The 245885-nt window shown below is 40.8% G+C and overlaps 5 protein-coding genes across 10 annotated transcripts; 4 read left to right on the top strand and 1 right to left on the bottom strand.

Annotated features, from left to right (window-relative positions):
• The first annotated feature begins 6396 nt into the window (after positions 1–6396).
• RTN1 (reticulon 1) lies at positions 6397–149256 on the top strand. Of its 4 annotated transcripts, none has more exons than XM_070750341.1 (9): positions 6397–6723; positions 90403–91092; positions 94374–95177; positions 141545–141752; positions 143132–143270; positions 144421–144490; positions 145240–145286; positions 145663–145721; positions 147827–149256. In XM_070750341.1, exons 1-9 carry the CDS (start codon positions 6546–6548, stop codon positions 147867–147869), a joined length of 2238 nt encoding a protein of 745 aa, XP_070606442.1. In that variant the 5' UTR covers positions 6397–6545; the 3' UTR covers positions 147870–149256. The 4 variants fall into 4 exon arrangements, with proteins under 4 accessions (XP_070606442.1, XP_070606457.1, XP_070606450.1 ...); XM_070750349.1 differs by lacking the exon at positions 6397–6723 and adding an exon at positions 74478–74509; XM_070750356.1 differs by lacking the exon at positions 90403–91092 and having other exon boundaries at positions 6503–6723.
• Positions 149257–154351: 5095 nt separating this feature from the next.
• On the top strand, positions 154352–216232 carry CCDC175 (coiled-coil domain containing 175). Its single transcript, XM_070750296.1, has 20 exons — positions 154352–154440; positions 158646–158731; positions 162796–162907; positions 169052–169187; positions 170367–170595; positions 171013–171135; positions 176269–176378; positions 183277–183358; positions 184076–184212; positions 188498–188608; positions 190812–190883; positions 192274–192409; positions 195573–195704; positions 199445–199583; positions 202806–202885; positions 209496–209648; positions 211257–211359; positions 212895–212938; positions 214216–214380; positions 216108–216232. Exons 1-20 carry the CDS (start codon positions 154362–154364, stop codon positions 216132–216134), a joined length of 2256 nt encoding a protein of 751 aa, XP_070606397.1. The 5' UTR covers positions 154352–154361; the 3' UTR covers positions 216135–216232.
• Positions 216137–224337, bottom strand: JKAMP (JNK1/MAPK8 associated membrane protein). Of its 3 annotated transcripts, none has more exons than XM_070750318.1 (7): positions 224204–224337; positions 222070–222152; positions 221729–221883; positions 220285–220491; positions 218895–219076; positions 218080–218156; positions 216137–216760 (listed from the first exon to the last, which is right to left on the bottom strand). In XM_070750318.1, exons 1-7 carry the CDS (start codon positions 224205–224207, stop codon positions 216542–216544), a joined length of 927 nt encoding a protein of 308 aa, XP_070606419.1. In that variant the 5' UTR covers positions 224208–224337; the 3' UTR covers positions 216137–216541. The 3 variants fall into 3 exon arrangements, with proteins under 3 accessions (XP_070606419.1, XP_070606409.1, XP_070606427.1); XM_070750308.1 differs by having other exon boundaries at positions 222070–222158; positions 224204–224290; XM_070750326.1 differs by lacking the exon at positions 224204–224337 and adding an exon at positions 223064–223094 and having other exon boundaries at positions 222070–222158.
• Positions 224338–227096: 2759 nt separating this feature from the next.
• On the top strand, positions 227097–234808 carry L3HYPDH (trans-L-3-hydroxyproline dehydratase). The gene is made up of 5 exons (XM_070733165.1): positions 227097–227717; positions 231050–231219; positions 232030–232152; positions 232682–232819; positions 234012–234808. Exons 1-5 carry the CDS (start codon positions 227195–227197, stop codon positions 234135–234137), a joined length of 1080 nt encoding a protein of 359 aa, XP_070589266.1. The 5' UTR covers positions 227097–227194; the 3' UTR covers positions 234138–234808.
• A 2034-nt stretch (positions 234809–236842) lies between these two features.
• On the top strand, positions 236843–239562 carry GPR135 (G protein-coupled receptor 135). The gene has a single exon (XM_070733150.1). The coding sequence runs from the start codon at positions 237374–237376 to the stop codon at positions 238688–238690; it is 1317 nt and encodes a 438-aa protein (XP_070589251.1). The 5' UTR covers positions 236843–237373; the 3' UTR covers positions 238691–239562.
• The last annotated feature ends 6323 nt before the right edge of the window (positions 239563–245885 follow it).

Genomic DNA, 245885 nt, shown 5'->3' with positions numbered 1-245885 from the left:
AGGACAGTAGGACAGGGACGGTAAGCACAGTGGTACATACGCCCCTTACAGACCTTTTAGAAATGAAGAGAGATCGACTGTAAATAATCTAAGATTAAAGTTTTTGGGGTTTGGGGAAGAAACCAAAGAGTCAGGTGCTGCATTCTAGGCACAGATCAATCTATACTCTGAAAAATATGGTATTTGTTTTAAATACAGTCCAGCATGTGGGTGATCTGCATTGTGCCATTTATCTTCAGGTTGATGGCAGCAGCGGAGGAGGGCTCTCATCAATTTTTTCAATAACCGTATGTTTCCTTGATGAATGTTTCTATTTCTTGAAGTAACAAAGCAAGCTATGAATGAGGTATGAACAGACCAATAAGAACTGGTTCAAAGCTTCCAACACAGAGACTTGACCTTTAGTGACTTGGAAACCAATTACAATGAAAAAAAAGCACATTTCCAGAATATTTAAATAACCATTAATGAAATCACATTTTGGAATGTTACATGTTCCATACTAGAGCTACTGCGTGTGTACACTACGTCAGAGATGTGTCAAATGATTTTAACCAATGAAATAGTTCATTCCAAACCCAACATTTTGGAACTTTATATATAGGATTTTTTTTTTAAATTATATTTGTCAAACAATTATAGGATGGTAATTTTTACAACTAAACATTGGATAGGTAAAGATAAAAAGTAATGACAGAAGACAATAGAACATTGTAATTCTCTCTACATGGGGCTACCCTTGAAAAGTGTTCGGAAACTTCAGATCGTGCAGAATGCAGCTGCGAGACCAATCATGGGCTTCCCCAAATATGCCCATGTTACACCAACACTCCGCAGTCTGCATTGGTTGCCGATCAGTTTCCGGTCACAATTCAAAGTGTTGGTTGTGACCTATAAAGCCCTTCATGGCACCGGACCAGATTATCTCAGGGACCGCCTTCTGCTGCACAAATCCCAGCGACCGGTTAGGTCCCACAGAGTGGGCCTTCTCTGGGTCCCGTCAACTAAACTATGTCGTTTGGCGGGACCCAGGGGAAGAGCCTTATCTGTGGTGGCCCCAGCCCTATGGAACCATCTCCCCCCAGGGATTAGAATTGCCTCCACCCTCTTCGCATTTCGTAAGCTTCTTAAAACCCACCTTTGCCGTCAGGCATGGGGGAACTGAAATATTCTTTCCCCCTAGGCCTTTACAATTTATGCATGGTATGTTAGTATGTATGTTTAGTTTTATAATAAGGGTTTTTTAGTTGTTTTAGTATTGGATTGTTACATGCTGTTTTTTATCACTGTTGTTAGCCGCCCCGAGTCTACGGAGAGGGGCGGCATACAAATCCAATAAATAAATAAATAAATAAACATTAGGACAGGGACGATCGGCACAATGGTGCGCTTATGCACGCCCCTTACAGACCTCTTAGAAAGGGGGAGAGGCCAATTGTAGATAATCTAAGGTTAAAGATTTTGGGTTTGGGAGTAGAAACCACAGAGTCAGGTAGAGCACTCCATTGTCCACCTTTTAAAGCTGCATCTCTTTTGGCTGAGTGGCTAGCGAGGCGCCTTTCAAGCTTGGAGTCTGTTTGGACAAGGCTCTCCAGGTTACAAGGACCTGCCGATGTTTAAGGCTAACAAGGTGTTGTGATCTTCCTTTTGATGGCCCCTGAAGCCTACCCAAGTTTGCTTCAAGTCACACAAGCCATTTGTTCTTGAATTGGCTTCAGAGAATATTCTTCCATGGTTTCTGCAGCTTCTGAAAAATCCCTGAAAGCACATCATGTTGTTTTGCAAATTTTAGAGGTTTTCCCTCATCCATTGCTGTTTAATTTAGTTTGTTTTTATTCCATGCTTTCTGCAAGATTTCTCAGATTAGTGAAGCCTAGAGTACCTCTGGCCCTGTTTTTTTTTTTAAAGAAGTCCTAAAACCTCACTAATTTTTCATTTCCTATTCAAAAGGGAATACTCAAGATGAGGTATTAGTAAGATGTAATTGCTAGGTTAAAATCAGCAAAACAGCAACAATGTAAAAAGTCTAAACAGACAATTAATAAATGAACAAAGCACACCAGCTTCTGGCAAGACAGTTTCCAACAGGGGGCTGTCCTTTTTGAGGCAGCTCATCCTGCATGGAATAGAACAAGGCTTTGTAACAATAATTACTGCTTAGCAGGCAGCCCAAAGCCACTGTGGTGGCCAAGCCTGCTAAAAATACCAGCAGCTTGGTCTTTCTGCTGTAATTGGGTTCAGTAGAACAGCAACACCTGTCTACTGCTGGTGGTAGTATTAGCCAAGATCCTGAACTTTGCAATTTTAGAAGAGAATATAGGCATCTTTAGATTGAAGTGTTGATGCTCTCTGAGTTTGGTTGTTTGCTTGCAGACATTTCATTGCTTGACAAAGGTTATATTATTTAGTTCTGTAATGAAACATCGGCAAACAAACTCGGAGCTCGGAGAGCAAAAAAGACTTCCCATTCCCCCTCCCAATTGTATAGAAAGAATTCAGTGCTTCTTTGTTCATTTAAAAAAATGTATATACTTGATTGATTGATTAATTGATTGATTGATTGATTGACTGACTAACTTATTTGACTTCTATGCTGCCCAGTCCCATGGGACTCAGGGCAGCTTACAACAATATAAAAACACAATATAATACAACAATAGAAGTCAATATTAATACTAAACACATTAAAATAATAAAAACAATAACATCCTATTATAAATCCACAACAATCCAATAAACCAAACATACATACCTATCCAATCAATGCAATTAGTCCGTGACAGATGGTATTATTCACGGCCCTCAGGCCTGCCAGCAAAGCCAGCTCTCACTGCCTTTTGGAAGACCAGTAGGGGGAGAGCAGTATAGATATCAGTGCGAAGTTGGTTCCATAGAGCCGGGAGAAGGCCCTCCCCCATGGCCCCACCAACCTGCATTCCTTAGTCAATTGGACCTGGAGAAGGCCAACCCTGTGAGAACTTATTGGTATCTGGGAGGTATGCGGCTGGGACGGTCCCAAAGATAGTCTGGTTCTAAGCCATGTATGGCTTTATAGGTAATAACAACACCTTGAATTGTTACCGGAGACTAATTGGTAGCCAGTGCAGCTAGCGGAGCGTTGGTGTTATATGGGTGTACCGAGGTAGACCCATAACGGCTCGTGCGGCTGCATTCTAGACTATCTGCAGTCTCCAAACATTCTTCAAGCTTTTTTTCGTGGTCGCTTGATGGAAATCTGGGACAAAGAATACAATTATCTCCAAGGATGAAGATAAAATTTGGCTTGAAAAAATTTCACGGGCCTTGTCATGAAAACACTTATATACTATGTCATCTTTTAGCAGCCATACAGTAGGTGGAGCAAAAAAAGCAGTAGTCAGAATGACCTAACAGAATTCTAGCAGTGGGATGATATAATGGCTCAGTAGCAGAACGTTCCTTTGTTCTCTAGCATCTTTCACAGGGACCACGAAGGGACTGTCTGGAACCTTATGGAGCTGCTCTTTAGCAGAACAAATTCTCTTTGGCTAGATAGATCTCCAAGGCACCATTCTGTATCTTACCTGTGAGGAATGGTTTGCAAATCCATAAGTTTTTGTTTCTTAAAAAATGCATAATTTCCTATCTGGTTTGAAATTATTGTTTTGAGAGCCAACCCAATCAGCAGGCAACTTACTTGTAAGTAAACATATTTAACCTTTGCATATTATATTTTATTTAAAATGGGGGCTTTTTAAAGTCTGGCGGGACCCAGGGGAAGAGCCTTCTCTGTGGGGGCCCCGACCCTCTGGAACCAGCTCCCCCCTGAGATTAGGATTGCCCCCACCCTCCCTGCCTTTCGTAAACTCCTTAAGACCCACCTTTGCCGTCAGGCATGGGGGAACTAAAACACCTCCCCCTTGCCCATGTTGTTTTGTTGATTGATTGACTGTGTGCCTGTTTTTTATATATACTGTTTTTTATGAGATTATTAATTTAAATTGGAACTGGATGGGTGGGCATTGGATTTGGTATTGTGTACTGTACTGTTTTTTATTATTGTTGTGAGCCGCCCCGAGTTTGCGGAGAGGGGCGGCATATAAATCCAATAAACCATAAAGCTAAAGGAAACCTGAAAATTTGGAATGGCTGGGTGTTTGAGTTCAACTGCTCAGTTAAATATGAAGGGGTGGAACTATGTGAAGGACCTGGTAGCCAGTGTACAGTGTACTTCGTTTGTCTAGTGAACACTACGTGAGGTAGATTATAAAATGTAATTCGTAGCTTGACCATTATCTTTTCTATCCTGCTTTGCAACTTCCTGTCTTAAAAACTAGTCCCAGCACAACAGAATATGTTAAAGCCCTTTTTTAAAAAAAAACCCTAGGGAAATAGAAATAATGGTAGAAATAGAGTACCCTACTATATGATGTATATAAATAGAACTGTGTAAATATATGTATAGAAATAGCAATGAAAAAGGAAAATAATTGTAAAATTCAAACTGTAATGATGTGAAAGTGTTGTAAAGAAGGAAATTGTATAAATTTCTGTATGTTTTAAAAAATATTTAATTAAAAATTAGTTAAAAAATAAAAAAAACACCTGGTTTTAAATATCCAAAAATCAGTTTAGCTGTATGGGTGGATAAATATGCACGCATGAACTAGTATTAAAAGAAACAAGCTTGAAGTATCTCTGTCAATATAGTGCAGTGGTTCTTAACCTTTGTAATGTTGCGACCCCTTAATACAGTTCCTCATGTTGCGGTGACCCCCAACCATAAGTCTAGCACCAATTCTCCCAACAGAGCTTTAAGCTGATTGACAGGAAGGTCAGAGGACCACACCCACTATAAATGCCTGATTGGTCGGATTGTAAAAATATGTTCCAAGGCGCCAGAATAGAAGCTTTAGTTCCTAACACCATGGGAAATTTGTCTTTTCCCATGGTCTTAGGCAACCCCTGTGAAATGGTCATTTGACCCTCAAAGGGGTTCTAATTCCCAGGTTGAGAACCACTGGTTTAGAGGATTGGATTTGGGTGTGATACTGGTTTGCCTTCTTTTCCAGGATCAATTCCAATGAGGGCGACTGATGCAGAATGCAGGATCAGGCAGTTATTTATGCTTCCAATGCATATTGTGGCAATGCATGAAGGAACCTTTCACAAAGCCAGATTCTCCATCCGGGGATTTGTTTTCTTATAATAATAATAATAATAATAATAATAATAATAATAATAATAATAATAATATCTTAGGATGGATATATGTTTATCCCAGGCATGTTTAAATTCATTTTCTGTGGATTTACCAATGACGTCTGCTGGAAATTTGTTCCAAGCATCTACTACTCTTTCAGTGAAAAAATATTTTCTCACCTTGCTTCTGATCTTTCTCTCAACTAACCTCAGATTGTACCCCCTTGTTCTTGTGTTCACTTTCCTATGAAAAACACTTCCCTCCTGAACTTTATTTAACCCTTTAACATATTTAAATATTTCGATCATGTCCCCCCTTTACCTTCTGTCCTCCAGACTATACAGATTGAGTTCATTAAGTCTTTCCTGATAAGTTTGATGCTTAAGACCTTCCACTGTTTTTGTAGCCTGTTTTTGGACCAGTTCAATTTTATCACTATCTTTTTGTAGGTGAGGTCTCCAGAACTGAACACAGTATTCCAAATGTGGTCTCACCAGTGGGATCACAATCTCCCTCTTCCTGCTTGTTATACCTCTAGCTATGCAGCCAAGCATTCTACTTGCTTTCCCTGCTGCCTGACTGCACTGTTCACCCATTTTGAGACTGTCAGAAATCACAATCCCTAAATCCTTCTCTTCTGAAGTTTTTGCTAACATAGAACTGCCAGTACTCAGACTGAGGATTCCTTTTGCCCAAATGCATTATTTTACATTTGGAAACATTAAATTGCAGTTTCCATTGCTTTGACCACTTATCTAGTAAAGCTATATCATTTGCCATATTATAGATGCCTCCAGGAATATCAACCTTTAAAGTCATCTGCAAATAGGCAAACCAATTTAGCAGGATCACAATCTCCCTCTTCCTGCTTGTTATACTTCTAGCTATGCAGCCAAGTATTCTACTCGCTTTCCCTACCGATTTGTTTTCCTTTTTTCCCCTTTTCAGCACCCCCAAAAAAGAACCCTGCCTAGTAGGCCTCCTGCCACTGAGAGGAAACGGTTAAAGGGGGTTCAGAGTTTAAAGGGACAAGCCGCTCTTTTCCCTGCTTTGTGATATGCCAGCCAGCGGGTGACGCAAGGGCTGGAGACTCCAACTCAACGCCCAAGGTGCACCTGCGTAAAATGCGCTAGCGGCGGAGGCACAGCCGTAAAAAGAGTACTCCCCCCCCAAGCAGCCGCCTCTTCCTCAGGCAGCCGCCCAGCCTGCCCAGAGCGGCTCCTGCGGTAGCTGCCAGCAGTCACACGCGAACGCGCGTCCCGGCGGCCGCTCTCGCCCCCCTCTTCCTTTTTTTCCCCCTCCCCGCCGCGCATCCTCCGCTTTTGACTGCTGAACTAATCCGCCCTGCCACCCAGCAGCTAGAATGTCGTCGTCGCCGCCGCCGAGCTCCGAGGAGCATCGAGCCGGGGACGGGGCGGAAGATGACGGTACGGCCGGAGCGTCTCCAACGCGCCGGGAAGGCGAAGGCGCGCAGGCACCGGCAGCGGCATTCCGAGCCGCCGGGCAACCTCCGCCCGTCGCCATGGCAACTGCATCCACAGGTAAAAAAAAAAAAGGCGAGGGCCCGAAAGATGCTAAACAAAGGGCTGCGCGTATCCTGCGCCTCTTTCCAATGCTGAGGGCGGCGCAGAGTAAGGAGCCTCGGAAAGAGACGTAGGGGAATTTTTTTCCCTCCCCTTCCGAAGTTCCATAGCGCTCCTTGGAATTCATAACCATGCATTGTGGCCTTTAATAGGGATTTTTCAGTGCTTTATCAGGTGTAATGTTTTAGCTGGAAACACTAAAGGGGCGTTCATAAGTGCCCTAGTGTGCCTACCGTCCCCTGTCCAATTGTCTCTCTTATATATTTTATATTCTTTTCTTCCATTCATATATCTTTTCCTATTTTCTTCATTGACGTATTTTATTTTCATATCTTCTCTTGTATCCTTTCCTTGATATATATTACTACATGTATTCATTTTGTATTGGACAAAATAAATAAATAAATAAAACTAACATTCCCTCAGTTGTCCGCTGTTCTGTGAAAGGATAGAAGTCAATGTGTAATTTACGTTTTGTTTAAATCCAGTTTAAATGTGGGGAGCTTTATTTGAGAGGATTGGCTTGTACTGAGTGGGGTACTTTTTGTTCCCCTGGGATTTGGCTACTTTCCCTTTGCTCAAATGATTTTTTACTTGTGTTTCTTTTCTCTTTGATGTGGTTGACTGTGTGTACTAGATTTCTATTCTGGACCTTGCTGATGGCCTTCCTCTAAGTCTGAAATTTAAAATTTAAAGATTTGTTGTACATTTTTCACAGTTACAGAGTTGTCTTTAACCAAAATATTTTTTTTGCGCCTTAAACACTTGTTCTGTTTTAAATTTTCATCTACCAAGAAATGGTTTTATATGTCCCTTATGCAATCTTGCAGTGCTGAACTTGTGTGAAGCAAGTTGAGGAGTGGGAGTGGCTGGGAGAAATGATGGGACCCAGTCAGGCAATGAAATGTCCATTCACTATCTTAGGAACTATATTGATGGGCTGAGTTTTTCTCCCCCTGACCTCATTCTGCAAAGAGTGCTTAACCGTGATGGAAATACACAACTAGCTATGCTGTGCTGAGCATCCACACATTGGGGAAGAAGCCTACAACATGGTTTTATAAAAAACGTTTTTCTCTTTTCATCCATTCTTTGTGCTTATTCTGAATATAATAGTGTAATAAAACCTATGCATGGATTTGGAGAGATGTTGGATGAGATGAATGGCCATGTAAGAGGCCAAATTAATTTGCTTTGAGTACAGATTTCTTCTTTTAAAAAAACATGTTTGTGAGCCTCTAATTAGAAATGAGATTCCGCAATGAAGAGGAAGGGGAGGTGACAAGTACATTAAAGAGAAAAGAGATGGAGAGGCTAATTGCTAGAGGGTTGGGGATAGAAAGGTCAGAGAAAAAAAAGCTTCAAATATCTAATGAATATTCCCTTGAATCAGGAAACCTGACACTATCAAAGCCTACAAACTCATAGAAATCAGTTTTGTAATTCAGCCTCAATCGCTACAATATTTTTTTAAATTTTGTTAATGCATTAAATGTTACAAGGTCTTGCAGTGCTTTAAAGACTAATAAATGTGGTTTTTGGCACAAGGCTCTTTGCTATTTGTGCAGCAACAGATTAACACAATTACCTTTCATCCCAAAATGATTGCTTTCATCCCTCTGATTAAAACTTTCTAAATGGATTCTAAGGAAAGCACTTAAAAGAGACTTATCTTTCAGTTCTTTTGGACATTGCTATTTCAAAGCAATTTGTTTAGAAAATTCTTTATTATACATGAACTAAATTTGAAAACTGGAGATACAGGAGTAATCATCTCGTTGCTTCTATTTCATTCAATATCTTTTTTAAAAAAGTCAAGTTTGTTGGTTGTATTTCTCTCTTACTTGGCTGTAAGATTCTATATTTACAGAATCAGAAGATTGGGATGTTATTTATTGCTGTGATTTCTAGGCCTATGGCATTTAAAGCATGCATTCCAATTTCTCCAAGTACCATCAAAATGTATCAATAATGCTTGTACAGTATTTTGAAGAATAAACACATTTGTTCCATACCCAAATGTAGTATTAATGCATAGTAATAAAATTATAATTTCTATTACCAGTCCAGAACCTATTGGAGTTGCACAAAAAATAAATTTAATACATACTTTTTTTGTCTGGAGAAATGTTCATATTTGTAAACTAACTTTTTTTACACTGCTTTTTGAAAGCATTTCATATGTGAGCTATCTCATGATATGAACCATTTATTAATGTTCGGTATTATAAAATGATAGAGAGGTAGTTTCTACCATTTTATAAAATCATGTCCTTACATACTTGCGTATATACATAAAGTGACTAGTAGTAAGACAATGTTGGATGGTCAGCCACATTGAGACTGGCCTTGTTGTTTATTTGTTTTTTATTTTATTTATTCGATTTTTTATGCCGCCCTTCTCCTTAGACTCAGGGCGGCTTGTTGTTGTTGTTGTTAGGCATACAACCATGTAACATTACAGCTGCCAGATGTTTAGTTGGTGTTGGGCCTTGATTGCATTTGCATTAGTTCAAATAGCCTTCTTCCAAGAACCTAGGATGTTGTGATGTATTGAGGATCCAAACAGTGTGGCCTTTGTAACTGACAAATGGAAATATTGTTTCCATTTGGGCAATATGGGCAATTTACAATTAGATTCACAGTCATAGACAGGTGAAAAGTTAATAATTCAAGCCCTGGGTTTTAAAGTCCCATGAGATTTTACCCTACCCATCCAAACATTTATGAAATCTAATTCTGTTTACCTTTTCAAGATTAATAAAGAATAGTGAGGTGTGGCCTATGCATAATATTCACAGTATTTTCATGAGAGTTCCCCCCCTTCAGCTGTACTTTTTTTTGTAACTGAGAAAGTGAATTTTTTTTGTCACAGACCGTACCCAGAAAGAAGAAAAATATCTTTATTTTTATTATTTTTTTTCAATATTTTTATTAATTTTCTTAAAATAACATACGGACTTACAAACATTTAACGTAGACTGTGGGGATGTACCATCCCCGCTTTTCTTAAAAGTATAAATGCAGATACAAAAAAAGGAATACATGATTAAATGCGTAATTCAATGCTACTAATACAAAAATATCTAATAAGGAAAAAGTGATATTATAGAAAAAAGAAAAGTAGTTGTAACTAGTATGAAGTCAAACAATCTTGTCGATTTTATGTATATAAACTAAATCTAATATTAATCTCAATAAAAAGAAGAGAAAAATTTATACCAAAGTATCTATGCATACCTTTATTTTTAAAATGACTTTCTCGAGGGGAGTGCATTTGGAAAGGACATTTAAAAGTAGTAAATCACAAAAATAAGTTGTACAGTTATAAAAATATATTTGCTCAAGTCAGTAAGCAGGGAGTTTGTTGTCAGTTTATTGTAAGGCCACTGCTTGTTTTTATAGTACTAGCTTAACAGGTCCATAGTCTCATACTATATTATTAGTGTTTTATGTCTTGGAAATTCTTAAGTGTCATAGTATTAATGAATAGATGTGAAACACTAGAAAATATTTTAATATTTTCCAGACGTTCTACAACTGAAAGCTTGGAGGTGTATGTCTGATATTATATCTCTGGAATTACGTAAGCCCATAATTATGTGAGTTCTTTAGAAATGTTGCAGGAAGATTTGCTTGGAATGGATTAAATATGTATTCCAGTTATAACAGCATGTATTCACTCCGATTAATATTGTTTCAACTGTGCAATTATTTCAAGAGCAGATCTCATTGCTCAAAAATAGGCAAACCCTTTTATTTAGTGTTGCAGGAATTTCCCTCCAAATTTTAAAAATACTAATTTTAAAGAATTTAAAATGACCAAAAATGCAATTTCACCCAAAAACTTGCATGACCCTGCTCATTCATGAGTTTTTAATCATGTTTAATTTTTAAAATTAGATTTGAAAAAAACAAAACACTGAAGTCCTAATCCCTATGTTCTGAGAATTTTGGCTGTGAAACAGGAAGTATCTGACATTTATAGAGGATTTCCCTTTATATCCAAAATCTAAAGCTATATACTAAATAACTTTGGAATGGAAAACTACCTGAACAGCTTTATCCTATGCATGTTCATATGAAAAAAAAGTCATGCTCAGTACAAAAGAAAAGACTGTGATAAATTTGGGCAGTGTTGGGCTTCAGGGTTAGTGATTATGGTCTGGACCAGACCTGGGCAAGATGCGGCCCGGGGGCCGGATGCGGCTCACCCGCTGTCTGGGACCAGCCCGTAGAGGTTGGTCCAACCTGTGCGTGCGCGCACGTAGGCAAAACCCAAAAGTCGCGCGGTGGAGTCGGACGGCCGCACCACCTGCGTGCAGAAGCAAAAAGTGAAAAGGGGGCAGTCGCATCGTGCCTGTTGCTCAGCTGACGGCGCTGCCTACACCGGAGCCCTTGCCTTGCCCTCTCCACCTTTCCCGTAAGTTGACTTAACCTTCTTTGGGAATTTGCGGCGGAGCCTCTCCCACCCTCAGTGGGGGAAAATCAGGATGGGGAGCAGGGAGAGAATTGGAAGACTGAGAATGGAGGGAAGGAAGGAGGAAGGGAAGGAAGGAAGGAAGGAAGGAAGGAAGGAAGGAGAGCAGGGAAGGAGGGAGGGAAGGGAGGAGAAATGGAGGGAGGGAGGGAGGGAGGAAGGAAGGAGAAATGGAGGGAGGAAGGAAGAAGAAATGGTATTACTATGGAAATACAAAATTATTCAATTTGAATCTCTCCCCTTTTATGGAAAGCAAACAAGTTCCTTGATAGATAAAAATAAAAGTAAAAAGAAACTAGACAACTTTAGGGTTTGTTTTTTTTAAAGAAATAATCAGGTGGCATTATATGAATTGAATGAATTATTAACTTAAAATTGGATAAAGGAACTTTCCAGGATCATAATGTTTCATAATTTGGAATTACAGTATAGGAAGTGATAATGAGTATGACCAAATGATTTCAGCTTTTTTCATTTAGCATCTGTCACCAGCATATGTATGCTATATACCAGGGGTGGGCAATTAATTTATAATTATAATATAATTATAATATATAATATAATATAATATATAACTTTTCTGGATAAGAACCGGGTGTTCAAGATATAATATATAATATATTTTTATAAATGTAATATATAATATAATATATAATTATAATTTATAATTATAATATAATTAACTCAGTTCTCCCAATAATACAGTATTGGGTAGAACTGAGTTAATTATATTAGTCTTGCTCTCTAAAACCATCTCAATTTCTCATGCGGCCGTATGGCAAAATTAATTGCCCACCCCTGGTCTGGACAATATATTTCCCAACATTTCTGAAGCGCCTATGCCTGACATTTTCAGAGGCAAGATGTCTGCTATATAGACCACTGGCAACTGAGCAGGAATTGATTGGGCTCCTGTCTTTGTGGCCCGGTGTCCTGATTTCTAAGATACAGTAGTTTCCAATTGGCGTGGGTTGGTACTTGATTGGTTCTTTGTTTGTGCCCAATCCTAAAAGCTTGTTCTGATTGTGTTGATTCCTGATTGGTCCATGCTAATTTCTGATTGGTCATTCTTGGAATTCTGATTCCTAATTAGTTTGTTGGGTGGAGTTCTGGTTGATTAGTCTTAATTATTCTATTCTATTCTATTCTATTCTATTCTATGGGCTCTGGTTGTGTTCTTGTTCATTTTAGGGAGGAATTCCCATTGCTTCTGCTTTGGAGCAAGACTTTATTAACCTTCAGACTTTCTTCTTTCTTATTGAAGCTGAAATGCAGGTACAGTGATACCTCGGCTTACAAACTTAATTGGTTCCAGGAGGAGGTTCGTAAGGCAAAATGTTTGTAAGACGAAACAATGTTTCCCATAGGAAACAATGTAAAACGGATTAATGCGTGCAAGGGGGGGAAATCGCAAAACCGGCACTCCTCTGGGCGCCGCCGCCCGGCTGTCACCTTTTGAAACAGCCGGGTGCTTCTCGGTATTCTCCCGAACGCCAAACCCAGAAGTTCGGCAAAAGTTCGGGGCTCGAACCCAAACACTGAACCTGAGCTTTTGCCAAACTTCCGGGTTTGGCGTTCGCGGCGGCGGGTTCGTAAGGCGAAAAAATTCGCAAGAAGAGGCACAAAAATCTCGAACCCCAGGTTCGTATCTCGAAAAATTTTTAAGACGAGGAGTTCATATCACGAGGAGTTCATATGTAATACAGTAGTTTGAGTTCTTGACAACACTTGGGTGTGTTGTTTTCTAAAATGGACCTCTATCCAGATCTTGCCACACTATTTAAGAAAGGAGGCTCTCTGAAAGTAAAAAATGCCCTCACAGAGCCTCTAAGTGAGCCAAAAATCAGCTGGCCGGCACACACATGCTCGATGGAGCTGAGCAAGGGAAACAGCTTGAGTGCCAGCAGATATGGCTCTGCGTGCCACCTGAGGCACCCATGCCATAGGTTCACCATCACTGGCCTATTTGCTTGTATTTCCCATGCTATATATATGGGAGTATGTTCCCATGCTATGTGTGTTAATATACCCCATAATATAATTGCCCATCAGGAGTACTTGTAGAGCAGGTGTCACCACACAAATGTAATTAACGTGTGACTTGATTTATGGGACTGTGTACTGTTTTTAAATTTTATTCAAAATTCTAAGAAATTCTTCCATATGCTGTAACTGTTACAGAATTAATTAAAAACCCAGTTGCCTAATAAAACATAAAAATGTGGCAGAAAGTAACACATCCCTGCTCCTAAAAGATATCTGATCCCCCTTTTTTTGAAAATGGAAATTTCAAGCATAGATTCATCTTCTCTCCCCTTTTTCCTCCTCCCACCACAGTGAGCATTTGTTTATTTGAAATGAGAGACAAAACTAATAAAAAGCAGTGTCAGGCTGGTCATGAAGTTTCCAGAGATTCTCTGCCAGCAACACAAAGATGTTGGATAATTTTCTCTGTGTCATGCCACCTATTATACCATCTGCACTTCAACATTCTTATTTACTTATTTTATTCAGGGATGATAATGTAATTTTTAAAGAAACACAATACTTGCGTACACGTGCTTCATTTTTGGGAAACTAATTTTTTAAAGTACATTTATGTGAGCTTTTAGCTTGCATAAATTCTACTGGTGAGTTCTTACATGATAATGAATCAAAATACGCTTTGCTTTGAGTGTCTTAATTTATTCTATGAACTCAGCCTTTGTGCGTTGAAAATGTAAATATAATTCCTTTTGACCAAGAGCCTGGGTAGATAGTGTAGCACCAATTAAGCTGTAGGCATTTGTTTGTCAGCCTAATGTCTAAACAAGATGTTTGTGGGAGCTTGGATAGGCATTCTGCAATTAGTAGGAACCAGCATGAGTGTGTTGCAGACAAAATATAGCCGCCTAACATTCCCTCTTTCACATTATTAGCTTAGTAGATCAGGAAAATGCAATAAACACAATGCACCTGGATCTCAGAAAAGCCTTCAATAGAGAGACTCATGATATTTATAGAATAATTAAATATACAGTATGTTGCATGAGGTCATTTTAAATGGCCTCCCAGTTAGCTGATGGATCCCATCCACAGCTCTAAATGGCTCCACTTCAACTTGGATAGAAGTACAGTGTTCCCTCGCTTTTCGCGGGGGATGCGTTCCGAGACCGCCCACGAAAGTCGAATTTCTGCAAAGTAGAGATGCGGAAGTAAATACACGATTTTTGGCTATGAACAGTATCACAAGCCTTCCCTTAACTCTTTAAACCCTAAACTGCAATTTCTCATTCCCTTAGCAACCATTTAGATTATTACTCACCATGTTTATTTATTAAAGTTTATTTAAAAATATTTATTAAAGGCGGACGAAAGTTTGGCGATGATGTATGATGTCATCGGGTGGGAAAAAACGTGGTATAGGGAAAAAAACAGCAAAGTATTTTTTAATTAATATTTTTGAAAAACCGTGGTATAGCCGTTTCGGGAAGTTCGAACCCGCGAAAATCGAGGGACCACTGTCTTAAGTAGAATACCACAGGATCTGTCATAGGTCTTGGGTGGCTCAACATTTTTATCAGCTACTTGAATGTGGGAGATGAAGAGACACTTGCAAAGTTTGCAAATGATACTAAGGTAGGAGGCATGACTAATACAGTACTGTAGATTTTTTAAAAAAGATTTAGACAAGTCAGCAGTGACTAAAAGGAACAGGATGGAATTTAATAGAAAGAAATGTAAAGTTCTTCATTAGGATAGGGAAATATAAAGCACATTTATAGGATAGGGAAAGGTTGGATTGGCAGGCATACCTGTGAAAGAGAGCTGGATACCTTATTTCAATATTGGAGCCTTAGTTAACAATGTGATACACTTGTTAAAAAGAAACACTGCTCCCATGAAGTATTTATTTTGCTCCACTGTCATCTTCCAGGCCTGAGGATTGTGTCCAGTTCTCTGGGTACTAAAGTAAGAAATAAAAAAGGCAGTGACAAATTTGAATGAGTTCAGAGGAGGCCTGTCAAGATGGTATAAGACCAAATCCAATGAAGAACAGTTGCAACTGAGACGCAAGAGTCAGACATGATACAATGGATAATATCATCATGATCATGACCACCACCACCATCAACCTGATAGCAGCCTTCAAATATCTGAAAGGTTCTCACATAGCACTTTTATCTATTATTTCTCAAAAGGAGGAACTCACTGCACAAATTGTCAGGAAGTGGAATCAGGTACTATACAAAGTTAACTCTTCAACTTCTTCTACTGTTTTGTATTTATTCTTATATTTGTACCTCTGTTGTAAGCCGCCCTGAGTTCTTTGGGATTGGGCGGCATAGAAGTCGAAATAAACAAACAAACAAACAAACAAACAAACAAACAAATAAATAAATAAATAAATAAATAAGCAAGCCTATATTTTGTTCCACTGAAGGTCTTCAAGTTGGATGATCTTTGGGATTGGGCGGCATAGAAGTCGAAATAAACAAACAAACAAACAAACAAATAAGCAAGCATATATTTTGTTCCACTGAAGGTCTTCAAGCAGAGGTTGGATGATCATCTGTTCAAAATAGTGTAGTGATCTTGCACACAATTAGAGGATTACATTAGATGACGTCTAAAATACTTAATACTCCTCTGAATGTAGGATTCTGTTTTTGCTCCTACGGTTACTATGTTTTTTAAGTAATATATATTGTAGTCAATCATTCATGATGTGCAGACTCTGAAGATCAGTTTACAGAGAAGAAACCCAATGTTTGTTCACAAATGCATATGGCCCAACAGAAGTCCCGATGACCCCTAGATAGCAGCAAATATAAACTTTAGTTCTTTGGTTCTTTAGTGGTGGTGGTTTTAATTATTGTTTGTGTGATCTGATAGCTCTAATAAACACGCAATAAGGTAAAAAGCGTGAAATAAAAGTTACAAGCTTAATGAACAGCAAGCAATAAAGTATTTTAGAGCTCAGCATAATCCTCTGAGCATCCTAGAATCAACATGTCTTCTCTTGAAACCAGAAATAAAGAGGGCAGACTTATTTCCCTGGGGCGGGGGATTCAAAAGCTTTGGTGAAGAACTGGAACAGTCAAGACTACACTACGTTAGAATTCTCTTGAGTGTAAAGGCTCATCAATTTAAATTGCTTTAAAACAGGTTCAATAGAGTAACTTCCCCCAAAGACTCTGAATAATTAGAGTTATTTCTATAGTGGCCACATAGATCTCATCTTCATCCATTTAGTGTTTTGTGTCTGTGCTATTCCCAATGGCCATAAAATGGCACCCATCACCTGAGATCATTACTGACCTTCAATCTGTGTATGTGATGTGCATTAGCACCGACTTTATCTCCTAAAGGCATTTCCAAATTCTCTTCAGAAATGAGAATAGAAACAGTAGCTTCTCAGATTCAGGCACAAGCAAGGCCTGGCACAAAATATTTTGCTGTCTGAGCGAGAACAGCAAATGCCTTTCCTGTCTTCTATCTAGCAGAGATGCCAAGTAGCAAAGTGCTTCAGATTACTTTTTTGGCAGTAAAAAGATCATTTCTAATGAATTAAACAAATAATCCTTGCTTTTGTTTTATAACTCCTTAGGTGGTGAGGTTTGGGGGAAGCCAAACTACCACCCCCTTCATTCTTCTCAATGAAATAGCCAAGGCTAATGATGTTAAGAAATACTGTAATGCTTGCCTGATTAATACTGAGTACCAGAGTATAATTTTAATTTCCCCCCCATCTTTTATACATCCTGATCTATCATGTAATTACTACAACACTGAGTTGTTGAAGTAAAAATACTGATGTAGGGTTTAAATCATACCATCTTTTGCCAGGCTTCCTGTTGAAAAGTGTTTCATTTACCACTAACAACAGAAACATTATTGTTCACCGAAACTCCAAACAATCCTTTATTTCAGATTCAATAGCAAACTGCAACATTGCGAGGATATCCATCTCTATCTGCAATTCAATACTATTAGACCAAGACACAATGTACTATTTTTGTTTGGTGGTTCTCATGCATTTATGTGTGTTCTTCTTTGTAGTAGTTGAATTTAACTGTAACAAATACGATCTGTATGGTTTATGGAGAAAATGATTATAAATACTCTTAGAAGGATTCGTCCAACTATGTTTAAAAGAAAAAATAATGTATAACAATCGGGAGAAAAAGAAAATATTGACAAACGCAAGGGTAATTTGTTGGGGGTGGGTGGATAGGTTTGGGATGGGGAAGATGGGGGAGTTTGAGATACATGTGTGAGATTGTATTTTCCAGGGAAGACATGATACATTTACTAGAATAAGTGTCTCAACTTTTAAATGTTTGTATCCTGTCACTCCTTACAATACTATATGTAGCTAGGATCTCTAGTTGTACTTATTGCTTCAACAAGTTTTATTATCCTCATTTAGATTGGAAGGAAGGAAGGAAGGAAGGAAGAAAGGAAGGAAGGAAGGAAGGAAAGGGTTTTGTTATATAAAATGAGAGAAACTTTCATTTTATATAATGTGGCTCAGAAAATAATTCCCTAATTTATTAAATTATAAGGAAGAGGAGGTACAACCCAGTACATAGACCAGACTAAAGAAATCAATTCCACAAGATGGCTAAAGTTACTTTGCTTGACATTGGTTATAACAACAAAACCTTGCAATGGAAATTTGCATACTTTATCTTTGTCTGGTTCATCTTCATTACCTTGTACACGTTATGATATAAGGACTAAACAAAGGACAAACAAGACATGCTTGATCTAGATTACAATTTCTAAATTCCTTTACTATACCTGTCCAAACTCAAGATTTTGGCATAATTGAAGCTCCACTCATTTTTATGTGTGAATGGGCAAAGCTGCTGAAGCTGCCATCTTGAATTTTTTAATAGATTCCTTACAAACTCCACTGCCTACGCCATTGGCGATGTTGGCTAGGCTGATGGAGGTGAAACTCCAAAACAGCTGAAGAGCAGCAGATTATTGGCTTGAAGGCATGGATTTGACATTTACTACTGAGCTTCCCAATTAACTTATACATATATATACAGTACTAGAATATACTGTAAGGTACTAGAATTTCCAAGATTTTAATACTGGTTTAGTTGCTAATTCCCAAGGCTGGCAGCCAAAAGGTTACTCATCACTTTTTTGTTCTACTTATGGGAAAACACCATGATGAAATGATCCAAAAATGGTATTTTATATGACTTTCATATAATTTAACAATTAGCTTATTCAGATAAGTAAAGAATAATTCCTAGCATTTAATTATATAGGACCGTGATGGCGAACCTGTGGCACACGTGCCATAGGTGGCACATGGAGCCATATCACAGGGCATGCGAGACTTTGCCATGTTTCAGCTCCAGAGCACATGTGTATGCTGGCCAACTGATTTTCAGCTTTGGGAAAGGCCGTTTTGTCCTCCAGATGCTTTAGGGAAGATTCCCTGAAACCCTGGAGGCAAAAAATAAAAATAAAAATCCCCCAATGGACAAACCAGAGGTTTGCCATTGTGCTGTTTTTTGCACTTGGGAGGGGTCCCTGAAGCCCCTGAGTGCAAAAAACATCACAATGGGCAAAGCGGAAGTGTGTTTTCCAAACTTCCGGTCTTCCCATTGTGCTGTTTTTTGTACTCCGGACAAGGGCGGCATAGAAATCAAATTAGAATAAATAAAATAAATAAAAGACAAGACAAGATAAGATAGTAAGGTAAGATAAAATGATAAGACAGGATATGATATGATAATTTTATTGTCATTTTTTTTACTGAGCACACTGGGCCATATTAAAAATGAAATTCTGTTGCCTGCTCTCAAGAGAAAGTATATCTATCCAAACATATACATAACACATACATAACACATGCTATTTAAATACATACTGTATATACAATACATACAGTGAAGGGCTACCAAAATTTTTACTACCACTCTATGGCTTATGCAAGACGCCCTGCATTTTCTTTCAACATCTCTCCGGGACCGCCTTCTGCCGCACGAATCCCAGCGACCAGTTAGGTCCAACAGAGTTGGCCTTCTCCGGGTCCCGTCGACTAAACAATGTCGTCTGGCGGGACCCAGGGGAAGAGCCTTCTCTGTGGCGGCCCCGACTCTCTGGAACCAACTCCCCCCAGATATCAGAGTTGCCCCCACCCTCCTTGCCTTTCGCAAGCTCCTTAAAACCCACCTCTGTCGTCAGGCATGGGGGAATTGAAATTTTCCCTTCACCCTGTTGTGGTTAGCTCTGGCCCAGCTCCTGCCCCAAGGACTGTGGATGTGGGGGAGACATCCAGATGCTGCAGGCCTGTTTTGCCCCTGGTGGAATCTGATGATGAAGGCTCCTCTGACCAAGAAGACATGAGTGACAGGGAGGAGGAGAGTGTGGCAGACAGCTCAGAAGGAGATCAATTATCTAGCTCCTCCTTGGATTCAGAACAAGAGTTAATGATACAGCCATGCATGCGGAGAGCGATGCATAGGCAACAACAACTGAGAGATTATTATCAACGAAAATGAGGCCACCTGTGGTTGGGTGGGGCTGTGGTAATTAGTGAGGCTGCTATAAATAGCAGCCTGTGGGTTTGGCCATTGTGGAGGATTATCTGATTGTTGTATTTCGTGACTGCTTTACTGACTTTGACTTTTTGTGTGCTGATTTTTCCCTGCTTTGAAACTAAACTAGAGCAAAGTGTGTTTCACTTTGTGAAAGAAGAAAGACTGTGAATTGCCTCACAGCTGCAAGCTAAGTGTCACAGGACTGATAAGGGACTTGTACAAATTACCAGTTTGTTTGGAGACAAGTGCTCTTTGCTATACCAAAAGAGGGCTTAGTTTAAGTGACTTTTCATTATAAATAACATTGTTTTGAATTTTCAAACGTGTGTGTGTCTGAAATTTGTACTTGTGAATTTTTGGGAGAAGTCTACCTGAGAGCCCGACAGAACACCCCCTAGGCTTATAGAATTTATACATGGTATGTTTGTATGTATGATTGGTTCTTTAAATTGGGGATTTTTAGATTATTTTTAATATTAGATTTGTTTACATTGTCTTTTTTATTGTTGTTAGCCGCCCCAAGTCTGTGGAGAGGGGCAGCATACATATTTAATAAATAAATAAATAATCATTTCAGCGCAAATTGGGTGCTCTGAGGTGGAGCTCCATTTTCGCTACCCCACTGTGTTCTCCCCCGTGCCGGCAGCAGCCCATCCCTGAATACATACATACATACATATGTGTTGGTGCATGCGCATGTGCAAATACACACATACACATCATTGTCCATTTTGAATATGTAGTGGAAAGAGGAAACTTGAGAGTTCACAAGGTTGATGCTGTATGGAACAAAACTGTGACTGAATCCAGATGTTCTGCTTCGGATACCATTAAGCCTCCTCTCAAAACAAGAGGTGAATAGGATGTTTAGTGCCTCAAACAATCATATGGACCCTGCTCAAGCATCACTTATAGGCTAGTATATGTGATCTTCATCTTTCAGAAAACAAGTTCAAACTAAAGCATTTTGCAAAATATCCTCTAGAGTGTTATTTGATTGAGTGAGCTCATCAGCCTTCTCCACTTTGAAGAGTTTTAATGGAGACTTATCTCTGTGCTTTTTTTTACTAAGCTTGTAAAACTAAATGGATTATGAAAATTTAAGATACTAGAGAAATATTAGAGTACTTCCTGTTTCGATCATAGTTACATAAATGCCCATAAAGTAGTTATTTTCCATTTCTATTCCATTAAATAACTGGTTGTGATATGATCAGATATGCTTACGAGCAGCATGGTCCCACTAGTGCTAATGGACAGATGTATGCAACAGTACTATATTATCACCGCACTTAGCACACTCTCCTATCAACAGCAAGAGAAATGGGAAGGAAACAATTGGTTACAGCCAATTATGGTTTTAAATCATTTTGTTAATAGTCTCTTATTGGGAAAATAAGAATCTCTTATTGGGAACATTGAAAGCTATGAAATACAAAACCAGTCTATTTAACCATTCCACCACTATTTCCTGTGAGAGTTTGCATCTATCCAGCAAAAGCCGGTAACTATTTTTGGGTGATAGAAAATAAGTTTTTTCTTTGTAGGATGTCAGCTTTCTTCTTACTACATGGGTAAATGTCTTTAGGCATAAAACAGTAATGTGGAAGATAGGTATTTAGGAGAGTGATGATACCAGGAGAAAACTCTGTCTAGATGTTATGGCACGTAATGCCCAAAAGTGGCATCCTGAGCGAAAAAGGTGAGACAATTTGTCAAGGTTCCAGATAACAGTATGTTGGATTTCTATGTGATTTATGGTTTTAAGTGATCTTCATCCAGCAGAGTCTCTTCATAGCAGAACTATGCTACAATGTATATTGAGTACATGATACAATGACTCCAATATAAAACTTATGCTTTTATTTCTTCTTTTCTCATTGAACTGGTTTCATATTTACCCAAATAAACAACCTGACAGTATAACTATATTTCTCTATACATCTGCTCTCTTTGATGCAGATTCACCAACAGCCAGCATACGAATCCCAAAGAATTCCATCTTCCAACTTCCATAAACTGATTTACATACCAATATGCAAATTAGCTCTCTCTTATCATTCCATTCCATTTTTCCATGCTATATGCTAACATATCTGAACTAAATCAGAAATTAAGTCAAAACATTCTTTGAAATTCCAATTTAATTCCGTAGCCACACTGGCAACCATACAGAGAATCCTGGATCTGAGGTTCCACCCAGTTGAAAGTTCACATCCTTTGCTGTCCACCACCCACCACGTGCCCATTAGCCATTAAGATTGTGTCACCGTGGAATATCATCTTCACTTCTGCCCCGGTGGATTACAATCTGAAGAATGCTTTGTAGTTGCCTCTTGAAATTCCCCCTCCTTTCTTAGATAATATGGCAAGCCGTTAATTTATCAAAAACTTCTGCAGTGGCTTGACACAATTTATGTCCAGAATATGAGGGATTTGTAGATATTTTCTCAGCCCTTTTTCTGGCTTGTGCAGTAGACAGGTCCTCAACGGAAGGCAGGATGGTTGCGGTGGTCTGCTCGTTTGTTTGTTTCAGTTGGGAGATTCTATTGTAATTTTTTTATTTTTAAAAAAGTTTTTATTTCTTTATAGTACAGTTAAAAACAAGGCATACATACAATAATACAACATAATACAAACAAATGAAAAATATAAGAAAAAGAAAAATGTACATGATGGACTGTACAGCTTACGTATATACATTAATCAGTCCTTTTTCCCCTGTTAATTTTTCCCAATATCCAAGTTTGAATTAGTTTTGAACCTCCCCACCATATTTGCTATCATCTAATTTTGTTCTCCTTTTTTCCATCCAGTTATATATTTATATTTTTATTAATATTGCTTCTTCATTGCTTATTTGACCCCTATGACAATCATTAAGTGTTGTACCACATGATTCTTGACAAATGTATATTTTATTTTATGTACGTTGAGAGCATATGCACCAAGACAAATTCCTTGTGTGTCCAATCACACTTGGCCAATAAAATTCTATTCTACGCTATTCTGTTCTGTTCTGTTCTGTGAGTTTCTGAACTAGGCCAGTATTTAAGCTTTGTGTGGACCAGCTCCCAGGGAAGGTGATTCCCATTGCTGGCTGGGGAATTCTTAGAGGTGATGTCTACGCATCTTAAAGTTGCTAAGGTAGAGAAACACTGCTCTAGTGATAGAAAATTGTCTAAGTTCAAGTGATTTTTTTAAAAAAAATAAATCCTGGATCTCTTAAACAATCCTGTCAAATTCAGAAGGGTTTTGCAGAATATAATTTCAAAACCCTGCACTGAGACATAAACCATGATTTGCAAACTACAACGGACAGGGTCACAATGTAGTCAGCATAACAATATATAAAACATTCAATCTCTTAATGGATTTGTTCTTTCTGTAGATTGCAGTCATAAATGGGTAATTACAAACAAGTACAAAAAAGAGAAAATATGCATACATTGTATGGTAAGGTGGAATAAAAAAATCTATTCATCAAGTGAATCTTTTAAGACATTGGTTTAAAAAAACCTGGCATAAGTAAGCAATTGCTTAATGCTGATCAGCCTTGCAGTGACAAATATTACTTGTTTTAGAATAGTAGAATAGTTTGGAGAAAGACATGTTCTATAGATTACAGTGTTAATAAAATTATACTTCAATATTTGGTGACGAGATATATTTATCAAGAATTTGTCTGTTAAAAACCTTTCATTCAGGGGTACTGCAGAATCTGAGCATATCTTTTAAACCACTTCCGCCTTGTAACATTGATTTACTCTTTACTAAATATAATCTCTTGCCTTGCTTATTTGCTCAAAATAGAAATGTTCTGAACGTTTCCCCTTGAGGAAACCAGAGAGAGAGGATAAAGTCCATTTTAATCATAAATAAAACAAATATAATGCTGAGGATTGTAAAGATAAAGATTACTTAATCTATCGGATTTAAAGGAGGTATTTAACACATATTTTGTTCATTGACAGTAAGTACTTCAATTTTTACTATTCAAGTACACATTTATATTAAACAAATAGACGGAATATACCAGGGGTGAGTTCTAACTTACCTCGTTGCCAGTTCACTTCCTTCCACGCTGCGTGGGTTCGGGGGAGTGCGCATATGCAGTGCTGAAAACTCAGCTTCTGAGCATGTGCAGAAGCAAAAAACAAGATGGCGGTGCCTATTGCACCACTGAGAGAGACGATTTGTGGGCATAGCTAGCTGACCATTGCTTCTGGTTTGGTGAGTGGGGATGAATTCCCGCTTTTGGAGAGTTCTAAAGAACTCTCCGAACTGGGAGGAACCCATCTCTGGAATATACCTAGTGTAATAATAATCAAGGCATTAGCCCAACAGAAAAATAAACTGGCAGAAACTGTGCTTTCTTCATGGCGAAAATTTTTTTCAGCATCACTAATGAGGCCAGTGACTGGGACAGTTCTTGCTGCTTTAATATGAGAGATTATTAGATTCCCATCACTTGGTTTTATTCCCAACAATTGTCACCTGGCAGAAGAAAAACAACCAGCAATCTTTTTTTTAAAAGGATGGAGGGGCAAGAACCTGGGAGGGCTTAGAATGGCTGGTTTTGCTGCCTGTCAAATTGCTATTTTGGAATACGGGTGTACCATGTCCCTCCCCCCAGATAAATAGGTTTGCAGATTACAGGACGAGTCTGAGATGAAATGGGATAATAGAGAATGAGTAAACTCTGCCTTGAACTAGTGCTGGAAGAGAAGCAAAAATAATAAAACCAGTAAAACCACAACTGCACAAATCCCTTGACAGCAAAAGCAGAAAGCAGAATGCCTGTAATACAATTGTTGATGACGATTCCAGCAACTCGCAGAGCGCAGCTCTCGTTCCAATTTACACTCTGCGGTAGATGATTATTTCTCAAAAAAGTGCTAGTTTTGTATTGCAAAGGCTGCCTAATATTCTTTCAAAGGAACACTAAACCAGTATATGTATATATGTGATGTTCCTTCAATACACCAGGGTGATTCGACACAAAAATATGTAACCCTTCCCTGGTGCAGAGCTGAAGGGATTGGATACTGTAGCCTAGAGGATAATTCTCTGCCTTACAAGGCAAAGGTTGCAGGTTCAAGTCCCAGTGGGTATGGCTAGCTGATGAGGCCAAAATAAGGCTGAAATAGATCTATCCTAGTCTCCCTTAATTTTCAAATTCAGAAAAATATATGTATATAAATATTGATTGCTTCAGAAGATGCTGGTTGGGGAGGTCTTTCTGCAGAAGGAAGATGGCTGGTCTTTCCTCTAGCTAGCCCAATGCAGAGTGACCACAGAAAAGTAGTGACCAGTGATCAGAAAGGGGAGTGACAAGCACCAGTGTTGGGCTGCCCTGAGTACGCCTGGGATTGCCAATCCATTAGCGGAAACGGCAGTGCATGAAACCCTGCACATTCCCGCTGCGCCCCTATGTGCTCCCCCGTAAGAATTTGTTTACATGCATGCACGGAAGCAAAGAAATCACCAAAATCTTATGTGTGCGAACATCCTCACGAAGGATTTTGGCAATTTTCACCAATTCCTTTGCTTCCGCGCATGTATAGAAGCAAATTCTCATGGGGGGGTGCGTACCGCCACCCGCACCCACGCCAGCCTCCAGGACCGATCCGGTAGGGAAAGGTTGTGTGGCCCTTCACTGGTAGGCACACACAACAAGAAAGCAAGGATTACATAGTCTTCTTGTTCAGTGCTTTTTAAGATCAGGATTAAGGATAAAGTACACAATTTTGGAAATTGCACTAGCATTTAACTAGAGAATTCATCAGTTTAGATCTTCTTTGAATGATCTGAATGTTTTCCTGCAGGACTTTTCCCAGCTAAAGCTGAGCTGCTGTTTTCTATTGATCTTCCTCATCATCATCTCATGGTTGTTTATGTCCAGCATTTCTTCTGTGGATCTCCCCACAACTTCATGTTTCCATAACAGCCTACAGTGGCCTACAGGACTGTCCAGATCCCAAACTCTCATTGCTTCATCAAGCACATCAATGTACTTGATAACTTCACAACAAAATTGTGATGGGAGAAGAGGAAAAAAGCTACTTTCAGATGAAAATTTGGGAGGTTTTATTTAAACTAGCAGATACGAGATAAAAGCAATGAGGATATAGCAAAAAAGGTTACTCAGCATATTTGTACCACTGGGCAGAGAGGAGGCATCAGGGTCAGCTTTCAGAAGTCCAGTCAGGTATCAGTCATCAAGAGTATCTCAAGCTGAAACACAGTCATGGGGTTGGTTAGTATCATATGAGCTTTCTCTTTGCCTTGTTAAAATATTCATGACTGAGAGAGCCAGTGGTAACAAAGTCAGCCAATGAATAGGCGTAGCAACTCAGTCAGCCAATGGGAGCTAAGCAGTTCTGAGTCTGTGCAGAGAATCAAAACTGGAACTTAAGCTAAAGGCTGGGTGCGGCTCCAGTCTCCATTCGGTATTCCTCTACTCTGAACTCTGCTTGTGTTTCTAATCTGCTAAATTGTATTGTAAATATATATTGTTATATTTATATAGAAGTTATTGAATTCATCTGAATCAGTCATCTGTGTGAGCTTCTGGTTTTGATTTTGCAACAAACTTTAATCATGTATGTATGTATGTATGTATATATATATGTATGTATGTATATTCGTAGATTTTAATGGGTATATGTATATAGATTGTTCTGAGTTTGGGTTTTACCCCGTGTAATATTTTGAGTGTCTTTGCGGTGTTTCGGCGAAATCACATTCGCCATCATCAGACTGAAGTTATTAGCTTCATGCTGCTTTGAATATGAACCGAAATGTTTACTTCTTCCTGGGAAGGGGCATAACACAAAATAATTGAGAAACACTGCTTTAGGGTGACACTTAAAGTGTGTGTGGGTGTGTGTAGGTACATATCTATGATGTTTATTTTGGTGAACATGCAGTTCTGTGCAAGACAGTTTTAATTAACTTTATTATCTTTACAAGCTCATATTTGCTGTGTGTATTAAGTCTGGGTAACTTGTTTTGGGGTTTAGGGAAGTTTGAAAAAATATTTTCTCCTATTTGCTATTTTTACTTGATTGACATAGTTTCAGTTTGACTGTCAATTATCCAGTGGAGATGCTGATTTTCAGCCCATTGTGGATTCTTTTAATGCTTATGGGAAGATGTAGACAATACAGTAGTACCCCTAGATACGAGTATAATTGGTTCCAGAAGGGAGCTTGTATGTTGAGCAACTCGTATCGGGAACAAATGGCTTTAGACTTTGTTTTTCCCCTCCGAGATAACCAAAAGCAAGGATTCCTGCGCCACCTAGTGGACGCTCGGCTCGTATCCTGAATTTGAGCTCGGGTCTGGAACAGAAATTTCTCTCCCCTCGTGGCTCGTATCTTGAAATACTCGCATGTGGAGCAGCTCGTATCTAGAGGTACTACTGTATAAGGAATAAAGTATATTTTGATATAAAGCTTCCCACATGACCAAACATTAAATTTATTGTACCCAAGGTGATTTAATTTCCCCCCCTCTATGATGACCATTCACAAATTTAATGCAATTCTAATTTCACTGAGATAAACATGCATATGTAAATTGATCCAGAGGGAAAATATGTTTTATTTCCTTGTACTGTATTCTTTTTTTTCTGGAGAGGAATATATCTAAGATCTTAAATTAAGATATTAAATGCAAGACATTTAGAACCAGCTATTGAAAAACATACCATCCAACTTCCCAGATACTTTTTGCAGAAAGAGTAATTGCTCTTTCATGCCTTTCCAAGAGAGCAAAGTCACCAATTTTAGTACAGTGATACCTTGTCTTACAAACTTAATTGGTTCTGGGACGAGGTTCTTAAGGTGAAAAGTTTGTAAGATGAAACAATGTTTCCCATAGGAATCAATTTAAAAACGATTAATGCGTGCAAGCCCAAAATTCACCCCTTTTGCCAGCCGTTTTTGCGCTGCTGGGATTCCCCTGAGGATCCCCTCCATAGGAAACCCCACCTCCAGACTTCTGTGTTTTGCAATGCTGCAGGGGAATCTACGGAAAGGGGCAGCATACAAATCCAATAAATAATAATAATAATAATAATAATAATAATAATAATAATAATAATAATAATTATTATTATTATTATTATTATTATCGCAAAAACGAGTGCTTCGCTGGCAACGGAAGTCTGGAGCTGGGGTTTCCCAGCAAAGGGAGAATCAGGGGAATCCCAGCAGCGCAAAAATGAGTGCTTCGCTGGCAATGGAAGTCTGGAGGCGGGGCATCCCAGCGGCAGAGGTGAGTTTGTAAGGTGAAAATAGTTTGTGAGAAGAGGCAAAAAAATCTTAAACCCCGGGTTTGTATCTCGAAAAGTTTGTATGATGAGGCGTTTGTAAGATGAGGTATCACTGTATTAACCAAGTTCTTGATTGTCAATATTTGCTAACAAGCATTAGCTACAGTATAAAATCTATTTAAATTGAAAACCAAGTGACCATAGCAGTGATAATAACCCTATTGATTTTTTTTCTCAACCACAGTTAATTTATTCAGAACCCTTAAATCTGAAAAGAAAACCCCAGTAATATTTCCAAACAATGAAAAAACTAGAAACAAAGAGACTAATCCCACACTCCAAAATTTATTATTTCCCTTTGATCTAGCCAAGAAGAGTTTACGATGAATGATTAATCAAAATTTCTGAATTAAGAAGGCTCCATGTGTTAGTGCCTGGTTTTCTAGTCATCAGCAAATCTAGTTTGTAAGACACAGCTTGGTGTCTACAGTTATTGTATCAAAATTTGTCCTCTAAAGCTAGAGGCATCCAAAGTCAAATTATATTTTTAAGCCTTATAAAACTCTGGATTTCTCTAGTGATTATGCCAGGAGAATTTCTTAAAGTAGAACGTGTTTTCTATAATTATAGTGCAACCCATATAATTATCTTTTTCCCTCTGATGTTATTGTGGCAAAGTTATATAACTTAAAAGAGGAGGTATTTTCTGAGACACATATATAAGTAGCATCAAGTTTTAAAATATTCTATCAGTGTTGTGTTTAAACTGGTGTAATAAATAATGGCACTTAGAGAGATCTGACTCATTTTGTGGATGTGTTGTTTTTAGTGAGCCTAAAGTATGTAGCTCCAGTCAATGAAGCTCTCTATAATTAAAATGAATATAAGCAGAATTTCCTGGTCAAGGAATGGATATAAGTAAGTGTTACGCAACATATTTGCTAGCCACAGCTTCTATCTGTTCCTCAGACAGAAAATGTGAGTCCAAGAGTCCAAATTGCTACCGAATTTGTATGGCCTGGTGTAGCCCTACCCAAAGCAAGAGATGAAAAGTCACCAGAACCAGGGCCCCTGCTAAAACTAAGGGCAGTCACTTTTATAATGTTGAGCTGTTCCTTGTTGCTTTTGATCCAAACCTCTATAACCAGTGATGAGCTGCTGCCCCCACCAGCGGGGTGACGAGACGCAGTGGAGATAGTAAGTCTATGCACTATTTATTGAATACTTAATAGTTCTTTTAATTGTCGTTCCTTCTCTAGTACCTTAGTATGCTCCTTAATTACTTTTAAAAGGGGAAATAATTAAATAGTATGTTTTTACTTCAATCATTTTAATCATTATCTAGAACTGAGCTTTTATAGCAATTAAAGAAAATTGAGCTACTTGCTTGCCTGATCTGTTATATTGAACCTTGTGGGTTGAGTACAAAACCTTAAAATGTTGAGTACAAAACCTTAAAATTGTAATGGTGGAAGGTCTTAAGCATAAAACGTATCAGGAAAGACTTAATGAACTCAATCTGTATAGTCTGGAGGACAGAAGGAAAACGGGGGGCATGATGGAAACATTTAAATATGTCAAAGGTTTAAATAAGGTCCAGGAGGGAAGTGTTTTTAATAGGAAAGTGAACACAAGAACAAGGGGACACAATCTGAAGTTAGTTGGGGAAAAGATCAAAAGCAACATGAGAAAATATTATTTTACTGAAAGAGTAGTAGATCCTTGGAACAAACTTCCAGCAGACGTGGTAGATAAATCCACAGTAACTGAATTTAAACATGCCTGGGATAAACATATATCCATCCTAAGATAAAATACAGAAAATAGTATAAGGGCAGACCAGATGGACCATGAGGTCTTTTTCTGCCGTCAGACTTCTATGTTTCTATGTTACTGTGCTCCTCAACAAATAATACTGTCTATCATTTGTCCTTTTTGTGGCTATTCAAATAATGTGACTTAATCAACTGAAAAAAAGTCCAAGCATCTATTTGAAAACTTATCTTGGTCGGTAAGCCACTCCCACCTTTAAGCCACCCCCGGTCACATGAATATCAAGGCACTCTCACCTCATCACATGGCCGGCAAGCCACTCCTACCTGGTCAAGCCACACCCACACAATAAGCCACACCCACAGTGTGGTAGTAAATTTTTTTGCAGCCCTTCGCTGTCTATAACCTCCAAACACCAAAACAGGGCCTCCAACTTCAATTAGTTGGCCAGGGTGAAGTTGTAAAATTAAGCACCATAAGTATAATTATGGCACCTCTCCCTGTGCTGCCAGATGATGTCTCTTGGTGGCTTCATATAGACGTTAAGGAACAGATAAAGTACCAAACCTTGCTGTACCTCATTGAATTGAAGGTAGAGCCTGGGCCCGAAGAAAAGAAAAGAACCAGCTAATCATAGTGCTACCCACTTCCAACATCCAGACCCAATTCAGATACCATATTTAAGTGTTGAAATATGGTATCTGAAGATATTTGGACTTCAACTCCCAGAATTCGCTGGCTGGGGAATTCTGGGAGTTGAAGTCCAAATATCTTCAAGTTGCCAAGGTTGAGAAACGCTGCCATAGTTGGATTCTAATAGCTATATTGGGATGTTGTAATAGCTTTATTGGGTTATTCTACTGGAATATCCCAATCAAACCAACCGGAAAAGGCGGGGAGAAGCCTCCGTGGGGCCTCTCTAGGAATCTCCTGGGAGGAAACAGGGCCTCCACCCTCCCTGTGGTTTCCCCAATCGCACGCATTGCTTGCTTTTACAGTGATTCCCATGGGAAAAATTGCTGCTTCTTACAAACTTTTCTACTTAAGAACCTGGTCATGGAACGAATTAAGTTTGTAAGTACAGGTACCACTGTACCAGCATCACTATCATTTTTCAAAAGAAAACATGCTATTTCTTGGGAACATTGAAGAAATGCAAAATATTAGAATACTAGAGAAATCGGTAATACTAGAGAAAGAAAAGAAAGCAACAGACTTTGAATGAGTTTCAGTAACGAGAGAGAAATTCAAATGCAATCGCTTTGTTACATCCCCACCCCAAAGTTTCCAGGATAACATTTTTCCGTAGGTGGAGGTGCAGTGAAGCGATCCATTTACCTGTCAAAGAGGATCATGTTGGCAGAACAATGGACTCAAGAATAATTGGAGGAATGACATCTTGCCAGTCAGTTATCTTTAGAGCGTATGAAATATTTATGCCCCTCTTCCTGTAAATGACGGAGCTTAGTATTATTACAGTACTTTTCTTTTGTCAAAGAGAATAAATACAATCCACTCTCCAATGCTTCCACTCTGGTTCTTTTATATACTTTTGTATTATTTCCTAAATAAAAACAGCTGCTGCATCACTGCAGATTACATTAATTTTTAATACAGTAGAATTAGGAAAAATTGCTGGGGAAGGGATAAAAATATATATCTGCACAGCCGTGATTGCAGTCTGTGCCCTCAAACTGAGTGAGTTCATAGAATAATCTCAGCTTTTACTTTTAAAGGAGTTTAATTGCTTGGGGACTTGTAAGAGAACAAAAGAGTTCTGAAAAACAGCTGGCTAGATGCATGCATGTCCAAGGCCTTTACAGTTTTATGCATGGTATGTCTGTATGTCTTTTTGGTTTTTATTATAATGGGTTTTTAATTGTTTTTAGTATTGGATTATTATTATATGCTGTCTTATTATTGCTGTTAGCCGCCCCGAGTCTCCGGAGAGGGGTGGCATACAAATCCAATAAATAGATAGATAGATAGATAGATAGATAGATAGATAGATAGATAATAAAATTTATTTATTTATTTATTTATTATTTAGATTTGTATGCCGCCCCTCTCCGCAGACTCGGAATGACTGTGATTTAGTTTAATTTAATTTATTTAACTTCTAAACAGCCCAATTCCTAGTTGATGCTGTCTGGTGTACAGTCATAGGCAATATAAAACAAGAAAATATATAACATTAAATTACAAAAGAAATACAAACCAGTAATAAACCCAAATAAACATTCATTCAATAACATTCATCTGATGTTGGTGTTGTTGTCCTAAGTCAGTGATGGCGAACCTTTTTTCCCTCCGGTGCCGAAACAGCTTGAGCGTGCGCTATTGTGCATGTGTGATTGCCCACACCTATAATTCAATGCCCAGGGAGGGCAAAAACAGCTTCTCCTGCCCCTTGAAGTTCTCTGAAGGCCGGAAAAGGCCTCTTTCCCAAGTTCTGGTGGGCCCAGTAGGCTCATGTTTTGCCCACCCAAGGCTCCAAAGGCTTCCCTGGAGCCAGTGGAGGGGAAAAATGCCCTCTCCCATCCACCCCAGAGGCTCTCTGGAAGCCAAAAATGCTTTCCCAGAGCCTCTGTGTGAGCTAAAAATCAGCTGGCCGGCAAACATGCACATTGGAGCTGAGCTAAGGCAACAGCTCGCGTGCCAGCAGATATGGCTCCGCGTGCCACCTGTGGCATCCGTGCCATAGGTTCAACATCACTATTCTAAATTATTCCCACATTCCAGCAGTCCTAATCTGTTTTATTGTAAGCTGCCTAAATTACCATATTTTTCGGAGTATAATTCACAGCTTCTTCCCCCATAAAAGAGGCTGAAAATTCAGGTGTATCTTATATTCTGATTGTAGCTTTTTCCAAAGCTTTTTTTCCCAGCCCCAACTAGGTGCTAATGATTTTCCCAGTTCTTACCTTGCAAGTTCTTTTATTGTTACACTTTGCAAATAATGTTTTCCAAGCTTGCAGGGTTTTTTCTTTGCTCTAACTTGCTCCAAATGTTTCTTTCCAGCCCTAACCAGGTGCTAACGATGTTCCCAGCTCTTATCCATTTGCAAGCTCTTTCATTGTTATTCTCTGTCAAGAATTTTCCCTATTTTCCTCCCCCAAAACTAAGGTGCACCTTACATCCGGTGCGTCTTATACTCCGAAAAATACGGTAGATGGGCAACTATAGAAATCAAATGAAGAAATAAATAAAATCCCCCAAGCATTTAAGAAAGTTAGGTGGATCTGTTTCTAAGGTAGATGATCAAGATTTGCTCATTACCTTTATGGAAATCACATCAAAGCAAATGATGACAGCTTTCCTAGACTGATTATTCCTAATCCAGAAATAGTACAGAAACTGGTTCTTTTAGTTTGAGGAACAAAGTAACTTTTGGAATAATGGATGCTAATGCATGATCTCATATGAAACAAGAGCTAAAATACCTGCAACCCTTAAACAACATTTAAAAATAATTCCCAAATCTTACCCAAGATCATGGTGTCCATGTGATTTTACAGGATCTAATGCCAATCATAATATAGGTAGTTCTTAGAAACATAGAAACATAAAAGACTGACGGCAGAAAAAGACCTCATGGTCCATCTAGTCTGCCCTTATACTATTTCCTGTATTTTATCTTACAATGGATATATGTTTATCCCAGGCATGTTTAAATTCAGTTACTGTGGATTTACCAACCACGTCTGCTGGAAGTTTGTTCCAAGGATCTACTACTCTTTCAGTAAAATAATATTTTCTCATGTTGCTTTTGATCCTTCCCCCAACTAACTTCAGATTGTGTCCCCTTGTTCTTGTGTTCACTTTCCTATTAAAAACACTTCCCTCCTGAACCTTATTCAACCCTTTAACATATTAAAATGTTTCGATCATGCCCCCCCTTTTCCTTCTGTCCTCCAGACTATACAGATTGAGTTCATTAAGTCTTTCCTGATACGTTTTATGCTTAAGACCTTCCACCATTCTTGTTGTAACCCGTCTTTGGACCCGTTCAATTTTGTCAATATATTTTTGTAGGTGAGGTCTCCAGAACTGAACACAGTACAGTATTCCCAATGTGGTCTCACCAGCGCTCTATATAAGGGGATCACAATCTCCCTCTTCCTGCTTGTTATACCTCTAGCTATGCAGCCAAGCATCCTACTTGCTTTTTCCTACTGCCCGACCACACTGCTCACCCATTTTGAGACTGTCAGAAATCACTACCCCTAAATCCTTCTCTTCTGAAATTTTTGCTAAGACAGAACTGCCAATACAATACTCAGATTGAGGATTCCTTTTCTTGATTTATAGCAGTTCATTTATTGTCCATTTGAAGCTACAATGGCATTGAAAATGATTTATAACCATTTTTCACACTTATGACCATAGTGGCATATCTATCGCCACATGATCAAAATTCAGATGCTCGGAAACTGACTCGTATTTATGACCGTTGCAGTATCGCGGGGTCATGTGATCACCTTTTGTGACCATCTGACAAGCTAAGTCAATGGGGAAGCCAGATTCACTTAACAACCATGTCACTAATTGAACAATTGCAATGATTCATGTAGCAACTGTGGCAAAAACTGGGGCAAAATTCACAAATGTCTCACTTAGCAACAGAAAATTTGGACTCAATTGGTCACAGGTCGAGGACTAGTGATTGAATTTGATATCAATCAACGATTCAGCCGTTTTTTAAAAAATGCAAACAACTTTTAATTTGCTATTGGAGTTTTGTGAGTATCATTTAAAGGTATTTTAAAGCCACGGTTCCACTAAAGCAGAGGTCTCCAAACGTGGCAACTTTAAGCCTGGAGGACTTCAACTCCCAGAATTCCAAAGCTGTCTGGGGAATTCTGGGAGTTGAAGTCCTTCATGCTTAAAGTTACCAAGGTTGGAGACCCCCTGCACTAAAGTGTTCCAATGAACAATGGCCTAAAAAGCATTATTTTCTTAATCTAGTGCTTTTCAAACCGAGAATTTTGATCCCCTTTTTAAAATGTAAAGGTTCTACTGTCATTTCCAGCTCCTTCTCTAATCTAAGGGGGGGGGGAGAGGGCAAGAGGGCATTGTCAAAAAAAAAAGTACAATACAATTTCTGGAATTCTGTGATGACTTCAAGGAAAGTCATTTTTCATACCTGTTTTTTTTAAATCATCAATTCATTCCTGTAGACCAGAGGTCCCCAACCGCCGGTCCGCGGACCGGCACCGGGCCGTTGGGGGTTTTCAGCCGGTCCGCGGCGCCAGGGCCCCCTCGGCCTTTCCGCACCACCAGTGGCGCTCCGCCAGCCAGCCAAGCCCCGCGCCCGCCGGAACCGGCTCCTCGCTCTCCCCCCGCCGCCCGCCGTGTTTGCAGGAGGTGGGGAGGGTCGGGCGGCCCGCCAAGGCCAGGAGGGACGCCGCTGCCCCCCCCTTCCCTCTCTCTGCCCGCCGCTGCACCTCCTTGATGCCGAGAGGAAATGCCGGCAAAGGCTTTTCTCAGCGGAGGTCTTCAATGTCGGGGGCGCACGGGCGGTTGCACGCGCTCCCTATCTCCCTGCTAGCCCACTCGGAGTATTCAAAATAAGAAAAACCTTTGCCGGCGAAGGCTTTTCTTATTTTGAATATTCCGAGTGGGCTAGCAGGGAGATAGGGAGCGCGTGCAACCGCCTGTGCGCCCCCGACATTGAATATCACCTTCGCCGGCCCCACCTCTCCTGCAAACCCCCTTGCTGAGAGCCCGGGGCGAAAGTGCTCTCGCAAAGGTGAGGCGGGCAGGGCGTGCGCGCGTCACCGCTGAGAAGAACGGAGAACGAGAGTGAGTGATAGCAACAGACAGCAAGATAGAGAGAAAGTGAGAAAGAGAGAATGAGAGAAAGGGGGGGAGAAAGAGATAGCAAGAGAGAGAACAAGAGAGAGAAAGAGCGTGAGAAAGAAAACAAGAAAGAGTGAGAGAGAGAGAAAGCAAAAGAGACAGAAAGAAAACAAGAGAGAGAAAGTGAGAAGAAGAGAGAGAAAGAGGGGGAGAGAGAGAGAAAGAGAGGGAGAGGGAGAAAGAGAGAGGGAGAGGGGGGAGAGATAGCAAGAGAGGGAGAGAGAGAAAGAGAGAGGGAAAGGGGGGAGAGATAGCAAGAGAGGGAGAGAGAAAGAGAGAGGGAAAGGGGAGAGAGGGGGGAGAGAAAGAGAGAGGGAGAGAGAGAGGAGATAAAGGAAGAGGAGAGAGAGAAAGGAAGAGAAAGAAAGAAAGAGGGATAGAAAGAGAGAGAGAGTGAGAGATGCTCAGTGAGCCTTTCTTTGAAGTTGCCTTTCTTTCTTTCTCTTTCTTGCTTTCTTTCTTGCTCTTTTTCTTTCTCTCTTTTACCTTCCCTTCCTCTATTTCTTCTTTTCTTTCTCCTTCCTACCTTCTTCCCTTACTCTCCCCTTTCATAAGTTTCCTTCCTTCCTTCCTCTGTTCCTGTCCCTTCCCCCCTTCTTTCTTTCTTTCCTTCCTTCCTTTCCTCACTCCATTTCTTGCTTTCCTTTTCCTTCCTCCCTTCTTTCCTCCCTCATTCCCTTCTTTCACTCCTTCCTCTCTTACTCTCCCCTTTCACACCTTTTCTTGCTTCCTTTGCACCCTTCTTCTGTTCCTGTCCCTTCCCTCTTTCCTTCCTTCCCACCCTCCGTCCATTCATTCACCCATTCCTCTCTTGATCGCCCCTTTTACGGCGCCGCTGACAGCTAGCTCCCCCCCCCCACCGGGCCATGGAAAACTGGTCTAGCTTAAAGCCGGTCCCTGGTGCAAAAAAGGTTGGGGACCTCTGCTGTAGACACATCAAGCCAATTGTATGTATGACCTGTTCCTCACCTGTAACAGGAAGATAACTTGGGAGCCAGAAAGCAATGCTGTTTTGTAATCTCCCTTTATTATTATTATTATTATTATTATTATTATTATTATTATTATTATTATTATTATTATTATTTATTGGATTTGTATGCCGCCCCTCTCCGAAGACTTGGGGCGGTTCACAACAATAATAAACAACAGTGTAACATTAAAACAAATCTAATAATAAAAAGATATATAAAAACGCCAAGATTAAAATCATACAACACATAAAATATAAAAGCCTGGGGGAGATGTCTCAGTTCCCCCATGCCTGGCGATATAGGTGGGTCTTGAGTAAGTTGCGAAAGACAAGGAGGGTGGGGACCGTTCTAATCTCCGGGGGGAGTTGATTCCAGAGGGCTGGGGCCGCCACAGAGAAGGCTCTTCCCCTGGGGCCTGCCAAATGACATTGTTTGGTTGACGGGACCCGGAGAAGGCCAACTCTGTGGGACCTTATCAGTCGCTGGGATTCGTGCGGTAGAAGGCGGTTCCGGAGGTATTCTGGTCCAATGCCATGTAGGGCTTTAAAGGTCATTACCAACACTTTGAATTGTGACCGGAAACTGATCGGCAGCCACTGCAGGCCACGGAGTGTTATAGAAACGTGGGTGAATCTGGGAAGCCCCACAATAGCTGTCGCGGCTGCATTCTGCAGCTATCCCATCCCCATCCCTTTTCTAAGAGAGCATCCGTAGCATTTTCTCTTCCCTAGAGAGTCTGTCTGTCTGTCTGTCGATCCATCCATTCAATTTTTATGCCACCCAACTCCCTAGGGCAGCTCACAACCAAAAATATAAAACATTCAAATAATATTAAAACCGCTAAAACCAACAGTTAAACCCAAGCATAACATTTATGGCCAGATCTCAATGTTTACCACTGTTAGATCAATGGCTCCAGGCATGCAGAAAAGGCCAGGTCTTCACCACTTTCTGGAAGGCCAGTAGGGTGGGGGTAGTCTGGATCTCAGGAGGTGACTGGTTCCAGAGAGTTGGAGCAGCCACAGAGAAGGCCCTCCCCAGCAGCCCCGCCAGCCAACACTGTTTAGCTGACGGGACCCAGAGAAGACCCAACTCTTTTGTCCCTTACCACTTCCCTTTTTTCCTCCCCCTTTTAATGGGGAGAGCCATTCTAAGCAAAGGAAGATACTTTTAATAATTGATCTGTCTTTTCTACTGCTGCAGCAGCTATCCATACAGCTGGTGATGAGCGCCTGTGGGAGAAAGAAGCATGCGATTGGGAAAAAGTGTTTCTAGGTCAGAGAACATTGCATACTCTATACCTCCAGCTCTGCAGGACAAAGATGAGCTTTTCACTAGATGGTACCTCTGTACTGTTCTATAAATAGTTCCCAGAGGTTGGAAATCCATGTATTTTTTTTTCAGAATATAAAACTGAGTCACTTAAAAGCCACCTACTGTAGAATGCTTAAAATATTCCTGAAACGGCTGCAAGTCTAAGATCATCGTGGAAGAAAAAGGTAGGAGTTTCTCCCTTTGAACTGCTGGATAGAAAATAATGCAGTCTGTAAAAATATTTTTTTCTGAAACGTGGCAGAGAATCAAATGAGGAAAAGGGAAAACACAATTCATATGCATTAACCCTTGACTTAGTCCGAGGAATAAATAACTTAACATAATCATTAGTTTTCTGTGCAGATTTCTAGAGTAAAATGCTTCAGTCACCATTATAAAGTTCACAATAAGAAGATAAACATCGAATCATAGGGCTGGAAGTGAGCTCAGAGGCTTTCTTGTCCCATCCACTGTTCAAAGCAGGAGACCTTATACCAGTGATGGCTAACCTTTTTGTCGTTGTGTGCCGAAAGCGTGCGCACCTGTCCGCACCCATAATCAGTATGGGTTGTTATTGTTGTTATAATACTAATAATACTAATACTACTACTACTACTACTACTACTAATAATAATAATAATAATAATTAGAACAAATGTTGTCAAAGCCAGAATTGAAAAATCAACAGAGGATCCAAAGTGCAGACTCTGTAAAGAAACAGATGAAACAATCGATCACATACTCAGCTGCTGCAAAAAGATTGCACAGACTGTCTACAAGCGTAGACACGATGCTGTGGCACAGATGATCCACTGGAACTTGTGCCGGAACTACCATTTACCAGTGGCAAAGAACTGGTGGGATCGTAAGCCCGGAAAAGTGGTTGAAAATGAGCAAGCAAAACTACTGGGGGACTTCCAACTTCAGACTGACCGAATTCTGAAGCACAACACACCAGACATCCTGATTGCGGAGAAAAAGAAATTATGGATCATCGACATCGCAATCCCAGGGGACAGCAGAATTGAGGAGAAGCAGCTAGAGAAATTAGTGAAATATGAAGATCTAAATATCGAGATGCAATGACTCTGGCATAAGCCAGTGAAAGTGGTCCCAGTGGTACTTGGCACCCTGGCCGCAGTGCCAAAGGATCTCAGCGGACATTTGAAAACCATCGGAATTGACAAGATCTCCATCTGTCAATTGCAAAAGGCGGCTTTACTGGGATCGGCAAACATAATTCGCCACTACATCATGCAGTCCTAGGTGCTTGAGAAGCACCTGACTGGTGATGAAATACGAAATCCAGCATAGTGATCTCGTTTGCTCTGTTGTATTGATATAATAATAATAATAATAATAATAATAATAATAATAATAATAATAATCGGCAAACATAATTCGCCGCTACATCACGCAGTCCTAGGTGCTTGGGAAGCGCCCGACTGGTGATGAAATACGAAATCCAGCATAGTGATCTCGTTTTCTGTGTTGTACTGACATAAATAATAATAATAATAATAATAATAATAATAATAATAATAATAATAATAATTTATTAGATTTGTATGTTGCCCTTCTCCGAAAACTCGGGGAGGCTCACAGAATAAATATAGAAAAAAAGCGTGCAGGACAAATCTAATAAATTTAAAAAAACTATAGCTAAAAACCCTATGTATTACTCAATCAGACAATGCAATCATACCATGTATCACATTTATTGGTCAGGCGGACCAGATCTAATTGCCCCAGGCCTAGTGACATAGGTGGGTCTTAATATTCTTGTGGAAGGCGAGGAGGGTGGGGGCAGTGCGAATCTCTGGGTTGAGCTGATTCCAGAGGGCCAGAGCCCCCACAGAGAAGGCTCTTCCCCTGGGCCTCACCAAGCGACATTGCCTAGTTCAGTGTTTCCCAAACTTGGCAACTTGAAGATATCTGGACTTCAACTCCCAGCATTCGCTGGCTGGGGAATTCTGGGAGTTGAAGTCCAAATATCTTCAAGTTGCCAAGATTGGGAAACACTGGTCTACTTGACATGACCTGGAGAAGGCCAACTCTGTGGGACCTGACCGGCCGCTGGGATTTATGCGGCAGAGGAAGCAAAGCTGCATGCGCAGCGCACATCCGCCTCTGCCCTTAATGCCGGGGTGATGTTAATTGGAATGCTGACATATAGTTTATTAAGTAAAATGGCTGGATACATTCAAGCAATAAATTTTATTATGGTTTAGCAGAATATGGGAATCCAATTAGTGGGCTTCTGGCAGGGATGAAATGCTACCGTTTTCCCCCAGTTCGCTCATAACGGTAGCAGCGGCTGGTGATTCAGAGAACCGGTAGTGACGGCAGCCATGAGGCTCTGCCCGTCCGCCCAGATGCCGCCATTTTCATTTTTTAACCCTCTGCACACGTAAAGCCTTCTGCCCATGTGCAGAGGGTGAAAAAACATGCATGAAAATTGCACATCTTCTAAACAGTTAGGAAAGGTAAGTAGATTTCACCGCTGGCTTCTGGTTGATAGAATATTTTGATTGGGGGTTCATCTAAACTTTTAGATTTCATGGTAAAGTAATTTTCAGTTTTATTAACATCTGTGTGTATGTTACAAATGTAAAAAGAATAAATGATGTGAGAATATTGAAAAATGGTAAATCTGAAGTAGACGGAAGTTGCTTATGAAGTTATTATTGCATTTGTTAGATAATAGACCCCTAGCTATTATGGTTTTATGTATGGTCTGTTAGGTTGTGTGATTGTTTTTCTTATTATAATACCTGTTTCCCCGATAGTAAGACACCCCCGATTGTAAGATGTATCGGGGGTTTCAGGGGGGTCGGCTAATATAAGCCGTACCCCGAAAGTAAGACATATGTCTTACTTTCGGGGAAACACAGGGGTATTGCCGCCTCCCTCTCATCTAACTGCGCGCCGCCTCCTGCCCATGTCCACACCGTCCCCCTCTCCATACGTCGCCGCATCTGCCACCTCCCTCTGATCTTAATGAGCGCCGCCTCCTGCCCACTTCCGTGCCGCCCCCCTCCATACGTCACCGCGTCTGCCGCCTCCATCTGATCCAAATGAGCACCGCCTCCTGCCCACTTCCACGCCACCCCCCTCCATACGTCACCGCGTCTGCCGCCTCCGTCTGATCCAAATGAGCGCCGGCTCCTGCCCACTTCCGCGCCGCCCACCTCCATACGTCACCGCGTCTGCCGCCTCCATCTGATCCAAATGAGCGCCGCCTCCTGCCCACTTCCGCGCCCCCCCTCCATACGTCACCGTGTCTAAATGTTAATTTTATGGTTAAAACAAAAAATTCAACAATTTTTTTCCAATATAAGACATACTCCGAAAGTAAGACATAGTGGGGCTTTTGGGGATAAAAAGAAAGTAAGACACTGTCTTACTTTCGGGGAAACACGGTAAGGGTTTTAAATTGTTTTTTAACATTAGATTTGTACATGGTGTATTGTTGTTGTGAGTCACTCCAAGTCCTCGGAGAGGGACGGCATACAAATCTAATAAATAATAATAATAATAATAATAATAATTATTATTATTATTATTATTATTATTATAGAATCCTATCTTCATAACTTAATGGAACATTAAAGTTACATTAACAAGAAGTTGATTTAAAAAAACAAAACAACCCCCTTCCCAAAGATTCAAATCTTCAGGATTCTAAGAAAAAGACAGAATTAGGTAGGAGGGCTGCTAAATCCATGCTCACACATTCTCACACACAGAAATGCATAACATAAACAGAAAACTCTGACTTAATCATCATGGAGCCACTCAACACAACATCTGTCTTCCCTCAAACCTATTTGTCTCCATTAGAGCTGGTGAGGGACACACTTGGTATTTTAATATGCATCATTTCCACTTAGAAGCCTGAGTCCAAAAAGGTTGCAGTGTGTTAATCAATGAAAGTAAATGCTGAAATTTTAGCTTAGGGATTTGAAGTGCATTGGTGAATTATAAAAAAAAAAAGAATCACAAAAATCTGAACATCGGTGTTTTCTAGAAACATAGAAACATAGAAGATTGACGGCAGAAAAAGACCTCATGGTCCATCTAGTCTGCCCTACTATTTCCTGTATTTTATTTTAGGATGACAAGAAGCAATGGATGGAAACAAAACAATGAGAGAAGTAATTTAGAACTAAGGAGAAATTTCCTGACAGTTAGAACAATTAATCAGTGGAGCAGCCTGCCTCCAGAAGTTGTGAATGCTCCAACACTGGAGGTTTTAAAGAAGATGTTGGATAACAATTTGTCTGAAGTGGTGTAGGGTTTCCTGCCTAAACTGGGGGTTGGACTAGAAGACCTCCAAGGTCCTTTCCAACTCTGTTGTTATTATTATCTACATCTGGACTAGGCTATGATGCTTCACTGTGTCATATGATACCTGTGGGTTATATGCATATTTATTTATTTGTTTATTTGTTTGTTTATCTATCTATCTATCTATCATGTTTATGTAGTGTATATTGAAGATGGTGACCCTTTGAGAGCTGTATGCAATGAAATTTCCTTTTAATGTATGCTGGTTAGTGTCCATTCAAAGTCACAATAAAATTATTCTAAGTCCTAAATAATCACAAATGAATACAGTAAACCAACCAGTCAGCTACATTAACTGTTTACACATCAATATGGAGATTATCAGTAATTCAAATCAGGGTTGTCTCCAAGATGAAAAACCTTTTGCTTCTCATCCAAGAAGCTGAAGAACCAAAGAAACATCTGGGTTGAGAAGCGGAACATTTTCAAAGAAAAAAAACCCTAAGGAACTCCAGTTGTCTTTTGGAGAAAAAAAATTGGGCTGTGTTTCATGCTCAGTTTTTTCATTAATGCAATCAAAGCTACATGGAGGACTTAGCAATAGCAATTACATTTAAACTTATATATTGCTTCCTTATGCTTTCACAGCCCTCCCTAAGCAGTTTACAGAAACAGCATATCGCCCCCAACAATCTGGGTCCTCATTTTATCCACTTTGGAAGGATGGAAGTCTGAGTCAACCTTTAGCTGGTGGTGAGATCTGACTGGCTGAACTACAGCTAGCAGTTAGCTGAAGTAGCCTGCAGTGCTGCACTCTAACCACTGTGTCACCCCGGCTCCTAGGGGGAGGGGCACAACATAATCCTTACTCAATTGCTCTTTCTAGCAACTGGGAGCATAACAGGCTCAGATGGCAAAAGTGTTGTGATGGGAGATAACTGATCTTATATAGGCATAAAAGGTAAGAAGATATACACCTAATTAATATTTGGAAGGGATAATTCATTGTAGGCTGGATTGAGAAGATGGTAAAAGCAATGGCAAAACCTTTTCTATCTTGGTATTTATGGTCATGTTCACAACCCTTATGCACCCTTACCTGAAGCCAGGGGTGGGCAGCAGGCAGGATGGGGTGGAACACAGTTCGACTGGTGGAAATGAAGATGCGTGCGCAGCTTCAGCTGATTGGTGGCTGTCACTTCCTGGATTATTGGTCTGGGCTCAGCTCTTCTTTTCTTCCCTGCTGCTGCTGCTGCATCTAGGCTCCTTGCTTTTTTCCTCTTTCCTCCTTCCTGGCCTCGGACGAGCTTCCCTCTCTCCTGCCTGGCTCCCCTCCAGCGTCACGCGGCCACTTCCTGCCTGATGTGCAAGCAGAAGGCGTGGGTGGAAACAGCGCTGGCAGCATTTATGCTTCTGGCAGCACCTGTTTGCCCAACTACCCTGCCTGAGGCAGGGGGGGGTAGCAACCCAGGAAGGAGAGCATGGGAAACGCGAAGCAAATTGTCACCCCAGCAAGCGACACTGGTAAGGTTGTAACTTGAGGACTTAACAGTTCAATTGAACGATGATGCTCATTCAGGCCACTCCCACCTGGTCACATGGCCAGCAAGTCACTCCTACCCAGTCACATGACCATTAAGCCACATCCACAAAATAAGCCACACCCACAGTGTGGCAGTAAAAATTTTGGCTGCCCATTAGTGCCATTGATATAATGCAGTGTTTCCCAACCTTGGCCACTTGAAGATATCTGGACTTCAACTCCCAGAATTCCCCAGCCAGCATTTGCTGGCTGGGGAATTCTGGGAGTTGAAGTCCAAATATCTTCAAGTGGCCAAGGTTGGGAAACATTGATATAATGTACTGTATGTGAGAGGGCAGGTTATATGAAACTGCCATCATTATTCTTTGATCTCCACAGCCATCTCTAATGGCTCTGAATTGTGTCTGAGGAGTTACATTGCGAGGTTTGGTTTTTAAAGGTAACACTTGTCAAGAATTCCAGGAAGAGAAGCAGCTGAAAGCTTGAGAGGTTTCTGCCCACTTTTCCCTCTTTTTTTCTTGTGAGTTGGCCAGGCAAGTGCTGAGCGAGCAGCAGGCGCTCATTGCAGCAAGCCCATTTTTGATAGCACAGCAATAGCCCCCAGTACTTGCAAAGGAGCTCATTAAAACAGTATGAAGTTGAGTCAGCAAGCATTACTAGCTGATGGTTAACCAAGACGATTTGCAAAATAAACACTGAGTATTAAGCTTAGAAATCAGATCTAATACTTAGGCATGGTGAAATTTGTTAAATATCCAGCAGGATATCCATTTAGCTAGAAAACTTCCACAAACTCCTGTTGCTGTTGGAAAAGGTAGGTGTTGGGATTATTTATATATTTATCTGCCAACATTTAGAAACATAGAAACATAGAAGACTGACGGCAGAAAAAGACCCCATGGTCCATCTAGTCTGCCCTTTTACTATTTCCTGTATTTTATCTTACAATGGATATATGTTTATCCCAGGCATGTTTAAATTCGGTTACTGTGGATTTACCTACCACGTCTGCTGGAAGTTTGTTCCAAGGATCTACTACTCTTTCAGTAAAATAATATTTTCTCATGTTGCCTTTGATCTTTCCCCCAACTAACTTCAGATTGTGTCCCCTTGTTCTTGTGTTCATTTTCCTGTTAAAAACACTTCCCTCCTGTACCCTATTTAACCCTTTAACATATTTAAATGTTTCGATCATGTCCCCCCCTTTTCCTTCTGTCCTCCAGACTATACAGATTGAGTTCATTAAGACTTTCCTGATACGTTTTATACTTAAGACCTTCCACCATTCTTGTAGCCCGTCTTTGGACCCGTTCAATTTTGTCAATAATTTGTTGCTGGAATTACCATATTTTTCAGAGTATAAGGCGCACCGAAGTATAAAACGCACCATAGGGGTTTTTTTGGGGGGGGGGGGATAAGGAAAATATAATCTGCCTACCAGGTATTCATCTGGCTAGCGTCTTTAGTCTGGTCAGGTTCAGCACATTAGATTGCTGCTTTTGAGCACACATGCTTGTTCCTGGTTGGAGATAAAGAAGTTTCTAAAAACGTCACTTTTCTGTCTCTTCAGAGAGAGAAACAATGAGAAAAGCAGGTGTTAGACCAAGAGAATAAAAGAAAAATTCTTCATTAACAACAAAATATAGAAAATATAGACCAGCATGCATACAGGGACCTGAAGCGGTAACGGGAAGATACCAGTGTGTTCTGTCGGGCTCTCTGGTAGAATCCTCCCAAAAATTCACAGGTACAAATTTCAGACACACACACGTTTGAAAATTAAAAAAAATGTTCTTTATAATGAAAATTCACTTAAACTAAGCCCTCTTTTGGTAGAGCACAGAGCACTCGTCTCCAAACAAACTGGTAATTTGTACAAGTCCCTTATCAGTTCTGTGATACTTAGCTTGCAGCTGTGAGGCAATTCACAGTCCTTCTTCTTTCACAAAGTGAAACACACTTTGCTCTGGGTTAGTTTCAAAACGGGGAAAAATCAGCACACAAAAGGTCAAAGTCAGTAAAGCAGTCATGAAACATAACGATCAGATAATCCTCCACAATGGCCAAACCCACAGGCTGCTATTTATAGCAGCCTCACTAATTACCACAGCCCCACCCAACCACAGGTGGCCTCATTTTCTTTGATAATAATCTCTCAGTTGTTGTTGCCTATGCATCGCTCTCCGCATGAGTGGCTGTATCATTAACTCTTGTTCTGAATCCAAGGAGGAGCTAGATAATTGATCTCCTTCGGAGATGTCTGCCACACTCTCCTCCTCCCTGTCACTCATGTCTTCTTGGTCAGAGGAGCCTTCATCAGCAGATTCCACCAGGGGCAAAACAGGCCTGCGGCATGTGGATGTCTCCCCCACATCCACAGTCCTTGGGGCAGGAGCAGGGCCAGAGCTAACCACAACATCTGCCAACATTTGTTGCTGGAATTACCATATTTTTCAGAGTATAAGACGCACCGGAGTATAAAATGCACCATAGGGGTTTTTTTGGGGGGGGGGGAATAAAAACGTCACTTTTCTGTCTCTTCAGAGAGAGAAACAATGAGAAAAGCAGGTGTTAGACCAGGAGAATAAAAGAAAAATTCTTCATTAACAACAAAATATAGAAAATATAGACCGGCATGCATACAGGGTCCTGAAGAGGTAACGGGAAGATACCCATGTTCCTCTGGAGGTGAATTACTCAAATACAGGGATCATCTTATATAGGTTTCTTGATGTCTTGTTTACGCCCCTTCCTTCTGTCCATATTTGGAGTTGTTTTTCACACAAGATATTACTTCATTCTAATTTCACCATCCTTTCTTGGGGGATTTCCATATTCCCAGTCTTCGGAGAGGGGCGGCATACAAATCTAATGAATAATAATAATAATAATAATAATAATAATAATAATAATAATAATCCATCCGGTCTTTTTTTGACATTTCATCCTTAATTGATATTTATCTTCTTGTTTGTAAAAGTCCATTGCCCCAGTTTTTTGTAAGAAAAATGTTTTTCTGAAATATTTCTTGCATTGCATCACTTTCCCCTTACTCGTTACCAGGACAGGCCTGTTATTGAAAACAAGAATTTCTCTCGCCATATTATGCTACAGAATTCTCCTAATTAATGTATAGGCCCCTCATTTTTTTTACAGGAGGCAAAGGGAGGATCACTTCGCTAGCAAAGCATAGAAGATCGCTTCACTGGTTATCCCCTTTTTAAGGCTGAAAAAAGGCTTCTAAAGTACAGAAGCCCAGCTGATTTTCAGAGGGAGCAGCAGTGAAAAAAGCAGGCAAAGGGGAGAGCACAGAAGATCGCTTCACTCGTTAGCACCTCATTCCATTCTGGACCACGATGTCTTACCTGTGCAAAAGTGGGCAAGGAGGAGGGGTGCTCTGACTCCTCCCCTCATCGTCCGAGCAGCAGCCGATTCATCCTGTGCATGTGCAGGAAGGCGAAGGGAGTGCGCGCCCGCTCCCCCTACTGGAGCATTCCAGTAGGGCCGCAAATGGCTGCCCTTTACTGACTCTAAGGTATATTTCAACTTCATTTTTCCTAATGTAGTTATCACTCGAGAAGCAAAAGATGGAAATGAGTGAGTAACATCCATGGAAATAAGTTTTTTTTTAGAACAGATGGTGTTATGTGTAGGAGGCTCTGGTCTGTTACTCCCTCGCTCCCCTTTCACAGTCAACCAACAATAACAAACATTGACTAGAATTATGCCAAGCATCATAGAAACCGTTGAAATCTAAGCAGTGATTTGCTTTGTGTGCTGCCTGTAAGAAAGGCCCTTGTGTTTGGAAATCCGCTGCCCGCTTTGAGCAGCTAGTTGACACAAGGAAAATATTTCTTTAGAACCCCAGGATCCATTGTGCAAAGATGAATTGCAGCTCCCAAGCTGCAACAAGCTTGTTTTAATGAGGAGGCTGGCATGCTGCAGTGCAGAAAGTTGCTGAGTCGATATTCACTATGCAGCTTTCTCCTCTGGAGGGACCAGACTGTGGATGCTATTTGGAGGCATCTATGTGGGATGTTGTCATTGCCATTACACTGGGAGGACTGAAAAACATGCAGGAACATCATCCAAGGCTAGAACTATAATGATGAAACAGCTAAAGCCAACCTCTTTAACACATTCTTCTGCTCAGTCTTTGTAAACAGCAATGGTTCACGCCCAGTATTTCCTAGTACCACAATCAACAAATTGATTTTGCAGAAGATAATGTTGGAAAGGCATTACGCAACCTAAAACCATCTCTATCTATTGGACCTGGTGGACTATGTGCATACTTCTTAAAAAAGCTCTCCACAAGCTTGGCTGAACCTCTAAGAATAATTTTTAAAAAATCCTTCAGCACTAGCTTCTTACCCAACCTATGGTCACTAGCCACAGTCATCCCTATCTTCAAAAAAGGAGATCCAAGTAACGTTGAAAATTACAGACCAATCTCTTTGGGTTGCATCACCTGCAAAGTCATGTAATCAATCATCAATCAATTACACTCCACTTAGAAACTAATAGCCTACTCTCCAACAAACAATTTGGTTTTAAGAAAAAATATTCTGTAATCTGCAACTGTTATACTGCAAAAACAAATGGACCACTCAACTTGATCAGGGTAAAACAATAGATGCAATTTACATATACTTTTGTAAAGCCTTTGATTCAAACTACTTCTGAAACTAAAATCCTATGGCATCTCTGGACCACTACATAACTGGATAACCACGTTCCTGTCTAACAGACAATAAATGGTCTAATAGGAAGCGCCATATCAAATCCTGCTCCTGTCAACAGTGGTGTCCCTCAAGGCAATGTCTTAGGACCAACTCGCTTCATACTCTACTTAAACTTCAGGAGCTTTCAAAATACAGTGAACCCTCGATCATCGCGAGGGTTCCGTTCCAGGACCCCAAGCGATGATCAATTTTTCGCGAAGTAGCGGTGCGGAAGTAAAAACACCATCTGCACATGCGCAGATGGTGTTTTTACTTCCACCGCCCTTCGCCCGCCCACCCCGTTGCTCGCGCCTGGGGTTTCCCTGCGCGCGCGCCGCCCGCCCACGCCATTGCTGGGGCCGCTTCCCAGCTGGGAAGCGAAGCTGGGGTCCCCGCGCGCGCGGCCGCCCACGCTACAAGCGGCATTTCACCTTCCCTCCCAGGCAAAAAGATGCCGGCATTCTGGGCTGATGGGGTCGGACTTCCCAGGCGGAAGGCGTGCCCCTCTCCCCGCATCTTTTTGCCTGGGAGGGAAAGTGAAATGCCGCTCGTAGCAGCTGCTAGAGCCGCCGGCATTTCACTTTCCCTCCCAGGCAAAAAGATGCCGGGGAGAGGGGCACGCCTTCCGCCTGGGAAGTCCGGCCCCATCATCCCAGAATGCCGGCATCTTTTTGCCTGGGAGGGAAAGTGAAATGCCGGCGGCTCTAGCAGCTGCTACGAGCGGCATTTCACTTTCCCTCCCAGGCAAAAAGATGCCGGGGAGAGGGGCACGCCTTCCGCCTGGGAAGTCCGGCCCCATCAGCCCATAATGCCGGCATCTTTTTGCCTGGGAGGGAAAGTGAAATGCTGCTTGTAGCAGCTGCTAGAGCCGCCGGCATTTCACTTTCACTTCCACCCCCTAGCCAAACGGTTTTTTTCGTGTTTAGCGCTCGAACGCCGTGCTAAACAGGAAAAAAGCCGTTTGGCTAGGGGGTGGATTCTTGCTTCTTAACCGGGAACAGTTGCCCCCTCTCCCAAAGCGATGTTCCAAAGCGGTCTCCGGGAAGCGACCGAGGGAAAGGCAGTTGTCTGCTTTTCCTTCAGCTGGAAAGAGGAGGCAAATGCCCTGCCTTCCCCCAGCCGGTTAATCGAGCGCTTCAAGTTAACCGGCTGGGGGAGTAGCCCCCGCCCGGCTCCCTTCAGCCCCCCGGGGTCAAGCGGGCGGGGGGCGGCCGGGACCTCGCCTGTCTCCGCCGCCCGCATCGCCCCTCCGATGGGCCGGCCTCCCCCGCCCGCCTCTGCTGCAGCCACCGCCGCCTCCCCGACTGGCACAAAAGGGCCCCGCCCGCCCCGCCCCAAAGTTTACCTTGCGGCAGGATCCAAAGTGCTGGGGTGGGGGGTGTCACTTCGCCGCTCGTGTCCTGGCTAAACCGGGCGGCAGGAGACAGGCTTTGAGTTTTTAGCTGCAGGGAGAGAAGTAGGACTTTCCTAACTCCCTCCCCCCGCAGCCAAAACTCAAAGCCTGTCTCTTTTTTTTCTTGCGGCGAGCCCAAGCCGTTCCCCTCTCGACCGCAGCCGAGCTTCCCTCGGCCCCCTTTGGCCCCGTCGCCTCCTCCCCGCCTGCCTTTCCTCGCCAAGCGCACGAAAAAAAAGAGAGAAGGCTTCTACTAGAAGCCGGGGACGGCGGGCAGGGGCATGAAGGATCTCTTGCGGGGGAAAAGCCGCTAGCCAGCTTTCGGAGCTCCTCCGCCATCACCCGCTTCTGGTAGAAGCCTTCTCTCTTTTTTTTCGTGCGCTTGGCGAGGAAAGGCAGGCGGGGAGGAGGCGACGGGGCCAAAGGGGGCCGAGGGAAGCTCGGCTGCGGTCGAGAGAGAAACGGCTTGGGCTCGCCGCAAGAAAAAAAAGAGACAGGCTTTTAGTTTTGGCTGCGGGGGGAGGGAATCCCGCCGCAAGGTAAGCTTCGGGGCGGGGCGGGCGGGGCCCTTTTGTGCCAGTCGGGGAGGCGGTGGCGGCTGCAGCAGAGGCGGGCGGGGGAGGCCGGCCCGCCGGAGGGGCGATGCGGGCGGCGGAGACAGGCGAGGTCCCGGCCGCCCCCCGCCCACTTGGCCCCAGACCGGTGCAGCAGGAAAGGGACGGAGAAGGCTCACTGGCAGCCCTTGCCCATCGCCGCGCCTTCGCTTCCCCCCCCTCCCCCGCTGGATCCGGCAGCGTGCTGAGGGGAATTGCCGCGGACTGGAGGCAGTGAGGCAGACCGGCTCCGAGGCGAGCGGCCGGAGCTGCGCCCTCCTTCGCCCGCCAGGTGAGGCGAAGGCGAGGGGCGCGCGGCTGCAGCGAGGAGCCGAAGATCCGGGCGGGGAAGACCCAGGGAAGGTTCCTTCGTCCGCCTAGCAGCTGATCTGCTCGGCAGCGCAGCACCAGCGAGGAGCCGAAGATCTTCGGCTCCTCGCTGCTGCTGCACTGCCGAGCAGATCAGCTGCTAGGCGGCCGCTCGAGAGCAAGAGGGGGAGAGATAGAGAAAGAGAGAGAAGGAAAGAAAGAGATGAGAGAGGGAGGAAGAGAGTGTGAGAGAGGAAGAAGCAACATAGAGAAAGAGGGGGAAGACCCAGGGAAGCCTCTGCCCGGCGGGGAAACTCCACCATCTACGCATGCGTGGAAGGGCACGCATGCGCAGATGGTGGAGTTTACTTCCGGGTTGAAAACTAGCGAAATAGCCCTTTCGCGATCCTTGAGGACGCGAAACTCGAGGGTTCACTGTATACTTTAAGAGGAGTAAATCCAGACTGGCCGCATTATCAAGCAAAGTATCCCAGCGACCAGTCAGGTCCCACAGAGTGGGCCTTCTCCAGGTCCGGTCAGCCAGGCCATGTCATCTGGCAGGGCCTAGAGGAAGAGCCTTCTCTGTGGTGGCTCCGTCCCTTTAGAACCAACTCCCTCCAGAGATCTGTACCGCCTCCACTCTCCTGGCTGTCCAGCAGGCTTTGAAAACTTACCTTTGCTGGCAGGCCTGGGGCCGCAGAACTTTAACATCTAGCCCGGCCTTTAGTATGACTGTGGTGTGAGTGAGTAGGGTTGCATTATTTTAAATGAGGGGTTTTTAGATTGTTTTAAATATTGAACTTTTGAAGTGGTTTTTGTATTGTTATTTGTATTTTTATATGTTATGAGCTGCCCTGTTCAAAGAAATGCGAAGCAAATTATCACCCCAGCAAGCGGCACTGGTAAGGTTGTAAATCGAGGACTTAACAGTTCACTTGAACAGGTGGGAATTCAAGCAAACTTGAATAGTTCGCTTGAACTCCCACATGGTCATATGGCCGGCAAGCCACTCCTACCCAGTAACATGACCATTAAGCCACACCCACAAAATAAGTCACACCTACAGTGTGGCAGTAAAATTTTTGGCTGCCCATTACTGGGTGTAGCCATGGTGGGCTTTGCCTAGTTGGCCTTCTGTACCATGGTGGGAGGGGGCGTTTTTGCCCTCCTTGGGCTCCAGAAGCTTTCCTCAAGCCTCCAGTAGGGCAAAAATGGTGTCCCAAGGCTCCAGAGGCCCCCTGGAGACCAGAAATGGGCTTCTTTTCAGCCTTCCCAAACTTCCGGTCTGCCTCTTTTTCACCCCTCTGAGTTTCCACGCATGCCGTACCCTTACCTGCATCCAAAAGGACTGCATGGGGATTGCTGGGAGGGGCAGGGTAGGTGGGGCAGATTTGGGGGTTCTCCAACCTGGACAGAATCTTAGCTAGAGATTCTCCCAAACCACTGCAAAGCCCCAGCATCCAACTCCTGCATCTGTGCTGTACTAATGATTTAATTGACTTATTCTCTGTGCATTTCCATTGCAGTTGAACATCAAGTTGAGTCGAACATCAAATTCAACATTAGTTGAACATCAGGTTCATTGAGTAATGAACTCAATCTGTATAGTCTGGAGGACAGAAGGAAAAGGGGGAACATGATCGAAACATTTAAATATGTTAAAGGGTTAAATAAGGTTCAGGAGGGAAGCGTTTTTAATAGGAAAGTGAAAAGAACAAAGGGGACACAATCTGAAGTTAGTTGGGGGAAAGATCAAAAGCAACGTGAGAAAATATTATTTTACTGAAAGAGTAGTAGATCCTTGGAACAAACTTCCAGCAGACGTGGTTGGTAAATCCACAGTAACTGAATTTAAACATGCCTGGGATAAACATATATCCATTGTAAGATAAAATACAGGAAATAGTATAAGGGCAGACTAGATGGACCATGAGGTCTTTTTCTGCCATCAGTCTTCTGTGTTTCTATGTTTCTAAGTTGGGTAAGTTGATGAAGTTGGCTAACAAAAGACTAAACCCTCAAGTTGACTAATGAATAATGTTCCACTTTATCTGTTATGGGAAGGATTCACTAAAAATCCTACTAATAGTTAAAAATCTAGTTTTATAAATGCAGGTGGAAGAAGCAAAATAAGATCCCCAGGAAATATAAAAATTAGAACAGCATTTTCTTAAATTTTTGTTTCTAAACATTTCTAAGCTTTTAAAATAAAGTGATGGGGTTGATTTTACACCACCTGGGGTCACTTCAATTTATCTTCTTCATCATTTAGAAAAGTCACTATAAGGACATGAGTGCCATAAAACATTGTGGGAAATTTAAAGAAAGGCTAAATTTAAGGCAGACCGTAGCAATTTACAGTATCCACATTTGTCTCTGCATGATAGATAATGATCCTAGCTTTGCAGTTAGCCCAACACCTGCTCCAAACAGATTGTTTACTAATTAGAGAATTTATTAATAGGACAATGTTTTTATAAAGTACATTTCATTTGTATTATGAGAAAATAAGAAAGCAAGTTTAGAGTTAGTATTGTTGGCATTCTTTGTACAGTAGTGTAGATAGATGTGGTGGTTTTAAAAGGAACCTCCCATATCTTCTTGTTTTATTAATAAGAAAATGGATTTGAAGTCTTTCTGTAAATGGTAGGCGTAACTTTTCCTGCTTGAGTACTCAGTTGTTGACTTATCCTTGGCAACAAGCTTGTAAAAGCACTTGATGCGTGGCCATGTTTACTTCTCTGTGCTTTGAAAGTCAAAGAATATGTTGCTTAATCAATAAATGAGAAAATGAAAAAAGTGAGAGATCAAAAGTTATTTTGAAATGGAACATTAGTTTTGAACTCATGCCTATTTGCAATTAAGGACAATTTGGTTGAAGTTTGGACTGATGCAATGAAGTGGCTTGTTGGGCAATTCCTATTGTGGTTGAGGGCTAATCCTACTTTAGTTCACATCTTGCTGCAGTGTAGAATAGAATAGAATAGAATAGAATAGAATTTTTTACTGGCCAAGTGGTATTGAACACACAAGGAATTTGTCTTGGTGCATATGCTCTTAGTGTACATAAACATGTAAATATAAATTAAAACTTATAATCTGTGTTCGGAAACTTCAGATCGTGCAGAATGTAGCTGCGAGAGCAATCACGGGCTTTCCCAAATATGCCCATGTTACACCAACACTCCGCAGTCTGCATTGGTTGCCGATCAGTTTCTGGTCACAATTCAAAATGTTGGTTATCACCTATAAAGCCCTTCATGGCACCGGACCAGATTATCTCAGGGACCGCCTTCTGCTGCACGAATCCCAGCGACCAGTTAGGTCCCACAGAGTGGGTCTTCTCCGGGTCCCGTCAACTAAACAATGCCGCTTGGCGGGATCCAGGGGAAGAGCCTTCTCTGTGGCGGCCCCGGCCCTCTGGAACCAACTCCCCCCAGAAATTAGAATTGCCCCCACCCTCCTTGCCTTTCGTAAGCTCCTTAAAACCCACCTCTGCTGCCAGGCATGGGGGAATTGAGATACTCTTTCCCCCTAGGCCTTTACAATTTTATGGGTTTTTAATCGTGTTTAGTATTGGATTATTATTGTACGCTGTTTTATTATTGCTGTTAGCTGCCCCGAGTCTCCGGAGAGGGGCGGCATACAAATCCAATAAATAAATAAAATAAATAAATAAATAAACATTAGTTGCTTATGAATAGCGCTATCTCTATCTCTTAAATGTTGACATCTGCTGAGGACTGTTAAGAAAGATGGGGGCTGCTTTCCATATGCATGTTTCTCCATTTCTCCCTTTAGGGAGATACAATATTCTGCTTTTTTTATATTTCCCAAAATATTTCATTCTTCTAGGAGACGGATGGGTGTTAACTTTCTACAGAACCATCTTTACAAAATGCATTTTTTTGTTCCAGCAGCTTTGTTTTTCTTTGGAAAGTTAGTATCCTAAGAGTTTTTAGTCCATGTGCTCTTGACAATTACATTTTATTTTTTTTAAGTATAGGTGGTCCTTGTTTAATAATATTTTTTATTGTTTTAATAATAATTTTTATTATAATAATTAATAATTAGGACTGGAAACTTGGCAGCTATGCAATGCCTAAATGGAGAACCACACGACCATAGCTATACTTATAATTTTATTTCACCTCTCCTTTTTCTGCAATCCCACACCCTTTGGGATGCTTTTCCCGGTGCTGGGATAATTAGCAAGAAGGGAATGTATTTAGATTCAATAGAGAGGAAGGGATCACAAAAGAGTAAGCAGGCACCTGATGGGGAATATATATTGAGAAGATCTGCTATTTCCAATTGTTTGCTTAGCACACTCATGACTCTAAGACCCAAGTCACTAAGGAGGTAATTGAAAGCTGACTGTGTTAAATGATTAAAGTCTTATCTGTTACAAGCCCTTATCTAATTGTTTCTGTAAGTCTAAATCAGGCTTCATTTCGCGTTGTGGTAGATGCTGTAGATCAAATTAGATGCAGTAGTTTCAAATTACATCCAATATCTTTTTAAAATTATATTCTTAGATTTACTGGAAAAAAATAACAATATTTCAGAAACAGAAAAACATCCTGCAATCTCCATCACTTTTTGGCTTTGTGATATTGACTTAATCTGACACAAGAGACACCATTTTAGTTCTTTAAAAAAAAGGTTTAAATCATAAGTTACTGAGTTCTTATTCTTTTATTCCAAAAGGTATTGGCTTGAAATGGTATAGGGTTTCCTGCCTGAGCAGGGAGTTGGTCTAGAACAGTGTTTGCCAACCTTGACAACTTGAAGATATCTGGACTTCAACTCCCAGAAGTCCCCAGCCAGCATTTGCTGGCTGGGGAATTCTGGGAGTTGAAGTCCAAATATCTTCAAGTTGCCAAGGTTGGGAAACACTGGTCTAGAAGACCTCCAAGGTCCCCTCCAACTCTGTTTGCTATGTACTGTCTGCATACATGGTTTCATCCAGGTCCAGCGTTTGAGCAGGAGACTGCTCAAACCAATGATGGGCCGCACTTACCTTTTCCTCCTAAATCGGTCCTGGAGGCTGGCACTGACACACATGGGTGCACCAACGGGCGTGTGCACCCCCTTGCAAGATTTTGCTTCCGCGCATGTGCAGAAGCAAAGAAATCTGTGAAAAATTGCCGAAATCTTGCACAGGGACACTTACACGCATGAGATTTCAGCAATTTGGAATTAGCCGGGGTGGCGCAGCAGGTAGAGTGCTTTACTGCAGGCCACTGAAGCTGACTGTAGATCTGTAGGTCAACAGTTCAAATCTCATCACCTGCTCAAGGTTGACTCAGCCTTCCATCCTTCCAAGGTGGGTAAAATGAGGCCCCGGATTGTGGGGGCAATATGCTGGCTCTGTTAAAAAGTGCTATTGCTAATATGTTGTAAGCCGCCCTGAGTCTAAGGAGAAGGGCGGCATAAAAATCGAATAAATAAATAAATAAATTTTCGCCAATTTCTTTGTTTCTGCACATGAATGGAAGCAAAATCTCACACGGGGATGCATGGGGTGCATGTGTGCGTGGCAGGGATGCGCAGATACGCACACCACCGTTTCCGCTACTGGAACAGCGATCCCAGGATGCATGATCAAGACTCTATTGTACTAAACTACTAACTCAAAGCCATTGAAACAGACCTTTAGGTTATCTAATGCGGCATTATTATTTAATACAAAGAAGGAACATTTCATATTTCATTATGAAACTCTTTTCCTCTCTCGCTGGGGTTTTTTGGGGGGATGGGTGAGTAGAAGGCACACGCAGAGAATCTAAATTCATGTTAGAGAGGCAGGAAATTATATTTGTCTCCCCACAGAGAACTGAGCTTTGATTTCTAGGTTACCGATTGTGGTTTTGAACAAGACAGATTTCTCCTTCCGTTGAAAGTTGTAGAGAAGATGAGGCAGTTCCTGGCATGTCTTCAGTGTACTGTATATCGTCATCTCCTTGCCATCTGGTGAGAGAACAGGCAAAGATAATCTATTGCAGTGGTTTTCAACCATGGCAACTTTAAGATGTGTGGACTTCAAATTCCAGAGTTCTCCGGCCGCTATGAGGGCTTGGGAATTCAAGGAATTCAAGTCCACACATTTATTTTTGTTTGTTTGTTTGTTTGTTTGTTTGTTTATTGATTGATTGATTAATTGATTGATTGATTGATTGATTGATTGATTGATTGTTAGAGTTGAAAGGGACCATGAAGGCCATCGAGTTCAACCCCCTGCCCAAGCAGGAACCCTATAACACACCAGTCAAGTGGCAGTTCAATCTTCTCTTAAAAATGTCCAGAGTGTTGGAGCTCACAACGTCCGCTGGTAGGTTGTTCCATTGGTTGATCGCTCTGACCATCAGGAAGTTCCTACTTATCTCCATGTTGAATCTCTCCTTGGTCAGCTTCCAGCCGTTGTTCCTCGTCTGGCCCTCTGGTGCGCTGAAAAATAAAGTGATCCCCTCCTCTCTGTGACATCCCCTCGTATACTTGTAGGCTGCTATCATGTCCGCTCTGGCCCTCTTTTTCTCTAGGCTATCCATGCCCAGTTCACCCAGTCTCTCTTCGTAAGTCTTGGTTTCCAATCCCTTAATCATCTTAAAGTTGTCACAGTTAAAAAACACTGATCTGTTACGTGAGATTCCTGGCCTTCTAGCCTGACAGAGGAAAGAGAGTCCTCTGGAAAAACAATCTCAGAGAGACTAATAACAAAAGGAAAGGATATCTAACAAAATCTAATTTAACTAGCTCAGTTCACTGTATTTCTTGCCTATCTTCCTATCCTTGCAAATCATTGTTGCAAACCCCGCATACATCCATAAGCAGATTAAATCCATATTTTAACTATTATGCCACCCACATCTGCAGATGTTATGATTTCCTTTACATCATTTTTGGGGGGAGATTGACATTTCATAGCACTCTTCAACACATCACTGTCATTCCTGGGTCCCTTTCTAAAATACAGTACTGTACTAATTTAAGCATCCTCTCACTTCAGTTTTACTTGAAATCCTTTCATTATTATTTTAATCCCATCAATATATTTGGGGCTTTCTTGTTTTCTCTCTTCATATCCAAAACGTGATAGCACTTCTACCTTCTTTTTAAAGTTAATTTGCTTGTTTTTAATCTTAATCATTCCTTGTACTTACTCATTATTTATTTACAACAACATACAACTCTACATACTGTATATTATACAGTATTTTTGGATAATTTCTTATAGGCGTTTTTTCTTATTCCTAAAGTCTTTCAATTTATCATTCCTCCAAGCATCTTTTTTCATACTTCTGATAATTACAACATTTCCATTTCTACATCACTTTGCAGCATAATTCTTTCTCATTTGTCCCAAGCAACTATCACATCCTCTTTGCTTTTATTTATTTATTTATTTATTTATTTATTTATTTATTATTTTATTTATTTATTATTTTATTTATTTATTATTTTATTTATTTATTATTTTATTTATTTATTTCATCCAATACACAACACACATTGAAGAGAATAAACATGTAGTAATATATATCAAGGAAAGGATAGAAGAAAACATATAAGAATAAAATACATCAATGAAGAATAGAGGAAAAGATATATGAATGGAAGAAAAGATATAGGAGATATAGGAGAGATAATTGGACAGGGGAGAGAGGCATGGTGTGCACTTATGCACGCCCCTTACTGACCTCTTAGGAATCTGGAGAGGTCAATCATGGATAGTCTAAAGGGAAAAATGTTGGGGATTAGGGGATGATACTACGGAGTCTGGTAATGAGTTCCATGCTTCGACAACATGGTTGCTAAAGTCATATTCCAAAAGAAGCACATGTCTAGAAGTATATGCCTAGAAGTCAGCCGTCTTTCGCGCCCTCCGCACCATTTGGATGTGCACATGCCCATCGGCACAAGATTTCACTTCTGTGCATGTGCAGCAAGCGAAATCTTGTGTGAAGATGCTCACTTGAGTGAGATTTTGACCATTTTCACCAATATTTTTGCTTCTGCACATGCGCAGAAGCAAAAACCCGCCAAAAATTGGCAAAATCTCGCATGCGAGAGTGTCTTCATGAGAGATTTCACTTGCTGGGATGAGCAGAAGCAAAATCTCACCCAGGGGCATAGATGCATGCGTCGGGGGGCGCAGCTGCGCATGCATCCCAAAGATCACTACTGGAAAATAGCACCTTACCATTCTGGTAGAAGGCCATCACTCCTAGAAGTACATAAAAGTACATAACTCCTGTCCTTGTAACAAGATTTGCCAAAATTCATTATAGGTAGTCCTCAACTTACGACCAGATGCAGGACCAAAATTTCCATTGCTAAGCAATGGAAGTGAGGCATGCCTAATTTTACAACCTTTTTTTTTTTTTTGCCATGGCTGCTAAGCTAATCACTGCAATAGTTCAGTAAATCATGCAGTCATTAAGGGGACCTAGCGTCCCCCATTGACTTTGCTTGTTGGAAAACAGTTGGGAAGGTCTGGTACATGCCAAGCATCTGAATTTTAATTGCATGCACATGGGAATGCTGGCAACAGTTATAAGTGTGAGGACTGGTCACAAGTCTTTTTTTTCAGTGCATTGTATCTTTAAATCAGTGGTTCTCAACCTGGGGGTCGGGACCCCTTTGGAGGTCAAACAACCATTTCACAGGAGTCGCTTAAGACCAGGGGAAAAGACAAATTTCTCATGATGCTAGGAACTAAAGCTTCTATTCTGGCGCCTTGGAACGTATTTTTACAATCCGACCAATCAGGCATTTACAGTGGGGCTGTACCTTCCTGCCAATCAGCTTAAAGCTCTATTGGGAGAATAGGCACTAGACTTATGGTTGGCGGTCTCCACCACATGAAGAACTGTATTAAGGGGTCGGAGTATTAGAAAGGTTGAGAGCCACTGCTTTAAATGGTAACTAAATCAATGGTTGTAAGTGGACAATTAGCAGTTAGTTAGAATAAGTTAGAAACATAGAAGATTGACCGCAGAAAAAGACCTCATGGTTCATCCAGACTGCCCTTATACTATTTCCTGTATTTTGTCTTAGGGTGGATATATGTTTATCCCAGGCATGTTTAAATTCAGTTACTGTGGATTTACCAACCACGTCTGCTGGAAGTTTGTTCCAAGCATCTACTACTCTTTCAATAAAATAATATTTTCTCACGTTGCTGCTGATCTTTCCCCCAACTAACCTCACATTGTGCCCCTTTGTTCTTTTCACTTTTCTATTAAAAACACTTCCCTCCTGAACCTTATTTAACCCTTTAACATATTTAAATGTTTTGATCATGTCCCCCCTTTCCCTTCTGTCCTCCAGACTATACAGATTGAGTTCATTAAGTCTTTCCTGATACATTTGATGCTTAAGACTTTCCTTAAGACCTTAAGTTAGTTAAGATTTTAAGACCTTCCTTAAGATTTTAGGTTAGTTAGTTAAGTTAGTTAGTTAGCATAAGTGCACCGGTGTACCTTCTGTCCCCTGTCCTAATGTTTCTCTCTTACTAGTATCATGAATATAAACGTACTACCAATATGGACTTGACAAAATAAATAAATAAAATAAATAAACGATAAACAATTAGGCTCCCACTAAACTTACATATTTCTCAACTGAAAGAAATCTTAGTATGCTTTTTTTTTCTTAAATAGAAAATGAAGATAGTGTAGTTAACACCAATTGGCTAATTTTCCCGAGGGGTGTTATGTGGCTTGTTAGTACTACTGCTGTACCCAATTCATTAAAAAAAAAAAACAGTTGTGAATTGTGAGTTTCTTTTGGAATTATATTTGTAGCCAGATGGTGGGTTGCATTTAAGTGAGGTTGGACACAAGTGATCTTTTAGAATTGTCCAACCAAATTTGAGTGGGTGAGTTCTGTGAATATTTCCAAGGCAAGAAGAAACAGTATTTTCTGAACGACGGGCTGTCTTGGAAGTGACAGCAGTTTCACAAATGAAAAAGCCCAATAAAGGGAGGTTCTCCATGTTGTCTCCTTCCTTGTATTTAATTAAAGCTTGAAAGCTATAAACAACTGAAGAAATAGAATTGCCTAGGAATAAAAAACAGGACATTTATATATCTACTTTGGCCATTTTATAAGCAAGCACAAAAATGCACCATCCGTGAAAAATTCACTAAAACTTTCTTCTCTGAATATTTTTCTAAAGTAAATTGTCATTCATCCAAAATGAACGAGGAGTCCCCGTAGGATTAAAAAATGCAAGAGAATTTTATCTGCTGGCCTACATTTTAACCATACAGTTGATTAGATAATTCTGATGCAGGGTGGTGCTGACAGGATAGAAATAGGAAGCCGAAGAGACCATGGGGAATTTAGTACTTAGGCCACAAAAGGTTGGCAACTGGTTCAAGTTTTAATTGTCTTCTCACAATTTCTTGTGGCCCATTTGGTGTTGTGTTGCACTCGTTTTTGTGCCCGATGCTCTTCCACAGAGTTTGTTTTGCACTCAGAAAAATTATTCCTTCTTTTTCTAATGTAAATTTTAGCATTCTCTGTACTAGCCGCCAGTAGTCATTCAACTTCAGATCGTGCAGAATGCAGCTGCGAGAGCTATCATGGGCTTTCCTAAATATGCCCATGTTACACCAACACTCCGCAGTCTGCATTGATTGCCGATCAGTTTCCGGTCACAATTCAAAGTGTTGGTTATGACCTATAAAGCCCTTCATGGCACCGGACCAGAATATCTCCGGGACCGCCTTCTGCCGCACGAATCCCAGCAACCAATTAGGTCTCACAGAGTTGGCCTCCTCCGGGTCCCATCAACTAAACAATGATGTTTGGCGGGGCCCAGGGGAAGAGCCTTCTCTGTGGCAGCCCCGACCCTTTGGAACCAACTCCCCCCAGATATCAGAGTTGCCCCCACCCTCCTTGCCTTTCGTAAGCTCCTTAAAACCCACCTTTGTCGTCAGGCATTGGGGAATTGAGACTTTCCCTTCTCCCTAGGCTTATAAAATTTATGCATGGTATGTCAGTACAGTGGAACCCCGACATAAGAGCTGCTCGACTTAAGAGCTACTCGAGATAAGAGCTGGGAGAGGAGAGACATTTTTTTATTTTATTTTATTTATTACTTGGATTTGTATGCCGCCCCTCTCCGCGATACGAGCCGAGAAGAGCCGGGCTGGCTTACTTTCCTTCCTTCCCGCGCTGATGCAGAGCCACTCGAACAAAGTGTCGCGCCCCTCTGATGCTTTCGGCGGCTTCCGAAGCGACGCTGGGCTCTTTTGCCGCCAAAAGCGTCAGGGGGGCGTAACGCTTTGTTCGAGTGGCTCTGCATCAGCGCGGGAAGGAAGGAAAGTAAGCCAGCCCGGCTCTTCTCGGCTCGTATCCCGGCACTTGGTGAGTGGAGAGGTGGTCGCCTCCCCTGCCGCCCCACTCTGGGGGTCCTTGGCTTCTGCTGGGGGTGGGGGGATCCGAACGCTGTTTTGAATTTCACATTCCGAGTGGCCCAAACGCCAAAGGCGAACTTCCGCACCTCAGGAGTTAGCTCGCAAACGGCGCGGCTGTTTTAAAACATCGCTGCCGGCCTGGGGGGGGAGAGGGAAAGGGGGGAGAGGGGGGAGAGAAAGAGAGAGGGAGAGAGAGAAAGAGAGAGGGAAAGGGGGGGAGAGGGGGGAGAGAAAGAGAGAGGGATAGAAAGAGAGAGAGAGAGTGAGAGATGCTCAGTGAGCCTTTCTTTGAAGTTGCCTTTCTTTCTTTCTTTCTTTCTTTCTCTCTCTCTTTCTTTTTCTCTCTTGCTCTCTTGCTCTTTCATTCTTTTTTCTTTCTCTTTCTTTCTTTCTTTCTCTTTCTTTCTTTCTTTCTTTCTTTCTCTTTCTTTCTTTCTCTTGCTTTCTCTCCTTCCTTCCCTCCTTCCATTTCTTTCATTCTCCCTCTCTATTTTTATTTCTCTTTCATTTTCTTTCTTTCTCTCTTGCTTGCTTTCTTTCTTGCTCTTTTTCTTTCTCTCTTTTACCTTCCCTTCCTCTATTTCTTGCTTTCCTTTTCCTTCCTCCCTTCTTTCCTCCCTCTACAGGATTGGGTGGCAGTGAAGTTGAATAAATAACTACAGTTTAATGAATAAAAATAAAAGTTTGCCATGTTGATTGTTTTGGGTAAAAAGAGGAAGGGAAGGAAAGCTCTCAGCTTATCATCTTATTAATAAGTAAAGTTACATTTATTCTTGCAATGTCTTTTTGCATAATTTAGACTAACTTTGTGAGTTTTTTGAGGGCTGGAACCAATTAAAATTATTTACATTAATTCCTATGGGGAAAAGTCGTTCGAGATAAGAGCTGCTCGACTTAAGAGCGCAGGTCCGGAACGAATTAAACTGTATCTCGAGGTACCACTGTATGTATGATTGGTTTTCTTAAATTGGGGTTTTTAAAATTAACTTAATTATTAGATTTGTTTACATGGTATTATTATTGTTGTTAGCCGCCCCGAGTCTACGGAGACGGGCGGCATACAAATCTGATTAATTAATAAATAAATAAATAAATAAATAAATAAACTTTAGACAGACACGATATGCTAACCCTATTTCTTCTCCTAGAAACATAGAAACACAAGATTGATGGCAGAAGAAGACCTCATGGTCCATTTAGTCTGCCCTTATACTATTTCCTATACAGTATTTTATCTTAGGATGGATATACAGTCATACCTCGTCTTACGAACCTAATTGGTTCCAGGGGGATGTTCGTAAGACGAAAGGTTCGTAAGACGAAACATTGTTTCCCATAGGAAACAATGTAAAGTCAATTAATCCGTGCAACCAAAAAAAACCCCCCGCAAAAAAATGCTGTCGCCTGACTGTCACCTTTTAAAACAGCCTGGGGGCTTCCCAGCAGCCTCCGAACGCCAAACCCGGAAGTTCGGGTTTGGCGTTTGTAACACGAAAAAAGTTCGTAAGAAGAGGCAAATTTTTTCTGAACCGTTCGGAGGCTGCTGGGAAGCCGCACGGCTGTTTTAAAAGGTGACAGCCGGGCTGGGGGGCTTCCCAGCAGCCTCCGAACGCCGAACGCGGAGGTTCGGGTTTGGCGTTCGGCTTCGGGAGGTTGCTGGGAAGCCCCCCAGCCCAGCTGTCACCTTTTAAAACAGCCGCGCGGCTTTCCAGCAGCCTCCCGAAGCCGAACGCCAAACCGGAACTTCCGCATTCGGCGTTCGGAGGCTGCTGGAAAGCTGCGTGACTGTTTTAAAAGGTGACAGCCGGGCTGGGGGGGCTTCCCAGCAACCTCCCGAAGCCGAACGCCAAACCCGAACTTCCGCGTTCGGCGTTCGGAGGCTGCTGGGAAGCCCCCCAGCCCGGCTGTCACCTTTTAAAACAGCCGCGTGGCTTCCCAGGTTCAGAAAAAATTTGCCTCTTCTTACGAACTTTTTTCGTGTTACGAACGCCAAACCCAAACTTCTGGGTTTGGCGTTCGGAGGCTGCTGGGAAGCCCCGCAGCCCGGCTGTCACCTTTTAAAACAGCCAGGGGGCTTCCCAGCAGCCTCCCGAACGCCGAACCCGGAAGTTCAAGTTTGGCGTTCGTAAGATGAAAAAAGTTCGTAAGAAGAGGCAATTTTTTTCTGAACCCCGGGTTCGTAAGATGAGGGGTTCGTATCTTGAGGTACCACTGTATATTTATCCCAGGCCTGTTTAGATTCAGCTACTGTGGATTTAGCAGTATTCTTCTCCAGCATCAGTAGAATAATGATTCCCCTGTTCTCTGGCTGCATGTAACTGGTTTCTTCCTTTCTAAAAGTCTTATAAATTCCCTCACAAGGTTCAGAACAGCTTCTTATAATCTGATGCCCTTAGCTGTATGTAGCTAACTTCACAGTTACCTGGCTTACAACAGCAAATTGAGGAAGGATGACCCAGAGCTTCTCAAATGTTGATGTTTTCTGGGTTCTGTTTTGTTATTAATTTTTGCAATGTGTTATCTTTGCCATGTAGCCCCACTGAGGCTTCTGACGATATGAGTGTTAACTATTGCAATGCACTCTACATGGGTCTGTCTTTGAAAAGCATCTGAAAGCTCCAGTTGATTCAAAATGCAGCAGCCCGTATGGTTTTATCCTGCAGGAGCTGCATTGTTTGCCAATTGGCTTCCGGGAGCAATTCAAGGTACTGGTTGTCATCTTTAAAGCCCTCATGGCTTGTGTTGTGGTTGGCTCTGGCCCAGCTCCTGCCCCAAGAAATGTGGAGGTGGATGCAGGGGAAACTTCAACATGTCATAGGCCTGTTTTATTGCCGACAGAGTCAGGCAGTGCAGTTTCCTTGGACGAAGAAGAAGGTGGGAGTGACTTGGAAGAGGGGGGCTTGGCACACAGCCCAGTAAGTCAATCTCCATTATCTTCGGTTGATTCGGATGAGGAAGTCTTGGACCCACGCAGGCTCAGAGTTATGCGTAGAAGAGACCAATTGAGGACATATTACAGGAGATAAGAGAGGCCACCTGTGTTTGGGTGGGGCTCCAGTAATTAGAGCTGCTGATACAAATAGCAGTGTGTGGGCTTGGCCCTTGTGGAAGATTATCTGATCGCAGTTCTTCAGGATTGTGCCTTGCTGTTTCCGGACTTTGTTTGTTGATTTTTCACGCCTTTAAAACCAAAGCAGAGCAAAGTGTGTGTGTTTCACTTAGTGGAAGAAGGAGGGCTGTGACGTTTCTTCACAGCTGCTAGCTAAGTACTTAAGGACTGATTAAGGGCATTGTACAGCCTCCAAGGTTGTTTGGGGACGAGTGCTCTTTGCAATACAAAAAGGGTGCTTTGTTTTTTTTTTAATTTTGTGATAAAGAACATTGTTTTGAATTTTCAAACGTGTGTGTGTCTGAAATTTGTACCCTTGAATTTTCGGGAGGCTCATACCAGAGAGCCCGGCAGAACAGCTTGTAACCATGTTATTTGAGGAACCATCTCTAGTCGGTCACATCCACTGAAACCTTTAGAACAGGGAGGCAAGGAATGTTGCACGTCCTGTACCATAAGGACAGTGAAGGGCTACCAAAATTTTTACTACCACACTGTGGGCGTGGCTTATACATTTTCTTTCAACATCTTTCAGTGCAAATTGGGTGTTCTGGAGTCGAGCTCCATTTTCGCTATCCCACTGCATTCCCCCCCATCTGGGCACTAGCCCACCCCAGCATAAGGAGATACATCTGTGGGACCCATAAGAAAGGCCTTCTCCATAGTGGCTCCCTCCCTCTGGAACATCATCCTTCTGGAAATTAGACGGGACTCCACTTCGACACTCTTTTGGAAGACTCTGAAGACATGGTCCTGCAAGTGGGCCTGGGGAACCCAGAGCAGGATGGAGCCCATTAAATGGATGGTATGAGTGTGTGTTATTGCCGGGGGGGGGGGTATTATTGCACAGAGGCTCTGGGAGGGCAGTTTTGACTTCTGGATGGGCCTCTTGGGAGATATGGGAGGGCAGAAAGCTCAAACTACCCAAGGAGCTGCTGATTCAGTTCTACAGAGGAATCATTGAGTCTGTCATCTGCACCTCTATAACTGTCTGGTTTGGTGCTGCAACCCAACAGGACCAACACAGACTTCAGAGGACAATCAGAATTGCAGAAAAAACAATTGCTGCCAATCTGCCTTTCATTGAGGACCTGTATACCGCACGAGTCAAAAAGAGGGCGGGTAAAATATTTACTGACCCCTCACATCCTGGACACAAATTGTTTCAACTCCTACTCTCAAAATGTCGCTACAGAGCACGTCACACCAAGACAACTAGACACAAGAACAGTTTTTCCCCAAACGCCATCACTCTACTAAACAAATAATTCCCTCAACACTGTCAGACTTTCTACTAAATCTGCACTTCTATTCTACTAGTTTTTCTCATCATTCCTATCACCCATTTCCTCCCTTGTTGACTGTATGACTGTAACTTGTTGCTTATATCCTAAGATTTTTATTAATATTGCTTCTTCATTGCTTATTTGACCCCTATGACAATCATTAAGTGTTGTACCACATGATTCTTGACAAATGTATATTTTATTTTATGTACGCTGAGAGCATATGCACCAAGACAAACTCCTTGTGTGTCCAATCACACTTGGCCAATAAAATTCTATTCTATTCTATTCTATTCTATTCTATTCTATTCTTGCCCTTCCCAGGCTCTAGTGAAGCATCTGGAGCCTGGGGACGGTGAAAAACCGGCCTACTGGGCCCACCAGAAGTTGGGAAACAGGCTGTTCCTGGCCTCCAGAGGGCCTCCAGTGGGGCAAGGGAGGCAATTTTCACCCTCCCCAGGCATTGAATTTTAGGTGTGGGCACTCACAGAGGTACAATTGTGTGTGTGCATACGCTTTAGGCACTCGAGGGAAAAAAAGGTTCACCATCACTGGCTTAGGGCCTGGCTATTTACAGGACCGTCTCCTGCCACATACTTCCCAGAGACCTATTAGATCACATAGAATTGGCTTCCTCCAGGTCCTGTCGACTAAACAATGTAGGTTGGCGGGACCGCAGGGGAGGGCCTTTTAACACCAGATGTGCCTGAATTATGTTTGTTGGTATGGATGTTTGTTAGATTGTTTTTGGGGAAGGGTTATAACTTGGGTTTGTTACGGTTTTGGGGTTTTAATTATTGTTGTTGTTCGACTTCATTTTTTATCATTGTACTATTTTATTGTTTTTTATTGTTGTAAGCCGCTCTGAGTCAGCATAAAAGGGTGTTCTGTCGAGCTCTCTGGTAGAATCCTCCCAAAAAATGCACAGATACAATTTCAGACACACACACGTTTGACAATTCAAAACAATGTTCTTTATACCGAAAATGCAAATAAACAGAGCACTCTTTTTGTATAGCAAAGAGCACTTGTCTCCAAACAAATTTGTAATCTGTACAAGTCCCTTATCAGTTCTGTGATACTTAGCTTGCAGCTGTGAGGCAATTCACAGTCCTTTTTCTTTCACAAAGTGAAACACACTTTGCTCTGGGTTAGTTTCAAAGAGGGGGAAAATCAGCACACAAAGATCAAAGTCAGCAAAGCAGTCACGAAACACAACGATCAGATAATCCTCCACAATGGCCAAACCCACAGACTGCTATTTATAGCAGCCTCACTAATTACCACAGCCCCACCCAACCACAGGTGGCCTCATTTTCTTTGATAATAATCTCTCCGTTGTTGTTGCCTATGCATCGCTCTCCGCATGTGTGGCTGTATCATTAACTCTTGTTCTGAATCCAAGGAGGAGCTAGATAATTGATCTCCTTCTGAGCTGTCTGCCCCACTCTCCTCCTCCCTGTCACTCATGTCTTCTTGGTCAGAGGAGCCTTCATCAGCAGATTCCACCAGGGGCAAAACAGGCCTGCAGCATGTGGATGTCTCCCCCACATCCACAGTCCTTGGGGCAGGAGCTGGGCCAGAGCTAACCACAACAAAAGGGTGGCATAAAAGTCATATAAATTAAATTAATTATTTCCTGTAAGCCAAATGGAGTCACCATGAGCGAGTAGGCAGCAATACATAAGTTATTTAAAAAATCTGACTTTCCAGATGTTGTCTGGCCACAGTTCCCATTATCCCTAGCCATTAAACCTATCCCCTGCTCCTGATAAAGTGCATGATTTTGGAGTGTAGCCAGAATTCAAGCATCTTCTTCTAGTGGAGCTTCAAGTTCCTGCTCACTTACCCTTAATTTAAATGCTGACCCAGTCAAGCAGAAACCACTTATGAATACATATTTTATGCAGAGCTTTTTGAAGAACATTTAAAGGGCATTTTTGTCCCTGGGAAATGTAGAAGTTTCAATAAACGTTCTATGAAATAATAACCTAGCCAGTGTGTTGGTAGAAAGCTACCAACAAGCAGGCATTAAGCAGCACTCGGGTTTTGATTTATGGCAGTGTTTCTCAATCTCAGCATCTTTAAATTGCAAGGACTTCAATTCCCAGGATTCCTCGGTCAGCGTATTAGGTGGGGAATGCAGGGAGGTTAAAGTCCATACATCTCAAAGATAGTGAGGTTGAGAGACACTGGTTTATATTGTCGCATGTTGACTTTCATCTTCACAAGAACCATTTTTGTAGGCAAGAAAAATAGGCCAGATTCTCATATTAACTTCTATTCTGGCAGACTCTCTGGTAGGAGCCTCCCAAAAATTCAAAGGTGCAAATTTCAGACACACACACGTTTGAAAATTCAAAACAATGTTCTTTATCACAGAATTCAAAATAAACTAAGCACTCTTTTTGTATTGCAAAGAGCACTCGTCCCAAAACAACCTGGTACTTTGTACATGTCCCTTATCAGCTTGTAAGTACTTAGCTAGCAGCTGTGAAGAAACGTCACAGCCCTTCTTCTTCCACGAAGTGAAACACGCTTTGCTCTGCTTTGGTTTCAAAGTGGTGAAAAGTCAACAAAGGCCGGAGTCAGCAAGACATTCATGAAACACAACGATCAGCTAATTCTCCACAATGGCCAAACCCACACGCTGCTATTTATAGCAGCAGCACTAATTAGAGCAGCCCCACCCAACCACAGGTGGCCTCATTTTCTCTTGTAATAATCCTTTAGTTGTTGCTTCCTATGCATCACTCTATGCATGCGTGGATGTGTCATTAATTCTTGTTCAGAATCCAGAGATGATAGAGAAGATTGACCTCCTCCTGGGCTGTCTGCCAAACTCTCCTCCTCCCGGTCACTCAGGCCTCCTTGGTCAGAGGAGACTTCGTCAGCAGATTCCACTGGGAGCAAAACAGGCCTGCAGCATGTGGATGTCTCCCCCACATCCACCTGCACATTCCTTGGGGCAGGAGCTGGGCCAGAGCTAACCACAACAACTTCAAAGCTATAACTCAGTGATGACGAACCTTTTTTGGTTCACGTGCGAAAAGGGGTGTGTCAGCAGGGGTGGGCTGCTGCCCGGAGGGAGGGGAACAGAGTGGGGTAGCAAAAATGGAGCTCCACCCCTGAGTACCCAATTTGCACTGAAAGATGTTGAAAAAAATGCAGGGCGTCCTGCATAAGCCACGCCACAGTGTGGTAGTAAAAAATTTGGTAGCCCTTCACTGTGTGTCGGGGAGTGCTAGCATGCATGCATGTGCCCATATCCCTTCCCTCCCCCCTCCATGCAGGCTCAAGCCTGCCGCGCTGCCCCTGCACATGCCCACAGTCCTTTTTGAAGTCTGGTGGGTGAAAAAAATGCCCAAACAGGCAAATTGGAAGTTCGAGAAAATGCTCTTCCTGTTTGCCATTGTGCTGTTTTTTGCACTCCGGAGGGTTCAGGGAAGCTTCCTGAATCTCCAGAGTGCAAAAAACAGCACAACAGCAAACCGGAAGTTCAGAAAACACACTTCCGGTTTGCCCATTGTGCTGTTTTTTGTACTCCGGGACGTTAGGAAGCTTCCCTGAACCCTACGGAGTACAAAAAACAACACAATGGCAAACCAGAAATACATTTTTCCAAACTTCTAGTTTGTCTGTTGAGGGATTTTTTTTGCCTTTGGAGTTTCAGGGAAGCTTCCCTGAAGCATCTGGAGGACGAAACGGTCTTCCTCAAGGCCGAATATCAGCTGGCCAGTGCTCACATGCGCGCTGGAGCTGAAACATAGCAAAGTCTCGCATACTGTGTTCAGTTCTGGAGACCTCACCTACAAAAAGATATTGACAAAATTGAACGGGTGCAAAGATGGGCTACAAGAATGGTGGAAGGTCTTAAGCATAAAATCAGGAAAGACTTAATGAACTCAATCTGTATAGTCTGGAGGACAGAAGGAAAAGGGGGGACATGATCGAAACATTTAAATATGTCAAAGGGTTAAATAAGGTTCAGGAGGGAAGTGTTTTTAATAGGAAAGTGAACGCAAGAACAAGGGGACACAATCTGAAGTTAGTTGGAGGAAAGATCAAAAGCAACATGAGAAAATATTATTTTACTGAAAGAGTAGTAGATGCATGGAACAAACTTCCAGCAGATGTGGTTGGTAAATCCACAGTAACTGAATTTAAACATGCCTGGGATAAACATGTATCCATTGTAAGGTAAAATACATGAAATAGTATAAGGGCAGACTAGATGGACCATGAGGTCTTTTTCTGCCATCAGTCTTCTATGTTTCTATGTTTCTATGTTTCTATGCCCTCCGATATGGCTCCAGGTGCCACTGGTGCCATAGGTTCGCCATCACGGCTATAGCTCCATCTAACTCTTTTGCTTCTGATTCATAACTAAAGATCAATCAATAGTACTTATAGGCTGACAACTGATGATCCTCAAGGGATTATATCACACTGAAATCAATGAGACAGAGACACATTTAAATTTCTTGGAAAATGTTTGCTTCCTTCACTTGGCACTTCACTTTATTGATTGATTGATTGAATTTATATTGCCGCCTATTCGTCCATAGCAACTCAAGGCAGTTTATAGTGTATAAAACCACATTCAAAACAATAAAACTAATAAAAAGAATCAAACAAATTAATATAGTATAATATAATAAGATCACCTCCCCCCTGCTCCTGTGACAGTTGATGACACGAGCCATTTAATGGGCTCCATCCCTCTCTGGGTTCCCCAGGCCCGCTGGCAGAACCAGGTCTTCAGTGCCTTCTGGAAGAGTATTAGAGTTGGTGCTATTCTAATCTTTGGAGGAATGATATTTCAGAGAGAGGGAGCCACCACAGAGAAGGCCCTTCTTCTGAGTCCCACCTGGTGTATCTCCCTTAGGGATGAGACCGGCAGCATTCCCTGCCTCCCCACTCTGATGGGTCAGGTAGATGTCACCAGCAAGAGATTGTCCTTCAGATAATCTGGTCCCAAGCCATGAAGGCCTTTAAAGGTAACAACCAGCACCTTGAATTGCAGCTGGAAGCAAATCGGCAGCCAATGCAGCTCCCGCAGGAAAGGTACTACATGTGCACACCGGGGTCTGCAGAAAACCATGCGGACCGCTGCATTTTGCACCAACTGAGCTGGCATGTCAGGTATAGAACTTCTGAGATATGGCCAGTGAACATAAACAATTTGGTTTACTGGGCCACAGTTACCTGACTGATTCTTCTTTCTATTGCCACTCAGGGTCACATCCTGCTGTGAATGTTTTATTTAGTAACCATTGATTTCACTCTCACCAGATTTAGATTTAGACCTTGCTCAATGCTTCTGATAATAACATTTCTGATCCCAGCTAGTTTGTGTGACAATCCTGAATGTTGATTCTAGCTTTCAGGGAAGAGCTGCATACAAATGAGTAAGATATTTGGTTTTTAGAAAACCATGGAAATTGATTTTGTCTGCACCTTAACAACATAAGAACATAATTAGGTCCCACAGAGTGGGCCTTCTCCGGGTCCCGTCGACAAAACAATGTTGTTTGGCGGGCCCCAGGGGAAGAGCCTCCTCTGTGGCGGCCCCAGCCCTCTGGAATCAACTCCCCCCGGAGATTAGAATGGCCCCCACCCTCCTTGTCTTTCGCAAATTACTCAAGACCCACCTATATTGCCAGGCATGGGGGAACTGAGACACCTCCCCCAGGCTTTTATATTTTATGTTTGGTATGCATGTGTTGTATGGTTTTAATTGTTGGGGTTTTATATATACTTTTTAAATATTAGATTTGTATTACTATTATATTGTTTTTGTTATTGTTGTGAGCTGCCCCGAGTCTTCGGAGAGGGGCGGCATACAAATCTAATAAATTATTATTATTATTATTATTATTATTATTATTATTATTATTATTATTATTATTAGAGCCATGCTGAATCAGGCCAAAGCCCTTCGAGTCCAGCATTCTGTGTCACATAGTGGCCCACCAATTGTCCATGGGGATCTTGAGCAGAAAGAGAAGGCAAAATACTCCCTTTCCCTTGACCCCCAACAAATGGTACCCAAGGGAATCTTGCCTGTCTCAACCAACATAGAGGCGGCATTTGGACATCCTTTTCAATAACCACTGATACACTTGGCATCCATGAATCTGTCTAATCCTGCCTTGAAGCTATCAAGGCTGACAGCTGTCACAACCTCTTCTGGAAGTGAATTCCATAAACCAATCACCCTGTGGGTGAAGAAATATTTCCCTTTATTTTTCCTTACTTTCTTACCTATGAGCTATAGGGAGTGCCCTCCCCCATCCTAGTATTGTGTGATAGAGAAAAGAATTTTTCTCTATCCACCTTTTCTATCTCATGCATAATTTTATACACTTTGATCAAGTCACCCCTTGAAAACAGTCTTTCAAGGCTGAAGAGACCAAGGCGTTGCAACCTGGTTTCATAAGGGAGGTGCTCCATTTCCTTGATCATTCTTGTTGCCCCTTTTTGCACCTTTTCCAGTTCCACTATATCCTTCTTGAGGTGCGGTGACCAGAATTGTACACAGTACTCCAAATGTGGTCTCACCATCGATTTCTACAGAGGTAATACAACACTTACCGACTTATTGTCGATTCCCTTCCTAATCATGCCAAGCATGGAATTTGCTTTTTTTTTACTGCTGCTGTGCACTGGGTTGACATCTTAATTGACCTTAAATTTCAATTAGCTTTATTCTAGTTTACCTGGCATAGCTTTCCCAAAGCAATGATATAATTGAACCTTGAATTTGATGAAGACGTTGAATGTTTCCCCTTAGAATTTTCTTGTCCTAACAAAACTATAATATCCAGGATGACCTAGAAGGTTAGAGCGATGGTTGTTTTATATTTCATGGATTCATCTTTTATTTATTTTCATCAAGAGGAAAGCTGTAAAACATTTTCTTATGCAGGCAGGCAACCATAGGTTAATCAACTCTAACCAAATCGCTGGATTTGATGGATTTTTCTGGCAATGCTGGCAAAACAAAAATACTTTCAGCATTGCTTGCAAATAAAAGAGAAATAGTGAACATTTTTTCAGACTCTTTTCTGTGAAAGAACGTCAAGTGAGATGGAATGTCCTTGCGACATGCAAAGAGCACTCTGCTGCTGAGATGACAAATAGCTTACAATTATTCCATTTTTCAGATTTGCCAAGTCACTCCCAGTTCTTGAGCTTCTCCCCATGTCAGTTCGACAGATATTTTGGGCCATGTTTATCTGGGAATCCTGCTTCATTATCATTGGGATAATTTCTTTTTTCAAAGTCTGCATAAAGCTCATGGGAAATGTGACTGTAATTTAAAAACACCAACAAGCCATAATGCTTTTCAGTGGTTGTGTTATGCAACAGCTGTGACTTTCTTGTTGTTGGCTGTGAAAGAGCTTTATTTGCAAAACCTTTCAAACGCTGTGCTTGTTTGTAGATTATATTTCCAGCCTTTAGAATTGGAAATAAGACTTAAAGAGCTGAGAGTAGCATTTGCTGAAGGATGCAGATGCAGAAAGATGCTCTAGGAAGCATATTGGGTGCTGTTCTATCTCCTGCAGTCTTTCTTTTCCAAACAACCTTGTTCTTTTGATGCAGTCAAGCTTTTTTCCTCTCCCACCTCAAGCTTTTAAGGTTTTTAGCCCAGGCCATTCTGACCTCTTCACTGAGCATAGTAAATCCATCTTGTCGTGTTTATCTGGGCCATCTGGAAAGTTTACTTGGGAGATTGAGATGAATCATTTTAGCTGCTGGAGAATTCGTAACTGCAGTTTTGAACAGCAGATACACAGAAGAGCTTCCTGGGAAAGGATGGCATTACTGTAAGTAGAGCAGAGTATTAGGGGTCAAAATGAATCTCAAAACTTATGCAATGTAGTGATGTTTATTTAAACTTTGTTAAATTGTGTAGCTCTTTTTTTAAAAAACGAAATTATATGAAAAGCAAAAAATGTGGAAGCTTTGTAAGATCAGCAAATGAAGCAACAGTGATTGATGATTATTTCGCAATAAATGTTTGCGACTTGATAGACACTGCTCAAAAAAATAAAGGGAACACTTTAAACAACAGAATATAACTCCAAGTAAATCAAACTTCTGTCAAATCAAACTGTCCACTTAGGAAGCAACACTGATTGACAATTTCACACGCTGTTGTGCAAATGGAATAGTTGTGTAAATGAAATATTCAATGAGAATATTTCATTCATTCAGATCTAGGATGTGCTATTTGAGTGTTCCCTTTATTTTTTTGAGCAGTATATGAGCAGTTTATTTTTTTTGAGCAGGGGGGGAAGGGGGTGGGAGGATTATTCAGCTGTTGTTGACAGAGCAGAAACAGGCAGGCAGAAAGTGTCTGAAAATTAATTGAGAAACTCCCTTGCCTCTTGATTTACCTTTCGGTCTGGTTTTGTTTTTCTATGTCTTGTTCTTTCCCTTCTCATGTGGATAATTCTCTCCTCTTCTCCTGTCTTTTATTTATTTTTATTTTATTTATTTATTTTGTCCAAAACACAATGAGGGTTTTAGTGGGTATATATCTATACAGTATACACATAGTAAAATACATGATAAAGTTTATAGAGGAGATACTCATAGTAAAATATATCTAAGAAATAATAGAAAAGAAGGTATAGTAATAGAACATATCAATGAAAGAATAGAAGAGATATAGGAATAGAAGAAAGGTATAGGAGATATAGGAGAGCAATAGGACAGGGGACGGAAGGCACTCTAGCGCACTTGTACTCGACCCTTACTGACCTCTTAGGAATCTGGATAGGTCAACCGTAGATAATCTAAGGGTAAAGTGTTGGGGGTTTGGGGTTGACACTATGGAGTCCGGAAATGAGTTCCACGCTTCGACAACTCTGTTACTGAAGTCATATTTTTTATAGTCAAGTTTGGAGCGGTTAATATTAAGTTTAAATCTGTTGTGTGCTCTTGTGTTGTTGTGGTTGAAGCTGAAGTAGTCGCCGACAGGCAGGACGTTGTAGCATATGATCTTGTGGGCAATACTTAGATCTTGTTTAAGGCGTCTTCTTCCTTGTTGTTTCTGCTGGAAGATTGAAGAGAAAAATATTTGCTTTTTGATATTTCTTTGTGTAAGAATGGTTTTTACGTATGAGCCTAATTTTGTAAATAGGCCTTATTTGGTAGGAAATTTAAACAATAATTACTAATCAGCCTTTTTTTCATCCTAGTCTATTTTTAGGACATGGATTACAAATAGAATAGATTGTATGTGTGTGTGTGTGTGAATAGAATTCTTTTATTGGCCAAGTGTGATTGGACACACAAGGAATTTGCCTTTGGTTCATATGCTCTCAGTGTACATAAAAGAAAAGAAAAATATATATTTGTCAAAAATCATGAGGTACAACACTTAATGATTGTCATAGGGGTCAAATAAGCAATGAGGAAGCAATCAATATTAATAAAATCTTAAGGATACATTACACAATATTATACAATAGTATAATATAAAGGGGTATAAATGGTACAAATGCATACATGGGGTTGCCAGCACATATGGACTTTTTGATCCATACCAACTCATACAGACATGCCTATATCTATACACATATATGCTCATAGAAAATATATTTATTGAAATAAGGAATTGGTTTCAGCTGGTATAAGCAATCTGTTGATATGTAGAAAAGCTGATCATTTTACAAGAGGGCTGTATAGATTAAGTAACATCAAATCAGTGTCAACACTTGGTAATCATAAGAGATTTTGTCCATGGTGATCTATACCTAACCTGGTCTATCCATGTTTTTTAAAAATGCACCCATGGCTACTATAATTGAGTCAATTGACCTTGTTGATGGTCATCTTTTTCCTTCTCTTTCCTTCAAATTTCCTCAGCATCAGAGCTTTCTGCGGAAAACTAACTCTTCACAAAATGTGGGAAAAATAGGATAATTTTCATTTTTTTTATAAAGATACGGTAGTTTATATTTTTATACTTATTGCTTTTATATTATTGTTTTATTTGACTTTTGTATGCCTCCCACAATAACTTTTTGTGAGATGAGAAGCCATTAATTTGATAAATAAATGAAATAATTTGTCCCTGGTCAGTTGTGCCTCAAGTCCAAGTTGATTTGTCAGGACTGAAAGTGCTTGAGTGCTTCTTTCTTTAACTTTGGTTTGCATTTGACTTAATTAATTTAATGGTCAAAATTATTTCATACCTGCATAGACTCCCAGCAAATCTTTACCTTCTACGGGACAAGGAACTGCCATGTTAAAATGTATCATTTTGCTTCTCAGTGGCAGTATTGGCTTTGTTAAACAGCCTCTGGCTAAAAACTAGGCTAGCTCCTACTTCTGGTGCCTTCTGAAAATAGCTGAAAAAAAAGCTTTCCCAGAGGACATCTGGGACTTTATGACCGTGGTTTCTTTTATAAGTTTTTAAGAGTACAGTGATACCTTGTCTTACAAACTTAATTGGTTCCGGGACGAGGTTCTTAAGGTGAAAAGTTTGTAAGACAAAACAATGTTTCCCATAGGAATCAATGGAAAAGCGATTAATGTGTGCAAGCCCAAAATTCAAACCTTTTGCCAGCCGAAGTGCCTGTTTTTGCACTGCTGGGATTCCCCTGAGGCTCCCCTCCATGAGAAACCCCACCTCTAGACTTCTGTGTTTTTGCGATGCTGCAGGGGAATCCCAGCATCACAAAAACGAGTGCTTCGCTGGCAACGGAAGTCCGAAGGTGGGATTTCCCATGGAGGGGAGTCTCAGGGGAATCCCAGCAGCGCAAAAATGAATGCTTCGCTGGCAACGGAAGTCCGGAAGTGGGGCATCCCAGCGGCGGCGGTGGGTTTGTAAGGTGAAAATAGTTTGTAAGAAGAGGCAAAAAAATCTTAAACCCTGGGTTTGTATCTCGAAAAGTTTGTATGACGAGGCGTTTGTAAGATGAGGTATCATTGATCTCCCGCTCTTTGCGAGGGTTCCGTTCCAGGACCCCCCGCAACGAGTGGGTTTTCGCGAAGTAGCGCTGCGGAAGTAAAAACACCATCTGCGCATGTGCAGATGGTGTTTTTACTTCCGCAGCGCTAGCGAGGAGCCGAAGATTGGGGGCGGCGCGGGTGTTTTAAAACGTCCTCGCCGACATGGGGGGCTCGCTAGCACCACCCTAACCCCCAACCCGGGTTTGGGGGTGTGCTAGCGAGCCCCTCATGTCGGCGGGGATGTTTTAAAACACCCGCGCGACTTTCCAATGAGTCCCGAAGACAACGCGTTTGTCTTCGGGACTCATTGGAAAGTCGCGCGGGTGTTTTAAAACGTCCCCGCCGGCATGGGGGGCTTCCTAGCAGCCCCCCAAACCCGGGTTGGGGGTCCGGGGGGTGCTGGTAAGCCCCCCATGCCGGTGGCGACGTCGCGCCGCCCCCAATCTTCGGCTCCTCGCTAGCGGGCAGGCAGGCGGCTCCTCGCTAGCGGGCAGGCAGGCGAGAGCTAGCGCCAGCGAACAGCTTGTCCGCGCTCGCTCTGGCCGCGAGAATGAACGGTGTGGGCGGGCGAAGGGCGGGCGGCAGCGAGGAGTTTGCGTGGGCGGTGGGGAAACTCCTTGCTGATGCCCGCTGCTCGCCCTCTCGCCAGCAAGAGGGGGAAGACCCAGGGAAGCCGCCCAGCAGCTGATCTGCCGGGCACCATCTACGCATGCGTGCCCATAGAAAAAAGGGCACGCATGGGCAGATGGTGTTTTGACTTCCGGGTTGAAAAATCGCGAATTACCCTGTTCGCAATGGTCGGGGACGCAATAACCGGGGGATCACTGTATTATCACTTTAAGGCTCATATATAACCTTGACCGGAAATCTAGAATTATTTGTAGATTTTTATTCTGGATGGGAGGGGGGACATAAAAGGAGGCATGCTGTCAACGCTTCCTTCACTTTTGATTACGACTGTGGCATTTGCTGACTAACATCTCAGCGAGCTGCATTGGGTACAGATTAGTCTCCTAACACAATTCAAAGTGTTGCTTATCACCTGTAAAGCCCTACATGACATGGGAACAGATTATTTACGGGAGTGTCTTCTGCCTCATACATCCCAGCAGCTGGTCAGGTCCCACAGGGTTGGCCTTCTCTAGGTCCCGTCTGCCAGACAATGTATCTGGCGTTGCCTAGGGGAAGAGCCTTCTCTGCGGTGGCTCCAGCCCTATGGAACAAACTCCCCTCAGAGATCCATACTGCCTCAACTCTCCCTGCCTTTCATAAAGTTTTAAAGACCCATCTCTGTCGGCAGGCCTCGGGCCATTGAAATGTAATACCATTCCCTGCCCAATGAATAAATGTCTGATGCCTGATGATTGAATCTGTTTTGAATCTGGTTTTTAACTATGGGGATTTCTAGTTGTAATTTTACATAGATTTCTATCATGTTTATGATAGAGTACAAGTGCACTAGAGTGCCTTCTGTCCCCTGTCCTATTGCTCTCCTATATCTCCTATACCTTTCTTCTATTCCTATATCTCTTCTTCTATTCTTTCATTGATATGTTCTATTACTATATCTTCTTTTTTATTCTTTCATAGATATATTTTACTATGAGTATCTCCTCTATAACCTTCATCATGTATTTTACTATGTGTGTGTGTGTGTGTGTATGTATATATATATATATATATATATATATATATATATATATATGTATATATGTGTGTGTGTCTATATATATATATATATATATATATATATATATATATACACAGTATATGTATATATATATATATATATATATATATGTCACATGTTTTTTTGCTGAATTTGAAAATTAAGGGAGACTAGGATAGATCTATTTCGGCCTTATTTTGGCCTCATCAGCTAGCCATACCCACTGGGACTTGAACCTGCAACCTTTGCCTTGTAAGGCAGAGAATTATCCTCTAGGCTACAGTATCCAATCCCTTCAGCTCTGCACCAGGGAAGGGTTACATATTTTTGTGTCGAATCAACCTGGTGTATTGAAGGAACATCACAGCTCCTTATTTATATATATATATATAAATATATATATATATATTTGTTTTCGTAAATTTTCACGGGTATATGTATGTAGATTGTTCTGAGTTCGGGTTTTGCCCTGTGTAATATTTTGCATGTCTATGCGACGTTTCGGTGAAATCACATTCACCATCATCAGGCTGAAGTTCCAAGCTTCGTGTTGTTGTAAAATGGAATGTTTGCAACTGTCATTTCTTCCTAGTATATAGTGTGGGGGTGTTCGCCTGAGAACAAGGACAGAAACACCAGCCTGAAGATGACGAGTGGGACCTCGTCGAAACGTCGCCAGAAATTTCCAAATCCTACACGGGAAGAAACCCGAATATACCAAGACCATCATACCTGTACCCGTGAAAATCTACGAAAATATCTATATCTATATCTATATCTATATCTATATCTATATACCCACTAAAACTCTCATTGTGTATTGGACTAACTAACTAACTAACTAACTAACTAACTAACTAACTAACTAACTAAATAAATAAATAAATAAATAAATAAATAAATAAATAAATATTTGTTGTCAGCCACCCTGAATCTCAGGAGAAGGGTGGCATAGAAATCAAATCGAATTAATAATAATATAATCTATTTGGCATCTTCGTCTATAAAGGGGGATTATGAGGATCGCAGTATATGAAAAATGAAAATCAAGAATGGGCAATGTTTTTGCAGCCAAAGCTTCATTTGTCTTTTTCCTCAGGCTCCAACTTATGGGCAGTATACACTAATGAAACACGAACATCAATGAGAAAACTGGATGAATTTTTTTGCCTTCTTTTTGTGTTTGCATTTTAGAGACCTGTGGGATTTCAATTCAATTTCAATGTATTAGATTTGTATGCCGCCCCTCTCCAAAAACTCAATTTCCTCATCAATAAAGTAGATGTCATTATAATCATTACTGTCTCTTCTTCCAAGCTGCAGTGAAGGCTGATAAGTAATGGAAAGAGGAGCTAAAGGGCTTGAACATGATATTTTTAGCATCAGACAGTTAAAATATGCACCGACAAATAAAACCTGCAGATTTTAAAATTCTGTTCTATGCCGATGCATTTGTTGCTATGCCTCCTCAAGCTGTGTGGCTACTCTTTTATATCTCTGAATATTTATTTATTATTTATTTATTTATTCATTTTCTATGCCGCCCTTCTCCTGAAATTCATGGCAGCTGACAGCAAAATTTAATGCAAACATGTTAGAAATCTAAGTTAAGATACAATCCCAATACTTACAATTAATCAATCGCATTCATCCCATCACACACCACATACTCATTCTTTGGCTGGGGCTAGATATTAGAAACTCAGTGTCCTCAGGCCTTTCGGCAGAGGTGAGTTTTCAGAACCTTATGGGAAGGCCGGGAGGGTGGGGGCAGTGTAAATCTCTGGAGGGAGTTTGTTCCATAGGTCCAGGGCCACCACAGAGAAGGCTCTTCCCCTAAGCTCCGCCAGATGACATTGTCTGGCTGACGGGACCTGGAGAAGACCGACTCTGTGGGATCTGACCGGTCATGGGATACATGAGGCAGAAGATGGCCCATATAGTGCCTTTGCTTTATTATAAGCTGTTTTGAGACATTTTTCTCCATTGAAAACCAAGATGTTACACACTGAGAATATGTACGGTAATATAAAACAAACAAAACTATCACTTCCCAAAATGATTTGAAGACCAAGTTGGATGTTGTAACCCTCTGAGATTTCAGAACAGGAGGAATGCTTCATATGTCTTTTTTTTCATGCAGCACGGAGCGTTGATTTGTGCAATTTTAGCTGTGAAAAAAAAAAGTGGATGAAAGTGATACTTTTCCTGTTGTGGTTGGCTCTGGCCCAGCTCCTGCCCCAGGGAATGTGGAGGTGGATGCAGGGGAAACTTCAACATGTCATAGGCCTATGTTATTGCCGACAGAGTCAGTTCAGAGTTTAGTTTCCTCGGACGAAGAAGAAGGTGGGAGTGACTTGGAAGAGGGGGGCTTGGCACACAGCCCAGGCAGTCAATCTCCATTATCTTCCATTGATTTGGATGAAGACCTCTTGGATCCATGCAAGCGCAGAATTATGCGAAGAAGAGACCAAGTAAGGATATATTACAGGAGATAAGAGAGGCCACCTGTGTTTGGGTGGGGCTCCAGTAATTAGGGCTGCTGCTATAAATAGCAGCATGTGGGTTTGGCTGTTGTGGAAGAGTATCTGATCGCAGTTCTTCAGGATTCCTGTGTTGCTGTTTTCTGGACTTTGTTGATTTTTCACACCTTTGAAACCAAAGCAGAGCAACGTGTGTGTGTGTGTGTGTGTGTATGTGTGTCTCACTTCGTTGGAAGAAGAAGGGGTGTGAAGTTTCTTCATAGTTGCTAGCTAAGTACTTAATGACTGCTTAAGGGAAATTGTACAGACTACCCGGTTGTTTTGGGATGAGTGCTCTTTGCAATACAAAAAGAGTGCTTAGTTTATTTTGCATTTTGTGATAAAGAACATTGTTTTGAATTGTCAAACGTGTGTGTGTGTCTGAAATTTGTACCCTTGAATTTTCAGGAGGCTCCTCCCAGAGAGCCCGGCAGAACATTTTCCATTTCCTTATTATCCCCTTTTCAGGGATGGGATACTGAGAGAATCCTGCTGCTCAGTATTATTATTATTGTTATTATTATTATTTATTAGATTTGTATGCCGCCCCTCTCCGTTTATGAAGTAAAGAGGTCATGGGAGTCTATTTCTATGCTTTTGCAGCATCTTTTTCTTTTTCTTCTATAAGGAGGCACTTAAGATTATCCTGAGCTGTAGGGCACACAGTATGTGTGCTAATGGTGACAGGACTGCCTTAATATTGATTTTTAATTTGGGATATCATTTGTATTTATACTTTATTCGTAGAGCTTTATTAGTTATTGTTGTGTCCAGAGGACAGTTAGGCCTTGTACCCGCCCCATATTCCTGGGGCGGGAAAATACGATAACGTGATTGGTTGGCTGAGCCTGGCAGCCTGGGGTATACATAGCTGCTAGGCACGGCCATGTTTTGTTGCTGTCTTGTTTCCTTCTGTAAACCGTTACCTTCTGTTCTAATAAATAGAACCGTTACTTACTCCAAGTTTGCAGTCCTTCATTCTTGCAAGGATCCAACAGTTATCTTGTCGTATTTCAGTCTGTTTTGAATTCTGGGGAGCATCAGCAGATTCTTGATCTACCGTTTTCTATATGAAATCTGATTGTATTGTACCCTAAATCACCATATTTTGCCTCAGCCATGAAAGGCAGATGGGTGAATTTGGGCCTGTCACATTCTCTCAGCCTAGCTGATTTCAGAGCGATGTTGCTGTAGGGAAAATAGGAGGAGGAAGGTGAAAGGGATACGTTCCCTGCCTTGAGATTTTGTATAAATAATAAAGGCTGGATACAAATAAATACAGAATAAAAATAAAAATAAACCTTTGGAAATGGTCTGTGAGGGCAGCAATTTTTTGCCATTTATACCACATGCACTCCATTCTTTTTCTTCAAAATCTTCAGTTAGAAACATAGAAACATAGGAGATTGACGGCAGAAAAAGACCTCATGGTCCATCTAGTCTGCCCTTATACTATTTTTTGTATTTTATCTTAGGATGGATATATGTTTATCCCAGGCATGTTTAAATTCAGTTACTGTGGATTTACCAACCACGTCTGCTGGAAGTTTGTTCCAAGGATCTACTACTCTTTCAGTAAAATAATATTTTCTCATGTTCATACCTATTCTATTTACATATATCATTAGATATTTAAAATGTCATTTTGGCTCCTTAATTGTCACTGGCTACAATATTTCACTTAGCATTCAGTTAGGTTGCAGAGAAAGCATGCATGATACTGCTTTTCCTTCAAGCCAAGAACCAATACTTAGAGCACCATCTACTGGAATATAATAACATGATCATTTCATATATTTCCCCTCCTTTAATTTGGAAGTAGAGTGGAGTTGTTTTAATTGCTCAAGCATTCTGAGATGTGCTCTCGCAGCAGCTGTAACTAGTAGGAATACTTTTGGTTATGAACTCTTTGAGGATGGAATTAATTTTGGGTCATACTCAAAACAGACAAGGCGCTATTAAAAGAGGAGGTATTAGTTCAGCGTTGAAATGAGGGATCTTTGGTGCTCTTCTAGCTCGGTAGTTTTCTTGCAGATGTTCAATTACCCAAAATAAGGTAACATCATCAGTGCATAGGATAGGATCAGTGCATAGGATGTGCATCAGTACATAGCAGGATGAGGTACTCCTGTCCTGATGTGTTAGGATACCAGGTTGTTGCTGCTGCTGCTGCTATTACAGCTGATATCCCCCCCATTTAAAATTATTTATTTATTTATTTATTTATTTATTTGATTGATATGCTGCCCCTCTCTGCTTACAACATATAAAAAACAATGAAAACATCTTAAATCCAATTTAACTTTAAAATTAACTAACCTAAAACTGAAGTTTTTTAATAATAATAATAATAATAATAATTATTATTATTATTATTATTATTATTATATCATCATCATCATCATCATCATCATAACTAAGTCTTCAGAGAGGGGTGGCATACAAATCTAAATAATAATAATAATAATAATAATAATAATAATAATAATAATAATAATAGTAGTAGTAGTAGTAGTAGTAGTAGTAGTAGTAGTAGTATTTAGATTTGTATGCCACCCCTCTCCGAAGACTTAGTTATTACAAATCAATCACTCCTATTCACCCAGCAAACATACTATATATTTCATTCATCAGCCAGAGGGCAAGTAATTAACCTGACAGCACAAATAAGTCTTCAGACTCTTGTGAAAGTTGAGGAGGGAGGGGGAAGTGAGAATCTCTGGGGGGAGCTGATTCCAGAGGGCTGGAGCCCCCACAGAGAAGGCTCTTCCCCTAGGCCCCACAAGTGACATTGTCTAGTTGACGGGACCGGGAGAAAACCGACTCTGTGAGACCTGACCGTTCGCTGGGACTCATGCTATGAAATGCTATTGATACTGAGTCATAAATGCACAGCACTTTACAGATTTATAAGGAGAAAGGGAGAGATACCTGATTTCAGTTTCAGGAAGTTGAGATATAATATTAAAGGAATTATAATAGCTTTACTGGATCAGACTCAAAGCCTGTCTGGAACGGTTTCCAGATCACCCAAAATATAACACGTTCAAGTAGCATGGAGCTCTCAAGGAGGTATCAGGAAAGCTAGAGTTGAAAATAACCGGTTGTTGGTGGAAGAATTTCAAAACTGTAGAAATCACTTCATTGGGGATGTTCAGGTTGAGGGGGAAAGAAAGAATAATAAGAATACCAGCTGTTCAGTGAAGTTAGCAAAACAAATATAATAAAAGATAAATCTATTCAGCTTCTATTTTGGTGCAGTGTTGCTGGAGAAGGCTGTCCATGCATTTGTTGTAATTATTTAACTTTCAACATAGCATTTCACAAAATGCCTCGTAGCTGCCTTTCAAACTAGCTAAATGTGGACAAGAGCATGATGGTTACGTTTATCCCTTTTCTAGATTGGCAGGCCTTTCAGAAACTCATTCATGGCCAGTAGCTTCATGGCTTGACTACTGCAATGAATATGAGACTTGAAGACCTCCTGTGTTATGGCCACTAGTGTTAGAGCGCAACAAGTTTCGTTAAGTAACTTCTTCAAAAAAGAGTTCCACTATGAAGGAAAATTGGATCTCTCCTGTTATGGGAATAAGATGAGCCCCTTAGTGATCAAATTCAATTCAATTCAATTCAATTTATTAGATTTGTATGCTGCCCCTCTCCGAAGACTCAGGGCGGCAAATAATATAATGACTGTTGCAAATATTTTATATTTATTCTTATCCCTTATTTTTCTCTGAGCTATTATTTTTTGTTCTCTTAAGAGACATTGCCCCCTGGAATTTTGTTATAGCAGGAGGCTTGTAAATTTGAATAAATTAGTTGAAATAAATGCTAGAAATTTATTTAATTTTCTTCTTTTCTGTTCTTTCCCCCATAATACTTAGGCAAAGTTCTGTGAGGCAGACGTTATTGATCTGATTGCAAAGTTCTGATTGGCTGATAATTACTTTTAGGCATTAGATTTGCAAACTTGCCCATGAATCTATGATCCCTACATCCTGATGATCAAAATGGTCATACCCTAGATCAGTTTCAGATGTGTTTTAAAATAAAATCAGAGATGTTGAAAAGCAGAGAAGCTTTTTGCCTGATGTGGTGAAGGAGATGAGGTGTCTCCCAGGGGCCACTGCCAGCAGGGACAGGAGGCGGATTACAAACATTGTCAAGGCTGTGAGTAAAGGTAATAACGTTGATGTGGTGGTGCATCTTGGCACAAATGATTTGTCCCAGAGAAATGTTAATGTAGTAAAAAGAGATTTTCAATGTCTAAGTGTGGAGCTGGGTAAAATAACTGATTCAGTGACTTTCTCAGAGGTGTTACTGGTTTGTGGCCAAGAGGATAAAACAACGTGTATCAGAGAGTTTAATATATGGTTAAGGCAGTGGTGTAAAGCTGAAGGTTTTGGCTATGTAAGTCATGATGTCAGTAGGTGGTCTAATAGGGAGTTGTTTAAGAGGGATGGTTTGCATCCATCATACAGAGGTACCCAGGTGCTCGGTGAGGAATTCAGAACTTTCTTGGACAGGCATTTAAACTAGGTAAAGGGGACAGAGATGTAACTGATGTGGGTGATTTCTGTCCCCGACCAATGAGGATAAATCAGTTTTTGGAAGCTTATGAAAAGGGAGCTGCAAATAAAATAGATGTAGTTGTGGATGATAAGGGGCAAACTAATAATGAAAATAATGTTCTTCGGGTAATGTGCACGAATGCTCGAAGCTTGAGCAACAAGCTCTGTGAGTTAATGGCCATAATATCTAGAGATAATTTGGATCTGGTTGCCATAACTGAGACATGGTTTAAGGATTCTAATGAATGGGAAATATCCATACCAGGATATACACTGTATAGGAAGGATAGAATAGAGAGAAGGGGAGGTGGAGTAGCCATTTATGTTAAAGAAAGTCTAAAAACAACACTAATTCAAAATACATGTCAAGATCTGGAGACTCTCTGGATTTGCATGCAAAATAAAGAAGGTTCTGTCATTAGAATTGGGGTGATCTATAGGCCTCCAGGGCAATCTGAGGAATATGACAACAAGATGGTGGATGAAATTACCCAAATGGCACTAAAGGGAGATATTGTGGTTATGGGTGATTTCAACATGCCTGATGTTGACTGGAATATCCCCAGTGCCCTTACATGCAAAAGTAAGAATATAGTAGAGGCCTTTACAGGAGCAGCTCTGGCACAGCTGGTTAAGACACCAACTAGAGGGGAGAATATTCTAGATTTAGTTTTTACGAATGGGAATTGGGTTTCAGAGGTCAAGGTGGGAGAGAATTTAGGTTGCAGTGACCATCTATGTTTGTGGTTTGATGTAAAAACTCATTGTGAGCAATCTTATAATGCAACCAAAGTATTGGATTTCAGAAAAACAAATTTTAATGCAATGGGGGAATATTTAGATAATGAATTAAAGGGGAGGGATAAAATGGCAGGAGCGAGCACCCAGTGGACTGTATTAAAAAAGGCCATCTTAAAAGCCACTGGACTGTATGTAAGACAAATAACTAAAGGTAAAAGGAAGAAGAAACCGCTATGGTTTAGCAATGATGTAAGGGCTATAGTCAATGAAAAAAAGGCTGCCTATAGGAGGTATAAAGAGTCTGGAAGTATAGCTGATAGGGAGGTGTATAAAATGAGACAGAAGGAGGCAAAACAGATAATATATGCTGCTAAAGCCTCAAAAGAGGAAGAAATTGCCAAATCTGTAAAGAAGGGGGATAAAACCTTCTTCAGATATATTAGTGATAAGAAGAAGAAAAACTGCGGCATCACGAAGCTTAGTACCGGGAATAATACATGCATTAATGGGAATAAGGAGATCGCTGACCATTTCAATAGCTACTTCTGTTCAGTTTTCTCAAAAGACACCTTACAAAATAATACTATGGAGGGATATAGCATTGCTTCCAGCTGTACGGATTCAGCTCCAGTGATCTTAGAAGCCGATGTCTTAGAAGAACTTGAACAATTAAAGATAAATAAGGCAATGGGTCCAGATGGCATCCACCCCAGAGTTCTTAAAGAACTCAGATCTGTCATTACTACCCCCCTGACTGATTTGTTTAACCAATCCTTGTTAACAGGAGAAGTTCCTGAGGATTGGAGAATGGCCAGTGTTGTGCCTATTCACAAGAAGGGCAGTAGAGAAGAAGCTGGTAACTACAGGCCAGTTAGCTTGACATCAGTTGTAGTTAAAATGATGGAGACTCTACTCAAAAAGAGGATAAATCAGCACCTAAAAAACAATAACTTATTGGACCCAAATCAGCATGGCTTTACTGAAGGCAAATCATGTCAGACTAATCTCATTGATTTCTTTGACTATGTCACAAAGGTGTTGGATGAAGGTGGTGCCGTGGATATTGCCTACCTGGACTTCAGCAAAGCCTTTGATACGGTTCCACATAAAGAGCTGATAGATAAATTAGTGAAGATTGGACTTAATCCCTGGATAATTCAATGGATTTGCAGCTGGCTGAAGCGTAGACATCAGAGAGTTATTGTTAACGGCGAGTATTCTGAGCAGAGTCAGGTTGCAAGCGGTGTGCCACAAGGGTCTGTTCTGGGTCCTATTCTTTTTAATATGTTTGTGAGTGACATAGGGGAAGGTTTGGTAGGGAAGGTTTGCCTATTTGCCGATGACTCTAAAGTGTGCAATAGGGTTGATATTCCTGGAGGCGTCTGTAATATGGTAAATGATTTAGCTTTACTAGATAAATGGTCAAAGCAATGGAAACTGCAGTTTAATGTTTCCAAATGTAAAATAATGCACTTGGGGAAAAGGAATCCTCAATCTGAGTATTGTATTGGCAGTTCTGTGTTAGCAAATACTACAGAAGAAAAGGATTTAGGGGTAGTGATTTCTGACAGTCTCAAAATGGGTGAACAGTGCAGTCAGGTGGTAGGGAAAGCAAGTAGGATGATTGGCTGCATAGCTAGAGGTATAACAAGCAGGAAGAGGGAGATTATGATCCCGCTATATAGAATGCTGGTGAGACCACATTTGGAATACTGTGTTCAGTTCTGGAGACCTCACCTACAAAAAGATATTGACAAAATTGAACGGGTCCAAAGACGGGCTACAAGAATGGTGGAAGGTCTTAAGCATAAAACGTATCAGGAAAGACTTAATGAACTCAATCTGTATAGTCTGGAGGACAGAAGGAAAAGGGGGGACATGATCAAAACATTTAAATATATTAAAGGGTTAAATAAGGTCCAGGAGGACAGTGTTTTTAAAAGGAAAGTGAACACAAGAACAAGGGGACACAATCTGAAGTTAGTTGGGGGAAAGATCAAAAGCAACATGAGAAAATATTATTTTACTGAAAGAGTAGTAGATCCTTGGAACAAACTTCCAGCAGACGTGGTAGATAAATCCACAGTAACTGAATTTAAACATGCCTGGGATAAACATATATCCATCCTAAGATAAAATACAGAAAATAGTATAAGGGCAGACTAGATGGACCAGGAGGTCTTTTTCTGCCGTCAGACTTCTATGTTTCTAAGTGCCTTAGATAAACTGGCTGAAGATTTTATTTATTTATCTATCTATCTATCTATCTATCTATCTATCTATCTATCTATCTATCTATTGGATTTGTATGCTGCCCCTCTCCGCGGACTCGGGGCAGCTAACAACAGTGATAAAAACAGAATGTAAAAATCCAATACTAAAACGGTTAAAAACCCTTGTTATAAAACCAATCATACATACAAACATACCATGCATAAATTGTAGAAGCCTAGGGGTAAGAGAATATCTTAGTTCCCCCATGCCTCATGGCAGAGGTGGGTTTTGAGGAGCTTACGAAAGGCAAGGAGGGTGGGGGCTATTCTAATCTCTGGGGGGAGTTGGTTCTAGAGGGTCGGGGCCGCCACAGAGAAGGCTCTTCCCCTGGGCCCCGCCAAACGACATTGTTTAGTTGACGGGACCCAGAGAAGGCCCACTCTGTGGGACCTAACTGGTCCCTGGGATTCGTGCGGCAGAAGGCCGTCCCTGAAATAATCTGGCCCAGTGCCATGAAGGGCTTTATAGGTCATAACCAACACTTTGAATTGTGACCGGAAACTGATCGGCAACCAATGCAGACTGTGGAGTGTTGGTGTGACGTGGGCATATTTAGGGAAGCCCGTGATTGCTCTCGCAGCTGCATTCTACATGATCTGAAGTTTCCGAACACTTTTCAAAGGTAGCCCCATGTAGAGAGCATTACAGTAGTCGAGCCTCGAGGTGATGAGGGCATGAGTGACTGTGAGCAGTGACTCCCGGTCCAGATAGGGCCGCAACTGGTGCACCAGACAAACCTCGGCAAACGCCCCCCTCGCCACAGCTGAAAGATGTTTCTCTAATGTGAGCTGTGGATCGAGGAGGACGCCCATTCGTACTCATTCACTAATATTGCTTTGTAACTACACCAAATTTTCAAACAAAATGCCTGCAGACTGTTTCTCCCACCTACCGCCATGTGATGATAATCATTTTTTTTCATATAATAGAATTTTCCTTTGGATTAAATTTTATTTCTTTTTTTTTTTTTTTAGGAGGAATGACTTCCTCTCACTTCTACGATTATGGTAGTTCCATGACATCGGACAGAAGCAATGGCTCCCTTTACACCTCCCTGTTTTCTGATGAACTCTATACAGCACCTCAAGATTCCTCTTATTTCACTGGAAATCTATCCAGGGAGGACAGTCACGTTACCCCTTCAGAGAGCATTGAGGGAATTCATGCCCAAGGTGGGCTGTTTAGCTCTGATTCGGGAATAGAGATGACCCCAGCAGAATCCACTGATGTCAACAAGATTTTAGCTGACCCAGCAGAACAGATGAAATCAGAATCCTACAAGTACATGGACATCAGTAGATCAGAAGAGATTAAATACCAAGAGAGCTGTGATTCAGCTAAGGAAGACGTGAGTCCTTTCAGCTTGATTAATAAAGGAGTGGAGGACAAGATTGGAGCAAAAGTGATATCATTTGATGAAAAACACGAGTCTAAAGAGGCCTCATCTTTTCTACTGGACCACCAGTATAGCCCCTCAGAAACATCCCAAGTCAAGATTACACTGACAGAAATAGAGACTACGGAGGTGCCTGTATCAAAGGAGAAAACTTCTGAAAAACAAGAAGCTGGTCTCAAACCAAGTCATGAAATAGTTCCTACAGTGACAGTATCTGAGCCAGAAGATGACAGCCCAGGCTCTATTACGCCACCTTCTTCAGGAACAGGTAAACATGATTACATAACAAAGTACAATAAAAAATAATTTTGGGAATAAAGAAGATTTGCACATAACATACACCAGCAGCCCCCAAACTACGGCCCGCAGGCCACATGCGGCCCTCTGAGGCCATGTATCTGGCCCGCGGGTCTTTTCCAAGGCCGCACTGGAAAAGCAGTGAGAACATCCCCCTCAATCTCATCTCACCCGAGGTAAAGTAAGGCTTGCCGAAAGCCGAGCTGGGCACAACACCCAAACATACACGCACACACCCGCCTCCTCTTTGAGTTGCTAGCTCCTGTTTTCTGAATGGGAGTCCGGGGTCGGAGGGTGGAGGCTTGTCGGGTGAGTCCTCCACGGGGAGAGAAGAGGGAGGGTGAAAGAGGGAAAAGAGAGAGAGAGAAGTGGAGAGAAAGAAAGAAAAGGGAAAGAGAAGGGAAAAAGAGCAAGGGAAAGAGAAGTGGAGAGGAAGGAAGGATGGAGGGAAGGGAGGGAGGGAGGGAAGGAAGGGGGAGAAAGAGAGGGAGAGAGAAAGGGAGGGAGGGAAGTGAATCTGTTAGTGTGTGAATCTGTTAGTTTGTGGGGTTTTTTTAAATCTTTAAAATTTTAAATTGTTGATTACTTATGATTTGTCTTTTACATGTTGTGAGCCGCCCCGAGTCTTCGGAGAGGGGCGGCATACAAATCCAAGTAATAAAAAAAAAGAATAAAATAAAAAAAAAGAAGAGAGATAGCAAGAGGGAGTGAAAAAGTAACAGAGAGCAAGAGGCAGAAAGAAAGCAAGAGAGAAAGAGAGAAAGCAAGAGAGAGAGAGAGAGAGAAAGCAAGAGAGAGAGAGAGAGAAAGAGAGAGAGTGAGAGAGAAAGAAATAAGGTATGTGCAGTTTGCACAGGAATCTGTTCACAGTTTTTTTTATAGTCCGGCCCCCTGTGTAAAAAGTTTGGGGACCTCTGACATACACTTTTAAAAACTCCCTTTTTTTTTACAACCCTTAATTCGAGATAGAGTTAGGGGGACTAGATGGAACTGAGTGTTTACTGGCTGGATACCCTTCCTGATGCTTGGGTGGGGCAATGCTTAGAGTGCAGCACCACAGGCTATTTCAGCTAGCTGTAGTTCAACAGTTCAAATCTCACCACCGGCTCAAGGTTGATTCAGCCATCCATCCTTCCGAGGTGGGTAAAATGTGGACCCAGATTGTTGGAGGCAATATATGCTTAGAGAGGGCTGTAAAAGTACTAGTGTATTAAACAGTATATAAGTCTAAATGCTATTACTATTGCCACGTGGAGTTCTCAGCAGATAGCACCTCTGCAATTAAATTTTCCAATGAGTACTTTACAGGTTGGTGGAATTGGAACTCCTAAATTCTTAGTGATGGCCAGGATGATTAGAGAATTCTGGGTATTGAAGATATATATCTGGAGGTCACCCAGATAATTCATAAATTATATATTACTCTCTACGATAAAGAGAAACCTCAATCCACAACAACACTCAACGTTTTGTTCCTCCTGCAGATGCCCTGGGTGTGTAGGGAAAAGGATGGCTGGAAACCCACAACTATTTCCTTTCATTAAAGTACCCAATGGTATATTCTGTGAGGGCTACTACAATTGGTAGTTTTATTGCCATTATACAATAAAGATAGGTGGTACTGGCAGTGCTTTTAGTATCTAAATTATTTCCTCTGAATTTAAGGACATTGTTACGTAGAAAAGCTCTATGCCAACTTTAAAACTTGTTGACTTTAATTCCCAAAATTCCCCAGCCGGCCACCTTTAACTCTGGCTTTTTCTCCACTGGTTTGAAAAGATGCTGCAGCTCCAGAAATCATTAAAAGGGGAAGTAAAATTAAACCAAAATCTGTCTCAAGGGAAGATCCCAAGCACATCTAATAATATTGTGGAATTGTTTTCTCTCTATTTAGATCAGTAGATCTCAACCTTTCCAATGCCGTGACCCCTTAATACAGTTCCTCATGTTGTGGTGACCCCCAACCATAAGTCTAGTGCCAATTCTCCCAACAGAGCTTTAAGCTGATTGGTAGGAAGGTCAGAGGGACACCCCCACTGTAAACACCTGGTTAGTCCTATTGTAAAAATATGTTCCAACGTGCCAGAATAGAAGCTTTAGTTCCTAACACCATGAAAAATTTGCCTTTTCCCATGGTGTTAGGTGACCCCTGTGAAATGGTTGCTCGACCCCCCAAAGGGGTCCCGACTTCCAGGTTCAGAACCACTGATTTAGAATAGAATGGAATAGAATAGAATTTTTATTGGCCAAGTGTGATTGGACACACAAGGAATTTGTCTTGGTGCATATGCTCTCAGGGTACATAAAATAAAATATACATTTGTCAAGAATCATGTGGTACAACACTTAATGATTGAGATCCATGGACAATTATTTTCCTGCAAAAGTTAGTCATCCTTATTTAGCAAGCAAGAGAGGGGAAGTATTTGGCAACTGTCCACAAAGTTGACACATTTATTTTATGGAATGTAAAATATTAACTTATACGGACTATGACACTAAGCAGCAAAGCCTACAGTATACTAAAAAAGAGAGAGAGAGATGTCTTATGATTAGTTATGTGTCACATATACAAATTACAGTCCCATTTTACACCAGCTTTCCCATCTTAAAAGCTTTTATGAGTCATGCCACCTGTACTCTGTTTTCAGCAATATGTTTTCACACATTAAAATTATATTTTGTACAAACCGTATATTTTTTGAAACTTGCTTATTATTTGCAAATTGTTAGGAATAAAATCATGAGGACCCATATTTTGGGGGCAATATATGCTGACTCTGAAAACTGCTTAGAGGAGGCTGTAAAGCACTGTGAAGTGCTATATAAATCTAAGTGTGAAGTACTATGCGTCCTTATGAGGAGAAACATCAGCACTAGACGTGAAAAAACAATCCAATCTAGAAATAATACAGAAAGCCCATTGTGCTTGCTCTAGAGCAGTGTTTCTCAACCTTGGCGGTTTGAAGATGGGTGGACTTCAACTCCCAGAATTCCCCAACCAGCGTTGCTGGCTGGGGAATTCTGGGAGTTGAAGTCCACCCATCTTCAAACCGCCAAGGTTGAGAAACACTACTCCAGAGCTTGTGGGTTGGGAGATACCGTACATGCATAAGTAAATTATGTGATTGCTTCCTGAAGAGATAAAATTAGATTTTTGCTAACCAGAATTTTTATCCTTCTCTTTCCCTTCTCTCTTTTATTGTGTTCTTCCTTCTTTCCTAACTTGGAACAATCTCCTTGAAATTCCAGAACCATCAGGCTCTGAGTCTCAAGGTAAGGGCAGCCTTTCTGAAGAAGAACTTATTAATGCCATTAAAGAAGCAAAGGGCTTCCCATTTAAGCATCCTGAAGGCCACGGACCACAAACTGTTGCGCCGGCAAAACAAGATAAGAAAAACAAGTTGACAGAATTTCCAGCAGGAAGTGGTCCCTTGGATAATGAAGCAAGCAGTGCTGAATCTGGCGATTCTGAAATAGAGTTGGTATCAGAAGACCCGCTAGCTGCTGAAGAGGTTCTCCATTCCAACTACATGACCTTCAGTCACACTGGAGGCCCTCCACCTTCCCCAGCCTCTCCTTCAATACAGTACAGCATCCTGAGGGAAGAACGTGAAGCTGAACTGGACAGTGAGCTCATAATTGAATCATGTGATGCTTCATCAGCCTCTGAGGAGAGCCCTAAACGGGAGCATGACTCTCCCTTAATGAAGCCCATTATTATGGACATCATCGAAGAAGAAAATCACACTAGGAATGAAGGCACCAGGGCTTCGGATTACAATTTGAGCGGCTCCAAGGAAAGCAGAATGAATAGGGAAAATCTAGCAGACTCAGCCTCCTACTTGAAATGTTCCTTCGCCGCATCTAAAGTCCATGCTGATCCCGTGTCTTCGTCTACCATCAGTAGTGAAGAAATAAAGGACAAAGTAGCTCAGAAGAAATCAGTTGAAGTGGCAACGACCGCTACTGGAAAGAAATCACCATCCAAGGATTCATTGACAGGAAGTCCCTGGTCTCCACCACCACCACTGATATTTCTAAATAAGCAGAAAGGTAATTCTGTCCATTTTTATTGCCAAAAATATGGGCACTTTGGCTATCTATGGGAATAGATGATGAAAGAATGGCTGATCTGGAAGAATCTGGAACAGCAAGGGTCTGCCTCTTTATTGATAGGATTTCAAACCAAATCATTTAATTGGGGGCCAGGAATACAGTGGCACCTCTACCTAAGAAAGCCTCTACTTTTCTAGATAAAAACTGGGTGCTCAAGATTTTTTTGCCTCTTTTCAAGAACCATTTTTCACTTACAAACCCGAGCCTCCGAAACTGTAACCAGAAAAGGCAGGGAAAAGGCTCTCTAGGAAACTCCTGGGAGGAAACAGGCCGGAAAAGGTGGGGAGGAACCTCTGTGGGGCCTCTCTAGGAATCTCCTGGGAGGAAACAGGCCAGAAAAGACGGGGAGAAGCCTGTATGGGGCCTCTCTAGGAATCTCCTGGGAAGAAACAGGGACAGAAAACTCAGGGAGAAGCCTCCGTGGGGCCTCTCTAGGAATCTCCTGGGACGAAACAGGGCCTTCACCCTCCCTGTGGTTTCCCCAGTCACACACATTATTTGCTTTTACATTGATTCCTGTGGGAAAAATTGCTTCTTACAAACTTTTCTACTTAAGAATCTGGTAATGGAACGAATTAAGTTCGTAAGTAGAGGTACCACTGTATTGTTAAGAATTGATTAAGACATGGTGAATATTGGAAATGGCTATTTGCGGTGCAGTTATTGCAGAAGTTTAATTTATTGTGGCTTTGGTAGCATGAAACATCACAATAACAGTTTGGTTTTATACAAGTGAAAATATCTTCAGTTATCATATTTGCAAGAAACTCAGAAATTAATGTTATTGGGGAACTTATTGTGCAACAGAATGATTATCTCCACTAATTAAAAATTCAATTTACATCTTATTTTGCCCCTCTCCCCATTAGTTAGTTCAAGGAGTCTTATTACTGTATTTGTTTAAAAGTTAGGTATTTAAATAAATCTAATAATTATTTTTAAATATACAGTGATACCTCGTCTTACGAACCCCTCGTCATACGAACTTCTCGAGATACAAACCCAGGGTTTTTTGCCTCTTCTTCCGAACTATTTTCTCCTTACGAACCCTCTGGCGCCGCTGGGATGCCCCGCCTCTGGACTTCCATTGCCAGCCAAAGCGCCCGTTTTTGCACTGGTGGGATTCCCATGAGGCTCCCTTCCATGGGAAACCCCACCTCCGGACTTCCGTGTTTTTCCGATGCTGCAGGGAAATCCCAGCTAGGGGAATCCCAGCATCGCAAAAACGGGTACTTCGGCTGGCAAAAGGGGTGAATTTGGGGCTTGTACACATTAATTGCTTTTCCATTGATTCCTATGGGAAACATTGTTTTGTCTTACGAACTTTTCACCTTACGAACCTCGTCCTGGAACCAATTAAGTTTGTAAGACAAGGTATCACTGTATTGGGTAGAATTAAAAAAATAATACAATGTAAGGAAATGATACCATAGAAGAAAGAACAACCTTATTACAGAGAGAAAGTGATAATCTTTAATCAGCATCCCTAATAGGCCAGTAAAAATAATCTTTAAGCATGTAAGAGTTTGTATAAAAGAAATAGATTAAATTATATCTCATTTAGATCTGGGCCATAGAACAGACCCATCTAAGAATACAACAATAAGATATAGGTAACACACATTAATAATAATAATAATAATAATAATAATAATAATAATAATAATAATAATTAATTAGATTTGTATGCTGCCCCTCTCCGTAGACTCGGGGCGGCTCACAACAGTGATAAAAACAATATATTGTAACAAATCTAATAATGAAAATCTAAAATAACAGTTTTATATTACAAAGTCTAAAAAAAACCCAACAACCAATAGATAAAATACATACACACAGTCATATCATGCACAAAATTACATAGGCAAGGGGGGGATGTATCAGTTCCCCCAAGCCTGACGACAGAGGTGGGTTTTAAGGAGTTTACAAAAGGCAAGGAGGGTGGGGGAAGTCCTAATCTCTGTGGGGAGTTGATTCCCGAGGGTCGGAGCCGCCACAGAGAAGGCTCTTCCCCTGGGTCCCGCCAGATGGTGTAGATAAGGGGTCCCTTTATTTTTTGTATAACAGATTTTAGAGCAACTTTATAATAAACCACAAAATCGGTCATGTAATCAGAAAATTGAGTGTAATGCGGTTTCAGGATTATTTATTTATTATTTATTAATTAGATTTGTATGCTGCCCTTCTCTGAGGACTCGGGGCGGCTCGCAGTATATAATATAACAATAGAGTACAATGGCAAATCTAATTAAATTTAAAATTACAATCTAAACATCCAATATTTAAAAACAATCATGCCTGTTCAATTATACAACATATATCTCACTTTGTTGGCTAGGGGGCTGAGACCTAATTGCCCCAAGCCACTGTATTTGAAGGGGCTCTCTCATCATGTTGCTGTTCAGAGTATATCAGGAGCACTCAGGGAGATCTACAGGAAGGGGTCAAAAAGTCAAGATAGCAACCATAACTGTGTGCTCAAAACCCTACTCTTTCTTATGTGCATCTATACAGTTGTGGTCACCATATTGATTTTGGACTCTCTTCTTGGGGGCAGCCCTGCCTCATTGCAAGAATGCTACTGTGATTTTACAGCCATCATATGATGCTACCTTATGTTTATATGGGCTTTTTTTTTCCTGGGGAAGCAAGCATCTGCCATTTTTATGTATATTCTAAGAATGCCATATGGAGCCCACACGAGGCAGTACAATTGTTGAAAATAAAGATGGTTTTTCAGGTTGATGCTTTCTTGAGAAGCACACTGACTTCTTATTTTTTTAATGAAATGGTTGGTGTTCCTTTGGTGTTAGGTAAAGTAGTACCTCTAGATACGAGTTTAATTCGTTCCAGAACCGAGCTCGTATGTTGATCAACTCGTATCTCGAAGGAATGCCTTTAGCCTTTGTTTTTCCCTGCCGAGATAACCAGAAGCAAGGATTCTTGCGCCACCTAGTGGAAGCTCAGCTCGTATCCCAAATTTGAGCTCGGGTGTCGAACAGAAATTTCGCTCCCGTCGTGGCTCGTAACTTGGAATACTCGCATGTGGAGCAGCTCGTATCTAGAGGTACTACTGTATTTTGAAATTATGAATTAAACAGCAGGCAAAGCCAAAGGAATGGGAGGTGATGGTTAATAGAAAATATTTGCAAATACTTGTATTTCAAATGAAGCTTTTGTTGTACAGTTATCCTGCTACAAAATGCAGGATTTTACTAACAGAACTAGGTATCTGGTATTTTGAAATGTCTTGTATTTTCTTTGTCTTTTTTGTTTTTTCTTCTTTTATGCAAAAATGAATATATTCACAGTACCAATTAATTGATAATTTTAGAAGCATCCTTAATGTAGTTTTTCCTCAGGCTTTGAAATTATGGTTCCCACATGGAAACATAGAAGATTGACGGCAGAAAAAGACCTCATAGTCCATCTAGTCTGCCCTTATACTACCTGTATTTTATCTTAGGATGGATATATGCTTATTCCAGGCATGTTTAAATTAAATACTGTGGATTTACCAATCAGGTCTGCTGGAAGTTTGTTCCAAGCATCTACTACATATTTATTATTTTGTAACACACACACACACACACACACTCACATCAGGAGTGGGTTCTAACTTACCTCACCGACAATTCACTTTCTCCTGCACCATATGGATGTATCTTGTGGGCACAAGTGCAAAATGTGTGCACGCACACGTGCAGTGGCAATTTTTTTAAAAAAAATTTAAAGGTGAAAACAAGATGGTGACTCATGCCACAGTGATGGAAACTGGAAAAAATACTAAAAAAAAATCAAAAAAATATGACGGCCCCCATGGACCGGCACCAACCAAACCAGTTCCATGACATCATCATGACGTCACCAGCAGTTTGTTACCAGTTTGGGTGAACTGGTCCGAACTGGGAAGAACCCACCCACCCCCTCTCTCACATACACACACAAACACACAAATGTAAAAATATGATCACCTTAGGTTAGATTGTGTTCTCTCCAGGGCCTACGCAGCTTGAAAACAAAGGTGGAATCCACGCGCTGTTATTTCAAATCAATATTTTTATATAAATAAAATTCAGAGTGTGATACCATTGTCTTTCGAGACTGAAGGATACTACTACTACTACTATTGCTACTACTACTAATAATAATTTATTAGATTTGTATGCCGCCCCTCTCCGAAGACTCGGGGCGGCTCACAACAATAATAAAAACAATATTATAGTAGAACAAATCTAATATTAAAAAACATATAAAACCCTATCATTATTTTAAAAACCAAACAACACATTCATACCGAACATAAAACAAAATATAAAAAAGCCTTGGGGAAAGGTGTCTCAATTCCCCCATGCCTGGCAGTATAAATGAGTCTTGAGTAGCTTACGAAAGACAGGGAGGGTGGGGGCCATTCTGATCTCCGGGGGGAGTTGATTCCAGAGGGCCAGGGCCGCCACAGAGAAGGCTCTTCCCCTGGGGCCCACCAAATGACATTGTTTAGTCGACGGGACCCGGAGAAGGCCAACTCTGTGGGACCTTATCAGTCGCTGGGATTCATGCGGTAGCAGGCGGTTCCGGAGGTACTCTGGTCCAATCCCATGTAGGGCTTGAAAGGTCATAACCAACACTTTGAATTGTGACCAAAAACTGATCAGCAGCCAATGCAAGCCATGGAGTATTGTAGAAATGTGGGCGAATCTTGGAAGCCCCACGATGGCTCTAGCGGCTGCATATTTTTATATAGAAAGTCTCATTTATACAAGCCAAATTCATGCTTGTGAGCTCAGTTTGGCAGCTTCTCAGTGAGGGTAATTAAAAGATAACCCTTCCGAGGCTAGGCTGCTGCCAAAGATCAACGCTTATTGCAAATTCCTTCATGAGATAAGAAGTCTCCAGCTTACAGACTTACTTTTACAGCTTCCCAGCATCTCCACAAACAGGGCACTTTTACTCCAGGGATTTTAGCAGGGAAATAACAGTTGGCTAGCATAGCCTAGCTGAAACTTTAAACATCATCTGACTCCACTGCACAACACTGAAACTCCACCCTAAATTACCCATACTCCACCCTTATATACTATAGGGAATGGTCAACAATTCCTTTGAGTTAACAAACTGCAGACTACTTCTTTTTCCCATACAAGTATTCTTGTCTTTTTCTTAGTCTTCTAAAATGGGCATCTAGCAAAGGCTCCTGATCTTCCTCCTCCTCCTCCTCTAACTCAGACTCTACTGTCATTGGCATCTCTGCCACCTCTGATGGTCCTTCAGGTTCACCCAGGACTCCAGGTCTATTTCTCCCTAGCTCTCACTCTCTGCATCAGATGGCAACACCCATGGCCCAGGGTACCAAGATGGGCCTGGCTCATCCTCCTTAGAATCTATCATTACCAGAGATGGATGAGGAGCACTCACAACAGATTACAGCACTGCTGGCTAATTCAACTAACTGCTAGCTATAGTTCAGCAGTTCAAATCTCACCACCGGCTCAAGGTTGACACAGCCTTCCATCCTTCCAAGGTGGGTAAAATGAGGACCCAGATTGCTGAGAGCAAGAGGCTGATTCTGTAAACTGCTTAGAGAGGGCTGTAAAGCACTGTAAAGCGGTATACAGTGTTCCCTCGATTTTCGTGGGTTCGAACTTTGCAAAAAGTCTATACCACGGTTTTTCAAAAATATTAATTAAAAAATACTTTGCGGTTTCCCCCCCTATACCACGGTTTTTCCTGCCTGATGACGTCATATGTCATCACCAAACTTTCGTCCACCTTTAATAAATATTTTTTTAATAAACTTTAATAAAGAAACATGGTGAGTAATAAACTAAATGGTTGCTAAGGGAATGGGAAATTGCAATTTAGGGGCTTAAAGTGTTAAGGGAAGGCTTGTGATACTGTTCATAGCCAAAAATAGTGTATTTACTTCCGCATCTCTACTTTGCGGAAATTCAACTTTCGCGGGCGGTCTTGGAACGCATCCCCGGCGAAAATCGAGGGAACACTGTATACTGTAAGTCTAAGTGCTAAAATGCTAAATGCTAAAAACGACACTGGTTTGTAATCACAATGTTTTTCGAGGGGAATTTCTACTTCTGAACTGTTCATTTGGGTCCTCAAAACATTGTTCTCTTTTACCTTCCACTATTAAAGATTTTCAGGAAGCGAGAGGTAAAATACGTACAAATGAAAATCAATTTGAATTTAGTAAAAGCAACAGTATTGGAGTGTTTGAATTTTTCCTCTGGTTTAAAAGTGTACATGGAATAGTTGCTCAAATCCAAATGTATAATCTGGAATTTGGAGGGATGAGGAATGGGGTTTGCTTGTTACACTATTAAAATTAGATATGTAATCCCTCTGTACATATTTTGGTATAAGCTTGAATAATGAAACACGGAGAGCTAAGTGTCTTATCCCTTGGGGAGGGTATCCGTTTTACTCTTTGCAAAGCCCAGATCTACTTTCCTCCTGTTAAAATATGCCTATGTTTATGTGTATAAACTCAGCAGAAGATGCTACAAAAAGAAGATACTAGGAGTATACTAATATACTAGAAACACCTTTGCCACCCCAGAGTTGTCAGGTTGCTATGGAGAAAAAATGCTGCAGCATCATAGTAGGATTTATTTCAGAGGTTGCCCAAGAGATAATTTTATTTTGAGTGGCTTTTTGGTTGTTGTTGTTGCAGTGATGTGGGAATAATACCAGAATCCCTTTCCTGTTAAATTAAAAAAAAAAAGGATGGGTTATTTTTGAGAGGGGGAAGAGCATGTATTGCTAGAATATTTGGGAAGTGCCAGAGGCTGATTTGTTCAGCTACATTTTTCTAAGCATGACAGCAAAACTCCAATGGAGTCTGAAGCCAGGATCTGTGAGCTTAATTTTGTACTGCCATCTGCTGTGAGTGTTCCCTCATTTTGCCCCACCTCCTTCCATCTGGCTTATTTCTTTATCGTCTCCTAATAAACTCAGCAAAGAGGAACACCCAGTTTATTTTTTTTTAAAGGTATTCAGAATCTCTTTCTTCAGAAGGAATCCTTTTCTCGTTCCTTTTTGTACGAGGGCAGTATCAGACCATACAGGCTGGAAAATTCTGGGAATTGAACACCACTCATCAAGCTGCCAAGGTTGCAAAACACTACTAGAATATAAGGGTGGCCATAAGAACCTACTTAATTTCCTCTGTTTTAGAAATCTATCAGAGGACAGTTTTGTAGGCTGTCCAGTCTAATTCCAGTTCATAAAGTTGGTAGATCAGGCCCACCAATGTACCATGAACATTTAGCTTCTTAAAACAGCAAAGTGAGCAGAGAGCTACATACGATTGGTATATAAGCCATTTTGTTTTGAGAGTGAAACTGTGAAATTTTCTGCTGCTAGAGCAAGGCAGCTGTCTCAACCTCACACTTTGAAAAATTCCCAGATGCTCAAAACAACCGTTCTGTATTTGAGACGATATCTTTTCACACAAAACAGAACATTTTGTAGGTCAGCACTCTTAATTAATTCAAAACAAAATATTTTCCAGATCCCTAGCTAGTATGCTTTATAATTGCACCCTTTCGCTCCATAGTTAGATATGGTGGTTATTAACTCTAAAATTACATTTTATCTGTACAATTGTAAGCGAAGGACTGGCAGAATGAGGGGGCAGAGCAAAAGAGAGATTGGCCTAGAATCCTTTTGTAGACACAAACAAATTTAGTCCAACACCCCTCCCTTGATTGTCATTAATCCTATCCAACTAGAACTGTTTCTGACTATTAGTTGAGAAAATTCCTGTGCATAGTTTTTCAGCAATAAATAAATTAAATTGAATCTTCACATGTGGACTTGATCTTTTGCATCTGACAACAATAGATTAGTATACAGTATATGCTATATTACTCTTTTATTTTGGCATTCCATTTCATGACAATGAGTAAATGGTCATCTTACACAGAATTTGAGAAACACATTAGTTTCACACATGCAAGGGAGACTGCTAGGTTTTATTGTCACTCCTAAGATGTATTTAAGAATGATCATCCTTCCTTTTACTAATGACTTTATTTCTAAATACAGGACTCTGATGGATTCACAGTCTAATGGCATTTCTGTTTTCCACATTGCACTTCAACAGCACTGCAGTTTTATTCATTGTTGAAGTGACAGTGTTATTGTTTCCTGTTACACATCTTTCCATCACTAATAAATTCTATTTTGATGGAAGAATACAAGAGAGTATAGGAACATTTCTTCTGCTTGAGGTTGAAAATAGCAACTTTAATTGGATTCCAGTCTCTCCATGAAGCCACTACATAATTGCAATAGTTCAAATGAAAACTTATTGGACTCTCACAAGTAATAGGGTTTATACATGAAATTCCCCACTTATATGTCAGAGAGATGTTTACTCAAATGGTGGAGTATACGTATGTACACTACGTACTGTAGCTCAAGGTTGAACTCTTGGATTCTTGGTGCTCTCTGATTTCGGTTGTTACCTTACAAATATTTCATTATCCAACTAGTTAACACTAATACAGACAACATATATACATATATAGTTTCAATGTGTTATTCTTTATAGCATATAGAATTAGAAAGGAATGCTATCCAAGATCTGATTAAGTACAGACCGCAAGAAGGAGTTACTTCATTCTGTGACATTACCAATGCAAATGTTGAGCTCCTTCGTAAAATTTGTGTATAAGGGGATTGCATAATTTAAAAAAACAAGTTTCTTCTCACAACAGCTTACAGTAATATTATTATTATTTATTAGATTTGTATGCCGCCTGTTGGCTTGTCTCGGTTAGCAAGGCTATGAAACCTTCGACAACACCAAGCAGAGAATTTTACAGAGCATGGATGTGTGATAAAGCCAAGACACAGACTTAGTTAAATAAGTATTATTTACATATAAACAAAATATAAACAATCCAGAATAAGCACGAAGCAAATACAGAATAATATGCACTGAGTAGTTACAAGAGTAGCACAAAGCAAAACACAATATAGATAAAAGCACAAAGCTTATACAATATAGATAAAGCACGAAGCTAAAATACAATAAGAGCACAAAGCTTATACAAGCACGGAGCTTGGACACAACTCCCCCGTCTCAGGCAAAAGTAAAGTAAAGGAAATGACCAAGCAAAATAATGAGCTTTTATAGCTTCAATGAGGAAGTGACGAAACAGCCTTGAAGATTAACTCTTAAAGTACAAGTTAACCCTTTAAGTGCACATTAACTCTTTAAGTAACAATACAGCTTTTACAGTATGCAGTTTACAATGACAATCCCTAACACACATGTACCCTGTACTAACACCGCCCCTCTCCGGAGACTCGGAGTGGCTCACAACAATAAAACAGTACAAATCCAATAGTAAAAGCAGTTTAAAATCCCTTAATATAAAAAAACAACCATACATCTCATACAAACCATACATAAAACTGAAGCGGCCCAGGGGAATCAATTTCCCCATGCCTGACGACAGAGGTGGGTTTTAAGGAGTTTACAAAAGGCAAGGAGGGTGGGGGCAATCCTAATCTCCGGGCGGAGTTGATTCCAGAGGGTCGGGGCCGCCACAGAGAAGGCTCTTCTCCTGGGTCCCACCAGATGACATTGTTTCATCGACGGGACCCGGAGAAGGCCGACTCTGTGGGACCTAACCGGTTGCTGGGATTTGTGTGGCAGAAGGCGGTCCCGAAGGTATTTTGGTCCGATGCCATGAAGGGCTTTATAGGTCATAACATACATTATCTCTGGAGCAAATGTGCCCAAACCCATTTAAAATATGAAAATTGCATGAGAATGAAGTAGCTTCTGAGTTGGCCAGGATGGAAAAGCAGTTTTATGTATACTTTACTTGCTTTGCAATTTTGGTACATCTGATTGTTTAGTATATACTTGACTCACTACCACACATTGTCTTGTTGCTGTGCAGATAAACTGATATTTATTGTTGTTTATGCTTTCTTCAGCAGTGTTCTGTTTTTATAGCAAATGGAGGGGCACACTTCCACTTGGTAGTTTTGCACTTTGTGAAAATAGCTCTGGGCCTCGGTGTTCCTGAAATATTAGTAGTGATGGAGAATTGAGTGGGTGGATTCCAATTTAGTTGAGAGGTAATTAAAGAAGCTGTAAATTAGGATTTGTTTTATTTGCTCTGTTCTGTGTTAAGGTTCTGTAACTTAATTTCTTAATGGATCATCTTCAGACTGCATCTGAAAGTCTGGGAAATAAAAAACAATAACAACTGTGTGAGTGTGGTTTATGTGAATTAATTTACAGGGAATTTATTTATAGCAGTTTCTTAGGCAGGAATTAAATTGGGGTTTTTATTTCAAGAAGGTTCTGAATTAGAAAACAAGATTTATAATTATGCATCTGCTTATTCTGTAAGAAACAACACTTGGATACCAAATTATTATACAATGTTTCTGAATGGATGAGACACAGATTTAAGGCATCTACAAATGCAAGATGAGGGCAGGAATTTATGACCTATTTCATGGCTAGGAATTTACGATAGAAAGACGCAGATTATAAAATATAGATGGAGCCCTCATTTTGCTAATGCTTCGACTATTATGCTCTGCTTATATATATTGTATAGCTATCTAAAATATTTCCTATGTATCCTTGAATTGAAGGTCAGATGAGTTTCCTAGCAACCAAAAGATACAGATAACAGATTAACAGAGTTGGGAGGGACTTTGTAGTCAACCTTTTATTTTATTTTATTTTATTTTGTTTATTTGTTTAGTCAAGTACATACTGGAGGTATGTAAAGATATAATAATACAGTGTTCTCTCGATTTTCGCGGGTTCGAACTTCGCAAATAGCCTATACCACGGTTTTTCAAAAAATATTAATTAAAAAATACTTCGTGGTTTTTTTCCTATACCACGGTTTTTCCCACCCGATGATGTCATACGTCATCACCAAACTAATAATTTTGCGAATAAAAAAATAAAAAAATATTGTTAATAAATAATTATGTTTATAAATATCAGGATCACTAAGTGTCTTATTCAATGGTGAGTACCAGTAATAATGGTGAGTAAGTGGTTGTTAAGGGAATGGGAAATGGTAATTTAAGGGTTTAAAGTGTTATGGGATGGCTTGTGATACTGTCCATAGACAAAAATGGTGTATTTACTTCCGCATCTCTACTTCGCGGAAATTCGACTTTCGCGGGCGGTCTCGGAACGCATCCCCGGCGGAAATCGAGGGAACACTGTATTCATATACATGATACTAGTTTTTTTTTAAAGTGTAACCCTGCATTCTAGTAGGAGACCCTACACCACTGATGGCGAACCTTTTTCTCCCTCGGGTGCCAAAAGAGCGTGCACACATGCTATTGTGCATGCACAAGTGCTGACACCCATAATTCAATGCCTGTGGAGGGCGAAAACAGCTCCCCCCACCCCCAGAGTCCCTCTGAAGGCCAGAAACGGCCTGTTTCCCAACTTCTGGTAGGCCCAGTAGGTTTGTGTTTCACCCTGGAGCCAGGGAAGGTAAAAACGCCCTCCCCCCTCCCCCAGAGGATCTCTGGAAGCCAAAAACGCCCTCCCAGAGCCTCTGTGTGAGCCAAAAACCAGCTGGCCAGTACACACATACACCTTGGAGCTGAGCTAGGGCAATGGCTCATGTGCCAGCAGATATGGCTCCAGGTGCCACCTGTGGCACCCGTGCCAAAGGTTCACCATCACTGGGCTACACCGTTTCTGACAAATGGCAGTTCAGTCTCTTCTAAAAAACCTCCAGTGATGAAGCTTTCACAACATCCGGAGGCAAGTTGTTCTATTGGTTGATTGTCCTCACTGTCAGAAAGTTTCTCTTTGCCATAACCAGAGGCTTGTACTGAGAACTGTTCCAATATAGAACACTTGTTTCCTTGAGCAGAAAAATGCAATTTAGGCAACAAAAGATACCAGAGATACATTAGAAAGCCCGGAACTATTTCTGATGTATTTAGAATGAGATTGAATGGATTGGCAGATAAAAGACTGGCTGTCTCCAAGTGCTCTTTATCTAAAGGCAGTGATTTCCATTTTTAAATTAAACTTTTGTAAATTTCAATAGCCAAATAATCAATTGGGTGAAGCCTGTGCAGAGGTTGGGGATAAATCAACAGTTTGCCACACTATCTATAGAAGGCCTGGTGTTTATGGGAACTTGGGAGGGGTGATTTTCATGAGGGAACAGAGGCAGACATAAAGCATTCTTTCCAATGGTTCAAGGACAGCCTATGCCCACCCACCTGGGTGGAAGCAGAGGAATAATAATTTAATAATAGTAATAATTTATTAGATTTGTATGCCGCCCCTCTCCAAAGACTCGGGGCGGCTCACAACAATAATAAAAAACAATATTATAGTGAAACAAATCTAATATTAAAAAAGAAGCATATAAAACCCTATCATATTTAAAAACCAAACAACACATACATACCAAACATAAAATATAAAGGTGTCTCAACTCCTGGTGGTATAGGTGGGTCTTGAGTAGTTTTCGAAAGACAAGGAGGGTGGGGGCCATTCTAATCTCCAGGGGGAGTTGATTCCAGAAGGCCGGGGCCACCACAGAGAAGGCTCTTCCCCTGGGGCCCGCCAAACAACATTGTTTAGTCGACGGGACCCGGAGAAGGCCAATTCTGTGGGACCTTATCGGTCGCTGGGATTCGTGCGGTAGCAGGCGGTTCCAGGGGTATTCTGGTCCAATGCCATGTAGGGCTTTAAAGGTCATAACCAACACTTTGAATTGTGACCGGAAACTGTGAAGGATTTGCCACGCTGGTACAATCTGAGTGGCCAATGTGACAAGTTTGTGGGTGGGGGACAAGGAATGTGAACTTTCAAGTGGGAAACTCAGATTCAGGTTTATTTATTTATTTATTGGATTTGTATGCCGCCCCTCTCCGCAGACTCGGGGCTACTAACAACAGCAATAAAACAGCATATAATAATAATCCAATACTAAAAACAGTTAAAAACCCTTATTATAAAACAAAACATGCGTACAGACATACCATGCATAAAATTGTAAAGGCCTAGGGGGAAAGAGTATCTCAATTCCCCCATGCCTGGCGGAAGAGGTGGGTTTTAAGCAGCTTACGAAAGGCAAGGAGGGTGGGGGCAATTCCAATCTCTGGGGGGAGTTGGTTCTTCCCCTGGATCCCGCCAAGGCTCTTCCCCTGGATCCCGCCAAGCGACATTGTTTAGTTGACGGGACCCGGAGAAGACCCACTCTGTGGGACCTAACTGGTCGCTGGGATTCGTGCAGCAGAAGGCCGTCCCTGAGATAATCTGGTCTGGTGCCAGGATGGCTCTGGAATTAAATTGGAACTTTGAGTAGTACTATGACGCGGACTCTGATTGAGTTCCAATGTTATTTGGAACCTTGACAAACTGTTTGTTTTAGTCTTTGGAGCAACAGGCAGTAGATGTGGCAGGTCTTTGAGATATTGAAGATAGCTGTGTCTTCACTTCTGCAGGCTAAATGTCCATCTTTTCCAGTCAACTCTCAAGCACATTCTCAGGTCTGATAATTCCTTGACTGCCATTTTCTGAATGTTTCAATATGCATCTGCCAGGGTTTCAAGAAAGAGACCCAATACAATCAAAACTCTGAGGCCAAGGCACTCCTCAAAGCAGCGGTGAAATCTACTTACCTTCTCTACCGGTTCGGAAGCATGTGTTTTGCACGCTTGTGTGCCACCGTCACATGCACTTTTTTACCCTCTGTAGATGCGCAGAAGGTTTTGCACATTTGCAGAGGGTGAAAAAATGAAAATGGTGGCATCTGGGCAGGTGGGCGGAACCTCACATTGCTGCTGCTACCGGTTCTCCGAACTACCAGTAGCCACTGCTACTGGTACACCTGAACCGGGCTGAACTGGTAGCATTTCACTCCTGTCTCAAAGTCCAAATTTAATAGAATAGAATAGAGTAGAATAGAATTTTATTGGCCAAGTGTGATTGGACACACAAGGAATTTGTCTTGGTGCAGATGCTCTCAGCGTACATAAAATAAAATATACATTTGTCAAGAATCATGTGGTACAACACTTAACGATTGTCATGGGGGTCAAATAAGCAATGAAGAAGCAATATTAATAAAAATCTTAGGATATAAGCAACAAGTTACAGTCATACAGTCAACATGGGAGGAAATGGGTGATAGGAATGATGAGAAAAACTAGTAGAATAGAAATGCAGATTTAGTAGAAAGTCTGACAGTGTTGAGGGAATTATTTGTTTAGTGATGGCGTTCGGGAAAAAAACTGTTCTTATGTCTAGTTGTCTTGGTGTGCAGTGCTCTGTAGCAACATTTTGAGGGTAGGAGTTGAAACAGTTTGTGTCCCGGATGTGAAGGGTCAGTAAATATTTTCCCCGCTCTCTTTTTGACTCATGCAGTATACAGGTCCTCAATGGAAGGCAGGTTGGCAGCAATTGCTTTTTCTGCAGTTCTGATTATCCTCTGAAGTCTGTCTCGGTCCTGTTGGGTTGCAGCATTTCACATTGGCACTTCTGGTGACTCTGAAGGTCCTGAGGTTTTCCCCATCCAAATTAAAAATCAAAGTTCTTCCCTACAGTTCACATGTCCATGACATGGTCGAACTATGTCACAGTCCCAACTCCCGTTGGTTTCAGTCCACCTGATGAAAATGTCCTTGGTTCCCAGAAGAAATATTTTTTTTCATTTTGGCTACAGTCCCTAGCTATCTCTACATCCCCTCCCGTTTCCACCGTTCTAACCAGTCTTGCTGAGGCAACCCTGAAGACACTCCAAAATGGCTTCAGGGTTGACAATAGCTTTAAAATATAGGACCTCCAATTGCAGACTGACCAATGAAGAATCTAGCATTCTGGATATGATTTGGATGCTGTGCTTCTATTGTTTTTGTCTTTAAGCATTATTTTTGGTGCCAAAGGCAGTAAGGTCTGTCCAAAGGCAAAATAGAAATCTGGAGATAGATTATTGTAGTCCTCACTCTGAAATTCTTTCAAAAACCTGCTCCTAATTGGATTGTTTTGAGGAGTGACCAGAAATAATTCATAAAGACAACATCAGTGTGCTTGAAAAATAATCAATACTAATGCAGTACTTCTGGTAGCCAATAATTTTAGTAGCTCAGTCACCCACTTTCATAATGAATAGGATGTCTGGATGAATAGGTTTAATACTTTAACCCTTTTTTATTGTATGTTAACTCATTTCAAGTCATTTGAAAGGCTCTTTTATACATTTTTTGGACATGTAGAGAAGGGTTCTAACTGTTTCAGACAGAATTTATGCCTATACATCTGTGAATGTGTAATCTCACTATGTAGGCCAAGACTCGTTCTTTGTTGAATCTTAATTTGTGAAAGTTGCCAATGTTTCTATAATTTAATGTTTATTTAATTAAAGATTAATAAAATCGCAATGGATAGAATAAATAATAGTGATTGCACATTAAGGCCATTGGAGCTGTGAGTTCCGCCACCTGTTTGTTGGATCCATGTCCCTCCTGGCTGGTTTCGGACAGCAGGGAAATGACACGGTGCTGGGTCCAGGAGATTGTCAATGCTTCTCTGGAGAGGAGGGCCTTCCTGGCTCCCTACAAGGAGGCACTTGTGCGCCCCCTCCTCAAGAAGCCTTCCCTGGACCCAGCCATTCTCAACAACTACCGTCCAGTCTCCAACCTTCCATTTATGGGGAAGGTTGTCGAGAAGGTGGTGGTGTTCCAGCTCCAGTGCTCCTTGGAAGAAGCCAATTATCTAGGCCCTCAACAGTCGGGTTTCAGGATGGATGGATGGATGATCTCTGGCGAGCCCGGGACAGGGGTTTATCGTCTATCCTGGTGCTTCTTGACTTCTCAGCGGCATTCGATACCATCGACCATGGTATTCTTCTGTGCCGACTGGAGGGGTTGGGACTGGGAGGCACTGTCCTTCAATGGTTCTCTTCCTACTTCTCCGGTCGGTCGCAGTCGGTGGGGGGTCAGAGGTCGACCTGTAGATCTCTCCCTTGTGGGATGCCTCAGGGGTCGGTCCTCTCCCCCCTGTTATTTAATATCTACATGAAACCGCTGGGCAAGATCATCCAGGGGCATGGGGTAAGGTATCATCAGTACATCAGTACATCTCCACCCCATGTCCAGTCAACGAAGCAGTGGAAGTGATGTGCCAGTGCCTGGAGGCTGTTAGGGTCTGGATGGGTGTCAACAGACTCAAACTCGACCCTGATAAGATGGAGTGGCTGTGGGTTTTGCCTCCAAAGGACAATTCCATTTGTCTGTCCATTACCCTGCGGGGGAAACTACCCTCAGAGAGGGTCAGCAACTTGGGTGTCCTCCTCGATCCACAGCTAACATTAGAGAACCATCTTTCGGCTGTGGCAAGGGGGGCGTTTGCCCAGGTTCCCCTAGTGCACCAGTTGCGGCCCTACCTGCTCACTGCTCACAGTCGCTCATGCCCTCATCACCTCGAGGTTTAATTACTGTAATGCTCTCTACATGGGGCTACCTTTGAAAAGTGTTAGGAAACTTCAGATCATGCAAGAATGCAGCTGCGAGAGCAATCATAGGTTTTCCCAGATATGCCCATGTCTGCATTGGTTGCCGATCAGTTTCCGGTCACAATTCAAATGTTGGTTATGACCTATAAAGCCCTTCATGTCATCAGACCAGAATATCTCCGGGACCGCCTTCTGCCGCATGAATCCCAGCGACCGATTAGGTCCCACAAAGTTGGCCTTCTCCAGGTCCCGTCGACGAAACAATGTCGTCTGGCAGAACCCATGGGAAGAGCCTCCTCTGTGGTGACCCCGACCCTCTCGAATCAACTCCCCCTGGAGATCAGGACTGCCCCCACCCTCCTTGCCTTTTGCAAACTCCTTAAAACTCACCTCTGCCATCAGGCATGGTGAAATTGATTCCCCGGGGCCGTTCCGTTTTATGCATGGTTTTTCTGGGACGTATGACTGTTTTATATTAAGGGTTTTAAATTGTTTTTAACTATTGGATTTGTACTGTGTGAACTGTGTTCTGTTGTTGTGAGCCGCTCCAAGTCTCCGGAGAGGGGCGGCATACAAATCTAATAAATAATAATAAGGCACAATCAAACAAACCTCATAATAGTTTAGAGTGATGTATCAATACAATCTCAGCATATACATTAGAAATTGAAATATGTGTGCTGGATCTTCAAATTCTACCTCGAAGTATTCACAGAATATATAAAAGTTTATAAATTTATTTCCAAAAAATTGAAGACAGGGAAGTTATATTGGGTAGTCTCAGGTTGATTCTAGTTTCCAACATTTAATAAGCATCAATTTTCTGATATTGAAGCTGAAAAATATATCAGGACTTTTTCATGCTGTTATTGTTCACTCTGTAAATTCTTAGAAAAACTTGAAAGTGATCTATCCTTTATCTTAAACTTGAAATATTAAAAAATAAAAAATTGCCTGAAAAGATAAAAGGCAAATTCCTGTACTCCAAATTTAATTTTGCAGCATTTATATGGCATTTGAGCTTAAAATAAATCTAGTGCTATTGGAACTTCAGATGGTGCAAAATTCAACCGTGCAAGCAGTAATGGGGCTCTTTAGGTACGCCCATGTTTCTCCAGCAATCCACGAGCTGCATTGGTTGCTGAGTAGTTTCCAAACGAAGTCAAAGTGTTGGTTATTACCTATAAAGTCCTACGTGGTATCGGACCAGATTGCTTACTGGCAGTAATAGGCAGCCAAAATTTTTACTGCCACACTGTGGGTGTGGCTTATTTTGTGGGTGTGGCTTAATGGTCATGTGTCTGGGTAGGAGTGGCTTACCAGCCATGTGACCAGGTGGGAGTGGCTTGAATGATCATCATCGTTCAAGTGAACTGTTAAGTCCTTGACTTACAACTTTACCAGTGTCGCTTGCTGGGCTGACAATTTGCTTCGTGTTGCCCGTGCTCTCCTTCCAGATCGCTCCCCTGCCACAGGCCGGGTAGCTAGGCGAACAGGTGCAGCCAGAAGCATAAATGCTGCCAGCGCCTCTTCCACCCACGCCTTCTGCTTGCACCTCAGGCGGGAGGTGACCACGTGAGGCTGGAGGGGATCTGGGCAGGAGAGAGGGAAGCTCATCCAAAGCCAGGAAGGAGGAAAGAGGAAAAAAGCAAGGAGCGCAGAAGCAGCAGCAGGGAAAAAAAGGAGAGCCGAGCCGAGACCAGTAATCCAGGAAGTGACAACTGCCGATCAGCTGGAGCTGCACACGCATCTTCATTTCCGCCGGTGGAACTGTGTTCCAGCCTGTCCTGCCTGCTGCCCACCCCTGCTTACAGGACCATCTTCTGCCTCATGTGTCCCAGTGTATGGTCAGGTCCCACCGAGTTGGCCTTCTCCAGGTCCAGTCAGCTAGACAATGTCACCTGGTGGGCCCTAGGGGAAGAGCCTTCTCTGTGATGGCCCTCGCCCTTTAGAACCAGCTCCCTCCAGAGATTCGTACTGCTCCAACCCCCCCCCCACCTTCTGCAAGAGCCTAACGACCCATCTTTGCTGACAGGCTTGGAGCCGCTAAGACCAACTTCTAGCCCTGGCCAATGAATGAATTCATGTCTGAAAACGAGTGACTGGTTTTTTAAGAAATTGGGGTTTTAGAATGTTTTTTAAATTTAGATTTCTACATGTTATGTATTGTTATGTTGTGAACTGGCCTGAATCCGAGGAATAGGGCAGCAGATCAATCAATCAATCAATCAAACAAACAAACAAACAAACAAACAAATAGGAATACATCCTGAATAAGATAGAGATAAATCAGCTATGTACCCTTATCCAAAATATCACATGTGGATGCCATGTTAGCAGCAAGAATCAACAACAACTCCAGCAGGTTTCACCATTTCAAACCTGTGCCTCAAAGGTGGGTTGCTCTTGGTTCGGACTGGTTCTATAGAATCATTTGCGGGAATTTCTTCCTGCTCACTAAACCAGAAGTGATCGCTGGTTGACCATGCCCCCAAACCAGCTCTAATGTTGCTGCCATAGGTGCTGCCATCTTGTTTTTGGCTTCTGCGCATGTGCGGAAGCTGCTTCAGCGCATGCACAAGAGATTAGTTTTCAGCCGTGCGAAAGCACCACACCCACGCAGTGTGGGAGGAAGCGAACCGGCTCCGAGGTAAGTTAGAATCCTCCCCTGCTGTGCCTTTTAGCAAATCTCCCTGTTCTCAGAGATATTTAAAGACATTTTAGATAATTTCTTAATACTGAGTTTTATTAAGCTGCTTTTTGTTACAATAGGCATCTTGAACATATTTCCCTCTTTATAAAGGGAAATATATTAAATAGCTTCTTATAATTCTGTATACATATCAAACTTTGGAGTTAATTAATACTGCGTTTATTATTTATTTATTTTATTTATTTATTATTTATTTATTTATTAGATTTGTATGCCGCCCCTCTCCGAAGACTCGGGGTGACTAACAACAATAAAGAAGACAATGTAAACAAATCTAATATTAAAAATAGTCTAAAAAACCCCAATTTAAGAAACCAATCATACAAACAAGCATACCACGTATAAATTCTATAAGCCTAGGGGGAATGGAAAAATTTCAATTCCCCCATGCCTGACGACAGGGGTGGGTTTTAAGGAGCTTGCGAAAGGCAAGGAGAGTGGGGGCAACTCTGATATCTGGGGGGAGCTGGTTCCAGAGGGTCGGGGCCACCACAGAGAAGGCTCTTCTCCTGGGTCCCGCCAAATGACATTGTTTAGTCGATGGGACCCGGAGAAGGCCAACTCTGTGGGACCTAACCGGTTGCTGGGATTCGTTTTTTAAAAAGATGGAACAAGTTTTAATCGCATTTTTTTTTCTAATTCAAAGATAGTAGGGAGTACTTTAACACAGAGCTGAGAAAGACCCAAAATCATTTTTATATAGCAGAAGATGCAAAGATGTGTCTCTTGGTATTAGGGCAACAGGTCTTCTTTTCTCATTAGTTTTGTTCCCTACAAATACAAGTGACTGTTGAATTGGTTTCACTTTTCATTTTCTTTTTACTTATTGGCTCCCTACTGCATTGCAGTGGAGAGGTTCTTGCCAGTTATTCTCATTTGTCATGGTGGTGGAGGCAATTTGTTCTCGTTCCAAGAAAGCAGCCCCCCATTTTATGTCCAGAAAGAACATTACGATGCATAGCCACGTTATAGGCATTATGGCCTGAGAAAAATTTATGGTCATTGATGGCCAAAATTATAAAGTTAAGAGAGAACAATTGCTGCAGCCAATGGAAAGCCAAAAGAAAATTTAAAAAAAAGCAGGCCCAAAGTACTTTTAGCATAGTTTGCAGCTATAAATAGGATAGCAAATGTGTGGAGGGGAATTTTATTTTGGCCACAAAATAAATACAGTATAGGTAGTCCTCAGTTAATGATGGTAATTGGAACTGAAAGGCCCCTGATTGGATATGATCAGATTTTGGAATTTTTTATAGAATTCTTTATTGGCCAAGTGTGACTGGGCATACAAGGAATTTGTCTTTGGTGCATAGGCTCTCAGTGCACATAAAAAGAAAAGATATATTTGTCAAGAATGATAAGGTACAACACTTAATTATTATCATAGGGTGCAAATGAGCAATCAGGAAAAATCAATATTAATATAAATTGTAAGGATACAAGCAACATGTTACAGTCATACAATCATAAGTGGGAGGAGATGGGTGATGGGAACAATGAGAGGATTAATAGTAGTACAGACTTAGTGAATAGTTTAGAGTGGTGAGGCAATTATTTGTTTAGCAGAGTGATGGCGTTTGGGAAAAAACTGTTCTTGTGTCTAGTTGTTCTGGTGTGCAGTGCTCTATAGCATCGTTCTGATGGTAGGATTTATTTGTTTGTTTGTTTGTTTGCTTGCTTGCTTGCTCGTTCATTTGTTCATTAATTCGTTCATTCATTCATTCATTCATTCATTCATTCATTCATTCATTCATTCATTCATTCATTCATTCATTCATTCATTCGGCTTCTATGCCGCCCAATCCTGAAAGACTCAGGGCAGCTTACAAACAATATAAAAAAGTACACTTAACAATAAAAAGAAGTCAATGCAAATTGAAACAATAACCCCAGTTAAAACCCACAATTCAGCAATCCAATCAAAACTTACATATCCTTCAATACAATTTGGCCATGGAAGATGTACAATTTATGGCCCCCAGGCCTACTGGCAAAGCCAGGTCTTCATAGCCTTTTGGAAGGCCAGCAGGGTGGGAGCAGTACAGACATCGGGGGGAAGTTGGATCCATAGAGCCGGGGCGGCCACAGAGAATATACGGCAGGAGATGGTCCCATAAATAGTCTAGCCCTAAGCCATGTAGGGCTTTATAGATAATAACCAACACCTTGAATTGTGACCAGAGATCAATCGGTAGCCAATGCAGCTCATGGAGCATAGGTGTTATAAGAGTGTAACAAGGTGCACCCATGACAGCTTGCACGGCAGCATTCTGGACTATTTGTAGTCTTCAAACACTCTTCAAGGGTAGCCCCATGTAGAGTGTGTTGCAATAACCAAGACAGCAGGTGATGAAGGACTGAATGATTTGCGTAAAGCCTCCTGATCCAGAAAGGGACGCAACTGATATACCAGGTGAACCTGGGCAAAGGTCCCCATGGCCACAGCCGAGAGATGTGATCAAGGCTTAACTGTGGATCCAGGAGGACACCCAAGTTGCAGGCATTATCTGAGGGGATCAAAGTCCCCCCCCCCCCAGAACGATGGATGGACAGTGAAAATGGTCCTTAGGAGGAAATGCCCACAACAACTCGGTCTTGTCTAGGTTGAGCTTGAGCCTGTTGCCTCCCATCTAGACCCTTACAGCTTCAAGGCACGGGCACATTATTATTTATTTATTATTTATTTATTATTTGGATTTGTATGCCGCCTCTCTCCGAAGACTCGGGGCGGCTCACAACAAGTGGAACAAATCATAAATAATCCGACTAAATTTAAAATATTTGAAGATTTAAAAAAAAAAACCCCATATACTAACAGACACGCACACGAGCATACCATGTATAAATTAAACATGCCCAGGTGGAGATGTTTCAGTTCCCCCATGCCTGACGGCAAAGGTTGGTTTTAAGGAGTTTACGGAAGGCAGGAAGAGTAGGGGCAGTTCTAATCTCCGGGGGGAGCTGGTTCCAGAGGGCCGGTGCCGCCACAGAGAAGGCTCTTCCCCTGGGGCCCGCCAACCGACATTGTTTAGTTGATGGGACCCGGAGAAGGCCCACTCTGTGGGACCTAATCGGTCGCTGGGATTCGTGCTGCAGGAGGCGGTCTCGGAGATATTCTGGTCCAATGCCATGAAGGTCTTTAAAGGTCATAACCAACACTTTGAATTGTGACCGGAAACTGATCAGCAGCCAATGCAGACTGCGGAGTGATGGTGAAATATGGGCATACCTAGGTAAGCCCATGACTGCTCTCGCAGCTGCATTCTGCACGATCTGAAGTTTCCGAACACTTTTCAGAGGTAGCCCCATGTAGAGAGCATTACAGTAGTCGAACCTCGAGGTGATGAGGGCATGAGTGACTGTGAGCAATGAGTCCTGGTCCAGATAGGGCCGCAACTGGTGCACCAGGCGAACCTGGGCAAACGCCCCCCTCGCCACAGCTGAGAGATGGTTTTCTAATGTGAGCTGTGGATCGAGGAGGACGCCCAAGTTGCGGACCCTCTCTGAGGGGGTCAATAGTTCCCCCCCCCCCAGGGTAATGGACGGACAGGTGGGGTTGTCCTTGGGAGGCAAAACCCACAGCCACTCCGTCTTATCCGGGTTGAGTTTGAGTCTGTTGACACCCATCCAGGCCCCAACAGCCTCCAGGCACCGGCACATCACTTCCACCGCTTCGTTGACTGGACATGGGGTGGAGATGTAGAGCTGGGTATCATCAGCATATTGATGATACCTCACCCCATTACTTCCACCGCTTCACTGAATTGGCATGGGGTGGAGATATATAACTGGGTATCATCAGCATACTGATGATGTCTCCCCCCATGCCGGCGGAGCAATGAAACAATGTCCAGGATGCGAGGGGTCAGTGAATATTTTCACAGCCCTCTTTTTGACCCATGCAGCATATAGATCCTCAGTGGAAGACAGGTTGGTAGAAATTGTTTTTTCTGCAGTTCTAATTATCCTCTAAAGCCTGTATATGTCTTGTTGGATTGTAGAACCAAACCAGATAGTTATAGAGGTGCAGATGACCCTATTTAAGACTGTGCTTTCCTTTGCTCAGACAATCACTAAAGATTGTCTTCAAAATATGCTTCATTTCCTCTAGTGGTTCATCACTATTTCATTTAGAGTGGTACCTTTAACTTTTTTTTTTTAAATAAATTTTATTGATTTTATAAGTTTACAAAAAACAAACGTATAACAGTGCACAGTGCATGTGCCCATCACCAAACAACACACACACCCCATTACCCCCACCACCCCTATAGAAGGATTCAAAGACTTTTGAATTATTTGTCTATCTATTAATCCTTGGCTCTATCTTGAACGCTTTTTTTTTTACTAAAAGAGTGATTGTAGTTTATTTTTCGTATTTACATCACAGATTCTACTTAACATATAATCTTTTACCTTGTTCCATCGCACCATCAGCTTCTCTAGTTTATTCTCATCAAAATTATTTAATCTTATTTCCATAATTTCAAAGTGTATGTAATCCACCATGTACCAATACCAATTCTGTAGTGTCCATTTTGTAGAGTCTTTCCATCCTAATACTATCACCGCTTGAGCACTTTCCAATGCTACAGTTTTAATTTCTTTAGATTCTCCTAGTTCCCTATATTTAATTAAGATTGCTGTTTCTTTTGTAATTATCCAATTAATATTTAACATTTTATTAATTTCATTCTGGACTACCTTCCAGAATTTCTGTATTTCTATACATTCCCAGATCATGTGCATAAAGATTCCTTTTTTCTGGCATCCATGCCAGCATTTACCTTTCTCTTTCCCCTGGTAGTGTGCAAGTTGTGCAGGTGTATAATACCACTTATGTAAGATTTTTCTTCTCATCTCTTTAACTCTCGTGTTTTTAATCTTATATATGTTTACTATTATTTCTTCCATTTCTCTTTCGTCTATTTTTAAGTCATCCTGCCAACATCTTGTTAGACTTTTAACTACCTCTTCTTGCCTCTGCAATAGCATTCTATATATGTTACTGGCCTGTCCTTTACTTTCATTTATCTTTACCCTTATTATTTTTTCCAAGTTATTTTCTTCTCGTAAGAAGGCTTCTTTATTCTCCCTTTTATTTAAACATGTACATATTGCATTAATCTGCAACCATTGCTGTTTACCGATCAGCCATTCCAATCTAGTTCTACTAACTCTTCCATCTTTCTCATATAGCTGTTCCATTCTCATTACCCCTTTACTATTTAATATTTTAATGATTCTAATTAAATTAACCTCATCCCCTATATTCAGTGCATGCAACGTTGATAGCTTGGATAACTTTATTCCACTTGTCCTCTGCCATTTAAGCCATATTTCTAAACATGCTTTAAAAGAATCACTTAGGGTACTGATTTCAATTCTATTCCAATTTTTAAATAATAATTCTTTATTATTTATATTATTAATTTCTCTTTCTAATTCTACCCATTTCTTTTCCCCCCATAGCTGTAGCTCGATTAACCTTTCAATTTGAAATGCATTTCTATATATTACTAGAGATGGGCTTCCCCAACCTCCTTCTTTTTCTTGTGCATACTGCCAATGCTTCCTTATTCTAGATTTTTTCTCTCCTTCAATCCAAAAGTTTAGTCTATTATCCCATTCTCTTAATTTTGCCTCAGGAAAACTGCCCGGTAAAACTTGAAACAAATACATCATCTTTGGTATTATCATCATCTTAAGGGCCCTTATCTTAGCCATTCTTCCTAAATTTTTTCCCTTCCAATTTTTGATCTGCTTCTGGATTTTTTTCCATATTAAGTTAACTAAGAATGCCTCTACTTACGAACTTTTCTAGATAAGAACCGGGTGTTCAAGATTTTTTTGCCTCTTCTCAAGAACCATTTTCCACTTACAAACCCGAGCCTCCAAAACTAACCGGAAAAGGCAGGGAGAAGCCTCTGTGGGGCCTCTCTAGGAATCTTCTTGGAGGAAGTAGGGCCGGAAAAAGTGGGGAGAAGCCTCTGTGGGGCCTCTCTAGGAATCTCCTGGGAGGAAACAGGGCCGGAAAAGGTGGGGAGAAGCCTCCGTGAGGCCTCTCTAGGAATCTCTGGGAGGAAACAGGGCCGGAAAAGGTGGGGAGAAGCCTCCGTGGGGCCTCTCTAGGAATCTCCTGGGAAAAAACAGAGCCTCCACCCTCCCTGTGGTTTCCCCAATCGCACACATTATTTGCTTTTACATTTATTCCTATGGAAAAAATTGCTTCTTCTTACAAACTCTTCTATTTAAGAACCTGGTCATAGAATGAATTAAGTTCGTAAGTAGAGGTACCACTGTATTAAGCTTTTGGTGGATAGTTAAAAGACAGAATCAGAAAAAACAGGCTCAGATCATAGTCACTGACTGTCAATTGATTTTTTTTTCTGCTTATGTGGAAACATGTTTGGAATTGAATCAAGAGTTCAAAAGGTTTTCTGTTTTAAGAAGCTTTCATCTTTTTTTGCCTAGAAGTTTTCATAGAACCAAAGGGTCTTACATTCATAGTGTTCACATGGATCAGTGGAATGCTCAGAGCAGGAAGTCATATTAATTGGTCCCTGGCAAAGGGATCCTTGGCTTCTGGTTGAACATGAACACTTTCCTTCTCAAAATTAAATATTCCTGGTTCCTTAAATTTGTTTGATTTCCTTTTCAATTCTTTGATAATTTTCTTTATTTTTCATTTGAATCTGTTTCAATTTCTCTGGACCTTTCTTAAATGTATGATCTAATTGTAATTAGAACTGGAAATTGTACTCAAGGTTGGATCTGACCAATACGGAATTATTAGTTCCCATACTTTTGAAAATGTAATCACCACAATGCAGCCTGGATGCATCATAAGTGGCTGTCATTTATCAATTTGGAATGCATCATGCAGATTGCTTATTCATACTTAATTTATAATTGACTATTCCATCATATTTTTATAAATATTATAGTATATCATATTATCTCCATATGTAGCACTACAATATTATTTGGATGATCTCGGTAGTAAAATTGAGCAGCAAATAATCAGTGGCATTTTAAGGCTGAAAAAAACTATTTTGTGGATGTTTTAAGCAATATAACCCCCATCCAAAGAAATGGCAAGCCTATATAACTTTCTGATACTATGGATCTAAACCAGTTGCATTATTTTTCATTTTTTTACATGGAAATGTGCAGAAGTGTTGTATGTGCAAGTGCTTTTAAATATTTTCCTAAACCCTGAAAGGAATAGAAAGAGCAGTGGGCAACAATTCTGCCCTGGCCTTCTCTGATATGATCTGTAACTTTTACTTCTCTTATTATTTGTTTATTTATATATTAAAAAATTGTATGGGGAAGTAATAACTCCCTTAACTGGGAAAAAAAAGGCCCACCTCGAATCTAAGATTTTGATTGCTTGAACTGAAGCCACTTGTGTCACCACTTGAGTCTATGCTAACAAGATGCCTTTATTAATTATCCAGCTTTTCTAAAATCAGTTTTTGAAGTATCAGCACAATACAGTAATCACATCTCCTTGTTCAGTTTTGTATGATTGAAATGTTCTATGAGCAGCGATGGGTGGCCTAACAACTTTTAAATTATATATTTTTTGCCTTGGTTTTGTGTGCAGCACTTGTGAGCCCAGGTTTGGTTTTCATATACAGTGATACCTCGTCTTACGAACTTAATTGGTTCGGGGACGAGATTTATAAGGTGAAAAGTTTGTAAGACGAAACAATGTTTCCCATAGGAATCAATGGAAAAGCGATTAATGCGTGCAAGCCCAAAACTCACCCCTTTTGCCAGCCGAAGCGCCCATTTTTGCACTGCTGGGATACCCCTGAGGCTCCTCTCCATGGGAAAACACACCTCCGGACTTCCACGTTTTTGTGATGCTGCAGGGGAATCCCAGCAGGGGAATCCCAGCAGTGCAAAAACTGGTGCTTCGCTGACAATGGAAGTCTGGAGGTGGGGTTTCCCAGCGAGGGGAGCCTCAGCGAAATTGCAGCATCGCAAAAACACGGAAGTCCTCAAAACCCCACCTCCGGACTTCCGTGTTTTTGTGATGCTGCAATTTTGCTGAGGCTCCCCTCGCTGGGAAACCCCACCTCTGGACTTCCGTTGCTAGCGAAGCGCCGTTTTTGCGCTGCTGGGATTCCCCTGCAGCATCGCAAAAACACAGAAGTCCATATATGGTGTTTCCCATGGAGGGGAGCCTCAGGGGAATCCCAGCAGCGCAAAAACACAGAAGTCCACAGATGGTGTTTCCCATGGAGGGGAGCCTCTGGGGAATCCCAGCAGCGCAAAAACAGGCGCTTCGCTGGCAACAGAAGTCCGGAAGCGGGGCATCCTAGTGGTAGCGGCTTGGGTTTTTAAGGTGAAAATAGTTTGGAAGAAGAGGCAAAAAAATCTTAAACCCTGGGTTTGTATCTCGAAAAGTTTGTATGACGACGGGTTTGTAAGACGAGGTACCTTGAAAATGAAAGGGTTTTGATATAACCCTTACTATTTGCATTTCTGGGTTCATTATTTTCAAAAAAATCTTTTCTATAGTACAGCCTTGTACACAAGGTTTGCCATCACTGTGATAGAGTAAACTTCTCTATGTAGCTGCACACATCCAGCTTATTCTAGCATTTCCTTTGATATTGGAAAGCGGCATTCTCATCTACACATTGGGTGGCTAATATAGACATTGTTGCTGTTTCACTGCAGAGGAATAATAATGTGAGTCATGAGTTTTATCCTGGCAAAAATATATATACAGTGTATTTCAATGTTTCCCCATCTAGCATTTTACCGCTGCACCGTACAGAATGAATAGGTAAATTAGTCCTTAGTTCAGTCTGTGTCATATTTGATTATAATCATAAATTCAATTTGCCCTTGTTTCCATAAGTCTAATTTTTTTTTTTTTTTTAAATCAAATTTATAAAATTGTATTTACAAACTGTGGCATATTAGAATAACCATAGAATTGCCTATGCTATTTTTTAAAAAAATCTTTGTTCTATATATAAAATGGGTCACTGCATTAATCCCGAAAGCATTTTTCTTATTTGTTTATTGTCTTTCAATAATGAGAGACAAATGGTGTGAATATTGAATACCTCTGAATGAGTCATGCTTGTCTTCATTTATTCATTAGGGCTACTTTCCCCAATAGAGTACCTTTTCAGAATCAGATGATAACAGGGCTATATGTAGGGCATAAAATAAAAGTATTCAGAATTTATGTTATCTGTGGATACTCTTCTAGATAATTTATCATTAAATTCATGTAAGCAAAATTGTTGTAAGTTCCTTGTGGAGTAGATCTTTCTGAGCTTACATTTTTAACAATGTCATGGTCAACATCTCTTACTGAGATGCTGATTCATTGGCTGAGATCCCTTCATGGTCTGCTGGCTCAATACAATATAAACTAGCAAATGGAATTTGAGGCAGCTCCAACAGTGACAGTCCAAGTCATTACTTAGCACTGCAATTATTATGTGCCCTTCCTGGGCCTGTTGCAATTGCTTAGACCTTTGTTTTCTCTTAATGAGGTGGTTCCTTGTGACTAATTGGGGTGGGGGAGAAATTTTTGAAAAGCACTTCACTCATTTCAGTTATTCATTGCGGCCTAGATTTACTGCTCAGAAATTACAAGAGTCAAAGTAACATGTATTTGCTAGTTCTGGAGACCTCACCTACAAAAAGATATTGACAAAATTGGACGGGTCCAAAGACGGGCTACAAGAATGGTGGAAGGTCTTAAGCATAAAACGTATCAGGAAAGACTTAATGAACTCAATCTGTATAGTCTGGAGGACAGAAGGAAAAGGGGGGACATGATCAAAACATTTAAATATGTCAAAGGGTTAAATAAGGTCCAGGAGGGAAGTGTTTTTAATAGGAAAGTGAACACAAGAACAAGGGGACACAATCTGAAGTTAGTTGGGGGAAAGATCAAAAGCAACTTGAGAAAATATTATTTTACTGAAAGAGTAGTAGATCCTTGGAACAAACTCCCAGCAGACGTGATGGGTAAATCCACAGTAACTGAATTTAAATATGCCTGGGATAAACATATATCCATTGTAAGATAAAATACAGGAAATAGTATAAGGGCAGACTAGATGGACCATGAGGTCTTTTTCTGCCGTCAGTCTTCTATGTTTCTAGTATACACTCAGCTTTAGCAATAGGAAAGCCAGTTGCTCAGTCCAGCCCAAAGATCAGAGGTGGGTTCCTGCCGGTTGGGACAGGTTCTATGGAAGTGGTAGCGGCAATTATCCCCTGCTCGCCGAACCAGCAGCGATGGCCAGCTGGACATGCCCCTGAACTGGCTTTCTCGGTAGAGCCATAGGTGCCGCCATCTTGTTTTTTGCTTCTGCACATGCGCAGAAGCTGGCTTTTTAGCACTGCACGTGCCTGTGTGTGTGGTGTATGAGGAAGCAAATTGGCAGTGAGGTAAGTCAATAAAAAAACTCAGGACTACACCCCACCTCAGCTGGGCAAAGGGAAAAGCTGTCAAAATACATCACAATATGTCACATGATGTGATCGATTTTGGCACCATGAATTAGATGCAAGCTAAATAATGTCCACTAAAATAACCAAAGAAAAGCTGAGACAATTTGCTTCCCAAGTTGAATATTATGCATGAGGAACCAGTATGATTTAGTGCCAAGGTGGCTTTTTTTTGTATCCTCACTTTTTGAATGTGGGTGTTAAGCAACAAACCACAGAATCATCAGAATTCTTCCCAGTATATGTTAAATCATCATTAACAAATGATAATTTTAAAGCCAAACCAAACAGCCAAATTGTGTTTTAGCAGTTTGTGTAAAATAGGCCCTGCAAACTATAATGTGACCTGTTTTGGCTGAACATATTGTGTGTATTAAATTATTATTATTTGGTAATGACCACAACCTTAGGCCCAGATTATTCTATAAACACAGCCATAGAAATGTAAATTTAATTAATTTGATTTTGATGCTGGAAATGATTCTGGGTAGTTCACAATGCAATGTATTCCGGGGGGCTGTGCCCGGATGGGGGGGAAAGCAGTGGGGAGCTCTACCCCAAAGCACCCAATTTGCACTGAAAGATTTATTTGTTTGTTTGTTTCTTTCTTTCTTCCTTTGTTTCTTTGTTCATTCATTCATTCATTCATTCATTCATTCATTCATTCATTCATTCATTCATTTATTGTTAGAGTTGAAAGGGACCATGAAAGGTCATCAAGTCCAACCCCCTGCCTGAGCAGGAATCCTAAAGCACTCCAGCCAAGTGGCAGTCTAATCTCCTCTTGAAGGTGTCCAGAGTTGGGGAGTTCACAACCTCTGCAGGCAGGCTGTTCCAATGGTTGATCGCTCTGACCATCAGGAAGTTTTTCCTTAGTTCGAGGTTGAATCTCTCCTTGGTCAGCTTCCAGCCGTTGTTCCTCGTCCAGCCCTCTGGTGCTCTGGAGAATAGAGTGACCCCCTCCTCTCTGTGGCAACCCCTAAAATACCTGTATACAGCTATCATGTCCACTCTGCCCCTCCTTTTCTCTAGGCTATCCATGCCCAGTTCCCGCAATCTCTCTTCGTAAGTCTTGGTTTCAAGTCCCCTAATCATTTTGGTTGCTCTTTTCTGCACCTTCTCCAGAGTTTCAATGTCTCTTTTGAAGTGTGGTGACCAGAACTGGATGCAGTACTCCAGATGTGGTCTGACCAGGGCATAGTAGAGTGGTATTAATACTTCCCTGGTCTTGGAGTGTATCCCTCTGTTGAAAGAAAATGCAGGGTGTCCTGCATAAGCCATACCCATAGTGTGGTAGTAAAAATTTTGGTAGCCCTTCACTGGACACCTCCCTCCCCAAACAAAACAATCCCCCCCCAAAAAACCCCCCACCACCCAAAACCAAATAAGAAATAAGAACAAGATAAACAGAACTGAATACAAGGAATTTTAGCATTCTTGTCTTACAACATCGGGGGCAATTCATAGTAGGTTATGTTAAAATAATACAGTACTGTACTCCTAATTGCACATACAGTGCTGTATGTCAAAATCTGTTGTGCTAGAGGGATATGTTCAGCAAATGTTTACAGGAGTAAGTAAATAAGCAAGCCCTGCTATATCAAGAGATAAATCTCTCTGATCTCACTGCATCCCACACTAACAACTTTCAGATCCAGCCCATCTGGTTTCCCAGGACACCATTTAAATCTCCACTGCGGGTCTCAAGAATAATTGCAACACTTAAAAAAAACAAAAAAAACAAACCAATCCCTTGCCAGCTGTCTAACTCCACCAGTTGCTTTTCTTCTTACTGTAGCAAAATTCATTTTTAACTATTACAAGCCGGAGATGATGATGATGTTGATGATGATGGACCAAAGAATCTGGGAATTCAGCAGTCAACCCCAATCTTCTCTAAGAACAGAGTTATTAAATTGCCCCATTCCTTTCCATAGAAACAATATGTAAATCTTTACAGGTTAGCAGGCCCCTCCAGGACAAGACAAATAATGAGCCAATTCTGAGCTGCATAGTGATGCTCCACTCCACATGGATCATTACAATCCTCTTTCCTTTCTCAATCCTTCATCTAACCTCCTTCCCATGCTAGTTACAGCAGAGAGGAGGGAGAGTGGAGAAGAGAACAGGTCCAGATCAAGATTGCCATACATCATTCTGTACTGTTTGTCAGTATCATAATGCACTTGAAAGAGAAGAATGTGGTATTGAAAGAGATCAATGGATTCCTTCTCAGCCAGTCTCAGTCAGGGTGACTAGTACGCAGGATTTACAGAACAGATACTACAGCAATACACATTCCCAACTTTTGAATCAAAGGCATCAGTACAAAAATCTATGTGACACTAGGATCTCATGCATGTATGAATCAATTCTTTGTACGGGCAAGTTTGTTTCCTTAAAAGTAGCTGGCTAAAGTTACAATACTGCTAGATACTATGAAATAGCTGTGGGAAGTATCCTCTTTATTAATTCTAGCTGAGTTAGATACATTTCAGGCTAAAGGAAAGAAATTCTGAGATTGAGTCAGTAAGCCTAACACATTACTCTGGGAAGATACAGTCATGTAGAGAGTCTGTGATGTGTGTTTATATTTTGTCTGTCTGTCTGTCTGTCTGTCTGTCTGTCTGTCTGTCTGTCTGTCTGTCTGTCTGTCTATTTATATTTTGTCAAACAATTATAGGATGGTAGTTTGTATAAACATAACATTAGAAAAAGTAACAATAAAAAGTATTATAAAAGACAATAGGACAGTAGGATAGGGATGGTAGGCACAATGTTGTGCTTATACATGCCCCTCTTAAAAAGAGGGAGAGGTCAATTTTAGATAATCTAAGGTCAAAGGTTTTGGGGGTTAGGAGTAGAAACCACAGAGTCAGGTAGTACATTCCAGACGTTGATCACTCTCTCTATATATGGGTGTATGTGTCATATACAATATTAAGGTATATACCTTGCCAATGAACATTACAAAGTAATGTTAACATAATTTATTTTTGGCTTTTTAATGACTACTTCTTGGAGGGTAAAATTCAGAGCCCGATGTTCATATATCAACCTAAGCTTGGCTAATTAAATGAGGATAGCTCATCAGATGTACTTACTTTCAGCATAAGCCAATTGATACTAAAGGTATGATTGCATGCTAGAAGTATCAGGTACAGGTGCTTTGTTACTATGGTTTTAAATTTAAATTATGGTGATGAGGTTTGGATTTGCATTGATACATAGACCTCTTATTATAATTTTAAACAAGCCAGATTAATTTCTGTTGTACCCACAAGTTCTGGTATACTGTACAAATAAACAGAGGTAAAGTTATCATATTTGGTCCTCCTTTTAATGATGGACAATTGTCCATTTTAGCTGCAAACCAGGTAGTGAATCCTAGATATGATATACTGTGATGGTAGTTTAAAAATCAGATTCACTCTTGTTTTATTCACTCGAGAAGCGATAAAGTGGTAAGGTGAAAATATGCTGCATGATGTCAACATCTGTGGTTTGTTGGTTTTACATATTTTCATGGATTATGCTGAAAAAAGAGGAAAGGATAACAGGTGTATAATTTAATGATTAAAAACAAAGTCACACTTTAGGACCAATTGATTAGTATGGTTTCCAGACCTGATGTTGAATTTGCTCTGTATTTGCTACCTTGCCATTCAATCTGTCACGTTCTGTAAATATGATGCAAAGGAAAAGCAGCGACCGATAAGCAGGAGAGCCACAGTGAAATCGGCATCCTTGACAAATAAATAGCGCAGGGATGCTCCATCTTTAAAATTTATCTCTCCCACCCACCCAGAAAAAGAGAATATGGTAGAATTGCATCTTTTCCAACTAACCAGTTAATAAAAACAATTTCATGCCTATTGATAAAAACTGTTATTCAGAAAAGGTGCTTCCCAAACCCTGATTTTGTTGTATCCCTCGATGGATGCAACACTCTTTTCTGCTAAATTTATCAAGAAATATCTGGGAGAAAGACAGTCCCTGTAGAATAAACACGGAGGAAGCCACACCCGTCTGCTCACTGCACTTCTCCCTGCTACCATCCTCCCCATCCACACCCCATTTGTTTTTGTTCTTCTGCTGTCTGCATTAGTTTGATCTTTTGACAGCTCAACAGCCTTCAATCAGCACTATTATTATTGTTGTTGTTGTCCTTATTGGTTTGCAAAGCAGCTGCTGCATCTCTCTCACCCCCTTCCTCATTTGACAAAAGAGACGGGTCCCCAGAGCAATCGCAGCATCTTTCTGCTGATTTGCTGCAGTGGAGACCGCAGCGCTTGCACCCCTCCCCCACCCTTGCCTGCTCTGCTTAATAGCATCTCTCGGTAGCCTGTATGAGGGAGGGGGTGAAATGAAAGCAGCAGCCTGAGAGACCCGGGTCAGACCCCTTCCTATGTTTTGGAATGCTGGAGTGAAGTGGGGGAAAAGGACAGCACCCAAGCGGAAGACACAGAGCCGGACGTCCTTTCTTTTCCGCTTGCAAGATGCAAGGCAGCGCGGATTCTACGAAGATGGACTGTCTCTGGAGCAACTGGAGAGGCCAGGGTAGCTTTTTATTCCTACTCTAATTCTGCATGCATAGAGATGTTTGCAAAGGGGGTGGCAGAAGCATCTCAGAAGGGCTGTATCATTTTGGTATCATCTTCTTCTTCATCATCATTATCATTTTTGTAACATTTCTGGAGTCTGTTCCTTTTCTGCACATTTTTATTCGGGCTTTCCCCCATTTAAAGCAGAGAGAGAGAGAAAGAGAGAGAGAGAGAGAGAAAGAAAGAAAAAGAGAGAATTCATGCAATAATGTCCTTTGCATCCTTTTGCTTTCTGTCTCCCATACATTTTTTTTTTTACAAATGCTCCATTGCTTCTGTCTCTGAGTCAGCCAGCCAGCCAGCCTATTGCTGATCTCTAAGTACCCCCGTCGGCAATTTAGGAGATCACCCATCTGAGTGGCTGGGAGGCAGCCATGAAGGTTGGGATTTTATTTCTGGTGTCTCGGGTAGTTTTGTCAGTTTTGGAGGAAGCTTCAGTGTGTTGCGTTGGTGGGGGGGGGCAGTGAGACACACCCATTCTGAAATCCCTGCTTGTCGTTCTCCAAAGGCCATTGTAACAGTGTGAGAACTCCACTTGATGCTGGAGCTCACAGGTCTAGCTGGCTTACCACCTTTTGCCTTTATTATTGTCAGTCATTTAGGCTATTGCAGATGTGAGGGGGGGGAAAACAACATATCAAAATATATTGTGATAATTTATAGGGGGAAACCCAGAATGAGACAATAATACCTTTTCCTTTTTGTCACACAAGATTTATTTTGAACCCTTCCAATGGGTGTGGCTGGCTACTTTCTCTTTGCCTAATACAGCTTTTCAGCCATTTTTATGCAGACTTCATCACTCCGATAACGTCCCTTTGTTTTGGTAATAGAAAAATGCTATGTGATCTGTTCAGTAATCCTATATGCAGCCTGTCATTGTTTTTAGATCTTATTTTATTTTACAATAAATTACATATTATTTGGAAAGGTCCTTCTTGTTATTTAACATATGGTTCTAACAGCTACTCTTTGTAATGTCTCCCTATTACCAGAATAAGATTTATATTTGGGTTACATGGGATAAATAAGGCCGTCTGTGTATATGTTGATTAAAAATGTCATAACAACAGTGAGAGCAGGGGAAAGATATCACGTTATTAACTAGACTATTATTATTCCATACAGGGTTAAATTGGATTGTTCTTGGTATAGATCTATACCAAGTCTAGGATGTTTCACTTCTGGTTTTTAAAAAGTACATTTATTAACTAACATGTCTCAATCCAACAAAAACATTTCCAGAGAACGCTTCTTTACTGTATATAAATTAATACAATCTGTTTATAAAGGAATTTATATTTAATTTTTTTTATTGTATGGGCAATATAATAATAATATTTTTTTTAAATATGAATGCACTTGGTGTTACATACTGATTCCCTTTACATATAAGATACTCTTCACTAATGTTTTCATTAGATTGTCCATAGAGAAACACATAGTCATTAAATAAATTGTTGAGTTACAGTGAGATTGACAGTAGTATGTTTATCTATTCAGAAATAACCCCTGTTGATTTTCTAGAGGAATTTATGCAGAGCTAGATCTTTTAAATCAAATTTTGGGCAATCTGCTGATGTGAGTATAATGACCATTATTTGTAATAATTAATATTGCTCAAAATAGATTGGATTGCTACAGACTCTACTCTCTGAAATTGATTCAATTGGAATAAACTTTTAATACCTTTTGTTGAACAAACAAATGTAACAAAAATAGCTGTTTGGGGTTAATAGAGCTATAATTTAGATTTACATTATAGATATTTTACAGTCTTTTTAAAAATAAATATAAAGTATTGATGGAAAATTACATACAATAATAGATTACAATACAAGATTTTAAAAAATGGAATTGTATCTAGAGAGATGATTGAACAAATGGATGGAGCAAAGAATATAACAAAAGACAAACACATGAAGCAAGACTTCAGGATATGATTTCATCCAAACTGCTGTGTTGAAATTTCAGTCTTACACCTGAAAGGATTGAAATAGATACAACAGCATCATGGTAGGGATTCAGGTTACATTGAAATTGGGTGGACAGTTTGACACCATCAAAAACCTGAATGTGTTGTTGCATCACCCAAAAAGATTTGATTTAAGATTAAGATTTAAGATAAGAATGGGATTTGAATGAAAACATCTTTCCAAATATCATTTTTGTCAGACATCTATGTTATGTTTTAAACTTAGTTTTAGAATTTTAAGGATCTATAGAAACAAAATGGAGAAGCGATATCTGCAATCAGTAAGGACATTATTCTTATCACTTACATGTACAAATGAAGTATCTTCAGGCTATTTGTAAGACCAGTAAATGTTATAACACAGATCTGTACTATTTTTCCTCCTATCTTTGTTATATTGAAAGGCTTGGGACAATGAGGCTTATAATCAGAAAATACCCAAACAGTACCAAGTTTGGCAAGGCTAGAATAAGAAATTGTTAATGATGGATTGGTCATTGAAAACAACCAATCTTGCAGTTAGCAAATTTAAAAACTTCATTTGTAATTCTCCAAATAATTTCAAGGTGTTCTAAGGAAATGAGGAATTTAAAATTAAATAAAAACAATCATTTTAGGCAAATTCTCCATATAATGTGACTTTGCAGTTATTATAGGAGAAGAGCTGTTAGACTCTGAAATCCAAAAATCACATTTGTTAGGGAATAGGTTACCAATCTCTTTCTGATCATAATTTTACAGTAGCTTTGATTAAACATTTTGGAACCAGAAACTAAAAGATAGGAATTTGTCCAAAGTTTGCATGATTGCAGTCCTGCTTCTGGTTATCTTTGCTGAACCCTGTAGAAATTAATTTATTCATGCATTGTTAATAAAATATTTCACAATTTTTTTCAATTATAGGATTTCCAGAATGTCACATATTACAATAAAATAGTTCAAGATACTACATTAAAACAGTAATGTAGAATTTCCTGCTTGGGCAGAGGGTTGAACTAGATGACCTGCAAATAGAGATGATTGTATCAAAATTACAATCCACAGAGCCTACACTTAACAAGCCATAGATCCCATAGATACAGAAACTGCAACCCATTGGATGATCCTTTGTCAATATTTACTTACCTAAAGAGATAAATAAAATGACCACAAGTGGAGAAGAAAGCAGTGGGAATGACTTCCAATTTCCTGCAGGCTTCCCCATTGATTTTTCACATGGGAAGCTGCCAATGATCATTAGAGATTACAGTCACATCACTGTGCCTGCCCATGTGGATGTTGCAGTGGCAATAACTTTGCAAATACAACTGTTTTGAAGATCCTTGAAATTTCAGTTCAGTGGTGATAAGGGGATCCAGATTTTGTACATATTTTTAAATATAGCGGATTTAAGGTAATTTGATTCAAAAACTGTTGCATTATTATAAATGGTTTGAGCTAACTGGAAGTTTATTTGTTTGTTTATTTTTCACATTTTTGAACCACCCATCTCTCAACAGGGGACTCAGGCTACTGTACAATAAAATATGAAAATATAAAAACAGCGTATGAAAGTTTAAAAAATTAGAAAGAGGCAAGGTTGTACAAATAATCTTAAAATTAATTGAAAGTGACGGGAGGGTTTTCAGGTTAAGAACAGATACACAGTGGAGTTCTCGTAGCAATAGATAATGGTAGATTATTTTTAAAAAGAGGTTTACATCTTGGAGGAAAATCAGAATACAGAAGTAGCATAACAGTAATTGCCTAATTGTTTTAGTGTCTTCTGCAAATATATAAACAGCACTTACTGGATGACCTAACATTTTCTAATGCACGAAGACTTACCAGTAGTAATGATTTCATGTGAGGTTCAGACATCATTGCTAGACTGATTTTAAAATAAGCACAGGTAGAATCAATGCGTCATCCTTTCAAAATGTTGGCAAATACATTGCTCAGTGCAATGTGATTAGGAAAGGATATTTTAATTCAGTTCTTAATTTCTTTTCTCAGAAAAATGCAAATCGTCACAGTAGTTTCCTCATCAAGGCAGTAATAGTTTGCTGGTCATTTGTGGGTTCCGATCTTACATGGTTATCTATCTATCTATCTATCTATCTATCTATCTATCTATCTATCTATTAGATTTGTAGACTCGGGGCGGCTAACAACAATAGTGAAACAATATGAACAAATCTAATGTTTAAGTTAATTTAAAAAACCATTATTTAAGAAACTAATCATAAACACAGACATACCATGCATACATTTTATAAGCCTAGGGGGAGGGGATATCTCAATTCCCCCATGCCTGATGACAGAGGTGGGTTTTAATGAGCTTACAAAAGGCAAGGAGGGTGGGGGCAACTCTGATTTCTGGGGGGAGTTGGTTCCAGAGGTTCAGAGCCGCCACAGAGAAGGTTCTTCCCCTGGGTCCCACCAGATGGCATTGTTTAGTCGATGGGACCCGGAGAAGGCCAACTCTGTGGGACCTGACTGGTCGCTGGTTATACTATATTGCTTTCCTGGAAACCTTTTTTGCCTACCATGATGTACAATAACACATTTCACAATGGTTTCTGATGGCAAGCAACTGCTCATAGAGTCACATTGAGTCACAAGTCAAATTTAACTTGATGATATCCTTCTTCCTCCACACATAAGAAATAGCTATTTGTATTGGTGTTGATGAGTCAACACCAATTAATTATTACCAGTTATTAATTACTGCTCAGTCGTAATTATAGTTTGTGCTAAGTATAAATAAAAATCCATCATCTGTCTGTCTCTCTCTCTCCACCCCCACCCCCCCGTATGCCTCTGTCTTTGTCTGTCTGTCAGTCTGTCTCTCTCCCCCTCATAATTTTCAGAATAGTTTGTTTGTTGGTGTTTCCTATCTACGCAGCCTCATAAGTTCAGCCTTGTCTCCATGGTATACACAGGCTTATAAGGGAGATGAACTCTTGTCTATGTTGTACAGAAGCCTCACAAAGTCCTCTTCATTTCTTCGGATTCACAAATTCACACATCAGAAATGAGACTTAGTGGTTTGGCAGGCCTTTTCTCCCAAGTTCTGCTGTGGTGCTTACATCTAAATGTTGCTTACAGTCCTATCACAAAATGGCCTCTGAGACCTTTTAAACTAGCCCCTCTTTTCTGCTCCAGCAACACTTCTATATGCAGTAGTTAACCAATATTAATCTTCTGCTATAGATTGGGAATAAGCTTTTCTTGCTGTGTGTCAAATTTCTGGTACATGGCAGTGGACCAGAATACCTCCGAAACCGCCTTCTACCACACAAATCCCAGCGGCCAATTAGGTCCCACAGAGTTGGCCTTCTCCAGGTCCCGTCGACAAAACAATGTCGCTTGGCAGGCCCCAGGGGAAGAGCCTTCTCTGTGGCAGCCCCGGCCCTCTGGAATCAACTCCCCCCGGAGATTAGAACGGCCCCCACCCTCCTTGTCTTTCGCAAATTACTCAAGACCCCCCTATATTGCCAGGCATGGGGGAACTGAGACATCTCCCCCAGGCTTTTATATTTTATGTTTGGTATGCATGCGTTGTATGGTTTTAATTGTTGGGGTTTTATATATATTTTTTTTAAATATTAGATTTGTATTACTATTATATTGTTTTTGTTATTGTTGTGAGCCGCCCTGAGTCTTCGGAGAGGGGCGGCATACAAATCTAATAAATTATTATTATTATTATTATTATTATTATTATTATTATTATTATTATTATTGGTACATAAGCAAAAGTGGTAAATAACGACTCTGGTGGTTCCCTTTAATGAGAGCCAGATGCCAAGCTCACTTGCAATGATGTTTTCAAAATATTGTCTCTAGTGCGTAGTGCATTGTTTTTGGATCAGGAAAACCCCTCACTTGACTGTAGAACTCCCTAGATAATTTGAAATTCTTCCTTCAGGCACAGCCAAGATTATGTCATAGAATTGTTACAGGAACCCTCAGAAAGAAATAAAGGCTATAAACAAAATACATCAGTGCCACTTATTGGACATCGGAGAGTTAGATGGTAATTATATGCACTCCCTCCATCATTTGGAGAACATAGAACATATATCTACCGCCCTTGAGATCTGGATACATATTAGGACCCATGTACACTAAGCATGGATCTTGAAAACTTCCACTCAGATTTGAAATGCGAAATATGCTTATGATTTTAAAATGAAATTAATTCATCAAAATATTTTAAACTTTTGGGGCTCTCAAGGAAATGTTCTATTTTTGCTTTTTAATTGATTGGTTACTTTGAAATATATATATATATAAAAGCACAGGACAAAATCTGAAAAAAAGATATAAATCAGATAAATGATTCAAAAATGTTAATGTCATCGAGATTATACTTTAATAACATATTACTTAGTTAGGAATAGTTAGAATATATTATAGAGAGTCCTCCTATTTCCAGAAGTAACGTCTTAATATCCACGGAGAGGGGCGGCATACAAATCCAATAAATAAATAAATAATATCCTTTTACTCCTGGGTCCTACCATCTATGTCTGTCCCACCAAATAGACCAGAGTCACTAGACCAAAAATCAGCTCCACAGGAAGGCTAAGACTACCTTTATTGAGAATTTTTTAAAGTCTGATTGTGATGTACTTCCTCCCCTTTGTATACTCTTGTGAATTAAGGAGGTGTCTCTGAACTACAATAGACATATTTGCTACTTGATTTGGACTTAAGCCATATTGTTCTCCTTGGTCTATTTCTGTCCTTGCCCACTGCAATCTGTCTCCCCGCCAACTCCTTGGAGTAGCCAAGACAAGAAGCACAACACCATGACTATTAATACTACATTTATTCTAAAGATACAGTAATAGAACCTTACAAGTCTAAAAGCACTTCTCTGCTCCTTCACTTTGACTTTCCAAAAAAATAGGAAGGACCATTCTGAGAGGCTTTCCACCCTACTTTTCCTACTGAGGACTGAGATACCTTTTGCATGATGGTTGTCTACTAAGTTGCAGCTCTTTCTCCTATCTCCCGAGGACATTCCGATAGACCAGTGATGGCGAACCTTTTTCCCCTCAGGTGCCGAAAAAGCATGCACGTGCGTGAATGTACATGCGCAAGTGCCCACAACCATAATTCAATGCCTAGGGAAGGTGAAAACAGCTTCCCTCACCTTCCTGGAGGCCTTCTGGAAGCCAGAAATGGCCTCTTTCCCAACTTCTGGTGGGCCCAGTAGGCTCGTGTTTCGCCCTCCCCAGGCTCCAAAGGCTTCCCTGGAGCCAGAAGAAGGTAAAAATGCCTTCCCGTATCCCTCTGGAGGCTCTCTGGAAGCCAAAAACATCCTTCCAAAGCTTCTGTGTGAGCCAAAAATCAGCTGGCCAGCATACTCATGCATGTTGGAACTGAGCTAGGGCAACAGCCCGCATGTCAGCAGATATGGCTCCATGTGCCACCTGTGGCACCTGTGCCATAGGTTCGCCATCACTGCCATAGACCATTACACTCCTCCTACCTTCTTAAAATATAACTTCTAATCTTGCTCAAATTTTTGAGATGGATTTGTCAAGCCTTTTCAAAGTCTAAATATATGTAGTCAACTGGCTCATCACTAATATCATGTCTCTTCACCCTCTCAAATGGCATCCACTCTTCCTTGCCTCATTTTCTCTCTCTGTGCATGCTAAGAAGCCAGTGACTCAGAAAGGGAAATGTTTGATTTGGTGGTGCTGTGTCTACTGTAGGTAGTCCTCGACGTATGACCACATTTGTTCCATTACTATACCTTCTTTTCTATTATTTCTTAGATATATTTTACTATGAGTATCTCCTCTATAACCTTCATCATGTATTTTACTATGTGTATATAGATATATACCCACTAAAACCCTCATTGTGTATTGGACAAAATAAATAAATAAAATAAATAATAAAATTTGAGCCCAATATTTCTATAGTTAAGTTAAATATTTCTTTTGCCCCATTTTATGACCTTTCCTGCAACAGTTGTTAAGTGAATCACTGCAGTTGGTAAGTTAGTAATAGAGTTGTGAACCGAACCTGGTTTCTCCATTGATTTGGCTTGTCAGAAAGTCGCAAAAGGTGATCACATGCCCCAGGGACACTGGAACTGTCATAGACATGAGTCAGTTGCCAAGCATTTCATCACATGACCATGAGGATGTGGCAATGGTTGTACTCGTGACTCCTAAGTCATTTTTGTTCAGTGCCATTGTAATTTCAAATAGTCACTAAATGAACTGTTTTAAGTTGAGGATTACCTGTAGTAATTACCTGCTCAAACCCAGAAAATGACACTGGCAAGGGGGTCCAGAATGCAGGCCAGACCAGGCAATCTTCTTGGTCCCTACTCAATCTCGACAGACAGAAGAGAGGGGCCAGGGATCTCAAATAAGCAAATAATTTTTCAAATGCCTTTTCTATGGAGATTCTCAGTCATCCAAGCCATGGTTCTCCCAAAGGTGCTTTATTCAAAAGGCAACTGGACTTTCTGGTTTTTCTTTATAGATGTTTCATTTCTCATCCAAGAAGCTCAAGAAGTTTCATAGATGAAAAATGAAACATCTTTTTAAAAATCACAAGAAAGTCCAGTTGCCTCTTGAAAAAGCATCTTTTGGACATTCAAATGACTTGTCCCCTGCTTTCATAGAATTGTTTACAGTTCTGATAATTTCCAAGTGAGTTCTAATGACTTGTTTAGCATCTTATATATTCCAGATCATTTCCTTGCTTATGTCAGAATATTTCTTCAAAATGATTCTGCTCATTCTGTCAGACTTTCTATAGAGCAGTGTTTCCCAACCTTGGCAACTTGAAGATAGCTGGACTTCAACTCCCAGAATTCCCCAGCCAGCATTCGCTGGCTGGGGAATTCTGGGAGTTGAAGTCCAAATATCTTCAAGTTGCCAAGGTTGGGAAACACTGCTATAGAGTGACTGGCTTACTCAAGTTCTTACCACCTTGAGACGTGAGAGGAATGTAGATCAGAAAGCAGGGCTTGTCTGTGATAGCTCCAGCAGTTTGAAATACCTGTGCCCCAGTGAAGGGCTACCAAAATTTGTACTACCACACTGTGGGCGTGGCTTATGCAGGATGCCCTGCATTTTCTTTCAACATCTTTCAGTGCAAATTGGGTGCTCCAGGGTGGAGCTCCATTTTCGCTACCCCACTGTGTTACCCCCATCCGGGCAGTAGCCCACCCCTGCTGTGCCTTCATTTCTGACATTTTGCACTGCAGTGGAAACAATTTTATTCAGTTGGCTTTTGAAGTATAATGCTAATTGGCAGCCATTTTTTCGTTCATGTCTTTCTATATTACTGGAGATATTACCTTATATTAGATGTGGATTAGTTTTATTTTATTGTACGAGTTATTTTTATGTTTTTGTACACCACGTCAATCTGGTCATATCGATAGTATAAAAATGTAGTGCATCAATAAATGGAACCAGGCAAATTAGGTGACAAACTAATAAATAAATGCACACAATCCGATGTATTTTGTTGTTCATAGATAGCAGGTCTCTGTGTCTTGAACTAATCTTTGGCATGATCGCTCGGTATATTGGACCAGACTTTCTCAAAGACATGCTAGTTTCTCCTTTTGATGCCTTTAGGCATTAACTAAGAACCTATCATTCTTGAGTAATGAGAAAACTAAACAACTATCGTACCTATTGCCCATTATTCTCTCCAAATTAGTGGGTTAAAAAGTCTACATCATTAAGAGGGGGAAATTCCTATGTATCAGTGCAACTATGGGCAGCTTAAATATGTCCCCCTCACGAGTGTAGGACAGAATGAAGGCAACATTGGTGAAATATGACGGGAAAAGGTTATTAATATCACATGTTTGTGCCATGCTTAAAACAGATGGAGAAGAGTGGTCATTTAGATGTATCTTTTGATAGGAAGGTTGTCTATTCTTACTGCTGTTGTTAATTGTTGTATTCTGTTATTCTGTTATTCCTTTTGATTATGGTCATGAGGTATTTTGAAGAGAGAGAGAGAGAGGGAGGGAGGGAGGGAGAGAGAGAGGGGGGAGAGAGATAGGGAGTGAGAGAGATACTTGCATTTGTGATCCGCAAAGTAGATAATTCATCAACATCCCAAAGCATGGTTAGATTTCCTATAACTAATTTATGGCCCCAGCTGATTAAAATAGGCACCCATAGTCTTAATTTCAAGAAATGGCTGGGATGATAAATTTCAGGCTGAGCATGATTGATTTATTTCCTTTGGGTTCATTTTTTTTCTAATTCAAATTACTTTGAAATCATCCTGACCCACTTTTGTAAACATAAATCGTTGTCATTTGTAATCATTAGTTGAATTGTGACAGATAGAGAAAAATGCAAACAGCTCATCCGTATTCCTAAATTAATGGAATTGTTTAAAGAAAGATATGTTTAAAGAAGGATATATACCCCAAAAACAAGATAAGACTTTGCATAAAATCTGTATCAAGAAACAATGGCTATGATTTCAGTATACTCTAACACCATACTGATGTAAATTATGCATACTGTTTGTAAAAGTTTTGTAAAGTTATGCCTGCTTTCCCCTCCCTGTAAATTATTGAGTCTAATCTAATACGAAATCCACAACTTCATTAATGGATTAGTAATCTGTGGAGAGCACAGTGCCTCCTTAATAAAATGACTAATCACAATACTGTATACAAATAAAAATTATTACGGGAGGTGGGAATGGGAATTAAGGAACATATCCATGAACATAGGTGTCTACAAATAATGTATTGGAACATGGGCTCTGACTGTTTTTTTTAAAAAATTCAATAGTCCCACTTTCAGTGTGCTCTGTCCATTTAAGTTGAAGAACACCTCTACTTCTATAGTGTTATTGTTACTGTGCTAGGTTCTCCTGCTTTGTAGACAATGCATTTCCCATCTTCTACAAGTTCGACAATTTCATGGTAATTTGATCTTCTCATATCCATAAGCAGCCTAGAGTTTCTTCTATAAAATTCCCTGAAAGTGTGTCCTGTAGTTAATGGTTAAATTTGTATCTTCAATTCTGGAAAAGCCCCAATCCTCCTTTATTGTTTTTCTGTTATTTTTCCTGGATATTTTTGACCTTAATTAAACAATCTAAATTCTTTGTGTTTTGGAAAATGTGCTAATTTTTAGGACAAAGCAAGTAAATAGCATATTTGAGATAAATCCCTCTAGCTCTTTGTGTTCCTGAATGATTATTGTTTGAAAGCACAGAAATAGTTTGCCAATCTGCATGTCCTAAGCGAGCAGAATTTACACTTTTAAAATAATTTTATGCTTTAAAGCAGGGGTGTCAAACTAAAGGTCCGTGGGGCCACCCAGATAATTGTGAAGGACTAGCCCACAGTGCTTCTGCCAGTGAAAACAGAGCTTAGTAGTGCCTCCCAGGCTCTGTTTTCATGGGCAGAGGGCTGCAGGAGGATGACCACAGCCCCGTCTGGGCCACCACAAGTGCTCCCTGACACAAGTGATGTCAAGCTGGTCACACCCATTCTGGCAAAGCCCACCTGCCTATGCCCATCTGGCCCCTTGAGGTCAAACACAACTCTTATGTGGCCCTCAATGAAATCGTGTTTGGTACCCCTGCTTTAATGCATAGCAGTAGAAGAAAGCACAAAAAGGTGTTAAAATCTTGGTTATCTTCCCAATGAAATAACACTAATTAATTTCAGTAGGCATCTTAACTCTGCATATGTTTGGACTGCTAGGCATTCTTTATACTTCTATAAACATTTAATCAGGCTGCAACTTTGCCATAATGTTCAATATGCATGAATTCATGCATGGTATGTTTGTGTGTATGTTCAGCTTTTTAAATAAGGGTCTTTTAATTATTTTAAATATTAGATTTGTTATATGTTGTTTCATTATTGTTGTTAGCCGCCCCGAGTCTACGGAGAGGGGCGGCATACAAATCTAATAAATAAATTAATTAATAAATAAATTTGTGATAGAAGTCTCTGATGATACAACTGGAGAATTTATTGGTTGTCTTTCATCCTTCAGCTATTGATCTCTTATACTGGCGTGACATCAAGCAGACTGGGATCATGTTTGGAAGCATCCTGCTGTTATTGTTTTCCCTAACCCAGTTCAGTGTTGTCAGTGTAATTGCTTACTTGGCATTAGCAGCTCTCTCAGCCACCATCAGCTTCAGAATCTACAAATCAGTGCTACAGGCTGTGCAGAAAACCGATGAAGGACACCCATTCAAGTGAGTGATCTCTGGTTGTTTCTAGGTGCAACAATTGGTAAAAAGTTAAAAGTATTTTTAGAGAAATAAAGTAGGAAATAAATTCCCTCTTTGATCATTCTTTGCATTGACTGAATGCAATTGAATTGTTTGCCAACTCAATTAGCAATCACTACTTCACATTAACCTTTGGGCTAAATATCCATATATATATATATATATATATATATATGTATGTATGTATGTATGTATGTATGTATGTATGTATGTATGTATGTATATATGTATATATGTATATATGTATATATGTATATATGTATATATGTATATATGTATATATGTATATATGTATATATATGTATATATGTTTAAGGTTTAACTGGCCAACTGTTGAGCTTGATTGAGTGGGATCAATCAAGTCAAAAGGAGAGACACTCCAGACTGTGTATGGTGACTCTGCCTCATTTTTAGACAGGCCAAATTTAAACATTAGATTTGACTGCTTTCATCCCAACAAAAATTGTTAAGGAGGAAAAGCTGCCCAGTATCATTGATGATAAACCTTAAGATCCAACCATCTTCAAACTTTTCTCAACTTCATATGGACAACAATCATATAGTATACAGTGTTCCCTCGATTTTCGTGGGTTCAAACTTCGCGAATAGCCTATACCACGGTTTTTCAAAAAATATTAATTAAAAAATACTTCACAGTTTTTTCCCTATACCACGGTTTTTCCCACCCGATGACGTCATATGTCATCGCCAAACTAATAATTTTTGCAAATAACAAAAAATAATTATTGTTAATAAATAATTATGTTTATAAATATCAGGATCACTAAGTGTCTTATTCAATGGTGAGCACCAGTAATAATGGTGAGTAAATGGTTGTTAAGGGAATGGGAAATGGTAATTTAGGGGTTTAAAGTGTTAAGGGAAGGCTTGTGATACTGTCCATAGCCAAAAATGGTGTATTTACTTCTGCATCTCTACTTTGCGGAAATTCGACTTTCGCGGGCGGTCTCGGAAATCGAGGGAACACTGTATATATATAATTTGTTAGCAATATGGATCAGGAATCAGATATCAACCCTGTGAATGGCTAGTCATATTTCTATTTATCCAGGCTTTTCTGGATCCATTTACACTATCTTTGCCCCTGAAATTAACATTTTATCCTCTTTACTTTTTTGTCCAATTGAAAACTATCTTCTCTAAAAGAATATATGGTATAAAAATAAAGAGAGAAATTAATTTAAACAAATAAATGAAATAGGATTGAAGAGGCTGTCTGTCCCTATAATAGGCATGTTTTAGTCTGCAACCCAAAGATTCCATATAAGAGATAAGAATTCAGCTGGTGAAATCTGAGTTAGGTTTCTTTTCTTTTTCAACAGAAGCTACTTGGAAATGGAAATGTCTCTCTCCCAGGAACAGATTCAGAAATACACAGATTGCCTCCAGTCCTACATGAATAGTACAGTCAAAGAACTTAGGCGGCTTTTTCTGGTCCAGGATCTGGTAGATTCCTTAAAGGTAGGTGACCCACCAAAGAAGCATGGGGGTTTAGAGAAGGGAGAACTTCAGGTTCCTGATGGAAGAACTACATTCCCAGAGTTCTCAAATTAATGCCTTTAAGGTTTTCAAAGGATATCATTAGGGCTGGTACTAGAGAAGTAAATAAAATATTTATTTTAAGAAAATCAATATATATTTAACAAGTAGGATTCACTGTCATGAGGTATCATAGTGATCAGATTGGTGCTTAAAAAAAGATCAGTTTGTAATTATAACAAGTTCTTATTGCAGTTAGCTTGAATTGAATCTATTTTTCCTGCATTGTTTTTTGTTAGCTCTCAGAATGTGTCCTAGTGTGCTTTAAAAACCTCAGTTCTATAAACTCTGTCCCGTAGTACAGTGTTTCCCAACCTTGGCAACTTGAAGTCCAGATGCCTTCAAGTTGCCAAGGTTGGGAAACACTGCTGTAGTAAATGGGTTAATTTTGCCCAACTCATTCTTCTTCTACCGACTTTGAGGTTAAAAAAAAAAGGCTGCAAATCTCCCTTTCCAAACACTGAAAATCTGGCTCAACATAGGACAGTTATGGCGAACCATTTTTGGCTCGGTTGCCAAAAGGGTGTGCGCACATGCAATGTGCCTGTACACATAATGTAATGCCCTCCCCCCATACATGCGCACAACCCCCATGCTGCTCCCCCACGCATGTGGACAACCCCCCTGTGCTGTCCTCCTACGCATGCGCACAGGCTTCACTGAAGCCTCCAGACTTTCCATAGGTCCATTGTGCTGTTTTTCGCTCTTCCCAGGGTTGCTCTATGTCAGCTCCAGCAGCTGGCTAGCTGATTTTTGGCCGCCTTTTTGGCTGTTTTCCTTCTTCCCAGGGTTCAAGAAAGCTTCCTGAAGCCTGGGGACAGCGAAAAATAGCCAGCTGGCACTCCTTTATTTCTTCTAGATATTCAAGACAAGATTTAGAATTATTCCCTATTAACTACTGACCACAAAGTTTTGGTTACACCAGAATGTTCATCTGCAAAATGTAACTAAATGTATTTAATGAAAAAAAATAGACAAACTAAAGTATTAAATCTAAACTTTCCAACACCCTTTATAATTATGTTGGCAGTCTGGTGTGATTGTGGAAATTTAATTATTGTTTCCAATTCAGTTTGCAGTACTTATGTGGTTATTGACTTACGTTGGAGCTCTCTTCAATGGCCTAACTCTCCTGATAATGGGTAAAACTAATAATTTCTTTTCATTTGTATTATAATAACTTTGTGGTCAAAATAGATTGGACAATTTCAGTGAAATATGTCCCTCTCTATTTTTCGGTAATTTCTTGAGAGTACATGTTTGTTGTTTAACATTTCTGGAATTTTCAAATTTATTTTCATGGCTGATGTGCCAATAACGATAAGAGTTTTAATTCAGGAGACTCAGATTTTATTCTTACATTATATTTCTAATCTCTTTTTTTTCTGTTTCCCTTAATCTCAATTTCTTAGATTCACTTATTAAAGTAATTGAATGGTACAATTATGATGGTAAAATAATTATCATGTTATCACATCTTCTGTACTTGCTCTATATAAATATATTAGATTATTTTATAGGTTCATATATCATATTGTTTCAATACAATGATTATTTGTGCAGTATTGATTTAAGAATATTAACAGTAATATTTAGATAGACTATTCATTAAAAGAGAGGCATTACATCCATATTAATTACAGTTTAGGATGTCCATGTTAAAGAGCGTAATTTGCCATTTTTTATAATAACATAGCAAGGAAGCCTTGTGAATTCAGGAAACAATAACCACTTGGATTTTTAGAAATAACTCAGTTGCTAAAATAGGATAGTAGAATGTTGAAAAGGAATAGTAATCATTCTTCATCTTTATTACGCCTTTTAATGGTGAGCACATGTGTATTATACTTGCAAATATACTTAAAGCTTCTTTTTTTCTCCTTCTGTCTAGCTGTGGTCTCAATGTTTACTCTACCTGTGGTATATGACAAGTATCAGGTATGTAAGAAAGTTTAATTTATGGCTTTCATTTTGATCAGTAGTACCTATATAAATGGACAAGGAGCTTTTGGAGCAAGATCAGTAGTAACCATTACAAATATGCATATTTGTCCCACATATCTTTGTACATGTGCAGATTATTCAGGTTCCTGTGTGGTTTGAACAGTAGTTTAATTTAGTCTAGTCTAGTATTTTGCCTTATTTTGATTGATTGCAACAATATTTGCATAAAGGTTTCAGCAATTTTTAACTGTCTTGGAGAGTATGGCAGACAAACATGTTAAGAGTTTGCAAAAATCACCTCTATAAAATATAATAATGCATATATCAAATAGTTGATTCCCCATTGATTTATTTCTTCTTTCTTTTTCAGGCACAGATTGATCAATATTTGGGGCTTATGAGGACCCAAATAAATACTGTTGTGGCAAAGTGAGTATTGTAGTCAAGTTATTTAATGTCAGGATGAATATAATATTGTTGCTAGATTTCTGTATGATTAGTAGTAGGAACATAGAAATCTGTTCCCGTTAGTTAGGGTAGCAACTACTTAGCAACAAGAAAGTTACGCCCCATCCCAACCAGTGAAGGACCACAAAAATTTTTACTACCACACTGTGGGCGTAGCTGCCCCCACCTCCCAAAAAGACAACTAATATAAAGAAAGGTTTTGGATAGTGACTTCTTCCTTACCACAGCTGAGGTTCGGTATTAAAATATTTGTATTTTAATTTGAAGTCTGCTTTGCATCTGACTCCAATTTGCAGTTTGAGTAATGTGTACAGTATTTCTTGCAGATTTAAAATGTATTCTGTCCTCATTTAGGACATAATGACAATATTACATTAAGTTGAAGGAGTTGTTTTTTTTTAAATAATTTTTTTTATTGATTTTTATAAAATAGTTACATAAAACAAACATATAACAGTGCACAGTGCGTGTGCCCATCACCTAACAAACAAGACACCCCCCTTCACCACTACCACCCATACAAGAGGATTCAAAGGTTTCAAAGGTTTTGATTTGTTTATCTATAATTCCTTGGCTCTATCTTGCATTGAATATTACTAAAAGAGTGATTGCAGTTTATTTTTCACATTTACATCACAGATTCTACTCAACATATAATCTTTCACCTTATTAAGTTGAAGGAGTGATAACTATAGCTTCTGCATTGTTCCAGATCACTCCATTATCTCTAATACCCCAAATTTCTTTGAATCATTTGTGATTCATTCTCTTATAACTATTAGAGATAACACTTCCTTAAAAATTCTTTATATTTTTTATTAATATTTTTTATTGATTTTTATAATATAAAACACACACACAACATATGACATATAACATTCTTTATACGTCTATAGCAAAATGTTTCCTGCTGCTCTGGAAAATATTATTATTATTATTATTATTATTATTATTATTATTATTATTATTATTATTAATTGGATTTGTATGCCGCCCCTCTCCGCAGACTTGGGGCGGCTAACAACAATAATAAAAAACAACATGTAACAATCCAATTTAATAAAATAACTAAAAACCCTTATTATAAAAACCAAACATACACACAAACATACCATACATAACTTGTAATGGCCTAGGGGAAGGAATATCCTAACTCCCCCATGCCTGGCGACAAAGGTGGGTCTTGAGTAATTTGCAAAAGACAAGGAGGATGGGGGCCGTTCTAATATCTGGGGGGAGTTGATTCCAGAGGGCTGGGGCCGCCACAGAGAAGGCTCTTCCCCTGGGGCCCGCCAAACGACATTGTTATATTATATTACATTATATTACATTACATTACATTACATTACATTATATTATAATTATTCCTCTACATTTTATCTCTTGATCAACTTTCTTTTAGGGGGGTGTGCTCCAGAAATAATTCAAAAAAGATTCCTCAGACTTTAAAATTTAAAATTTGGGATTAGTAAAAATGTACTATTTAGAGGAAGAGGGAAAAAGTCTAAAATCTGTTTGGGTTTATTTGTTTTTAATTTGTTAATATTTGATTGGTTCTTTAGAGTTTTTTTTAGTTTACAGAAAAATGAGTAAAGAGAGGTAGGAGGCACTGCGGCATAACGTTTAATAAGTTAGAAATATTGTTGGTGTTATACTTTTGAAGAAACATTAAGGAGGGAATTTAATTAAAAGATAAGGGAAATAACTGGATGACAACATTAGAAAAATTCTGTAAATTTTTGGATGATTGATATGAGTTACTAACAGAATATTGCATTTTATTTTATGAAAAATAGATGGTATATTGTATTGTTTGATGTATGTTGAGAGAGAAAATTTTAAAAAATTACCCCCCCCAAAAAGATTCCTCAGGGATTGCCATCCAAGTTTTAAACAGAAAAAAAACTCTTTCCATTTATGATGACTGTAGCTCATAATGAATGTTTCTGAGTGAAAGAAATTCTACCTGAGGATTAGTTTCAAGCAGAGAAAATTAATTATGTAGTGAAATAGCTATTCTGCATGTCTAATGTTTGTTTTTTGTAATCCTATTTTTCAACCTCCAGAATCCAAGCAAAAATCCCAGGCGCTAAGCGGAAGCCCGAGTAAAAGTAGCAGCGAGAATCTATCAACTACAGGAGTGAATGATAAGAGAATCTGGGATGAAAACGGCTCTGTTCTTTTTACTTATAATTTATTATTCATCTTTCTTTTTCTCGCTTGCTCTCTCTCTCTCTCTCTCTTTCTCTCTCTCTGGGTGAAGGCAGATGTAAAATAGAAAAACTCACAGTGTTGAAGCATGCCCCACAATGCTAGGTCGAGCCTGGCTTTCTCTGAAATTCACAAGCAAAACAACAGGCATAAATGCCACGGAAATGGGCTCAACTACCTGCCTTTAGTTTCTTCTTCCCTATTCTTCAGGCTGGCTTTCCAGCTATCCAAAATAATGAGAGCACTGCAACAATATTCATGAATTTTTGTTCATTTCTTTTTATATAACTATCTATATATCCACACAACATACCACTTCTTTGAAAATGTAAAGTTATTTTAGGGATTGTTAAGAGAACATTTGGGTGACATCACGAGAAAGCAGCCAATCAGCACTGTGCACAGCCAGCTTCTGCTTTGAATTTGCAGAACAATTTTCTTTTCTTTTCCAGTTCCATCCTGGGGGGGTGAAAAAGGATGTTTGGATTCAATGCCGTGAGGGTGCTGCTGGAATGACACCATTGCTCTGAACGTGTTATATTTGTCTTCACTCTTCTTTCTTTCAAACACCATGATCTCAGAGATGTGAAATAACGAAACAGCTTCTCTCCCCCCACACTTCTCCTGCTGTTTCTGTACTATCTTAGACTATTTGCAATCATGTGTGTCAAGCACTAAAGTATAGTAAAGAGAAAAGTGTTCTAGGTGTGGTTCTTGTGTTGCTTCTTAAGTGCATGACGGTGAGAACCTAAAGTTACTATTGAACTTTTTGTTTTTTATTATCTAGTGCTTCTACTATTATTTTTTCTATCGGCATCGCTTAAATAACCCTGAATGTTACATGTGGCTGGGGCTTTCCTGCTTAGTGCACTGATGCAGTTTTGCTTCTATGTCCACTGGGTTTGCTGGTTGGCTTTATCTTGACTATTTAGAATCATAGACTGAGTCTTCAAGTGTCATTGTTTCTCTTTTGGCACATCTAATTAAAAAAAACAAGCCAAGGAGCAATCAGTGCTTAAATGGCATAATTCATTTTGTATAACTCTCTTAAGAAATTGAAAATAAAACCTACACACCCAGTACCTTTTGTTTTGTTTTTGTTTTTTATTTGCTCTTCAAGGATCAGTGGTCTGATTACATGTATGGGGAAATTAAAATTTCCAGCTTGTAATACGTATCACAAATTTGTATGACGTTCTCTGTAGGATTTAATTATGGATTCTTAAATATTTGCACTTATGTACTTGATACTGAATGCAGAAATAAATGTTACTAAATGTTAAAAGGAAGGTCTTCTTGCCATTTTGCTCACACTCATTATCACATAAAGACTATGAATGTATATCACAAAATTGCTAATAGCTCTTGGATTCTGCTGAGGAATCTGCCTTAACAGGTAACATTTTCTGAGCAGAACTGGGACTAGATAATATCTAGTCGCCAAGGGAGCCAGTTCATAATTGGAGTTGGAGCTTGCTAGGTCAAATATGATTTACAGACGTACATGCCAGTACAATAGACATGCCCATTTTTATCACATTGGTGTTTTGTGACTCAGTGAGTCAGAGAGAAACATAGAATGGAAGTCTCAAAAATGTATTAAATGTTTTTGCAATCATGTATTTTTAATAAATTGAAAAATTTCATGTTTGTCAAGAAAAATATCCCATCTTGTGAAATAGGAACATGAAAAAATGCCTTACAAGCCAGACCATGGGGGTGTCTAATTCAGAATTGTTTACACTAATTGGAGGTAGGTTAAAGGCTCACTTTTTCCAGATGTTACCTGAAGAAACTGGAGATTAAACTTGAAGTTTTAGAGGGAAAGGATATAAATCTATTGAACACTTTAAATATTGTAATCATTTCCCCCAAATTTCTTCAAATGTGTAATGTAACATGGTTTCAGCCCATGCTCTGGATCACTAGTCCCCGATCTTTCTGGTACCAGAGACTGGTTTCATGGAAGACAATTTTTTCATGGCCTGATTGTTCGTGGTTTCGCACGCAACCTAGATCTTGCAGATGCTCAAAGGCAGCTCCATTTACTTGCTGCTCCTTGCGTGGCCCAGTATCTAATAGTACAGACTGGTATCGGTCCATTGCTCAGGGGTTGGGGACCTCTGCTTTAGATTACACACAAAAGTCTTGACAATATGGTTAACATTTATGAAAAAATATACAGTGATCCCTCGATTTTCGCGATCTCGATTTTCGCGAAACGCTATATCGCAATTTTTTCAAAAAATATTAATTAAAAATATTTTCCCACCCGATGACGTCACTCTCTTCCTTTCTCATCTTTCTTTCTCTCTCTCTTTCTCTATCTTGCTTCTTCCTCTCTCACACTCTCTTCCTCCCTCTCTCATCTCTTTCTTTCCTTCTCTCTCTTTCTCTATCTCTCCCCCTCTTGCTGGCAGGCGGCGGGCGGGCGGGCGAGCGGGGGCATCAGCGAGGAAGACCCAGAGAAGGTTCCTTCGGCCGCCCAGCAGCTGATCTGCTCGGCAGCGCAGCGAGGAGCGGAATCGGGGTTTCCCCTTTACGTAGGCGGCGGGGAAACCCCGATCTTCGTCTGCTCACTGCTGCTGCGCTGCCGAGCAGATCAGCTGCTGGGCGGCCGCAGCAGCAGCGAGCAGACGAAGATAGGGGTTTCCCCGCCGCCCACGCAAAGGGAAAACCCCGATTCCGCTCCTCGCTGCGCTGCCGAGCAGATCAGCTGCTGGGCGGCCGAAGGAACCTTCCCTGGGTCTTCCCCGCCGCCCACGCAAACTCCACCATCTGCACATGCGCGGCCATGAAAAAAAGGGCGCGCATGCGCAGATGGTGTTTTTACTTCCCCAACCCTACATCGCGAAAAATCGATTATCGCGAGGGGTCTTGGAACGGAACCCTCGCGATAATCGAGGGATCACTGTACAGTGATACAGTATCTCGTCTTACAAACGCCTCATCATACAAACTTTTCGAGATACAAACCTGGGGTTTAAGATTTTTTTGCCTCTTCTTACAAACTATTTTCACCTTACAAACCCACCGCCGCCACTGGGATGCCCCGCCTCCGGACTTCCATTGCCAGCGAACTACCCATTTTTGCGCTGCTGGGATTCCCCTGAGGCTCCCATCCATGGGAAACCCCATCTCTGGACTTCCATGTTTTTGTGATGCTGCAGAGGAATCCCAGCAGGGGAATTCCAGCAGTGCAAAAACGGGCGCTTCGCTGGCAACGGAAGTCCGGAGGTGGGGTTTCCCAGTGAGGGGAGCCTCAGTGAAATCGCAGCATCGCAAAAACACAGAGGTCCAGAGGTGGGGTTTCCCATGGAGGGGAGCCTCAGGGGAATCCCAGCAGCGCAAAAACGGGCATTTCGGCTGGCAAAAGGGGTGAATTTTGGGCTTGCACGCATTAATCGCTTTTCCATTGATTCCTATGGGAAACATTGTTTCGTCTTACAAACTTTTCACCTTAAGAACCTCGTCCCGGAACCAATTAAGTTTGTAAGGCGAGGTATCACTGTACTATCATTGCAATCAGTAATTATACTGCTCAAAAAAAATAAAGGGAACCCTCAAAGAACATATTCTAGATCTGAATGAATGAAATATTCTCATTGAATACTTTGTTCTGTACCAAGTTGAATATGCACAACAGCATGTGAAATTGTCAATCAGTGTTGCTTCCTAAATGGAGTTTGATTTCACAGAAGTTTGGTTTACTTGGAGTTATATTGTGTTGTTTAAGTGTTCTCTTTATTGTTTTGAGCAGTGTTTTTTTTAATCAAAGATGAGCCCTTCAAAAGTTTCTATTAATTTTCCAAGCAGTTATTTTCAGTAATAAAATGAGGATAGATTATGGTGTTTGTTTTTATACTATTATGCACAGCAGCAATAAATGCTGTCATCTAGTTCAGGAGCTGACCAAAAAGTATGTCTTCTCAAAAAAATGTTGAATAAAGTTCTGAGATCAACCCTGACTGCTATTTAGAAGTCCAGACCCTGAAGATGAAAATCAAATACTTTGGCCACCAGATGAAAAGGACGGACTCACTGGAGAAGAGCCTAATGCTGGGAATGATGAGAGCAAAAGAAGACAGAGAATGAGATTGCTTGATGGAGTCACTGAAGCAGTTGGTGTGAGCTTAAATGGACTTGAGGATGGTAGAGAACAGGAAGGCCTGGAGGAATGTTGTCCATGGGTTTGCACGATGGGTCAAACATGACTTCACAACAAGAACAATCCTTGTTCTGCTTTAGCAATGAAGTAGGTTTATCATTGTACCCGGAGCATGGGGTAGGGGAAGGAGAGATGTGGCAGCAGGGATGTTTTGTTTTGAGACAGGTACTGGCAAGAAACTGCTTCTGACACTTCTCTGCCTTCCCCCTGGCAAAAATGTGGGCACAGAATAACCAATTTCTTTACTACTTATCAACTTCTTTTCTTATATCTTTGGTTCTTTCCCTTTGGTGGGGGGAACAGGATTTTCTTAGCACACAAAAGATCTTCCCATTCTTCTTTCCCTCCATATCCTTTCCTCTATTGGTTGACAAGTGGAAGAGATGGAAATTTGGTACAGTGAGGAAAGCCCTGATCCTCCTACTGCCAATAGGCAAAAGCTCCGCAAAATCAATCTGGAACGAGAGCTGGGCGTACTGTGTCCTCAGATGGCCAACAGAAACAGGGCAACCCATCACCAGCAAATTGATCTCCATGCCATTCAGCACAGACTGCACTAAGCTTGTGTCAACCAATGTAAGGGAGTTTCACTGCAGAAACAAAACAGGAAGATTGCACAAGCTACATCCATAGTAGGATGAAAGTCAGCTAGAGGCAATAACATAATAATGTTTATGTCCTTTGTTTCTTAAAGCACCAGTAGTTTCTACTTAGCAGTTGGTACAGAAAAGCCCTGAAGATGTCATTTTGTCTGCATTGAATACAAAAATCTGATTTGATGTAACCATCAAAGAGGGCCTATTGTGGGTTCCCCCTCCACCACAAGTACATGAACTACAGCAATATCCAAAAATAAGTGAAAAAGCCAAGATGACAGCTGTGCCTGCACAACTGGAGCTTACTCCTTTTTAATATGTGTGGCATGCAAAGGAATAATCACAATTGTAGGCAGCTTCTTGATCTTTTTGCTATCCCCCATCCCAGGGATGGTTCTAGATAATAGGTCATCTCAGCACCAGCCCCATTCTTTCTCTCCCTAGAAGTATTGAAATACCATACCCCACTGACATCCCACAAAGTAGCCAAAGCTGTGTTGTTTCAGCAAGCTTTGGCCAGTGATAGCTTTAGCTATTATTTTACTGGGTCTTTTAATAATTTATATTGTGTGGATGTGTGACTTTAGGCACTCTACCTAAAGATCCTGTTGATCATATTCATTTATCCTTAAAGGCCCCTCTCGAATAAATTCCTGAAATAAGGTTCCTAGGCAAACCATTGAAGTAACTTTCATTTTAAAACAGATTTCACACAAAGTATAATGGGTTTGATTGCATTTCTAAAAATTATCAGCTAAAAATGCATTCACAGTTCTGTGCAATACCCATTTTACTATTTTACAGCTCATTCCTAAATTAAATACAGTACAGAAACAACAAAAACAAGACTGCAATTTCAGCAACTATCCGGAAGCAAAAATGCCTTTAGATGCATATTATTATTATTATTTACGAAAATCCTGATGTAAGTAATTATTTAAATGAACTGAATACTGATTCATAAGAATTCCACATCTTTCATTATATTTATTAAGTTAGATTCATATATTATTTTATTCATAAAAAACTGTAATACACAGCAAACGGGATTGATATGCTGGATTTTGTGTCACAATATCACAAGTCAAACATTTCCCAAGCATCTAGAACTGTGTGGTTTATTATTATTATTATTATTATTATTATTATTATTATTATTATTATTATTATTATTATTAATCCTTCCGAGGTGGGTAAAAGGAGGACCCAGATTGTGGGGGCAATATTGCTGGCTCTATTTAAAAAGTGCTATTGCTAACCGCCCTGAGTCTAAGGAGAAGGGAGGCATAAACAAATCGAATAAATAAATATTATTAATTATAATAATAATAATAATAATAATAATAATAATAATAATAATAATAATAATAATAATAATAAAAAAAGGCCCTCTCCTCCACTCCCAGCATATTGTAGCTTTTCGTTTTCAAATGAAGAGAAGGAGGGGGTATAAAAGACAAACAGCATCATTTGAATCCACCATCATGTTTTTTCTCAGCGGCTTTGGAACAGGCAACCTCGGGCGGGTCTCGCGAGGCGCGCGCAGGCCCGGTCGCCTCCGGTTGTCATAGTAACCGCCCGCGCAGTGTGGCTCAGGTTGTTGCGGGGGTGGGGGGAGCGGGGAGGATGATGGCGCCCTCTACTCCTCGCTCGTCGTGCTGTTCAGAGTCTGCGGCGTCAGCGCTGAAGCACCTGCGGGGCGTGGGTGAGCGGCTCTCCGCGGTTGCTTTGGCAGAGCTCGCGCGTAGTGCGAGTGAGAGGGGGACTCCAACGTGGGAATCCCGCGGGGAGGGGAGAAAAAAGTGCTGCTTCCTCGGACTGGGAGAAGGGAAGGATTCAGCATGTCTTAATGTTGCTTCTTCGCTCTCTCTCCCCCTCCCTCCCTCACGTGTCTTCCTCTGAAATGTAAACACACAGCAATAAGGCAATAAAATGTTTCTATTCTCCCACCCCACCCCAAGGATTATAGCCTTGGTGACGGGACGGCGCCCTTTTACGTGTATCCTCCATGAATTCATATTGGTCCCTGGTTAATAAGAGTCTGCATCTCAATGCATTAGGGGAGGGATAGGCAAAGTTGGCTCTTTTATGACTTGTGGACTTCAACTCCCAGAATTCCTGAGACAATCATACCAGCTCAGGAATTCTGGGAGTTGAAGTCCACTTGTTATAAAAGAGCCAACTTTGCTTACCCCTGCATTAGAGGATTAAATATTGAACATTTTATTTATGTATTTATTAAATTTGTAAGGCTGCCCGTCTATCAAAGAAACAATAGACAGTGATCAAAAGTAAGAAGCAACAACCATAAAACTTCTAAAAAAAAACCCCAGATAAATTAAACCAGATAGCCAATTAAAAATCTCAAAAAATATCTCATACATCCGTGCCAGAGTTCTAGAAATTAATAATAGCCATCCACAAGGCTGGTAGCGTTGGGGTCATCTATATCTCGTATCATTGTGAATTCTCCCCAAAAGATGCCCACAGTTAGGACTAAAACAATGCAATGCAATAAAATAAAATAAAATAAGTATAAAAGAATTTAAATGGAAGGAAGATGATTCTGATCTTTTCAGTTCTCTCTCAGCAACATCCTGTACAACTGACCAAGGCATCTTTCTGAAGGATTCGCAAGAGTACAAACTGAATAAAACAATTATCACAGATAATCCCCACTCTATCAAGGACCTCGGAGTACTAATAACTAAAGACTTAAGTGCCAAAGCCCATTGCAACAACATCGCCAAGAAGGCTTTAAGAGTTGTTAATCTATTCCGACGTAGCTTCTGCTCCGGCAATCTCACACTACTTACCAGAGCTTATAAAACTTTCACCAGACCCATCCTAGACTATAGCTCATCTGTTTGGAACCCATACCACATTTCTGACATTAATACCCTCAAAAATGTCCAGAGATACTTCACCAGAAGAGCTCTTCACTCCTCTACCTGTAACAGAACAACCTACGAAACTAGACATACAATCCTGGGTCTAAAAAGCTTAGAACTAAGACGCCTCAAACATGATCTAAGTATTGCACACAAGATCATATGCTGCAATGTCCTGCCTGTCAAAGACTACTTCAGCCTCAACCACAACAACACAAGAGCCCACAACAGATACAAGCTTAATATTAACCGCTCCAAACTTGACTGTAAAAAATACAACTTTAGTAATTGATTTGTCGCCGCCCCGAGTCTTCGGAGAGGGGCGGCATACAAATCTAATAAATTATTATTATTATTATTATTATTATTATTATTATTATTATTATTATTGTCGAAGCGTGGAATTCACTACCGGACTCTGTAGTATCATCCGCTAATCCCCAACAATTTACCCTTAGAGTATCCACGGTTGACCTCACCAAGTTCCTAATCCTAAGAGGTCAGTAAGGGGCATACATAAGTGCACCAGAGTGCCCACCGTCCCCTGTCCTATTGTCTCTCCTATATCTCCTATATCTTCTCTTCTGTACCTATTTCTTTTCCTGCTATTCTCTCATAGTTATATTTTACTCCTTTATTTTCTCCTCTATTCCCTCTTTAATACATTCTACCTGATTATATCCTCTATAACCCTCATAGTGTATTATTGTGTATTGGACAAAACAAATACAGTGGTACCTCGGTACTCAACCACAATTCGTTCCAGAAGTGTGGTCGAGAACCGATTTGGTCGAGTACCGAATTTATTTATCCCATAGGAAATAATGGAAATGGATTTAATTGGTTCCCAGTCCCTGTTAACTCGATGGGAACCAATTAAATCTATTTTCTTTATTTCCAATGGGATAAATAAATTCGCTACTCCAAGCTGCAGGAAAGGTGGGGGCTGCTGCAATCCCGGCAGCTTTGGGGGGCTCTTTTCCTCATTGCTTCTTTTTATTACCTGTAAGCAGCTTCAAAAACTTTCTCCTTCCCTGTGGCTGCAACAGCGGCGGTTTCCCTTCCAGTAGCAAGAGCGCCGGGGACGTCACAAGATGAAGGGAAGCTGCTGGAGCCATCTCAGCAGTTGCTGCCGCTCCAGCAGCTTCCCTTCATTACGTGACTTCCCGGCGCTCTTGCTACTGGAAGGGAAGCCGCCGCTGTTGCAGCCACAGGGAAGGAGAAAGTTTTTGAAGCTGCTTACAGGTAATAAAAGGAAGCAATGAGGAAAGGAGCCCCCAGAAGCTGCCATCCCGGCAGCTTCAGGGGGCTGAGGAGCTCTCTAAGAGCTCCAAGCTGCAGGAAGGGTGGGGGCTGCTGCAATCTTGGCAGCTTCTGGGGGCTCTTTTCCTCATTGCTTCCTTTTATTACCTGTAAGCAGCTTCAAAAACTTTCTCCTTCCCTGTGGCTGCAACAGCGGCGGCTTCCCTTCCAGTAGCAAGAGTGCCGGGAACGTCACGTGATAAAGGGAAGCTGCCGGAGCCATCTCAGCAGTTGCTGCTGCTCCAGCAGCTTCCCTTCATTACGTGACTTCCCGGCGCTCTTGCTACTGGAAGGGAAATCGCCACTGTTGCAGCCACAGGGAAGGAGAAAGTTTTTGAAGCTGCTTACAGGTAATAAAAGGAAGCAATGAGGAATGGAGCCCCCAGAAGCTGCCAAGATTGCAGCAGCCCCCACCCTTCCTGCAGCTTGGAGCTCTTAGAGAGCTCCTCAGCCCCCTGAAGCTGCTGGGATTACATTTCGGATAATGAACAAAATTTTCTCTGGCTGTTTGGTATCTGAATTTTTGTTCAGATAACGAAGCAAATTTTTGCCGAAAAATTTGTTCATTATCCGAAATGTACGAGAAAGGAAGCGTTCGAGTACCGAGGTACCACTGTACATACAAAGGAAATCTGTTAAGTCCTTGGCCATACCAATGTCAGGTGCTGCATGACTCAGCCCTCTCCCCCATGTGTGAGAGTTGTATTTCATGGTTTCTCAAAATGTCAGTAAAAACTTTGTGAGAAGTGTATTCAGAGGTGTGTGTGTAGTAATTTGCTACGTAGTTAGGAAAGAAAGAGAAGATTAGGAACTTCTTTCTATGAATAGGACTAGTCTTCAGTATTACGTATTCAGAATTCCTTGACTTTCTTGTCGATTTATCAAAATCTATTTGAATGGATAAAACTTGACAATATTATTTAATACAGTGATTTTCAACCTTTTTTGAGCCGAGGCACATTTTTTACATTTACGAAACCCTGGGGCACATTAAGGGGGGGGGGGGGGGACTAAAAAAAGTTTGGACAAAATAATTCTCTCTGTCTCTTCTTCCCCTTCGCTCTATTTCTTTCTCCCTCCCTCTTTCTCTCCCTTCCTTCCTCTTTCTTTCTCTCTCCATCCCTCTTTCTTTCTCTTCCTTCCTTCCTCTCTCTTTTGCTCTCTTTCTCTCTCCCTCCCTATGTCCCTCTATGTCTTTCTCTCTCTCTCCTTCCCTCCCTCTCTCTCTCTTGCTTTCTTTCTCTTTCTTGCTCTCTCTCCTTCTTTCTCTTGTTCTCTTTCCCTCTCTCTTGCTTTCTTTCTCTCTTGCTTTCTCTCTCTCTTGCTTTCTTTCTCTCTTGATTTCTCTCTCTCTTTCTTTCTTTCTCTCTGAGCTTCGCGGCACACCTGACCATGTCTCACGGCACACTAGTGTGCCACGGCACAGTGGTTGAAAAACACTGATTTAATATACATATAGCCCTAGTTGCAGCATATTGCAGCATAGTGAACTACTTGTCCTGCCCCCTCTTTCCAGTGTACTGGCTTGGTCTCTTCTATCCCCATCAAATGATTATTTAGTTGAGAACTCCCAGAGTTCACTCTGCAACTAAAATGTGAATCTACGTAATAACTGTGAAGTTAACTTCCAAGTTGCAAAGCATTATTTTACTTAATGGGATTTGAAAATTGAAAAGTGTTTTGAAGTCAGGTTTCCCTGTTCTTCCTTTTTGATTAGAAAAACAGCTTCAGAATGAAAGGCCACCATGCAACAAAGAAACTGTCCAGCACCTTGAAGATGCTGTCACAGCCATTAAAAAATTGGTAATATCAAAATCTAAAAAATTTTTGCTTTTAGATATTAAAAAAAATACATGTATTTTGATTACAAAATTTGGGTTGGACTAAATAGTCTTGCGTTGAATCTATGGATGAATATTTGATGTGCTATTATTAGAGTACAGTGTTGCTGTAAAGAGACGATCTGTGCTAGTATAATGATGGGGGGAGAGAAAAGAATACGGGTAGTCCTCAACTTAGGACCATAATAGATTCACTGAAACCTGGCTGGGCCCGGAGGGAGGTGTTCCCCTCTCTGAAATTTGCCCAGCCGGGTTTCAGATATGGCATCAACCTCGACCCCAGGGAAGGGGGGGAGGAGTGGCTATTGTTGCCAGGGAGAGCCTTTGCCTGCGTAGACTCATTGCTCCGGAAATTGCGGGTTGCGAGTCTCTCTTGATGAGGTTGGACTTAGGGGTTCAGGTGGGCTTATTTCTCACGTACCTGCCTCCCAGCTGCGTGTCAAAAGCCCTGCCTGTGCTACTCGAGGAAGTAGCCGGGTTGGCGGTGGAGTTCCCCGGACTTATTGTCCTGGGGGACTTCAATCTGCCGTCACTCGGCGAAACCTCTGGGTTGGCACAGGAGTTCATGGCCACCATGACAGCCATGGACCTGACTCAAGTAGTTCAGGGTCCGACTCACGAGGGAGGACACGCACCTGACATGGTATTCCTTTCTGAGCAACTGAGTAATGGTCTGAGACTAAGGGGCTTAGATGCGTTGCCTTTGTCATGGTCAGACCATTTCCTACTACGGCTTGACTTCCTGGCTCCAATCCTTCCCCGCAGGGAGGCGGAACCAATTAAGATGTTCCGCCCCAGACGCCTGATGGACCCTGAGGGCTTTCAGACGGCGCTTGGGGTTATACCAGAGGCACTTGTCCACAGTTCGGCAGAGTCTCTTGCGGAGGCCTGGAACAAGGCCGCAGCGGAGGCTCTTGACCGGATTGCGCCTTTGCGACCTCTCCGAGGCGCTAGACCCCGTAGAGCTCCATGGTTCAACGAGGAGCTCCGGGAGTTGAAACGCCAGAAGTGACGTCTAGAGAAGCGATGGAGGAAGAGTAGGTCTGAATCCGACCGAACACTTGTAAGAGCTTTTATTAAGACTTACAAAGTGGCGCTCAAGGCGGCAAGATGCGCGTACCATGCCGCCTTGATTGCATCAGCGGAATCCCGCCCGGCCGCTCTGTTTAGGGTGACCCGCTCCCTTCTTAATCAGGGGGGAGTTGGGGAGCCCTTACAGAGTAGTGCCGAGGACTTTAACACGTTTTTCGCTGATAAAGTCGCTCGGATCCGAGCCGACCTCGACTCCAATTGTAAAACAGAGTCGACTGACAACGAGTCAGTCGAGGTGACTGGGGCACGTACTTGTCCACCTGTCTGGGAAGAGTTTGATCTGGTGACACCTGATGAAGTGGACAAGGCCATTGGAGCTGTGAGTTCTGCCACCTGTTTACTGGATCCGTGTCCCTCCTGGTTGGTTTCGGCCAGCAGGGAGGTGACACGGAGCTGGGCCCAGGAGATTACCAACGCTTCCTTGGGGAGGGGAGTTTTTCCATCACTCTATAAAGAAGCGCTTGTGCGCCCCCTCCTCAAGAAACCCTCCCTGGACCCAGCCGTACTTAACAACTATCGTCCAGTCTCCAACCTTCCCTTTATGGGGAAGGTTGTCGAGAAGGTGGTGGCACTCCAGCTCCAGCGGTCCTTGGAAGAAGCCGATTATCTAGGTCCCCAGCAGTCGGGTTTCAGGCCCGGTTACAGCACGGAAACCACTTTGGTCGCGTTGATGGATGATCTCTGGCGGGCCCGGGACAGGGGTTTATCCTCTGTCCTGGTGCTCCTTGACCTCTCAGCGGCTTTCGATACCATCGACCATGGTATCCTTCTGCACCGGCTGGAGGGGCTGGGGGTGGGAGGCACTGTTCTTCAGTGGTTCTCCTCCTACCTCTCTGGCCGGTCGCAGTCGGTGTTAGTGGGGGGCCAAAGGTCGACTCCTAGGTTTCTCCCTTGTGGGGTGCCTCAGGGGTCGGTCCTCTCCCCCCTGCTATTCAACATCTACATGAAACCGCTGGGCGAGATCATCCAAGGACATGGGGTGAGGTATCATCAATATGCGGATGATACCCAGCTTTACATCTCCACCCCATGCCCAGTCAACGAAGCGGTGGAAGTGATGTGCCGGTGCCTGGAGGCTGTTGGGGCCTGGATGGGTGTCAACAGACTCAAGCTCAACCCGGATAAGACGGAGTGGCTGTGGGTTCTGCCTCCCAAGGACAATCCCATCTGTCCGTCCATCACCCTGGGGGGGGAATTGTTGACCCCCTCAGAGAGGGTCCGCAACTTGGGCGTCCTCCTCGATCCACAGCTCACATTAGAACAACATCTTTCAGCTGTGGCGAGGGGGGCGTTTGCCCAGGTTCGCCTGATGCACCAGTTGCGGCCCTATCTGGACCGGGACTCATTGCTCACAGTCACTCATGCCCTCATCACCTCGAGGTTCGACTACTGTAATGCTCTCTACATGGGGCTACCTTTGAAAAGTGTTCGGAAACTTCAGATCGTGCAAAATGCAGCTGCGAGAGCAGTCATGGGCCTACCTAGGTATGCCCATGTTTCACCATCACTCCGCAGTCTGCATTGGCTGCCGATCAATTTCCGGTCACAATTCAAAGTGTTGGTTATGACCTTTAAAGCCCTTCATGGCATTGGACCAGAATATCTCCGAGACCGCCTCCTGCCGCACGAATCCCAGCGACCGATTAGGTCCCACAGAGTGGGCCTTCTCCGGGTCCCGTCAACTAAACAATGTCGGTTGGCGGGCCCCAGGGGAAGAGCCTTCTCTGTGGCGGCCCCGGCCCTCTGGAACCAACTCCCCCCGGAGATTAGAACTGCCCCTACTCTTCCTGCCTTCCGTAAACTCCTTAAAACCCACCTTTGCCGTCAGGCATGGGGGAACTGAAACATCTCCCCCTGGGCACGTTTAATTTATGCATGGTATGTCTGTGTGTATGACTGTTAGTATATGGGTTTTTTTTAAATATTTAAATATTTTAAATTTGTCTGATTGCTTATGATTTGTTTCTACATGTTGTGAGCCGCCCCGAGTCTTCGGAGAGGGGCGGCATACAAATCTAAGTAATAAATAAATAAATAAATAAATAATTGAGCCCAGAATTACGGTCATAACTCATGGTAGTCATTAATTAGGTCACCATGTGGGAGCCATTAAGCAAAGGCTGTGGTCATTAAGTAAAAGCCATGGTCGTTAAATACGTGCATTTTAGCTAATTTTTTTGATAGAAACAGGAACCAAATGCCAGCTTCAGGGGGGAAAAGCCAAAAATCATGGTAATGTAACTGTAGGATACTATATAAATCAGCGGTTCTCAGTCTGTGGGACGCGACCCCTTTGTGGGTCGAATGGCCCTTTAACAGTGGTCGCCCAAGACCATATTTCTGATGGTCTTAAGACCCGAGGTACTGCTCCTTCTTCCATCTCCAGGCGAATCCACCCACATGCAAATAGAAAAAATCTGTACCATGGGAACTTCTGAGCATGTGCAGAAGCCAAATTTCTGGGACTGTGCATGTGTCGCCATCATGTTTTCAGGGTTTTTTTTCTGCAGCTCAAGAGGAAGTGAACTGGCAGTGGGGTAAGTTAGAACCCACCCCTGAGTTTCCTTATAATTTTATTATTTTATGGTTGGGGGGGGGGTCACCACAGCATGATGAACTGTATTATAGGGTTGTGGCATTAGGAAAGTTGAGAACCACTGCTATACTGTAGATAGTTATAAGTGTGGTCAAGTTGCCAAGTGCTCAAAATTTGATAATGTGAACTTGGGGAGGGGCAGCCATTGGAATTTCAAAACTGGGTCATAAATGGTTCTGGAGAAATCTGCCGTAACTTCAGATTGCCTTGCCCCTTTTACTGAAATTTATTCCTTCACGTAAACTTTATCATTAAGGAAAAAAAGTCTGTATCTACATTTAGGAAAGAGAGGCCATCAGATTTTTTTCCCCCTTTGTCATATGTCTGTCAATTTTTAGGAAAAGGAAAGAAAAGATACAATTGACTTGTTGGAAGAAGAGACCATAAAAAACTGTAATCTCCGTATCAGAGTCAAGAGTTTCCCAGCAATTGTTATGAAAGAATTTGAAGGTATTTTTAAGATAATTCATTTTATCTTAAAGTAAAATGCTTTAGAGCAGTGGTCCCCAACGTTTTTTCCACCAGGGACCAGTTTCAGCAAGACAATTTTTCTATGGCCCAGTGGGGGCGGAAAGGGGCGTGGTTGGGGGCGGGATTAAGCATGGGGGTGCTGGTCCTCCCCGCCCCTCTTTCCCGCCATCGTCCTGTGGCCGGCAGAACCTGCCTCCCAAGCCCTCTTGCCCAGCGGGAGCTAAGCGCTGGAGAGAGGGGGTCAGGCTGGCCCTCCTGCCTCCCCCCAGCCAAAAACGCAAAAGCGCCCCGCGGCAGAAGCCAAAAGAGGCTTGAGCCTCTCGGTCCTTCCCGCCCCTCTGTCCCATCCATCGTTCTGTGGCTGGCAGAACCTGCCTCCCGAGGCCTCTTGCCTGGCGGGAGGCAAAGCGCTGGAGGGAGGGGGTGGCGGCATGCGGGCCGGCAGCTGCTGACTCCACGGACCGGTGCAACATGCCCCGCGGCCCGGTACTGGTCCGCGGCCCGGTGGTTGGGGACCCCTGCTTTAGAGAATACAACATATGACTAATTTGTTAATTGTGATAATTTATTTTAAGAACTATGCAGTTTGATAGACAGCTTTACATAACTTGTTTTGATTAAAACAGTGATACCTCGTCTTACAAATGCCTCATCATACAAACTTTTTGAGATACAAACCCAGGGTTTAAGATTTTTTTGCCTCTTCTTACAAACAATTTTCACCTTACAAACCCACCACCGCTGCTGGGATGCCCCGCCTCCAGACTTCCGTTGCCATCGAAGCGCCTGTTTTTGCACTGCTGGGATTGCCCTGAGGCTCCCCTCCATGGGAAACCCCACCTCTGGACTTCCGTGTTTTTGTGATGTTGCAGGGGAATCCCAGTAGCGCAAAAATGGGTGCTTCGCTGGCAACGGAAGTCCAGAGGTGGGGTTTCCCAGCGAGGGGAGCCTCAGGGAAATCACAGCATTGCAAAAACACAGAGGTCCGGAGGTTGGGTTTTGAGGACTTTGGTGTTTTTGCAATGCTGCGATTTCACTGATGCTCCCTTCGCTGGGAAACCCCACCTCCGGAATTCCATTGTCAGCGAAGTGCTCATTTTTGCAATGCTGGGATTTCCCTGCTGGGATTCCCCTGCAGCATTACAAAAAAACAGAAGTCCGGAGGTTGGGTTTTCCATGGAAGGGAGCCTCAGGGTAATCCCAGCAGCGCAGAAACGGGCGCTGCAAAAGGGGTGAATTTTGGGCTTGCACGCATCAATCGCTTTTTCATTGATTCCTATGGGAAACATTGTTTCATCTTACAAACTTTTCACCTTAAGAACCTCGTCCCGGAACCAATTAAGTTTGTAAGACAAGGTATCACTGTATTTTAATTTGGATCATAGAAGTTGAGCTCTAATTTTTAAGTATAAAAAGAGGAAACTAAGAAACAATATATAGTTTTACCAACATTATTTTTAACTGCTTTAGAAAAAAATGTGAAACCAATACATACCTGGGGTTACATACTACTTTATCCCCACTACCATTATCTTCAAACTGATCTGAAAAAAGGATTAAGGGTTAATAACCTATTGTTCAAAGCAGCAACTTTTAAATTCTTATTAAAATTCTTATTTAAATTCTTTTTAATAATCTAAAAGGATGAGTCCCATAGAAGACCAGAGAAAGTTTGTGATAATAGAGTGAATTAGCGATATGTTGTTTGGCCTTAATGCATTTAAATATTACCATGGTTTCCCAAGAATTTGAAATATAGGAATATACCTATGGATCTTTTGCTTGTTTCCTTCAACCTTTGGCCGAAGAAGTATTAGAATAAGTGAAGGTGAATATGGAAAAATAACTTTGCTTTACAAGAGGATCAAGAAATTCATGGAACACGAAACATTATTCATCATACTGCATATACAGTGATCCCTCTATTATCGCGAGGGTTCCGTTCCAAGACCCCTCGCGATCATCGATTTTTCGGGATGTAGTGGTGTGGAAGTAAAAACACCATCTGCGCATGCGCGCCCCTTTTTCCATGGCCGCGCATGCACAGATGGTGTTTTTACTTCCGCACCTGGGAAGACCCAGCAGCTGAGGAGCCGCCTGCCTGCCCGCTTGTCCGCCGCTTGTCCGCTTGTCCGGCCGCTGCTTTTCCGCCGCTTGTCCGCTTGTCCGGCCGCCGCTTGTCCGCCGCTTGTCCGCTTGTCCGGCCGCCGCTTTTCCGCCGCTTGTCCGCCACTTGTCCGCTTATCCGGCCGCCGCTTTTCCGCCGCTTGTCCACCGCTTTTCCACTTGTCTGGCCGCCGCTTGTCCGCCGCTTGTCCGCTTGTCCAGCCGCCACTTTTCCGCCCGCCGCTTGTCCGCTGCTTGTCCGCATGTCCGCCCGCCGCAGCTGATCTGCTCGGCAGCGCAGTAGCAGCGAGGAGCCGAAGATGGGGTTTCCCCGTTGCCCACGCAAAGGGGAAACCCCATCTTCGGCTCCTTGCTGCTACTGCGCTGCCGAGCAGATCAGCTGGTGGGCGGCCGAAGGAACCTTCCCTGGGTGCCGCCCGCTGCTCGAGAGCAAGAGGGGGAGAGATAGAGAAAGAGAGAGAAGGAAAGAAAGAGATGAGAGAGGGAGGAAGAGAGTGTGAGAGAGGAAGAAGCAAGATAGAGAAAGAGAGAGAGAAAGAAAGATGAGAAAGGAAGGGAGTGACGTCATCGGGTGAAAAAATCGCGATATAGCGTTTCGCAAAGATCGAGATTGCGAAACTCGGGGGATCACTGTATTTGAAGCTCCATATGTGGAATTAATAGATCATTCAATAATATCTGGCAAATAATAAAATAAGTTTATATTTTCGAATTCCAGCTTTCAAGGACTTGTTTCTGTGAAAACATATACAGTGGTACCTCAAGATACGAACCCCTCGTCTTACGAACAACTCGTGATACGAACCCGGGGTTCAGAAAAAAATTGCCTCTTCTTACGATCTTTTTTCGAGTTACGAACGCCAAACCCGAACTTCCGGGTTCGGCGTTTGGAGGCTCCTGGGAAGCCGCCCGGCTGTTTTAAAAGGTGACTGCCGGGCTGGGGGGCTTCCCAGCACCCCCCCCAACCCCGAACCCGGAAGTTTGGCAAAAGTTCGGGGTTCGGGCGGGGTGCTTGGAAGCCCCCCAGCCCGGCGGTCACATTTTAAAATAGCCGGGCGGCTTCCCAGGAGCCTCCGAACGCCGAAAGCGGAAGTTCGGGTTTGGCGTTCGGCTTTCGGGAGGCTCCTGGAAAGCCATGTCTTTAACTCGGCTCTGCTACGTACATTTTCCCTGCAGTTGATCCAAGCACTGCAAGGGAAGGAACGAACTGAAATGCGAGTCAGGAGTCCTGGAAACGTAACAATAAGGGGGTTGGTGGAATAATCATTGGGAATGGGGTGTCCTGGAAGTTGGGATACAGGCTCTCCCAGCCTCTTAATTCCCCCCCCCCCCGTTTCTTTAAGGCTTCCCCTCTCGTGTGCAAGGGAAAGCAAGGGGTGGGAAATGCGAGTCAGGAGTCCTGGAAACGTAACAAAAAGGGGGCTGGTGGAATAATCATTGGGAATGGGGTGTCCTGGAAGTTGGGATACAGGCTCCCCCAGCCTCCTCATCTCCCTCCCCCCCCCTGTTTCTTTAAGGCTTCCCCTCTCGTGCGCAAGGGAAAGCAAGGGGTGGGAAATGCGAGTCAGGAGTCCTGGAAACGTAACAAAAAGGGGGCTGGTGGAATAATCATTGGGAATGGGGTGTCCTGGAAGTTGGGATGCAGGCTCTCCCAGCCTCCTCATTCCCCCCCCCCCCCGTTTCTTTAAGGCTTCTCATCTCGTGTGCAAGGGAAAGCAAGGGGTGGGAAATGCGAGTCAGGAGTCCTGGAAACGTAACAAAAAGGGGGCTGGTGGAATAATCATTGGGAATGGGGTGTCCTGGAAGTTGGGATACAGGCTCTCCCAGCCTCCTCATTCCCCCCCTCCCTCGTTTCTTTAAGGAGTCTACGGAGAGGGGCGGCATACAAATCTAATAAAGAAAACTTAAAGAAAGGAGGGGGGGGAATGAGGAGGCTGGGAGAGCCTGTATCCCAACTTCCAGGACACCCCATTCCCAATGATTATTCCACCAGCCCCCTTATTGTTACGTTTCCAGGAATCCTGACTCGCATTTCCCACCCCTTGCTTTGCCTTGCACACGAGAGGGGAAGCCTTGAAGAAACGGGGGGGGGGGGGGAATTAAGAGGCTGGGAGAGCCTGTATCCCAACTTCCAGGACACCCCATTCCCAATGATTATTCCACCAGCCCCCTTTTTGTTACGTTTCCAGGACTCCTGACTCGCATTTCAGTTCGTTCCTTCCGTGCCAGCGCTTGGATCAACTGCAGAGAAAATGTACGTAGCAGAGCCGAGAGAGTAGGAGAGCCGGCCACCCCTTTCCCTCCCTTGCGAGAGAGGGGGAGGCTTAAAGAAATGGGGGAGGGTGTAAATGAGGAGGCTGTGAGAGCCTGTACAGGACAGCCCACTCCCAATGATTATTCTACCAGCCCCTTTTTGTTAGGTTTCCAGGACGCCTGAAATTTGTTCCTTCCCTGCCAGCGCTTGGATCAACTGCAGGGAAAATGTATTGTAGCAGAGATGAGAGGAGGGTAGGAGAGCCAGCCACCCCTTGCCCTCCCTTGCCAGAGATGGGGGCAGCCTTAAAGAAACGGGGGGATTAGGAGGCTGTGAGTGCCCGTATCTCAACTTCCTCGTGAAGTTTTCAGGGCACTAAACAACCACGCAGCCCCAAACCTGATGGAAGAAATGTGCCCCCCTGCCATCCTCAGAGCCCCCAGCGCTCCAGTTTTCCTCTTCTTTAGTTGACAGATTGACCTCTCTCTATACCGCGTCTCCATTGCCTGCGCTTCGCTGAGGACCGGAGCTCAGAGGCTTGGTCCCCCTGAGCAAAGGGGAAGGAAAAGAGCCTCCCCCTGTTCTCTACCGGCATTCAGGGACCCATACACACACAGCAGAGTGAGAGCCAGGGAGCCTTGTCTGAAGCCGAAGCTCCGGATTCCCCTTTGCTGCCACCTCCGAAAACACTTTCAAGGAGGGTGTAAGCCCTGCCGGCTGACAAGCTGCGAGGCAGCTTCCCACGTGTGTTAATCACCCACAAAGCTCCATACGCAGCCTCTGCTGTGTCCCCCTTCCCTCCTCCCCCTGTCCCCAAACAAGGATCAGAATGCCGGTTGTCATAAGGCAAAAGGGGCGAGTTTTGGACTTGCACGCATTATTCGCTTTTTCATTGATTCCTATGGGAAACATTGTTTCATCTTACGAACTTTTCACCTTACGAACCTTGTCCCAGAACCAATTAAGTTCGTAAGACGGGGTTCCACTGTATGTCAACAAAGAAGTGGAAGTGATGTGCCAGTGCCTGGAGGCTGTTGGGGCCTGGATGGGTGTCAACAAACTCAAACTGAACCCAGACAAGACGAAGTGGCTGTGGGTCTTGCCTCCCAAGGACAATTCCATCTGTCCGTCCATTACCCTGGGGGGGGGGAAACTATTGACCCCCTCAGAGAGGGTCCGCAACTTGGGCGTCCTCCTCGATCCACAGCTGACATTGGAACATCATCTTTCGGCTGTGGCGAGGGGGGCGTTTGCCCAGGTTTGCCTGGTGCACCAGTTGTGGCCCTATTTGGACAGGGAGTCACTGCTCACAGTCACTCATGCCCTCATCACCTGCAGGTTTGATTACTGCAACGCTCTCTACATGGAGCTACCTTTGAAAAGTGTTCGGAAACTTCAGATCGTGCAGAATGCGGCCGCGAGAATGAATGAATGAATGAATGAATGAATGAATGAATGAATGAATGAATGAATGAATGAATAAATAAATAAATAAATAAATAAATAAATATATGCAGTATAATTGAAATATCTAGATAGAATGAAGGCTCAATCCAAGTACTACTTCAGTGTGGCTAGCCTTTAGAGTCAGTGCTTTATCTAGGCCTTGTTTCCCTATGATTTCTAGATTATTTATTTGGCACTTCAAGTTATCACAGAGATTTGGTAATTTGTAGAAAATTGAAAACGGATTTAATATTTTATTTCTTTCTGTCTTTCTGTTTTAAAATCCCTTATTTTAGAACTTGTGGCTGCTGCCCATCGATTCCATCTTATCAAGTTAAAAGAAGTACAAGCTGCTATGAATGAAACTCTTGCTGCAGTACAAGAGGTGTATGAAAAGCAAATGTTCTCTGAAGAACAAAATGAAACACTGAGGTAGGCACTATGGGGTAAAAATGAACAATTGTAATATTCATTTCCTTGGTTTGCACTTGGGGGAATCCTGGATTCACAGGTGCTACTCAATCAACAGGTAGTAGTTGTGGCCAGGGGGATTTGTAATCAATCAGATCTTAAACATAACTTACTTGGTTTTTATAATGTGTTCCATAAGGGGCTGTCTTTAGAAAACATTTGGAATGTACAAGTGGTACAAAGTGTGGTAGTCGAACAATATTGAGCATCCCAGTTCAGTATAATTAGATGGAGCCACTGCTTTCGGAGTGTATTGATTACCATTTGGCTTCTAGATCTTTATTGTCACCTTAGAGGCCTTACATGGTTCTGGACCAGAATACCCAAGGATGTGCTTTCTCTAAATTAATTTGCCCATTGAATCAGATCAAATAAAGTCAGTACAGTACTATCCAGGATTGTTATCTGCCCCCAACTGCATATTTTGTAATTCTATCTGATCTTCCACTTCCCTACTGAGTTCAGAAGAGTAATTAAGACTTGGTTGTTCTGCCTAGCGTTGTTCTGTCCCAGCGGCAAGCCCACCAAGAAATATGCACGCACAAACGAATTTAAACACTAATTATTTACTACTAATTTTTTCTTAGCAGTTGAGTCTTTTTTAAAAGTTTAGGAAATCATAAGTCTTTTCAGTGAGCCAGCTGTTAATAACTTCATAACAACTGGTCAGAGTCTAAGCACCAAGCAAAACAAAAAGTATCTACTTTAGTCAAGCAGATATCCTTCATGGAGACTTACTAAGGTTGGCAGAAAGCCCAGTGGTCATTAGGAGAAGCAGGAATGCCATTTGGAAATCACAACCTGAACAAGAAAGTCAGAGAGAGCGAACAAAATTCTGGAATGGAACAGCGTTGTCTTCGGCACTGAAGCATGGCGTGGCTAAGATGGGCGACTTTATTATTTTTAGGAGGGTAGTTTTTTAATTTTTTTGCAAATCTTGATTGTTAGCTATTCAGAGCCTTTGGTAATGACAGGCATACTAACTAATTAAGTAACTAGTTAATTAACTGGATGGATGGATGGATACAGGAATGAATGAATGAATGAATGAATGAATGAATGAATGAATGAATGAATGAATGAAGGCTTATGTTGTTTACAGTCATTTTTAAAGATTTCTTCAAAATTTTGTTTTGGCAGTAAAGAGCAAGATCAAACATGGGAGAATTACAATGAAATTGTCCATTTAGTAAACCAACAAATGTCTGAAAGGCATTCCATGAACATTAAAATAAATGAACTTCGTAATATGACAAAAAAAGAGGAGGATGGAACAGTCATGGAACTGACTGCCATTGAAGACCTAAAGCAAGTAATGGTTAAAGAAGCCATTCAGTTTAAAGAAAAGAAAGCATCATTAAAGCTACAGGTACACTTTTAGGAGTTGAACCTTAGTACGTACTACATTAATAAAAGCATCAATCTTGGGGCCATCCATCCAGTGGGTTTTTAGAAAAGACCTCCACGGTTTAAAATTAAACTATCCTTATAGTGTAGTACACTGGAATTGAGCGTGAAGACTTATAAATGAAAAAACTTCTATTCGATCATGTGAATATAAAACATTTCTGCTCATTATAATTAGGAGTTTCCCCATCTTAAATCTAGGTTGACTCTATATAATTTGATAAAATATATCCATGAACATAAATCCCAACATTTGTGAACCAATTCTTATCTGTTTTAGTTCTCATATCTCTCCAAACAATGTTGGAGGGATCCATAGAAAGTGCTAAATATGTACAAGTAACAATTGAAGCTATATTAAAATTGGTTTTTACTCTAGATTGAAGAACTTAAGAAAAAACTTCAGATGAGAAAAAATGAGGTTGTGGAAAAGAAGAAAGAATTTGAAGAATGGCTTAAAATACTTTGTCGTTTACAGAAGAAAGTTTCACAGCGTAATCGGGTAAATCGAATTGTACATTTGGTAATGTGCCGATTCAAGTCATATCCACTGAGCATTATATTTTTCTGGTGTAAAATTAATTGAGACTTTATAAGTAGGTATAATCCTAGGTAGGCTGCATCTCAATGCATTATTAGGTCATTAAATATTGAACATTTTATTTACATATTTATTAAACTACCCACCTATCAAAGAAACAATAGACAGTGATCAAAAGTAAGAAGCAACAACCATAAAGCCCTTCATGGCACCGGACCAGATTACCTCAGGGACCGCCTTCTGCTGCACGAATCCCAGCGACCAGTCAGGTCCCACAGAGTGGGTCTTCTCCAGGTCCCGTCAACCAAACAATGTCACTTGGCGGGACCCAGAGGAAGAGCCTTCTCTGTGGTGGCCCCAGCCCTCTGGAACCAACTCCCCCCAGAGATTAGAATTGCCCCCACCCTCCTTGCCTTTCGAAAGTTGCTTAAAACCCACCTCTGCCGCCAGGCATGGGGGAACTGAGATACCTTTTTCCCCTAGGCCTTTACAATTTTATGCATGGCATGTCTGTATGTATGATTGGTTTTTATATAATTGGGCTTTTAACTGTTTTTAGTATTGGATTTGTTATATACTGTTTTATTGTTGTTGTTAGCCGCCCCGAGTCTGCGGAGAGGGGCGGCATACAAATCCAATAAATAAATAATAACTAAAAAATAAATAAAACATTTCTAAAATCCCAGATCAGTTAAATTAGATAGCCAATTAAAAATCTCAAAAAATGTCTCATATTATTCACCCATGCCAGAGTTGTAGCAATTAATAATAGCCTTCCGCAAGGTTGGTAGCACTGGGGTCATCTATATCTGATATCATTGTGGATTCTCCCAAAAAGATGCCTACAGTTAGGAGTAAAATGAAACAAAACAATAAAATAAAATAAAATAAAATAATGTATAACAATTTATAAAATGCCTCTCTCCCAAACGTGACTCAGAATAGGTTACAATGATTAAAAACTATATTTTCTGGCCATTGAAACAAAGTGAGCCTTGAAAACACTATTCACCAGTCCCATGAATTTAAGGGTTTCTAGTAATTGAGCAAGTCAGGGCCAACCATACCTCAAATGCTGTAGTGTTCCAGAGGGTAGGTATAGATATGGGAAAGTCATGCTTCCTGGGCCCTACTAGATGAGAGTCTGATTACAGGATGCAAAAACTGCCTCTCTTTCTATCGGGGTGAAATGCTACTGGTTCCCATTGGTTCCTGAAAACTAGTAGCAGGGGCAGCAGGTGGTTTGGAGAGCTGATAGTGGTGTCCACCCAACCTCCCAATCTCTGCTTTCCGCCGTCCCAGTCTGCCTCCCCTACTCCCCTGCAGACCACAGTCCTGCCGTGCTCCACTGCTTTCCACACAGCCTTCCCAGTGTCCCCTTGGCCACCTTGTGAAGGCAGGCAAGCAGAAGGCCGCATGGAAAGTATGCAAGCATGTTGGAGCCAGCCGGCCACGGCGAAGGGAGCTAGTAGCCTTCCCAGTGGTTCTCCATGCCTGCTTGCCTTCTGAGGTCAGTGTTCAGCCCGGTCAATGGGTGGGTGGGCGGCTCTTGGTGGAGATGCAGCTGCTGCTATGGAGCTGAGACGGGTGGTGGTGTTCCGGGACAGCAAGCAGATGTCCCAGGGCTGCACATAGGGTGCACATGTGCAGCAGCCCCGGGACATGTGCCAAAAAGACAGAAAGAGATTCAAGAGGCCCTAGCGCCCAAAGCCACTTAGTCTTAGAAGGGTTTGGAGGAAATCTGTTCATCCCCATCCAAATCCCCAAAAGGTTCAGGCCCTGAAATAGACTCTCCATAACATCAGTTGTCTGGCCTGGGGTGGAGATATATAGCTAATACTTTATCTCTGTTTACATGTGATATTAAGCTCTGGATTAGTTTAATTTAGGGTTTTCATATCAAAGCTAACAAGTGAAGAAAGGAGTATTGGGGGGGCAGGGAGGTGTTGCTTAATCCCAGACTCCGTATCAGCTTTTTAAAATCATTCATTCATTCATTCATTCATTCATTTATTTATTATTTAGATTTGTATGCCGCCCCTCTCTGAGGACTCGGGGCGGCTCACAACAGAGAAAAACAAATCATAAATAATCCGAGTAAGTTTAAAACATTTAAAGATTTAAAACCTCATATACTAACAGACACACACACAAGCATACCATGTATAAATTAAACATGCCCAGGGGGAGATGTTTCAATTCCCCCATGCCTGACGGCAAAGGTGGGTTTTAAGGAGTTTACGGAAGGCAGGAAGAGTAGGGGCAGTTCTAATCTCCGGGGGGAGTTGGTTCCAGAGAGCCGGTGCCGCCACAGAGAAGGCTCTTCCCCTGGGGCCCGCCAACCGACATTGTTTAGTTGACAGGACCTGGAGAAGGCCCACTCTGTGGGACCTAATCGGTTGCTGGGATTCGTGCGGCAGGAGGCGGTCTCGGAGGTATTCTGGTCCGATGCCATGAAGGGCTTTAAAGGTCATAACCAACACTTTGAATTGTGACCGGAAATTGATCGGCAGCCAATGCAGACTGCGGAGTGATGGTGAAACATGGGCATACCTAGGGAAGCCCATGACTGCTCTTGCAGCTGCATTCTGCACGATCTGAAGTTTCCGAACGCTTTTCAAAGGTAGCCCCATGTAGAGAGATGACTTGATACTTTATCATCCAAATTACAGTGGTACCTCGACATACGAGTTTAATTCGTGCCAGAGCCGAGCTCGTATGTCGATCAATTCGTATCTCGAACGAATGCATTTAGATTTGGCTTTTCGCGCCGAGATAACTGGGAAAAATTGAATTCTTACGCCACCTAGTGGACGCTCGGCTCGTATCCCGAATTTGAGCTCGGGTGTCGAACAGAAATTTTGCTCGCGTCTCAGCTCGTAACTTGGAATACTCGCATGTGGAGCAGCTCGTATCTAGAGGTACTACTGTATACCCTATTTTTCATAGTATAAGACACACTTTTCGCACCCATCTAAAGTGGCTGAAAATTTCAGTGAGTCTTATACCGAGAATGTTGTGGTGGTGTATGTGTTAGTGACACTGATCAGCTGTTCTGGAATGGTGGTGGTGAATGGGCTGTGCCAAACAGGCAGTGGCAAAAGGGTGGTGATGGCAAAAGAGCCGTGCACTGAACGGGCTGCAGCAGCAGCAAACACACTGCAGCAAATGGACTCCGGTGATTGCAAATGGGCTGTGGCAAGTGGGCCATGCTGAATTGACAGCAGCAGCGGCAAATGGTTTACGACAAACGGGCTGTGCTGAATGGGCCACAGTGGTAGCGAAAGAGATGGGCCATGATGGTGGCGAATGGGTGGAAATGTACAGTAGTGTACAGTTCGCTTTGAACAGACCGTGGCGGTGGTGAATGGGTGGTGGAAAACGGGCAGCAGTGGTCAATGGGCGGCAGCAATTGGGCCATGGCGAACGGGCCAGATGAATACTGAATGGATGCTGAAAGGCAGAGACAGATTTCCTCCCCCAAAAAGGTAGATGAGTCTTATAGTCTGGAGTATGTAATTTATTGATTGATTGATTGATTGATTGATTGATTGAAACATAGAAACATAGAAACATAGAAGATTGAGGGCAGAAAAAGACCTCATGGCCCATCTAGTCTGCCCTTATACTATTTCCTGTATTTTATCTTACAATGGATCTATGTTTATCCCAGGCATGTTTAAATTCGGTTACTGTGGATTTACCAACCACGTCTGCTGGAAGTTTGTTCCAAGGATCTACTACTCTTTCAGTGAAATAATATTTTCTCACGTTGCTTTTGATCTTTCCCCCAACTAACTTCAGATTGTGTCCCCTTGTTCTTGTGTTCACTTTTCTCATAAAAACACTTCCCTCCTGAACCTTATTTAACCCTTTAACATATTTAAATGTTTCGATCATGTCCCCCCTTTTCCTTCTGTCCTCCAGACTATACAGATTGAGTTCATTAAGTCTTTCATGATACGTTTTATGCTTAAGACCTTCCACCATTCTTGTAGCCCATCTTTGGACCCGTTCGATTTTGTCAATATCTTTTTGTAGGTGAGGTCTCCAGAACTGAACACAGTATTCCAAATGTGGTCTCACCAGCGCTCTATATAAGGGGATCACAATCACCCTCTTCCTGCTTGTTATACCTCTAGCTATGCAGCCAAGCATCCTACTTGCTTTTCCTACCGCCCGACTACACTGCTCACCCACTCATTCATTCATTCATTCATTCATTCATTCATTCATTCATTCATTCATTCATTCATTCATGTTCAAAGCGAACTGTATGCTACCGCCGCAGCCTATTCATTTGTATGCCGCCCCTCTCCGTAGACTCGGGGTGACTAACAACAATAATATGACAATGTAAACAAATCTAATATTTAAGTTAATTTAAAAACCCCAATTTAAGAAACCAATCATACATACCGACATACCATGCATAAATTTTATAAGCCTAGGGGGAAGGGAAAGTCTCAATTCCCCCATGCCTGACGACAGAGGTGGGTTTCAGTGACTGTTCAAAGTTATGATGAGTAATACTTAGGATCAGTCCTCACAGTTCTGGCCATTGCAGTGCCCCTGTAGTCATTTTATCCCAATCCGGCCCTCAGTAAAATTGTTGGGAAATCATAAGTCACTCTTAGCACTTTTTCACCTGCTTGTGGCACCCTCTGAGGGATCTTCGTACTAATCTCTACTCTGTAGCATATCCTTTGCAGTGCCCCCCCCCCAACAACTGCACATCTACCCAAACTCCATAGTAACTGACCAGGGCAACTTCCTATGGCATCCATGTACCTGCCAGCTGCTTGCCTAGAAGACTTCCCCTTCTCCATCCCATTAAATAACCTGCCCAGTCCTGGGATTATGACAGCAACTGGGACTGCCACAATTAGTGTTGCTAATTGATGCAGTCACATGAAGATATACATTGCTTAGCAATGAAAATTCTGGTCCTGATTGTAACCAAGGACTCTGTATTTCAGTGCTTTAATATTTTAATAGGAGCAATATGAATTTTTACTGATTACCAGTATCAATATGAAAAGAGCTTTTTAAATAATTACATTTTTATCATTGTTTTATTTGTATTTTTCATAGATTGTTGCTGATTTGAAAAGGGAGGTAGAAAAAATGTTAAAAATCATCAAAGAACTAATACAAGAGCATGAGAGGAAAAAGGAGGAGAAAGAGGAACTTATTAAAAAAAAGTAAGCAAGCTGTTCTCTTCTGTTGCCATTGCACTTGAGTTTTTAAAAATTTCTTTTGGTTTTAATATTTATATAACTACATATTGTAGAAAGCAAGCTTTCATGTTATCCAGTTTTGACTGGATTCTAAAGGATATAAAATACTATAACAATTATTAGAATATGATTTACATTCGAATTAAGTTATTAGGTTAATTTGAAAAATGTTGACTCAGAAGTTGTGTTTTATGAAGCATGACTTCGCATCTATGAACTGGGATGCAATAACTTGTTCAACAAATCAGATTTTAAGGCAATTACTCCCCAAATAGGCTAAGGCTCTAAGCTAATACCTTTTACTATGTAGCTCCTCTTGCCTTCTCCATAATCTCCTATAGCGAGGGTCTATCCCCTGACTTTCCACTCTAATGTCTTCCTCAACATCCAACAGGGACTCCCCCATTGTCATATCAGCCCCCTCTAGAAACATAGAAACATAGAAGTCTGACGGCAGAAAAAGACCTCATGGTCCATCTAGTCTGCCCTTATACTATTTTCTGTATTTTATCTTACAATGGATATGTGTTTATCCCAGGCATGTTTCAATTCAGTTACTGTGGATTTATTTACCACGTCTGCGGGAAGTTTGTTCCAAGGATCTACTACTCTTTCAGTAAAATAATATTTTCTCACGTTACTTTTGATCTTTCCCCCAACTAACCTCCGATTGTGTCCCCTTGTTCTTGTGTTCACTTTCCTATTAAAAACACTTCCCTCCTGGATCTTATTTAACCCTTTAATATATTTAAATGTTTCGATCATGTCCCCCCTTTTCCTTCTGTCCTCCAGACTATACAGATTGGGTTCATTAAGTCTTTCCTGATACGTTTTATGCTTAAGACCTTCCACCATTCTTGTAGCCCGTCTTTGGACCCGTTCAATTTTGTCAATATCTTTTTGTAGGTGAGGTCTCCAGAACTGAACACAGTATTCCAAATGTGGTCTCACCAGCATTCTATATAGCGGGATCATAATCTCCCTCTTCCTGCTTGTTATACCTCTAGCTATGCAGCCAAGCATCCTACTTGCTTTCCCTACCACCTGACTGCACTGTTCACCCACTTTGAGACTGTCAGAAATCACTACCCCTAAATCCTTTTCTTTTGAAGTATTTGCTAACACAGAACTGCCAATACAATACTCAGATTGAGGATTCCTTTTCCCCAAGTGCTCTAGTGGTTCCTCGGGCACACTCAGGTCACTTTCTCCCTCACTCTCACTCTCTTACTCAGCTGGCAACTCCCCTGACCCAGGGTATCCAGAGGGGCCTGGCTCATCCTCCTAAGAATTTGACATGACCTGAGGTGGACGAGGAGTGCTCACAACACCTAGGTTGTGAGCTGCATTTTGGACCATTTGTAGTCTTCGAATACTCTTTGAGGGTAGCCCCATGTAGAGCATATTGCAACAATCTAATCGTGAGGTGACAAGGGCATGATGGACTGCAAGGGGTGCCTCTTGACCCAGGTAGGTTCACAGTTGGTACACTAGACAACCTTGTGCAAAGGTCCCTCTAGCTCAGTGATGGCGAACCTATAGCACGGGTGCCACAGGTGGCACGCGTAGCCATATCTGCTGGCACGCGAGCCGTTGCCCTAGCTCAGCTCCAACATGTATGTGTGTGCTGGCCAGCTGATTTTTGGTTCACACAGAGGCTTTGGGAGGGTAATTTTTGCTTCCAGAGAGCGTCCGGCGGGATGGGGGAGGGCATTTTTCCGGCCCACCAGAAGTTGGGAAACAGGACTTTCCTGGCCTCCAGAGGACCTCCGGGGGGGATGGGGGAAGCGGTTTTCACCCTCCCCAGGGATTGAAATTTGGTTGTGGGCACTTGCACATGTGCAATAGCACGCGCACCCACTCTTTCGGCACCCGAGGGAAAAAAGGTTCGCAATCACTGCTCTAGCTACAGCTGTCAAATGTTGATCTAGTTTTTCTCAGTGAGTCTAGGAGGACACCCAAATTTTGAACCCATTCTGAGTGGGACAATTTCTTCCACCCTAGAGCCAAGGATGGACAGTTGACATAGTCTTTAGGAAGCAATATCCACTCGGTCTTGTCTGGGTTAAGTCTGAGTCTGTTTACTCCCATCCAGATCTTCACAGCCCCAAGGCACTGGCACATCTCATCCAGTGCTTCATTGAATTGACGCAGGGTGGAGATATATAACTGGGTATCATCCGCATATTTCTGATACCTCACTCCAAATTGTTGAATGACCTCACCCAGTAGTTTCATTTAGATATTAAATAGGAGAGTGGAGAGGACCGAGCCCTGAGACACCCCACAAATGAAGAGTTGAGGGGTCTATCGCTTTCCTCCTACTAACACTGACTGAGATTGACCAGAGAGGTAGGAGGAGAACAACCATACCATGGTGCCTCTTAGCCCCAACTTTCTTAGTCAGCCCAGAAGGATACCATGGTAAATAGTATCGAAATAGAAACATAGAAACATAGAAACATAGAAGTCTGACGGCAGAAAAAGACCTCATGGTCCATCTAGTCTGCCCTTATACTATTTTCTGTATTTTATCTTAGGATGGATATATGTTTATCCCAGGCATGTTTAAATTCAGTTACTGTGGATTTATCTACCACATCTGCTGGAAGTTTGTTCCAAGGATCTACTACTCTTTCAGTAAAATAATATTTTCTCATGTTGCTTTTGATCTTTCCCCCAACTAACTTCAGATTGTGTCCCCTTGTTCTTGTGTTCACTTTCCTATTAAAAACACTTCCCTCCTGGACCTTATTTAACCCTTTAATATATTTAAATGTTTCGATCATGTCCCCCCTTTTCCTTCTGTCCTCCAGACTATACAGATTGAGTTCATTAAGTCTTTCCTGATACGTTTTATGCTTAAGACCTTCCACCATTCTTGTAGCCCGTCTTTGGACCCGTTCAATTTTGTCAATATCTTTTTGTAGGTGAGGTCTCCAGAACTGAACACAGTATTCCAAATGTGGTCTCACCATCATTCTATATAGTGGGATCATAATCTCCCTCTTCCTGCTTGTTATACCTCTAGCTATGCAGCCAAGCATCCTACTTGCTTTCCCTACCGCCTGACTGCACTGTTCACCCATTTTGAGACTGTCAGAAATCACTACCCCTAAATCCTTTTCTTTTGAAGTATTTGCCAACACTGAACTGCCAATACAATACTCAGATTGAGGATTCCTTTTCCCCAAGTGCATTATTTTACATTTGGAAACATTAAACTGCAGTTTCCATTGCTTAGACCATTTATTTAGTAAAGCTAAATCATTTACCATATTACAGACGCCTCCAGGAATATCAACCCTATTGCACACTTTAGAGTCATCGGCAAATAGGCAAACCTTCCCCTATGTCACTCACAAATATATTAAAAAGAATAGGACCCAGAACAGATCCTTGAGGCACACCGCTTGTAACCTGACTCTGCTCAGAATACTCGCCATTAACAATAACTCTCTGATGTCTACGCTTCAGCCAGCTGCAAATCCATTGAACTATCCAGGGATTAAGTCCAATCTTCACTAATTTATCTATCAGCTCTTTATGTGGAACCGTATCAAAGGCTTTGCTGAAGTCCAGGTAGGCAATATCCACGGCACCACCTTCATCCAACACCTTTGTGACATAGTCAAAGAAATCAATGAGATTAGTCTGACATGATTTGCCTTCAGTAAAGCCATGCTGATTTGGGTCTAATAAGTTATTGTTTTTTAGGTGCTGATTTATCCTCTTTTTGAGTAGAGTCTCCATCATTTTAACTACAACTGATGTCAAGCTAACTGGCCTGTAGTTACCAGCTTCTTCTCTACTGCCCTTCTTGTGAATAGGCACAACACTGGCCATTCTCCAATCCTCAGGAACTTCTCCTGTTAACAAGGATTGGTTAAACAAATCAGTCAGGGGGGTAGCAATGACAGATCTGAGTTCTTTAAGAACTCTGGGGTGGATGCCATCTGGACCCATTGCCTTATTTATCTTTAATCGTTCAAGTTCTTCTAAGACATCGGCTTCTAAGATCACTGGAGCTGAATCCGTACAGCTGGAAGCAATGCTATATCCCTCTATAGTATTATTTTGTAAGGTGTCTTTTGAGAAAACTGAACAGAAGTAGCTATTGAAATGGTCAGCGATCTCCTTATTCCCATTAATGCATGTATTATTCCCGGTACTAAGCTTCGTGATGCCGCAGTTTTTCTTCTTCTTATCATTAATATATCTGAAGAAGGTTTTATCCCCCTTCTTTACAGATTTGGCAATTTCTTCCTCTTTTGAGGCTTTAGCAGCATATATTATCTGTTTCGCCTCCTTCTGTCTCATTTTATATACCTCCCTATCAGCTATACTTCCAGACTCTTTATACCTCCTATAGGCAGCCTTTTTTTCATTGACTATAGCCCTTACATCATTGCTAAACCATAGCGGTTTCTTCTTCCTTTTACCTTTAGTTATTTGTCTTACATACAGTCCAGTGGCTTTTAAGATGGCCTTTTTTAATACAGTCCACTGGATGCTCGCTCCTGCCATTTTATCCCTCCCCTTTAATTCATTATCTAAATATTCTCCCATTGCATTAAAATTTGTTTTTCTGAAATCCAATACTTTGGTTGCATTATAGGATTGCTCACAATGAGTTTTTACATCAAACCACAAACATAGATGGTCACTGCTACCTGACCTCTCGGCTGAGAGGTCAGGTAGCACCAAGATTGAGGAGTGACCCCCATCTTGGGCTCACCAGAGATCATCCATCAGTGCAACCAAAGCAGTTGCTAGGCCTGAAGCCAGATTGAAAGGGGCCCAGATGATCTGTTTCATCCAATAACCATAGGAGCTGGAGAGCCACCACTTTCTCAACAAATTCCCCTACAAAGGGTAGGTTGGAGACTAGACAAAAGTTCTTTAATTCAGTTTGGTCCAGGGAAGGCTTCATGAGAAGGGGTTGCAGAACCGCTTCCTTTAAGGGTTGTGGAAAGGATCCCTCATTCAAGAACATGTTAATGCCTAGAGCCAGCCTCATGTCACCCCCCTGCTGGCCGGAACCAGCCAAGAGGGGCATGTGTCCAACACACAAGTGTAGGAACTCTTCGCTCCTACTGCCTTGTCCACTTCCTCAGGAATCACAGATTCAAATTCATCTCAGACAATGGACTAAGACCCACCCCTGTCATCTTGGAATTAGAAACATAGAAACATAGAAGTCTGACGGCAGAAAAAGACCTCATGGTCCATCTAGTCTGCCCTTATACTATTTTCTGTATTTTATCTTAGGATGGATATATGTTTATCCCAGGCATGTTTAAATTCAGTTACTGTGGATTTATCTACCACGTCTGCTGGAAGTTTGTTTCAAGGATCTACTACTCTTTCAGTAAAATAATATTTTCTCATGTTGCTTTTGATCTTTCCCCCAACTAACTTCAGATTGTGTCCCCTTGTTCTTGTGTTCACTTTCCTATTAAAAACACTTCCCTATCAGAATTGCCCTATCAGAGTCCAGGTCCATCCAAATCTGAGTGAATTTATCTGACAGAAACTACACAAATTCCTCAGCTCTACTCCGCAAGGGCTCCTTTGTTCCCTCTAAATTGAGGAGGGAACAAGTCACACTAAAAAGGGTAGCTGGGTGCGAATCAGCAGATGCAATATATGTGAAAAATGCAAGTATTTTGCTGTCTGTATCACCACTAAATAAGTCCTTATAAAGGCTCTCAGAAGTATTCAGTCAGATTCGGAGTTACTGGTCCTCCAGCGTCGCTCTAGATGTCTCTTCTGGCACTTCATCTCCTGGAGCTTCTTGGTAGACCAGGGAGCTCTCCTGGACTCACCTCCACGGAGAGGTTGCAAAGGCACAATCTGGTCCAGTGCCCCAGATGCCGCCATATTCCAGGCAGTCATTAGGGACTCAGCTGGCTTGTGGACAAGGGAGTCAGGTATCTCCCCAAGCTCCTTCTGGAACCCTTCAGGTTCCATTAGGCATCTGGTGCAGAACCACTTAATCGGTGCCTTAAAGTCTAACCTAAGCAGGAAATGATCTGACCATGACAAGGGAGAAACAACTATACCCCTTAATTCCAGATCATATCTCCACTGCCCTGAGGGGAACACCAGGTCAACTGTGTGTGTCCCCCTATGAGTCGGACCCTGAACTACTTGGGTCAGGTCTATGGTTTTCATGGAAGTTATGAACTCCTGAATCTCATCTGAGGATTTGCTGAGTGATGGCAAGTTAAAGTCCCCTAATACCATAAGCCTGAGGAACTACTGCCAATCCAGCTACCGCCTCTAGCAGCACAGGCAGGGCCATTGTAATGCAACTGAAAGGCAGGTACATCAGCAATAACCCCAATGGAATCCCTGAGTCCAATTGCAAGAGGAGAAACTCACACCCAACAATATCCAGGGCAGGGATCCTGCGAGGTAAAAGGCTCTTGCGGGCAATAATTGCCACTCCTCTACCCCTTCCCTGGGGTCAAGGCTGATGCAGTACTTAGAACCCATCAGGGCACATCTCTGAGGGGGGGGGAACACTCCTCTCCTGGCCCAGCTCATCTATAGTATTAAGAAAACCCATTATTGTCTGATTCCATATAGGAATGTACAGCCTCAGAAGCAAGTGGTGTGAGTGTTTTTATTTTTAGGCAGTGTTTCTTTGTAGGAATTACTTGTGAAAAAAATCAAAACACCATTACATAGAAATCTCTCCGTTGCCATTTATATACAACTGTGATGACTTGATTTTTCTAAAAAAGAAAAATGCCGGTGCGAAGTATGTAAAATGACACAAGATAAACTGTGCCTGAGGGCTTCTTTCTCTGTATAAGAATAAGGTACTTATATTTCATTTGATTTGATTTTTCAGGTTTTCTGTTCAGCACAATCTAGTTTCATTAGATACGGACTTTGACGAAGAAAGAGAAAGTTTGCTACAGCAGCTGAAGGAGGTAAAAAGAACAGTTCATGCTACTGTGTTTGGAAATAAAAAATACAAGCCATGGCCCTTAATGCCTATTTCCTAAAACCCTATTTTTGGACTGATTAACTATTTAGTGGGAAGAGGTCAGGATAATTCTGTCCCATCTTTTCATTGAAGTGAGCAGTATAGGAGCTTCTTTTATATGTAACTATGTGCACCTAACTCTGGTTGCTAACAGAAATTTAGGAATTATGCTTGATTGAAATTTCTTCAATATTAATCCAATATTGAATGCAGTAATGCATATTTCTTAACATTATCTTCTGACTTCATTCTTGAAATATTGGCATACAGGTGGTAGTATTCCCTTGACCATGAATAAGATCAAAAAAGTAATTTTGATACAAGTAATTGTAAGCCATCAAGGCAGCTTTCTTATAGAATTTTAAATATGTATTGATACTTTCACTCCCATATCACTCCCACATTTTCAGCCTCTTTTAGGGTGGGAAATGTGTGACTTATACTCAAAAAATATGATAATGTATTCATGTTTAATTTTTTTCATATATAAAAGTAGATTAATTTAAAACTTACATGATTAAAAATTGACTAAGATGTTTTTCAGTGGGTAAGACGTGCTTTAATCACATTTTATAATCCTTTTGAAGTCAAAGGAATGTAATATCATTTCTAGAACCATTAAGTTTTTTAGTTAAATAAATCATTCTGGATTTTTTCATAGATTGACCGAAAACTGCAAGAACTTCTGGAAGTTTATAAAATGGTCAAAGAGGAAAATGATATTCTTAATGGGCAATACAAAACATTAACAAGTGAAGAAGATCTTTTTCGTTCTGAGAGAGACAAACTAGCAGCAGAGTATGTTAATCCTTCAATTTGTTTTTAATTCCTTTATACTTAAAATTATAATCTATTTATTAGGTGTTTGGGATTAAACAGCCCACATCTGAATCTCATGACAATCCTAAATAGGATCTCACCACAGTACGAAGAGTGTAATTTTTATTTAAAACCTGTATGTCTGAAGTTGTTGAAAATACTTTATCATAATTATTTTACCATAGTTCATATATCTATCTTGTTCAAAGGGAAAAATATTTGTTCAAATTATCCAGGGGTGGACGGTCTATGCCTTATATTAAGTGAGTCAATAATTCAACCTAAGCAAACACTCCCACTTTCTGTTAGGAAATATATATCCTATAATTATGTTATTTTTAAATATATTTTTATAATTTTATAAAGTTTTAATCTCAAATTATGATTTTAATAGTAATTTATTGATTACATTGTACACCACCCAGAGCCTCTCTCTGTTAAGAAATATGAAATATAAATATACATTAAATAAACAAACAAGTAAATATATCCTATGAGCCGTGGTGACGGAGTTGGTTAGAATGCTGTATCTATCCACAGCCAGGAGTTCAGTGGTGATCAGCTCAAAGGTCAGTAAAATGAGGACCCAGATTGTTGGGAGCAATATGCTGACATTTGTGAACCATCCAGAGAATGCTGTAAAGCACTGTGGAACAGTATATAAATCTAAGTGTTGTTGTTATTGTTAACTATATCTAGCATTCAACCAATGACAGCATCTTTGCTAATGTTGCCTGATCCCAGAAAGCTAAGAGTCAAGCCTACTTAGTATTTGACAGGATACGATCAATAAATTCCAAGGTAAATTGGGATGCCAAAGGACATCCTAGAGCAGTGATGATGAACCTTTTTTCCCTCGAGTGCCGAAAGAGCAAGCATGCACATTATTGCGTGTGCACAAGTGCCATACCCATGATTCAATGTCTGGGGAGGGCGAAAACAGCTTCCCCTATCCCTCAGAGGCCCTCTGATAGCCGGAAATGGTCTGTTTCCCAATTTCTGGTGGGCCCAGTAGACTCATGTTTCGGCCTCCCCAGGCTCCAAAGGCTTCCCTGGAACCAGGGGGCAGTAAAAATGCCCTCCCCCATACCCCCAGAGGCTCTTGGAAACCAAAAATGCCCTCCCAGAGCCTCTGTGGGAACAAAAAATCAGCTGGCCGATATACACATGCATGTTGGAGCTGAGCTAAGGCAATGGCTCATCTACCAGCAGATATGGCTCTGTGTGTCACCTGTGGCACCCATGCCATAGGTTCATCATCACTGTCCTACCTAGAGGACGCCAGTGATAAACTATTTTCATACAGTAATCTAGAAGACATATGGATTATCCCAGGTGATTATGGGCAATCTTCACCTTTTAAATTTAGGCAAGAAAAACAAGATGCACAGGTACAGTATTTGTGGTACATTGCTCAACAATAGAAACTGTGAGAGGGATCTTGGAGTCCTAGCAGATAATCATTTAAATATGAGCCAGCGGTGTTTAGCAGCTGCCAAAAAAGCCAACAAAGTTCTAGGCTGCTTTAACAGAGGGATAGAATCAAGATCACATGAAGTGTTAATACCACTTTATAAGGCCTTGGTAAGGCCACACTTGGAATACTGCATTCAGTTTTGGTCGCTACGATGCAAAAAGGATGTTGAGGCTTTAGAAAAGAGTGCAGACAAGAGTGACAAAGATGATTAGGGGACTGGAGGCTAAAACATATGAAGAACAGTTGCAAGAACTGGGCATGGCAAGTTTATTTTATTTATTTATTTTATTTATTTATTTATTTATTTATTAGATTTATATGCCACCCCTCTCTGTAGACTCGGGGCCGCTCACAGCAATAGTAAAAAACAATATAGAATAACAAATCCAATAATTAAAATATCTAAAAAGCCCCTTATTTAAAAGCAAGACATACACACAAATATACCATGCATAAACTATATAGGCCAGGGGAGATGTCTCAATTCCCCCATGCCTGGCGGCAGAGGTGGGTTTTAAGGAGTTTACGAAAGGCAAGGAGGGTGGGGGCAATCCTAATCTCCGGGGGGAGCTGGTTCCAGAGGGTCGGGCCGCCACAGAGAAGGCTGTTCCCTTGGGTCTCACCAGATGACATTGTTTAGTCGACGGGACCCGGAGAAGGCCAACTCGGTGGGACCTAACTGGTCGCTGGGATTCGTGCGGCAGAAGGCGGTCCCGGAGGTATTCTGGTCTAATGTTTAATGAAAAGAAGGACCAGGGGAGACATGATAGCAGTGTTCCAATATCTCAGGGGTTGCCACAAAGAAGAAGGGGTCAACCTATCCTCCAAAGCACCTAGGGGTAGAACAAGAAGCAATGGAAGGAAGCTGAACAAGAAGAGAAGCAACTTAGTTGTCCTTAGCTCTCCTTAGTTCTAAGGAGAAATTTCCTGACAGTTAGAACAACTAATCAGTAGATCAGCTTGCCTCCAAAAGTTGTAAATGCTCCAACACTGGAAGTTTTTAAGATGTTGGATAACCATCTGTCTGAAGTAGTGTAGGGTTTCCTTCCTAGGCAGGGGGTTGGACTAGAACAGCGTTTCCCAACCGGTGTGACACAGCCAGGTGTGCCGCCAAGCTCCTAGGGAAAAAGGAGAGCTTAAGGAGAGCCCTGCCCAGCTGGAGATTCCCTGGCAGCACCAGGTAGAAGCCGGCAATGCAGCACCCTTTTCCAGTGCCGCGCAAGGAGCTGGGCGTTGGAGTTTGGGGTGGGGAGCGATGAAAGTGCGAAGGCCGGCGCCGCGGCTGCCCCCACCCCCCAGTGCCTCCGTTCCCCTCGCGCCCCTGGCTTCTCGCCGCTGACGCCCGCCCACCCGCCCGCTCGATCTGCCCTTTTCTCCAGCTCCTCCGGCGAGCGCTCGGAGAAAACCTTCTCACAGCAGAGGTCGGAGAAGGTTCTTTGGAACGTCAGGGGTGCGTGCGCGCGCGCACCCTATCCCCCAGCCAGTCTACCCGGAAAAGCTTTGCCGGCCTCCGCAGAGAAGGAAGAGAGAGAACAAGAGAGAGAAAGAAAGGAAGAGAGAGAAAGAGATAGCAAGAGAGACAGAATGAGAGAGAGAGAGAAAGAGAAAGAAAGAAAGAGACAGCAAGAGGGGGGAAGGAGGGAGAGAGAAAGAGAGCCAAAGAGAGAGGAAGGAAGGAAGAGAGAAAGAAAGAGATAGCAAGAGAGACAGAATGAGAGAGAGAAAGAAAGAGAAAGAAAGAAAGAAAAAAAAAAGAGACAGCAAGAGGGGGGAAGGAGGGAGAGAGAAAGAGATAGCAAGAGAGACAGAATGAGAGAGAGAAAGAAAGGAAAGAAAGAAAGAAAGACAGCAAGAGGGGGGAAGGAGGGAGAGAGAAAGAGCAAAAGAGAGAGGAAGGAAGGGAGAAAGAAAGGGATGGAGAGAGAGAAAGAGGGAGGGAGAGAAAGGGAGGGAGAGAGAAATAGAGCGAAAGGGAGAAAGAGAGATTTTTTTTGTCCAAACTTTTTTGCGCGCCCCCCCCCCCCTCAATGTTTCCCAGGATTTTGAAAATGTGAATAATGTGCCGCGGCTCAAAAAAGGTTGGGAAACACTGGACTAGAAGACCTCAAAGGTCCCTTCCAACTCTGTTGTTGTTGTTGTTGTTGTTGTTGTTGTTGTTAAATAGTTTAAACATGGAAATCAATTTCCAGAAGAAAACAGTGTTCTTCTCCATAAGACTTTTTTTTCCAAATGGGCTGCTGATAATTCCAAGTTAATGTTTTCAAACTATTGAATGTTGCTAATCTGACTTAACTAAGGATGGCCTTGAAAGCAGAGTTGTTGTGTCCAAACTGTCTACAGTAGGAACTGGTACGGTAGTACTACTGCTAAATGATTTCATTTGAGTCCTTCCTCCAAGGAATAATGTGCACTTGAAAATGTCTGTATGAATTGGGAAAAGGGATACTGAAAATCTGCTAGGCTATCTTAATAAATACAGTAGGAAATCATGTTTGTGGCATTCTTGTCAATTTGTGATGAGTTAACAAACTTATGGGGAAAAAAGCCTTTCTTCTACCTCTTCCTGATTGTATGAACAACTTAGCCTATATTCTCTCAGATTTTAAAGATTTTTATTGGAATAAATTCTTTTCTTAATTTCAGTTTTTATGTACGTGTTCGAAAGCAACCCTAGAAAAGTACATTTTTCATGGTTGGCTATCCATTGTTTAATAAAATGTAAACATCTAAAGAATCATTGTGATAACAAAAATGTTATAAATATTTAATTCTCATATTTTCAAATAGATTTGAAAAGTTATCCAATTGGCTCACAGAAAAGCTTGACTATGTGGCAAAGCGTGTAATCGAAACAAGAAATACACAGAGCGAGCTGGACGAAATACAGGATATATATGAGTAAGTTGTTTCATTTCATATGTACAAAATATTTTGCTGAAAAGTGATTTTCTATTTCTAGTTAAGCTTCTGTGAATCAGAAATGTAACAAAAAATGATATACTGTAACTAAGGGGAAAGATTTGCAAATCAAGTTGTTATAAAACTAGATGAAAGTTCAGGCAAAAGTATAATTAAGCTTCATGGGGGTGAAATAAATGTTCAGCTTACAACATTTGTGTACATGGGGTTCCAGATAAAATATACATTCTTGTTGCATTTGAAATCAGGAAATATACATTTGATTTTTCATGGTTTAACTAATGTCTGGAGGGCCGGTGCCGCCACAGAGTGGGCCTTCTCGGGGTCCCATCAACTAAACAATGTCGGTTGGCGGGCCCCAGGGGAAGAGCCTTCTCTGTGGCGGCAACGGCCCTCTGGAACCAACTCCCCCCGGAGATTAGAACTGCCTCTACTCTTCCTGCCTTCCGTAAACTCCTCAAAACCCACCTTTGCCGTCAGGCATGGGGGAACTAAACATCTCCCTCTGGGCACATTTAATTTATACATGGTATGCCTGTGTGTGTGTCTGTTAGTATATGGGTTTTTTTAAATCTTTAAATATTTTAATTTAATTGAATTATTTATGATTTGTTTTACACTTGTTGTGAGCCGCCCCGAGTCTTCGGAGAGGGGCGGCATACAAATCCAAATAATAAATAAATAAATAAATAATTAATTAATTTTTTAATTTGCTGGTTGGTTGTAATTCTGAAAAATTTAAAACAACATTGGATTATACTGCACTTATTGCTACCTAAATATACTGCACATATTGCTGCAGATAAAATTAGATAAACAATTTTTGTTGAAGTATTTACCATGAAGGAAATTTCAATTATTTCTCATAACCACCATATTTGGTTGGTTTGCCTCTTCTCATCTAAACCGAGTTCCTTTGCCATCCTCTTTCCCACAATCTCTTAGGATCAAGAGGACTTCCTTAATATGCTCATTGGAAAAAGTTGGGTTAACTTTCCAGTTCCTAAGATTTTGTAACCTAAGCCTTTTCCCCCCCGCCTAAACCTGAACTACAAACTTTTGCGAGAATCTAGCTTTTTTGGGATATTGATATGAGCAATAGATCAGCTATAACATAGTGACATAGTCTGTCTGTTTTGTGTGCATACACACAAACATGCACACACATAAACAAACAAACATGTTCTTCTAACTTTATCCCCAGTTTTTATTATCCCCATTTTTTTCATGTCACATACCCTTCTAGTTGGATCCCATACATAATCTGTTTCTCTGTGCCAGGAGAACCATCCTAAATAATGAATAGATTAGTAGCTATTATGATCTCTGGTGGCAATACAATAGCCGAATACCTATTTAGTCACTCATTTAACTTGAAGATTTTTGAAGAAATGATAAAACTTATACAATTAACTTTCATAATTAAATTAATCTTGCTGGCCATTTTCTCCCCGGACAAAAAAAAAACAAGAGTCGCTTTTTAATTGAGATGGGTGGTCCCTAACTTTGATATATAAATGAAATAAATTTTTAAAATGGTATAAAACCATATACCAGAATAAGGCCAAAATAGACTAAAAAGCCTTCTGGGCTTCGAGATAAAGTCCCCTGTCAAAGGGGAACAGCGGCTGGGTAGAGGGAAAAAACCCTTTGGCATTGCAGACTTGAAAGGGGTAGACAGTCAAAAAAATGGAAAATTTTGGGAAGGGTAGGCCGTGGGTGGAAGGATGGAGTTTATTGCTGCATTTGACTTACCGTGAAGAGTCATATTAAACCACCATCCAGCGAGTTCGTGGCACCGAAGCCTCAGGATCCGCAGCGGGGAAGAGCCCATTGAAGTTTCGGCCCATCGAAGTAGAGGAGTAGAGAACTCTTTTTGTGAAATATCTCTAAACTTGCTCAATTGTATTAATGTCTGATATGCAGTGTGGGTTCCAGACAGATCAGCTGTATTTGAGAATTCCTCTAGCAAATGTTTTGTATTTTGCTTCTTAAACATATAAATCTATTTATATAAGCCCCTAATTTATTAAGGATGGTTGATTTGGCTGTTCGTTTATTTCTCTGCTTATTTATTCATTAAATCTAATTTTCAATGTTTTGTTGATCACACCATGTTAAGTAAACCATGTTTACCAAGTAAACCATCACACTATGTTTAAAATTATACTTCTTATTTCAGCACTGCACATAGGAACTATGCAAGAGAACTGGCAATTTTAGAAGAATCATTGAGAAAAGAAAGTGAAAAAAGGTACAATATTGGGTGAAAATTGTTAGAAAGTAAGAAGTAAAATTGGGGTCAATTGCTAGTATGGTGGAAAAAAGTATACATTTGCAGTTCCCAAGATATTGCCAAATAAATGCTATTTATATACGTAAATATGTACTTACTTACTTTATTTGTATGCTGTCTGTTTCTGAAGCTCTGGGCAGCTAACAATCAAAAACATCACAAAGCAACCTTCCTATTTAAAAAATAAACTACCAAATAGAACATGAAGTAAATTGAGCCTGTTTTGTTTCTAATTGTGTACTTCAAAAATCAAAACTTGAGTTTATCCAAAACAATAATATTATAGAAGACAAGAGTTTATCAAAAACACAAACTGATCTAGATTTAAATGGAGGGAATCCTTGTGTCCTGAATTGTGTCTGCACAATGCCTACACATCCAAGTTTGGCAGACTGTAGCAAGATAATATTGGTTTGCAAGGTAGACGCTGAACTAGAGATCCTGACTTGCCTACAGAAGGAAAAGGGGGGACATGATCAAAACATTTAAATATGTTAAAGGGTTAAATAAGGTTCAGGAGGGAAGTGTTTTTAATAGGAAAGTGAACACAAGAACAAGGGGACAAAATCTGAAGTTAGTTGGGGGAAAGATCAAAAGCAACATGAGAAAATATTATTTCACTTGAAAGAGTAGTAGATCCTTGGAACAAACTTCCAGCAGACGTGGTTGGTAAATCCACAGTAACTGAATTTAAAGATGCCTGGGATAAACATATATCCATTGTAAGATAAAATATAGGAAATAGTATAAGGGCAGACTAAATGGACCATGAGTTTTTTTTCTGCCGTCAGTCTTCTGTGTTTCTATATTACTACAGCAGCATCAGCCTGTTTGGAATAAATGTCTTGATTGACTGAAGTTATAATACATGAGGGAGACTAATATCTTGGACATGTCTGTTGACAACCATGACATACAAAAATTGTGACTTGGAGAGTTAGAGGAGTGTAGTGTACAGAGAATGAAATAAAATACATTATTATTAAGTGAGACATTTGTTAAGTGAGTTTTGCCCCATTTTACAACATTCCTTGCCAAAGTTGTTAAGTGAATTACTGCCATTGATACAGTTAAATGAATCTGGCTCCCCCCACTGATTTTTGCTTATCAAAAGGTCGCAAAAGGGAATCATGTGACCTAGGGACACAGTAACTGTTGTGACTGGTCCATGTCCAGATCAACTGGTCACGGATTGCATATTGGTATCCTACGGTAGACCAGTGTTCTTGTCACCTGAGTCTGACAGTAAGAGTGATGCAGAGACTGAGGATCAACTAGAGACTGTAGCATTTATTTCAGTTATTCACTGTGATTGTGAATTGTGTTTTCTCCTTTGCTCTCTCCATAGCAAACTGTTTCAGATCGAACTCGAAAAAATTACAACCTTATATGAAAATTTACTGGAAGCCAGTGAACTATTTCTGAACAACTCAAGGCACAACATTGAAACTCTGAAAAAATCCTGTAGCAGGTTAAAAAAGGAGGTATAATATCTATTAGGGTACTAACACCAAAGCACACTATAATATAGATTTTCTACAGATGTGGCATTTTGGAGCCATTTCATATACTGTATATGTATGAATTTATGGACCTGGTTGGCATCATTGACACTACTTCAAGTATTGCTAAAGAATTCATATTCATAAAATGGAGTATCCTCTCTCATGTCAGTGTTACGGTCAAGCTGGTGTGAAGTTGGCGATAAATTAATGGCTTGTTGCACACTATCTATAGTGCCTTTCACAAACTCCTAAAAATGATTCCTGGCTGTCCCATTTTAAGTATGGTTTGTTTGGGATGTATGACTGTTTTTATATTAAGGGTTTTAACTGTTTTAATCATTGGATTTGTACTGTGCTTTGCTGTTGTGAGCCGCTCCAAGTCTTCGGAGAGGGGCGGCACACAAATCTAATAAATAATAATAATAATAATAATAATAATAATAATAATAATAATAATAAATAATAATATAGAAGGCCTGATGTTTATGGGAACTTGAGAGGGGTGATTTTCATGAAGGAACAGATACAGCCACAAAGCATTCCTTCAAGTGGGTCAAGGCCATCTTATACCCATCCACCTTGGTGGAAGTGGAAGGAGGACTGGCCACACTGACACAATCTGAGTGGGTAACGTGACAAATTTGTGGGTGTGGGACAAGGTATATGAACTTTCAACTGAGTGGGAAACTGAGTCTGGAACCTTGACATTGGCTCACTGAAAGGTGTTAGGACAATGACATTGAACATTTTTTCCCGTGGTTGCTGAAAGCGCAAGCGCATGCACTATTGTATATGTGTGAGTACCCACGCCCATAATTCAGTGCCCCCCACCCTTCATTCATGTGTGCATGACCCCCTACATCCCCCCATTTCCTGACTTCTGATGGGCCTGGTAGGCACATTTTTTGCCCTCCCCAGGTTCTAGAGGCTTTTTTGGATCCTGGGGTGGGCAAAAGTGGCTTTTACCATCTCCACCCAGAGGCCCTCCAGAGGCTGGAAATGAACCATTTCCTGACTTCCGGTGGGCCCGCTAGGCCTGTTTTTCACCCTCTCCAGGCTCCAGAGGCTTCCCTGGAGCCTGAGGAGGCCGAAAATATTCTCCCCTGCCCCCTCCAGAGTTCGAAAATGCCCTTCCAGAGGCTCCACCGCAAGCCAAAAATCAGCTGGCCAGTGCACACATGTATGCTGGAGCTGAGCTAGGTCACCGGCCTGTGTGCCGGCAGAAATGGCTCCACGTGCTACCTGTGACACATGTGCCATAGGTTTGCCATCACTGTACTAGGAAATTCCCACCATCCCCCTTTATCTGTGGTCAGGATCAGGATTACTTTTGGATCCAATGCAGAGTAATCAATGGATTTAATGTATAAGCAAATGAACAAAAATAAAAAAATAAGAGATCCTGACATTAAAAAATATATATTGTTGGAATAAAGGGAGAGGTAGACAAGATTAAAGCTGTATCCCTCTCTGAACTTTTTCTGTAATGTTAGTTTGCAGCATTTGGGTGTCTGATTTCTGACATAAAATAACAAAACTAAAATTTGATTAAGAGTTGCCTGCAACTGCTTGTGGGGGTCACCTCATAGCTACGCTGTGAAGGTGTTGATGAATAAGTGTAGGTTGTAGATGGTTTGATGTGCACACCTCCCAAATCCCAAAGTGCGGAGATGCATGTCCTGTGTGCTGATTGGTTGATCCAACTTCCTGTGCTGTGTTATGCTATTTCAATGCCTCCTAGCCAGAATATTATATTTGCAGTAATATAAATTAAATCATCCCTGATCGACAGACACATATGTTTCTTGGCATGCAGTGCAAGTCTGCTCGACCCTTACATTGAATGAAAATTGAAAATTCAGTGAGAATTGTATAATTATTTGCTATCCATTGAATTAGAATTTGAACAGATGAAAGAAACAATGATAAAATGGATGAGGCATATAGGACATACAGTAGATATAGATATGTGGCAGCAATTATGGGAAAGGAATTATAAAATGATGATGGCAACTGCATATAACAGAGAGACTAGAAAAAAGGTTTAAAAATAAATTGATGAAATGCTGGAAATGTAGTCATATACATGGCTCTTTTTATCATATGTATTAGACTTGCACAGAAGCAAAAAAATATTGGATAGAAGTTTAAAGATGGATTGAAACAGCATGGACTGTGCAGAAATGAATTAGACTTACAATGAAAATTAAAGACAAAGAAGACTCAAAGTTCTATAAAATATGGAGGAAATTTTATGAATGGATTGGAAATAAAAATAGATAAAATAATTAATATAAATATTAATGTAAAAGAAATTAAAAATGAGAAAAATGATTGATAACCAGGTTGACAAAAAGAGAAAGGGAGGCAGCATTGGTTAATTATGTGACAGATATTTAAATGGAATTTAAAATCAAAGAACAGGATAGAATTTTTTAAAAATGATGAAGAAAAATTGTGTAGTGTGTCACGTTTTATATTTAAAATAATTGTTGAAGTTATATTTTAGCTTTTATATTTTAGCTTTTAAATATAAAATTGTTATTTTTTTTCTTAGATGGAGTAATTACTAATGAATTGAGATAGGTTTATTAAGTTTCCATAGAAGAGATTTCGTAATCGTTTATAACTTTGTTAAGCATTGATGGTATAGGTGTTGTTATGTATGTTTGCTTTTAAGTTGGAGAAGAAAATAAAAAAATTACACCAAAAAAAATATCAGTGGGTATGACAGGACAAAATGATCTTTCATTTGAATCAATGAAGAGCACTACTTTCTCAGGAATAACCAAATGAGAAGTAGGTTTTGATCCCCTTCTGAAGACTGTCTTCATTTCAAATTGTTTGCCCGGGTTCCTGAATATGCCTGAACAAAAACCTATTGCCATGATGGCTCAAACAAGCATTTAGCAAAGTACTTCAGTCGGTACATTAGAACTACAGTGTGGTCTCTCTCACTTTTTGATCATTGATATGAAACCTCAACACAACAGAATTCATAGCAGAAAAATCTTTCTTATTAAATATTGTTTCCATAAATGCCAAACTGAACTGAAGTCTCAACATCTGCCCATTTATATATACACTTGCAAATTATTAGAACAGATTGATATTGCTTCTTTCTCCTATTTTCTACAAACAGAACGATCATCTTGAAAAAGAAATAAAGAAGTATACTGAGCAACTGAGACATCTCACTTCCAAGTTCCAAAAAAAAGAAATCCATTATAAGAAACATGATGCTAACTTAACAAAAGAAATTGGGAAACTCGAGGCAGGCTATTTGTATTTTAATACATTGTTGCAGCTGTCTTTTGTTATGAAATATGTTTGACTGTAAATAAATAAATGTCCAGCCCATTTAGAATCAAAAGGGAATATAAGTAGTTTTTAAAAAAATGATTACTAAAGAAAGGAGAATGCGCTTGTAAATCAAGAGTTTGCATTGATTCTAAGCCATTTGAATTTTTGCTGTGGGCTGCTAGGAGAAGGAGAATTCAGTTCTCTGAAGAGTTTTGATGTGAGGCTTCCTTTAGAGAAAAGCTTTGAAATAAGAGCCATGCATTTCTTGAATGCCAAGATGACACTGAATTCAAAATGACTAGTGAGATAATTAAAGAAGGTATAAAGAGCTACTAAAGTAAGTAGAAGTGAGAATAACAAATACAGTAGTACCTCTAGATATGAGTTTAATTCGTTCCAGAAGAGAGCTTGTATGTCGAACAACTTGTATCTGGAACAAATGGCTTTAGACTTTGTTTTTCCCCTCTGAGATAACCAAAAGCAAGGATTCTTGTGCCACCTAGTGGACACTTGGCTCGTATCCCGAATTTGAGCTCAGGTCTCGAAAAGAAATTTCTCTCCCCTCGTGGCTCGTATCTTGGAATACTCGCATATGGAGCAGCTCGTATCTAGAGGTACTACTGTAGCTGTAATTTATTTACTTTAATTAGTTTGCTTTATTTAGATATAAGCCCCAACGGGTAAAATTGGATTTGGAATGACTTTAGTTTTTTTCCATTTCATTTCAAATCCAGATTATTCCTCTGACATATAAATCAGAATCTACTGTTTGTTTTATATTTCAATTCCCAGCACACCAGAAGCAGAATACCTGAGTCAGATTTGCAGCCAGCAGGGAATGGAATGGAGAGACCATGGGGTCAATGATTAAAAAAAAAATCAAATTGGCGTTAAGATGGCATGAGAAATTTGATGAGCAAGTAAAAGATTTTCTTTTTTAGGAGACAAGGATTTGCTTGTGGATAGCGGAATGTTAAACCTGGTGACAGGTGGGGAAAGGAAACAGGTGACAGGAAACTATTAGGGCTGCTAGGTAAAAAAGTGAAAAGTGGCTTGTTTGGGTTGTAGCCAAGACACCTTCTGGAAAAAGAAACAGCTATGAAAACTAGGTAATCATTGAGCATTCCAAGGATTCTGAATATAGCACTGTTCTGCAGGCTGGAATTCACCTCACAGGTGATTGCATTGCACACCAATAGGCTTCCAACTGTACTTCAAAGCAGTGTTCCCTCTAATTTTTTGAGGGGGTGGGTGGAAAAGTATAGTGTCTGAGCGGCAGTCCCTTTGGGACTGGGCGGCACGGAAATAATAAATAAATAAATAAATAAACAAACAAACAAATAAAAAAAAACCCACCCTGTTTTGCCTCAGAGAATTTCAAAATAAAATACTGTACTGTGTGTCTATAACTGTGAGCTCATAATAGGGCAACTCTATCAATATCAAAATGCCACTTAAATAGATGAGCTAGTTTCAAACTAGATTTTGATTTTCTTTCTCTCTTCCTTACTCCCATTCTTTTTCTTTTTCTTTTTCTTCCTCTCTTTTTTTCTATCTGTTTCTCTCTCTTCCTCTCTCTCTCCTTCCCTCTCACTCTTTCCCTCTCGGCTTCTGGGCAGGTTTGGAAAACTCTGAGTTGATGATGATTTTTAAGTGAGCGATTGCTCACTGCTCAGCTTAGAGGGAACTATGCTTCAAAGTGCTGGTTATCACTTTCATCACAGCCAAGGGTATCTGAGAGACTGACTGTTTCCTATGGACTCTGCATGTCTAGTAAAATCAAAATTGGTGGATGTTTGTTTTCATACTTTACATGATTTGAAAACTGCTCAGATTCCCAACAGGTTTCTGGGAATAAACATATACATTTAATTAATAATAATAATAATAATAATAATAATAATAATAATAATAATAATATTGGTATGTATTGGATTCCCTCAAAGGCATTCTTATCCTTAGAAGTAATATATCCAGCAATCTGTATATCCCACCCAAATGATGTTCCACAAGTCTTGGTTACGCTCTTTTTACGACAAAGTATATAAGCAATCCTAGGGTGGTTGATTATTTTGTTATTGACCAGATGCCTAGGTTCTTTTTATTGTTTTCCTATTTCAAGCATAAGCCACCCAGAGTCAATCTGCTGTTGGGTGGTTTATAAATAGAATAGAGTAGAATTCTATATTGGCCAAGTGTGATTGAACACACAAGGAATTTGTCATTGGTACATATGCCCTCAGAGTCCATAAAAGAAAAGATACATTTGTCAAGAATCATGGGGTACAACACTTAATGATTGTCATAAGGTACAAATAAGCAATCAGGAAACAATATTAATATGACTCGTAAAGGTATAAGCAACAAGTTACAGTCATAAGTGGTAGGAGATGGGTGATAGGAACAATGAAAAGACTAATAGCAATGCAGCCTTAGTGAATAGTTTGACAGTGGTGATGGAATTATTTATTTAGCACAGTGATGGCATTCTGGAAAAAACTGTTGTGTCTAGTTGTCTTGGTGTGTGCAGTGCTCTATAGCGTCATTTTGAGGGTAGGAGTGGAAACAATTTATGTCTAGGATGCAAGGGGTGAGTAAATATTTTCATGGCTCTCTTTTTGTCTCGTGCAGTATACAGGTCCTCAATAGAAAGCAAATTGGCAGGCAGTGTTTTTTCTACAGTTTTGATTATCCTCTGAAGTCTGTGGCTGTCTTGTTGGATTGCAGAACTGAATCAGACAGTTCTAGAGGTGCAGATGACAGACTCAATAATTCATCTGTAGAACTGTATCAGCAGCTCTTTTGGAAGTTTGAGCTTACTGTGTTGGTGCAGAAAGAACATTCTTTATTGTGCTTTTTTGATGATGTTTTTGATGTTAGGTGAACATTTTAGTCTTGAGATATGATAGAGCCTAGAAATTTGAAGGTCTCTACTGTTGATAGTATGTTGTCTAGTATTGTAAGAAATGGTAGAATGGGAGAATTTCTCCTAAAGTCTACCACCATTTCTATGGTTTTTTGAGTGTGTTCAGTTGCAGATTGTTAAGGTCACACCATGAGATTAGTTGTCTGTATGTGATTTCATCATTATCTTGAATGAGATCAATCAATGTTGTATCATCTGCAAACTTCAGTAGTTTAACAGATGGGTCATTTGAGATGCAGTCATTGGTTTAAAGAGATAAATGATGAGAGTACATAGTCTTGTGAGGCTCCTATGCTAATTGCACAGGTTTCTGATGTGATTTATCTTAGATTCACTTGCTGTTTCCTGTCGGTTAGGAAGCTTGTGATCCACTTATAAGTGTGTTCAGGTACCACTAGCTGATTTAGTTTAGCTAGAAGAATGTCTGGTATGATGGTATTGAATGCTGAACTAAAGTCTACAAAGAGACCCCTGTGTAGGTCTTTGGAGATTCAAGATGTTGCAGGAGGTAGTGCAGAGCCATATTAACAGCATAATCTGTCAATCTATTTGCTTGGTATGCAAATTGCAGTGAATCTAGCAGTGGATCCGTGATGGTTTTCAAGCAGGATATCACTAGCATTTCAAGGGTTTTCATAACTATAGATGTTAGATCAATTAGTCAATGAGTTGATAGACATACTGAGTAAATATTAATCAGTTGTTGTTTCATGTTAGGATACTAGGATGCTCATTACAGTATCATTATATGTATAAATTGTTCATTGCTTTTTCTTTCCTAAAAGGAAGAATATAACTCTAAAAGAAAACATACGGAAGAAATTGAAGAAAAACTACAAGAAAATGTTCCCCGTGCAGAAGAATTACAAAAAGAATTAGACGAATTAACCACCGATTATGCAAAACAAAAGCAAACATATAATGGTATATGTAGGAAGTCTTATCCATGTAATTTATCAAAGTACAAAAAAAGAAAAACATCCAACTTTAAAATAGTTTTCTTCTTCCAACTGTTAATCTTATTTATCTGAATGTTGAAATTTATGTTCTGCCTATTCTAGGGTCGATACATTGCCATCTCTCAATGATAAACCTAAGATTCTGCATGGTGGACAAGTTAATTTTGAGAAGTTGTAATTTTATTATTTTAATGGCAGATTAGGTTTCATTGAGTATTTTCTTTTCTTTCTGGATTACATCAGGGAGAAAAATCATACTGTAGACATATGTCATTCCTAGCTGGTCAGGACTTTGCAGAAGTGATCAGCCACTTCTACAAGATTCTACTACTGTGTCTTCAATCATAAAAACAATGCGTCTTTGGCACCATGTTTAGTCTACCTTAGAGGGCTACCATGCAAGTCTGAATGCACTTCCACAGTCTCTCCCTTTTTCTTCATGAGAACTAGAGAGAGTCACATCCCATACATTTTCACTAATTACATTTCTGTTCTGTGGATTTAAGATCTATGTTATTTGATTATTGTATTGTTGTGGCTATTTGTTTGCTTGTTTGTTTGTTTGTTTGTTTATTTATTCATTCATTCATTCATTCATTCATTCATTCATTCATTCATTCATTCATTCATTTGGACTTTTATGCCGCCCCCTTTGAGGATTCGGGGTGGCTCACAACATATAACAAAACAGTGCATAACATCCTAAATCCAATTAATTAAATATAAAATCTAAAAAAATCTAAAAAAAACCCCAAACCATAAAAAAACAGTCATTCCCATTCAATCAACTTTCATTCACATTCATTGGCCAGGGGGCAAGGATCCAAATGGCCCCAAGCCTGGCGGCATAAATGAGTCTTAAGAGTCTTGTGGAAGGCAAGGAGGGTCGGGGCAGTACGAATCCCTGGGGGAAGCTGATTCCAGAGAGCCGGGGCCCACACAAAGAAGACTCTTTTTGTGGGACCTAAGCGGTCGCTGGGACTCATGCAGCAGAAGGCAGTCCCGGAGGTAATCTGATCCGATGCCATGTAGGGCTTTATAGGTCATAACCAACACTTTGAATTGCATCCAGAAACCAATCGGCAGCCAATGCAGTCCACGGAGTGCTGGACAAATATGAGTATACCTTGGAAGGCCCATAACTGCTCATGCAGCTGCATTCTGGACGATTTGAAGTTTCTGAACACTCTTCAAAGGTAGTCCCATTGCAGTAGTCTAACCTTGAGGGAGAACCTATTTCTCCTGTTCCTCAAGTTTCTGCCCATTACATTATGGGATTGTCTTTCTCTTCTGATTTTGTCTAACTGATAAGATGTGGAGGAATTGTTGTGGTCTAGGTCCCAACTTTAAACCACTGTCATTTTGTAGGACCTATAGAACTGTCTATAGTACTATAGAACTGTCATCCCTGAAATCCATATGGCTCCAACCTTGTTGAGCTTGCAAAACTTAACCTATCTTCAGTCCCTGACAGACAAGGAAGGGCTTGTTCCTTGATGGTTATCAAGTACAAAATACGTCTGTGTTGTTATCCCCTGATGCTCATTATATATTCCACGGAATGTTGCTTTTTGATTTTGTTGGCATTTTACTTGAGATTTTAAGTCTATTACATTACATACAAACATGCATACATACAGTGTTAATACTACTTTATGATGTCTTGGTAATACTGCATATAGTTTTAGTTGCCATAATGTAAAAAAGATGCTGAGACTCTAGAAAGAGTGCAGAGAAGAGCAACAAAGATGATTAGGGGATTGGAGGCTAAACATGTTAAGAATGGTTGCTGGAACTGGGTATATCTAGTCTAATGAAAAGAAGGACCAAGGCAGACATGATAGCAAGTGTTCCAATATCTCAGGGGTTGCAACAAAAAAGAGGGAGTCAAGAAGCAGTAGGTGGAAACTAACCAAGGAGAGAAGCAACTTAGAACTAAGAAGAAATTTCCTAACAATAATTAATCAGTTGAACAACTTGGAGGCAAAAGTTGCGAATGCTCCAATCCTGGAAGTTTTAAAGAAGGAATTGTATAACCATTTGTCTGAAATGGTGTAGGTCACTGATGGCTAATCTTTTTGCCATAGTGAGCCAAAAATGGGGGAGAGCAGGGGGGGTCATGTGCGTGCGTGCCCATACCCATATGTCAATTCCCCCTGTGCATGCAGATGTAAACCCCCCCACTCCCCACACTTTTGGCACACGATCACACGGTGGGCCCATTTTTCGCCCTACTCAGGCTCCAGAGGCTTTCTAGGAATCTGGGAGGGTGAAAATGACCTTCCCCCACTGGAGGCCCTCAGAAGGTCAGAAACTGTCTATTTCCTGAGTTCTGGTGGGACCAGAAATCCCGGTTTTTGCTCTCACCAGCCTCCAGACCCTTTCCTGGAGGCTGGGAAGGGCAAAAACAGCCTCCCTCACTCTCACAGAGGCCATCCGGAAGCCCCGGTGCGAGACCTTTACCTCAAAATGGGCTGCTGGAGACTTCTGAGAGGGGAAGGGGCATAGCCAGACAAAAATCAGCTGCCCAGAGTGCACATCCGTGCTGCAGCTGATCTAGGGCAATGGCTCCCATGCCGGCAGATATGGGTGGCATTGGTCCCATAGGTTCACCATCATGGGTGTAGGGTTTCCTGCTTAAGCAAGGGGTTGGACGAGAAGACCTTAAAGGTCCCTTCCAACTATGTTATTCTATACGTAAGTTACTGAGGTACATTTTATGATGGAGATGACACACAAGTCAACAAATAAATAAATATGAACTCAAACATTAACGACATCAAAATGTCGTTTGGTTGTGTCTGATTCGTCCTTTGGTTGTGACTGATTCCTGTTTACTTTTATTTGATGCCAAATGAAAATATTTAACTTATCACACATTTAGAATTTGTGAGATTTGTGATAGTGCTGAATGAGATACCTACCAAAGAGAAGTGGTTGAATTGCCATGTTTTCACTATATTTATTTTAGATTTTGCAGCAAGTTCTCTATTTAGGTTAGATATTGTGGGCAAGAGTGTGTTTTTTTGTTTAGTAGATCAGCAAATAATTTTCACTAATAAGTAATTTGTAAGTATTCTAAATGATTTCCTTCTGATCTTGTAGGTTGTTTTCTGAACCCTTCTAACAAGCTGTGTTATTGTAGCTTGTGTTAATTTAACTTTTACTCTACTTACCGTATTTATAGAATTTCGAGATGAAGAAAATGCACTTAAAGCAGGCATAGAGCAGTCATTAAGAGAAATGAATAGACTTGAAAGGCAAAAGGTAAGCAGGCATAATATGGGCTTCTTACATTATGTTACTTTCTATTTGTGTGTGTCCATCTTTTGATGGCTAATGGTTCTACTTAAACATTTTGTTTTTTAAAATAATTTTCATTAGAAATATTAACATTAGTCAAAGTATTATAAATTGAAAAAAAGAAAAATGAAAAGTAGACAGAAAAAGAAAATGAGAAAAAAAGAATATTTAAAGAAGAGCATTCCAATCGTCTGTTCAATAAGCATAATTAGTATTTATTTACCTCCCTTGATGTTATATTACATAAATCACTTCTTTCTGTATTGTAACCCTTATCCAACCATAAATTCAAATATCATTAAATGTTTTTGTTCAGGATCAGCAAAAAAATCCATAAACGTTTCTCAGAACTTTATAAAAATATTTATTTTGACCCTGATCAAATAGATTAATTCTACATTCTTTTGTTTTGCTTCTAACAATCTTAACCTTGGATTAAAATGCTAGGATTTTACCCCCACCCAAATTTTTTCTCTCTCATCTAAGGTTTTTTTTGTGTGTGTCTTTAACAACCCTCTTTGCAATCCAATGGGCCATTACCGATTATTATAATCTTTTGGGTTATCATTTGTATTTTCATTTTCATTTTTGTCTTATAGTCTATAACTTCTATTTCACTTTCTGATATTTCTGCTGCATGGATTAGGATTTGTCAGTCATCCTGTCAGCCTAAACATTTTTCCAAATTATTCTCCTTCACATCTTTTTTTTTAATTGAATAATGCATTTGCATAACCAGATATTGTTGCTATCATTGTAACTGAGCTTCTTTTCCATATCTTCACAAGTTCTTTGAAGTGACTCCAATGTAGTATCACAATTATTTTTGCATATCACTGCTGATAATCAAATATCATTTCTGATAATCAAATTCAAAAATAAAAAATAGATTTTCTTTCTCACCCCTCCTTCCTGAAGTCTTTAGTCCCCATTAGTTACACATTTTTATATCATATACTCAATTTGTTTTGGCTTGGTTAAAAATAACAGCCTATCCTCTCATTTGTGAAGGACTGTACAATTGTTATTCAACCACAATTAATTTTGTTTAAATTATTTTTAAAAATTATAGCAAAGTCACAATATAAATCCAATTAATAAATATTTTTCAAATATTAAATACCCGTATTTTTCGCTCCATAAGACGCAGTTTTTTTCCTCCCAAAGTAGGATGAAAAATCAGCCTCGTCTTATGGAGCGAAGATGCAGGCAGGGGGGGGGGGGGAGGCTGCGAATTCGGAAGCGCCATCCCGCCGGCTGGCTGGCTAGCTGCTGCCTGGCCCACCGTTCCCCGTAAGCTGCGCCCGTGAGCAGGCGTGCACCCCCAAATATACCCGAGCGCCCTTTTCCACGGGCGTGCGCTCCCCATCCCCCTGCCAGCCCGCGGGGAGGTGGGCGGGGGCGGGGAGGTGTGGCAGTAGGAGTAAAGGGAGCCGCGGCCGCCCCTGCCTCCCCACGGTGCCTCCTGCCAAATGTGCCCCTGGCTTCTCCACGCTGCCCTATTGCCCGCCCGATCCGCCTCCTCTCCTCCTCTGCCACCTCCTGCGTTGGGGCGCGATCTGCCTCCTCTCCTCCGCTGCCTCCTCCTGCCTTGGGGCGCAATCTGCCCCCTCTCCAACGTCGCCGCCTTCTGCCTTGGGGCGCGATCCGCCCCCTCTCCTCCTCCGCCGCCCCCTGCCTTGGGCGAGCAATCCGGGAGTCCGGGACAGGGTGGCTTTACGCCATGAAGAGAAAACGTCCGACTTTTCCCTGCTGCCGGAGCCGTTTCCTCTTCATGGCGCAAAGCCACACAGTCTCGGACTCCGGGATTGCTCGCCCAAGGCAGGAAGCGGCGGAGGAGGAGAGGGGGCGGATCGCACCCCAAGGCAGAAGGCGGCGGCGGAGGAGGAGAGGGGGCGAATCGTGCCCCAAGGCAGAAGGCAGCCATCTGCCCAGACAGAAAGGAAACAAGAGAGAGAAAGTGAGAAGAAGAGAGAGAAAGAGGGGAGAGAGAGAGAGAAAGAGAGAGGGGGAGAGAGAGAAAGAGAGGGAGAGGGAGAAAGAGAGTGGGAGAGGGGGGAGAGATAGCAAGAGAGGGAGAGAGAGAAAGAGAGAGGGAGAGGGGGGAGAGAGAGGGAGAGGGGGGAGAGATAGCAAGAGAGAGAGAGAAAGAGAGAGAGGGAAAGGGGGAGAGAGGGGGGAGAGAAAGAGAGAGGGAGGGAGAGAGAGGAGATAAAGAAAGAGGAGAGAGAGAAAGGAAGAGAAAGAAAGAAAGAGGGATAGAAAGAGAGAGAGAGTGAGAGATGCTCAGTGAGCCTTTCTTTGAAGTTGCCTTTCTTTCTTTCTTTCTTTCTTTCCTTCTTTCTTTTTCTCTCTTGCTCTCTTGCTCTTTCATTCTTTTTTCTTTCTCTTGCTTTCTTTCTCTCCTTCCTTCCCTCATTCCATTTCTTTCATTCCCCCTCTCTATTTTTATTTCTCTTTCATTTTCTTTCTTTCTCTCTTTCTTGCTTTCTTTCTTGCTTTTTCTTTCTCTCTTTTACCTTCCCTTCCTCTATTTCTTCTTTTCTTTCTCCTTCCTACCTTCTTCCCTCCTTCCCTTCAGTCCTTCCTCTCTTACTCTCCCCTTTCATAAGTTTCCTTGCTTCCTTCTTCTGTTCCTGTCCCTTCCCCCTTTCTTTCTTTCTTTCTTTCTTTCTTTCTTTCTTTCTTTCTTTCTTTCTTTCTTTCCTTCCTTCCTTCCTTCCTTTCCTCCCTCCATTTCTTGCTTTCCTTTTCCTTCCTCCCTTCTTCCCTCCCTCACTCCCTTCTTTCACTCCTTCCTCTCTTCCTCTCCCCTTTTTGGCTCAAAATATTTTTTTTCTATTTTCCTCCTCTAAAATCTAGGTGCGTCTTATCAGCAGGTGCGTCTTATAGAGCGAAAAATACGGTATGTCCATTTTGTCTTTTTGCAATTAATTTTTCCCTTCTTTCTGGAATGATCACTCACCTAATATTTTTTTCACACTGCTTGGAAGATCATTTTGAACATTTAAAAAGTTATGTTCAAAATATCAGAAGGTGAAACTTGATGAATACAGGCTATATCGTGCTTGAAAGCTTGATTGTCTTCCTTGTCTTCTGGCATTCAAACCAACAAACTGACTGCTATCTTATGGTCTCCTCATAAGAATCAGCCCTATGGAGCACAAGTGGGCAATTTCTCATCCTCTCCTTATTGAGAGTCCACTGGACCAGATTTGTCACTGTTCTTGGCCACAGTATTATTTCTGGTCCTTTAGAAAAATTTCACTTGGAAGTTGGCTCCATTTACACATTTTGAAAATCAATGGGCCACAGAAGATGGAATAATGATGCAAATTAGGTGAGTCTATTCTCCCTTTTACTGCCTGTGTGATTTATTTAAGTTAAATCTACTACAGAACAATTTTTATGCATAGCATGCCTCTAAAATATCAGAAATTCTGCCTCAAATTTTCAACAATAATGAGTCAGTAACTGTTCACTTTCTTTCTGGCAACTTACACCCAGATAAAATAGGGGTAAAGATAAAGCAAAAACTACATGCCCATCAAAAGTGGCTGGGCAAGCTGCTACATATCAATAGGAAACAAACTCCACTCTTACTTGCATTGTTGATGTTACCAAGTTTGGTAATGAAATATCTGCAAAATGTTCAAAGAGCACCAAGGATTCTATAAACTAAGTACACTACAACAAAGTTAATTCAAGGTAGCCATCCATTTTTGTTGTTGTTGTTGTTTTTGTTGCTGATTGCAAGCTACAGTTTGGCAAATGATTGAAGAGCACATTCATGCTTATTCTCGGTTTACTTGCTATTAAGTGTGTTGACTGAAAAGCTGACAACTGAAATTGTATCAGTGGTGATTAAAACTAAGTATTGTGCTAATTATTACATTAATATAGTGATGCAGCGGCTTAAAGCCCTTCATGGCACCGGGCCAGATTATCTCAGGGACCACCTTCTGCCGCACGAATCCCAGCGACCAGTTAGGTCCCACAGACTGGGCCTTCTCCGGGTCCCATCAACTAAAAAATGTCAGTTGGCGGGGCCCAGGGGAAGAGCCTTCTCTGTGGCGGCCCCGGCCCTCTGGAACCAACTCCCCCCAGAGATTAGAATAGCCCCCACCCTCCTTGCCTTTCGTAAGCTCCTCAAAACCCACCTCTGCCGTCAGGCATGGGGGAACTAAGATAATCTTTCCCCCTAGGCTTCTACAATTTATGCATTGTATGTTTGCATGTGTGATTGGTTTTATAACAAGGGTTTTTAGCTGTTTTAGTATTGGATTTTTACATTCTGTTTTTGTCACTGTTGTTAGCCGCCCCGAGTCCACGGAGAGGGGCAGCATACAAATCCAATAAATAAAATAAATAAAAATAAATAAATAAAGATGTTGGATTTCTTTGCTGGCGATGGTCAGCACTGCGGCAGTTTGAGCCCATGACACCGCATGGTGGAGTGAGGTCCCATCATTTGCCTCTAGCTCCTACCCACGTAGCAATTCAAAAACCTGGAAAAATTTAAGCACCATATTCTTCCATCTATAAGACACTCCCATGTATAGGATGCCCCCATGTTTCATGTAGAGCAGTGGTTCTCAACCTTTCTAATGCCACGACCCCTTAATACAGTTTCTTATGTTGTGGTGACCCCCAACCATAAGTCTAGCACCAATTCTCCCACAGAGCTTTAAGCTGATTGGCAGGAAGTTCAGAGGGATACCTCCACTGTAAACACCTGAGTGGTTGGATTGTAAAAAATATGTTCCAAGACACCAGAATAGAAGCTTAAGTTCCTAACACCATGGGAAAGTTGTCTTTTCCCATGGTCTTAAGTGACCCCTGTAAAACAAAGGGGTCCCAAGCCCCAGGTTGAGAACTACTGATGTAGAGTAAGTAAGTACACTACAGTAAACCATCATTTTGCAGAAGTAAGCCATCATTGTGCAGAAGCCATCTTATTAGAGAGAGAGTAATACAAGAACAGGAAATGCATCACAGGAGCAATAGAGATGAAACCTAGAGTGGCAATGTGAAACTACAGTAGAGAGGAATGATAGAGCTGCATATAAGGTAGAGGCTCATCCAGAGATGGAGGAAGGGAATGGACCACACCTTCTCCTCTCAGCCTCCTGTGTATAAGATGCTCCTCCATTTTCATTTTAAAGAAAAAGTAGTGTCTTCTACACAGAAAAATACAGTAGATAAATAGTTTGTCACTGGTGGGAAAAACAAGCAGCGCTCCAAGTGGGAGCAGGAGCTGGCATTGAACCTGCTCAGATGCAAAATGATGTTGGCAGAAGAAAACCTGAAGGAACTGACATCTCCCAAATACTGCTAGCCAGTTGGTGCAAAGCTAGTTCACCCCTTGTGGTGCACTGTGGGTAGCACATGACAACTTGAAATCTTGAATTAGTTAGGGCGTCTTTTGGAAATGTCATAGCATGAATGCGTGAACTAATGAACTAGTAATCTTAGGCTTCCCAAACTACTCCGTGGTAAAAAGAATTGTAGACTTCTATGGCTATGTATGCCATGCACTATTTTTCTTAACCTTAATCAATTATTTAGATTGATTCATAATTCAAGTAATTCACTTAAAGAATTGCAAGCATGAATCCATGGCTCTGAATTGTCAAGAGTTCTTGCATGCAATAATTAAGAAAAACATACAATATTAAACTTGCTGCCGGTATTACCTTTCTTTTCAGTGGATATTTTTATTTATTTATTTATTTATTTGTCAAACAAGTAGAGTATTATAGTACATATTAACATAACATAACATAACATAAGTAGAACGTAGTAATAGAAAGGATAATAAGTCAGTAGGACAGGGACATTAAGCACATAAGGTATGTTTGTGTGTATTTCTGCTTTAATAACGGTTTTCTAAAAAAAGTTTTTCAATTATTAGATTTGTCTTGAATTGTTTTATTGTTGTTGTGAGCTGCCCCAAGTCTACGGAGAGGGGCGGCATACAAATCTAATAAATTAAATAAATAAATAAGTGCACTTATGCACGCCCCTTACAGACCTCTTAGAAAAGGGGAGAGGTCAATTGTAGATAATGTAAGGTTGAAGATTTTGGGGTTGGGGGAAGCAACAACAGAGTCAGGTAATGAGTTCTAGGCGGTGACCACTCTATTGCTGAAATCGTATTTTCTGCAGTCAAGTTTGGAGCGATTTACATTCAGTTTGTATCTATTACGTGGTCTTGTGTTGTTGTTGTTAAAGGTGAAGTAGTTACTGACAGGGAGTACATTATGATGTATGATTTTATGATTTTATTTTTATTGTTTGTTTTAGTCTTCAATATTCTAATTCAGTGTGCTTTCTTTTGAAAATGAAGCTTCATAAAAAAATCATCTAGTAATGCTTCAGCTTTTTCTTCCTTCCAAAGCATTCATCCTTCCCTCAAGAAAGAGTTTTTACAAGATTTATGATACAAATATTTTTGTAAATGTTACGAAATCTTAGGGCCGGAATTTGTCCCACTTTTGTTCTTAGCACTCTTTCCTTTGTATCATGTTCCTAAGATTATAACTACCTAAGATGCATCAATATTTGCCAACAGATAATTGCAAAGACTGAACTCCAGAACAGCAGAGATACAGCATTTGAGAAACTAACAAGTTTGACATATTCAATTAAGTATATTGAGAGAGACAACTATGAAATAGATAGAATGCTCTTCATTTTGAATGGAGAGAATGACCGGTTAAGAGCTGTGAGTATTTCAAGAAAAAAACAGTTTTGCATGTCAACTTTTGGCAATTTGGCAAGACACTAACAATTGTGGAATGGCTGTAAAAAGCAGGAAAACGTTGTAAAAATGCCATTGTGCCTATTGCCACTTTTCAGTGGTTTGAATTATATAAGAAAAAATGTATTTGGCATTGGGTTGCCAAACTAGAAATATTGGCTAAAATGACATTATGCATGTTATGACAGTTGATTATCTATGTTCTTTGTTTCCAAGTGAATTAACGCTACAATATATGAGTTTTTTTAAAATATCAGGAGATCTTATTTATTTGTTTAGTATTTTATAGTACAATGTTTACTTTTGGGAATTTTTTGAATCAGATTTCTAAACATTCCTGATGTATAAAGCTTGGGATTCTGCAGGGGCTGCTTGTGAGATGGGATGGGAGGAGCAGTTTCTATATCGGAAGAGGGGGGTATGGATTCCATATCATTTGCAGCCTAGTTTGCCCAAGAGGTATATAGGCAGACCAGGATTATTTGGAAGATATTGAGGTTGCTATCAATTCTACTCCAATTTTCTTTCTGCAGTTCACTGGTTTTGTTTGAATAATCCATTAAAAACTATGTCCATCCCTTATGGGATTGGTTATAATTTGGTTATAATTATTTAATAATCTGGTTTGAAGAATACAGGAAGTGTCTGGGGGAAAAAGAAAATGCAGACATCTGCCTGAGATGTATTTAGATTGATAAAAGAATAGTAAATTGGGAGTATCTCTTGTAATAGGATGAAAGCATAGGATAATTGGGAGGTTTTAAGGTTAAAGGGGGAAAAAAGAAGTTTTGTAAGCAATCCGTGGGAAAATGGGAAGCCGTATGAAAGTAACTCAAGAGAGAGTAATAGAGTGTGAAGGGCCCATCCAGCAGTCATTCTGATGATATTGTTTTAAGAAGTTGCAATAATCTAGAAGTGGGTGGCATATGAATTTAATAATAATACAATTATAGCTTTAAGAACAGATGCTAGATTTGCCATTGGCAGCACCCAGCTAGGCTTGGTTGATCTCAGAGAAGCTTAAAAAAAAACCTTTGGGCTTTATTGTATATTTAGTTTATACTGGAAAGTCAGAAAAAACATTTGGGAGAAGGCAGTGACAAGCCATCTCTAAATTATTGCCAACAAATCATAGCCAGTGCAGATAATTCCTAATAATTAATCTGATTTATTTGCTTGCTTTCTCCAACCACCTCTAATTCTTATTCATGACACAACCGATATTTTTAAATTTGAAGCTGCAGGATAGATGTTCACTTTTGGATTTTAGAAAATCTAATATAGTGAAATATCCAGCTAGAGTGGGGGCGCGGGGGAGGGAGTGAAGAGACTCGCAATCTTAGAGACCTTGCATAGCAGAAAGTGCCAGACCTGACCAGAATCCCTGAAACCCTTATTTGACTGTTCCTAAGAGAATGCAGTCAGTCTGGCAAGTTTAATGTCAGGTGCAAGGAACCAGAGTGAACTGATTAGAATAGATTTTTTTTATTGTTGCTTGCCTATTTACAAGAATTTTGATTGCATCAATAGCTCCTACATGAATGTTTTATTTCTTTGGCTGTATCCTTGTAGGGCATTGCATATCTCAAGGAAGATATCGCCACAACAGATGGGGAGACAAAGACCTATCAGTTACAGAGACAAGAAATCCAGCAATATACAAAAGTTATTTATGGTGAGTGCTATGTGGCAGGAATTTACACTCCAGCTGAAATGATTTATTATTATTATTATTATTATTATTATTATTATTATTATTATTATTATTATTATTACGTCAGTACAACACAGCAAACGAGATCACTGTGCTGGATTTCGTATTTCATCACCAGTCGGGCGCTTCCCAAGAACCTAGGACTGCGTGATGTAGTGGCGAATTATGTTTGCCGATCCCAGTAAAGCGGCCTTTTGCAATTGACAGATGGAGATTTTGTCAATTCCAATGGTTTTCAAATGTCCGCTGAGATCCTTTGGCACTGCGCCCAGCGTGCCAAGTACCACTGGGACCACTTTCACTGGCTTATGCCAGAGTCGTTGCAGCTCAATTTTTAGATCTTCGTATTTCACTAATTTCTCTAGCTGCTTCTCCTCAATTCTGCTGTCTCCTGGGATTATTATTATTATTATTATTATTATTATTATTATTATTATTATCATCATCATCAACAACAACAACAACAACACAGCAAATGAGATCACTATGCTAGATTTTGTATTATTATTATTATTATTATTGTTGTTGTTGTTGTAAAAATGAACTAAAAATGACCCACAACAACAGGGACATACATGTAGCTTTCCTTAGAAAATGCTAGGATATGGCTTCATGACCATTTCTCCTAGGTTTAATTTAATAGATTCAACTCCTATACTCATAAATCTTTAGTCCAAAAGAAAATGGACAAACTGCATCCATGACTAATGGCAAATTATTGCCGGTGCTGTGGCATCCCCTTTTCTTTTCTTTCTGACATATGATGGTTCCTTAATGGATATCCTGCATTAACATAAATAAATGTGGAAAGCAGTGTCCCCCAGAAGAAAGTACACAGGGTCTACATACACATATGCAATTGTTGGGGAAATTCCCAATTAAAAACTTAAGGAAATATTTCGTTATTAAGAGCCAGAGTATTTGATCCTGGACCAATCAATTTGTGGTAAAAAATAAATCATTGTAGATTTTCTTTGAGTAAATTACAATAACACACTATTTACAATGGGCCACGAACTTTAACTTTGCTGTTGTTTAACTATTTTTTTCTTTGATATATGTAATGTATGGCAGATCAATTGGATTGCAAATATATGTAGAATCTTATAAATTTTGGACCTATTTTACAAGGGGGAAAGCTATTATTGCTGCCCTAGATTTGTCAGTGTTCAACTAGGGGGGATAATATGTGTTTTGTTTTTTCTTGTTTAATTCACATTTTTTATGTTTTGTTTAGTTTTCATTTGTCTCTGTTAAATTTTATTTTTTTCTATTGTATTTTAATCTTTTGAATAAAATAAAAGCAGCTATTTTCCTACAGACTCTGATACCATTTAAGAAACACAGATTAATTTGCTCTTTAGAAATTTTGGATGTCATTTAATATGGTTTAAAATATCACTTAATATGTTATTGCATATTTAAACATTTTATTTATTTCTTTTAAAATATTTATTGTCTTCCATTTTATTTTTATTATAAAATTCTTGTTTTAGAACTGTTTATCCAGAAATGGTTAAAGGATGACCATCTACAAAAGGTATGATATTACCTGGAGGCGGTGGGGTTTGGATGTGAGACAAACTTCCATAGTCAGATATTGGTCAATGTCTGACTTTATGGATGGCAACCAGGAAGAGGCGATACATAATCCCAGTTATATTAAAATGCACAATCCCATTTCTGTGGTACTTCAGGTATTTAGCAACTTTAAGGATTCAAAATAATTGTTATTAAAATAGAAAAATAAGAGCCATAGCTCCCTTCAAATGGTAACCTTTCACACGATTAAAAATAAATATCTAGTTGATGATTAAAACTAGCATAAACTAGAGCTAGAATATATTTGAATACAGAAAAAAAAACCAGTAATTCTCTCAATTTAGTAGTCCATGATGGCTCGTAGTTAAAGATGCTGAGCCTGTCAGTTGAAAATATTTGAAAAGATTTGAGCGCCACGGGATAGGATGAGCCAGTAATGGGCAGCCAATTTTTTTACTGCCACTGTGGGTGTGGCTTAATTTGTGGGTGTGGCTTAATGGTCATGTGACTGGGTAGGAGTGGCTTGCCGGCCATGTGACCAGGTGGGAGTGGCTTGAATGATCATCATCATTCAAGTGAACTCTTGTCCTCGACTTACAACCTCACTAGTGTCGCTCTCTGGGGTGACAATTTGCTTCCCGTTTCCCGCGCTCTCCTTCCTGGGTCACTCCCTGCCTCAGGCTGGGTAGCTAGGCGAATGGGTGCCAATCAGCTGTGGAGAAAAGATGGGGGAGGAAATGGGCCCCCTGCAACTCCTGCCGGTGCTGGTCTCCCTGCCACTTTCCGAGGCTCCCTCGTTGAAGAAACAAACATGAGCGCCACCTCCTAGAGACAGACATGACTGAACAGCAAAAAACCTTTATCTTTACCTAGTTTGTTACATATTCTGTTGCTCTTCATGACAGCAAGAAAAAAAATGAGGGTTTTTTTCTCCCCAGTATGTCTTTGCTGAGACAAAGTACAGCTATTCTTTAAGAACAAGCCATTTATGAGAGATGCTTTCCCTTTTTAACAGGTTTAACCCATTAATCCTCTTTTAACTATCCTAAGATTTGGGCTCTCATATCGTTTTAAATTTAATGAATCATTGTGCTATACTTCTCCCAATATTTTTATATCAAACTTATCGTATTTACTCTCTGTATTTCCCCCAACCCCCATAAAATTCATGTTAAATATTTTAGAAGAATCCAAGTATGTTTTTAAAAAGTGAAGAACATCCAGATTGTCTTTCTGCAACAGAAAATCTATTTTCTCATTGTCATCCTATTGCAGATGTTTTTTACATACCAGCATGAACTCTTGATTATTTTGGGGGAATATGTCAGAAGAAATGCAAAGAGAAATGCTAAGCTTGACTATGTTTGTGAAGGGCTAGAGCTAAACTATGAAGCGATGGATTCTCTGTTAAGAAGCAAATCTTTGGAAGAGTCTGACAAAGTAAGCATTTTGGGGAAGTGCCAAATATTTGTTAAGTGTATGTGTTGGAAAAGCAAAAATTACATTCTTCAAACAGATTCTTCACAGCTTGTATAGCTCACAGAGTACCAGGGGAAAAAAAGTCTTACTCTGTCAAGTTTAGAATGGCAGATGGTAATTTTCTAACACTATTTTTTAATTTGGGTGTTAGGACAAAATACAATATCCTTTATTAGCACATTTATAAAGGAACACAAAGTATGCAGGTTGGTTGCCACGAAGGGTTTTATAAAAATATCTACTTTACCAATAAAACTTTACTTTTTCATCTCTAGGAGAAAAAAAAATATAAAATCCAATCATGGGTAAAAATGAAGTTGATTTTAACACGGTTTGTGTAACTAGAAATCCCAAGGACTACATAAATGATTGCTTTGTGGCTTTGCAGTTTCTTCTGATTCTGAATAAATTTTAAAGCAAGGAATCCAATAAAAAAAGTAGAATGGATTTTTTTTTTTTAAAAACCCTCATATGAAAAAGCTGTTTTCTATTTTTTAACTAATTGGTGCAGCTCTTGCAATTCTTAAAGATAACAATACCTTCAACTTCTGCCAATTTTACCTATGCAGTTTTCTGAACATCATTGTGGAAATTATTTCCCCGGGAATTTTTTAACTTCCTAGTTTACTCAATAGGTCTGGGATTTTCTGATGTCTTCTGTTAAAATACTATTTAGGTTGAATTTATTTAGCTTCCCCCCCCCCAAAATAAAAAGTGTCTCACAAAAAAACCCTTGCTTACTTCCGCCTTAGAGCAATATAACTTAAAGTCTGTACTAGATATTCAGTTGAATTTCTGAATTATGTATCTTAAAGTAACATCTTACAGTTCTAAGCTATAGTTTATTTCAAAAGCTATAGCTTAAGCTATAGTTTATTTTAAAGGAAGAAAAAATAGATAAGAGACAAACTGCTTTAAACCATTAGATAACCTAAAACCACTAAATTACAATTTTGACATTTATAAAATCTAAAATCTGCATGGATTTCCAAGATGTATTAATCTTTTAAAAACATTTTCTGTAGCTGAAAACAATCCTAACATGTTTGTTTTCAGTAGTGGCAAACAATAGTTACTTTCCTGTTTATTATGCTGGATAGTTTTTTTTTAAAAAAAATACCTAATTAAAACTGTTTGTGGATTTAAATGTGAGTAGAATGTGGAGAGTTTCAGATGAAGAAGCCTACAGCCTGACAATTTTTTATTAAAATAAATTTAATAAATATGTTTTATTTTTGTTGTTGTCAAATTTATGGGCTACCAAAATTCAGAACTCTTAGCAGCTTCACAAAATTAAAAATATATTGTTATACATAAAACAACATAAAAATAGTATAAAACATAACTAGCATATCTGGTTATTCAATATTAGAAGGAAAACTGCATAAACTATTTAGCCTCTGTCCTGGAAAAAGAAAATCTTTTTAAAAGATCATGTAATAGGGAGGCATTTATTTGCAGTATATAACTGAATTCTGGTATTCCTTTTTAAATGGAAATTCTGTCAAAATGTTTGTTGTGGAAGAGGATCAGATGTTTCATTGGCTCTTTCAAGCTTGAAATATTTTGCAAACAAAAATTCTTAATGCAGAGCAAATATTGCTGCTACGTAATTTCTATCTCATATAAAAGCTTGTTCACATAAAAGTGTTTGTAAAAAGTGTTCTGTCAATTTTTTCTCTCTCTAGGATAACAAAGACTACAAGGCCTTATAAACTGAAGTTTGAATACTGAGTATTTTATTCTAGGAATACAAATTCAAACATGTGAGAAAATACTGTGCTGTGAAATCAATAAATAACACTATTTTCAAGTTTGCTGTACAAATTATTCACACATAACACACAAATGTAAAACAGATATACAGGACAAGCCTAGAAACTTAACTGCTAAAATCGGGGTTCTGCAGCTGAGTCTTAAGGCATTACATCCACTGGATATCCACACAGTTGAAAAACTTTGCCTTCTAGTTGATAAACAGTTGTCCAGTTTTTATTTCCCCCAAAAAGAAAACCTTTGACAGTTGAGCCGTAGCAAACTAACAACTAAGGAAAGGACAGCTGGATCCAGGAAGATTGACTCTCCTGTATATGTTTCTTACCCAGATTGTTATTAGTTACAATTAACGTCCGTTTGCTCCCTCTGATAATATCCGGGATGGCTCGGTGTATTTTGCAGTTAGCAAATAAAAAAGAGCCGGTGCAGGCACCAAGGCCAGCAAGGGCAAGTCCTGGTAAATGTTGCTCAGCTTGGAAATGGAGATAATTCCATAGGCATGCAGCAGCCAATGGCTAAACAGAACGATAAGCCTTTTCTTCCTGACAAGCAGATCTTTGAAAGTCTTGAAAACAGAAAACAAAATATTTCCATTAGTTTCTATTTTTATAGTAATCTACTTACAGGCACAACTGGAATGTGAGATTCAGGGATTCCAATAATTTGGAATAATTTTTCCATCCTGATAATAAGCTGTCTCAATAATATTACCAAAGCAATAACTGATTATCTTCAGTGATCAATTAGAATAATTAAATGAGAAAACTCCACAACATGTTTTAACCTTATACAGTGGTACCTCGGTACTCGAACGCTTTGGTTCTCGTACATTTTGGATAACGAACAAAATTTTCGGCAAAAATTTGCTTCGGTATCTGAACAAAAATTCGGATACCGAACAGCCACAGAAAATTTTGTTCACTATCAGAAATGTTACCGCCGGGGGCTGCTGCAATCCCAGCAGCTTCAGGAGGCTGAGGAGCTCTATAAGAGCTCCAAGCTGCAGGAAGGGTTGGGGCTGCTGCAATCCCGGCAGCTTCGGGGGGCTCCTTTCCTCATTGCTTCCTCTTATTACCTGTAAGCAGCTGCAAAAACTTTCTCCTTCCCGGTGGCGGCTTCCCTTCGAGTAGCAACAGCGCCGGGAATGTCACGTGATGAAGGGAAGCCGCCGGAGCCATCTCAGCAGTTGCCGCCGCTCCAGCAGCTTCCCTTCATTACGGCGCTGTTGCTCCTCGAAGGGAAGCCGGAAGGAGAAAGTTTTTGCAGCTGCTTACAGGTACGAAGCATTGAGGAAAGGAGCCCCCCAAAGCTGCCGGGATTGCAGCTGCCCCCATCCTTCCTGCAGCTTGGAGTACCGAATTTATTTATCCCATAGGAAATAAAGAAAATAGATTTAATTGGTTAACAGTGAGTTAACAGGGGCTGGGAACCAATTAAATCCATTTCCATTATTTCCTATGGGATAAATAAATTCGGTACTCGACCAAATCGGTTCTCGACCACACTTCTGGAACGAATTGTGGTCGAGTACCGAGGTACCACTGTATTCATTTAGGAATTTTGATGGAAAATTGTTTGGGTTTGAGTGCACAATCTTTCTTGGCACAACAGGATGAGACCACATTCTTGAAAACTGAATAAATTTCAAAGGCTTCTTTAAATGGTTTGCAGATATTTTTTTTCCTAGTCAGTGTTAGCAGTCCAGCAGCTTCATGAAAATCCAAACCACTGGAGAAAAAGAGAGTTTCTGTTCAATAGCTCCAGCAGATTCAATAATTCATTGTTTTCTCAGATAATGCCTTGGGGATACTAAAGCAATCAGCTCCCAGAACTTTACAGCCTATTGACAGTTAATAAGTTTGCTAATTGCAGTGATTTACTTACTTCTACTTCAGAAGCTGATAGATAGACAACCAGAGTAACAAGTGATAACACTATGATGATATATGGGAAAGCATAGTCTGGAAGAAAAAAGGAAGATGTTATACACATTTTTATCATCTTGGTTAAACAGAACAAATAGATATCTAATCAGTTTTCAAAATATTATATTCAAGAGGAAATCTTACTGAATTTAGTGAAACTACTCCCGTTAAAATATATCAGACATTATATTCTGTTATAGTCCTCATTTAATGCATTACATTCCTATGGTTTAAGAATAAAAATTCTAATCTCAATATTTAAAGACTTTCTCCATGTTTAAGGATGCAATGAAGCTCAGAATCTATTTACCAGTAACACATTTACACTCATGTTTACTATCCATTTTATAAGCATCACCTGGTTTACATATAATGGTAAATGTGTAAACATTCCATAATTTGTTTGGTTTTGAGTTAATTTGTGACTGAAGCCCAGACCACTAGCAATACTGTAAGACTATATACTGCTTCACAGTGCTTTACAGCCCTCTCTTAAGCATTTTACAGAGTCAGCATATTGCCCCCTAACAATCTGGCTCCTCATTTTATCCACCTTGGAAAGATGGAAGGCTGAGTCAACCTTGAGCCTGCTGAGTCTTGAGCTGCCAAACTGCTGGCAGCCGATGATTAGCAGAAGTAGCCTGCAGTACTGCACTGTAACACTGTGCCGCCGCGGTTCACTGTAGCTCAGTATGTGAGAACATGATATTTATATCCCGCCACTTCCATGCTGGGCTGTGTGTTTCATATAAGAGGGAATAAAAAACAACTTACAGAGCAAGCCACCTCCAACAGCCTGAAGCACAGTCAGAATTGGGAAAAAGTAAAGAGCTGCATAAATGCTCTTAAATCTATCTGACTTTCCTAGCCCACAAGCAATCTTCTTTACCAGCAGAGGACGAAGCATCATCATCAACACTAAACAGAATGCGTAGTATATGAATACAATGGTGTAGCTGAAAGAGAAGATTGTCAAAATTAGCACATTGCGACCTCACATTCCTAGAACTAACACACTGGATAACAAAATCACTGACAATTTATTTTCAAATTGTAGAAATAAGACAACCTGCCTGTTCTAAAATCTCACTACCTCTTTTCTTTCAGCAGCTTTCTAGGTCTTCTCTATATAGCATTATATCAATATTCTGCTTTCATACTAGAGCCAGGCTTGTGGCTATAGACCGATCAGAGTTTTTGATATGATCGCTTGTCCCCTTGCATGGAAAAGGGATATCTATTGTATTCCAACAAATTTGTTTTTTAAATACTATTCTCATTTTTCTTAACTACCAAGCCCAAATAGATAAGGAATAGCAGCAAATTTGTTGAACAAAGGTACTGCAATAAAGTTACATACCCTGTTTCCCCGAAAATAAGACATACCCCGAAAGTAAGGCATGTCAGAGGTTTTGCAGAATTTGCTAATATAAGGCACCCCCCGAAAAGAAGGCGTAGTCAAGTTTACATATGGTACGGTGGAAAAACATACGGTACCATTCAAAGCTGCTCATAGCGGTACCGTAATAATGTGGCGTCCCCTGCTGGCCCCTTCCATCACTTTGTACCGTCCAGTACAGCAGACACCGTCAGCTGCTGTCTCACCGCCATTACAGTCTCCACTACAGTGCGTAGACTGTAGTTCCTCTGGTGGCCGGAAGCTGTAATTGCGGGAGTATACTGTTGTACCATATAAGTGCCGTCGTTTGTGTGTGTGTGTGCCATACTGACAGGTACCGTACCATAATCAGTGTACCGTATGGTACACTTTCTTTGGAGGTGTCAGCTTTTCTGCCTGTGAATTTGTCTTATTTGAGAAATATAAGGCACCCCCCGAAAATAAGACGTAGCACAACTTTTGGAGCAAAAAATAATATAAGACAGTGTCTTATTTTTGGGGAAACACAGAAGTATATTGCTCATAACGTATGTTTTTTTAAAACAAAAACAGTCTTATGTTTGTTTCTCTGGCCATCAGCTATTAAATTGCAAATCAACTGCAGTAGTGACAATAATTAAACTTAGAAACCAATGCCATTTTATTTAGAAATAATTGTGTCTTATACAGATCATTAAAATTGAATTATGTGTCTGTTAGAATGAAAAGTTATTGCATTTTGTTCAAAGTATTAGATGAGTATAGAGATTAAAAGATTATACTCACAGAGGATAAACAGCTTCATGGGTACAGTGAATGGTGGTAACATAATCAGGACTTGGATTGTAAAGCATGGTATACCAGTCGGAAAGCATCATCACTCTGCATGAGCGGATGTGTAGGGAGCCTATGGGGTCACTTACGAGTAGGGTAACAATTGCGGCCACACTGCATTCAATCAAAGCCGTGATGTGCTGGAAAAGAGCACTGGAACTGTGGAGAAAAGATAAAATAAGTACTGAAAACCAAGCAGCTGATTGCCATACAACATTAATTCTGTTATTATTCTAAGGGAGGGTTGCAAAACCTTCAAGATAAATCTCTCTCATAAGTAACAGGCAGGGTCTACGAGCCTTTTTCTCCATGTGAAGGAGGTGCCTTGGCTTTCCAGATTCATTTGTTTTATTGTAGAGAACTTTGGAGATTTGAGTTAACTTTTCACATATCTCTCAATATTTTCAAAACCCAAAAATGGCCAGAGTATGAGAGAAGATTGGTGGCTATATAAATGTTTTAAATGAGTAAATTTGACCTTGCATCATATAAATACATCCCTACAAAAATACAGGTTTACATCACCGCCGTAAGTAATAACAGTGGTAAATTACCTATATGACCTGCCCAATTTTACAAACTTTTTCTGCAGGATTAAGCAAACACTGGGGTCATTAAATAAACCAATGGTTTGAACACTGAAAATAAACTCTTGTTTTCAGCAAAACCATAATAAAACATGATCATGTGACCCTGGGACACAGGAAATGACTGCAAATATGGGCGTATTGCTGAGCAACAACAGGTGGAGCAGCTATCAAATCTTCATAACTGAATCATAGGGAAGTCCACTGTAACTTTGAATGCTCACTAACCGACCAGTTATAAATCTTATTCATGCATTAAAATAAAAGTACCAGCAGGGACAGCTTGTAGGCTTGGAAACTAAGCTGAATTCGGCCAGGCTAGAATTTGTAGGATTGTAGGCTAGTGTAAAAGTTGGGGGGGGGGGGGGGAACCTAGAAAAAGCCAAAGTATATTATTTATGAGCAGTTGCCGAAGTACTTATACAACTTACTACTGCACTGTTGCCAAGAAAACTGCAACTGTATTTTTATAGCAAGTAAGCCGAACTAAAAATGTCTTTATATTTTTATTATATTATTGAATTTCACAAGTTGGTGGGTTATATTAATTGATTATTTAATTTAAATATGCCACCCATCTCACTGTCTAATAGACTTTGAGCAGTTTACATTATAATAAAAGCATAAATATAAAAATGATTAAAATGAACAAGAATTAAAGAAAGGCTAAAATCCAAGAGGACAAACGGTACAGATATGTACTCATCCCTATATAAATAACTTACTTACATATTCAGTTGAGAAGTTAGTGTATTTGAAAGTTAAATATTATTAAGCTAAAACCTTGTTTTGTTTTAATAAATATTTACCTCTTTTTCCCTGAATACCATTCAATGAAGAACCAATGCAGAATGAGAGGTAGCATTGCCATAAAGCCAAGATAAAGCCAGTCGTATCGTTCTGGGGAGCCTGGACATTCACGGCAGATTTTATAGACATCACTTCTTTGTCCTCTGGGACATACCTGAAAATGTTATCACAATCTATTTTATATAGCCTTAATTTATTAATTATTCACCTGGTTTTCTTACCTGTTTTTACATAAAAACAATTCATGCAAACATTCAGCCCAGCCTTTTACCTAGTCATGTCCAATAACAACATACCCTTGTTTAAAATATTTAGAAAAACTGCCAAAAGTACAACTTACCCCACAATCACCAGGAATTTCAGTTCCATTTATAATTTCCAATGTTCTTCCACAATAAAGTCCAAGGCAGTCTGGCTGAATTTCTACAACTTATACCAAAAAAGAGTGAATAATTATTGAATCTTTCTGACACTTACATGTATAAAATTTCCCCTGATTTTATGCAATTTTCAATATACCATATTCATTACTTGGTAGCTCCACAGAAATTGCATTATATCAGCCATTATAATGCTGGTCATTGCAGGGTTTTCATAAACAGTAATGATTTTAGTAAGCTAGGGAAAGCATAGACTATAGGTTAACATATTTAGTTGACCTGTGCTACATACTCATTCTCTGCTAACAAAGACAATACAATATTTGTAGATTTTGACCAGAAGACCCATTTATGTTGCCAGGCATGGTGGGGGGGATTAATCCCCCCCACTCTGATTTGTAGCATTTGAGAATTGTGTGATTGTGCAGTACTGATTGTTTTTAGTAATGATGGGACTTAATTTAGTGTTTAATATTGGATTTGTATTGTACTGTATTGCTTTTATTGTTGTGAGCCGCCCCGAGTCCTCGGAGAGGGGTGGCATACAAATCTAATAAGTTATTATTAAATTATTATTATTATTAAATTATTAGAATGCAATAAACTCAATCAAATTACCAATAAGATCAATCGAATTAATACAATAAGCTCAATCATGATTACCCCACATCAAACTTCTATGAATACCCTGATCTCACTTCCTAGGTGGAAAACCAGGTCTTCACAATCATCCAGAAGGCAAGTAAAGATGGAGCTGTTTATATCTCAGGAGAAGGTTGAGACAAAAAACAGAACAAAGAAGGCAACTATTCCTATTGCCTATCATATGGCACTGCTTCACAGATAGGACCAGGAGTATGCCCATTCTACTCTTATTTGGTGGGATAGGCAGAAACCACCTGGGAAAGACAGTATCACATGTAACTTGGCCTCGTGAAGAGTAACAATCAGCACCTTGAATTGCAGCCAGAAATTTACTGGGAGCCAATGCAATGAGATATATGGATCTGAAAATTAAGGTTCCAAAAACAAGATAATGAACAACTCCACGTTATACGTATAAATGAACAGCAAAAAAACTAGAAACTAGATGTATATTTTATCACGGTGAAATTTTATCAAAGATTAAAGAATGAATAGAGAATTTTTAAGGCATGCACATTCTTGCAGAAAAGTGCAAGGTAATATATGAAGTTGTTTAAAGCAGGGATCTCCAACGTTGGCAACTTTAAGACTTGTGGACTTCAACACCCAGAGTTCCTCAGCTAGCTGAGATCCCTGCTTTAAAGAACAAAAAAGAATGCACGAAGCAATGCTGGGTGTGGTGGAAGCATAGATTGGTATTAGGACCTGGATTTATATTACCTTGCAATAATAGAAAATATATTACCTTTCCCTAATTCCTACTTTATAACCTTCTGTGGCTTACTTCTTACCCTTTGTCTAGATTTTGCTTGATGTTGCGCAAAGGGTGTGCCATGATGGCATCTATGCATTTTCTTATTTTACTGGTTTCATGTTTACCTTGCCTTTAAGTCATACAATGTCCAGGTATACACATTTATTTATTTATTTTGTCAAGTGCTTATTGGTAGTATACATAGATATAACACTATTTATATACATGATATTGGTACTAATCAGAGGGAAACATTAGGACAGGGACGGTAGGCACGCTGGTGCAATTATGCACATTCCTTCATTATCAGATACTATCTGTAACTGATAATAAAAGAATCCTATTCTAATTATTAAGATCAGAAAGAGGAAAACAATCTACAAAAAAACCTAGGATAATGACAAAATTTAAGGAGAGAGAATGAGCAGCATCACAACATTACACAAAGCACCACTGTTTGCTCGGTGGTGAAGCAATCGACCCTTTGCTGTAAGGCGATCTTCTCCGGGGACATTGGGAGGATGGTCCAATTTCAACTGAGAAAGGGAACGGCGTTCAAGCCACGAGTATAAGGTACAAACAAACCCACTGCTATTGTTCCTAATAAACTAGTCAGCCTGGCCTGTGGGACTAGAGGCGACATTAATACTGGCCACCATAACCATAGCGAGATCATCTCCCCCGCTCAAACTCACCCATCTTGCTCCAGTCCGGCCACGACGGAAGTACAACAAAGACTCGGGATTTTGACAGCGCTCAAACATCCAGCCAATCAGCTGCCGGCTCAGCTGCCGCAATCCCTTGCTGATTCGATTATCTACTTGCCCTTAAGTAGGCGGGGAAGCCAAGCCCACAAGCTGTTCTTTGTGTTCCGCCTCCCAGGTCACGTGACGATGTTCACTTCCTGCGCTGGAGGGAACTTAACCCTGAAAGGACGGAAAAGCCCGAGTAAAGATGCAGAACTCTTTGTGCCGGCAGAGCTAGAAATGTATTATTGAGTTCTGTATCTCTTTAAATATATATGATGTAATAGTTGGAAAATCAATCTGAGCCAATTTTCTCTAGATCTGTACAATTTAGTCTGGTTAAGTTAAAATAATTGAAAGAGTTTTTAAAAATATTTGAAAGTTTATACCTACTTGCTTTTGTTTGTTATACCTATTATCGTGCACACGTTTTGATAAACAAACAAACGAATAAAATAAACTGTTCTAGTTTTGTCTATGTAATGTAGTCTAGTTTATCTAGTCTATCTATTTAGTCTTGTCTATAATTCAAGTGTAGTCTAACAAATTTATGTTCCCCAATAATCTATGCCAGCAGCTAGGAATTATGGGTGGATAATTATGTAGCTTTGTTTCTATATCTTTTCATATCAGCCAGGTCTTGTGTTATAATATCATAAACGAGTTCCCACTTATATGATTTAATAAAGGACTTGTTTTTATTAAATGTGCAACAAGAATTAGAAGATTTTTAAATATAAATGAACATTCTGAAAATGTACTGCTTTCTTGGGAATTCCTTGTGTGTCCAATCATACTTGGCCAATAAAGAATTCTATTCTGTTCTGTTCTTAGCTATATGGCTTTTTATGGTTTATGCTTCATGGGGAAAAAAGAGTTTTTAGGCCAATTATATTTTTTTGCATGCAATATGCAGGATGACTTACATTACATACAGAATTACATAACATCTTTATGATTGCTAAACAGGAACCTAATTCCCTTTATTGGCTTGACACCAAATAATTGTATTGTATAAAACAAAATTACTGGGAACTATCTGAATCAATTTCAACAATGTGATATTATACACAGAATTAAGGAATAGGACTTTACCCGGCCAAATGAGTGCCCATTGGAGATCTAGGAGGTCAATGCATCATAAGTCTCTGCAGTTGATAATAGTTCATTAACTTGTTAATCAACTACAAGATTATAAAAATAAAATATCAACTCCCAACCAGCAGAGAACATAGCAGCCCAGCAGGAAAGGTCTGACAGGGACAGCAAACTTTTGGAGTTTCCTGAACGTTGCAGCAACAAATGATATAGAGACCATCTTCTCTGATGGGTATGGGAAATATGCATCCAAGGTGCATTTGCAATGGGTTGAAGTCCAAAGAGAAGGATGTTATCTGCTTCTGTCTACGGAGAGGGGCGACATACAAATCTAATAAATAATAATAATAATAATAATAATAATAATAATAATAATAGGTCAAGCCGCAACTGCACACCTGCCTTAAAATATGAGTTTGCTTCTCCATTATCTTGCTTTGGTGCAATATCCATAAACCTGGATGATTAAGATCAATGCAATTCTAAAGAAAATGTTAATGTATTTTTGAATTACACAGCTAACATTAGGATTATAACTAGATAAAAGAACTAGGGCCTGACAGGCTAGGGTTGAGCAAAAATGATCAGTCGGTTTTTGTGTTGGAAAAGATTTATAATCTTGGCTCTCTCATGCAATTGTATTCCATTTTTGATAAATTTGCTTTTGAGAGTGCTCAACAAGTGGAACAGCTTGCCTGTGGAGGTTGTGAGAGCGCCAATACATGAGACTTTCAAGAGGAGATTGGCTGTCGTTGGACTGAAATGGTAGGGACTCCAACTTGAGAGGGGGGGGTTGGACTAGATGACCTACAAGGTCTGTCTGTCTGTCTATCTAAACAAGTATAGGATTGTAGTTTGTATAAGCATAACATAAATAGAAAGTAATGATAAAAGAAGAAAATAGGACAGTAGGACAGGGACGGTAGGCACTATGGTGTGCTTATGCACACCCTTTACAAACATCTTAGAAAAGTGGAGAGGTCAATTATAGATAATCTGAGGTTAAAGGGAGAGGGGCGGCATACAAATCTAATAAATAAAATAATAAAATAAATAAACATTTTGGGGTTTGGGGAAGAAACCAGAGAGCCAGCTAATGCACTCCAGGCATTGATCACTCTATTGCGGAAGTCGTATTTTCGGCAATCTAGTTTGGAGCTGTTTATGTTAAATTGGAATCTATTATGTGCTTGTGTGTTGTCATGGTTGAAGATGAAGTAGTCACTAACAGGAAGGACATTGTGGTATATGATTTTATGAACTACTGTTGGATCGGAGACCACATAGTTGCAAATTGTCTAATCCCAGTATTTCAAGTGTGGTGGAATAAGGTGCTAAATTGTGAGAGGAGTGAAGGACTCTTCTTGTGAAATACTGGACTCTCTCAATTGTATTTAGGTCTGGTATTCAATGCAACCCTTCCAGCTCTGGTAATCTAATCTAAGTGCTGCTAAACCTCAACAACTTTTAAGATGTGTGGAAAGCAACTCTCAGAATTCCTCAACTATAGAGTCTCCCGCTAGACCAGGGGGCTTGACTACTAGAAGACCTCCAAGGTACCTTCCAGCTCAGGGGGTTGTCAAAGTTGGCTCTTCTATGACTTATGGACTTCAACTCCCAGAATTCCTGAACCAATCATGCTAGCTCAGGAATTCTGGGGGTTGAAGTCCACATGTCATAGAAGAACCAATTTTGCCTACCCCTGTTCCAGCTCTATTCTGGTGGATTGAAAGTTAAAATTCTCATTCCAAGGGACGGACGGCCCATTCGTGACGCGTTTAGAGGACGGGCCTCAGGGAGGGGAGCGGCGCGGGTCCTAACCCGAAGCAAAGCCGTGTCAAAATGTCTGCGGGTGACCGCGGTGATTGGCAGCCCCCGCGCGCGGCAGGCAGCTCGGCCCTCCGTACGGTGGAGATGCACGCGGGAGGGGAGCCGCTCCGGGTGGTGGTGCCGGGCGCGCTGGGACGGCTGGAGCCCGGGCCTGAGCTGCCTCTCCTGAGTCGGCGGCGTCGCTTGCTGGACTCCCCGGAGCTGGACGCTGTGAGGCGGCTACTGATGCACGAACCCCGCGGACACCGCGACATGTACGGCGCCCTGGTGCTGCCCAGCGAGCTGGCCGACGCCGCCCTCGGAGCCCTCTTCGTGCACAACGAGGGCGCGAGTTCCATGTGCGGCCACGCCGTCATTTGCCTGGGCCGCTTTGCCCTCGACTACGGCCTCTGTCCGCCCTCGCCTCCCCCCGGCGAGACCGCCGTCACCATTCACTGCCCCTGCGGGCCTGTCACGGCTTTTGCGTCCTGGGACGGGCAGCGCAGCGGGAGCCGCGTTCGTTTCCACAGCGTGCCTGCCTTCGCCGCGGCTACCGGTAGGGATGCGCTGGGCGCTTCTCTGAACTCGCTCTTGGACCGCCTCCTCACTTAAGGCAACTTTCTGAAGTAAAGACTTCATCTCCCAGCATTCTAGGCAATAGCAAGTTAGCTCGAGAATTCTGGGAGTTGGAGTCTATGGGTGTGGAAGGTGCCTGAGCCTTAAATGCCTATGGAGATTATTAATCCAGTGTTTCCCAACCTTGGCAACTTGAAGATATCTGGACTTCAATTCCCAGTATTCCCCAGACAGCGAACGCTGGCTGGGGAATTCTGGGAGTTGAAGTCCAGATATCGTCAAGCTGCCAAGGTTGGGAAACACTGGATTAATAATCCAGGTCAAGGTGTTTTTTCAATAGGCAACTGGACTTTCTGTTTTTTCTTTGAAGATGTTTCACTTCTTATCCAAGAAGCTTCTTCAGCTCTGAAGCAGTTTCTTGGATAAGAAGCAAAACGCTTTCAAACCAGAAAGGTTTGAATTGACATTTTAAGGGTATGGTGCATTTAAGATTATATAGCTGCCTGTCTCATGTGACACTAGGCAGCTCACAAGTTAAAATGACAAAGATCCATGTGCAATAATAGCAAATATCTGTAGTTCGGAGGTGGGATATGATACACTTGTATAAATTAAAACCTAGGAAAGTGTCCACTCATAGTTTATAGGCAATACAATGCAAAGATCTTGCAAGATCCACATATCCCTAGGATCCCCAGGCCTGATAATATAACCATGTCTTCAGGGGATTCCAAACATCATCAGGGTTGGAGCCAATGTAACCTTGTGGCGGGATATAGTTCCAGAAGATAGGACAACAGAAAAAGCTCTCTTGGATTCTGTTGAATGGAAGTTGTGGCCTGCAATATGCCCCTTTTGCCATATCTGATGGGACAGGTACTAGGTGAAACTCGAAAAATTAGAATATTGTGCAAAAGTTCATTTATTTCAGTAGTGCAACTTAAAAAGTGAAACCTGATATATGGGAGAGACTCATTACATGCAAAGCAAGATAGTTCAAGCTGTGATTTGTCATAATTGTGATGATTATGGGGTACAGCACATGAAAACCACAAATTCTCCATTTCAGAAAATTAGAATATTACATGTGATTAATAAAACAAGGATTGTGCATAGAACAATATCGGATCTCTGAAAAGTATAATCATGCATATGTTCTCAGTACTTGGTTTGGGACCCTTTTGAAGCAATTACTGCCTCAATGCAGCATGGCCTGGAAGCTATCAGCCTGTGGCACTGCTGAGGTGTTAATGGAAGACCAGGATGCTTAAATAGCGTCCTTCAGTTCTTCTGCATTGTTCGGTCTCATGTCTCTCATCTTTCTCTTGGCAATGCCCCATAGATTCTCAATGGGGTTCAGGTCAGGTGAGTTTGCTGGCCAATCAAGCACCGTAATCCCCTGGCCGTTCAACCAGATTTTGGTGCTTTTGGCAGTGTGGGCAGGTCAGCATTCCCATAAAGCTCGTCTGCAGAAGGAAGCACGAAGTGCTCCAAAATCTCCTGGTAGACAGCTATTTTGACCCTGGACTTAAAGAAACACAATGGATCAATGCCAGCAAATGACATGGCTCCCCAAATCATGATGTTCTAATTTTTTGAGTTTCATCTGTAGATATAACAGGCTTTATAGGTAATTAAAAGCACTTTTCAACCAAAAAGAAAGTGACAACTAATGCAGTTTGCAAAACCGAGATGTAATGTATACGGGTGGTAGAATGCACATAACTTCCTGCATCATCACATTTTGCACTAGCTTCTGATTTGGCATGCTTTTCAATATTAGCCCAATCTAAAATATGTTACAATATTTTATCTTGGAAATGACTGGGGTATGAGTTTGGGTTTGCTATATTGGTCAAGTTAGCCAATAGAAATCTGGTTTTTCCCCTCTTAAATTCAAATGGAAAGAAAGTGTTTAAAATCTGTAGTGTTTAAAATGGTCAGAGAAAGAACTGGGTGGTTCCAAATCTTAGTAATCATTCCTAATTTACTAGCTTTATATCTTGCCATTATTATAACTGAGCTAATTTGTCAAATTCAGTTTCTTGGTTTCTACCCAGTGTTTGTTAAAGCGTGGTCCTAGGATCCTAGAGAGTTCCCCAAGATCCTTTCTGGGATCTGTGGTTAAAATTATTTGCCATTGTTTATTGAAAAATAATATCAAACTTCTCATCAAATGGTCAACAGAAATTATAGCATCAGATGTGTCAGCTTTAATTAGAATATTAGATTTGTGCTTTGTATTTTGTTGTGAGCCACTCCGAGTCTTTGGAGAGGGGCGGCATGCAAGTCTAATAAATTATTATTATTATTATTATTATTATTATTATTATTATTATTATTATTATTATTTTAAAGATAAATATCAATAAATGTAACCTATACTAATAAAAGTCTTTTGGAGTCCTCCATTATTTATAAGTGTTCTGAGAGAAAATAGTTTAAGAAACAGATATAAATGCCTCTTTAAGTTATTCTTATGCCTCCCCCCCCCCCCAAATGATCATAGGAGCTAAATACTTAGAGTAAAGCATCTTATTTCAAATTTTGACATCCTTAATAATATACCAATCCAATCATTATTTGGTCACCGATATAAATTTTAACTGATATAAAATGGTGTAGCTCAATTGAAAATTAAAAACTTACTTTCCAACCTGCATGTTTTTTGTGGTTGATAATGTAAATCTGCTGTAATTAACCTCTTTTCTACTATTCCTTAGGCTTTAACTTTGATTTATGGAAGGAATGCTTCTCTGTTCTACTACCCTGCTTCTCATGATTACCTTAGTGAGCCTGTACGTTGTTTTTTTAAAATGCATGTAGATGCCTGTACTGTATTAATCAAATAACTTACAGTTTCCCCCATATATGTTATGTCATTGTGATTATAGTTCTTAAAATTACCACAGTAATTTTTATTTTCTGCTTTTGAAGTTTTTCTGAACATGAAATGTCTTTCATGTACCTCAGTAATAAATTAGAAATAGTATATAATATCCTGTCACCAATGTAGTTTCCTCTATAAATAAGGTCGAATAATGGCACTAGTAAGATTGAAACCAGAAAAAGATTACAAAGGCACAAGAAGGAAGTAATCACCATATTTGGGGAATCTTTAGATATTAGTTGTAAGGACAAATGGGAATCTGGATTACAGATTTTAACATTCCATTTTTGGGGCAGGAGGGGCTGCTTTAGGAATAACTTATTGAACAAAAGAAATATAAAAATAATAAACACTGATGATATTTAGGTAACGTTTATCTCTTGTCTCTTCCCTTCCCTCCTTTTTTTTTACTTGATTATCAGATATAACCATTGATGTTTCTGGCTTTGGAAAAGTCGTCCTTGATATTGGCTATGGGGGTGCTTTCTATGCATTTCTGAGTGCTGAACAATTAGGCCTTGATGTATGTTCCTCAAAAATTAGGGATCTTGTAGATGCAGCATCTGCAGTAACAGAAGCCGTAAAGGCTCAGGTACACTTAACATGGCTCTGAATGGTATTTACTAGCTAAATGCATCATTTTGCAGATCAGTGACTTGTTATTTGAAATGGAAAAAAAACATGTAATGAACCTTTTCAATAGACTGGCAGCAGATTAGAAATATTTTTTCCAGAATAATAATAATAATAATAATAATAATAATAATAATAATAATAATAATAATAATAATAATAATAATAATAATATATCAACTTTGCTTTAGAAACAGATTCCTGTACTCTAGCTATTCTGAGTGCATGCCCTGCTGGACATAACAACATGCATAAATTGAGGAATTAGTTGTTAGATGCCTGAACCATAAGCCTATTGACACAACAGCTAAGGTTCTTTAAAAAAAAATTAATCTATTGATCAGTCACCCAAGACTAGAATCTTGGCTTGATGGCTTTGGATTTAATCTTTCAGAACTCTTCTTATATAGAGTAATAGATCAAAATTTTAAAGTGCTCCAACAAAAGCTGAACTATGGTATATTCAGTTTATTTATTATTTTATTTTATTTATTTATTTATTAGATTTGTATGCCGCCCCTCTCCGAGGACTCGGGGCGGCTCACAGCATATTAATTTTCTGATATCTGATTTCTTTTTTAATTCAAATGTAAAACCTGGCTTACAATATTTCCAACTAGTTTTTCCATCTAAGAAATTACAGTGAAGTACTCAAATCGCTGTCTGAGTGGGAACATTGATACTATGTACAGGTCTAATAGAGCAGTTATATCATTTTTCTGGTTACATTTTAATAAATGTCTTTAAAATATTTTGTTTCTTCCTCTAGTTCAAAGTTCACCATCCCCTTATTGAAGATATGGCTTTCATTTACGGAACTATACTGACAGATGGAAAAGATGAATTTAGTGATGAACCTACAAGTAATATATGTGTATTTGCAGATGCACAGGTAATAAAGCATGCTTGAAGAAAGATCCTGAACTGTTATCATAAAAAGGTAGCCCGTAGTTGAATAGCCCTCAACTGGATCCCTGTCCACTAAAGTCCTGAAATAGCAGGGCGGTGGAATATAAGTACCCACTATGACTCTTGATAGAGATGGAGAATATTATAGAATCTGCAATGTGAAAGGCAGGGGAACCAGCCCTGAATGTCTGCTTTTATACATTAAAAATTCTATTTATACTAGAATAAAATCAACAGTATGTGATTTGATAGTGATTGAGTAGCAGTATAGTTGAACCTAATCACAAGAATTTATATCCCAAGAATTCTATGCCTGAGTTTTCTATTCTGCCAAGAAATAAAACTGGTATTGGCAATGTCTGTAAAAAAGAATGGAAAAATTTGGTTTTAATTAGTCAAGTTTTGCCAGAGCCTGGCTAAGGCACCAGGCCAGAAACCAGAAGATATAATTGTTGATTTGCATAATGGACAAAATGAACCAAAATACAGCAGCTCGTATATTTCTAAAATAGGTTGATCGAAGTCCTACAGGATCAGGTGTGACTGCTCGTATTGCCTTACAACACCATAAAGGATTAATTCAGCTGAACCAGACCAGGACCTTCAGAAGCAGTTCAACTGGTTCCTTGTTCACTGGAAAAGCAATAAAGGCAAATACCAAACTTTTGTTTTGGGGGATGGGATGAGGGCAGTGAAGGGCTACCAATATTTTTACTACCACACTGTGGGCGTGGCTTATACAGGATGCCCTGCATTTTCTTTCAACATTTTTCAGTGCAAATTGGGTACTCTGGGGTGGAGCTTCATTTTTGCTACCCCATTGTGTTCCCCCCTGTCCGGGCAGCAGCCCACCCTTGGGTGATGGAAAGGAATTTGTAAAGATTATTTTTTTGGAAAATATGGAATTAGCTGACTCAAAGGGTTGCTTTTCCGTGGGTATCATTTAAGTGGACTCCAAAGCTCCTTCAGTTGGATTAAATTGAGTTGATTCTCCCTCAAAGTTGTGGGAGGAGAAAACTGCTTTGCAAAACAGAACTTTGTCTTCCTCTGAAGCCCACTTCCCTTCTGGGCAGTCTTTCCTGTAGATGAAGGAAAGGCCTACAAAGCATTCCGAAAAATGTGCGACGGATTGCAGTAGAAGGAAGAAGTTGTCTAGTACTGTATTAAGATGAACAGTTTTGTAGGAGCAGTACAAGAATCCCAACTTGCATTTTCCCCCACTGCAGCCCAATGTAATTTTTAACAGAGAATAGGAAGTAACAGGAAGTGAAGGAAAAAATATTATGACATGAGTTCATTTTACTTTACTTTACGGTTGCATAATGTTGTGCTTCAATCACAAGTACTCTCGAGCACACAACAGATACAAACTTAAAGTAAACTGCTCTAAACATGACAGCAGGAAACACGACTTTATTACCCTTTAGTTGATGCATGGAACTTACTACCAGACTGTAATATCATCACCTAACCCCCAAAACTTTACCCTTAAATTATCCACTGTTGACCTCTCCTGATTCCTAAGAGGTCAGTAAGGGCCGTGCATAAGTACACCAGAGTGCCTTCTGTCCCGTCCTAATGTTTCTCTTTTACTAGTATCATGTATATAAATAATATTATATCTTTGTATACCACCAATATGTACTTGACAAAATAAATGAATAAAATAATATTAGGGATTGTCCACTGCTGATATGACATTTTTAATTATTACTTAATATTTCATTCTGGGCACATAGGTCTGCCCACATATTTGCCATTTGCAAAATGTTATAGACTATAGTATTAAATTACTGAGCAGGCTTATTTTTTTAACCTGAAATGTTTGTTTTTCCAATCCAGGAAACAAAATGTGGTGAACACAACGCTGTTATAGTAGAAGTCTCAGGAGAATCTTTTTATACTGGAACATCAACTTTCACATTTGAAGAAAATGATCCACTAAAATATGGTTTCTTTCTCAAGTAATTGCTTTCTTAATAGCTCTGATGAAAAAGATACATCTTTGTTTAGTTTTGATTATGGTATTGGCCTTCGTTTTTTAAAACTTATAATTAATATAGTATAGCCAAAGTTAAGCATTTTCATAACTACTACAAAAGCTTTGGTTGTCCAATTAGAACATGATGGCAGGGTAGTAAGTCATAAATATTTTTAGTATTTAGTAATTAGGTATTTAAAAATAACTTACAAAGAAGTTGATCAGTGATTTCAGAGAATAATCATTCAGAGAAAGATCATTCAAAGATTTCAGACAATTGAAATGTGGGAATATTTTACTAGACAATTGTGTGTATGTTGGGGGGAAGAACATCCATTTGAATTACATCATGGATATCAATTATAGAAGGTTACATTAAAAAAAAAGAATATTAAAGGACCTTATTGGAATTATAATTCATTAAATTCACTGTGATTCAATCTGAATAACCATGCAAAATTAAAATTAAACAATCTCCCCCTCCGTGTTGTTTATGAAACAAGGTTTTTAAATCTGATTTTGACCTTTTCTTGCATAGTTGTAAAACTATCCACTTTAGATAGGCAAAGCAGTCACCTTCTTAAAATTAACCGAGTACTGTATATTGAAAAGATTGATGGGTAGCCAAAGGATTTATTAAATAAAATGCAAATGAAAAGATTGTTTTTGTTACACTAACTACATATTGCTGTTAACCCACCCACTTATACCTTTAAAATCTGCTAAGTCCTGATAGAGCTCTGCCATGCTCCCATGGAAGTAGGGAACCTGCTTTATCCCAAATGTGGTTGGATATCCATTTTCAACACCTCTCAGTACTGGCCATCCTGGCTGAGTTCCTGGGAAGTTGTAATTCATCTGGAGAGCCAGAATCTCTCTGCCTAAACCAAAGAGTACCAGATTAGGCAAGGTTGCTAGGATCACTCCACTGCTACAATGAAGTGGATGAGGAAATCCAACCAAGAAGAATTTTAGATGTGATTCTGCGTTTCCCCCCCGTTTTTTTTAAAAAAAAGGTCACTGAGAGACATAATGCAGAGACCAGCAGTTTCAAATCCTGCAAAGTTACAAAGACTGAAATCGTGTCTTCTGTGCATTTGTTCAGTCACTCCACCAAGAACGTGGTGGTACTTCTGTTCCAAAAGATCCTGTTTCATGTTCCCAGAAATTGAACTGGGGTAATGTTGAGGGAATAAGTAATTTTGCCATAATTTTGCTAAATGTTGGGGCCTGGCAGAGATGGTGCCCCTGACTTTTTGACTGGTAATATAATAACAGAGTTGGAAGGGACCTTGGAAGTCTTCCAGCCCAACCCCCTGCTTAGGCAGCAAACCCTACACTACTTCAGACAAATGGTTATCCAACATCTTAAAAACTTCCAGCATTGGAGCATTCACAACTTCTGGAGAAACTTGTTCCACAGATTAATGGTTCTAACTATCAGGAAATCGCTGCTTAGTTCTCAGTTGCTTCTCTCCTTGATTAGTTTCCACCCATTGCTTCTTGTCCTGCCCTCAGGTGCTTTGGAAAATAGTTGGACTCCCTCTTCCTTGAACCACCCCTGAGATATTGGAACACTGCTGTCATGTCTCCCCTAGTCCTTCTTTTCATTAAACTAACCATGCCTAGTTCCTGCTACTGTTCTTCATCTGTTTTAGCCTCCAGTCCCCTAATCATTTTGGTTGCTCTTCTCTGCACTTTTTGTAGAGTCTCAACATCCTTCTTGGATCATGGCGACCAAAAGTGGTTGCAGTATTCCAAATGTGGCCTTACCAAGACATTATAAAGTGGTATTAATACTTTAAACAATCTTGATTCTATCCCTCTGTTAATGCAGCCTAGAACATGTTGGCAGAATGTAAAACTTTACCCTTAGACTATCCATGGTTGACCTCTCCCGAGATCAATAGGGGGCGTGCATAAGTGCACCAGCATGCCTTCTGTCCCCTGTCCTAATGTTTCTTTTTTACTAGTATCATGTATATGAATATTATTATATTTTTCTATACCACCAATACATAATTGACAAAACAAACAAACAAACAAACAAACAAACAAAATAAATTTGGGTCCAAAGACAGGCTACAAAAATGGTGGAAGGTCTTAAGCATAAAACTTATCAGGAATGAACTCAATTTGTATAGTCTGGACTGGAGGACAGAAGGGAAAGGGGGAACATGAGCAAAACATTTAAACATGTTAAAGGGTTAAATAAGGTTCAGGAGGGAAGTGTTTTTAATAGGAAAGTGAAAAGAACAAAGGGGCACAATCTGAGGTTAGTTGGGAAAAATATCAGAAGCAACGTGAGAAAATTTTATTTGACTGAAAGAGTAGTAGAAGCTTGGAACAAACTTCCAGCAGACGTGGTTGGAAAATCCAGAGTGACTGAATGTAAACATGCCTGGGATAAACACAACCATCCTAAGATAAAATACAGGAAATAGTATAAGGGCAGACTAGATGGACCATGAGGTCTTTTTCTGTAGTCAATCTTCCATGTTTATAAATAGATAAATAAATAAATAAATAAATATTTCAAGGGGCTACTTGCAGCCCTGTCAGGTGGCCAGTCAGACCCTCAGGATGAAGCCGGACAGATGCAAAATGGGTGGGGGGAGGACTGCGGCGGTGCTTTGTCCCCCGAGCAGCCGTCGGATGGGAATAACATGGTTTCCCCGAGCAACCGTCTGCAGAAACGTCAGCGGCCCTCAGTGTCTCCAGCTGCGAAGAGACAGCCATCCAATTCAGCGCACCAAGGCGGGTCGTTTCCGTCTGGCGCCCGCCGAGTCCGGGCTGGCTGAGCAGCTCGGTAAAGGAACCAGCGAAAGCTAAGCCTCCCTGCTCCACGCTCCGGTTCCACCCCTACCCTCCGTCTCCCCGCAGAAGCAGCCTGCTCGGGAAGGAGCGCGCATCCCCGGGCGGAGGGAAGAGCAGGCAGCGATCCAAAGCATCCCCGTCAGAGTTCCAGGTGGCCGCCAGATGCGCGCAGGGCCGAAGCGGGGCGCTTTTCCTCAACAGCTGCGTCGCCCTTCTCGGAGTCGCCGGCTTCTTCGCCGTCGCCTCAATGCAGCGGGAGCAGTCCAGCTTGTTGGGGCCCGACGAGGCCGGAGCCCCCTAGCCGCGAAAGCCGCGCCGCTCCAGCCCAGCGTCTGAGGCGGCCTCCGCTTCCCGCCTTTCGCCTCAGCTCAGGGGCCGGGAATGCGCCTTCCTGCGCCGGCTGCCCATGGAGGAGGAGGCGGCCTTGCCGAGCAACGCTTCTGCCGCGCCCGGCAACGGAAGCGCGTGGAGCGGGCCGGCCACGGCGCCTTCGGACCTCGTGGCGGAGGCGCGGTGGGGCTGGTCGGGGGCGGCGCTGGTCTCGCAGGGCCTGTTGCTGCTCTCCATCTTCGCGCTTTCCACGCTGGGCAACGGGGCCGTGGTGGTCATCATCGCCCGGCACCGGCAGCTCCGGACGGTCACCAACGCCTTGGTGCTGTCGCTGTCGCTGTCCGAGCTCCTGGATGCCCTCCTGGGCCTGCCCTTGGCCTTTGTCAGCCTCCTCCAGGGCCGGCCGCATGGCAGCTGGGTCTTCGGGCGCCGCCTCTGCTTGGCCAGCGCCACCCTCCATGCCGGCCTGGGCATTGCCGCCACCCTGACCATGACCCTGCTCTCCTTTGACCGCTACTGTGCCATTGTCCGCCAGCCGCTGCACAAAATGGGCCGCCGGAGAGCCACCCAGCTCCTGGTTGCTGTGTGGTTGGCCGCCCTGGGCTTCTCAGGCGCTTGGTACCTGCTGGCCCAGGAGGAGGAGGAAGAGGAGGAGCGGCCGCTTGTTGGGCCCGGCTCCCCTGCTTCCTTCCATTGCATGTACGTCCTGCCTTGGGGCTCTTCCCACTTGGGCCCCCCTTATAGTGCCACTTTGATTGTCCTCTGCTACCTGCTGCCCTTCGCCCTCATGTGCTTCTGCCACTACAACATATGCCGGGCGGTGCGGCTGACCGAGAGCAGGGTGCGCCCGCTTACCACTTACGGGCACCTCCTGCGTTTCTATGGCGAGATGCGCACCGCCACCACCGTTCTGATTATGATTGTTTCCATCATCTGCTGCTGGGGCCCTTATTGTATATTAGGCTTGGCTGCTGCGACGGGACGCTTCTCCTTCCCCCCAGCCGTAGACACAGTGGCAAGCTGGATGGCCTGGGCCAATGGTGCCATTAACCCCCTCATCTATGCCACCCGCAACCCTAACATTTCTCTGCTGCTTGGACGCAATCGGGAAGGAGGCTACCGGGCTCAAAAGCCTATGGCTGCCTATTTGGCGGCCGCTCGGGGTCATCGCCTAGAGAGCAAAAGCCGGGCGGACCGCTATGCCAGCTACGGGCATGACAGTGGGGGCAATGTAAAGAATAACCAGACCTGCTCCAGTCCAGGCACTGGTAGAGAAGTGGCCATGTGGGCTTTTAAGAACCCAGCTGTGCTTTTTTGCCGCGATGCACAACCTGGTTCAGCGTCTGGAGTGGGCTTGTCACACAAATCAGGCAATGTTGATACTTGCCTTTGAATTAAAAAAGGCTACATCGATTGGAATTAGTTGGTGGCAAGACGTATGTTAATCAAATGTATGTTACCTGGTGGGAAGAATAATGGATCTTGGAAATGGGGCATGTGAAGCAAAGGCATCAAATTAACTCCTGGTCTTCTGAATCTCACCACTTCTACTTTTTAATGGCTTATGACAATTTGATTTTTTGTTATGTATGGTCTCCTTGAGAGCAAGTGTTAAAAGCTATAGGGAAAGCATGTAATAAAATAGGTTGGATTTTAACTTTTACTGGGTAATGTTTTAACAGTATTATATGGATATATCCATAAGACAAAATGAATTGCACAATAGCCAGGCAAATGTTAATCTAGTGTGCTGTGTGAACTAGAAAACTGGATTGAGAAAATCATGGTTTATTGTGCTGGGAAAACATAATCTAGGGGTCTAGCCAACTAGCACTGAGCTAAAGAATACATCATTCCAGAGAAATTGGAGATGTCTCATTCACAGAATAACAAAAAAGAGGTGAATCACTTGAGAAAGATCAGCATTATAAAATAACAGTACAGTATTAGACTCGATATGTGAAAGAAAATATTACTCATTATTAAGCCTGCTGTCACAAACACCCTTGAGTAAGCTGGTCTGTTAATGATGAAGTAGCATTTTCGCAGTAATGAAAAATGCACTTCTAAATTTTACCCATTTATAGGTGTGCTTTTTTGACAGTTTATTGCTAATGTACCTTCAAAAATATTTTGTATAGTTCATAACAAGTATAAGACTATCCAGCAAAAATTTGAACTCACTGATTTAGCTTCCAGTGACTTCAGCACAATTCTATGCCTGTTTCCTCAAAAGCCATATGTGTAATAAATTCTCACTTGAAATCAATGGGGACTGAAAATTGCTTATGTGGATGATGCCATGTTCAGAGCATTTTCCTTGAACTCTGTCAGAGTCAGTTATACTCTGGTGTCATCTAAGTCAGATAGATGAATGAATGAATGAACAAACGAATGAATGAATGAATTAATGATGGACTAACTAACCTGTAAGAGTACACCCAGGCCTGTAATCCCATGATTTTTAAGAACTCAAATTCCTATTCGTGACATTTTCGGATTTACTGCACTGTAATGTTTGTCTGGAGAGGACCATGGAAACATTTTTAGCCTTAGTTTTACACAACACAGTATCCGTTATATTGAGAACTTCCGAGTTTCATTGAATGGATGGATATGGTTATGAGTATTAGCCTTCTAAACCATGTATGTCAAACTCGATTTCATTGAGGGCCGCTTCAGTGTTGTGTTTGACCTCGGGAGTGGGGGAGGGCAAGGCGGGTGTGGCCAGGGTGGGTGTGGCCAGGGTGGGTGTGGCCAGCTTTATGTCACTCATGTTGGGAGTGCCTTTGGTGGCCTAAACACTTCCGGCGAAAACAGGCTCCTGAGCTCTGTTTTCGACTGTTTTCCATTGTGGCCTCATGCCACCTTCTGCCAGCCAAAACAAAACTCTGGAGCACCGCTTGTGGCCCTTGCAAGGTCTGTTTTTGGCTGCAATAGCCTCCTGAAACTCTCTGCCAGTGAAAATGTAGCTCCATTTTCTCTAGCAGAAGCAATCGTGGGGCAGTCTTTTGCTGTTTCTAGAATGGCCCCACGGGCCAGATCTAAGCCTCCTCGAGTCTACGGAGAGGGGCGGCATACAAATCAATCAATCAATCAATCAATCAATCAATCAATCAATCAATCAAAAATAAAGCACCCCCGCAGGCCGGATCCGGGCCCTGAGTTTGACACCCCTGTTCTAAACCCTCTTCATCTTTTACTTTGGTTCATTTGCACTGCCTTTGATGAAGCTCAAGATCTGAGCAAGCTACAGCCTTTATATACAGGAAATCTCTGACTTATAACCATTTGTTTAAATAATTGTTTGAAATGACCACTGCACTGAAAAAAGTGACTTATGACCATTTTCCACACTTAAAACGGTTCCAGCATATGCATGGTTCCATGATCAAAATCTGGATGCTTAGCAACTGGTTCATAGTTATGATGATCACAGTATCCAGGGTGTGTGTGTGTGTGTGTGTGTGTGTGTGTGTGTGTGTGTGTGAAAAATGAGATCACTTTTTGGAACCTTCTGACAAGCAATGTCAATGGGGAAGCTAGATTCATTTTGCAACCTTGTTATTAACTTAACAACTGCAGTGCTTCACTTAACAAAAGTGGCAAGAAAAATGGTAAAAGTTAAAATTCACTTAACAACTCTTTTGCTTAGCCATAGAAATTTTGGGCAAAATTGTGGTTGTAGGTCGAGGACTACCTATAGTTGCCTACTTTTTATGAATTACAGTAAGTGCCATAAAATAAACACTGATTTGGAAAAAAAAAACACACCTCTCTGCTGCCTGCTTAGTTATTGAGCCAAAGGATTTTACACAACATGCTAAATACGTACATATTTTGACACAGTTGGGGAATGGTGTTGGTTTGGTTTAGGAGGCGGGTTAGTGGGTTTTTTTGTGAGGAGTCCTCAGTTCAGCAAATGGTCCACCAGTCTGCTGCTTTCACTGAGATTAATTGGACATCTGTTTAAAAAGGCGGCTCGAATGGAAAAGATCATATCTCTGCAACATTGGAGACAGGATTTGAGTGGCTGCAGGACACAACATACAAATAAATCTGCAAATGGGTTGTACTTGATCAGCTGCGCTTACAAATTCTGCAACTCTGCTTTTTCCACTGAGTTAAGAGCCTTGTCTTTTGTTGGGTAGCTTGTCTGGAAATTGGTTCTACTAGATTGTTTGGAAAAAGAAAACCACTGAAATAAGAAGTTTAAACTAATGTAAGACTGAACTTGTCCTCTATCGTATTGTTTGAGAGTTCCATTTTGGATTTTTTCTTCAAAATGTATTTTAACTTCTTTTAATCCTGCTGTTCTGTTCGGGTCTGTGAGACCCGAAATCAAGGTTTGAGACCCTGTAAAAATTTTTCCCTGCATATCTGAAACTTGAAATTTCATGACTTTTCATCATTTCAGGGGTTCTCTCTATGAGAATTTTTTTGGGGGGGTGGGAGGTTTCTTTCTTGCTGAAAAAAAAAAACTCCCTAATGTTATGTTCCCGGGTCACCCTGACCCGGACCCAAAACTCTTCATTTGCAGTGCTTATGTTTGGTCTTTTTGAAAGCTTTTTTCACTTGGAAAGTAGTCTGAACATTTCTTCACACAATGGAATGAAAATTGAACTGAAAAAATTAATCCTTATTGGTTTATTTTGCCCATAAATGTGCCTCCCCCCCCCCGTTTTTGTGAAAGTTTTTTCAATGTATGGATAGTTTTGCTTGCAAAATGCAGTCTATTTTACTGGAGTTGGTGTGGGAATGGTACCTTGAACATTTCTGAATATAAGAAAAATATAAAGGAACTGAAAAAAATGATTCTTACTGTTTTTTTAACATCAGAAATAAGCCCCCCCCCCCCCCCTGGCTGCTTGCAACAATTTTCACTTTTTATTTTTTTATGCTCCAAATCCGAAATATTCTTTAAAATCTTACGCATTCATTTACTCAATTTAACAATGCTGATCATCAAAAAAATATTTGTGGGGGTGGGGGAAAAATTTTTTTCTTGGCAAAAAAAAAGTCACATTTACTCTGTTCGGGTCATATAGACCCGGATCAAAATGATTTTTTTTAGGTACTTGAATTTGGTCTTTTTGAAAACTTTTTCCACTGGAAAACTAGTTTGAACATTTATGAACATAATGATATGAAAATTGAACTGGAAAAATTGAGACTTATATTTTTATTTTGATCAAAAAGCCCCTCCCCCCATCCTTTTTGAATTTCGTGTCAATTTATATTTTTTAAGGCTACAAATCCCTAAGGAATTTTCCCCCAAAAGGTTTGATATACTAAATTGAACAATCCTGAACATAAGAAAAATATAAATGAACTGAAAAAAATGACTCTTATTGGTTTATTGTTTTATACTCGAGTATAAGCCTACTCGAGTATAAGCCTATTTGAGTATAAGCATGGGGGCCCATTTATGAGCAAAATAAACCAATAAGGATCATTTTTTCAGTTTAATTTTCATATCATTATGTTCAGAAAGGTTCAAGCTACCAATCCCACACCAAAATAGAATAGTAAAATAGAATGCATTTTACAGGCAAAATTATCAATAAACTCAAAAGTTTTGATATACTAAATTGAACAATCCTAAACATAAGAAAAATAGAAATGAACTGAAAAAAAATGATTCTTATTGGTTTATTTTTGAATATAAGACCATATCATTTTATACTCGAGTATAAGCCTACTCGAGTATAAGCCTATTTGAGTATAAGCATGGGGGCCCATTTATGAGCAAAATAAACCAATAAGGATTAATTTTCTCAGTTCAATTTTCATATCATTGTGTGCAGAAATGTTCAAGCTACCAATCCCACACCAACTTTAGTAAAATAGAATGGATTTTGCAAGCAAAACTATCCATAAATTGAAAAAACTTTCACAAAAACGGGGGGGAGGCACATTTATGTGCAAAATAAACCAATAAGGATTAATTTTTTCAGTTCAATTTTCATTCCATTGTGTGCAGAAATGTTCAAACATGTTTCCAGGTGAAAAAAGCTTTCAAAAAGACCAAACATAAGCACTGCAAATGAAGAGTTTTCGGTCCGGGTCAGGGTGACCCGGGAACATAACATTAGGAACTTTTTTCGAACAGAACAGCAGGGTTAAATAAAACAGCTTAGTTTTTGTATTTTCTGTTACACATCTTTCTGCTACGTTCCGCAGTTTCCATGGCTGCCTGAAGCTCTTGATCTGAAGGACTGATAGGAGTTCTTTTGGGTTACATTAGAAGTACAGGAGGCTGAAAACCCTTGATGGATAATTGTAAAATGAAAGACAGGATATTCACATATACCCTTCACCGCACCAAACTCCTCTTATGCCAGTAACAACAGCACTGGCTTGTCCTTTTACAAGGAAATTTCAAAAGTAAATCCTCCTTCATCAAATTGAATTAAAAATGTACAAAAATGCATCTTTTCTACATTTTGTATTCCATTTGATGGCATATGCACACAATGGCAGTTTACAACGTGGTGTTGCAGTTTAAAATATGATGTCTGGATGACGTGGGAAGATTTTATTGCCAACGTAATTGTTTTCAAAAGATGGCCAACTTGTATAAGCTGAAATACTGTATATATCTACATATTTTGAGAGTACAGTAATCCCTCAATTTTCGCGGGGGATGCATTCCATGGCCACCCGTGAAAAACAAATTTCCGTGAAGTAGAGGCAATATATTTTTTGTATGTATTTAACGAGTATTTGGACTTTTAAAACCCACCCTTTGCATTAAACAGTCATTCTATAATTTTTCTCAGCTGGAACTACATGTCATAGCCTACCAGTTTCTTTAATAGAGTACAGTAGTACTGTAGAAGAATTTTATGAATTTTTAATGGATTTATAATTTTCAATGGATTTAATGGATTTAAGCTCCCTTTGAAAATCCGTGAAGTCTTCACTGGAGCCAGGGGAGGGTAAACATACCTTCTCACATCCCACTGGAGACTCTCTGGAAGCCAAAAATGCCCTCCCAGAGCCTCTGTGTGAGCCAAAAATCATCTGACCGGCACACACATGCACGTTGGAGCTGAGCTAGGTGCAGGGGTAGGCAAAGTTGGCTCTTCTCTGACTGGTGGACTTCAACTCCCAGAATTCCTGAGCCAATCATGCTAGCTCAGGAATTCTGGGAGTTGAAGTCCACATGTCATAGAAGAGCCAACTTTGCCTACCCCTGAGCTAGGGCAGTGGCTTGTGTGCCAGCAGATATGGCTCCGCGGGCCACCTGTGGCACCCGTGCCATAGGTTTGCCATCACTGCATTAGATGGATAAAAATGCCAAATCCACTCTAATATTTGTGACAAATGCTGACTGTGACTCACAAGCATTCACAATGGGGCAAAATTCTCATGGAACAAATTTCTCACTTAGCAACATCAATTTTGGGCTCAATTATTGTCAGAAGTCAAGGACTATTTCCCAAAAGATCAACAGAGCTGAGAGATTGTTGCATTTTCCAGTAGATGGCAGTGCTGCCTTTTTAAAAAATAGAATTGGTATAAAACCAAGTCTGTATAAGCTTGTTTCAATTAATTTTCCTCTCTCCGCTCTCCATTGGGTCACGCAATCTTCCAAGTCTTACTTCAGCCAGCCCAGAGGATTCTCCTGAGAAAGTAAAGGAAGTTATGGAGGAAATCAGCTCATTGTTTATATACACCTTTCTCCTCAGCATGGACTGAAAGAAAAAAACTCAAGAACTCATGTGAAAAGCCCTGGGGGTACATTAAGCAGGGCCTCTTTAGGTTAAATTTACAAACAGAGAGTTGGCAGCTGTTCTGTAAGCAGGCCAGAAAGAAGATCTGTTCCCAGGTCATATCAGCCTTTTCTTCCCTCTCGAGATGAGATGGACCAGGCTTCACTCTGGCACTTCCTCTTCTGGTCCCTTTTGCCCTTGATCAGGGGAGCAGGATAAAGTCACTGGCTTCATGCCCACTGCACATGAAAAAGGGACATATTGTTTGCACTGAACACAGTGTTCCCTCTAATTTTTTTTTGGGGGGTGGGCGGAAAAGTATAGTGTCTGAGCGGCAGTCCCTTCGGGACTGGGAGGCACAGAAATAATAAATAAATAAATAAACAAACAAACAAACAAACAAACAAATAAAAAACCCACCCTGTTTTGCCTCAGAGAATTTCAAAATAAAATACTGTACTGTGTGTCTATAACAGTGAGCTCATAATAGGGCAACTCTACCAATATCAAAATGCTTAACTTAAATAGTTGAGCTAGTTTCAAACTAGATTTTGATTTTCTTTCTCTCTTCCTTACTCCCATTCTTTCTCTTTCTCTTTGCCTTCCTCTCTTTTTTCTATCTGTTTCTCTCTCTTCCTCTCTTCCTCTCTCTCTCCTTCCCTCTCACTCTTTCCCTCTCGGCTTCTGGGCAGGTTTGGAAAACTCTGAGTTGAAGATGATTTTTAAGTGAGCGATTGCTCACTGCTCAGCTTAGAGGGAACTATGACTGCACATCTACCTGGTCAAGCTAGCATTAGCAATCTCGCACTACGAACATGGGTGAGCCTACTCTAATGAAAATTCTAATTAACAGTATTCATTTGGTTCTGC

This window comes from Erythrolamprus reginae, chromosome 1, assembly GCF_031021105.1.
Source record: "Erythrolamprus reginae isolate rEryReg1 chromosome 1, rEryReg1.hap1, whole genome shotgun sequence".
Taxonomy (NCBI): domain Eukaryota; kingdom Metazoa; phylum Chordata; class Lepidosauria; order Squamata; family Dipsadidae; genus Erythrolamprus; species Erythrolamprus reginae.
Note: the sequence above shows the minus strand (reverse complement) of the source record. Positions and strands in the feature narration are given on the sequence as shown.

What these genes read in the sequence shown, in the direction of transcription:
- RTN1 (XM_070750341.1), top strand. Translation starts at nt 6,546, where the DNA reads ATGTCGTCGTCGCCGCCGCCGAGCTCCGAGGAGCATCGAGCCGGGGAC. An exon ending in GCCACCTTCTTCAGGAACAG is followed by an intron (nt 91,093 to 94,373) that starts GTAAACATGATT and finishes TTGAAATTCCAG; the next exon opens with AACCATCAGGCTCTGAGTCT. An exon ending in ATCTGGTAGATTCCTTAAAG is followed by an intron (nt 143,271 to 144,420) that starts GTAGGTGACCCA and finishes TTTCCAATTCAG; the next exon opens with TTTGCAGTACTTATGTGGTT.
- CCDC175 (XM_070750296.1), top strand. Translation starts at nt 154,362, where the DNA reads ATGATGGCGCCCTCTACTCCTCGCTCGTCGTGCTGTTCAGAGTCTGCG. An exon ending in GAAGCACCTGCGGGGCGTGG is followed by an intron (nt 154,441 to 158,645) that starts GTGAGCGGCTCT and finishes CTTTTTGATTAG; the next exon opens with AAAAACAGCTTCAGAATGAA. An exon ending in TCACAGCCATTAAAAAATTG is followed by an intron (nt 158,732 to 162,795) that starts GTAATATCAAAA and finishes GTCAATTTTTAG; the next exon opens with GAAAAGGAAAGAAAAGATAC.
- JKAMP (XM_070750308.1), bottom strand. An exon ending in AAATTCCTGGTGATTGTGGG is followed by an intron (nt 221,884 to 222,069) that starts GTAAGTTGTACT and finishes TAACATTTTCAG; the next exon opens with GTATGTCCCAGAGGACAAAG. An exon ending in CATGAAGCTGTTTATCCTCT is followed by an intron (nt 219,077 to 220,284) that starts GTGAGTATAATC and finishes CTTCTCTTTCAG; the next exon opens with CTACACCATTGTATTCATAT.
- L3HYPDH (XM_070733165.1), top strand. Translation starts at nt 227,195, where the DNA reads ATGTCTGCGGGTGACCGCGGTGATTGGCAGCCCCCGCGCGCGGCAGGC. An exon ending in TGCCTTCGCCGCGGCTACCG is followed by an intron (nt 227,718 to 231,049) that starts GTAGGGATGCGC and finishes CTTGATTATCAG; the next exon opens with ATATAACCATTGATGTTTCT. An exon ending in CAGAAGCCGTAAAGGCTCAG is followed by an intron (nt 231,220 to 232,029) that starts GTACACTTAACA and finishes TTCTTCCTCTAG; the next exon opens with TTCAAAGTTCACCATCCCCT.
- GPR135 (XM_070733150.1), top strand. Translation starts at nt 237,374, where the DNA reads ATGGAGGAGGAGGCGGCCTTGCCGAGCAACGCTTCTGCCGCGCCCGGC.